Below are 288,358 nucleotides of genomic sequence, written 5' to 3'. Positions count from 1 at the left end.
ATTGCAGTACAACCGTGTGCTATGTAAGATTGTCGCCTGCTTCTCTGGGTTGCAAAGCATCCTCAGGAGGGAGGGATTTGCAGTAAGAAAGGGGCAGAAGGGGATCTGGTGTCCATTGCCATTCCTATTTCTCTCTGAAACATCCTCTGCCAGCTGCTTTTTCCTTCCAGAGGATTCATAGCTATGTGTATTTTGCAGTGTGGGTCTGGAATACCATGAAATGAAAAACGGCTTGGCGTTGAGGAGTTTCAGAGAGCAACTTCCTCTTCCCTCCCCACCTCTCTCTCCCTCCTCCACATCCTCCCTTCCTCATTGAAAATAATCACTCCAAGGGTGCTATTCAAGGGAAAAACATCCAGTGGGCTTACATTACATGAAGCCCTTGCTGCACATGACTTGTCAAAGAGGCAAATGATACTAGGATTTTTTTAATCAGCATCACTGCAATATGCTTCCTTATGTCATCTTTCACTTCAAGGCTAGGAACAGCATCTCACCCAATCTGCAGGGCACCATAATAACAGCTGATTCTGAGAAAAGAGGGAATCAGCTACCGTTGGGGAGAGAAATGAAACAAAATTGGTCTCGCAAGGTGCTAGATGCACATGAGATAGTTGCTGTGATCATAATGGCTGGTGATGGGGTTGTGGAACGATTCAGATCCCTTCTGCTGCCTTACCTTTTGCCTGTTGCTTTCAGCAGTCACTATGATGGCTATCCAAGTTGTAGTTCAGTGGTAGAACATCTGCTTTGCATCCAGAAGGTCCCAGCATCTCCAGGTTGGAAAGTCTGGAAAGTCACTGCCAGTAGATGGAGACAGTACTGAGCGAGATGGGCCAATGGTCAGACTGTATATGGCATTTATTGACCTGACTAAGGCTTTCGACACTGTAAATCGTAGTGCCCTGTGGACTGTCCTTCTGAAAATTGGCTGCCCAGATAAATTTGTAAACATCATTCGGCTCCTCCATGATAATATGACAGCAACAATCGCAGATAACAATGGCTGTCAAAGTGAACCATTCACAGTGGGATCAGGTGTTAAACAGGGTTGTGTTGTCACCCCAACTCTATTCATTATCTTCATTGCCATGTTGAAGGCACTTTGTTGAAGGGAAACTCCCCACTGGAGTAGAAATCATATATCAAACAGATGGAAAGCTCTTCAATCTGAGCAGGCTGAAAGCAAAGAGTAAGGTTACAGTAACTTCCATTACAGAGCTTCAGTATGCTGATGACAACGTAGTGTGTGCACACTCAGAGGATGACCTCAAACCATCCTAAATATTTTTGCTTTCACTGTGTAGCGATCCCTCTTGCTGTTCTGGCTTCTGAGATTCAGAATATATATTTTTTTCTTGTTTTCCTCCTCCAAAAACTAGGTGCGTCTTGTGGTCTGGTGCGTCTTATAGAGCGAAAAATACGGTAATAATCCAGAGTCCTAAAAATGCCAGTGTTCTGGATGCCGGTTTACACTGCACATCTTTAAGTCTGAATTGCCCACAGACCCAGGACAAGGATTAAATATCCTTTTGATGGTGCTGTATTGGGAAATAGTCCTTGCTGATCTACTGTAAATCAGCCAGAGAGCCATCTGTAGATCCCCATTGACCTTCTACTCATCTCTAGTCCAGGTGAGGCCATAAAACTGGGCCACGCTACGCAAAGAGTTTCATTAACTCCATGGTTCCAATTAAGCTGATTTATTTAGGAACAAATGAGAAAATCGATTCCGAAATGGGGAGGAAATAAAACAAAACACAAGAGTTAACTAGCTAACCATTATATGTGAGCCAAAAATAGAACAGTGTGCATTTCGAAAGAGCTTACAAGCAGGGTTTGGGTGTCTACGGGCAAAGAGTCAGGCCTCTTGACCAATCCCAAGAAGAGCCAGGAGACGTGGGCACTGGAATTCCAAAGGTCCAATCAAATAGCTCCAAATGGCCATGGTCTTTGGTACGTCCTGCGCCTTCCTTTAGATAACAATTTGCTGAGCCATGGCAAGGCCTTCCGCTGATTCAGATTGTGGTGCCTACAGATGCCTGGGCAGGCCAATGCATAGTTTAGCTCAGAGGCTTGCTATAGGGAAGAGGGAGGGACCACTGGTTCATTACAAAGCCCAGATGTCTAGATGAGTCGGGGCCTTTCTTGTAGGGCAAGGCTGGATGTAATGTTTCCAAGGGGTTGTTCGAGAGCAAGCAAATATCTCCCTGTTTGGCTGTGAAGCCTTGCTTTTGCTGCCAAAATAAACCTTATCTGTCCGAAGCGCCACTCTCCCGTGGCTGGCTGAATCGCTGGCAGAATCCGTGAGTGGGCAGTTCCTAAACTTTCCCCAGAAAAGCAGCTTCTTGACACCCAGTCTGCGCCTCTCCTCTCTGCGCGGATGCTTTCTGCGCAAGGAGGGTGTGGGTAACGGAGGACCCCTCTCCTCCCCGCTTTGCCCAGGCAAGGTGTCCTGGCACCGCCTCGCCTCTTCCGACTCCTGCAGCTCCTCTCCACTGGAGGCGTGTTTACTCTCCTCCGTTGAAGAGGAGCTGCTTCCCATGATCCCTGGAGGCTCTCTATAATCCATTCGGCTTTTCCTCTCTCCCTCTTGAACCGATGGCAGTTCCCTGACACTGGAGAATCTTTTCCAGCCTGAGTGAAGCATTCCTTTCAAGGGGAACCTCCCAGTGGGGCTCTGTATTCCAGTATGGAGGGGTAACAGATACAAAGCCGTCAACGTTTCCCTTTTGTAAAGGGAAATTCCCTTATTCCAAATAAGATGCCTCACAACAAAAGGGAAAAGTTGACAGCTATGAGCAGATATGTTTCTTACCTCTGTAAAAAAAGTAAAGTACCCCTGACCGTTAAGTCCAGTTGCAAATGACTCTGGGGTTGCGGCGATCATCTCGCTTTAGTGGCTGAGGGAGCCGGCGTTTGTCCACAGACAGTTTTTCCAGGTCATGTGGCCAGCATGACTAAGCCACTTCTGGCGAAACCAAAGCAGCACACGGAAACGCCGTTTACCTTCCCGCTGGAGTGGTACCTATTGGTCTACTCGCACTTTGACGTGCTTTTGAACTGCTAGGTGGGCAGGGGCAGGGACTGAGGAATGGGAGCTCACCCCGTCGTGGAGATTATTACCTCTGTACAGTAGACTAAATTCCAGCTGTGCAAAAGCCAGAGGTTTGCACAAATACAAACACCCTTCCATCCTGGCACTATTGCAGTTCAAGGACACATAACAGCCAGCCAAAAATATTTTGAAGGGGGTGCAGGGCAGGACCAGTGAGAGGTGCGGACTGGGAAAGGGAGCGTTGCCTAGTCAGAGCCCCTGGGGCAGACAGGGAGCTCAGGGGGGGGCCTGCATTTGGCCCCCAGGCCTGAGGTTCACAACCTTTGGCCTAGTGGACCCTACTGCACTTTCCTTACCCCACCAAGATTCAGGTGGACCTTGCCTTACAGGAGCTCTGCCATTCTGAAAATACTAATTTCCTTTGTTAGGCTTTTAAGCAGGAATACACGTACAGTGGTACCTCGGGTTAAGTACTTAATTCGTTCTGGAGGTCTGTTCTTAACCTGAAACTGTTCTTAACCTGAAGCACAGCACCACTTTAGCTAATGGGACCTCCTGCTGCTGCTGCCGCGCCGCCAGAGCACGATTTCTGTTCTCATCCTGAAGCAAAGTTCTTAACCCGAGCTACTATTTCTGGGTTAGCAGAGTCTGTAACCTGAAGCGTGTGTAACCTGAAGCATATGTAACCTGAGGTACCACTGTATTTCATCTTCCTGGGGTCCTTTTTTGCTGTTTGAGGCAAGATCTCTGCTGTGTTCTCCTTTTTTATTCTTATATGATTTTTCCCCGGCTTAAATTTTGTGTTTACTGTGCTCTTATCTTGCAATCCCCCCGGAAGGCCCTTTCGATGGAAAAGGTGGCACTGAAAGCAGATGAACAAAAGAGAAGGGGCAAAGAGCACCAGCTTCTTCTCTCTGCATTTTCACTTCACAGATCATGCAACAATGTTCTGGTGCCCTTCCCCCCATTGTTCCCCTAAAATACCTGTGCAGGCACATTTCTGTCACATGACGCGGGTGGGCGGCTGGGAATTCCATCAAATTACCGATTATTTATTCAGGTCCCTAAGTGGTGCTGAAGGATGAATGAAAAATGTAAAGAGTTCCTTAAGTGCATTTTCTTCTGGCAATTCAATCCAATCAGGCTCTGGTATTAAAAATTCAGCATCTCTCGTCTGCTTTCTGTTGTAAGGAAACAACAGGGGGGTGGAGTGGGGGGCCCGTTTGGCAGACGTTCTACACTCTGTCTCCAGGCAGGGCTCCTCAGATCCATTTGGACAGGGTTCACCAATGGCAGCAAACCTCCAGATGCTCCGCTTGGGTGAATCCCATGGGGCTCCCTAGTGCAAAGCACAGAACACAATAAAAATGGGGTGGTGTTCATGTGGGGACAGTGTTTAATTGACAACACCGTACATGCATTCAAAGGTTACCACTCAGGATACAGATTTATTTTGCGTAAAGTGTGATGGGTATTCAGCTAGGTTTTACTCAGAGAATAGGCCCACTGAAATAAATGAACATGGCAAAGTTGGGGCCATTCATTTTGTTAAAAGAATCCTAAGGTCTCAAATATAAATTAAATGTTCATAAATGTACAAGGCGAACACATGCGTAAGTATATAAACCACATGTCTGAAATAGTATGGGAGAGTAATCCTGACTCTCCCAAATTGACCTCAAATATTTCTCTGCAAGGAGAAAGGAAATGGGAAAGCCTGCCCTCCCCCCATGTCTTTGCTTACAAATCCTGTTTAAAGGATGTATTTGTGTATGAATAGGGTGAGCTTGTGACCTGGATTCAGGAACTAAACTATTAACCATCACAAAAGAATGGCCAGGCTGCCCAGGTAAAGCAATCAGTGACTATTATCAAGTATCCTGGCAAACAGGATTTCTGCTGTAGACCACCTCCTCTGCTGTAGACCGCCACCTTCTGTGATGTATGTATAATGTTTCAGGGGGGTGGTATTGGGCTTCAGGGTGGGTAACTTCAAAAGTCTATATAAGGGCTTATGTGTGGTGAGTAGGGACCCTGTTGCAACAGTTAATAAAGATCAGGCTTATTAGCCGCTATGCTTCTCAATATACTCTGTAATTTTCTCCTGTTATTTTCTCCTACCTATAGAGAACCCACTTAAGGACTCTATATGGGCTCTTGGATACCCCATAAGGGGAAGGGAGCAGATTTTAATTTTCTTATAACAATTTCAAGAAGTTTCTTCTTAGTAAAACTTAGTTGACCACCAATCTGTCATGAGCCCATGGAGCTGGCTTAGAGGGAGTGGGGGGGATCCCAAATAGGTTGGGGTAGAGAACAGGGAGATGGTGGCAGATGGCCCAGACAAGGACCTGAGCACGATGAGGGAGGCCACTCTGAGAAATGCCAAAGCTGGGAGAGGGAGCCAGTGATCAGGAGGGTCAGAGTTTGGATCCTGGATCCTGGAGAAGGAGCAAGTGGGTTGTCAAAGAGGCTTTTTCTTAGGACAGCCCTATTTTCACCAGAGAAATGTTGGAGGGTATGGAGTTATCTGACCGCCAAGCCATCTCAAGGAAGCCTTGTATAGGGAAGTTGTTTAATGTTTTATTTATGTTTTTTATATATTTTGGAAGGCACCCGGAGTGGCTGGAGCAACCCAGTTGGATGGGCAGGGTATAAATAGTAAAATTATTATTATTATGGAATAGGTTGTCCCTATTTTCATCAGAGAAACGTTGGAGGGTCCACCCACAACTGCCGCTGCCACTCCTTCCTGTCACTCCTGTCACTCCTGTCACAAAGGTGCCTCTATTGAGGCAAGTCGGACCCTGAGGAAGCCTCTCTGTGGAGAAGGACATGTAGATGCCAGCAGTGGCCTGAACAAACCTCGCTGGCCCTGCCCACTTGCAGAGCAGGAATGCTTGCCATTTGCTATGTTAAGTCTTGTGTCTGCCCCACTTTTCAAAAGGAAGAGGCAGGGGGGAGTGGAGTTTGTTGGATCAACGTTTCATCTTGCAATTAGCCATGTGATTCACCCTCTGCACCTGTAAACCTTGTCTTGCCTATCCTAATCTACAAAAAACCTGATGGCTCCCTAGGACACACTATCTACCGGAAAAAAACACACACCAACCGCTACTTACATGCACAATCACACCACCACCCTGCACAAATAAACTCCGTAGCCAAGACTCTCATCTCCAGAACCAAACGCCTGGCTGACAAAGACCACTTGACAACTGAGTTACAGAATCTCTCAAATGTGTTAATCGCCAATGGATACCAGAAAAACAGGGTTACGAAGCTAATCCAAAAAGAAACACCCCCCAAAAACCAAGACACAGAAGAAAACAATGGCATGGCCCTCCTTCCTTATATCAAGGGCACTACAGACAAAATCAGCAAAATCCTCCATAAACACAATATCAAAACAGCCTTCTGCACCAACCAAAAAATAGCCAATATCCTCAGAAACCCAAAAGACAAAATCCAGCTGGAAAACCAAGGGGTCTATGAAATACCCTGCAAAGTCTGCCCAGCCACGTACATTGGACAAACAAACAGACGAATAAATGCACGTATCGCAGAACACAAGAATGCCGTCAAAAAAGAAGAAAAAACTTCCTCTCTTTTCCAACACATGAAAGAAACAGGACACGAAATTAATTTTGCAGATTCCAAATTGCTCTTTAACATGGAACATCACCACAAGAGAATAATCATGGAAGCCATCGAGATAGAGAAACACCCTCACAACATGAACAAGCGTGACGACACGTCCCGCCTGCCAGACATCTGGAAATTAGCCCTCCCCACAAAAACCGACACCAGAACCAGAGGCACACAGAACGCCGTCACCAATCAACCACACCAGACCCAAACCCAGACCCTCTCCACAGACATATTACAGACTCCATCCAGTAGCCAAACTATAGTGGCACCTCCGGATGCTGCACCCCCCTGCAATCCCTACACAGATCTGGCTGGCACAAGGCACAAAACCACAGCTCGCCCCTATACACGAAGCCAAGCCAGAGCACAACTAAATGCAGCACAGCCATCTTCTCAGAAAAACTCTTCACAAGCTCAAGAGGTCAAGACACGAAAGCTTTAGCAACTAATCTACACTTAATGACCCACCCAGTGGTATTCAGAATATCACTCATGAAATCACCCAAGATATCCCTCAAGTAATTAAGGAACAAAAGAAGAAAAGGCACACTAATCTAGGAACTTCCTCTCTGCCCAGAACGTTGGAGGCTATACACCACACCCCTCAACAGTATTTATAGGAACTCAAACACCAGATTCTGCTCTGTTCCAGTAACAAGAAGCCGAAAGCACCAGCCTGAAGATGACGAGTGAGACCTCGTCGAAACGTCGCACAGACACCCCGACTCTTACACGGGAAGACACCCGAAGACACCAAAACCTGCATTCCTGTACCCGTGAAAATCTACGAAAGCATATATATATATATATATATATATATATATATATATATAGGTAAAGGTAAAGGTACCCCTGCCCGAAACGGGCCAGTCTTGACAGACTCTGGGGTTTGTGCGCCCATCTCACATCTATTGGCCGGGGGCCAGCGCTGTCCGGGGACACTTCCGGGTCACGTGGCCAGCGTGACAACGCTGCTCTGGCGAGCCAGAGCCGCACACGGAACGCCGTTTACCTTCCCGCTGGTAAGCGGTACCTATTTATCTACTTGCCCCCGGGGGTGCTTTCGAACTGCTAGGTGGGCAGGCGCTGGGACCGAGCAGCGGGAGCGCACCCCGCCGCGGGGATTCGAACCGCCGACCTTTCGATCGGCAAGCCCTAGGCGTTGAGGCTTTAGCCCACAGCGCCACCCGCGTCCCATATATATATATATATATATATATATGCTTTCGTAGATTTTCACGGGTACAGGAATGCAGGTTTTGGTGTCTTCGGGTGTCTTCCCGTGTAAGAGTTGGGGTGTCTGGGCGACGTTTCGACGAGGTCTCACTCGTCATCTTCAGGCTGGTGCTTTCGGCTTCTTGTTACTGGAACAGAGCAGGGTCTTAGTGTTTGAGTTCCTATAAATACTGTTGAGGGGGTGTGGTGTATAGCCTCCAACGTTCTGGGCAGAGAGGAAGTTCCTAGATTAGTGTGCCTTTTCTTCTTTTGTTCCTTAATTACTTGAGGGATATCTTGAGTGATTTCATGAGTGATATTCTGAATACCACTTAGGTGGGTCATTAAGTGTGGATTAGTTGCTAAAGCTTTCGTGTCTTGACCTCTTGAGCTTGTGAAGAGTTTTTCGAAGATGGCTGTGCTGCATTTAGTTGTGCTCTGGCTTGGCTTCGTGTATAGGGGCGAGCTGTGGTTTTGTGCCCTGTGCCAGCCAGATCTGTGTAGGGATTGCAGGGGGGTGCAGCATCCGGAGGTGCCACTATAGTTTGGCTACTGGATGGAGTTTGTAATTTATCTGTGGAGAGGGTCTGGGTTTGGGTCTGGTGTGGTTGATTGGTGACGGCGTTCTGTGTGCCTCTGGTTCTGGTGTCGGTTTTTGTGGGGAGGGCTAATTTCCAGATGTCTGGCAGGCGGGACGTGTCGTCACGCTTGTTCATGTTGTGAGGGTGTTTCTCTATCTCGATGGCTTCCATGATTATTCTCTTGTGGTGATGTTCCATGTTAAAGAGCAATTTGGAATCTGCAAAATTAATTTCGTGTCCTGTTTCTTTCATGTGTTGGAAAAGAGAGGAAGTTTTTTCTTCTTTTTTGACGGCATTCTTGTGTTCTGCGATACGTGCATTTATTCGTCTGTTTGTTTGTCCAATGTACGTGGCTGGGCAGACTTTGCAGGGTATTTCATAGACCCCTTGGTTTTCCAACTGGATTTTGTCTTTGGGGTTTCTGAGGATATTGGCTATTTTTTGGTTGGTGCAGAAGGCTGTTTTGATATTGTGTTTATGGAGGATTTTGCTAATTTTATCTGTAGTGCCCTTGATATAAGGAAGGAGGGCCATGCCATTGTTTTCTTCTGTGTCTTGGTTTTTGGGGGGTGTTTCTTTTTGGATTAGCTTGGTAACCCTGTTTTGCTGGTATCCATTGGCGATTAACACATTAGAGAGATTTTGTAACTCAGTTGTCAAGTGGTCTTTGTCAGCCAGGCGTTTGGTTCTGGAGATGAGAGTCTTGGCTACGGAGTTTATTTGTGCAGGGTGGTGGTGTGATTGTGCATGTAAGTAGCGGTTGGTGTGTGTTTTTTTCCGGTAGATAGTGTGTCCTAGGGAGCCATCAGGTTTTTTGTAGATTAGGACGTCAAGGAAGGGGAGTTGGTTGTTGTCTTCTATTTCCATAGTGAATTGTATTTTGGGGTGTAGGCTGTTGAGATGTGTGAGGAAGCTATCTAGTTTTTCTTTCCCGTGTGGCCAAATTACAAAGGTGTCGTCAACATATCTGAGCCAAAGTTTGGGTTTGTGTTCTGACTTATCTAAAGCATTGGTTTCAAAGTGTTCCATGTACAAATTTGCGATGACCGGTGAGAGGGGTGATCCCATAGGTGCTCCTTCTATCTGTTTGTATCTTTGTCCATTATGGATGAAGTACGTGTTGGTTAGGCAGTGGTTGGTCAGGTCCAGGATGTATTCGGGGGGATTGTATTTGTTTTGAATGGCTGTCAAGGCTTCATTAATGGGCACTTGAGTGAAGAGAGATACAACATCGAAGCTTACAAGTAGGTCATCGGGATGTAGGTTTTGCTTCTTTATTGTTTCTATGAACTGCAAGGAGTTAGTAACGTGTGAAGCGATGGATTCTGCATAGGGCTGAAGTTGCTTAGCGAGAAATTTAGCGAGATTTTGTAGAGGTGAGCCTATGGAGCTGACTATTGGTCTGAGTGGTGTTCCTTCTTTGTGTATCTTGGGGAGACCGTAGAGTTTGGGGCATCTGGATGATTTTTCTCTGGGGATGATTCTTAGCTGGATTTCTTCACTGATAGGAGAGGCTTTTATTTTGGATTTGGTGGTTTTTTCCAGATAGGTGGTGGGATCTGTTTTTATAGGTTGGTAGGTAGGGTCTTGGAGTAGATTTGATAGTTTTGCTTGGTAGTCCGATGTGTTCATCACAACAGTGGCATTGCCTTTGTCTGCTGGGAGAATGATTATGTTGTTGTCTTTCCTCAGGTTGGTGAGTGCTTTCTGTTCTTCTTTGTGTAAATTGCTTCTGGGTGGTTTGCTGGAGCAGAGGATGTTGGTGACTTCAAGTCTGATTTTATTGGCTTCATCTGGGTCGATTTTGGTTAGGCTAGCTTCGACTCCGCATATGATGTTTTCCGTGGGGATGCGTCTCGGGGCGACTGCAAAGTTGAAACCTTTGGAGAGTACTTTGGTTTCAGTTGGGGTGAGGATCCTGTCTGATATGTTATGTACTGTTTGTTTCATGGGTTGTTGTGGAGACCCAAACCCAGACCCTCTCCACAGATAAATTACAAACTCCATCCAGTAGCCAAACTATAGTGGCACCTCCGGATGCTGCACCCCCCTGCAATCCCTACACAGATCTGGCTGGCACAGGGCACAAAACCACAGCTCGCCCCTATACACGAAGCCAAGCCAGAGCACAACTAAATGCAGCACAGCCATCTTCGAAAAACTCTTCACAAGCTCAAGAGGTCAAGACACGAAAGCTTTAGCAACTAATCCACACTTAATGACCCACCTAAGTGGTATTCAGAATATCACTCATGAAATCACTCAAGATATCCCTCAAGTAATTAAGGAACAAAAGAAGAAAAGGCACACTAATCTAGGAACTTCCTCTCTGCCCAGAACGTTGGAGGCTATACACCACACCCCCTCAACAGTATTTATAGGAACTCAAACACTAAGACCCTGCTCTGTTCCAGTAACAAGAAGCCGAAAGCACCAGCCTGAAGATGACGAGTGAGACCTCGTCGAAACGTCGCCCAGACACCCCAACTCTTACACGGGAAGACACCCGAAGACACCAAAACCTGCATATATATATATATATATATATATATATATACCGTATTTTTTGCACCATAACACTCACTTTTTTCCTCCTAGAAAGTAAGGGGAAATGTCTGTGCGTGTTATGGAAGGAATGCCTACGGGTGGCATGCCTACAGATTTTCCTCCTCTAAAAACTACGTGCGTGCTATGGTCGGGTGCGTGTTATAGAGCGAAAAATACGATATATATATATATATATATATATATATATATATATGCTTTCGTAGATTTTCACGGGTACAGGAATGCAGGTTTTGGTGTCTTCGGGTGTCTTCCCGTGTAAGACACCCCGACTCTTACACGGGAAGACACCCGAAGACACCAAAACCTGCATATATATATATATATATATATATATATATATATATAATCACCCAGATCTATGCATTTATTAAACACTGGCAGAAATAGAAACCTGAGTTCGAGTTCTTCTGGCAGCAAGGACCAGGTCACACTCTGTATAGCCTACCTTCCAACCAACATGTATTGACAGGATAATAATAATAATAATAATAACAACAACAACAACAACAACAACAACAACAACAACAACAACAATAACAATAATAATTTTATTATTTGTATGCTGCCCATCTGACTGGGTTGCCCCAGCTACTCTGGGCAGCTCCCAACAGAATATTAAAAACACAATAAAACATCAAACATTAAAAACTTTCCTAAACAGAGCTGCCTTCAGATGTCTTCAAAAAGTCTAACAGTTGTTTATTTCCTTGACAACTGATGCGAGGGCATTCCATGGGGCAGTTGTGACTACTGAGAAGGCCCTCGCCTTTGCCCTATTGAAAGATTAAAGAGGGATGCAGACAAAAATGGTCCTAGCTATGGTGGGGACTAAGGCACTAGCAGAAGAGACTTGAAAAGAAGTTAGACAAATACATGAAGGATGTGAAGGTGTGAGGGAGGAAACTGAGGACTGGTGGTTCCCCTGTTTTCTGGGTCCGCCCCACTACCAGACCTTCACTTCTCTAGTCCAAAGGCAGAATACAATTGTGGGTGGATGGTTCTCTCCATTTTGTGAGATTAAAAACAGGGAACTTCGCTAACTGGGCCATGCGTCCCATCCAGCAAGCTAATCCTTGCATTCCAAATGTTTGTATTGTTTAAAAGAGGTCTAAGAAAGGAGAACTTTGAATTGCTAGTACATGACATGACTAGCACACAACATACAGTAAATGCAAACACACATAAATACGAGCACAATTTTTTTAAAATCCTCTTTGGAAGCCAGACTCAATTGTCAAATTTCGTTAGATCTGCTTTATGAAGCAAAAGCAGAGCTTATGCACACAATTCAGTGCAACAAAGGATTTCCTACTATGCCGCAGGAAATCTGACAAACCCAACGATTCACTAATTGACGTATGTTCCAGTGCTCTGAGCGGGGAAGGGGAGACGACAAAACCCTATCCTCCCCCTTTTGAAGTAAACAGCTTTAAAGCAAATCTTCACGAAGCACTCTAATAATCCATAGTCTATCTTTGAGAGAGTGATGCATAGATGTCTTTGAGACGGTTCAGTTACTCCCCGGTAAGCATGTATAAGATAGTGCAGCCTGCATTTGGCTTCCCAGGTGATGTTGAGTTACGTATTGCATAATTTGTCCAAGGCACTAAATCAACCTTTGCCAACCTGGTGCCCCCTATTGTCTGGTGGTGATGGGAGTTGTAATCTAAGCTGCCCAGAGGTCACCTGGTTGATGAAGGCTCTTCTGAGGCATGGGGATATTTTATTTGTTTGTTTATGTAGGAGAATCCCTTATGAGGAAAGTGTTAAGTTGTGGGTGAACATATCAGACGTCACAGTGATTCTTCAGACAGCTCTTGTTTATTCACAGGCCAGAACAGAAGTGAACTGAAGGGTTCAGCCAAAGCCATTTCTGAGCTTGGGAGGAGAGGGGGTTGCGGGTTACCCCCTCCCACACACGCGGGGGCTGGCCTTTTGCCCCCGAGAGATTCAGGGAATCCCCGGGCGTGCCTTCGACCCGGCCCGCCAATCGGCGGGCAGGGGAGGCGTGGCCTAGCCTACTTAAGGCCAGGCACGCCCGGGGACCACCCTCTTTCCCCTTTCCAGCTGAGCGGTTCTGCCAACTGCTTATATAGGGTTGACTGAAGGGTTCAGCCAACCTGCTTACATAGAGCTCCACTACAACGCAACAGTAACAACTTTCTGTAACTATCCAATCACTGAACGTCACTTTCAATTCCTTATTTGCATATGCGGACCTGAGTGAAAACTATCTACAGTATCCCCCTGCTGGCCCAGGGTGAGAACTTCAGTACATAACAGAAAGTTTGCAGCACAAGGGGACAAGATCGAAGTTTTATAAAATTATTCATGGCCTGGAAAAAGTGGGTAGAGAAAAAGATTTCTGCACTGCTACAACACCTGAGCCTCTAGTGACAAAGCTTTATCTAGGAGCACTGCTAAATCACATACCTGCTCCTTCCGAGGTAGGGCACCCAAATCCAGACAGGCAACTGACCTATTTCTCAGGCATGAGAGCCACTCGCCCACAGAGCCCTCCCCCTTCCGCGGCTTCAGGCTGAATTTCCCCCCTCATCCAGCTCGCTGCAGCAACGAGGCAGTGCACTGGTCCAGGGCCACAAAACTATAAACAACAGGGGTCCCCACATATGGTAACACAAACAGCAACATGGCCTGGAACTTTGTGAAAACATAATAAAAATGTACATATATTGAAGTCTCATGGTTGCAATGCACTTTACAGACAATGAATAAACCTACCAATAGTGTGGCGTGCTGGTAAGGGTTGGTTTTGACAATATTATTATTATTATTATTATTATTATTATTATTATTATTAGAATTTATATACCGCCCTATACCTGCAGGTCTCAGGGCGGTTTACAGAATAAAATCAAAATATAAAACCACAAAATCCATAATCAAAATAAGAACAACAACCACCTAATAAACACCTCCCCCCAACCCACATTTTGAAAAGGCATAGGATGTCAACCAAATCAACCAAAGGCCTGGTTTATTAGAGTGTGCATGTGCTGTATGCCGGCTCCCTCGGCCAGTAAAGCGAGATGAGCGCCGCAACCCCAGAGTCGGTCACGACTGGACCTAATGGTCAGGGGTCCCTTTACCTTGTTTTCACCACCCTGAACCATTTAGTACAGGGCCACTCCTGATCCTTGTGGGGTGAGGGGTGGGGACACTCCATTTCTACATCTCTCCCTGCAGAGAACTGTTCCTTTATCCTTACTCTCTGCTCCCTGCTACATAACCAAGTCCTGATACAGGAAGTCCTCTTGAATCATAGAACTGTAGAGTTGGAAGGGAGTTGGAGGATCATCTAATCCAGGTATGTCCAACAGGTAGATCGTGAGTACTGGACATCTGTGGTAGATCACCGGTTCCCCCCAAAGAAGCCTGCACCCCTTAAAAAGGAGGCTTTCCTCCTCCCAAATAAAGCTCAACAACTTTGACCTGAACCCCCCAAAAGGGGGTAGATTACTGCCAGTTTTTAACTCTGTGAGTAGATCACAGGGCCTTGGGAACTGGCCACCCACCCCGATTCCATTGCAGGAATACGGGGATCGAACCTGCAACCTTGGCATCATCAGCACCGCGCTCTAACCAACGGAGCCATTTCTTATTCCATAACTGCGCAGCTTGCTCAGGAGTCTTTGGTGAAGCACCTTGTAAAAAAGAAAAAGAAAGAAAGCCTTTTGAAAATCTAATGAGTGCTTACGAACAACGGAGATGCTGTACGGCTGGGAAAACAGAAGTGACCTGTTGAACGTCTGCCTGCCTCTCATATCATCCAGGCATTTTTTTTTTTTAAGGCACAGGAGACCTGCCAAGGGGGAACACACACACTCCATCTGCGTGTGCGTAATGTGTGTGTGTTTGGCATCGTAGCTGGGGACTCAGGTGGTTGGCTGGCTTAGCAATTTCCTTTGCACGAGGCAGAAGCCGGAGCAGGAGGCGGAGAGAGGGAGAGAGGAGAGCCTGTCCCCCTTTGTCTGCTGCTGCTGCTGCGACTGAGCGGCCCGGGAAAGGGGGCGTGGCCAGGCAGCAGCTAAGGCGGCTCCTCGCGCGGACTAGTTGCTTGTGGAGACTCCAGCTGGCGCCGCCGCCGCCGCCACAGCCAGCATCGGGGCGGACCATGTTCCGAGGAAGCTGGGGACAGCCAGGCAGCCGCGCGGGCTCCGCCACCCCAGGGAGCTGGAACTGGTAACGCGCCCCAAGCTGCTGCTGGGGGAGGCCCCTCCCCAGCCCCCCAGAGACGAAGCCACGCCGGGGGGCAGCAGCAACCTCAGCACCAGCTTCACCGCCAGCTCGGCGAGGAGCACCAACAACAACAGCGCCAGCAACAGCAGCAGCAGCAGCACCTCGGGGTCCAGCAGCACCATGGATCTCTCCTTTATGGCCGCGCAGGTAAATGGCGAGAGGCGGCGTCCCGACCCCACCCCGTCGAGGGTCCGCTGAGCCTTCGAACCGCCCCTCTCCGCGCCCCCCGAATATTGAGAGGGGTGGTTTGCAACAGCGGATTACCCCCCCCCCCCCAAGATGCGTAGGTCATCCATCTCTGACATCCGTAGCCGTCGTGATGAATGAAAGGGGATTTTGCGTAAAGCGCTTAGGATTCCAGCGGAACCACTTTGAGGTTCTGGGCGACTAAGCGGGATACAAGTGAATACAGTGAAATGAATGGAGGAGACTTTGGATAGAGGGGCGACCTCGACAGCCGCCCCTCGCTAGGAAAGGGTGTTGCGGTTGCACAGGTTTCTGGGTGGATGCTTTGAGATGCACTGCCCCCCCTCCTTTTCTATTTTTAGGCGAGGGACAGGAGGAGGGGAGTGGGGAAGTCTCTCTGTCTCTCCCCTCTCCCTCTCCCTCTCCCCCTTTGTTACTTTCCAGTAACAAGAGGTTTTAGGGCTTAGTGAAATAACCCCGAGAAGAACGTGGGGATGGAGGGATAAAGAGGTTTGTGCAAGATTTTTATTTCTCCCTTTATTTTGAATGCAACAAGCCGATTTCCCCCTGAAGGAGATGAAGGGCTGCGTCTGCCTTGCAGCAGCAAATAATAGAATTCTCCAACTGCACTGATTTCTTTCATTTGCGTAAGACGTTTCTGTCCCACTTAATAATTTGCATTTCTAATAATAATAATGTATTAGCCGTCCGTCACCCTAAGGTCCCAGGGTGTATGCAAAATTCAGTATGCTTGGAAACCTGTTCTGTGGGATAATTAGATTTGGTGGTGTGTAGCATGAGGAAGTACACTTCCCTGTGGGGATATAGCAGATGGGTAGGAATAATTTTCAACCCCCCCCCCAATACTTCCATGTATATATAATGTAACAGCACTATCCTCTATGTTTACTCAGAGTAAGCCCCACTAAGTTCAATGGGATTTACTCCCCATTATATAGATATAAGACTGGAGCTTTACCTGTGCTTGTCTACTGAGAAATAAGCCCCACTGTGCTGCTCTGTTCCTGATCCATCCATCTTTCCATCCTCTGTGTCTTGACCTATGCTGACTATGGCTGATGGGATTTGTAGTCCAAAACATCTGGGAAGTATCAGGTTAGCAAAGTTCAATCTACTGTTAGATTTCTGGCTTGCAGTAGATAACCAAGGATTTCCAACACATGGTTGTTTAACAATAGCAGCAGCAGCAACAACAACAACAACAACAATCACACACACACACACACACACACACACAGAGTTAGCTGCTGATATGAGTGGGGTAAAGGACTTAAGGGGAAATGACGAGTGCAGTTTTATATGTGAATACTGAGAACTGAGTTCCTAGACATGCATACCACAGGTGCTCTGTTCCTTAATTCTAAGGGTGTATCCACCCCTTTCCTAAACCACTATTTTCACAGAATCATAGATATGTATTCTGGACTGGACTGGACTAGGCTCCAGCTGGCAGGCTTCAGTATTCTAGGGTAAAAAAAACAGTCGATTCTTCAAGCTTGATGTCTGCCCACCCCTGCCTTATGGCAAAAGGTTTAGTAGAGCCTCAATGAAGGATTAAAGTTTAATTTCCTATATGGAAGAGTTGAAAGGAGGAAGCTCCTGCTGATTCTTATCTCCCCAGCTGGTTTCTTGACTGACCTCATATAGTGTCAGTGAAGTCGGTCATAGGATAATCAGTGTTAGGAACTGAGATATAAAAGCTAGGAGCTAAATGGCACCTTAAACCTAGGTTATGGGCACAACAACGGAATGTCTCGGCACACTTTTTTAATAACAAGAATACAAAGCTGAAAATGAATGAAATGCAGCTAAAATATTATGTTCATTTTTCACATGGTTTAGTCCTTCCCCTGCCCACTCCACTAATATTCTTAAGAGGGTCTCTTCTCCAGTCTTCAGAGAGTAGCTGGACGTGGGGAGGCAGAAAGAGGCCCTCTTTTCCTTCCACTCTGCAGTTTTAAATCTGAAATCTTAGGCACAGAGCTCAGAAACCGCTCGGCGCTAATGAAATTCCTTGTCGCAAAATGCTCCTAGAACATTGGGAGTTTTGAACACTGAGGACAATAGATCTGGTGTAATTCTACTGTTCTCTTGTAAAAAAAGAAAGAAAGAAGAAAAGCAATCTTTGGGCATGACCAACCAAGAAATCCTCCTGCACAGTCCTAGTGAAATGAACAAGAGGTGCATGAGAACATGGGTGCCTTTTTGCGTGGTTCCCATAAATTGAAATGGACTGTGTGTAGGTGTATATATTAGAGTGCTCATTGTTTGAAAAGGTGGGTTGTGGTGGTGGAACCCCACTCACCAAAGTAGATTTAATCAAAGTTCCCACCTCCTGGATAAGTAGGTACCCAGAGTATGTTTTGAAAAGTTTTCTGTCTCTGCCATAAGGGCAGCTAAAGTTAGAAATCTCAATAATAAACAGCACCTCCAGTTGTCATTGATCATTACTGGCACGCTTTCTCTCCCTTTTTCTCAAACATGGCATCTTAACAGTAGCTTAAGGAGCACAGCCAATATATTCTTGCCTGCTGGTTACTATCTAGCTGTCTGGCCCATTCATACTTACTGCAAAGCTTCGAGCTTCTGTCAGGTGATTTCACGTTAAATTGAATTAGGCTGCATTAAGGAGAGATGAAATATTTGTCTGCTGGTAATTCTGACAGGCTTCCCCGCCCCCCGCCTGACATAAATGTCTGCCTCTTCTCTAAGGGATGAAGACCAGTTGCGAAATGGCTCTCCAGTTACTCAGTTACATTTTGCATGATGTATTTTGGTTTTAGGGAGAGCCAAAAGAACGTGGTTGTTTTACACCATAGCTCAGTAGCTTTGCATTCAGAAGGTCCCAAGTTCTGCCCTTGGCATTTGTAGGTAGGGCTGAGAGAGAACCTTGCCTAAAACCTGACTTAGTAAAGTGGTACCTCGGGTTACAGACGCTTCAGGTTACAGACGCTTCAGGTTACAGACTCCGCTAACCCAGAAATAGTACCTCGGGTTAAGAACTTTGCTTCAGGATGAGAACAGAAATCGTGCGGTGGCAGCAGCAGGAGGCCCCATTAGGTAAAGTGGTACCTCAGGTTAAGAACAGTTTCAGGTTAAGAACGGGCCTCCAGAATGAATTAAGTTCTTAACCTGAGGTACCACTGTATACAAGACATCTTAGAATCGCAGAATTGTAGAGTTGGAAGGGACCACGAAGATCATCTAATCCAACCCCCTACAGTGCAAGAATAATAATTTTATTATTTTTATACTGCCCATCTGACTGGTTTTGCCCCAGCCACTCTGGCTACCAACAAAAGCATAATCAAACATCAACTATTAAAAACTTCCCTATACAGGGCTGCCTTCAGATGTCTTCTAAAAGTCAGATAGTTGTTTATTTCCTTGACATCTGATGGAAGGGCATTCCACAGCACGGGCACCACTGCCAAGAAGGCCTGCTGCCTGGTTTCCTGTAACCGCACTTCTCACATTGAGGAAACCAGTTTCTATGTATCTTACATTGTATTTAGTTTATGTATTGGATTGCATGTTTATCATACCCTCTCTTTGTTCTTCATGTGCACTGCTCTGATACAAACATGAAATGGTTTCCTACTATAAGAACTGCTTGCAATATTTATGAAAATGTGAGGAACTTTTGCCCGACAGGTGGCCTATATTTATGATTTTAAAAAATCGGTTAAAAAAAATCTATAGAGGGAAAAATCGGTTTAAAAAAATCTATAGAGGGAAGGATGCAAACTGCAACGTTTGGGGGCAAGAATGAACTTCCCTCAGTCCTGAGTTGCTTGCATTTTGCAGAGCAAGATTCAAACCTTGCTTCCCATTCACAATTCACAAGCCTACTGAATTGATGTAACTGAAGCAGAGGTCAATATAGGTTGCTCTCATAAGGTCTACCATCTCCTTGAATTGCTTTTGCAGGAACACAGGTGGGACCTGCAACGAAAGGTTGCAGCGTGAAGTGTTCCTCCTATAGATTTCTCAATTCCATTACAACCCCTGTCCTGGTATACACATAACACTAAGCCATAGTTTGGTTAACAAACTTTGAGTTAACCATGAATTTCCCCACAGTTGATCAAACAAACCATGGCATGCTTCTCTAAAGTTTGGTTTGTTTCCCAGCTATTCTTGTCTTGTGCCTTTGTTGCTTGGTGAGAGAATGGGAAGGGGAGCCACTATTTCCAGGGAGCTGTTTTGCTTCCATAATCATAGAACCATAGAGTTGTAGTGTTGGAAGTGTGGGAATGTTGAGGAAGGTAGGAGAGGATATATTGATTAAATATTATCCCTCCTCACTCACGCTAGTGAGCAAGCAGCAGAGAACATTCCCTTGCAGATTGCTGGAAGCAAGTTGATGGATTCATTGCAATCATTTAAATTAAGCAATCCAGTCTGGATTGTTCCTGGTAAGTTTCCCCTTTATTTCCCTCTTAAAATGATAATAAAACGACAGTCTTCTTTAAAAGTAAGAGTAAAGTTTACTTACCTTCAGTTCACAGCAGTAATCTGAAGTCAGGCTTTATCTTGTGGTTACAGTTACATTGTAGAGAAAAGAAGTCTGAGCTAGGCCTTGTGAGTTCCATCCTCTCTAAGGATGACCCATGTGCTGGCTAAGAACCAAGAAAGGAGTCCGAAAGGAGAAAATGGAAGAATGGAAAATGGCTACGTGGCTTGTCCTTTTACAGGGTCTGCTAGGATCACGCCCATCTACCTGGTCACACACAGAGGGAGGAGGCTCCAGAACAGGTATGTTAGGAAGTCCTCCCTGTCTGGAACTACATTCCCCTGTGTGTCCACTCCAGGCAACAGGAAAATGTTGTCTTTGACTGCTTCAGTGAAGATACATCCCACAGGAGGGCAACCAAAATGGTCAAAGGCCTGGAAACGATGCCTTATGAGGAACGGCTAAGGGAGCTGGGCATGTTTAGCCTGGAGAAGAGGAGGTTAAGGGGTGATATGATAGCCATGTTCAAATATATAAAAGGATGTCACATAGAGGAGGGAGAAAGGTTGTTTTCTGCTGCTCCAGAGAAGCAGACACGGAGCAATGGATCCAAACTACAAGAAAGAAGATTCCACCTAAACATTAGGAAGAACTTCCTGACAGTAAGAGCTGTTCGAGAGTGGAATTTGCTGCCAAGGAGTGTGGTGGAGTCTCCTACTTTGGAGGTCTTTAAGCAGAGGCTTGACATCCATATGTCAGGAGTGCTCTGATGGTGTTTCCTGCTTGGCAGGGGGTTGGAGTCGATGGCCCTTGTGGTCTCTTCCAACTCTATGATTATAGGAAGAGACCACAAGGGTCATCTAGTCCAAATCCCTACAATGCAGGAATCTTTTGCCCAGCGTGGGACTCAAACACAAGATCCTGAGATTAGGAGTCTCATGCTCTGCTGACTGAGCTATCCCTTCAGCATTCCCTTACTCTAGGCCAAGAGTTTTCCCACTTCATGCCTTTGAGTGTCTCTTTCTACAGGAACTTGTGTGTTGCAGAGAGCCAGGGTGGTGTAGTGGTTAGAGTGTCAGACTAGGAGCTGGGAGATCAGGGTTCCAGTCCCCACTCGGCCGTGAAACTCACTGGGTGACCTTGGGCCAGTGACTCTTGCTTTGCCTAGCCTACTTCAAAGGGTTGTTGTGAGGATAAAAATGGAAGGGGGAAGAAATAATGTAATGGTAAATTTTAAAAAAAGAAAAGAACACATTGTCAGTAGGCATGGGATGGTGGCGAGGTGTATTGAGCCTTATTGTTGACTCCCGGGAGCTAGGAACGATCATTTCTGAACGAGGTTTGCAAGGGAAAGTTGGTAGCTGGAGGCAATTTAAGCTCTCTATCTTTGTCTTTTTCTGAGGCACAGCATCTGAAGATCTGTGCTCTTCAAATGTTACTGAAAGGGGAACAAGGCAGAATTACTGAGCTCCTGTTAGTGGAGCTCATGCTGATTGCATGGTCCTTTTGTGTTTCTGGATCTTAGAAACAGAGGAGGAGCCAACAATGAATCCCGTCTGTTATCTGCTTGCACATGTAGGCCTTCCAAGTTTCGCTCGTGGCCTGTGTATAAGTATCCATGACAGTAATGAATGTACCATTCCCGTTTGGCAATGTATTCTTTTCTGGAACAAATCCAAGGAAACGAGCTTTAAAAAGAGAAAGTGGTTATATTTTTTCCAGGGGTTGGGGGAAAGAGAACCTGGTGGAGACGCCACATGTTAAAAATGCATGAATACCTGCTTAGATGTGGCACACAGACTGCTCAGAGATGAAAAACAGGCAGCTTCTCTGATGCTTGGAAGCAAACCTTCATAGTGTGAGTATTTGGGTTTCTCTCATGGGAAGCTGTTGACCTGGTTCCTAAGATAAGTTAAGGAAGTTCATGGAAGGTACCTTAAGACGCAGATTTGAATTTGTTCAATGCAGGTTATGTCAGTATAGTGGTACCTCGGGTTAAGTACTTAATTTGTTCCGGAGGTCCGTTCTTAACCTGAAACTGTTCTTAACCCGAAGCACCATTTTAGCTAATAGGGCCTCCCGCTGCTGCCGCACCCCCGGAGCACGATTTCTGTTCTCATCCTGAAGCAAAGTTCTTAACCCAAGGTACTATTTCTGGGTTAGCAGAGTTTCTAACCTGAAGCGTTTGTAACCTGAAGCGTATGTAACCCAAGGTACCACCGTATATGGCTAACAGGAAACAGTAAGTAATTGGTCCCATCGCTTGGCTCTGGGGCGCCATTTTGCTTCGGTTTCATCTGCCTCCCAAAGTCCCAGTTTTGCACTTGGTTTCATTTGGGGGACCTCAGGCTTCTGGTGGGTAGGGTGGAAGCAAAGTTAATTCAGCAAACCTGAGATCTGTCCGTGCCATTCCAATGGGCTTCGTCAGATGCCTGTCCACAAAAGCTTGCTTTGTGTTGGAAACGATAGTCTTTGGAACATATTGCTTGACTATGTTGTTGTTTTGTGCAACAGATGACCAGACAGTCAACCCCACTAAATTGTTTTAGTTCTTTAATTCTTAACAGGAATGTGTCTGTGGCTTTCAGTTGCATTATTTCTCTCCTATATATACCATATTTTTCCATGTATAAGACTATATTTTTTCCTAAATTTTTGAAGTTTATAAATGGATAGTGCATGGTGCATTTTCTTAATTTTGGGTTAAAAAAATAGGGGTTGTCTTATACATGGGGGCATCTTATACACAGAAAAATACAGGAGCCTGGTGGGGAGGGGAGAAGGGTGAAGCTGCAGTCATGCGTGCTGGCCCCTTGGAAGGTGGGGTGGAATCTAGAAATAACTGTAGTGCAATGTCTTTTATTAGGACCAACTAAATATCACAAGGCAGTGAGGAATCGTTTGCCACCTGCTGCATATGCCTACCTGAACCTTAAGGCTTGGGGCTGCAAGAAGAACTGAAAATGTGATTCTTCTTAGGATCCAAGCTGGGCTAGTCTGCCCATGAGGCAGTTGCCTCAGGGCTGCATGGCTCAGGGTAGCTGGGAGGGGTAGCTGGGAGGGGTGGCAGATCTGGCCCTTGTGCAGCACAGCCAGTGGGCAGATGTGGGTAGATGCAGGCACGAAGCTGAGGAGGAGGCAATAGACATCCATTCCCTTGGGGAAACACCCTAGGAGATTTTCGGGAAATGTTTTTCCCACACTGGTGGTGACGACAGATGAGTAGTTTGATCCAAATTGCATTAAATGGTGAACCTACATAATTCGTTCTTTCCGAAACAATGCACAAACCGAAACAGCCCTCCTTTGAAATTTGCACTTCTCTGAATTTTGCCACACATTTCTCCAGCCAAGTACTGTGTACAAAAATGCAGATACTAGGGTAAAGTGTGGGTGAAGGTATATATATTAGTGAAAATAACATGCAGAATTGCATGGTATTAAGGGAAAGCGTATTGCAAAAAGAAAAAGTGCATGTTAGGCAAAATTGCATGTGTATATCAGGAGAAAATGGCACTAAAATGCTGATGAATTCTCATTAAAACTTTTTTTAAAAAATGCAAAGTGAGGTGGAAATGTGGAGAATTGGATTTAAAAATTGACAGATTTGCCAGTCCTTGGTCCAGAATCTATAAAACTACCTAACTGCACCACTGTAGGACAGCACAGATTTCTATAACACAGCAGAAGACTCCATTCTGGCTGCCATACAGACATTTTGAGGTGAGGAGCCTCTACGTAGCCCTTACTTCCCCAGTGGGGTTTTAGAATGCTTTGGCCCAATCATGCCTGTAGGGGCTCCCATAAGACCATTGTGTCTAGAATCTAAAATTGCCTAATTTCTCCATTGGACATTGGCCTGCTTGCTTAAACATCATGATCTATGGCAGTGTAAGCAGACAGTGTTGTGTCTTCTTAATGGACCCCTGCTTTTTTTGGGGGGGGGTAGAAAGCCCTATCCACCCTGGATAGTGCTGTATAACTCTTTGGCAGGGAAGTCTGTGCCAATTTGCAGTCTGCCAAATTGAAAAAGCATGCACACGTCATTCACATCCCCTGATGTAACTGAAGGGGTGATCACTGTTTTGTAGTCTCGACCCCATTGCAAAGAGCTAAACTTTCTAAACAAGCATGCCTAAGGTTTCTTTTCTCTATATCCAGCAGGGTTCAGTTCTTGACAATTGATTAGTTTCAACGATTGGGTTAAAAAAAGGGGGGGAATCTCATCCCAATCATAATTTTGCAAGCCAAGCATTTGGTCTAAAGTGGAAATATTATTCTACCTGGCTCTTGTTAGGATGTCATGTGTAACGGTCTCATTTGACAACCCCCATTTAGATCCTTGAAGTGAAATGCGGCGATGTGGAAAATTAGAACAATGTCGCCAGGAAGTTCAGCAGTGACCAAATGTGTTAGCGCAGGCAGCGCTTCCACGTGAAATGCTTTGTGGCACGAAATCCCTTCAAGGAGTGTGGAATGTTAATCCTTCGACACTCGGTTGATCCATCAAAACCTCCAGCTGTCAAATCTGCTAGGTCCTCTGTGAATGTGATGCACCGTAGCACAAAAGTGGGGCATCGCTGGTGGCAAAGCACTAACCAACCTGTGCTTTGGAGACAAGATTAGGATTGTCCAAGGTGGAAGTATCCCTTTAGGTAATTCACTGTCCGGCCAGAAGGCCTTGGATAAATAGCATCAGTTGTGTCTTCTCCTACATAGGCTCAAAACGAAAATGTGGTTGCTTTGGCAGGAACTTTAATTGTATCATCATAATGTAGTGATGCAGAATGGGAAAGGGCCATAGCTTGGTCGTAGATCTCATGTTTAGTCCCTGGCATCTCCAGATAGGGCTGGGGAAGACTCTTCCCTCAAACCCTGGAGAGCCATTCATGACAAGGAAGCTTCCTGTGTTCAAGATATATGGAGTAGTGGTCAGAGTGTTGGTCACACAAATCCCTACTCAGTTGTGAAGCTCACTGGATGACCTAGGGCCAGTCACTTTCTCTTAGCCTAACGCTCGTCATAGGATTGTTTAGAGGAGAAAATGGGGAGGAGGAGAACACTGTATGCCATCTTGAACTTCCTGGAGGAAAGGTGGGATATAAATGAAAAAATAAAATAAACATAAATTTATCTTAAATGAGATTGGTAGGATCAGCAGTAGTGTTTGTTTTTGGGGTTTTTTGGTAAATAAATTTATATTAGTTTTTCACAGTTACATTTTCACAAATAAAAACAAACACCTTTTAACAAACCTTTTCTGAGATTCTTTAAATCTCTGGACTTCCCTCGTTACCCTCTTCTGGTTACTTATATTAACCAATTTCTTCTGCATATCCATACTTAAACTTTTTTCATTATTATTTCCCTTAATTTTATCTAATTTTCTACTAGTTGCAAGCATTTACTTGAAATCCTGCCAATGTTTCAGCTTGTTTACAGTATTTTTGCACATAAACAATAAACAATTCCCACTATTTGTTAAATTTCTCGTTATTGTAGTCTCTGAGCTTTGCCGTTAATTTTGCCCTTTCTGCATAGTCCATTAGCTTGATCTGCCATTCTTCTTTCGTCGGTGTCTTCCCTCCATCTTTGGGCTAACAGTATTCAGGCGACTATTGTAGCATACATAAATATTTTCTTCTGTTCCTTAGGTAGTTCAGTTCCTATCCTAATAAGAAAGCTTCTGGTTTTTTAACAAAAGTCATTATAGATCATTTCACAGAAGCTTTTAATAACCTCACATATGATAAAATGTACCCTCCTTTTCTCTACATTTCCAACACTTATTAGAAGTAATTTTTAAGTTTCTCCTGGATATCTCTCTCTCTCTCTCTCTCTCTCTCTCTCTCTCTCTCGTGTGTGCTCACTTGCTATTCACAATGCATTTCTGAGAAGAGTAATACACATAGGGTTGCAGTTGGCTATTTAGCAAAAAAGGTTAATCTGTTTCTCAAATCCCGATTAACCCCTATTTGTAGGTTTAAACAGATTTTGCATGCAAGTACAAGTGAATTTTTCAGAAGTGGATAGTGTGCATAGGTTTATATTATATGAATGAACACACATGTATACCTGCTTCAGTTGTTCATCTTTCAATAGTTGTGTTTTGTTTGTGGTGATAATGTTCCGTTTCTGCTGTTAGCCCAATTACCACTCATTCCCATTTGAGAGTGAATTTTGTACTCACAAGCCCTAAAGGTTCCAGCAGTCAGCGAGTTGGAAAAATGCTTTAAAAATTCTGTTCACATCCCTTATTGGCTACAAGCGTGTTTGAAATCATAAGTTGATAAGAAAGGCTGTCCTGGCTGCAAGAGGCCAAATCCCTTGTGGTGTCTGAAAATTCAGCGCTGTACATTTTTAGTCATAACTGGAATTTCTCTTTCTGAGTTTCCTAATGCCCAGCAGGCTCTGAATCTAGAAAATGAAGAATACATTACAGCTGAATTGCCTGACTTGCTTGCAAAATTATGCAAGGTGCCACCCGAAATACTGATACAAGCCTTCTGCAGCCTACATTTCAGATATCTTGGACCATTATCTGTGCTGGCTGAGGCTGATGGGAGTTTCAGTCCACAACATTGGACTGGGGGAGGTTGGGCAGTGTCATTGTCTGGGGTCCAAGTTTGATTTGCAACCACAAAGCAATGAGTGCCAAAGCAAATGAATACAGTGCAGTCTATTGAGCTTACGGAGCAATCCGATACATGTCTACTGAATTTAATAGGGCTTATTCCCAAGTACAAGGTTGCAGCCATACTTGAACTGACATTAAAATAAATGAGTTAGTGTCCTAGTAAGGCTGTTGGGGTTGACAATGTTCGTTGCACAGATCAGGAAACACTCCAGCACCCCAAAAAGCAGGACCTAGATTTTGTAAGCTTTGGTTTCTGCTTGCACAGGGAGCTCCTCTTTAGGAATTTGCCAGGGTGATGGAGGCTGGAGAAAAAGAATACCCCACTCTAGGTGTGACACAACCTAGCTTGTTTGTTGGGGTCATAACCAACCAATCAGGAAGTGGCATGGAGAAACAGGGCTGGGTGTGACCTGAGTGGAGGATCTCCTTTCCTCCCTTGGGACTTAAAAGCTAGACTTCCTCAAACCTAGTTATAACATTTCCAAAACGTACAAAGCATTTTGCCCTGGGGTAATAGAATGGAAAGCGTTGTTTTTGTTGTTGTTGTTGTTGTTGTTGTTGTTGTCATGCCCATCTGGCTGGGCTGGGCTGCCCCAGCCACTCTGAGTGACTTCCAACACACATAATAACATTAATAATAATAATGGACACCAAACATTAATAATAACAACCAGATCCTATATAAAAGGTCACAATAACTTTAAAATAAACAACTTATATCAAATAAAGCAACATTCAATAATCCATTAGAATCCAATAGTAAACAGAAAAATTAAACATCAGCAAATTATAATTAAACAGTTAACACTTATCAGTTGCTTACTTTCTCTCCCTCGATGCTTAAAAAAGGGGTGACACAGCAAATTTAAATTCCTAACTTTTCTAAGCTGTCCTCTCTTAGGAAACGAATTGCAATCGCATAAATAGTTTTTCTCAGGATGTTGGTGTAATAGACTTGTCTCTTGAATAATCACAGGGGTAGAGAGCTCATCTGTGTAATGCCAAACTATAGTTGGTTGTTACGTCTGAACTGAGTGAAAGAGAAGTGCTCAGCTGCCTGAATAAGTCCATTCTTTCTCATTGAGTTTGTTGATTCAGTCTTCCACAACCTGGTGCCCTCTGGAGATGGTTGGGCTTCAGCTCTTATCATCCCAGATCATAGGTCATGCTGGCTGGGGCTGATGGGAAATTGGGAGTCCCACAACCTCTGGAAAGCACTAGGTGGGCAAAGGCTGATTTAGTTTTTAGACCTACTTAATATGTCTCTGCACATGGTTTTGGGCAGACTTCAATCATGGCAACACAAACCATTATCTAAGAGTTGTGATGCCATGATTCATCCATGTGGCTCAGCACGCAGAGCTGTTCCATGTAACATGGTTCTGCTTTGTGTTTAGTTTGTGCAGTCTTCTACCCCATCGCTTTTAGTTAGCCCTCCTCTCCCGGTTTAAATCCCAGTTCACTATAACGGTAAGACGCAATGAAAGGGCATGTGAGGACGCAACTGAAACAGATGTCTTAGGCATTGCTAGCACCTGTGAAATGACCTATTAGTGGAATAGCCTTTGCCAAAACAACGAGAGGGGGGGGAGCTGCCATTTTTGCAACTCTTAAATTTCACACTGCTAGCTTGAACATACCATGGAAATAACAGATGGCTAGGAGACTGAAATCAGACATTTTAATGACAGATTTCATGCTGAAGGTGAGGCAGATGGCATGCTTTCCTGGCAAGTGTGCTCAGAGATGGAAAAAACAGGAATTGGCCAATAGAAACTTTTGCTGCGAAACACCTTGCCTTCCTCTGTAGATCATCAGCCTAGCACACAGAATGCCCTGTGTGCAGCAAAGTGTGTGTATGTATGTATGTGTGCATGCGTGCATGCACACACTTTCTTGGAAGTCTCCACACAATACTGAGGCACCCTTGAATATTTTTACAGAGAGGCTCAGGATAGAGTTCATAACGAATTGGAAATACTTGCAACAAATCTTTGTAAACTTTCTAATGGAAGGGCAGCCTGCCGTATGGCTTAAGACGTTTGCTCTTAAAAACAGATTTAAGAGATGTTTCACAGGTCCATGGCACAGATTTGCATAGATTTGTATCGAGTGCCTCTGGGCAAATTAAGGTGGCAGGTGGATGGGTGCTCTGTCGCAGTGGCCCATCGATATATTGAATTTTAAGTGCAGGACTAAGGGACATGAGGTCTGATGCCTAACATAGAAGTTCTGGTGCTCAGACCCTCTGGGAAAACCCATTAACAATGTCCCCTTTCAGGAATATCAGCGGAACATAGAAAAATGCCATAAACTTAGTCTGATTATTGGTCTATCTAGCTCAGTATTATCTGTACTGGCTAGATCCCGCTCTCCAGGGTTTCAGGCGATGGGTTGAATGTGAGATGCTTTCATGCAGACGAATTTTCATGCTTTATTACTGAGCCAAGGGCCTGCTAGGCTCTCAGTGTGATGGCTCTGTATCAAGTGTGGGGGACATTTGGCCTTCTAGAAGTTGCTGAACCAAAGCTCCACGCAGCTCCGGAAAGCATGGCCAATGGCCAGGGGTTGCTGGGGGTTGCCGTTGTTGTTGGCATCATGGAGTGCACGTCCAGGAGTGAAGTCGAACCACTGCATTAGCAGCACCGAAGTGGTGTAGTGGTTAAGAGCGGTAGACTCGTAAACTGGTGAATCGGGTTCACGTCTCTGCTCCTCCACATGCAGCTGCTGGGTGACCTTGGGCCAGTCACACTTCTCTGAAGTCTCTCAGCCCCACTCACCTCACAGAGTGTTTGTTGTGGGGGAGGAAGGGAAAGGAGAATGTGAGCCGCTTTGAGACTCTTTCGGGTAATGATAAAGCGGAATATCAGATCCAGACCTCTCCTCCTCCTCCTCCTCCTCCTCCTCTTCTTCTTCTTCTTCTTCTTCTTCTTCTTCTTCTTCTTCTTCTTCTTCTTCTTCCTCCTCCTCCTCCTCCTCTTCCTCCTCCTCTCCAGATTTGTGTGGGGTTTACTGCTTAGCCTTTTCTTCTCTCAAAGATATCCTGCAAGGCAGTAGAGGTTTAGGATCAGAGTTTTCCTTCTCCTAGATGGTCTACTTTCCCATGTTGACAAGCCCCATCTGCCCCTCACTACAGCATGTGCAAAAACTGCCTTCTTGACTGTTTGGTGTTGTCCGCTCAATCTGCCGGAGCCCATCTTGAAGGTTTTCTCTAGGCCAGGGTTATCTATACAGACTGGTAGCTTTGCAATTGTAATGTTGTGTGCTTTAGAGTCTCATAAGTCACTTTGTGAAAGCAGGGCACCCTAAAAGTAAAAACAAACTAACCTCCATAGCATCTCTGTTAATTTTTGCTTGGTGTGATCTCTGTACAAGTGGTTGGCTGAAGGGGGGTGAGAGATACCTGGCATATGTGAGCTCCTTCCTTGGAGACATTGAACTGGGGAGAAACTTGAGAGTCAGAGTTTTCCTTCTGTTCCTCACTTCCCTCTACAGCACGTGCAGAAGCCGCCTTCCTGACTGTTGGACCCACTATTGGTCTCATCCGCTCAATCTGCTAGGGCCTGTCTTATACCCACTATTTAATAAGTTTTTAAAAGTGGGGTAACAATGCCTCTTGACAGGAAACACTGAGGATTGTAGCTCTGTGAGAGAAACAACAACTCGCAGCACCATTAGCAAACTACAGCTCCCATAATTTTTGGGAGAGGAAACCATGACTGTTAAAAGTGGTAGCTTTAAATGTACAGCAAATGTGGCCTATCTCTCCGGTGAATGGAAGCTGATGTAGGAAGCAAACACAACCCATTCGTAACGATAAACACTTCTGTAATGCTTGTCTCAAAGGTTGCTATTTGAATTCTACAGACTAATATTTTTACCACTTCAGATCATTCCCTCTGTTGTATCTGTGCTGTGTTGGTGTTTGCTGACTGTGTCTTAATTGGAGGACGCAACTTGGGATGCAAGCCAAGTTCTTGTGTTAAAATAGCCTATGTGGTGGCCGCTTGGAAATAGAACTGACAGGGCCTTGCTTTTTGTGTGGGAAGCAGCTACCCATCTTGCAGTCGCTGTGTTAGCTATGGATCACAGCAGCCACTCCTTCAGATGAAAAGCTTTGTAGCGTGGAATGGAGCAAAAGCAGATGTGCTGGCAATAGCAGCTTGGAGAAAAACCAATCAGGTCACATAGATGCATCTTAGAGTTCTAAGCAGGTACATTTTCGTGTAATGCAACAAGTCTTTGTTTCCTTGCTGAAAGCTATACATTGGTATATTTATCCATACTTTTCGTTAGTGGGAAAGGCCATTGTATGAACAAGTAAAGAAGAAGATTTTTTTAGCTTATAAATATGGGAGCATCGCTATTTGTTTTTCTTTCATCTGATTCTTTCATCTGCCACCATCTCTTCCTTGCTTTCGAGATGTTCTCTTTACTCTTAAATGATCTCATTCTTTCATCCATAACAGCACAGCAGTGCTTTAAGAGAAATACAGTGGTACCTCAGGTTAAGTACTTAATTCATTCCGGAGGTCTGTTCTTAACCTGAAACTGTTCGTAACCTGAAGCACCACTTTACCTAATGGGGCCTCCCGCTGCCACCGTGCGATTTCTGTTCTCATCCTGAAGCAAAGTTCTTAACCTGAGGTACTATTTCTGGGTTAGCGGAGTCTGTAACCTGAAGCATATGTAACCTGAAGCGTGTGTAACCTGAGGTACCACTGTAATGATAGCACCATCAATAGCTTGTTGGACTGGGTAACTCTTTTGATAAGCTTCTGAATCTGAGCATTTTTCCTTTTCATCCAAGAACATCAGTAGCTTCTCCTGAGCATGCTAAGGCTTTGTTCAGAGAGCAGTGAGATCTTAGCAGTTTTGCACACGTCACTTAAACTGTGCACTGGGAGCCAAACTGGATGTTTTCCCAAGATCCACAACTGATCTCTTGAGTTTCCTTTTTAAATAAAAACTAAATGCAGCTGGGTTTGGGGGGGAGGGGGAAGGGGTGCGCGCTTCTAATTGTGATTGGTGACAGAGTGAGCAAAAAGGTGCAAGACTGCAGTCCAAGACAGTTCTTCAAGTTGCAACTGTAGAAATTAGACTCATAGAATAGCGGAATGGAGGGACTCCAAGGGTCCTCTAGTCCAACCCCACTGCAATGCAAGAATCTCATCTAAAGCATCCATGACAGATCGCCATCTAACCTCTCCTTCAAGCAAGGAGAGTCCACAACCTCCTGAGGGAGAGACCATTCCTATTAACTCTTCAACCATAGTTTAGAGGTCCCGGGTCCTAAGGAAGTCAGACTATCCTCCACCAGGGCCAGGGCCTTCTCAGTGATGGCTCCGACCTGGTGGAATGCTCTGTCCCATGAGAATAGGGCCCTTCAGGATTTAACCTCCTTCCATCAGGCCTGTAAGACAGAGCTATTCCACCTGGCCTTTAATTTGAATTCAGCCTGGTCTTTTATTTCCCTTCCCTTCCCTCCCCCTCCCCTTTTATGAAGATCACCCGCTCTGAGACCCAACAGCTAATTATCCCCTGGCCTCCTTTCTGGCCCAAGTCGGACCAATTCAGCCAGCTAGCCCTGGGGATTATCGAATGCTTATTTCCCCTAAATTGATTTTTGAATTTTATTGTTATTCATGTTTTTATACTGTATTTTATGCTGCTTTTATAATTGTTTTAAATTTGTTGTTAGCCACCCTGAGCCCAGTTTTTAAACCAGGAAGGGTGGGGTATAAATAAAAAAATATTATGATTATATTATTTATTATTCAAGTTTAGCAAAGTCCTTCCCCTGGATTCCCATCCTCTTTTAGGCAAATAATGAAATGGGAATGCAACAACTAAAATTTCTAGGGCCTCACCTTTGTACTAAGACCATAGGAAGAGCCTTCTAGATCAAGCAACAGTCTTCCCAAGGCCTTGCTAGTCTAGCATCGTGTTCTCACAATGGTCCACCAGAAGCTGATGAGAAGCCTGAAAGCAGGACGTGAGCACAACCGCGCTCTTAGCAACTGGCGTTCTGAGATGTACTACCTCCCACAGCAGAGGTAGAACATAGCGATAGTGTTGGGTTGCCATGTGTCCTCTTTTTCCAGGACACACCCTCTTTTTCAGGGGTAAAATCCAGGTGGATTTTAAAAAATTTGCCCAAATGTCTCTGGCTATAATTTCTGGATGGGACATAGACATAACTGGTGGCTGAAGACTTGCTTTCCTCTTCTCTTCTCCTGCCCCCCTCAGCAGTATAGCACAGCTTCTATAGCCTACATATAGTAGGGGTATTTAAACGAGAGTCGTCATAGCGTCCTCTTTTTTGCTCTTCAAAATATGGCAACTCTACAGTAGTGTCTCTAAGCAGTCGTTCATAGCCCAATAGTCACACAGCCCATAGTTCATCTATGAATTTGCTTCCAGTAGAGGTTGTGATGGCCACCAAGTTGGATGGCTTCAAGAGGATTATACCAGTTCATGGAGACTATCAGTGGCTACTTCTTCTGTCCTTACTGGCGGCCAGCATTCTAGGTTACCGCAATTGAATCTTTTTATGCTCTTCCTTAAATCATTCTATCATGCACTGGTGTTTTTATCTCAATGGAAACACTGTGCCCAAAAACCTATCGTTTACGCTCATTAGGGTACTGGGTTTCGAGTACATTTCCCCCACCCCTTTTCATTATACACTGTAAACATTTTCCTGCTAGGAAGGTAAACCCCATAACCCTCTGAAATCAGTGACCTAATTATGTATGACAGTCATTAGCCCAGTGGAACAGCAGCCTGCCTGAGAGCATCTGTTTGAGAAAGCCCTGTGTTGCCGTTTTACTCTGATGCATTTGAAATGCAAATCGCAGCGCTAATTAGACAGCCTTTCTGCATCGAACCACATAGCTCTTTTCTCTTGAAGCTTGTATGCAACTGTCAGGCAGGCTTCAGAAGAGTTTGGGGGGTTTTCGCCTGTCGCTGTCCGCAGCATTCTCGTTTTCCCAAATGTGCAAGAGCGTTTCTTATGAGGCAAGTGATCTGAGGATGCATCTCTGTAACCTTGCATGCTCACAGAGCCACTCCCATTTCTTGGGGGCCCTAATCTCCAAATCCTTCCATGCAGCTATGGGGTGTGGTTCTCCATGAAGCCACAGTCAACTGAGCCTGTGTGCATAAATATTGTTAAAATAGCCGCTCTCTTAGAACAGCCTCCTGGCTACAATAGTCACCATACGCCTCCTTGAATAAAAGACATCTTTCATTGCCTGTAGGGAAAGTGCTCTCTCTGCTGGGCTTCAGGGGACATCTGTCAACAATGGAGGTAGAGGATCTCTTCAAGGAAAGACTCCTAAACCAATCTAGTTGCATCATTTAAGCTCTACCGAATGTTTGGGGAAGGGGGGTCAGCAAACTTTTTCAGCTGGGGGCCAGTCCACTGTCCCTCAGACCTTGTGGGGGGGTGTCGGGCTATTTTTTTTTGGGGGGGGGAGAATGAATTCCTATGCCCCACAATTAACCCAGAGATGCATTTTAAATAAAAGGACACATTCTACTCATGTAAAAACATGCTGATTCCCAGACCTTCCGTGGGCTGGATTTAGAAGGTGATTGGGCCACATCTGACCCCGGGCCTTAGTTTGCGTACCCATGGTTTGGGAGAATGGGAGCTCTGAGGCAAGGGGGCAGCCTTGTGGGGAGGAAAGCTTATCAATGGCCCACATAAGGGTGGTCTTTTATGTATTGGCAAAAAGAACTGCATCAGCAAAAAGAGGTCAAAATAGGTTACAGATTCAGTGTAGTGGTGAGAGTGTTGAACTAGGACTTGGGAGACTAGGGTTCAAATCCCTACTTAGACATGATACTCTCACTGGCTGATCTTGGTCCAGTCACTGCCTCTCAGCCTAACCTACTTACAGGGTTGTTGTGGGGAACGAATGAGGGAGAGAACCACCTTGAGCTCAATGAAGAAAAAAGTGGAATATAAATGCAATACATAAGTAATAAATAATCTTGTGTATCAGTCAAAAATTTCTTTTTGCCTGTACTAAAACCATTGATATATCCCATTCAATCAGGCTATCAGAGCTGCTTGTTTGTCTGTTTTAAGCGTCTTATTTTACATGTGCTCATCCATCAATATGGCTCTCGGAGAAGCTTGCATAAGATCAATAAAAACCAGACAGCCTTTGCCCACTGGCTTGCACCATAAAAGACACCATACAAAGGGGGAAATGGAGAGGGAAAGTAAACAAGGAAAGTCAGATACTAGTTCTCGAAAGTTTTAAAATAACCAGCTGGAATAGAAACAATTGGGCTGGGTGTTCATCAGTATGCAGATGATACCCAGCTCTACCTTTCTTTTAAATCAGAACCAGTGAAGGCGGTGACAGTCCTGTGTGAGTGTCTGGAGGCAGTTGGAGGATGGATGGCGGCAAACAGATTGAGATTGAATCCTGACAAGACAGAAGTACTGTTTCTGGGGGACAGGAGGCGGGCGGGTGTGGGGGATTCCCTGGTCCTGAATGGGGTAACTGTGCCCCTGAAGGACCAGGTGCGCAGCCTGGGAATCATTTTGGACTCACAGCTGTCCATGGAGGCACAGGTCAAATCTGTGTCCAGGGCAGCTGTTTACCAGCTCCATCTGGTACGTAGGCTGAGACCCTATCTGCCCGCGGACTGCCTCGCCAGAGTGGTGCATGCTCTGGTTATCTCCCGCTTGGACTACTGCAATGCGCTCTACGTGGGGCTACCTTTGAAGGTGACCCGGAAACTACAACTAATCCAGAATGCAGCAGCCAGACTGGTGACTGGGAACGGCCGCCGAGACCATATAAGACCGGTCTTGAAAGACCTACATTGGTTCCCAGTACGTTTCCGAGCACAATTCAAAGTGTTGGTGCTGACCTTTAAAGCCCTAAACGGCCTTGGTCCAGTATATCTGAAGGAGCGTCTCCACCCCCACCGTTCTACCCGGACATTGAGGTCCAGCACTGAGGGCCTTCTGGCGGTTCCCTCACTGCGAGAAGCCAAGTTACAGGGAACCAGGCAGAGGGCCTTCTCGGTAGTGGTGCCCTCCCTGTGGAACGCCCTCCCACCAGATGTCAAAGAGAACAACAACTACCAGACTTTTAGAAGACATCTGAAGGCAGCCCTGTTTAGGGAAGCTTTTAATGTTTGATGTATCATAGTATTTTAATATTATTTTGGAAGCCGCCCAGAGTGGCTGGGGAAACCCAACCAGATGGGCGGGGTATAAATAATAAATTATTATTATTATTATTATTATTATTATTATTATTATTCAAGGAGAAAGGCCTAATGGAGCTCATCTCTCAGTAGAAAGTCAAGATACGGTGCTCTGTGTGGCCCTGATCCAATTCAAAGAAGTTATTGGCATCAAGCTTCAGCTCATGAGGTGAGGGGAAGACCCCATCTGCTGAATCACCTCGGTTTACCTTGTTACCTAGTCACCACAAAGAGTCAATGCATATCTTGAATCAATTACTGCTTCAAGTTATTTCAAGGAAGAATTCACAGCAGCCATTTTGAGAAGCCATGAGTAGCATTCAGCTAAGTCTTGCTCAGAGAAGGCCCTTTGAAATGAATGAACATGACTCAAGTTAGGTTTGTTCGTTTCAGCGGATTTATTCAGGAGTAAAAGGTACTTGAATAGCACCTCATGGAATCACATTTTCTATCTCTCTTAAAACTGAGATCATGAAGAAACGTGCATATGTCACGAGGCCCTAGAATTAATTGGCTCACCAATGCACAGCGACGGTAATTCGATTAATAGCAAATGTTCTCAGAAAAGATTACTGAAAGGCACAGATTGAGTCATAGGTTGGGCTGGTTATTTTTCAGGCTGAATTTTCAGCACTGTGAATAAAATAACCAACAATGTAAACTTAATGTGCCCCATGCATTTTTGTTTTTAAAAAGAAATATTTACATTAACCGCACAAAATGTTAATTGCGCACACATAAACAGTGCAAGGGCGAGTTTACTCAGCCTCCTTTCCAGGCAAATGTTACAAAACTAAACAGATCTCTTATGATTTTTCTCTGAGGCTCTGGTTGAAGGGAAAAGCTTCCCATATGGTTCCTGTATTACATCTCAGAGCTGGCTTTTAATTCTTCTTCTTTACGGCAGAGCTTAACACTTTATCAGTTTATTTGCAAAGATTTCAGGATGCAGTGCTCGCCAGAGGAGTACTTTGCTTATGTGTGGCGATGGTAACAGGACACAGCTTGGTTTCTTGGTTCCCTGGCTTTTGTTTAATAAAAAAAAATCATGCTTATGCTTCTGAAGCAGAAGGCAGGGATTAACACATGTGACCAGCTTCTGCTTTTGGTCTAAAACGGAAGGGATTAAGAACATCAGGCCAATGGCCCACATTGTCCAGCATCCCGTTCTCACAGTGGCAAAACCGGCAAGCAGGGTCTGTGTGCAGCAACACACTTCCCACTTGTGCTTCCCAGAAACTGGTATTCGGAGCTTGTCCGGAGTTTTGGGCTGGGCTGCCATCAGTATGCTGATGACACCCAACTCTATCTGTTGATGGATTGCCATCCTGACTCGGCCCCAGACACACTGACCAGATGCTTGGAAGCTGTGGCTGGATGGTTACGTGGGAGCCGGTTGAAGTTAAATCCTTCGAAGACAGAGGTCCTGTGGCTGGGACGGGATGATATGGGATTGAGGGGGCAACTCCCATCTCTTGCAGGGGTGCAATTAGTGCCAGCATCGTCCGTGAAGAGTTTGGGTGTAATCTTCGATACCTCCCTCTCCATGGAGGCGCAGATCACAGCTATAACAAAGGCGGCATTTTTTCATCTCTGCCAAGCTAAGCAGTTGGCTCCTTATCTCTCTCGCCCTGACCTAGCCACTGTGATCCATGTGACGGTCACCTCCAGACTGGATTATTGTAACTCGCTCTACATGGGGCTGCCCTTGAGACTGACCCAGAAACTCCAGCGGGTGCAGAATGCCGCGGTGAGACTCCTTACGGGGTCTTCGCTGCGGGATCGCATTCACCCGGTGCTATACCAGCTGCACTGGCTCCCGGTGGAGTACAGGATCAGGTTTAAGGTGCTGGTTTTAACCTTCAAAGCCCTATACGGCCTAGGACCCTCGTATCTACGGGACCGCCTCTCCTGGTATGCCCCACAGAGGAACTTACGGTCCTCAAATAAAAACACCCTAAAGATCCCATGCCACAGAGAGGTTAGGCTGGCCTCAACTAGAGCCAGGGCTTTTTCGGCTGCGGCTCCAACCTGGTGGAACGCTCTGTCACAAGAGACAAGGGCCCTGCAGGACTTGACATCTTTCCGCAGGGCCTGCAAGACAGAGCTGTTCCACCAGGCCTTTGGTCAGGGCGCAGCCTGACTCCCTCCTTCGGCAATCTTTACAATACTTTAGTTTATGGTTGCCATCAATTTTGATTTTAATTAATTCTTATGATGTTTTTATAATGTTGCACTATTTTAGTGTTGTTAGCCGCCCTGAGCCCGGCTTCGGCTGGGGAGGGCGGGATATAAATAAAATTTATTATTATTATTATTATTATTATTATTATTATTATTATTATTATTATTCGGAAGTGTACTGCCTTCCAAAGAAGAGGAAAAACATGGCAAACATGGCTAGTTGCTGTTGATGGCCTAGCTATGACGACTATGCGTCTGACTCAGGGCCGGTTGCTGGACATCACAAGTAGGAAAAGCGCTATTGCACTGATGTCCTGATGCTTGCAGGCCTGCCGTCTCATAGGCCTCTGCAGGATGTGAAGAAATACTAACTTTTGCCTGTCCTGAATCTTCCAAAATTCAGCTCCATTGGATGACCTCTAGTTCCTATAATATGAGAGAGGGAGGGACGTTTCCCTGTTCTAAAGTTAAAGATTCAGAACACCATAGCTTTTCCCTGTCAAGGACAAAAGGAACATTTGTGATTTCGGACGCATCAATGGCTGGGAAAGGGAAGGGGAAGGATAAACAGTCCTTACCTGTCACACAGGTAAGTTCAGAAGTGATGCTAAATGTGGGTTGCCAGTTTGGGGGGAAAGCAGTTTTTGGGGGACTCCTGCCCAGAATTTTTCTGGCACATGTTTTCTTTCCAGTGTTTAAGGTTGTTGCACTTTCTGTTGACCCGAAGAAAATACTAATTAAATGACATGGTCCTAATTTTTCGTGGAGAGGTGGGTCTAAGATGATGGTTGACACACCTCCCAGATTTCATAATTCGGATGAGTGGGGTTGGAGAAATGGCATAATAAAAGAAAGGGTTATAGCAGTTAGGCTTGAATTACTGTTATAACAACAAGGGTTGGTGCCGTGCTGTTTTTATTGTAATTATGTTTTAAATAGATCTCTAATATTTATATACAATATTAATTCTATTAATGGTTAATTGTTTTTAATTATTTTTTCTCACCTTGTTTTTAGCTGTTCCTATTTTATCTAAATAAAAAAATTCCTTCCAGTAGCACCTTAAAGACCAACTAAGTTAGTTCTTGGTATGAGCTTTCGTGTGCATGCACACTTCTTCAGACACTTCTATCTGAAGAAGTGTGCATGCACACGAAAGCTCATACCAAGAACTAACTTAGTTGGTCTTTAAGGTGCTACTGGAAGGAATTTTTTTATTTTGACTATGGCAGACCAACACGGCTACCTATCTGTAACTGGAACCTATTTTATCTGTAAGCCACCTTGAGTCCCTGTCAGGGGGAAAGGCTGGGTGTAAAATAAATAAGAATAAGAATATAAGAATAAGAATAATTAGGAATGTATGAGGGTTATATCTCTATGCAGCACTGTGGTTCTTGGCTAATGGGTCGGATAACAGCCTGGAAGTAATCAGCCCCAAATAGGAAACAGGATGTTTGACTGAATGGATCTTTAATGTCATCTGCACATTCTTCTGCTTATTGTGTTGTGGCAGTGATATAAACCTCATAGTACTGTTAAATCTCAAATCACAGTCCAACATCTAAAACTTGAATGAACATCCAGTTATCTCACATTAAGGCACTTCACCAAGTTTCACTGCAGAAGGCATGTTGATATTCTTAGGGGGATATACAAGCCTGGGGCTGGTTCATTCTGTCTGGGGATGCCATTCTATAGAGGCACGTTGAGATGTATTTACTAAACTGAGTAGAGTCATTGCTGCAGGTAGTGGCAGAAAATGCTTCATTCTCAACACCTGACAGTCAGCCACCTTGGGGATGCAATCGTAAATATACCTATTTAGAGACAGGTCACTGCCCGCATCAAACTGTAAGCCCAATGGCAATACTAGAATGTGAATTGTCCATGACAGCAGGACTCTCAAAGGAGGTGGTGGTGTTTTTTGCTTTTTGTTTAAGATAAACAAAATGGAAAAAAAGAAAATGCCCACCTCCATTTCATAGTTTTTAAGGGTATATAAAGTGGGGAGGGACACAGGGATATATTTACCTTCTGCAAAGTACTTTTAAATAGTGTGTGTGTGTGTGTGTGTGTGTGTGTGTGTGTTGACTTTTTATTTAACATTCTGTTCCCATCCCGTATTCATTTCACAATGATATGGGAGGTAATTACAAGAGCAATGTGAGGTAATTAATTTTGTATATTTCAAAAATAGATATTCCATTGCTGTTTCCAAGGTCTGCTTTCTGTTATTTTGATTTAATTCGACAATTAACCAGCAACGCAAGGTCATGGATGGAAGCGTGCAAACTGAGTTTGCCATCAACCTGTCTGTATCACTCTTGTTATGCGTTTGGACTGCTAAATTAAGATAGACCAGAATTGCTCCAGGGATGAAGCCTTAAGGGTGTCTTGGAAGGGACCATGTGAAAATATCCTTCTGGAGTCCAGAGGCAGGGTATGGACAGACGAAACTCTGCTTTGCAGATCCTCTCCTCCAATTAGATAGCTGGGTACTCTTCACCATTACGCAGCATGTTGTCCAAACAAATGTTTTGTGTCTTAAGTAGAATCACTGCTGATTCATTTGTACAGTAAATTTAATTGATTGACAAGGTGGAACGTGTGCAGAGGAGGACGACCAAGATGATCAAGGGTCTGGAAACCAAGCCTTCTGGGGAATGATTGAGGGAACAGGGTATGCTTAGCTTGGATAAGAGGAGACTGAGAGACGATATGATAGCCATCTTCAAATATCTCAAGGGCTGTCACATGGAAGATGGAGCGAGCTTGTTTTCTCCTGTTCTGGAGGATAGGACTCAAACCAATGGCTTCAAGTTACAAGAAAGCAGATTCCAACTAAAAATCAGGAAGAACTTCCTGATAGGAAGAGCTGTTTGGCAGTGGAATGGACTCCCTTGGGAGGTTGTGGACTCTCCTTCCTTGGAGGTTTTTAAGCAGAGCTTGGCTGGCACTATGTCCTGGATGCAACCACCTCAGGCAGTAGAATCCACTGGGGCAGCAGTTCCCGATGTCAATCTTTCTTCCTCTCTTGTTCCTGATGCAGATTTTTTCCCCTCACTCCTTCCCAGGCAGGGAGTGGGGTTCTGCTTTGGGGTCTGCCTCGGGTGCCGAAATGTCTTGTGTCGACTCTGCCCCCTACATTGCAGGAATCACAGCTGGTCAGGGTAAATATGTAAGGGTCTGATACCAGGGAATGTGGGCAGTACTGACTTAGATGGACTAATCGATCTGATTTATTGTAAAGCAACTTCCTAGGTTCTGAAAGGGTGGCTGGGGCAGGTGGAGAACGTACATATTTGTTGATGTATGTTGATGTAGATTCCCCGCCCCGCCCCCCATTTTAGGTTTGATATTACATTAGTTATGGAACAAGACTTCTTTATTGGCTCTGATCCAGGAAGCCCCTTTAAACACATTTAAGAGACTGTACGCAAGCAAGCAATGCAGCTTACAACACATTCATGAAAAGCAGCTCCTTATATAGTAGCACAAACTGCCCTCCCCCCAAAGGAATATTAAAATTATTTGCACTGCAGCATGCAGTGAGGAGGGGCACTGTTGTCTGAAAATATATATATCATGCAGCACTGGTTTTTAATCTGCTAACAGATTACACCCACATTTTCTGGAATTGCCCCCCCCTTTTTTAGGAATTCTATTTCTGAAATAATTTCAGAAATGTTAGGCTCCATTTGGATATGTATTCCTAAGATATTTCTGCTTGGATACTTAAAAGGTGTTATCATAGACAGCGATCAAGGGGTGGTAATCAATTTAATTACTGCAGAAAAATAATAATTGCTAAGAATTCGGGGGGGGAGCTTTTTCTCTCTCACTACTTTTGAGTGGGTCGAGAAGATTTTGAATATGGTAAAAATGAATGATCACTGCAGATGGTGACAGCAGTCACGAAATTAAAAGATGCCTGCTCCTTGGGAAAAGGCGATGGCAAACCTAGACAGCATCTTAAAAAGCAGAGACATCACCTTGCCAACAAAGGTCCGTATAGTAAAAGCCATGGTTTTCCCAGTAGTGATGTATGGAAGTGAGAGCTGGACTATAAAGAAGGCTGATGGCCGAAGAATTGATGCTTTTGAATTATGGTGCTGGAGGAGACTCTTGAGAGTCCCATGGACTGCAAGAAGATCAAACGCATCCATTCTTAAGGAAATTAGCCCTGAGTTCTCACTGGAAGGACTGATCGTGAAGCTGAGGCTCCAATACTTTGGCCACCTCATGAGAAGAGAAGAATCCCTGGAAAAGACCCTGATGTTGGGAAAGATGGAGGGCACAAGGAGAAGGGAACGACAGAGGACGAGATGGTTGGATAGTGTTCTCGAAGCTACAAACATGAGTCTGACCAAACTGCGGGAGGCAGTGGAAGACAGGAGTGCCTGGCGTGCTCTGGTCCATGGGGTCACGAAGAGTTGGACACGACTAAACGACTAAACAACAACAAAAAAATGAATGAGCGAACTCATTATAGGAGAATACAAGCAGAATTAACCAAATAGATATATTTGGGGAGCTCAGGGAAGGCAGAAACCTCCCATAGAACAGAAGGGCAAAAGCTGCTTGGTATTGCTTTTCAGTATATGGGGAAATTGTATTTTTTTGATATACTGGAATAGCAAGTACAATGATAATATGCAGCCTTATGATGCTCTCCATTCATCATATTGTGGGGTTTTTCTAGTTAGAAATTTTATACTGTATTTTAAACTTTTTGGTTCTGGCAGTTTTTTGCAAACTATAACAATAAACATTGCACCACATAATATAGAAAATGTAACTAACTTATTATTAGTATTAATAAAGGACATATCCTCCACAACTCTTTCAACATTTTTTTTTTATTTTTATTTTAGGTACAAGATTCTCCCCCCCCCAAAAAAAAAAATCCAGCTCCACTATAAATGGGATTAAAAAAAAAATAATTTTATAACTTATCAAAAACCAACAAATTTATGATTAGTGGCCTAGTTCTTCAACTAATTTAGCAAAGAAATACAAGCATTTTAAAGTATGAAACATTACACATCTATCTGTTTTTGCATTCTATTGTTATTTAGAACAAAGACTATGAGCAAAAGGGGAAATTGCTGCATTATTTTATGATGAATAAAAATTCAAACTTGAACCTACTTAGTGTGTTGGTAGTCTTGTTTGTTTCACTTTATATAATTTCATTATTATATTTCTCTTTCAGTTTTCTCTCTCTCTCTTATATTTTGAATGACAAGCTGTATGATGTGTGGAGTTGTATCAGGCTGAATTTGTTGACAGCATCCTGCTATTTGGGGCACTTATTCTTATTTTCACTAAATAAAACATTTTTGTACTTGACTTTTAACACTGATTTTTATCCATAGCAAAGAGATTTCCTTTGTGAGCAAGCTCACTTTCACATCAGTACTTTAACATATACATTTCAAGGCATAAATGTGAAGGTTGCTGAGGCGAAGGGGGCCAGGAGGGACAATATAAAAATTTTATTTCTTAGCAGAACATGGAACCAGTGGGAACTGCGCACTCATTCTGAATCTCGATTGAGGAAAATCTACATTATTTCATGTAAGAATTATTAGTTACATAGGTGTCAAATGTGCTAGCTTTGCGGGGGGGGGTGTCACAGCATACATTTTTTTCATTATTGCATACTAATGATAAGTATTTATGATGTTGAGCCTCTCTCAGTTAAACAATGGTGCGAAGAGATGCTGAGCCACAATGTTGGAATACATGGCACATGTGCAACCATGTGCTTTCTGAATTCAATAATTGCTTCCATAGCAATAAGTGCTTCATTAGAAAGAATTTATTCTTCCCTCGAGAAGCCTTCCTTTCCTTAGTACAGCGGTACCTCAGGTTACATACACTTCAGGTTACAGACTCCGCTAACCTAGAAATAATGCTTCAGGTTAAGAACTTTGCTTCAGGATGAGAACAGAAATCGTGCTCTGGCGGCGCGGCACGGCAGCAGCAGGAGGCCTCATTAGCTGAAGTGGTGCTTCAGGTTAAGAACAGTTTCAGGTTAAGAACGGACCTCCAGAATGAATTAAGTACCATACTTAACCCAAGGTACCACTGTATGAGCAAGCTGACATACCTTAAACCTTCTTTTCCTTTACATCTCTTATGCAAAGTATTAATGTCCTGCAAGAAACCCATCTTCTCCTGGCTCCTAAAACAATAATCCTCTGCAGGGCCGGCCCTCCCTCTGGGTAGAATAAAGCTTCTGCCTCAGGCAACAGTTACGGGGGGCAGGGAGTGATGCAAGGTGTTGAAGGACAGAGATGTGTGTGTCAGGCAGCTTGCCCGGTACCCCCTCAACTGAACAACTGGCCTCCATTGTGGTTCAAGTTCGATTCAGCTGTTTGACCAAATGGAGAGGGGCCATCTGATCATCTGAGAACCTTTTCCATTTTGATCCATGTTTGTTTTGAATTTCTTAATAAAAATAAGTAGGATGGGGAGAGCTGGAAAGTCCCCCCCCCCAAAAAAAATGAAGGTCTGGATTGTTTGCAATGTGAATTTTTAGAGTTTCTTCCCCTTTTCAGTCTTTCCTTTTTATTTCCCAATAATCTTTTGCTGAAAACAGATGTGGTCTGTTTGTACAACTTAGTCCTGGGCCAAGATCAGTTGGAATGGATTCTAGCATCCTTTTAAGCATACGAGGTACTTAATCTTCCCCCAGAGTTCACAAATACTTGCATGACCTTGAGATATTCTTGAAATGTACAAGATGGTGAGTAGAAAGATGGAAATGTAGGGAACTGCCTTTAAAGCAGGTCCGACTATTTTCCGTATAGGCCCGTATTGGTAACTTTGAGTTGCAGTGGCTGTCTACTACCTAAAGCAGAGGTCTTTCACATTGCCTGCCACCTGACCTAGTTTTAAACTGGAGATCTTGGGGATTGAACCTGTGACTTTCTGAATGCAAAGCCCAGAGCTCTACTGCTGAGCTGTGGTACCCCCCACCCCCATGCTTTGGTTCCCCTCTTACTGAAAGACATTAATGAGAGATTTTCCTGTTGAGTCTGGCTGCTTCTAGACCATCACACTATCATTCATTCATACAAAGTGGACTTGATGGTCTTGCGCAACAAAGCCACTTCCAAAAGAAGTAGGGGTTTTGTGGCAAGGAAAGTGATAGGAAAATGCATTGGATAATGGCAGCGTTGGGCGACATCCTAAAACCACCATCCAAACAAGATGAATGCTCAATAAACAAGACAATCTGGCAGAGCCCTCTGTTGGATACTGCGATCGGAAACCTAAAGATTGCTTTAAACCACATCGTTCGGTTTTCCCGCAGCTAGTATATGTTTGTGCCAAACAAAATCAATTTCCACAAGCATCATTTCATTTGTTTCCTGAGCTTTTTTGCGAATACAGAAAACATAGTCTAAAACACCCCTTTTCAAGCTCTTTTCCTAAATGTCTTGTAAAGGGCTTGACACTGATCTCTTAAGATTTTCTGCCAACCCTGGGGAAAGTAAGGCACGGAGGGTACAATTTAAATGGAAAGATGATGTATTGTGGGACTTTGCTACAAATAGCACATTGCCCAATTATAAGAATAATCTTCTCCAAAGCTTGCCTAGTAGAGACATGTTAGAAACCCAATCGGTCCCCTTAGCTATTTGGCTATCTGAGCTTAGGGCCAGCTCTGATGTGTCTTTCTTCACTGATAAAGGCTCTCAAACCACTAGACTTTGAGAGCTTTCTGTAACAATGATTCACATGGAAAATTAAGAAGAGTAATTCCCCCAGCTTCCCCAAAAGGAAGAGAACTCTGGGTTTTCCCAGTTGCTCATTTGAAAATATCTGCTTCTCTTTTCTCATTTTCCTTTTGTGCTCGCTTCTTCAAATCACACAGTACTACAGAAGATTTTTAAGTATACAGTGGTACCTCAGGTTACAAACACCTCAGGTTACAAGCACTTCGTGTTACAGACTCCGCTAACCCGGAAGTAGTACCTCGGGCTAAGAACTTTACCTCAGGATGAGAACAGAAATCATGCGGCAGCGGGAGGCCCCATTCGTTAAAGTGGTACCTCAGGTTAAGAACGGTTTCAGGTTAAGAATGGACCTCCGAAACGAATTAAGTTCCTAACCAGAGGTACCACTGTACTGGTATTAGACACCTAGGGCAGTGTTCAACTAAATAACCGTGCAAGTGGAACATTTATTGCAGTGGGCCTTGGTCCCCATCCCTCAGTCTCTGTGTGTCCTGAATCTGCTCCAGAGAATTGGGGTAACCCCTAGAACAGATTTAGGGGGTGCACAGGGAAGAATAAGAGGGAGGGACTTTCCATTGCAGTCATCTTCATGCTGTGATGAATCCCATCCCTATTAAAATTCTTTAGGTGTGACATTTTGGGTTTAAAAACACAATATGCAGCAGAAGTCCACAGTAAGTCATAACATCCAAGTGAACATACAGCCGTGTATTACAAAACCACACTAAGAAAACAAAATAAAATCTCGAGCTGAGAATGTACTAACATGACTAACAAAATACAGAAGTTAACCTGAGCACAGCAGCACTCCTCCTGACTCTTTGGTTTCCAGTAACTGGTATTCTCAAGCTTACAGAACACCACCGAGAAAAGTTCTCTTTCTCAAAGCCACCCCCAACTCCTGATGGAGAAGACACTCAGATGAGGGGCTCCATTGCCAAGGGTATCATCATATGGGAGGAGACATTCCCTTGGGTACTGAGGTGCCAAGCAATGTGGTATCCCATCCTTCTTCAAACAGTTCAGGGTGGCAAAGATGGAGGGTACTGTTCTCATTTTATCCATGCAGCAATCCCCTCTGAGGTAGATTCTGTTAACTCAGTGAGTTTTATGGCTTAGCAGCCCTTCAAGTTGAAGACTCGTCTCTTTAAAATAGGACATGAGGGCACCCCAGCTCAATCTCTTAAAGTTTCTTAAAATTCTCTTAAATTATGGGTCTTGTCATATCAGATGGTTAACTTTGTCTTAATTGACTGCAGAATTTGTGGGGAATGGTGATGGCAGAGGCTGCCTGTCATAGGAACTTCAAGCCCAGCTGTTAGCTTTCATGGCAGAATTTGTCCCGGGCTCCAGAAAAGCTCTGAATTAGAATTGAAATTCATCTGAAGGAAAAGACTCTTAATTCCCACCCCCCTAAAGTACTGGTTTCCTTTCTGGGATCAAGAAGGCACTTGGACATGCTGAAATGTGTGTCCACTTGAATACATTTTCCATCTGGGTGTTTTCCCCTCCCACCAATAAACTGTGTAAGATACTATGTTAGAAGCTTGAAATCCCATAACAAATATTTATCTTGGACAAGGCCTGTTTACTGAAATGGTCATTCTGGAAGAATGACTCTTGAACTGATGTCATACAGAGTAGGTCTATCCTTTACTGAGGATAGAATCACCAGCCTGGGACATCAGGCCTTCAGAAACCAGGACTAATGGGCTAAATTAGCCACTTGCTAGCCCTCTCTCCTTCACTTCCTTCCACTAACTACTGTTACCTCGCCATACTGTCCAATTTTTTCTGACACAAAACTGGGAAGTGCAGTTTCCGGGGTGTGCTCGTAGCAAGTTACGTGACCCATGCTTCACTTTCACCACAAAGGAAACACTTTTTCGGGGCTAAAGCACATGAGACCGCAGCACCCAAAATGGCTGCCAAGATCTCGTGTGAAAAAATGGGATGCCCCGTTTTTCCCCAGGGCTCTTGGAAGGTATGCCTCACTTCATGCCCCTCTACTATAACACATTTGAAACCCATCATCTGCATGTTAGGAGTCATTTTGGAATACCATGTGACACAGTCCATAAAGAGGCAGGCCCTGCTAAACTCTGCACTGTGGTCTTCAAGTTTTAAAGTATTCGCTTTAAGGCACAGAACCAGAAGCACATGCAGTTTTCTTACCCTCCTACAAGAAATGCTAGTGTAAAGTCACTGCAAAACAGAAACACCCATAGCATTTATTTTTCATGAAAACATGTCTTGCACCTCTCTTAAAAGTATATTTTTGCAATCCTCACCATTATATCACCAGATATTGCTGGACTCCACCACAAACAGCAGATGGTGGAAGTTGTAGTCCAACAGCACCTGGAGGACAGCAAACAAGGTCCATATCTATTTATGGTCCATATCTATTTATGGACCTTTTCCTCCAATTCTTGACCCTAATGTTCTAAATTCTTCTTCCACAGCTTCCAGTTATGGGAGGAGCCTTCATGGATTCGCCCAACGAGGACTTTAGCACGGAATACTCCTTGTTTAATTCCTCTGCCAACGTCCACGCAGCTGCTTCGATGCCGAACCAGCCTGAAGATGCCTCCCGTTCTTCAAACGACGCCATTTTGTTATGGATTGCAATTATAGCCACAATTGGAAACATAGTTGTTGTTGGAGTTGTGTATGCCTTCACGTTCTGAGAAGAAAGGACAACAGCTCGGGGAGGTGGACAGTTGCTGTTTCATCAGCGCAGAGTGTGTGTATGTATGTGGATATATATATGCGCACATGCCTATATACAAATGTAAATCTTTTTAAATATTTGTAGGTAGACCCTTGTTAGCTAAGAACAAGCTTAACCAATAGGTGACCAAAAGATAAATGGGGGGGAGCCACCCTTGAAGTCCTTTGTAAGTGATGTGGGGAGGAAGTATCTCATTAACAGCATAATCAATTAAATGTAAAGTTTAACATGAAAAGTCAGTGAATTTATACTTTGTCAGATCACTGGTCCATCTAGCTCGCTATTGTCTTACTGACACAGCAGATCTCCAGGATTTCAGATAGAGGGACTTTCCCCCGTCTCCTACCTGGAGATGTCAGGGATTGATCCTGAGACCTGAATTCAAAGCAGAGGCTTCATGACTGAGCTACGGCCTTTCCCCATAATGCAAACTGCAACGCACACAAAAGAAAAGGCAGGTTTGCTCACCAAGGGCTCTGATCCTTGCTGGCTAGTGAATTTGTTGCTTCTCTCATTTCTCTATGGTTTTAAGTATCCAATTACTCCTGAATTGGAGCTTTGTACGTGAATATCTTCCTCCTCAGGTTCTGCAGCAATATCTTTCCTTGCCCTCCATAGGCACTGGACAAGTAGACATGCAGAAGTGGTTTGAATTTTTATTTTAAAATGGCAGGAAGGTATGCATGTGGAGAGTACCCCTTTTTCGTTGTCCATTACAAAGGCACATTGAAATATTACAATTGGTTTTGTACATATGGTTACTTTCCTAGCAGTTCATCCTGCCGGAGAAAGAAAAGGACTCAGGTGTCTAGAAAGTTGTACAATCCAGTTGCATAAATCTGAAAACCCTGGGTCTGGAAGGATAACATGGTGGAAGTTCAGGATCTGATAATGAAATAGAGGCTTGCAACAATATTGATAGATATTCTTGGTTACATGGGGAAACATAATGGTGACAGCCCCAAAGCCACACTCTCATGCACACAGAGAGATTCTGGTGTCTTCTTCTAACCCAGCTGCATTGACCAAAGTCTGTGATGGTCTAGAACAGAATGAGATGTTATTGTGTGTCTGTTGCTCAGAAACCAATGCCACTCTTTCACCAGGTCCATAGAGTTATTTGTATAAAAACTCATGTCAAAGGGAATTAGGAGAAGGCCTTTTTTTTTTTTTGCTGTTGTTCTAAGCCAGGGATAGAGAACCTATTATTGTGGCTCCAGTTTTCAGCAGACCCAGCCAGCATGGCCAATAGACAGGGATGATGGGAGTTGAGTCCAGCATCATATGGAGGGCTCCAGTTTTCCACTCACTGCTCTACACACTCCCTGCCATGGTTGCCACCTGCTACTTCTCCTCTGAGTCATCATTGCTACCACCTGCTTGCTTGTCAGACAGTCAAAGAGCAATCAGACAGTGATGGCTGGTTATCAGCATCACTACTGCAGCACAGTACGCGGATGGCGCTGTGGGCTAAAGCCTCAGCGCCTAGGGCTTGCCGATCGAAAGGTCGGCGGTTCGAATCCCCGCGGCGGGGTGCGCTCCCGCTGCTCGGTCCCAGCGCCTGCCAACCTAGCAGTTCGAAAGCACCCCCGGGGGCAAGTAGATAAATAGGTACCGCTTACCAGCGGGAAGGTAAACGGCGTTCCGTGTGCGGCTCTGGCTCGCCAGAGCAGCGTTGTCACGCTGGCCACGTGACCCGGAAGTGTCTCCGGACAGCGCTGGCCCCGGCCAATAGATGTGAGATGGGCGCACAAACCCCAGAGTCTGTCAAGACTGGCCCGTTCGGGCAGGGGTACCTTTACCTTTACTGCAGCACATAGAGGTCCAAAGGCAGTGGTGTAGTGGCCCATGGAGATGTCACCGATCTGTTACCATTCCTCTTGTAGGGTCCCTGTCTCCAGTGTCCTAGAGTCACCCAGTCAGCGTGAAAGGGGAGATTTTGTAGCCTCTGTATGCTCTCAAGCTAAGCATTTAGGGACACCAAGAACACAAGGTGCTTCAGTTTCAGGAGAATGTTGTGAAATGGAACTTCATGGAGAGAAAAAACACACAACTCTGAAAGAAGATACTGGAACACTCCAAATCATTTGCCTGTGGACATGCATAGAAAATGGTAGTTCTAAAAAATAATATTTTAGAAGGTTATATAATTGTAGAAAGGGACGCGGGTGGCGCTGTGGGTAAAACCTCAGTGCCTAGGACTTGCCGATCGCATGGTCGGCGGTTCGAATCCCCGCAGCGGGGTGCGCTCCCGTAGTTCGGTCCCAGCGCCTGCCAACCTAGCAGTTCAAAAGCACCCCCGGGTGCAAGTAGATAAATAGGGACTGCTTACTAGCGGGAAGATAAACGGCGTTTCTGTGTGCGGCTCTGGCTCGCCAGAGTAGCTTCGTCACGCTGGCCACGTGACCCGGAAGTGTCTGCGGACAGCGCTGGCTCCCGGCCTATAGAGTGAGATGAGCGCACAACCCTAGAGTCTGTCAAGACTGGCCCGTACAGGCAGGGGTACCTTTACCTTTACCTATAATTGTAGAAGGGATATAGCTGTGAGGGAACATGGCTAGGACTAGCAGGAAGGGACGCTGCACTTCTAAATTTGTCACTACACTCCTGGCCAAAGGTTCTCTGTTATAAGCAGGTTAATGAGCGTTCTCCCTGCATTAGCAACATGGTTTTAGTTAGCATGTCATATAAAAAGATAATCATGACAAATGCTATGAAAGGGCACTTTATGTTTTTATTTATTATCATTTTTTGCAGTCAAATATTTCAGTGTTTCCAAAAGTGGATGTAGAAATCTTGGTGAACATTTCCTGTGTTGCATTTGGAAATGCTGTGAAGAATAAGCTGTTAATAAGCAATGGCCTGATTCTCAGGATCATTGCACTGTGGTTGTTGCATGGAAGGCAGAGTCAGAGGCTGCAATCCTGTGCACATATCTTCCTGGGAGAAAGTCCCATTGTACATGGTGAGAAAAAATGCTCATAGGACTAGACTAGGAAACTTCTGTCATAAATAACTGCAGAGATAAAGATGGAGGATGCAGTTAAAACTCTAAAAATGATGGAAGAGGTATCAGTAGAAGGAAAATATCGGTATGGCTAGTGAATATTTATAGGCATCGTCTAACTCCCCCCTCCCCATTTATACATCAGGCCTATCTTTCAAACAGTTGACTAGCAATACATCTTTTCTTGCCTTACCCTTATTTTCCATCAAGTCATCAGTCATCATTTGTTCAAGCAGCACCTTTGCAAAGCTAAGCAGGGTCTGGTCTGGTTTCAAATTGGATGGGAGACCGAGTATTGCGATTCCTGCATTGCAGGGAATAGGACTAGATGACCCTCAGGATCCCTTCCAACTCTACGATTCTGTGAGTCTACTGCTCAAACCCAAAATTTCCCCAGTTCACCCCTCCCCCGTCAGTTCCCATTCCAAACCACTAATGAAAACTAAATGACTTTAGTTTCACGCTCCTGAATGCTTTTTGTTTTTGTTTTGTTGCAAGCCTATTGCTAGCTTCATGATTAGATTTGATTAGATATTCATAGGGGTTTCAGCAGCTCTGGCACATTTTTGCAGCGAAAACAAACTTTGCACCGTCAATAAGAGAGAAAACCATTTCACCATGGTTACACACAATTGTACTTATTTTATTTTATTTTTACCCAGTGGGCTCCCTGTGCTGCTTGATGAATTTGCTGATAACAATGCTTCGCTTGAGCTAATTTGTGGGTTTTAATCTAAGTGCAATTAACAGTGTTTGTGTTTGTTTGCCGACGGACTAGGCCAAATTTTAAAAGAACATTCAGCCTTGGAAAAAAAGAGCAGACTAAAACAAATTGTGGAGAAAAGAACCAGGCTGTCTTTTTAAAGAGCGGGGGATGTAATTGCATTGCATGAGTGTACTGTTTTCAGAAAACAAGGCAGAGAAGTAGTTCTCTCCACCCCATATTTTCCATATTCACGGTTTGCTAATATTATTAGTAATGGTCTCACATAACTCGATTACCGATTTAAGACCAAACTGCTACTAATATTCTGTGGTACAAGAGGCAGTGATGGCCATCAACATGAATGGCTTAACAATTAGACAAATTGAGGAAAAGGCTCTCAAAGGGTTATATCTGACTAAATTCTACTCAGAGGAGAATTGTTGAAATTAATGGACTTAGGAAGGGACAAATGAAATTGACCATCCTAGTTCAGTGATTTGTTGTGTGTTTTTCCCTCCTATGAATGCTTCCTCTGCGGTATCCGAGAGATATTCAAGATCTTAATAAGTTCTCCACATTTTCCTGCAGGGGAGTTATTAATGTGTAAAGCAGTTCTGTTTTTCACATCATGTCCCAGATAATGTAATTTTGCTCAGTGTCCTGCAGGTAATCACAGAAGTGGAGGGCCTGTGAAATGAATTCAGTTTTTTAAAAAAGGAAACAAAACCCTTTGGAAAAAAATTAATTTTGCATTTAGAGTTCTCACAGTTTGAATCTGCATCTCTTTGCTTAGATAATGAAGAGCTACCCATTTCTAGTACAGTGGTACCTTGGTTTTAGAACAGCTTAGTTTATGAACAACTTGGAAATACAGTGGCACCTCTGGATGCGAACGCAACCCCTGTCTGCTCGTGTGCGGGTCGCGATTTGCTGCTTCTGCGCATGTGCATGACGTCATTTTAACCGCATGCGCAAGTGGCGAAACCCGGAAGTAATGCACTCCGTTACTTCTGGGTTGCTGCAGCGCGCAACCCGAAAATACTTATCCCAAACCTACTTCAACCCGAGGTATGACTGTAGAACACTGCAAACCCAGAAGTAGGTATTTCGATTTGTGAGCTTTGCCTTGGAAGCTGAACATGTTCTGCTTCCTGTTGAGTGTATTCCATTTGTAAATTGAGTCCCCCACTGCTCATCAGAGGATTCCTGTTGAGTCGGTCGGCTGTTGAGTCCCGAGCACCCACACAACACAGAGGTGATATTTGGATATTTGTTTGTGTGACTTTTTCATTTTTTTGACTGTGACTTGTTCTTTGTTTTATGGGACTGACTTGTGACTGTGGCTTGTGACTTTGTTTTTGGGACTTGTTTTGGGGACTGTGTGGAATTCAGTTCAGCTCCTGGTTGATTGCAGAAATGAATAAAAAACCCCATCCAAACAATGACTATCATCAGTGCACGTAAGAAAAAAATAATAATTTTAATTTTTATCATCTGCAATACTGTCTTATTTATTTTATAGTACAGTACATTGATTATTGCTTTCACTTTATGGATCAATGGTCTCATTAGAAAGTAAAATTCATGTTAAATTGCTGTTTTAGGGGTTGTTTTTAAAAGTCTGGAACGGATTAATCCATTTTGCATTACTTTCTATGGGAAAGCATGCCTTGGTTTTAGAACGCAGACTTCTGGAACAGATTAAGTTTGGGAACCAAGGTACCACTGTAATGCAGTGATGAATGGCCACAGCTGTACATTTATATCTCGGGTTACAGACGCTTCTGGTTGCATTTTTTTGGGTTACAGACCGCTGAAACCCAGAAGCACCGGAACAGGTTACTTCCGGGTTTTGGTGGTCGCACATGCGCAGAAGCGCTAAATCGCGCTTTGCACATGCGCAGAAGCGCCAAACCACAACCTGTGTGTGCGCAGATGCGCTTCTGCGGGTTGCAGACACTGTGGGTTGTGAACATGCATCCCACACGGATCACGTTCATAACCCGAGTGCCCGCTGTATAAGGAACACATGTACGAAACCACGCACTGCAGCGGCTTCTTATTAGTGAGAGCATAAACTTTTAATCTTAAGAGCATGAACTTTGAAAACTATGTGAGTGAGTGCGTAGCCAAACTGTGGAATTTACCAGCACAGGAAGTCGTGATGGCTATCAATTTGAGTGCCTTCAAAAGCAGGTTAGGCAAATTCATGGAGATTAAGGCTGTGTTACCCTATTGGAGGCAGTATGCCTTTGAATGCCAGTTCCTGGGAGTCACAAGTGGGGACTGTGCTGTTGCATTCAGGCCCTGCTTACAGACTTCCAATAAACATCTGGCCAGCCATTGTGAGAACAGAATTCTGGACTAGGTGGGCCATTGTTCTTAGGATGCTTTGGTGACTTAGAATCCTACCCACTTGTTCCTTGGATGTAAGGCTTTGCTGTGTTGACAGAGGAGCAGACCAGGGCTGTTAGCCATCATTACTATTCCTTTCCTGCAGAAAATGTGTCTTAGGGTGTGAGCACCTGTCCGCGAGTAGGGAGTCTGCAGAATGGGGACGCCTGCACAACCAGGTGCCCTGATCTTGCTGAGATCAAGGTTGGCTGGAACAGAAATGATCAGGTGCTGATCTGTGTAAGTCTCCCCCATTTTTGGGTGGGGACAATTCTCAGTGTGTTCCCAGAAGTGACCTCTGGTGGTGTGGAGAGACTCTCTACACAGTGGGGATGGCAAGCTTGGGCTCTTTAGCTCTCCTGAGTTTGCTCATGCAGAGAAGTTTCCAGTATTAATTTGCCCCTTTTATAAATCTGCAAATGCTCTGTTATTTTTAACCAACCTAAAATACTGGGCTGTTTTTGAAGCCATCAATATAGAAGTAGAGCCAGTTGTTTTGATAGCCTCAAACAAGTCTGGTATGGGATATAACTGGGTGTCTCTTTTGCACTCCTTCAGTTACACTCCTTCAGAGCTTGGAAGCCCCATTAGGGCCAAAGCATACATAAGGTTATGCACTCTTGGGATTCTGGACACAAATCAGAATTCTGATGTAAATTTCTCATGTGGATCGTTTTATGGTAAATGGGTGGTTAATCTATTTATTTTTCACTATTTTGCAGAACTTTTTTGGGTGAGTGTGTGTTCTTTCTCTCTCCCTGTTCTTTTGCAATGTACTGAAAGCTGTTAAGGTGCTTGTGAGGTTTTGCACAAAAGAAGCCATCAGTTTTGCAAAGCATGTTCTTTCCGCTTTTTTAAGTAGTCTAACATGACAGGTGTTCAACTACAAAGAAGAATCCAGTCATCTATACTGTAGCGTGTGCTGCCAATGAAGTCTCTGGCTGCAGCCCCCTAATACAGTCGTACCTTGGATCTCAAACGCCTTGGCTCCTGAACAAATCGGCTCCCGAACGATCAAAACATGGAAGTGAGTGTCCCGGTTTGCGAACATTCTTTGGAACCCAAACGTCCAACGGGGCTTCCACGGCTTCTGATTGGCTTCAGGAGCTTCCTGCAGCCAATCCGAAGCCGCGCTTTGGTTTCCAAACATGTTGGCAGTCAAACGGACTTCCAGAACGGATTCTGTTCAACTTCCAAGGTACAACTGTACTACTAAGGCAGGCGGAAGAGTTTCTGGATGCCATTAGCTGAGATGCTTTGAGCCTAGAGAGTGGCCAACTGGCATGGTGCCACCATGTTGGTTGCTGAGGGAGCTGCCTAGTACCCTAGGAGGGCCTACTACTCACACCTGCCCTGGCTCTCTTTACCTTTAAAATTTTTTCGCCCAGCATTTTGATGCAGGCCAGGCAACTTGAGTATTGGAGCTGCCATTTTTGATTTCCAACAACGCCCCTTCTCAATGTGTTGTGGGAAATTCAAATGGTCTCTCCAAGATCCAGCTAGTTCATCATTTCAGCACCGTGCTGCTGCTGCCAGGTGATCCTTCAGGAGAAGCCACATCATCAGAGGTTCCCTTCACCTGAGCTAGATCCTGCTGTCCAGAGTCTTGTGATGGAATCTTTATATTCTCTCTCTCTCTCTCTCTCTCTCTCTCTCTCTTTCTCTCTCTCTCTTTGATACTCTTTTTCTTTATATGGCTTGGTTTCTTTGGAAAGGTCAACAGTTGTACCATTTTTATCTTGTATGAATTGTTCTACAGAAACTTATTCTTGTAATAAAACATGTTCTTGATAACGGGGGTTTCTGAACAGAGGGCAAAACATTGAGAATGCTTCTGTGTTTTACCCGGGGTTTGCATAACATCTTGTATAAGTCTTGAACTGGTTTAAGCAAACCAAATGTATACTACTTTTTCACTACTACAGTGCTCCTTGTTGTTTATGAGCCTCACTATACATGTAATTATTGATATTATTATTATTATTATTATTATTATTATTATTATTATTATTAATTGGGTAGGGTGAAAATGCCTTTGTTAAAGTACAGTTATATTTGTGCTTTTCTAAAAAAAACAACTATACAAGTATTAAAGTTATCAATGTTTGCAAATGGTGATATTTTGATTCTTTTCCTATGGTTACATTTTTTCTTTTATTTTACAAAAATGCAATGCATCTGCAGTCAGGTAATGTGACTTTATACTGGATTTTCTTCCCTTATCAGGTTATTTGCAAATCAGGAAAATTCAAATGGGGGATGAGGTAGGCAGTGCAGGCTGGAAAGTGGATAAAGAATATATTGTGTGGATGCCACAAAACTGAAACAAACACAAGCATCTTCAAACCCACCTTAAAACCCCAGTGTGAATGAGCCCCCTGTCTATGTCACAAGCCATGATCTAGCTCATTACAATGTGTTACACTTTGCAGATGCCATTAGACTTCTCCCTTTTTACCTTCACAGCAACTGTCAGTTGTCTATTACAGGCACATCCTATGCACGACACTCTTAGGTTGCCAGTACTCCCAGCTGAGGGATCCATACTGTGGTTTAGACAGGAAGCATTTTGCCCTGAGGCTCTGTTCTGACTCACTATCCTAAATCCATGTGCTGATGCTGTAACCCTGACGCCTGATGACAGGGTTGATTCACAGCTATGGGCTCTGGAGAAATCCTGGTTGAATTACTGCCCTGAAAGTCGGCGTGCTCAACTGTTTCTGTTGCAGCAAACATTAAATGATATGTCTCTTAACATCTTCATGGAAGAAATAACTTCAGTTCACCGTAATATGTTGCAATAGGTTGAGAATTTACATTGCCAGCCAAAAGAATAAGTCTGGGGTGCTTCATTGGATATATTTTCACTGTGTGTTGTTCCCTCCCATCATTTTCTTCTTCTTCTTCTTTGGCGATCGTTCTTAGCTAAGTAAGATTGTCTTCCATGAATATGGTCTTAACAGTGTGTCCATAAGTGACTGTGGAGGCCAATTCTGGATCCTCACATCCTTCCACAGTGGGGACATAGGTTTGCGGGTGGGAGCTGATCATGGTGAAGATGTGCCAAACGTGCCTTCCTCTGCAGTCTCGTGGTCAAGCCCATTCCTTGTAGGCACCTGGGTGGCCACCGTGAGAATAGATTGGCCATTGGCCGGACCCAACAGGCACTTCTTATGTTCTTAAGGCCCCATATTCATTCCCAAGCATTCAAAGAAAACCATACAAAGCTAGATGGACACAACATAAGACATCTTCATATGTAATAAGAGGACAGTTGCCTTCAGGGAACTCCCAGCAGAAACGTGATCAAGACCAGGCTTAATTCTGAATGGTTAGTGCCAGGAGAAGATTTAGGTACTCCCCAAAAGAGTGTCCTAGTGCACCTCTCTATTTTTGTCTGTAGCCAGAAAAGCCAACGTGGTGCTCTCTGGGTGTTGCTGGACTCCATGTCCCATCATCCCCAAACCAACATGGCCAATGGTCTAGTAGGATGGGTGTTGTAGTCCATCGGCATCTGGAAGGCACATTGGCTGCCCCTGGTTTCTGGGACTGAATGACAGTCTATGGGGGAAAGTGAAGCACTATATGTGGAGAGACCATTGCAGGCATGGCATCTCCAGACCTGACACAGGATACCCCAGACACAGTTAAAGGGTTCCTATATATAGTGCAAGGGATGTGGGTGGCGCTGTGGGTTAAACCACAGAGCCTAGGGCTTGCCGATCAAAGGTCGGCTGTTTGAATCCCCGCTACGGGGAGAGCTCCTGTTGCTTGGTCCCTGCTCCTGCCCACCTAGCAGTTTGAAAGCACATCAAAGTGCAAGTAGATAAATAGGTACCACTCCAGTGGGAAGGTAAATGGCGTTTCCGTGGGCTGCTCTGGTTCGCCAGAAGCGGCTTAGTCATGCTGGCCACATCGGCCAATAAAGCGAGATGAGCACCGCAACCCCAGAGTTGGCCACGACTGGACCTAATGGTCAGGGGTCCCTTTACCTTTATATATAGTGCATTTTAGCTCCAGGTGTCTAGCCTACAATATACAGTTCCTTCCTCCACCCAAGCCACACTCATATTAATAATGGGTATTCTGCCAGATTTGTGGATTTTAATCTTTTGCAAGAGTTCATCGTCCGAAGAACCTTGATTATGGGGCAGCTGATTCATGTAATTAATAAATGGTAGATAAATAATAATGTCATTGTATGTGACATTTTCTTGATTTTACTTTTTTTGAACCAGTTTGAGGTTTGTTTTGTTTTTACAATCAAGCAGTGTACGAATTTCACAAAATAAATAAATGCAGTGTTCTGTACCTGTTTTTGCCTAACCTAACAGGGTTTCTCCTCCCTGTTATTTAATTAATACACTCAAATTCTGTTGTTTGGGTTGAAAGTGTTTTGTTCCTCTATTACATGAGAATATAAGTGACTACCCAAGAGCAATTTTCTTCTTTGGCTGTCCCAAGGATTCTCACAGAAGGACTCGACTTGGCTTTGCCAAACAACATAAATGCTAGAACGGCTTCCATCTTGCACTGTTTTACATGTGGGTGAAGTTAAACGCTCATGTCCAGGTGTTGCTTGTCAGTAATGCTCAACTGAAAACAGCCCTGCTAGCACTTCCTCTATATGGATTCATCAGTGAGGCAAACTTTTAAGAGTGAAAAGATACAGAAATGCAAATCTGTATATGACAGTTTTTATCAACCTGGTGCCTTATAGTTGAAAGCCTCAATTTCTGCTTTACAGAGAATATAAGAACGCCATTGCTGTGTCAGACCCAAAGTCCAAATCAAGTCCAACATCCTGGTTTCTATGTTTCCTGTTTGCCATATGTATGTAAGATTTCACCTGTGGCCATCTGCCAAACAGTTTAATTTTTTAAGGCCACCGTCTTTTTTTTTAAGGTAAAGGTAAAGGTACCCCTGCCTGAACGGGCCAGTCTTGACAGACTCTGGGGTTTGTGCGCCCATCTCACATCTATTGGCCGGGGGCCAGCGCTGTCCGAAGACACTTCCGGGTCACGTGGCCAGCGTGACAACGCTGCTCTGTCGAGCCAGAGCCGCACACGGAACGCCGTTTACCTTCCCGCTGGTAAGCGGTACCTATTTATCTACTTGCCCCCGGGGGTGCTTTCGAACTGCTAGGTTGGCAGGCGCTGGGACCGAGCAGCGGGAGCGCACCCCGCCGCGGGGATTCGAACCGCCGACCTTTTCGATCGGCAAGCCCTAGGCGCTGAGGCTTTAGCCCACAGCGCCACCCGCGTCCCATCTTTTTTTTTTTTTTAGCTGTTTATTTTATTTTTAATTTGCATCTTCAAAAAGTTTAATAAAAAATCTTCAAAAAGTTTAACACATATGAATGATCTTAACACTTTATTCTTTCTATTTTCTTTACAGGGTTTTCTTTGCCAGATTTTTTATTACAGGGTTTTGAGATGGCTCAAATTCCAGAGGATCTCAAGGGTGTATTACCTTTTACCTTTGTGTTGTCAGTAAGCAGTTTCCATATTTTCTCAAAAGGGTCTTTTATATTTTGTCCCCTATTTGCCCACTGTTTTGTATTAATTGCTGTCAGAGGCAATTTTGATACCGCTGGTCAATATTTGCATTTTGCAGTTACCTTCCAATTCTAAGCTCTCGGTGCTCATGAAGCCGAAAGTAAGTGATTCAACAGCTCTTTTTGATCAAGATCTAGATTTCTTATCCAAGAACACATTAAGTAGCACCAAAGTCGGATTGACCATTGATCTCACTGATCTCCTGGTAGAAGAGCTTCCAAAACACTTGTACCACAATCTTCTCAAAGTTTCACCTTGAGCACTTCTCACTGTTGTGGAGGAATAGAGCTGTTGGTTTAAATCAGACTCTGTTGGCATAATCAAGAGCCTCATCTGCACTATACATTTATAGCAGTACCATATCACTTTAAACAATCATGGCTTCCTCCAGAGAATCCTGGGAAGTCTGTGTTCTTAGGAGAGGCTGTTTCCCCTCTCAGAACTAGAGTATTCAGTTTAACAAATCAATTCCCTCTTCCTTGGGAACTTTGAGAATTGCATCTCTGTGAGGGGAACAGGGGTTTCCTATCAAGTCTCAGTACCCTTAACAAACTAAATTTCCCAGGATTATTTTTGGGAGTAGCCATGACTATTTAAAGTGGTGCCATACTGCTTTGAATTTATAGCACAGATGGGGTCAACGTCAAGGTGACGCAAGCATATTCCAGCCTAACTGTGTTGGTAAAAGTCAAGTTAGGTTTAATTTGCTTCTTGTACTGTATACCAAACATCTGCTCTTCGCTTCTATATTCTGGTGACAGAACCAAAACAGAATTAAAGTTTCATTGCCAGCTGCAACTTGCTGTTTATTTCAACCAGCTGTCCATCTTTTTCTAAAGGCACTCGTGCTAGTTAAGGGAGCAGCGTAGAGTTCTCTCATGGGAGATACATTTCTTGAGAGATGAAAGAGTGGATTATTTAAATTGAAGGTGGCAGACTTGGGGCGCGTTCACATGGCAACTTCTTGTGGATTTGGTGCTGTTAAGGTTTTCTGCAGCATTTGCTTACTCTTGTCTTCATCGACATGCCGGCCTGTATTCTTTCCCCATTTAATCTGGATTTTTCTTTTCTGTGGAAAGCCCAACCATTGTTAAAACATCGGCACTGGCTGCCCGTTTACTACTGATCAAGGTTCAAAGTCATTGTGTGAATTCATAATGCCCTGAACAATTTAGGTCTGAGGGACTGCCTAAACCCTTATATCCCAGTTAGATCCCTCAGATCACCTTGTTGGCTGTCCCCTGAGTTGACAAGGTTCATTTGTCATGGAACGACCTCCCATCAGATGTCAAGGAGATAAAGAACAATACAGGGACTCTAGTCAAAGAACAGTGTTTTGAATACATTATAAACATGCAACACCAGAGGGTGCTGTAGAGCAGAAAACTTCTATGCAATTTTACATAGCATTTTTTTCTTTTGTTATAACGATTTAATTTCTGAATTGTAGCATTTTTTCCTGCGTGTAGATCCACCCCAGCTTTTAGAAGACACCTGAAAACAGCCCTGTATAGGTGAGGGTTTTTTAAAAAAATGCTTGACATTTTATTTTGTTTTTATATCTGTTGGAAGCCGCCCAGAGTGGCTGAGGCAAGCCAGCCAGATGGGCGGGGTATAAATAATAAAATGATTTATTATTGTTGTTAAAGCCAAGCCTTTAATGCCATTGGTCCAGTCTTGGGGAATCTTCTTCCAATAAAGATTTAGCAGGCGCCTTCTGTTCCAACTTGTAAACTTTTAAAGGTGAGTGCAGTACTGAATTCAGCACAGGATCACATTGTCTTGAGACCAAATCACATTGACTTGAGACTGGCCTGGTGTAACTTTTCTGGTTCCTGCTTTGTTTGTTGTTGTGTATGCTTAGCAGTCTTCTCTGGTGGTGCTGGAGATACAGTGGGTACCTCTGGTTACGTACTTAATTCGTTCCGGACGTCCTTTCTTAACCTGAAACTGTTCTTAACCTGAAGCACCACTTTAGCTAATGGGGCCTCCCGCTGCTGCTGCCCCGCTGCCTCACGATTTCTGTTCTCATCCTGAAGCAAAGTTCTTAACCTGAGGTACTATTTCTGGGTTAGCGGAGTCTGTAACCTGAAGCGTACGTAACCTGAAGCATATGTAACCTGAGGTACCACTATACTTATCTTGGTGCTGGGGGTGGGGTGACAGTTCTGGGATCTCTTCTTTGTTCTTCATTTCCCATTGGGATGGGGTAGGCTAACACCAAGTTTTGCCACCAGGGGTCACTGTTTAAACTAGTTGAGACACTAACTTGACCCCTTATTAGTTCCCATGAAAGGGGAGAGAGAGAGGAAAAAAATGCAAAATATATTGCAACAACTGGCATCTGCAAACAAAAAGAAAAACCATGTTGCAGTGTAAAATGCTCCTGTTCCGCCATGCCCTCTTCCAGGATTCTGCCTCCTACAACTTTCTACTTCCTTTTTCCAGTTTCTTTTCAAAGGAGAGCTCAATAATATGTTTTCTTGGGCACTGTGAAATCAGACTAGAACAGGAGTCGGCAAACATTTTCAGCAGGGGGCTGGTCCACTGTCCCTCAGACCTTGTGGGGGACCAGGCTATATTTTGGAGGGGGGGATGAACGAATTCCTATGCCCCACAAATAATCCAGAGATGCATTTAAAAGGACACATTCTCCTCATGTAAAAACACGCTGATTCCTGGACCATCCGCGGGCTGGATTTAGAAGGTGATTGGGCTGGATCCGGGCCCCGGGGCTCAGTGTGCCCACCCATGGACTAGAACTAGCTATATTAAGTACATTTGTTACATAATACACCTTCTCAAACTTTACATTCAAAAACTAGCCCAACAGCCTGCACCCATTTTAGAGAGAGATGTCATCTGGGGAAAGTCTTTGAAACCTTCTAGTTACCTAAATCCAAGACAACTCCCCCCACAAAAGACATTTAGGGGAGCTCTTGGGTCAAGGGCTAGTTTGCTGCCTTTCAGGCAGTATTTGTGTTGGAAAACCAAAACTGAATGCACACAAAGGACTCATTTAATTCCCTCGAAACCAAGTGTTGCTTATACAACACAGCAAACAAGGTCATTTGCAATCTTGCCCCTAAAAATGTCCTTTCTGGCATGGCACAGAGAAAGAACCCACCAATTTAAAACAATTTAACAACACTGGCCAGACACATCGGCACTGTTCTGTCCCAAACAATTCCATTGCAGTGTAAACCCAGGGATGGGATCGTGTAAGCTCTGCAAACGAGCTGTAGCAATAATAAATTCCCCAGTAATTGCTACTGAATTTTGTAAACAGCAGATGGCTCAGTGAGCTTAAGCAGACTGCATCAAGACTGCTGAGCACTGTCAACTGCTTTCAGGACATTCCCTGCAGCATTTGTCTGCTATCGATTATCGCCTTCATTTTCTCACCCTCAACAAGAGGCTCTCTGCCTGTTCACTGCCACCTTCTAAAGTTTTGTGTGCTCTTATTTCATCACCCCTGAGCAGCCGCTAACCAACCAGTTCCAGAAATCCATTTGCAAAGAAGGAAGTTCTGGTCAGAGTAGACCACTGAAATCAATGTAAAGAAAAAAGAAGGTACCTTTTATCATATGTGGTGGTCATGTAAGGTAATAAAACCTTTCTGAGAAATGATATATAATGAATTGGAAAAAAGTTTAAAAATAACTTTTGTGAAAACAACAACAACCAGAAGCTTTTTTTTATTAGGAATTGTAGGCACCGATATCCCAAAGGAGCAGAAAAGACTCTCTATGTATGCAACAGCTGCATGGATGTTGCTAGCCCAGAGGTGGAAAGAAGGAATGGCAAACCAAGCTGATGCACTATGGCAAAATGGTAAAACTGACTGGAAAGCTCAGAAATAAAGAGGACACAAACTTTAAGAAAGAATGGGGAAATTTTACCATTTATTTAGGAGACCACTGTAAGCAGATGCAAACATTGGCAGGATTTTAATAAAACTGTCTTCTGTGGGTTACATCTGAAAAAAACCAGAGGATGTGAATTATCTTGATTTTACAACCCAGAATGGCAAACACATCTAATGTGGAATAATGTTGATGTGCTACAAAAACATAAAAATGTAGTCTTCCACTGGAAATCTATCTTCTATCGGTGATTTCTAATTATTTCTCCAGGCGATAGAATTACATTATTTGGGAAGTCAGGTTGGATGACTATATGGACCAAGGAGAATATTAGATTATAATGGCATTAGAGCTGAATGTTAAGTCAACATAAAAAAAAGAAATCGGCTTCAGAACTGTTGTGCAATCTTCAATGGATGATTCATAGATAGGGTAATTTGCATTATTCATAACGAGTCTTTGCAATGCTCCTAAATCAAATCTAAACAAAGAATCTTGTGGCATTTTACAGGCTAAGGATGCTTGTTATGCCATAAGCTTTTGAGAATTTGAGTCCATTCCATCAGAAGCACACAGCGTTATCATCAGTTGCAAATAGATATTCCTGGTGAGCGGGTGTGTAATTGTTAACAGTGAGGTCAGAGGGACATGAAATGAAGAAAATACCATGTTCCGACTCAGTGAACCGGCATGAAAAAAACAACGTTCATTAAGAATATTTTTGTGTGTGTGTGTAACTCAAGATGGGGAAATGAACATTCCCATCCTCTCTAAATGACATTTTTGCCCAATCAAGTTGCAAAATTCTGTGGATAAAGTATGCCTTAAAAGGGCAGGAAACCAGTTCCAGGTGGAACAGGGCAGTGGAAACCTGAGTTAAGTAGGACACCAAGGAGGTGTGAATATTCGCAAGACTGTTCTTTGAAAAATTACACTAATAGGACCTGTTGCTATAGCAACATTGGAAGAAGGGGCTCAGCTTTCTCCTTTTCTCTCCACCCGTCTGCCTGCATATCATCATCAGTGACCTCCTTTCTGCTCACTTTGTAGAATGGGGTGACAGCCTCAAGAAGCAACATTCATTTGGAGGGCGACAATTGGAACACCAGTTGACTTAGGACAGGAATGAGCAAACTTTTTCAGCAGGGGGCCGGTCCACTGTCCCTCAGAGTTTGTGGGGGGCCAGACTATATGGGGGGGAATGAATGAAGTCCTAGGCCCCACAAATAACCCAGAGATGCATTTTACACATTTTACACATCCTACTCATGTAAAAACACGCTGATTCCCGGACTGTCCACAGGCCGGATTTAGAAGGCGATTGGGCCGGATCCGGCCCCCGGGCCTTAGTTTGCCTACCCATGACTTAGGATCTCTAGGCTTGGACAGGGTGATAATACAGAGCAGCATTATATAACGACCCTGTATGATTCCGCAGTTGGTTGTGATAGGCTACTGGTTACTGCAGAAATAGCGAATGCAGTGTCCTCCAGATGTTGCTAAACTACATCTCCCATCATTCCTAGCCCTTGCCATGCTGGGTGGGGCTGATGGGAGTTCGGCAACATCTTGCCAAGTTTTTTTAATGATTTTTTTTTTAATCTGTAAGTTGCCTTGAGTCCTGTTGGGGGGAAGCGGTGTATAAAGAAAAACATTAAGAAAGTTAAGAAAGAACAAAAGAAGGACGGAATTGTAAATTTATGTACAGGGTGGAGAAAGTGGATAAATAGCACTAAAATGAACCCCCCATTTTTATTTTTATTTTTGCAGTAGATTCAGGGCAGACATTGCCCCTTGACCTGCAGATGTATCTCATACAGGACAGTATTATCTTATGGAATTCACTGCTGTAAGATGTGATGACAGCTAGTAGATGGGGATCAGGCAAATTCATGGAAAGTACTATCTGGCTTAGTAAAACCTCCATGTTCAGGATAATGATGATGATGATGATGATGTTCAGAAGCAGCGTTCAAGGGCTATAGCCTTCATGACCTACTTGTCTTCATGACCTACTTGTGGGCTTTTCAGAATTATTCGGCTGGTCGCTGTAGCAAACAGGATTTTGCACTGGTTGGCTTGATCTAGTGGAGCTCTTCCTCTGCTCTTGCATAATGCTTTATGAAAGAATGGTTTTGAGCGATGTCATATCCAGCTGTTTGGCATGTCATTTTGACATGCACATTAACAAAAATAACAATTCACAAGTGCAGTGGAACTATTGCACACTAACAACAAACAAACTTCAATGCATGCTTTGAAATTATTATTTTTTCTTAAAGAAATATGCTCCGCCGATTATGAGCAGATGTCTGCGCTCTGCCTAAAGTTCTTTTCCTCAAGGCACACGATCCACAGCTTTGGTTTTCTGTGAACAAACCAATGTGTCTGGGGAGGCATGAGAGAGAAATATTGGGATTTGTTCTGTTTCCAGTTTCTAAATCCAATTGTTTCAGGCTCAAATTTTATGCCTGGTTTAATCGGCTTTGATCCTTTGCCCAGGATCTCGCTGCAAAGATTATACTTGCATATGTAACACATCAATAAAAATAAGGAAAATCTCTGAATGATAGAATTGAGCTATGTGCTTAGTGATAACCTGGGGGGGGGAATGGACCACACATAAAATCACACATTCTACTCATGTAAAAACACCAGACAGGCCCCACAAATAACCCAGAGATGCATTTTAAATAAAAGACACATTCTAGTCATGTAAAACACGCTGATTCCTGGACCGTCTGTGGGCCAGATTGAGAAGCCGATTGGGCCGCATGCGGCCCCCAGGCCCCTGGTCAAAACCAACTGAAGTGCCATCAGACTCTTCCTCTGTTATTATTGTAGAAAAGCCCTTGTGGAAGGTCCAATCTGGTCGAAACACACCGGGCATTAATAATAAGTGCAACACTCTTCAGCAGAAGGAAAGAGTCCAGAAGCTGGCTGTTGGGACTGCAAGACACCTAAGAATGGGTGGATCAGTCTAGGTATGATTCATGTCAGTTTCACTTTGTTCATTCATAAGTCCATTTCCTCGCATTTCCACATCATCCTGTGGAATTTTGTGCCCCCTCCATCACCTGCTGCCAGTCAGTGGAGACAATACTGGTCTAGATGGGCTAATGCTCTGATTTAGTATAAAGCAGTTTCCTGCGTTCCTCCTATGCTCCTATGTCTACATTCATTTTTATTGAAATTTTCAAGCTGAAAAAAATATCACAAAATGTAAAAGTGTATAAAGTAAAGGATAGCTGCATTCTGAATGAGTTTGGGAAGTCTGAACCAGGCAAGTTCATTTAAAACTGCAGAGCATCCTTAGGGACTAGTTGCTTACAGGAGTTCCTTTTACCTCTTTCCCAGGCCCAGATGTATCACCAGTGCTTTGAAGTCTATACGGCCACTTTATCTTCTTTTCGTTCTTCCGTTCAGCTAGAGTTTCCTCAATGTGCAGCTCTCTCGTGGTGACCCTTGAGTCATTTTTTTATGACAGTTTGAAGTACCTTTGTCCCTTTTCTGGGAATGGAAATGGTTGCTCACATCATCATCATCATCATCATCCCAGCATACTTTTAAAAATGGATCCTGGCGCAATCCCCAGTTTGTTTTTCCTTGATTATTTTACAGCAAGCAAGCATGAATGCCAAGTTACATCCGAAGATTAATCTTAGAAAAATTACAAGCAAGTGGAAACATTTGTAACTGGTAACTAAATAATAACACCCAACGAAATTTCCTGCTATGCTTCGGTAATTGTTAAAGCATTGCTCTTGGTGTAAGAATTTCCTGGTAGTGAAATATTTGGAACTGTTAACTTCCTTTAGGAAGTAGCAAATGTTCATTGAGAAGTCTAGTTTTCCCACACAATTCTGTTGGGAGGTATGAAGAATTGTGATCCATTATTCAAATAATATATTTGGTCTTTCAGAAGGACACAATGGATTTTAGGCAAATATATTTCCTTCCTGAGTGCTCACTGGAAGGACAGATCCTGAAGCTGAGGCTCCAATACTTTGGCCACCTCATGAGAAGAGAAGACTCCCTGGAAAAGACCCTGATGTTGGGAAAGATGGAGGGCACAAGGAGAAGGGGACGACAGAGGACGAGATGGTTGGACAGTGTTCTTGAAGCTACAGACATGAGTCTGACCAAACTGCGGGAGGCAGTGGAAGACAGGAGTGCCTGGTGTGCTCTGGTCCATGGGGTCACGAAGAGTCGGACATGACTAAACGACTAAACAACAACAACAACATTTGTATTTTATACATGAAATCCTTCTTCAGAACATAAGAAGAGTCTTCTGAATCAGGCCAATGGCCCATCTAGTCCAGCAATGGTTCATAGAATAATAGAATCATAGAATTGGAAGGGAGCACCAGGGTCATCTAGTCCAACCCCCTGCAATGCAGGAAGCTTTTTGCCCAATGTTTAGGGAAGTTTTTTATGATTGATGTTTTAATGTATTTTTAATCTCTGTTGGAAGCTGCCCAGAGTGGCTGGGGAAACCCAGCCAGATGGGCGGGGTACAAATAATAATTTGTTGTTGTTGTTGTTGTTGTTGTTTGGGGCTTGAACCCATGACCATGAGAGTAAGAGCTTCATGCTCTACTGACTGAGCTGGCCAACCAGATTTCTATGCGACATCTGTAAGAAAGGTCCATGTTCAACAGCGCTCTCCTCACTTGTGATTCCCAATGACTGCTAATGCAACTGCCTCTGATAGTGCAGGCAGAAAATAACAGCATCAGCAACAACAACAATAATAATTTATTATTTATACCCCGCCCATCTGGCTGGGTCCCCCAGCCACTCTGGGCGGCTTCCAACAAAACACTAAAATACAGTAACCTATTAAACATTAAAAGCTTCCCTAAACAGGTCTGCCTTCAGGTGTCTTCTAAAAGTCTGGTAGTTGTTTTTCTCTTTGACATCTGGTGGGAGGGCATTCCACAGGGTGGGTGCCACTACCGAGAAGGCCCTCTGCCTGGTTCCCTGTAACTTGGCTTCTTGCAGCAAGGGAACCGCCAGAAGGCCCTCGGCGCTGGACCTCAGTGTCCGGGCAGAACGATGGAGGTGGAGATGCTCCTTCAGGTATACTGGACCGAGGCCATTTAGGGCTTTAAAGGTCAACACCAACACTTTGAATTGTGCTCGGAAACGTACTGGGAACCAGGGTAGGTCTTTCAAGGCTGGTGTTATCATCCTGGCCAGTAGCCATTCTTGGCAAACATGTTTGCATCTTGCATTTGAAAGAAAATGTTTGAACTTCTTGTTTCTGAGGCAAAGGAGGAAGGACAACCTGCAATGCCACCTAAGAGGTAAATAGATTTATACAGTATATGGATCTAATTAATGGATGTTTACATTGGCAATCTGAAAACCAATCTTATCAACACTGAAGCACTGTTTCATTTTGCCTCTGAAATATAGTATGGTAATTATGATAATAATGTTTAAAACAGATGGAAGGGCTTGCACAGAAGGGTTTGACAAGCTGAAGACTTAAGAGAGAACTTGATTTATCCTGGGTTGGAGTGCCCATTGGATTTCATTAGTTCCTTGGTTGAAATCCAGAAACAAGCATGCCTTGAGCACCAAACGTTATGCCAAGTGAGTCATCACTGCTTGTACATCCATCCACAGATGCGCATTTGCGGAATGTTCAAGGCTGCAGCTGTTTCCACACTCTGGATATAATCAGAAGAACCAGTGAATGGTGGGGCTGGAGGCATCAGTGCCTGGATGGGCAGCCACCAGAGCCCCATGTAAATCACTTGCTTTTCAACAGAGGAGGGAGGTACAATCGCTCAAGAACAGAAGAGCAGCTCTGCAGGATCAGATGCATGCTGGCAAAGAATGAGCCCTGTGGCAGGGCTGGGGAACCTCTAGCCCTCCAAACTACAACTCCCATCATCCCTGAGCATATTGGAGTGGAGGCTGAGATGCCTTGGGGGAGGATTGTGAAATAATCAACATTATGAAACACCAATACTGAACCACCAGTACTGAAAGACCATAATGAAACAACAATCCACGCTGCAGCATTTTTTGTTGCAGGACCTCCTTGCACCAATTAACTAGTACCCAGCATTCTGTGTGTTTGGCATGCTCATAATGTGTGGCTGAAATAGAAAACAGGCAATTGGTTTGAAGGAATGAGGACGTATCATCTCCCTCCCATCCACATTTGGAACTAGATTTGATAACACAAGGCAAGGATGATATGTTTCCAGGGTTTTACTCCTGAGTTCAGGAGTTCACCTGAGGGGGGTAGAGAGAAAGGGAGAGGTGAGTAAATATGTCGGTTTTAGTTGATCCCCACACACCCCACCACAAATCTTAATCTTAGTTCTCCACATTGCCACATCAGTTTGCAAATTATTCATTTTCAAAAAGTCTTCATGAAATTCACCAGCGTTCTCCCAATACAGTGATACCTCAGGTTACATATGCTTCAGGTTACATACCCTTCAGGTTACAGACTCTGCTAACCTAGAAATAGTACCTCAGGTTAAGAACTTTGCTTCAGGATGAGAACAGAAATCGTGCAGTGGTGGCGCAGCGGCAGCAGGAGGCCCCATTAGCTAAAGTGGTGCTTCAGGTTAAGAACAGTTTCAGATTCAGAATGGACCTCCGGAACAAATGAAGTTCTTAACCCGAGGTACGACTGTACACACATTTTTGCAAAGCATTCCTCCCCCCCCCCCATGTTATGCATTTTGTGCATTCTTTTCACTTGTATGTGCATTGATAGGCTAATACATGCACTTTTATATATATTACTTGGCATTGCAGAATTTAGAGAAGTACAAAACAGCTGGTACATTAGTTAATCTTGAAGGTTCAACAAGATTCTTTGTTGCTTCTATAGTTACTGTGTTACAGTTCTATTTTTAACTATTTATTGTGCTTTCTTATCGTAGATGTTAGCGTGGTCAACATCCCAGCTGGAAAAGAGAACTTCCTACCCATTTTTTAAAAAATCCTTTTAGAGACAAAGAGTAAACGGTTTGCTTTTAAATATGAAAAGTCCTTTCACAGGTCAATAATGATGCCATTATTTACAACTTGCTTTTGGAAGAGAAAAACATAAGTTTCACATAACAATTTGTTTTGTATTATTTATCCAGTGTCAAGTCCAATTTGCCCATAAAGAATGAACAGAATAAGGTGGTAGTTTCTCATAGCCTGTTTCTGCCAAGTAGGACCTCATCATATCATGAAATCCTAGGCACATGGACTTGGAAGTAATTCCCTTTGTTTCCTTTGACGCTTACTTCCAGGTGTGTGTACATAGCATTGCATCCAAGCAAATATATATATATATATATATATATATATATATATATATATATATGAATGAATCTTCCCAAATCTGATGCCCTCCAGATATTTTAAACTACCACTCCCACCACTACCCAGCCAGCATGGCTAATAGAGATGATGGGAGTCATAATCAAAAACATCTGGATCAGTGTAAAAGGGGTGGTGGCATCATGTTTTGTGCATGCTAGGAAAGGAGGGGGGGACACACACAACCAGAAAATACAAAATGGCTTCAGAAGGACAGACAGACATACATCCAACCCAGACATCCTCCCCTCCAGTTTCTGTCTTCAGGCAACTGAGCCACATCACTTATGATGATGATGAAGAAGAGTTTGGATTTGATATCCCACTTTATCACTACCCGAAGGAGTCTCAAAGCGGCTCACATTCTCCTTTCCCTTCCTCCCCCACAACAAACACTCAGTGAGGCGAGTGAGGCTAAGAGACTTCAGAGAAGTGTGACTAGCCCAAAGTCACCCAGCAGCTGCATGTGGAGGAGCCGGGAAGAGAACCCGATTCACCAGATTACGAGTCCATTGCTCCTAACCACTACACCACACTGATGGGGGTTGCCACTCTTTGATGGTAGCCTAGCAGCAGCCATGAGGGACATACCATTTTTGAGGGCCATGCTCTCACGCATGTGTTTTGGGGCTCTGTGCTCTAACGCGGGTCACTTGACATGGGAGTGTGCCCAGAAGACAGGCATCTCAGTTTTTGACATGTTGGACTATATGCAGGCCATGGAGCCATAACATCCAGCCAGGTATTCTACTTGCTGGTTCCAGGCCTTATTGCACTAGCATTTTTGGTCTACTAGACACGCGTTTATATGCAAGTCAACCAGATTCAAGATCCATCGAGCCAAGAATTCCAGAGAGCCAGGAAAGTGGGCTACAAGCCGAAGAACTCTGCTGAACACAACAGCAAAGTTGGAACTTGGCTCAAAATAGGACTTTTAAAAAGATGATGTGGAGAATCCATTAGTGAAAGCGTCCCTTCCAAACCCTGCAGTCACGTTCCTCCACAATGTTTATGATTGAAGCGCCAAATTGGAAAGGGCTCAGAACTGAGAAACAAACATGAAGAATTTGGGAGGCGAAGCTTGTAAGGAACGTTGGCTACGATTCATTTTGTTAAGTGCTGCAAACTGAGTGGAGGGTGAGGTGATTTATTGATGATCCCAGGGAGGGAAGCCAAAAGGACCGCCTCAAACTAACGGATGAAGGATTGGTGAAATATATACCTTTATTTTCTAAGCCGTGGAAGGGGCCGTAGCTCAGTGCTGTAGCAATGCTGTGTATGCAAGGCCCCCTCACAGAGTTACCATTCCCAGAGTTCCCTAGGAAGAGGGATTGATTGTTATATCATGGTTAATTGTAGCTCTGCAAACGGCATTGTAGGAGATGATATAAACGGAAAGGATTGTAAGTTGTTTTCATATGCAATGATGGCAGCAAGAATATTATTGGCACAAAAATGGAAGCAAGAAGAATTACCGACAAAAGAAGAATGGAGGATGAAATTGATGGATTATGCAGAATGAGATAAACTAACAGGAAGGATTCGAAACCTGCGGGACCAGAGATTCTCAGAAGACTGGAGTAAATTGACGGACTATTTGAAAAGTAATTGTGATGAACAGATTACACTAGTAGATTTGCAAGAAGTTTTGTAAGATGAACTATTTGAAATATTGCAAAAAAGACAATGAGGAGAATTATTAGTTAAGGATATTAAAAGTAATATGAAATTAAGAAATGCATAATATATGATAAATAATGGAAAATCATCAGAGGCATTTACGGAAGTCCAAAAATATTGTATAGGATGAGAAGTTATGTTGTATGAATGGTGGAATTAATGTTAAAAACTTAATAAAAATGTATATTAAAAAATTTGGTAGCTCTGCAAACTGCAGCTCCCATGATTCTTTGGGGGAAGCCATGATTGTTTAAAGTGATATAATACTTTTTAAAGTGGTATAATACATGGCCTTAGTTAGCCCCAATATCCGCCTGGTAAGATGGGTCACTTTTATACATTGCAGAACATCATATGAATCTCCCCAGACACTGGTCCAACAGTCCAGCAATTTTTCAATTAATATGATTTCTTCACCACCCCAGCCAAACTTTGAGCTGTACCACAGTGTGCCAGTTCCCTTTTTTCTACTGAGGAGAAACTTGAGGAATTCTTCCTTTGCAAATTCTAGTGTGAACTGATGTGCTCAGCACTCATGGATTAATGAGCATATTGGATGGCAGTTAAGTTGAGGGTAGGGTTAGTGTGTCAATTAGAAGTAAGTAATAATAAGACGCGGGTGGCGGAGGGGCGCAGGTGGCGCTGTGGGTAAAACCTCAGTGCCTAGGACTTGCTGATCACAAGATCAGCGGTTTGAATCCCTGCGGTGGGGTGAGCTCCTGTTGTTCGGTCCCAGCTCCTGCCCACCTAGCAGTTCGAAAGCACCCCTAAGTGCAAGTAGATAAATAGGTACCGCTTTATAGCAGGAAGGTAAACGGCGTTTCCGTGTGCGGCGCTGGTGCTGGCTCGCCAGATGCTGCTTAGTCACGCTGGCCACGTGACCCGGAAGTGTCTCCGGACAGTGCTGGCTCCCGGCCTCTTGAGTGAGATGAGCGCGCAACCCTAGAGTCGGACATGACTGGCCCGTACGGGCAGGGGTACCTTTACCTTTACCTAATAAGAACAGGAGTCTTCTGTGGTGGCTCCCCAACTGGAGGGTGCCCTTCCCAGAAAGGCTCACTTCACACCAATTTCATCATCCTTCCAACACCAGATGAACAAATTTTTATTCTCCTGGTTATTTGCACAGTTCTAATGGTATGGCCTTTGGTCATTGATTTTTGTTGTTTGTGCTTATTGTTATTTTATGTTTCGGGTGGTTTTTGTGGGTGGACACTTTTTCTTCATTAATGTATATTTTCTTCATTACTGTATAAGGAAATTTGTTTTAGAATGTATGGTGTCCTGTAAATTGCTTCAAGCCCCCATTTGCATGAAATAAGATATACACTGAATCAATCTAATCTGACCCAAAGTTTGTGTTGCAGTTCTCGGCTCAGAAAAAGACACTACTGTAAAATGTATTTTAATACATAGTTTAGAAAAGAAGGTGTATGGAAATGCAAACTTCACGGGGAAAAAAATATGTTCAAAACATTTTTTAAACATTTTTTATTTTTATTTAACCAAATGTATATATAGCTTACTAGAACAGAAGATGTCTAAATATTATTTATAATGCTTAAATTGTAATTAAATAAATAGATAAATAAATAAAAATATGCTGCTTACTTGCCAAAATGACAAATCCATCCTTCCCTACTAATGATTTACGTATATAGTTAAAGGCTAAGAAATAGCCCTACAGTTGGATTTCTATCAAGCTTTAGCTTGGTTTCTTGTCTCAGTTTACATGCCTTTAGGATGTATCAGCCCTGTGACCACCAAGCCCTAAAACCCCCAATTTACCTTCTTTTCTTGGAACCACTGACACCCCCTTTGCATCAACAGCAGTAACTTAGCAGAGATTCACTATCTTAAAGGACAAAGAAGAAGAAAATACTAAGGTGTGAAATGTTCATCTTGATGTGATGCTCCTGTGCTTGCAACAAATGCTCAGCAATATGAAAACGCTTTCGACCCTGGATTCTTTCTGGAACCGTGCATTTGTGCACGCCTCATTTGTCTCTCTCCGCCCCAGGGAGTGCTGTGGTTTGGTTGGTGTTTTCCATCACAGAGTGTTGAAGAACCACAGTAAATAATTTGAAGGAAAATGGGGCACTTGTGGGCATGTTTAGCGGGACCTCTGCCTTCCTGCAAGTGTCTCTGGTGTCTGGATTGTTGAGATCACTAGCAGTGAATATGGAAAGCCGCCTTATGCAAGGTTAGACTATAAGGATGTAAGGAGATCCCTGCTGGATCAGGCCAAAGGCCCATCTAGTCTAGCATCCTGTTCTCACTGCGGACAATCAGACACCCAGGGGAAGTTCACAAACAGAACCTGAGCACAACAACACCCTCCTCACCTGCAGTTCCCAGCAACTGTTCTTCAGGGGCGTGCTAGTTGCGTGTCAACCACCCCCTCGTTGAAGAAGAAGAAGAAGAAGAAGAGTTTGGATTTGATATCCCGCCTTTCACTCCCCTTCAGGAGTCTCAAAGCGGCTCACATTCTCCTTTCCCTTCCTCCCCCACAACAAACACTCTGTGAGGTGAGTGGGGCTGAGAGACTCAGAGAAGTGTGACTGGCCCAAGGTCACCCAGCAGCTGCATGTGGAGGAGCGGAGACACGAACCCGGTTCCCCAGATTACGTGACTACTGCTCTTAACCACTACACCACACTGGCTGAAATGAAACACATAGGACAGCAATATTAGGTTAATGTCTTTGGGCAAATTTTGGCCACAACTTTATTGATTACAGAATGTGAGCGGTATTGGCTTAGGCACTGAATGGACCTGACTCCTGCCTGTTGTGCAGGGAGTCCGGTAAGGATAAACCACCAGAAGGGAGAGCCCCATTGATGCAGACCAACTTGAGCTCCCCCATGTGTTCTCGACGGGGTCGTGTCATGGCCCTAGCCCCGCCCCAGGCTTCGGACAAGATCCACAGCCCTGGATTCCTTTAAAGGAATACCCTTAAGCTTGGAGGGGCAGGTGATGGCCACATCTCACTTCCCCTATCAAAAGGTCAAACAATGCCTAACCGCAAAACCTTACAGAGTTGTGACAATTGCTATGAGGTAGGCGAAAACCAAATGGCTAGAATATAAAGCAAGGGGTCCTCTTCACCAGCCCCAACCTATTTAAATCATAGAATCATAAAACTGTAGAGTTGGAAGGGACCCTGAGGCTCATCTCGTCCAATTCCCTGCAAAGCAGGCATCTCAACTAAAGCATCCATGATGGATGGCCATCGAACCTCTGATTAAAAACCTCCAAGGAAGGGGAGTCCACAACCGCCCAAGGGAGACCATTCCACTTTTTCCATTCTAGCTTGGGGTGTCAGGGATTGAATCTAGGACCTTAGCTACAGTATGTGCCTAACTTCTCAGATATGGCACCAGATGTAGGTGGGGCTCAGGGACATCCTTGGGGAGGCCCTTCTGGCATCCCATAGCTCAGTAAAAGACAGAGCTTGGGGAGATCTACACCATACATTTAAAGTTCTTTCAACTCACATTCAACCTGCAGTCCAAGTGTCCAAATAGGTGCCTAAATAAAACTGATTGTGTGTATTGGTAACCTCACTGCTGGACTACTGCAATGCATTCTACATGCGGCTGCCCACAAGGTCAGTCCAGTACAGTCCTGCTGCTGGTGCAGAACACAGCAGCTGGGTGGCATGTGGGGACAAACTACCACTGGCAATATAACACCTTGCTTGTGGGATTTGCACTGGTTGCCACTCTGCTACCAGGCCAAGTTCAAGGTGTTGGTGCTAACATATAAGACCCTACACAGCTCAGGAGCCAGTTATGTGAGAGATTGCCTTGTCACTTATATACCCAATAGTTCCCAGTAGGTCAGCAGGAAAGCTCCTTCTGCAAGTCCCAAAGATCTCAGAAGCTCACTCTGCAGTAACTTGGAGCTGGGACTTTAGTATGGTTTCCCCTATAAAAGAGCCTTCCTGCAACAAATGCCCACTATCTGCACTTTCCTGAAACAACTGCAGACATTTTTGTCTTGCTGAATAAATGAGTCTTTGCAATGAGTCTCTGTTTTGTATTCTTTTAGTTTTGTTTTAAATGCATCTGCTGCTTTTTGTGGTTTTAACTGTTTGCTGTTTTTATTGTACACCACCTTAACATGCTTGTGTAGGAGACAGAAGAAGAAGAAGAAGAAGAAGCATATGTTCAAACATAGAAAGGGCAGTGAGATCTTCAGATCACTAGGTGAGAGATGGTGGGTGTTTCAGCCTTCCAGTATAAATCTCTTAGGTATCATAAGACCAAAGCTAAGGGTTAATTATTTCTCCTTAGGGTTTTTAATTCAGCTAGTGGGTGTAATATCGGGGTCACTCAAGGTGCAAGGATAATTAACAGTTCTGCTTTCATCCAGAGAACCCTGGCTGCAAAGGGCAGACGTTGCTTAGCAACTGGGCAGAACCAGTGCGGCCTTCAGGTTTCTTGTATATAAATAGGATGCCCAGTATGTGTACTAATTCCAGTTGTGCTCTTTGTTTCTGGAACAGTCAACAAATGAGTTCCAACTTTATTAAGTTGCCTTTCTCTCCCTTGTCAGAATCAAAATGAATGCACAAGTTTTAATGATATGGGTTGTAGCACCCAAATCTTACCGAATTTTTTTCTCAGTGGCCTGAGAAAAGCTGCTACTATCCTAGCTGTAATAAACAAGTTTGTAACCAATTCTTGTTTTCTTTCACGTACTAGCAGCGCAATTCTGTGTGCTCTTACATACCCTCCAAGATTTCTCCGATGAAAATAGGGGCATCCTATTTCATCATCATCGTCATCATCATCATCAATATCCCTACCCATCTGACTGGGTTGCCCCAACCACACTGGGCAGCTTCTAACATATATAAAAACATAATAAAACATTAAAAATTCTACACACACCCTCTACAGGACGGCCTTCAGATGTCTTCTAAAGGTTGCCTAGTTACTTATCTCATTGGCTTAGGGATCGCTTAATACCCTCCAATATTTCTCCAGTGAAAATAGGGACATCGTAAGGAAAAGTGGGACATTCCAGGATCAAATCAAACCAGGACGGCTTCTGTAAATCTGGGACTATCACTGGAAAACAGGGGCATTTGTAGGGTCTGCACTTACAGGGAAGTAAGCCTGTTGTCATGGACTGGCTGGATACAGAGGAGTGGTTGGAGGCACCAGTTGGGGAGCCCCCAAGGGAATCCCCAGGAGAAGAAGGCTCAGAGCCAGGGGGTTGGTGGTGAGACACTGATGAGTGGTCAGAAGCAGAAGAGGGAGCAGACTGGGAGGAGGCGGTGTCAGAAGCTGATACTCACCTAATACTATACCTCCCATTCAACTCCCACACCTCATACACTTCCTTTCTCCCATCCAGGCCCCAACTACAGCCAGATTCAAGCTGGATTGCTGGATGATATGTGATGTGTGGGTTGCAAGGTGATTGAGAGAGTGGTTGCTGAACAACTCCAGGCACGCCTGGGAAGAAGCAGACCATTTGGATCCCTTCCAGTCGGGATTCAGGCCTCATCATGGGACTGAAACTGCCTTGGTCGCACTGGTCGATGATCTCCGGTGGGCTAGGGACAAAGGTGAGAGCTGTTTCCTAGTTCTGCTGGATGTCTCAGCGGCTTTTGACACCATCGGCCATAACATCCTTCTGGACCGTCTAGAGGGGCTAGGAGCTGGGGGCACTGTTATACAGTAGTTCCGCTCCTTCCTCCTGGGCCGTATTCAGAAAGTGGTGGGGGGATGAGTGTTCAGACCCCTGGGCTCTCACTTGTGGGGTGCCTCAGGGTTCTGTCCTCTCCCCCATGCGTTTCAACATCTACATGCAGCCACTGGGAGAGACCATCATGGGGTTTGGGCTGGGTGTTCATCAGTATGCGGATGATACCCAGCTATACCTCTCTTTCAAATCAGAACCAGTGAAGGCGGTGAAGGTCCTGTGTGAGTGTCTGGAGGCAGTTGGAGGATGGGATGGTGGCTAACAGATTGAGGTTGAATCCTGACAAGACAGAAGTACTGTTTTGGTGGGTGTGGAGGACTCTGGTGCTGAATGGGATAACTGTGCCCCTGAAGTACCAGGTGCGCTGCCTGTGAGTTATTTTGGACTCACAGCTGTCCATGGAGACGCAGGTCAATTCTGTGTCCAGGGCAACTGTTCACCAGCTCCATCTGGTACGCAGGCTGAGACCCTATCTGCCCGCAGACTGTCCCACCAGAGTGGTGCATGCTCTAGTTATCTCTTGCTTGGACTACTGCAATGTGCTCTACATGGGGCTACCTTTGAAGGTGACCCAGAAACTACAAGTAATCCAGAATGCGGCAGCTAGACTGGTGACTACGAGTGGCCACCGAGACCACATAACACCGGTCTTGAAAGACCTACATTGGCTCCCAGTACATTTCCGAGCACAATTCAAAGTGTTGGTGCTGATCTTTAAAGCCCTAAACGGCCTCGGTCCAGTATACCTGAAGGAGCATCTCCACTCCCATTGTTCTGCCAGGGCACTGAGGTCCAACACCGAGGGGCTTTCTGGCGGTTCCCTCGCTGCAAGAAGCCAAGTTACAGGGAACCAGGCAGAGGGCCTTCTCGGTAGTGGCGCCCTCCCTGTGGAATGCCCTTCCACCAGATGTCAAAGAGAAGAACAACTACCAGACTTTTAGAAGACATATGAAGGCAGCCCTCTTTAGGGAAGCTTTTAATGTTCAACAGACTATTGTATTTTAATATTCTGTTGGAAGCCGCCCAGAGTGGCTGGGGAAACCCAGCCAGATGGGCGGGGTATAAATAATAAATTCTTATTATTATTATTATTAGCAGCTGAATTTAATGCGTATTTGAAGATGTTTGCATTCCCATTTTAGTAGGATCATCCACACAACATTCCCCTCAAACAACTCCTGTTCTGCTGCCCCCCCCCCAAATTCAGATTTCCCTGATCCAGTGAAAATCCTGATAACTTTTGGAAAATGTGACTCCAAACTGTCAGGGACTGGGCAGAGAAGGAGGGGGACCCTGGAGAGAGGGGTGATGTCAAGGGTTGGGAAGAAGAGGAGGAGTGGTGGAAATTGCCTCCCCATCCTGACCCTTCCAAGGAAGAGGAAGAGGAAGACAGTATAGATTTACAACAGGGGTTTGTGGAAGGTCACAGCTCAGAGGCAGATAAGGAGAAAAGTTGGGGAATAATGGGAGAGGAGAAGCAGGTTAGAGCAGGAGCAGCAGCTGGCTGACATGTTGTCCCTAGAAAGCATTCCAGACCCTCTATCTCCCAGAACCCAGCAAGCCTTAAAAGTAGGAGAGCAAAGAGCTCAAAGGCAGAGGGCACTTAGCGCTACCATGATGATGATGACCAATGATGGAGTGGGAGATATGGCGGGTGGAGATTCACTCGGGACAATACCATTATCCAAGAGGCTGGGCTCTATAGCTTTTCTGTGTAAAGTTTGAAATAAAAAAAGGAATGTAAGCAACTTTTCCTTGTCTTTTTTACTTTCCTGGGCAACCAGCCAGGAGCCGCTGACAGTACCCTGACACAAACCAAACCTCTCCACAGCAGATACATTGCCTTGATTTTTCCTGGGGATGGGTCAAGCATCCATGTTTGCTTCTCCCCTTACAGAACCCTAAGGGCAGAAGTGTTCCCACAGCAGTATATTTCTACTGATCCTGGTGTCCATCCGTCCCCAAAACAGATTTGTGCAATTCAGGAACACTGGAAAGAAAGGAAAAAACTAATGCTTTCTCCATATCTCCCTGCTTCGTGTTTTTCTTTTGATTTCATTGTATTGTTATGCATTTTTTGCTGCTGCTGCTTTTTTTAAAAAACAACAACAACAGCTAGAGAGGTGGGGCAGCTGGATGCACTGTACTCCGAGGGGCTGAGGCTCCAGGCACATATCTCATCTTCATTTCCCAAGGGAAAAGAAAGTTCTTCTCTGCACAGTCTGCCCAGCCCCCTGATCCTTTGAACTGTTATAAAATTTGAAGGGATCCCTTCCCAGCTCCCACTGCTATTTAGTAAACTGGGCAGGGTGGTTGCATTGGGTGGAGATAGAAACCAATGGAGCAGGAAAGCAGTGCCAGGGACAATGCGGAGAGCATGGGGGGGAGTGACCAGGATGGCACAGGGGTCCCTGGAGGGCACCATGCCCAGCCCCCCCCAACCTAGCAGTACTCTACTCCTACAAGAGTCTGGCTGTGGCAACCTGCTCCCCACCTCCCAGTCTCCCAGAACCCAAAGAGGTATGAAGAGAGCAGAGCAAAGGCAGACAAGGCGAAGGAGCCTCAGATTGCTTGGAAATGGACCAGGGGAGGAGGAGATTTAGGGAGTTTTGGCAAGGCCTTCAGCCCTTATAACTGCCTCATAGGTGCTAGATCTACCAGGAAGAGTTGCTGTGCTCACTAGGCCTGGGCTCCCTAGCTTTGAATACTCCTGCTATTGGGTTTGCACCAATAGCATGTTTATTTCACTGGCTCTGTGTGAGTTGTTGCTGACTTGCTCCTGGCTCCCGCCCTGACAGGCAGATTGCAACTCTACTTTTTAAAATTATTATAAAAATATATACAACTTGTTATTCCTAGCTGGTGAACAGAAAGTTTCCTGAATAAATATGTTGTCTGCCAAGTAAACACACATATGGAGTTTTGAGCCAACCAGTGGGTGGATTTTATAATACGGTACTAAATATTTGGAAATCACTTGCTTCCAGTTTTCCTTCTCCATCAGCATTAGTCATTGGCTTAGGTCTGTGATGCAGCCACTTAGACAACACAGAGAGAGAGGGGGGGGGATTTCCAATTTGTCGAAATGTTGCATCTTAGCCAAGCATAATGAAAGGAATCAAAAAGACAAGCAATATCTGGAGTACAAACTGCAGGTTGAAATTCAAGAATGTGTTTAGAGGAAGACCCACCCACATGCATGAGTCTGCTGCAGAGTAATTTACTTTATTGCTGCTGCTGCTGTTTTACTAAGAGAGTGGCTTTTTTAAGAAAGTAAGATTTATTTATTTATATAGAACATTTAGGGACATGGGTGGCGCTGTGGGTTAAACCACAGAGCCTAGGACTTGCCGATCAGAATGTCGGCGGTTCGAATCCCCGCAACGGGGTGAGCTGCCGTTGCTCAGTCCCTGCCCCTGCCCACCTAGAAGTTCAAAAGCACGTCAAAGTGCAAGTAGATAAATAGGTACCGCTCCTGCGGGAAGGTAAACGGCGTTTCTGTGCGGTGCTCTGGTTCACCAGAATTGGCTTAGTCATGCTGGCCAAATGACCTGGAAGCTATACGCCAGCTCCCTCAGCCAATAAAGTGAGATGATCACTGCAACCCCAGAGTCGGTCACGACTGGACCTAATAGTCAGGGATCCCTTTACCTTTACCTTTATAGAACATTTATAACCTGCCCTTTGCCCAAAGGTCCCAGGAAGAGAAAACGTACATATTGAAACAGTGACAATATAATTAACCACAGAACCAAAACAGAAGTAAATCCACAACCGCGGAAAGAGATTTTCTCCATACTTAATACTTCAAGCAAGATGGAGAAGAATTAAACAACAATATTTTGGAGCCAATAGAAGGAAGGGTTGCAGCACGCGGTGCTTTTCAGTTTAGAGAAAAGGCAAGTAAGAGATACCATGATAGAAGTTTATAAAATTGCGCAAGGCATAGAGAAAGTGGATTAGAGAAAGGTTTTGCTCCCTCATAACCAATGAAGGTGAAGGCTGGAAGATTCAGGACAGATAAAGGAAAGCACTTCTCCACTGTTATGTACTGAGTTGAATAGGATCCAAACTGCAGCAGTCTGATTGGTCCTAGAACAATAGGATCCAAAATGCAGCAGTCTGATTGGTCCTAGAACAATAGGATTCAGAATGCAGCAGTCTGATTGGTCCTAGAACAATGCAGCTGTATGATTGGTTGGCAGGAACCACCCAATCCTGCTCCAGATAGAAGTGAATCCACAATCTGATTGGCTTACAGTAGAATTCCGGAATTAGCCAATCATGTGCAGCCCATTGTGTAAATAATGTATATAAAGCAGATACTGTGAGGGGACTTTCATTCATTCCTCCTCACCACTATGAGCTGAATAAAGAGCATGAAATCACTTTGCGACTCTGAGTATATTTCATCCACACTGTGCATAAACGATGCAACTCACTCACACGGGAGCAGTGAGGGCCACCAACTTGGATGACTTTAAAAGAGGATTTGAGACATCCATGAAGGAGAAGGCCATCAATGGCTATTAACCATGATGGCGATGCTCTGCCTCCATGGTTGGAGGCAGCAATTCTTCTGAATACCAGTTGCTGGAAGCCACAGGAAGGGAGAGGGCTCTTGTGATCAGATCCTGCTTGCTGGTTTCCCACTGAGGCATCTGCTTGGCCACTGTGAGAACAGGATGCTGGACTAAATGGGCCATTGGCCTGATTCAACAGGCTCTTATGATATGGGTTTCGGCCAATTAACAGCTGAAGACTCTTGAGAGTCCCATGGACTGCAAGAAGATCAAACCTATCCATTCTGAAGGAAATCAGCCCTGAGTGCTCACTGGAAGGACAGATCCTGAAGCTGAGGCTCCAATACTTTGGCCACCTCATGAGAAGAGAAGACTCCCTGGAAAAGACCCTGATGTTGGGAAAGATGGAGGGCACAAGGAGAAGGGGACGACAGAGGACGAGATGGTTGGATAGTGTTCTCGAAGCTACCAGCATGAGTTTGACCACGTTGCAGGAGGCAATGGAAGACAGGAGTGCCTGGCGTGCTCTGGTCCATGGGGTCACGAAGAGTCGGACACGACTAAACACCACCAACAACAATAGTCTGTGTTGAAAGGTTCATGTTCAAAACATTCTCTGATTGCACGCTCAACTCCTCCTCCTCCTTCTCCTCCTCCTTCCCTCACCTTTCCATAAATTCTCATTTGCCCTGGGGCAGCAGCCAGAATTGGTTTGCCTGGTGGGTCCCTGATGTTTTCCAGATGGGAGAGGGGCAAGGGGAAGTTGGCACGGTGCAAATGTATCAGTGGAGTCCGCCCAGTCCTCCTGCTATTGGGTTTGCACCAAGCCAATCTCCCCACTGCACCACCCTTCTAACTCCTGAAAAGCAACAGTGACCCACCAACCGGGAAACAGGCAACTGGGAAACTCTGCCCCATCCTCAAGCCACTTCTGGCTACAGAGCACACTGTGGTCTCTGTAGTCAGGAGATCATGGACCACTCGGAGTTTGCACCTCCTGCCTCACAGCAACAAGAAGACAGAACCTGGGCACGCACATCAACCGAAGGTGCTTGCTTCCCCACTTCACAAGGGAGAGAATAGAATGCTCTGCTTCAACTGCCTGTTGTCCTGCGGCTGAAGAAGTGTGGGAAAGCCCATCTCAGCTTCCAGCCAGAGGAACAAGGGTCTGTTGAGTCAGCTGCAGCCGCTCAGTTGAAGCCAGACCACCATCAAGGGAAGATAAGCCTGGCCCTAAATGGATGTACACAAAGGCCTGCTGACAACTCACTACATTGTTCTGGTGCTGTCAAACTGGTCTCCCTCCTCTAACTTTTCCCACCACTGCCCTTCTCTTCTTTTTATTGTGTGAGCCTGGGGGCAAGGCTTCTCTCTCCTGCCCTTAGAATTGATGTGAGCCACTTTGGGAAAAGACAGTGTTCAGCTGAAAAATGAGATGAAAATATATCTGCATGAATGTGACACATACTGCGTCCCATCCAGATGTTACATGAGGAGTCAGACACATGGATTTCGTAAGTGGAATTCACTCATGTGTACATTAGGCAGAAGATCTGTGACTTGACTGCCTTACTTTTTAAAAAAAACTGAAATGGTGGTGGTGGTTGCTGTTGTTAATCTTGGAGGAAGGAGACATTTTATCCATTTACCTCAGGCTGTTTCCCTGTTAAAAATCCCTCCATCTCCACCTGGTGTTTACTGTTTGAATGGAGGAAATACAGACCCTCCAAGTGTCCCTATTTTCCAGGGACATCCCTGATTTAGAGTACAGTGGTGCCCCGCAAGACGAATGCCTCGCAAGACGGAAAACCCGCTAGACGAAAGGGTTTTCCGTTTTTGAGCTGCTTCGCAAGACGATTTTCCCTATGGGCTTGCTTTGCAAGACGAAAACGTCTTGCAAGTGTTCCGATTTTTTTTTGCTTCCCCCCCTTTTTCTAAGCCGCTAAGCCGCTAATAGCCTTTTAGCCATTAATCCGCTAAGCCTTTAATAGCCGCTAATAGCCTTTTAGCCGCTAATCCGCTAAGCCTTTAATAGCCGCTAAGCCTTTAATAGCCGCTAAACCGCTAATAGCCGCTAAACCGCTAATAGCGCTAATCTGCTAATCCGCTATTGCTTCGCAAGACGAAAAAACCGCTAGACGAAGAGGCTCGTGGAACGGATTAATTTCGTCTTGTGAGGCACCACTGTAGGTGCCCTGGTTTCTGATTTGATCCTGGTATGTCCCACTTTTCCTTAGGATGTCCCTATTTTCATTGGAATAATGTTGGAGGGTATGGTGTTATCCGACCCCCGAGCCGTCTGAAGGCAATCCTGTATAGTAGGGTTGCCATGTGTCCTCTTTTCCCAGGACACATCCTCTTTTTCATGGATAGAGTCATCATAGTGATCCATAGTTAAAAGTAGAAGTCGGCAAATGTGTCCTCTTTTCTGCTCTTCAAAACATGGCAACCCTCTAGGGAAGTGTTTTTTTAAATGTTTACTGTTTTATTATGTTTTTATATATGTTGGAAGCTGCCAGGAGTGGCTGGGGCAACCCAGTAAGATGTGTGGGGTATAAATAGTAAAAATATCATTATGGAATGGGATGTGCCTATTTTCAAAGGAGAAATGTTGGCGGGTATGGAAATACATGGAAGCAATTTAATCGGGGGGGGGGGATGCCACAGAAGACACCTCTCTCTCTCTCTCTCTCTCTCTCTCTCTCTCTCTCTCTCACACACACACACACACACACACACACACACATACACACACACACACACAGTGTTCCCCACCCTCTGAACATTTCGTGCATACAGTTGTATTTCAGGAAACAAAGAATGATGAAAAACTAAGCACACAATATGCAAGGCACAAGCTTCTGGGTGCAGAATTTTGATCTATTTCCTTAACGCAGATTACGTACAGCCTTGTAACCACTTATTGATTCATGAACTTTGCTGTTGACTAATCCAACATGGAGCTTTGGGATCAATTCTGGGTGGGCCTTGACTCATCAGCCTTCCCCTCAGTGTGTCTGGTACACATCCCCCTTCTGTATAGGTTCATTCAAACCACTCTTATGCCTCTGGCTCACTGGCCTTCCTGTTTCCTGCATCCATACAACAATGGGGTCATAACTGATTATAGCTTCAGTATTGTTATATTATACAATTCTGTCTGGGCAATATAACAGGAGGTCACTAAAGGCTGAATGAGTATACCTTGCCCTTACAGTGACACCTTGGGTTACATACGCTTCAGGTTACATACGTTTTAGGATACAGACTCCGCTAACCCAGAAATATTACCTCAGGTTAAGAAATTTGCTTCAGGATGAGAACAGAAATCGTGCAGTGGCAGCGCAGTGGCAGCAAGAGGTCCCCATTATCTAAAGTGGTGCTTCAGGTTAAGAACAGTTTCAGGTTAAGAACGGACCTCCAGAATGAATTAAGTTCTTAACCCAAGGTACCACTGTATTTTTAGTTTTTAGATTATGTTCGGGTTAATCAGGAGGAAGTAGAGACAGGAAGCATCATAAAAAGAATTTAATGAAAGTGGTTGGTGATTCTGTGCATAGTCATAAGGCCCATTATTTTGTGCTGTAATAACCATTAATATTGTATTCATGAAGCTGTGACAGCATGTTTACATGTCTCTTCTGGGAAGCTTAAGATGTGTCTGGCTTTTTGACCTTCATTCACTTTCCATCTATTTGTAATTTATGACTGGTTCTGTTATCGTTTTCTATTAGTTACTGGATGGTAACTAAGGTCAGGGGAGGGCTCCTCCAACTCCTAACACAATTGGTTTTTTCCTGCAAACACCATAGCAGCCAAAGAACTAAGATTCACTCTAGGATTTCCAAATAGGAGGAAACCCCCCCCCCCCACACACACTTTTTTTTTTTTTTTAGCTTCTGCGCTTGTTGCAGGATGTAGGGTTCTCTGCAAAAGACAACCTTTGCCAGAATTTTCAAAGAAAGCAGGAGTATGTTTATTTAGTGTATGCTTTGGCTATATAAGAGATCCATGCATGCAGTTCTAAGGCTGGCTGCCACAACCTTCTGAGCTGTTGCTCATCAGGGTGCAGAATTCTGGCCTTCGTCTCTAGTTATTACCAAAATGTTGCCATGTGGAAGGCTCCTCTTCAGAGTACTCCATCTTAATCCCTACCTTTTTCCCCCCCCATGCCTCCCCAACACTCAGTCGGTATCCTGAGGATGCTAAGTTCCCATTGGACAGTTTGTGTATCACCCTCTTAGCATTTCCCCCGCTAAAGAATGTTTGTATTTTTGCAAAAATGTAGATTTTCTCCAGTCCTGTCAACACTTCCCTTTTGTATGTGAGTAGTGCCTCTTAGTTGCATAAATGTGCAACACTTGGAGAACTGAGTTCACTGTTAGATTAGATAGTAGTTTTTGCCAATTTGGTGCCCGCTAAAGGTTTTGAACTACAACTCCCACGAGCCCCAGACAGCATGGTGTAGTCTGCTATATATGATGGCAGAAAGCGTGGAAATTCCATTTCTAGTTCTGCTTCCTCTCAAAGTGGCGCTGTGCATTATGGACTCACCTCAGCAGTGGCCTTTCCAGCGCTTGCCTCCGGAGAGAGCTGTCTGTTCACATTCCTTCAGGAACTTCTATCCCCCACTACAAAATAATACATGTGAGGACCAGCTTGTTCTTCGTCCAGAGAGGTATGTATCTTGGGAACCAATGAGTAAGAAGCAAAAAAAGTCCACTTCCCTGGAGTAACAATCGGTGACTTGCCATCTTTAAAAGGTCAGCCCCCCCTTTTTTTTGTTCAACCGTAACGTATTGTGTGCGAGAAGTGCTTCAGATTGGTGGATTCTTCTTTGCCTGCAGTTTGGAAGTGCTGTAGATTCCCACCTTGACAAAGATCACTTATGAAGTCTGCCTGACCTTAGGGTGCTGAGTTCCACATTCAGACTCACATTCAGCAGCACAGAATGGTGTCAGCAAGGGGCTTGAGGGCAGTAGGTATTGAGATCATTAATATTGCACTTGTGGAAGCTGCTGGGTGAATAAATACTGACTCTCATGCTGAAATAAAAATTATCCAGTCCAAAAATATGGTTCAAAAGCTTTACTCACAGGACTTAATCTCAAAACAACTTAAAACAATAAAAACTGCAACCAGTTAGTTTCATATTTCTTATACAGTGTTACCTCGGGTTACAGACGCTTCAGGTTACAGACTCCGCTAACCCAGAAATAGTACCTTGGGTTAAGAACTTTGCTTCAGGATGAGGGTTAGGGTTAGTGCGGTGGCAGCGGGAGGCCCCATTATCTAAAGTGGTACCTCAGGTTAAGAACAGTTTCAGGTTAAGAACGAATTAAGTTCTTAACCCGAGGTACCACTATACTGATCCCAGCATAAGGCATACTGCATTAAATATATGTTGCATTCTGTGCTAAAAATCAAAGCTCTCTCTCTCTCTCTCTCTCTCTCTCTCTCTCTCTCTCTCTCTCTCTCTCTTCTCCATTGCAGCCTCTATTAGCCTCAGGCTGTTTGCTGAAGACAGGGAATTGCACATCCATTCTCTTTGGTAGCTTAGAACAAAAGGAGCACCACACCCAACATGGATGCCTACCAGATTAGCATATGCTAATATGATTTTTTTCATGTGACTGTGAGCTAATGACCTTGTGACAGAGCCACAAAGATACAGTTCCGTTACACAACTCCATTAATGATTAAGCTGGTAGGCTCTTCAACTTCATGGGAACTTCCAGCCATGCTTCACAGTATGTAATGCAAGCACAGTGTGTAATTCACATTTCAAGGTACATTAAAAAATTATATTAGTTAGGGACAAACCTATGGCCTTTCTTATATTGTTTGAGTCCATCTCCCATCAGCTCCCAGCCAGCATGATCAATAATCAGGGATTATAGTTGTTGGAGTCCCACAACATATGGATAGCCACAGATTCCTGACCACTGTTCTAGGGGCTTGAATCAGGATCCTTGTGGTGTGAAACAGGGATCTAAACTTCCGTATACTGTTTATGCTTGGTTCTGAAACCCCTTGTCAAGCACAGAAGGAAACCGAAGTTTCTGTTTCTCTCCGTTTCTCATTTTTCTTAAGGAGTCTGAGTTGGAGAACACCAGTTCCACTTACCTGAACTTGTATCAAGTTGCTGGTGATTGAAAGAGAATGAAGTGAAGCATTTTCTCAACATTTCAAACGCATTTAAGATTCAAGTGCACTTGAAATTCCTGTGCTCCTGTGGTGAGTTTTATCCCTCTGGTTTCAGGTGCTGCCAGTAGACACTGGAGAGAAATGTTGCGTAAGGATGTTGCTTTGAAGGCAGCAACCTTTACGCCTGCAGACCGACTCCATGAACAGCTTATTGTGGTCTCCCTGAATTTGCTCTCAGGCATAATAACTTCTACTGTAAGATAAAAAAGGTAAAGGACCCCTGGACGGTTAAGTCCAGTCAAAGGTGACTATGGGGTTGCGGCGCTCATCTCGCTTTCAGGCCGAGGGCAGCCTAAAATTTCTGCTGTACTTTTTGCACAAGCCTAAGACATTTTGCAAAGCACAGGGTGCCATGCACACACACCCATTCCTTGTACAGGATGTACCCAGCCTGGCAGAATCCAACCTTACCTCAACAGTGGCGATGAGATAACATTGCTCAAGGTAACCGAGGGCAGCAGGCTAACTGATGGGATCCAAGGGAATTGTGGGAGCTGTTTGGCAGGGCTGGCCAGCTCTGCTTTTGCAAACCACAAACTGTTGTTCATCTAAGGCAGGCACCCCCAAACTCACCCTCCAGATGTTTTGGGACTACAATTCCCATCATCCCTGACCACTGCACCTGTTAGCTAGGGATGATGGGAGTTGTAGTCCCAAAACATCTGGAGGGCCGAGTTTGGGGGTGCCTGATTTAAGGGATCATCCACACTTACCTTTCCTCTGCATTTCTCAGCACAGGTTTGGGCTTTCTAGGTTCATGAAAACCCGCTCCTTATAGTTGAACCAGAGCAAACAGCAATCTGCTGAAAAACCTGAGTTGCTGTTTGCTCCAATTCAACGGTAAAGATTGGATTTCCTGGGGAAAGTGGCAAGGCAAAAAATAGAGCACTCAGATACAGACCAGAAAAACCCAGACCTGTGCCTAGAAAGTGTGAGGCAAAATGTAAGTGTGGGTGAGCCCTAACACTCAGGAAACTTTACCCACTCAGCCCAGTACTCTACAGGTCAACACCATGACAACAACAGCATCAACCAAAATGATATTCCACTCTTCTACTAAGTGTATCCTTAGTGGCATATAACAACATCCTAAAACCTTATAATGTAATAGATAAAAATGCCAGTACAATAAGCAAATTCTAAGCAGCAACAAAACTCAACCAACACTTAAACCAAAAACCTGAGATCAGTCAACCATTTGACTTCTTGGAAAAACCAAGGCAATTGAATGACTTGAAAATTTGGGGCCTCCCTCGCCCAGTTTGAGATGCCTTGTTAATGGAGTGACCCAGCTGAGGAACATGAGAGTTTGCCCAGAACTGCCCCAATTTGCCTAGTTATTAGGGTTACACACAGAGCTGATGCACACCCCAACAAATACTATGCCCAACGTAGCTTTCAGCAAGAAGAAAAGGGAATACCTTTGACTGCACACCTTTAAATAAATGATGTCCTCCTCAAGTGATATAATAGTATCGAAATCATTCTGCCAAAACTAGGAGCACTATGGGAACTGTAGTACAAAAAGAAAAGGAGGACTAACCATCCTAATTATAGTTGGGCATCTCAAACACAAATATTGAGCCTCACAAAAATTGAGGACATCACTAGCTTAATCTTTGAGATTTCATTAGCCTCCTTTACAATATGCATTTCTGCAGACAATTACATTGTCCGATAGCACTCCACCTTCCTCCCTTTACGCTCCCAGCCGCATGAATTTTAATGTGATGCTCAGCACTTATAAAAAGCTAGAATCTTCAAGATTTCCTTGTTAATGGATGTTTGATGTTCTCCTCTCTTATTTTTGAAATGTGTTAATGCTTTACTTATGCAAGCTACAGGATGCGCCCTACCACAGGGATGTTTTGGTGAATACAGCACTCATCACTGCAAAGTATTTTGGAGAGTTTGTTGCAAAGTTGCCATTCCGATTCATTAGAGCCAAGGAACATAATTACCATCGGAACACCTAAAACTTTCACTTCTTGACATTGAGAAGACAGCTTTTAATGGATGACCGGGGCCTTTCAGCTTGACAAGTAAAAGTGGTTCTGGGATTTTTATTTATTGCTTATAATTCAGTGGAAGCCAGAGTGGGCAGAGAGAATAAAAGGGAAAGAACAACTAATTAGGATGGGGTAAAACAGGAAGCTCAGGGTGGCAGGATTTGTCGTTTTTAGTACTCTCCCTTCCTCATTTTCCCAGTCTTAAATTCAATGGTCTGCAATTTGCAGCATTGTTCTATTTTAAAAATTGTAAACCTGTTTCCCCCACCTTCCAAGTCTTCCGTGATACCGCTAGATTATGTCACTTAAGAATTCTAATGCGTGTCAGTTTTGTTTCATTGTGCAACTGGGAGTAATTGGTCTGGGTGGAATTTTGCTTGCCCATCACAGTGGACATGAAGAAGGCCACGAACCTGTTGCAGGACTTCAAAGCACATTGCATGTGGCATCATTCTGATGCCATGGAAACAGAAAGGTAGGCGGCACTACCCCCCTGTCAAATGTGACCTGCAAGGCTGATCCTGAAAAGGATCTGGCCCACTGAGCCAAAAGGGATGCCTACCCCTTATCTACGTTAACTGTGTGTTTACATTCTGATGCTCACCTGGGCCCCAATGAAATAGGTGTGCGCAGGAGTGCCAACTCACGGGGGCTGAGCCTTTTTGGGGGGGCCGTGACCCCGCAATGTCCCAAAAAAATCAGGGCTAGAGGAAGCTTAGCGGAGAGCCAAGCGTGGCATGGCTTCAGTGGTCAACTCCTTCTCCTCCTGTCAGGAAGGGGAAAGAGGGTCAAAGCAGCCCTCTGCCAGTGGTGGTGGCAGGAGGAGGAGGAGCCACTGGCCATTGAAGCCGTGCGGCCACTGCATTTGGCTCTGCCCCCGACTCCTCCCGACATCCTGATGTTGCATGTGTGTAATGTCACACATGCACGACGTCAGATCCCCCAATCACCCTCGCAAGCTGGCGCCTCTGAGTGTGTGTCTCTCTTTTTTTGTTGATAGGGATTGGGTGGATAATGTCATTATATAGTTTAGTCACTAGATGGCACTGGACTCTGAGTGGAACCAGGAGATTCCTTTGCCTGTTCTATTCTTGTTTCAGCAAGACTGTAAAAGTTCTTAGACAGGAAGCTGTCATCTACCGAGTCAGACCACTGATTTGTTTAGCTCTGAGTAGCCGCAGTTCTCCAGGGTTTCAGACAGACATCTCTCCCAACCCTAACTGAAGATGTCATGGATTGAAGCTGGGATTTCTGCATGCAAGGCAAATACTGTGCCGCTGATGTGCCCACAGAACCCTTATTTTCCCTTCACACCTTTATGAACAGTGGAGCTTAGATGAAATGCTGTGAGCTTCAGAGTTAGACTCTGTGCCCAACAGGACTCTCTCAAAGCGCGTCTGAGCACAGAGGGACTCCTCAGACCTGTCAGCTGTGTCATAAAATCCCCATGTGGTTGAAACCTGCAAAGCTCAGAGAAGATGTTAGCAGCTGAATTTAACAGCTGTCTAAACAGCCCCGTTTGCAGGCAGCATTCCCTTGACTTTCCTGCTTCACTTTATGCTCCTCAGAATAATATCTATTAGTATGTCAACCCTGCTGGCTGCCACACAATTAAAATGCCACTTGTCATTTTCCGAGTGTCTTTTTTTTATTTTAAAAAAATTCCTCTCAGGACTGAAAGGATTGCAACTTAATTGCTTGGCCTAGATTCCCTTGAAATCATCAACCTTTCACTTTCTAGCTCTTCAGAGCCTCTGAAGGTGGCCATTTTGCAAAAATATATTCGCTTCATATTTCAAGTGCGTGCTCAAGAGCTTGCTTCTTTATCCTCTCTAGTGTATGGTGGTTTCTATTGTTTCTCATTTATTTATGAAATTTACATCCTGCCCTTCGTCTCAAAGCAGCCCAGGGCCGGCCCTACCATTTGGCAGAGTTGGCTGCCCGCCCCGGGCAGCTGCTTTTGAATTTCATGCAAGGGCAACAAATGGTTAGACTACATGTAATGTTTTTCACAGCCAGGAAGAGGGAGAGGCATTTGTGGGTTTCTCCCAGATAAAACCCATTTATCTGGGAGTAATGGACGGCTGTCATTGAGTAAGCTAGGTCATTTTCAAGGGAGCCTTGTATACCCCCTTCCAGCAATTCCTGCAGCCAAGCTGGTGCCAAACATATTGTTCTGCTTTCCTTGGGACTGCATCAGTGAGGCTGAGAGGGGGGGGACTTGTCATTTGGGCAGCCCACGAACCCCATACACAATGCCCAGGCTTGTGCCCCGGGGAGCTCACTTCGGTGTTGCTAACCCAGCAGTTTGACTTCTCCCCCCAGAGGTGCACTCCATTGTCCCTTGAGACAGATGGATGCCATCAACATGCCATTGGACCTAATTGCATCTGAGTGGAGTTGGGAGTTTCCTGCACCAATTCTAGTCTTGTTTAAGAGAGGCAATATGAGTAAGAGCTCTTGGAACATAGGAAGCTGCCATATACCAATTCAGACCATTAGTTCATCTCACTCAGTATTGTCAACATGGCCAGCACTGGTTCTCTAGGGTATCAGTCAGGGCATCTTTCTCAGCCCTACCTGGGGAAGCATTCTGCCACTGAGCTACAGCCCTTCCCCTTCTTACTTAGATTCCTGACTGCCATGTCCTCCAAGCTTTCCATGAAAATTCCCACCCAGAGATATTAATTTTTGCATATTAGCTGTACATTACTATCTTGATATAGCAGATCTGGGGAACTTGTGGCCTTCCAGATGTTGACGAATGCCAATTCCTATGAGACCCAGCCATCATGTCCCATGACCAGGGGTGATAGGAGATGAAATCTATCAACATCAGGAGAACCACAGGTTCTCTGATTTCAGACACATGTGTACTATTTATAAGCAATGCTGTGTGCAAAACTGTATACCGATAAATCAGTTCCCAAGTACAACTGGTACACGTGAAACATCTCTCTGATTCCCTCCCTTTCTTTCTCTTATGCTGGTTTTGAGCCATGAAAGCAGATGCAACAAGGCAGCACAGCATTCCTTCCACCTGATAACAGAGCACAAGAGCTCTCTTCCTTATAAAGTGTTGTCGTCTTAGGCAGCCTCCTGCATCACTCTGTCGCAAACCCAGATGAGCGTTTGACCATTAATAACTTCATAACCAAGCCAGCCTTGCCTTTCCACTGTAGCTCAGAAATATTGGCAGGGCCCAAGAAAGGCAACATTTATTTATTGGGTGCAACCGTGAACCAAGCGACGAACATCTTACAGTGTTCTTTGCTTGAGGAATTTCCCCCGACACAGATTTAAATCTTACTAATTTTATTAGATACAAGCGAAAGAAATGGCACCGAACTTGTTTAAAGGGCTTCGGGCCAGACACTCCACACTCCATTACGCTGCACAGCTCGGTGGAATTCATCTGAGCGATGCCAGTGTAAAATTGATCCAATGGAGAGGAAAATCAGGCCTGTTAACAACCATTCCTCATTAAGAATTTCTCTTTCCTGGGTTGAACAGTAGGGGAGAATCTCGGCTTGTGCAAACGGGTCTCTTTCTGCTGTGCTGAGGTTTCACAGGAAAATGAAATAGGAAGGGACTGAGGTATTTTTTTTACCAAGGAACAAGAATGGGGCCTCCACTCCCCTTTCCCCTCAACCATTAAACAGAACTAACTTGCCTCAAGCCAAGAATGTCCCCAACTCCATGACCTTCCAACTTGTATGTCTAAATACCCTTGTATTTCTGAATTAATGTGTCCTGATCTGCCTGAATAGTTTCCTAGTCTTTCCTGTATGGTTGGCAGGTTGCAAACTAAATGAAAAAATAATGTGCATTTATCTTTAAAAGGAATCGATGGCACAAGTGATGAGATAGCTACGGCTGCTGGGTTTGTACCTTCTAACTGAAGTCCTCATTCTGCAGTCAAATTGGCCCTGGTGAGTCACACTGATGCCATGCATGCTCCCCGCCCAACCGGTCTCTGGATGTGTGATTCAAGGAGAGGCATTGAAAGAAGTTTTCAAAAAGGCCACAGAATTTCCTGCACAGGAAAGGAAGTGAAGGAGATGGATGGATGGATGGATGGATGGATGGATGGATGGATGGATGGATGATAGAAAGATAGGAGAAGATGATGATGATGATAGATAGATAGATAAATAAATAGATAGATGATATGGATAGATGATAGATAGATAGATTAGATAGATAGATAGATAGATAGATAGATAGATAGATAGATGATAGATAGATAGATAGATAGATAGATAGATAGATAGATAGATAGATAGATGATAGATTTAGATAGATAGATAGATGATAGATATAGATAAATGATAGTTAGATGATGATAGATGATAGATGATAGATAGATGATAGATAGATGATAGATAGATGATAGATAGATAGATAGATAGATAGATAGATAGATGATAGATAGATAGATGGATGATAGATAGATGATAGATATAGATAGATACAGATAGATAGATGATAGATAGAGACCAAATCTATTGAGCTGAGGACACCTCACCCCCCCCCCAATATTGAGGGGCTCGGCCTTGTTGGGCCTCCCCACAGTGGAGGCATTTCACAAGCGGGCCTTAAACCTGATTGAAATGGATCCTGATTGTACCAATCTGTACCATACAGAGAGACGATCTGCTTTTTTTTCTTACTCCATTTTTCATTTTCCAGCTTGTGCTAAAGGCAGACAGTGCTTCTTCCACTCCCATTATGCATTTCCCTTCCTGCACCATATTTAGCATAAAACCTACCCTGCTCTTAAAGTGAAAACACACACACACAGTACCCAGTTCTGTGTCATTAATTAAAAGCAGTGTGATGTTGATGGAAACAGTTCTGATCTGTCTAGAATCATAGAACCATAGAACAGTAGAATTGGAAGGGACCCCAAGGGTCATCCAGCCAAACCCCCTGCAATACTTATGATTTTTCTTGAAGCCAGCTTTTAATACTGGTCTCAATGTGCACAAACTATGCACATTTAAAGTCTCAATGTGCACAAACTATGCACATTTAAAGCAACAGATGTGGCCAGTTGCCACTGCTCACACTTGCCCAGTCTCAGGGGATGTGAAGGAAGCCCTGGAGAAAGACTGGCCTTCCATCGGACTTGTCTGAACAGACCTGAAAGGAGTTGATGTACGCTTTCCACTTGGGTCAACGACATTCAGATGCAGGAAAAGGAACATAAAACAGACCCAGATAGGCTATATCAGGGATGTTCTGATTTCTGATTGATCGTGTGATCCTGATCGATCGCCCTTCCCCCCCAAAAAAGCTCAACAACTTTGGTCAGTAAAATGAGTAGATCACTGCCAGGTTTTTTTAGTGGGAGTAGATCGCAGTCTCTTTGAAGTTGGACATCCCTGGGCTATATAATCCACCATCATTTTATTATTCAGGCTGAGCAACAGGAAAGAAATGTTACTGAAACCTTCGCTTTCTACCTTCTCTCAGTTCTCCTTCAATGTAGGCTGCCTCCCTTGCTAGTTAGCGCTCTCTCTGTGCTATATAGTCTGCCAGTTTCCCCACAGGGAAAAGCAGGAAGAAAATCAAACTGAGACTGAAGCCTGCTAGTGAGTGGGAGAGACACTAATCCCACTGCTACCCGATTCCTCCTGGATTCTGCCAGCGCTGAATTTCCATGGTGCCCACTGTTTCTGTACTCTGCAAGTGGGTGGTACGTTTTCTCAAGGCCCGTAAAATACTTGGTTCCAGTTATTAATCATGGCTGTGGATTACAACAACACTCAAATGCCCCTTAAAGATGAGCTTTTAGTACACTCATTAAATCATCAGTGATGGCAAAAATTTCCATATTTGGTGGTGCATTGGGAAGGATAAATAATGCAGCAACAATTTCTCGACAGGCAAGGGCCCATCAGCTACTTGCGTGCAAGCTTGCTGCCAAATATATACAGAACATTTCTTTTTTTTCTTCAAAAGATATTTATTAAAGTTTTTAAAATATAACAATGAAAATGAAAAATACAAAATACAACATAAAAACAATTAAAAAACAAATGATTTTCCATAACATATCTTCCTTACGCTTATTTCCCCAGACCTCCTCATACCTCCCTTCTTTGTATTCCACTTCAATTTGTTAGTTCAGCAAATCCTTACCATTAAGCTTTTACCCATTTGTAAACCTTTTTTTCGTATCTCCTAAAGCATTACAGCTGGAAACCCCTTAGTTTCTATCCAACATCCTTCTAACATTCATTAATTTTGCAATATTTCTGTAAATAGTCTTTAAATTTCTTCCAGTCTTCTTTCACCGACTCTTCTCCCTGGTCTCGGATTCTTCCAGTCATTTCTGCCAGTTCCATGTAATCAGTCACCTTCATCTGCCATTCTTCCAGAGTGGGTAAATCTTGTGTCTTCCAATACTTTGCAATGAGTATTCTTGCTGCTGCTGTAGCATACATAAAAAAAGTTCTGTCCTTCTTTGACACCAATTGGCTTCCATATTGAGCCTTTTCTGAGCTTTTGCTTCCATTGGTGACAACCACCTTGGGGTTTTATTTTCCAATAAGTCTTTATATCTTACCCAGACATTAAACAATGCTTTCCTGACATATATACAGAACATTTCAAAGGAGACTTGAAGGGTCATGTCATGTAACGGTTCCCACCAGTGCGATTTCACTAGGAAAATCGGTGCCGGAACTCATCATGAACTCGCTCTCTTAGAATGGCCATGGTGGCCACCTGAGAGGTGCCGGAGCTGAGTTCTGGTGAGTTCCAGCTGAAAGAAAGCCCTGGGCAGTTTTGGGGTTACACTGTGCTTACTTAACATATTCAGAATCTATGGCTTCCACAATGTCATAGAATCATAGAACTAGAGTTGGAAGGGACCAAAGGAGTTATCTAATGCAGCTCCTTGCAATTCAGGAATCTCAACTAAAGCAAGACAGATGGCCATCCAACCTCTGCTTAATAACCTCCAGTGGAGGAGAGTCCACCACCTTCTGAGGGAGTCCATTCCACTGTCAAACAGCTCTCGCCATCAGAAAGTTTTTCCTAATGTTTCGTCAGAAACACCTTTCTTGTCACTTGAATCCATTGGTTCAGGTCCCACCCTCTGGACAGCAGGGGGGGGAAAGCTTGCTCCATCTTCCACGTGACATCCCTTCAGATATTTGAAGATGGCTGCCATATCACTTCTGTCTCCTCTTCTCCAGGCTATAAACATATCCAATTCCTTCAACCATTCCTCATAAGGCTTGGTTTCCTTCCCTTCTTCCACTGCAGTGGAGCAATTTTGGGACATTACGTATCTTCTCATTGACAGGGTATGGTGGTTGTTTTATAACCAAGACATTCTCCTATTGGGGGTGGGGGAGCTTCATCCCAAAGATTGGTGTAGTTCATGGTTGATGGAACGACATGCATAGTAGCCTCTTCATTTCCTTATTCAGATAGGTAGCCGGGTTGGTCTGACGCAGTCGGGGGGAAATTGTCCAGTAGCACCTTAGAGACCAACTAAGTTTGTTCTGGGTATAAGCTTTCGTGTGCATGCAAACTTCTTCAGATACACTGAAGCAAAAGTCACCAGACCCTTATACAGTGGTACCTCGCAAGACGAATGCCTCGCAAGACGGAAAACTCGCTAGACGAAAGGGTTTTTTGTTTTTTGAGCTGCTTCGCAAGACGATTTTCCCTATGGGCTTGCTTCGCAAGACGGAAACGTCTTGCAAGTTTCTTTCCTTTTTTTTAACACCATTAATACAGTTGCAACTTGACTTCGAGGAGCAACTCATAGAACGCGGTGTGGTAGCCTTTTTTGAGGTTTTTGGTGATTTTTGAAGCTTTTCCAAAACTTTTTCAACACCGTGCTTCGCTAGACGAAAAAAATCGCAAGGCGACAAAACTCGCGGAACGAATTAATTTCGTCTTGCGAGGCACCACTGTATATAGTGAGAGGGTGGGGAGGGGTATTACTCAGAAGGGTGGTGGGATTGGTTGATTGGCCCCAGAAACTACAACTAATCCAGAATGCGGCAGCTAGACTGGTGACTAGGAGCAGCCGCCAAGACCATATAACACCAGTCTTGAAAGACCTACACTGGCTCCCAGTACGTTTCCGAGCACAATTCAAAGCGTTGGTGTTGACCTTTAAAGCCCTAAACAGCTTCGGTCCAGTACACCTGAAGGAGCGTCTCCACCTCCATCGTTCTGCCTGGACACTGAGGCCCAGCGCTGAGGGCCTTCTGGTGGTTCCCTCACTGCGAGAAGCCAAGTTACAGGGAACCAGGCAGAGGGCCTTCATGGTAGTGGCACCCGCCCTGTGGAACACCCTCCCACCAGATGTCAAAGAGAAAAATAACTACCGAACTTTTAGAAGACATCTGAAGGCAGCCCTGTTTAGGGAAGCTTTCAATGTTTAACCGACTATTGTATTTTAATACTTTGTTGGAAGCCGCCCAGAGTGGGTGTTTAACCGACTATTGCCCAGAGGAGGGCAACCAAAATGGTCAAAGGCCTGGAAATGATGCCTTATGAGGAACGGCTAAGGGAGCTGGGCATGTTTAGCCTGGAGAAGAGGAGGTTAAGGGGTGATATGATAGCCATGTTCAAATATATAAAAGGATGTCACATAGAGGAGGGAGAAAGGTTGTTTTCTGCTGCTCCAGAGAAGCGGACACGGAGCAATGGATCCAAACTACAAGAAAGAAGATTCCACCTAAACATTAGGAAGAACTTCCTGACAGTAAGAGCTGTTTGACAGTGGAATTTGCTGCCAAGGAGTGTGGTGGAGTCTCCTACTTTGGAGGTCTTTAAGCAGAGGCTTGACAACCATATGTCAGGAGTGCTCTGATGGTGTTTCCTGCTTGGCAGGGGGTTGGACTCGATGGCCCTTGTGGTCTCTTCCAACTCTATGATTCTATAATTCTGTGTATTTTAATACTTTGTTGGAAGCCGCCCAGCCAGATGGGTGGGGTATAAATTATTATTATTATTATTATTATTATTATTATTATTATTATGGCTGATAGGTGTGGTAAACCAGTTGATGACTGTTAACGACTGCAATTAGTCCTACAGGATAAAGCAAGGGATGGTATGCAGATGACCAAAAATAGCTTTAGCATGTATAATGAGACAAGAATCCAATATCTCTATTCAGACCAGGTCTTTCCATAGTTTTCAGTAATAAGTTGTAATTCAGCAACTTCTCTTATACAAACCTGAAAGAGAAGTTGCTGAATAACAAACTTAGTTGGTCTCTGAGGTGCTACTGGACAATTTTTTTTTTCATTTCTTTATTGAGATTCCTGCATTTCAGGGGGTGGACTAGATGATCCCCTTGGGATCCCTCCCAACTCTCCAATTCTAGGATTCTCCATTTACCTACCAAAAGCTTTTCTGTGTTCAGGCTAAAAAGATCACTGCAATTTGATTCACTCAGGAAGCCTTTAACCGGAAAACAAGGGTCCTGCATGTGTAAAAACAGATGTTGAACAAGTACAGCAATAATTGAATTTATTTTCTTTTTCTTTTCCTTTATTTAGGACCTCTGGTAAAACATGTTAAAGTGGGAGCAAATTTGCTTCCTAGTCCTTCATTATCTAGAGCCTGTTGCTGTTGTGCATTGCCACTAATCTAAATGGGATATGGAAGATGGTATCTTGACCAGTATGAGCAGAATAAACATGAGGCTTGCCTGGGGGAGTACTCTTTTTTCCAATCCCCTGTGCAATCTCCATTATTTTTGGAGATAAAAAAAGGAAGCTTGCCATTCTTCTTGACCTTATTTTTTACTGTTTCCTACACAGAAGTCTCCTCAGCAGCCTTGCCTCTGCAATACGGGAATCTTGCTTTGAGCACATCGGATGTCTCGATAATAATTAAGAGTGGTTCAGTTAGGGTTTTAATGCAATTAAAATATTTGAATTGAAACACAGCTATCTCTCAAAATTCCAATTTCTCTGAATCCTGCAATTCAATATAGGAAAATTCACGTATTTGGGGGAAGCATGCAGAAATTCATCTCTTAGTGAAAATAACATGCAAAAATACATGAGGGAATTGATTGTAGAAATGTGTGTATTGGGGAAAATATGCACCAAAGTGCATATTTTGCAAGGGGACTTCTAAAAGAAAATCACAAACTGATGTGGAAATGTGATGAACTGAAGATTGGAAAAGTGAGGAATGGAGAGAAATAAAAGTGGACAGATCCGCCCAACTCTAATAACAGCAGACACTTTCACTAGCATGTGTGAGGAGCTAAAGTGACAACGTGCTTGACGTCTGAACTTCTCCATAATTCTCAGTACCAAGACCCATGAATACATCACTTATAATGAATTACATGGTCAAGACGCCTTGACTTTGGCCCGGCCATAATAAATGTCTCCTACATCTATGTCATCTGAGACTTGCAGCCCAGTGTTTCTGGCTCTTCCTGTCCAAGAAGTTAGAGAAGCATTTTGAGTGAAGAATGGAAGGCCGTGGATGAAAACTGAAGAATCACTCCCTCAGGCTGGTTGCCACAGCTATGCGCAAGGCATTCAACCTCTCGGAAGCAGTGGAAACAGTCGACCCACCGTAAGTGTTCCAGCAGGATTCAGAAAACAACCTCTTTCCTTTGGTAGGTTTCCAAAGAAGCACACCATTTTCAGGCTGTTTTCAGCTGCCTTCTCTCATCTCCCCTGGCAACAGTGATGGGGAAAACAAAATCATCCCGAGACAGCTTGGAATACTCTTTGCCTGGAGGGACCATGAAAGGGAGGGGGGTTGTTTCCTGACTTTGAAATTCTTGTTGAATACCAAGGAGGAAGGAAATGAAGGATGCTTCCTCTGCTTGTTGGACAATCCAAGAGTTTCAGAGTCGTCCCAAAGCTGGCATGGACTTAGACTCAGGTGTATAATTAAAGTCTTGTTGACTTTTAAAACACACAGTAAGTATCAGGAAGCAAGAGGCGGGGGTAAGGGTTCTTTCGACTGAAGTTTCTCAAGGAAACAATGAAAGACACTGCAGACATGAGACATGCCCTGGGCTGATCAGGTAGGAAGAACAAGCAAGCATCTGGCTCTCTTGTTGTACGTACCTTCCAGTGTCATCAGCTAACCATTTCTTGGCAAGGGCACACACTTGTTTTTGCCTCCTTTCCCCAACTCCCCCCATTCCTATAGCAACACACACATTTAAATTTGTTCATCTGGGTGATTATAAATAATAAGATTCAAAAGTGTCAAGAAACAGGAGTTTCTTCTGGGTGGATCTCTCTATGGAAAGCAGTGGAAAGTGAGGAACAGTTAGCACAGCTGATCCAAATCCAAGTTTTCGTCGCTTGAAGGATGGACTGCTTCTAGCCATATCCATCCCCATCAACTGCCCTGGGAAAAACTGGGACATCCCATTTTTCCCTTGCCAGAGTATGGCAGCCATTTTGGATGCCTTACTCTCATGTGATTTTGGGCCAAGAGCTCTCATTGAAAAAACTTTGTCGGGGATCTGCAATCTCATGCAGTGCCCCCAAACACAATTCTTGGAGGGTGTGTGTGTGTGGCATGCCTGAAAAGGCACTTTTTCTGAGACCACAATCTCATGTGGGTCACGTGACTCATGCAGGATTTTGGACCTGGAAGATGGCGTCCCAGATTTGGGCAGCATCGTGTTGGAGGGTATGCCATATCTAGTCATGACTTTTATACCAGTGGTATCCAAAATGGTGCTCTCAAGTTACTCCCAGAATCCCTGACCATTGACCATGCTGACAGGAGCAGATGAGAGCTGTTTTCCAGGAACATCAGGTAGGTGCCATGTTCACTAACTCTGTGAACATGTGTTTGCCACCAGGCTATGACCTCTGCTTGCAATTCTGCATGGTCAAGGACCTTAAGGATGTAACCTAAGACGAGCCCAACTAGATCAGACCTATGGCCTATCTAGACCAGATGCCTGTGGGAAGCTCACAAGCTTTGGCCTGTTCCTCACGATTGCTTCCCAGCAACCAATATTCAGAGTCATACTGCCTCTGCTGCTGGAAGTCTTGTGTGTAGATGTTTGGCCCTCACCATGATTATCCAAGCCGGAATAAACAAATGTTACTTCTTCAGGTCACACTGTAGAGAAATTTTTCATGCCGTTCCAGAGAGGTAGTCATGTTGATCTCTGGCAGGAAAGACGAGAAAGACCAAGTCTTACACGGTCAGACTCTGCAAGTGTTCCTATTTCCCAGGGACAGTCCCAGATGTACAGAAGCCGTCCCAGTTTCTGATTTGCTCTTAGACTGTCCCGCTTTTCCTTAGGACATTCCTGTTTTCATTGGAGAAATGTTGGAGGGTATGTACGGTACATAGTTAAACTATGGAACTCACCATAGCTGTCAACGTTTCCCTTTTTTTAAAGGAAATTCCCTTATTCCGAATAGGATTCCTCTCAAGAAAAGTTGACAGCTATAGAACTCACCCCCACAGGATGCAGTGATAGCTACCAACTTGGATGTCTTTAGAAGAGAACTGGACTAATTCGTGGAGGACAAGGCTATCAACAGCTTCTAATCACAATGGCTGTGTTCTATCTCCACTGTCAGAGGCATCGTGCCTCTGAAGACTAGTTTCTGGGAATCGCAAGTGCTGTTGTGCTGAGGTCCAGCATGCAGGCGTCCCCCAGACATCTGGTCAGTCACTGTGAGGACAGAATGCTTAACTGGACAGATCACTGGCCTGATCCAACAAGCTCATCCTATGTTTTATGATTCCATGAAGTCCTGTGCCATGGTAAATAAATGTGTTCATCTTTCAGGTGACGCAAGACTCTTGGTTGCTTTTGCTTCTTTATGCCTACTTCTTATTCCTTTATTATTATTTTGAAGGTCCAAAGTGCACAACACTGGCTACGATGAGATAATGTCTCATAGAAAATATTACCGCATCCGTTGCTGTTAGACAAATAGTGGTTGATATTCTACTAATAAGGCTTACTAACAATTGGGAAGTGTGTGTTAGGGCTGCATCTGACAGTCCATCGGATGTGCATCGCCGGATGTCCACAGATGTCCTTCGTGGCCCCAGGAGAATACTAATAGCCCTATCAATATGGGAGAAATGGACTCTGAAGTCGCCTGCCGTGTGTTCCCACACTTAATAAGCTGTGAAACCTACTTTCGCAATGCCAAAAGGAATTAATGGATCTGCCATGACAACCTCTCAAAGCTTTTAAGAAGGCAAGCCCTTTTTCTTTTTTTAACTTGTGGAATGTAGAGAAAGATACATAGAACCAGTCAGAGGAGAGATGTGTCTGAATAACTGAGATTGCAGTGATTGAGGGCCGGGGATTGCACAGTTGGCTTACCTTCCTGGCACGGAATGGAACAGTTATCAAATTCCAAAAGGATTAGACCCTTTGGCTAAACAAGCAAGTGGGATATTCCAAAGGGTGAGGGTGCAATTTCCCCATATATTTTTTGACACTTTATTTAGAAAGAAAGAAGAAAAAGAACAATACATCAGTACAGAGGTGCATCTGATGCCTTCATTATACAGTTTTTAGCGAATGCTAAAAAATGCTTTTTATTCTGACTTTTAACACTTGAGGTTAAAACTTGATGTTTCTAAGACTCACCTGCCTCCTTTTTGTGGTTGTGAGTTGCTTTGAATTGTTTTAAATATTCTTTTAAATGCTGTATCCCACCCTGGGACCATACAGTGAAGGGCTGGTAATTAATTAATTAATTAATTAATTAATTAATTAATTGCTGAGTAATAGATCTACAGATCGTGATCTGTACAAATGAAGCTACTCAACAAACTAAAGCAATTTGCATCAATCATTGATAAAAGATATCCACCAATTGTTTAATTATATATATTTTAGTATCCCACCTTTTCCTCCAAGGAGCTCGAAGGTGGCCTACATGGTTCTCCCTCTCCTTATTCAATCTCCATAGCACCCCTGTGAAGTAGGTTAAGCTGAGAGATAGTGAATAGCCCAAGGTCACCCCATGACCTTCATGACCGGGTGCAGATTTGAATCTCCTAGGTTCTAGTCCAACACTAACCACAATACCGCTCTTTCTCTCAGTGGCATCTTTCCACATTAACTTGAGACATTTCTAGAGTCCTTTGGAGAGTCCTTACTCTTCTTGGCTCAGTTGCAAATGGATTCTACTAGTTTCACCAGCTTAGCCATAGGGATTCAGTCCACCATAATCAATAGCTGCCATTACCTTGTCTGAGATATAGCATAGGGCAAGTCTGGGATTGCTATAGAAGCAATGCACATCTAGGATGAGCCAAATATCTAGGAATGACAGCTGCATTCAGTTTTGCCCCTAGAACTGGACACCAGTTGGCCGACAAGAAAGACTGTATATCAGGTCCTCCCTTAAAGAGGGCACGTATTGTGGTGAGACCTGGACAACCGACACCCTGTGTTGTGGGTGGGAACATTTGGTAAGCCACAATACCCGATTGGTAGGTCCCTCGAAGCTGGGTACAATCTGGCCAATGGGATGCAGTCCAAACGGTTCGATGCACGTGACCCAGAGCGTCCTCTTTCGGCACATGCATTCGGAACACCCACCCACCTCTCCCGACTTTTAGGGCTTGTTGCGCTTGACCTTGCTATGCCGTCATGTGTCGTCTGTCGTTGGGACAGGGGCACGGCAGGAATTTTCCCCACTTGGCTGATTGGCTGTTGCCATTTGGGTTTCGCCAGCCACGTAGCAAATCCTCACAACTTGTAAGGTTGTGGATAGGCTCTGGTTCAGGTGATAGGGATGGCAGAAGGCTCTCGCCATCCCTATGTGAAGGGTATTCCGTTAAAGGAATCCAGGGACTCAATGGTTTGGTCAACCCCTGAGAGGGGATTGTGCCCATGCCTGAGTCCAGGGGGACATTTGGGTGGTGGAGTTAGCCCGTGCCCAGTTTTCCGCTTATCCAGGTGTTCACCTTTGGCTGACCTATGCTGGAACCCTGGGTCAGCGCTACCTGCATGGCAGGGAGCTAGTCGAACCAGAGCCTATGCAACCACTCACTTTCTGTAATCAATAAAGTTGTGGCCTAAATTCTGCCAAAAACCAAACCAAAAATTTGAGTCAAGTGTGAATTTATTTAGGAGGGAGGTTCTGGGTCCGAACATGCAATTAATTTTGGCAATTTAGCACAGGCATTCCTATCTCTCATACAGGGAAACATTAATTTAGAGCTGCAGATGCACATAGCTGAATTGGGGCCTTTTGCTTGTTGCAGTCAGTAATCCAAACTACTAATCTATTATGCTTCCACTCCACAAAGGTTGGTATTGCCTTTCTCAATTATCAACGTGTTTGAAACGTTTCTATGATGCTTGCCAGAGGAGTGGGAAGTTGAAGGCAACTTTGGCAAGAGTTTGTTTCCTATGGAGGAAAGCACTGTGGAGATGTTTGTTGTCTTTATAATAACCTGTCTATCTCTGCAAACGGACAGATTGAGAACAGAAACGTCAAGAGTCCAATAGCAGACACAGCTGGCTCTGAAACAATTCAGGTTCCTTCAAATCCAATGGGCTTTTTGGAGTCTAGCAGGAAGTCTAGGTGTGCTGAAACAAGCACACGGGTGTTTTCCTATTTACAGGCAAAAAGTGGAAAGAGGAATTAACATTAAATAAGGGGAAATGGAGCTTGTTGCACCCCTGCCCACCAGCTCTTAAGAATTTGTAAGTGTGGTGCATTTAGGTAATTTTAGACAGTGGTCTTCATGGTCTCATTGTGTGTAGTTCTTCACTCACTTCAAGATGTAACAAGCCAGCCATGCAGCACTGGGGGGTGGGGAATGACTCCTGCTCAATCTGTTGAGTGTGGCCCTGGCCGTTCACTCAAAAGCCCTGCCCCAATGGCACTGCCATTGTAGTCCTCACCTCCAGAGGATGGACTACAGCTCCCATCATACCCAGCATAGCCAATAGTCAGGAGCAGAAGTTCAGAAACAGCTACAGGACAGGATGGTGGCAACACCTGGTCTATAGCAAAGCCTAAAAGAAAACCCATTTCTACCAGTTACGTAACACAGCAGCATGGCTCCCAAGACCGCCATATGCCATAAAGGATTTTTATGTCAACATCACATAATAATGCTTAGTTTTTCAAACTGAAGCTCAATTTTGTGAGGGTTTTTTTTAAAAAAAACAAAAGCAAACTAGAAGTCCCATCCTCCTATCTACTAAGAAGTAAGTCCCACTATTTCAGCGGGGCTTAGCTAGTCAAAATTAGTTGACCTTACTTAAATATTGTTGAAATTAATGGAACAAGTCAGTCACAACTTAGGCTGAAGCAAAAGGGAACGGGAACAGTTCCCTCTCCTCAGGAAAGAACGCCTCCCTTTCAGAATTCCCTCCCCGCAGACTGACTTATTTATTTATTAGATCTGTATACCACCCATCAGCAAAAGGCCTCAGGGCGATTCACAAGATAAAAACCACCAGATAAAAGCACAAATAAATAGTAACAGAAACAATGAAACAATAACCCAGGGCAGAAAGCTTTCATACCTTCAGCATGTTTTGCCCTCACTCTCAATGAGCTTTGCCTCATCATAAAGCCAAATCTGATGCCATAGCAACCTTATACTATTCACAGGATCCCCGACAGGCTGGAAATACTATCTGTAGAAGGAAGATACAGTTTTTTAAACAAGCAAACAAAACACAACAGTATCAAAGCAAGTACTGAGGGTTAGTGAACAGCATCTTAAAGTTAAGCAGTCAAGGGAGGGAATTGAACACCTGAACAGGGCCAGCCCTGTCATTAGATAATGTGAGGCAGCTGCTTCAAGGCAGCAAATGCTGGGGGTCAAGAAGCAGCAATGAGGTACTGAAGGATGGAGCCGTGTGTGCTGCGCAGTCTGCCCCCAGTTTCCTAAACCAGCTGCTGTTCACAGCGCAGTGCCCTATTGCCAAAACTGAAGTGAGAATTAGCTGACTGTCCAACTGGCTTCGGGACGCGGGTGGCGCTGTGGACTAAAGCCTCAGCGCCTAGGGCTTGCCGATCGACAGGTCGGCGGTTCGAATCCCCGCGGCGGGGTGCGCTCCCGCTGCTCGGTCCCAGCGCCTGCCCACCTAGCAGTTCGAAAGCACCCCCGGGGGCAAGTAGATAAATAGGTACCGCTTACCAGCGGGAAGGTAAACGGCGTTCCGTGTGCGGCTCTGGCTCGCCAGAGCAGCGTTGTCACGCTGGCCACGTGACCCGGAAGTGTCTGCGGACAGCGCTGGCCCCCGGCCAATAGATGTGAGATGGGCGCACAAACCCCAGAGTCTGTCAAGACTGGCCCGTTCGGGCAGGGGTACCTTTACCTTTACCTTTACCAACTGGCTTCAGTACATTTACCGATAGTGGCAGGGGGTATCTTGACCAAAACGCCTTAGGTTGGCCCTCCTCCTGGAAAGGTAAAAGGTAAAGGACCCCTGGACAGTTAAGCCCAGTCAAAGGTGACGATGGGGTGCAGCGCTCATCAGTCGTGCTGGCCACATGACCTGGAAAGGTGTCTTTGGACAAACTCCTAAAAATAAGCCCTCCCTTTAACCGACAGACACACACACACACACACACACACACACACCAACTGCAAACTTTATATTGTTCCACTGACCTGGGCATCACTGGTTTTCTATGGGCATGGTCTAAAAAGCAAAATCGGCCACCTTTATGTTTCTCCTGAGAAAAGAAAGAGAGTTACATTTAAGTCTGTCTGAAAAACCACAGTGAAAAAGATGCTTGCATAAATAAAGATTTTTATTATTATCTTCTGCTTTATTTTATTTTTTTACAAAAATCACGTCAGAGCATACTTAGTCCAGCACAGTGAAGTGACCACACTGGGCTGCCAAATTAGTTTATCAACATCCTGGGAGTGATTTGGGTGTTATTTATTCCTGCTATGAAGTCAAATGCCGGTGACTTCATCATGCCAAAAGCAGCTGCGTTAAAAGGGGTGGGTGTGGAAGTGTGTAACAGTCTCAACGACAGAGGGAGGAGCTGCTTCAGTACTCTTCGGAAACCACAAGAAAACTCCTCAGAAGCATTCAGCAAGGCACTCCGCAGCCAGCCCCAGCGCTCCCAGAGCTACCCAAGTCTTTGCTAGAAAGGTATGTACTTCTGCTTCTCTCTGACTTCATAACTTTGTTAACGGTGGAATTTCCCCAAAAGTTTTCTTAGCTCCCAGTTGCAGTTACTGATGAACTTTTCTTTTTCTGTGTTACAAAAATTCAGCTTTATTTAGAAACATTGGAAGCTGTCTCATCCCAAGTTAGACCACGGGTCCATGAAGGTTTTAGACAGGGAGCATGTAGCTACCTGGAGATGGCAGGGATCAAACCGGAGACCTTGCACATGCAAAGCAGATGCTGTACCACTGAGCTACAGCCTTTCCTCAGGGTGTCCCTTTGTTCCCAAAGGGCTTGTTATTTCTACTTACTGCATCACAGTGACAGGTTTTATCAATGAATGCAATTACTTGTTGGGAATCAACATGCACACAGACGCACACATAGTCCCTTTGCCTCTGACACAATGGATGTGCACACACAGCTGATTTTGATAGTATTAAAGTTAGGGTGCCAAGGCAGGACTTACCAGTGGGTTACATAAATGTCAGAGGCATGGGTCACTAAAGTTACAGTTCTAAACGTGATTGTAAAAGGCAGTGAGGCCCGCTGAACACAGGGGGACTTACTTCTGAGTAAGCATGCACAGGATTGCTCTGCTAGCTACTAATGGGTCACTGGCTGGTGATGGCAGCCAGTTTCAAGGAGTTGTGGACCCTTCATGTTTGGGATGATGCATGTAGAATGATGATCTTTAACTGCTGGATCAGGACCCATATAGGTTGTGCCTGTAGCATTGCCAGGACCATTTCCTTTTGTTGTGCTTTTGTTTTTTGTTTTTTCAAATGAGAGAGACAAGAGGAGGAAAACAGAGAGATAAAAGTGTAAAAATAATTGAAATGGCTCCCAAGTTGCAGGCTGCAAAGATGGATCCTAGCTTTGAAAAGGCTGCAGAAGACAGTTATGGTTATGAAAAGAAACAACAGTTATCTGGTTCCTAGTGCAATTGCCTTGTTGTAGGAAATGTGACATAGGGAATAGACATGAGCAGAAATGCCCTAGCGTGCGTACTTGGGAGTAAGTCTCGTTGACCTCATTGGAACTTAGCTCTGAATAAAAATGCAAAAGAACATGTTAAGAAACAAAGTGACAACTAATATAAATGTCTCTGGGTTGGTGGACTAATATGTTTTATTAATATATTTGCAAGTTGGCAATAGCACTAGTACATGCGTCTGAGCAGGTGAGCAACTAAATTTCATGAATATATTTGCAAGTTTGTAGTAGTAGCAGCAGTACTACTAGTAGTAGAAGTGTCTGGGCAGGTGGGCTAATAAATTTTATGGAGTTTGCAGTTGTAGTAGTATTAACGGCAGGGGCAGTAGCAATAGCACTGGAACTCCAGACCATCACTTCATTTGCCTGCAGCATACGTGTTTCGTGTAGGGCAGCTGTGTGACAAATTACAGTGGTGCTTGCTCCCCAATGCAATCTACAGAAACTAGTCCTACCTGATCTCAGGACATTAGGTGTCCTGTGAGCTTTCCCCAAGTCCCATTCCTTAACTAATAATTCCCCTTCCCTGAATTGCACTCATCTTGCTTTATTGGCTGAGGGAGCCGGCGTACAGCTTCCAGGTCATGTGGCCAGCATGACTAAGCCGCTTCTGGCGAACCAGAGCAGTGCACGGAAACTCCGTTTACCTTCCCACCGGAGCAGTACCTCTTTATCTACTTGCACTTTGATGTGCTTTTGAACTGCTAGGTTGGCAGGAGCAGGGACAGAGCAATGGGAGCTCACCCTGTCGCGGGGATTCAAACTGCCAACCTTCTGATCGGCAAGTCCTAGGCTCTGTGGTTTAACCCACAGCGCCACCCGCGTCCCATGCAAAGTAGCATTTACTTAAAAGATGAAGAACCTGTGGCCCTCCAGATGTTGTTGAACTCCAGCTCCCACCAGCATGGTCAATGGTCAGGATGGTAGGCATTGTAGTCCAATAAAGGGCCACAGGTTCTCTACTCCAATTTTTAATTGCTAGAAGGAAAAACAAAATCAAACAAACAAAAATCTCACACTGATATAAAGAAATGAAAAGAGGGGGACACAGAGCCCATGAGACAAGATGAAGCAACCACCTCAGGCAACAGAGTTCACCGTGGACAGCAGATCCTGATGTCAATCTCTTCTCTGTTCCTGATGTAGATCTTCCCTGCCTCCCATGTTCTTTGGTGGGGAGGCATAATTTTGGAGGTCCGCCTCAGGTACTGAAATGTCTTTGGCTGGCCCGGTGGGGGTGGACAGAAATGCCCCATTAAATCTCTAATGCATGTTCAGCTGCAAATAACCCATTAAGCTGCAAATAACCTTTTATGTAAGGGAAAAACTCCTACGTAAAAGCTTCTCTTTCCTGAGGGATTCTGCAGGAAGAAATAGATAGGGTTTGTTTTCCTGGCAGCTTTGTCTTCTATTGGGAGTATGGGAGATGTGCTCAAGCTTGATTACGAAAAGGATCATAGAACAGCAGAGTTAGTCCAACACCCTGAAAAGCAACAATCACAGCTAAAGAATTCCCTGTTTAAAATCCAACCTCTGCTTAAAAACCTCCAGTGGTGGAGAGTTCACCACCTTCTAAGGTGGTCCATTCTACTGGTCCCAACTGGGAGATTCTGGAATCAGACAGTTGATGAGAAGGACAGTTTCAATTGACCTCAACTCTCACTGGAATATAAGAGGCAGCCTTATACCATGCCAGAACATTGGTACACCTAACTCAACACTGTCTGCATTGATTGGCTGTTGTTCTCCAGGGCTTGAGAAGGGACTTTCATTGTCCTAGTTGAAGATGCCAGGGCAGTGAAGTTAGAAGATTAGGTGGTATCCATCTAAGTCATTCCATCAATGCAAGCATTTCAACTTGCAAAACAGAGCAACATTTGTTCTGCGAGTTCCTCCAACTTTCTACAGCAGAAGGCAGGGAGACGAGTGGGGGGAAGTTCCATTGTAGAAGTGGAAACTCTTCCATTGATTGAATGAGTTAGCTGGATACTGCTCTGTGTCTGCAAAACATGTGAAATATGGTCCATGCCACTGAGATATGGTCCTTATATTTAGTTATCTCTTCCCAAAGGTTTTATTTTTTTAAGCTGCAAAAACCCACTTTTATTCAAATTTCCAAAAGGTATGTTTTAAACACAAAGGTAATTTTTAAACCAAATGGAAACTGTGGACAGGGGTAGGGGAAAAATTGTTTCACTTCACACTTAAAAGCAAAGCTACTTAATTTGCACTTTCCAAACCAATAAATAAATTGAAACACAGCCGTCTTTCGAAATTTCCACGTCGGTAAATTTTGCAGTGCAGGTCTCCAGCCAAGTAGTGTGTTGAAAAATGCATATACTAAAATCAAATGTGCATAAAAATAGTAGGGAAATAAAATGTGCATAAAAATAGTAGGGAAATAAAATGTGCATAAAAATAGTAGGAAAATATTAATATACAAAAGTACATTATATTAGGGGAAATTTCTTTGCAAAAATGTATATAGGGCAAAATTTAATTTTAAAATTTATATCTTGTGAGAAACTTTCATTGAAATGTCAATGAAGAGAGAAAGAGAGAGGATAAAGGGTGGTATATAAATTGAATAAATTGTGTGTGTTCAGTTCCCCTCATTTCTGCATCAGTATGTAATATATATCACAAACGGATGTAAAAATGTGGAGCACTGAATGGTGGAAAAATGAGAAACTGAGAGCAACTGAAATTGACAAATTTGCCCAGTCCTAATGGTGGATGTGTTCTGATTTTGTTAGTTCCCAAAGACTGCTGAGGTACCTGCCATTAGGCCTTGCTTCCACTTCCTGTAGGTGGGCTCACTTGGGCTGTGTTCCTCTTATTTCAGTCCCATTTGTATACTACCCATAAAAATGTATCCCAGAGCAGTTCACAATGAGAATTTACAAGTACTACAATGCAATTAAACTACTGCATAAAGCAGGGATCAGCAGACTTTTTCAGCAGGGGGCTGGTCCACTGTCCTTCAGACCTTGTGGGGGGCCGGACTATATTTTTTTGGGGGGAAATAAAATGAATGAATTCCTATGCCCCACAAATAACCCAGAGATGCATTTTAAATAAAAGCACACATTCTACTCATGTAAAAACACCAGGCAGACCCCACAAATAACCCTCATGTAAAAACACGCTGATTCCCAGACTGTCCGTGGACTGGATTTAGAAGGCGATTGGGCCGGATCCGTCCCCTCCGGCTTCAGTTTGCCTACCCATGGCATAAAGCACAGTTAAAATTAAAGCACTTTCCAAAGTCATCACAAGCCTCAGACCACAGAATGGGCAACTGGGTTACTGCCCGTTAAATATAATTTCCTTTCCCCTCCGATCTTAAACGCCTGCAGCAGGAACACTTGACGCAATCAGCCAAAACATGTTTCATAAACACAGGAGGCAAAAAGTGCTGTTTGGAAACCTCGGGTTGTGCGCTGGAAGCCTCTTCTCCTAATTCCAGATGTGAAGATGTAATGATAAGGAAGAGCACTTCCTATGTTCTCAAGTGTGGAAACGCCAGCAGGCCTAAGAGCATTCAGTGAAATTAGTGCCAACAAGTCCACTTCAACATCCCAGCAATGCAAGATACAGTGGTACCTCGGGTTAAGAACTTAATTCCTTCTGGAGGTCTGTTCTTAACCTGAACCTGTTCTTAACCTGAATTACCACTTTAGCTAATGGGGCCTCCCGCTGCCGCCGCACTGCCAGAGCACGATTTCTGTTCCTATCCTGAAGCAAAGTTCTTAACCTGAGGTACTATTTCTGGGTTAGCAGACTCTGTAACCTGAAGCGTATGTAACCTGAGGTACCACTGTATTGAGACAGGTGGTAGGGATTACGCAAACTCAGGGACATTGTCTCCAGCAAAAGTACGGTAGCTAATTCGCTTCAGTTGGCTGATCAATGAGCAGGCTGGGTGCTGCTGAGCTGATTTAGCTCCTTGCTGAGATTAATGATATTGGGGTGAGTGATCTTACAATAATGAGAGCTTCTACCAGGTGTTTCACTCTGTAAAATAATAATAAAAAGTTGGATTTTCTGAGCCTGGAGGTCAGGGGAAACCCAGAGGTTGAGCAGGGAAAACATGGGAGCAGAATGTTTTGTTATGATGTCATGCAATCGCATCATGAAAAGTATGTGAATCTAGCATGGTTCTCCCCCCACCCCACCCCCGTCACCGCCACCCCAAATGGCCAGTTTCGAAGCAGTCAAGTCTCTGCAACATCCAAGAAGTCTCTCCAAAGAAACTTGTTGATGAGACATCTCCATTCCTTTCTCCTCCATGCCAGACAAATGATGTCATGGTGACTTATAGCACCTTCAATCAAATGTTTGCATTCTGGAATTGAATGCAAATCTAATCAATTATGCTTACAAGTGAGCCAGTCTTTCACCTGACATAGGCAGCATTCACCAGTGAAAAAAGAAAATCTGGTTTACTTCGCTCTTGTGCCCTTAACAGCAGCTTGACATGCAGAAATCAGCACTGGAAGCTTTTAGATGCATGGACATAAACATTCTCACTTGGCGATACGTGCACACCAAGCAGCTATTAAAGACACAGGAACAATACAAAAAATGGTCAACACCACCCCTTGGCAGATGTGTCCAAATACTTTCCCTAGATTCCAGCTTTAGGGTCTTTGGGGAGTGTGGACTGCTGATGGGAGGCAATGTAATGTTATCTGAGTTACAGAACCCAAACTGTTGTCTTGGCTCTTTAGCAGAGAACATTGGGAGTTTTGCTCAGAAAGTTTGTTTTGGAGTTGAGGTGCTTCCAGGGCTGAAGCCTCTGAGCCATAACCAGGCTTCACACCTGTGCAAACCAATGAACGTAACTTTCTGCTTGAGATTACTAATGGGAGCTGAATACAATAGAGACCCTCTGGTTAATGCTGGCCAGTGGAAGATGTCAAAGGACAGACAACATTCTTTCTCTTAGAGACTCTAACAGGCTGGCGTGTGTGACTTTAGGCAGGAAACAAGAGGCAGATGCTTGTTCTGCTTTTTGCCACAAGCTGAATCTCTCTGGCAGAAGAATGCAAGTTGTAACCGGAAAATTCTGCTTCGTCTACCTGACCACTCCATTCTCCACCTCCTGAAGGAGGGTTTTCTATCTCTGGCTTTTAATTTCATGTGATGACTTATCAAGTAGTACTTATTTGGGAAGGGGCAGCCTGCCGCACAGGGGAACATGCTCACAAAACTGCACTGAGAAGGGGCATGCTCCCTGCCAATTTCAGGCAATAAAGTGTCGTAGGTCATATCCTGCAAAAGAGAAAATGATGAGTTCCCTTTAACCTTGGCATAGCTCATTCCCCCTATGAAGTTGGTGATTAACAGCTTAGCTTGTGATGAGAAGCCTAATATGTGAAACACCATCCATAAGTTGCTTCACTCAGTTCTGGCACATCTCAGGTGGGCATCATTGCCATTCTAAGAGAATGATGGCGGTGTTCATGGTGAGTTCCGGCACCTCTTTTTCTAGAAAAAGAGCACTGGTTCTAAGTATTAAAAAGCAAAGCCCCAAGTTGCTTTGTTCCATTCTTTTTTACTCAGCTCACTCTTGAAAAGCATGTTTTTTAAAACTTCAGAACATGTCTTTTTATCATGGACTGTTTCTAAAGCATGTTTTACAGTACAAAGTGCTTTACAGTCCTTGTTTCCATTCGGCCTCCTTTACAGGAAAGCCACTCCTGACATACGGAGGGGGGGGGGTTGCGGGCTCACGCCCCATTCACACCCTCGTGGGGCTGCAGGACTTGGGGAATCCTGGGATTCATTAGCATTCATCATTCACCGCGCTAGCCAATCGGCTGGCAGCGGGGGCGAGACTAGTAGGGGGCATTTAAGGTCGGGGGAACCCCATGCTCACCCCTTTCTTTTCTTTCAGCAGCTGTGGTTTCCCACCCTCCTGCCCTGTAGGTTCTCATCTGGACTTTGCTATGGGCTTCGGCTGGTCGCCGCAAGGGGCCTGGTAGGAGTTTTTCCATTTGGCTAATTGGCTGTATTTTGGAAGCCACTTGGTTTTTTCGCCTACCTGGTAGCAAAACGTCACAACACCTTTGGTTTGGGCGGTTAGGCATTGGCAGGGGTATTATTATGCAAATGAGTTGGGGGGAGGAATGCCATCACCTCCCCCAAATGTTGAAGGGTAGTTCGTTAAAGGGCTCCGGGGGGTGTCGCCTCGTCGGAAACCTATGGAGGCTAGGGCCTAAAGTGCGCTCCCGAGCGGTAACCCCTTGGGGAGCGCCCAGGGATGTGCATCTCGGGGGCTCCCCCTGTTGGTGCTTAACCCTTCCCGGTTAGACCGGATAGTCTGTTAGGGCCAATGCCTAAAGCCAATACCACTCTTACCTGTAATCAATAAAGTTGTGGCCATTTTTCGCCCATTAACCTAAATTCTGGTGTCCGGTGTCTTTATTCATTCCATCTGTGGGAGGGGGCGGGAATCGCCACACAATGATGCTTTGTATTTACTCCCAATGCAATCAGAGAAGGGGTTTTCCTCAGGAGGAAAGAGGTAACTCTCACTCCTCAACTGCTATAGTCTTGATAATTATCTGCCCCTCCTGTTGATTAAAAAAATCTGCAGGGTAACTATAGTAGGACCTGACATTTGAGAAAAATTGAGACTTAAGGAAAATGGCAGTGGCTTTGCTTAGTGTTACATGCAGTCAGGACACATATGTGTATCTATCCATCTATAAAACTTGGAGCTCATTCCATCTCTCCTGCCACTCCCCCCTATTAAATCCCTAGAACTTTCCCTTCCCATCCAACTAAGTTCACTTTTCAGCTTGCCAGCCTGATTTATTCATGCAAATCCAGGATTGTGATGTGGCACTACAAAACCTCCAATGGGGCATGCGTGATGACAGCCTTACATTTTTATGTATATAGGAAGATACACACACACATACTCATTCATTCATTCATTCATTCATTCTCATTTGTATTAGGGCAGGGGTCAAATCCAGCCCTATCAAGTGAAGCCACCAAGTTACCGTATTTTTCCGTGTATAAGACTAGGTTTTTCCCCTAAAAATAATGTCAAAAATGAGGGGGCGTCTTATACTCTGTGCCACCTCCCCCCATTTTCTTAAATCTGAGTCCCCCAAAATAGGGGGTGTCATAGATGGAAAAATATGGTATATGGCTTCACTAGGTGATGAAACAAATGTATGGAGGGCAAGGTTATAAGGATGACTATGTACTTCTTGAAGTATCAGAGGCAGCCTGCTGGGGAACAACAGCAGGAGAGGGCTGTTGTCTTCCCATCATCTTTGTGGGCTTCCCAGAAGCATCTAGTTGGCCACTGCAGGAAAGATGATGCTAGGCAGGCCTTTGGTCTAATCCAACAGGGCTCTCCTTATTTCCTTATCCTTGGTATCTGCAAAGGGTGAGTGAACTGTCTCTGCCTTTGGACACTCCCCGCTCCTCCAGACATTAGAAATATATTAAATTGGATGACGTGAAGGGAAGCAAAATGGCAGGCAGACAAGTCCTACAAGTCACAGGGGAAATTGCCCTCTTTGATAAAGATCTCCGGCGCAGACAGACATTTTTCTGGCACGCTGTCAGAAAGGTACGTTATGTGGTCATTCGGATAGCCACATAATTGTATTGTACAAGAAACCCACTGCCTACAGTATTCAATTTATCTTTTGAGCTAGTTGCATGGCAGCTTCATCAGACGATGCCAGTGGCATCTCTGCAGTTTACTGCTTCTTTCCTGACGCAGGCAAAAACTATTCTGCTTGTTAAAAAGAGATCAGGAATTATTTTCATCAGATGAAGCTGATGTTGCTTTCCATTAGGATCAAGACTGTTTTATTCTTTTAAAAAAACAACCCCAGAAAAGACCCAGGAACATAAACAACCTAGTTTGAGGCATAGGCTCCTTTATTTTTCTTAGAGGTTTCTGAAATCCTTGCTGCAAAATAGTGAATGGTGTTGCATTCTGACCTACAGGCCTTCAATAACCTGATTGTACGATTGCCTTTATACTGAATAAATCCAGTGGTACATGTAGTCCAATATTGTCAACATCAGGACTGCAGAGCCTTCGCAAGCGTGGCCAGTGGCCAGGGATGATGGCAGGTGTTGTCCCACAACACCTGGAAAGCATTGTGCTAAGAAAGGGCAGCTTAGGAGGACTATGAATCTCGTCAACCCTTAAGATTATCTAAACCAGGAATAGGCAAACTCGGCCCTCAGATGTTTTGGGACCACAATTCCCATCATCCCTGACCACTGGTACTGTTAGCTAGGGATCATGGGAGTTGTAGTCCCAAAACATCTGGAGGGCCAAGTTTGCCTATGCCTGATCCAAACCATGATTCAACATCATGAGAATGAGCCTAGTCTTGCCCCAAGCTCATATGCTTTCCCCTACCCTCTCCCCTGACATGGACATGAGGCCAAGTTTGGATGCTTTTGTTTCTCTTTTAGATCAACTGCAGCTTGTTGTGTTGTCCAAACATGGACAATGTGGTTAAACCTTAACTACAACTCATCTTCAAACCACTGTTCAACTCACCAAATATGAAAAAGCACAGGCATTTATACATTTACAAGCATAGGAAAGCCTTGTCCATATATAGTTATACTTCCTTCTGCTAGCTTCTACTTTCTTTCTTTTTTAAACATTTTTATTTGGTTTTACAAATATAATTTTATAACCATATCCATATACATATATGGAGATTCTCTGAATCTCGAGACTTCCCCCATCCCCTTCATGGGTCCTATTGCCAACATTTGAAACTGCATATTATTCCTTAATCTATATTTTATATCAATCCATTGTCAGGAGCTTGTCCTACACTTCGAGTAGGACCCTGGCAGAGACACATGCCCTACTGGCATGTTCTCTCCCTCCTGGTCAATCGTTTGGGAGCTTCAAAAGCTATCTTCAGCCCGGACATCACAGTGACCAATGCCAACAGACATCGGCACACTTAAGGATCCGCAGAGTCTTCACAGCAACTCAGCATTTTGGCTAATCTACTTTATTTACATATAAACACACACGGAGCACTGCAACATGGCTCCCTCTCTCTCTAGCATCAGACAGCAAAGAGAAAAACACAAACATCCTGTCTCCGTCACTTCCCACTTTGTGGAGTCAAAATATACGCCGTCATGTGATAGACAAAAATCCCATGACTGCAATCATGGAGCAGGAATTCTAATATCCATATCAACCATAACATTTGTTACATTACAAATGAGATTAAAATCCTGCTAATGTTTCCATCTGCGTGCAATGGTGTCCTAAGTATATTATGAATTTTTCCCATTCTTTTTAAAAGTTTTTGTCCTCTTGGTTCCTGAGCTTTCCAGTCAGCTTTGCCATTTTGGCATAGTCCATCAGCTTAGTTTGCCATTCCTCTCTGGTAGGGACTCTTTCTTCTTTCCATCTCTGGGCTAGTAATATCTGTGGGCTGTTGTCCCATACATAAATAATTCCTAAAAGAAAAGCTTCTGGGTTTTTTTAACAAAAGTTATTTTAAACATTTTTTCATTTCATTATATATCATTTCCCAGAAAGCTTTCATTATCTTACAAAACAATCACATATGATAAAAAGTATCTTCTCTTTTTTTACATTTCTAGCAAGTATTTGTACTAGTTCTATACATTCTTGCTAACTTACTAGGAGTCAAATACCACCGGTACATCATTTTCATATAGTTTTCTTTCAGCGTACAACATGTCGTAAATTTCAAATCTGTTTTCCATATCCTTTCCCAGTCTGCCATCTGGATATTATGTCCCAAATCCTTTGCGCAGTGTATCATTACAGATTTAACCTGTTCATCTTTTGTATGCCACTCAAAGAACAAACTGTACATTTTCGACAACAATTTAATGTTATTTTCTAACCGCTCTTTTTGAAATCTTGATATCTCATAACTAAAGCCTTTCTGGTTATCCATCTTAAAAATATCATTTAATTGGTGAAACTGTAACTACTCTGTTAATAACTCCCTTATCTCCTCATAACTAGCTAGCTTCTACTTTCTTATCTATACTGCCTTCCCTCGCCCTTAACCCTTAAAGCAATCGCAACTGCACACATGTTGTTCGGTCCTTTTCTCACAGTTATCTTGCAAACACAATCTTCAGATTCCAACCTTCACTTGCTCATTCTTTCTCACGCCCATTTCAACTTTCTTTAATTCCTTCATAATTTTATTCTTCTACAGTCAAGGCCTGCCACAGCTTTAATGTTTCAACTGCAACATCAGTTCTTATCCACCTAGGACATATGATCCAATTCTGTTTCCCCCCCCCCCCCGTTCAGTGAGTCCCAGATGTTTTCCCCACAGTAGCTATGCTCTGCCTTCCTTATTTTGCCTAAATAATGCTCTTAAGTTTCAATCAGGGCCGGATGTAGGTTTGATGAGGCCTTAAGTTACTGAAGGTAATGGGGCCCTTTATATGTCCAGCTGTCCTTTGTCAACAACAAATTGTCGCTTTTTTGTGTTTGAATATATGCTGTATGCTAATTTATGGACCTAATAGGTATCTAAAGCCATTTGCACGTAACAAAATATGTATTTTATCAAAGTAATTGTTGAACTGATATACAATTAAGAAGAAGTATATTAATAGTGAAATAATTACCAGTGATATTTTAGGGATCAGGCTAGCAGGCAGGGCCCATTACTTACACCACAGGAGCCTACACAACACAAAACACTGTTGTTGTATGTAGGTTTTATTTGTTTTTTATCTTATATTTTGGAAATGTACATCCGGCGGTTTTTTCCTTTAGTTTTTTTGGGAGGCCCCCAAGAGAGTGGGGCCCTAAGCTATAGCTTGTTTAGCTTATACGTAAATCTAGCACTGGGTTCAATTCAGTAGCATAGTAACATTTTTGGTATCCCGAGTTCTCTGTGTGTCAGACATGTATGTTGTGGGTCAATAAAGAGGCATACTAATCAAGTAATAATAGATAAGGCCAGGCTTTTACTGCCAAACTTTATCTGAGTTACTTACTTGATGCTTCCTGTGGCACCATCTTACCTTAGGGATACCTGCTGTGGATTAATCCCATGGACCAGCCTGAACTATGGGGAAATACTCAGCTCCTAGGAATACGTTGCTAAATTGAATGGAATTGGCATGAGAAGATTTGGCCTGTTCTCAGACAGGTATTGGGTAATCTGATCCTCACGATGCTTCCGATTCCTTGTTAACCTTTTGTAAGTGAGGTGGGAGGAAGAAGAGTGATACATCTCACACTGTGGTGTTTATAGTTATATCCACATTACTTAGCCCCCAAAGAATGGCCATCAACGAGTGAAAACATGCTGATATCTATCATTCAAAAAGCCCTGTGGCTTCATGTCTGTGCCGGTGGCTGAGAGAAAAGCACAGGCAATGGAGCTGAAAACTTGAAGCACCAAATCATGAGATTGCTCCCAGAAAAATGCACGGGAAGAAAGTCAACAAAATCCATTCCATTCCTATACTGGCTTGATTAGAATGAACAAAATTGCATCGTTATTTTTTTGAGAAGGTGAGGGGGATCTGATTCCACACCATAATAACACTCGTCAGAAAATAAACAACAGGTAGCATTTAACAGGAAGCCACAGTGCAACGGCAAAGCTATGCAAGGAATCCAGAGCATGCCTGGTTCAGCCCCTGGCATTTCCAGCTGAAAAGTAGCTGGGAAAGGACTCTGCTCAGTTCCCTGGAGAGCTGCTGCCAGTCAGAGCAGACAGAACTGGGAGAGATGGGTCAGCACAAATCTCCTTTTAAGTTGTAATATTCCAAGCTTGTGATACCACCCTCCCCCACCTTGCTGTGGCAAAGCATCATAGCAAGTGTGCCAGCATCACCTCATTACTCCCACTTCATCCAAAGCTCTTGCACTCCTCTAATACAGTGGTACCTCAGGTTACATATGCTTCAGGTTACATACGCTTCAGGTTACATACTCCGCTAACCTAGAAATAGTGCTTCAGGTTAAGAATGTTGCTTCAGGGTAAGAACAGAAATCGGGCTCTGGCGGCGCGACGGCAGCAGGAGGCCCCATTAGCTAAAGTGGTGCTTCAGGTTAAGAACAGTTTCAGGTTAAGTACGGACTTCCGGAATGAATTAAGTACTTAACCCGAGGTACCACTGTAAATTTAACCTCCTCCTCCCTCTAGCCTGCTATTTGCCCTGGAAAGGAGGCTATTGTGGGTGCAAGTAGCAGATTTCTTCTTGGCTTTATAGCAGCTTAGGTGGTAACTTCTTAGGGGAAATGGCAAGAGGGGAAAGGGATTAGATCCATTTTCTCCTGTGTTATGGTCTTATTTCAGAATTGGGGTGACCTTTTGCTGTTACTCCTTTAAAAAATAATATCAATGTAACTACTATCAGATATATCCCATAATGTCCAGTGTGGCCTGAACGCTTTGATCAGTTTTTAAATCTTGCTTCCTTTCTGGGGATCCGGGCCAAAAAAAATTGTAGGTGGACAGAAAGAAATCCCCTCCACAGTTAGCTGATGCCAGGAAGTGCAGCGTATTGATGGGCTGAGCTGCCGTCGGCACGCAATTGTGCGCTGACCTTTGCCTCCCCCACAACAGCTTTCAGAACTGTTGTGATGATAAATGGGACTCCCATATGGCTAGGCATGGCTCCAGGAAACAAAAAACAAACAGAACAGTGAGGCGAAGCCTGTTAGTTACATACAGACTGGATCTGTGCTAGCAAGGTCTGTGAAGGCACAATGAAAGGCATGCATGCAGCCTTTAAGGAACTACTAGGATTAAACCTTTATATGTCTGTTGCCTTTGTCCATGGAGTTTTCTTGGCAGGGATACTGGAGTGGCTTGCCGGTTCCTGCTCCAGGTGGATCACCTTTGGTCAAAACTCTCCACTATGATCTGTCCATCTTACGACAAGGTTGGGGACCTTTGGCCCTCCAAATGTTGCTGAACTACAACTCCCATCAGCCCCAGCAAGCATGGCCAATGACCAGGGATGACGGTACGAGGAGCTGCGCGAGGAGGTGAAACTGGCCTGATTTAAATACTCAAGAGGTGGACCAGAGTGAGACCTACAGGCTCAGTCTGGTCCACCCCCAGAGGCAGAGCCAGTCAGGTAGCCCTCCCACAATTGGCCAGTTTGGGGGCAGGCTGCAATCCATTTCCCCGGGAAGCGTGAAGATCATTTTAAGTGTCACGCCATCCCACAATGTTGGTTAAGCAGACATCTGAACAAGACTTTATCTGTCAGTTTGATTCCATGGGACTACTGGATAAGGGTCACAGAGACATTCTTTTCATGCAACCCTCTAGTTTTATTGGGATTCTTTGCGAAATATTTATAAGAACATTATAAGAGCCTTGCGGGATGAGGCCAAAAGCACATTTAGTCCGACATCCTGCTTTCAGAGTGGCCAGCCAAATGCCTCCGAGAAGCCCACAAGCAGAATTTGTCATTCCCAGATGGAGATACTGTGGGTACCACATCTTGGCAAGCAGCCATCTCCTTATCCTCCATGAATCTGTCTAACCCCCTCCTATAGGCATCCATAGGTGCCAACTCCCAGGAGCCCAGCTCATTCCCCATCTCCTAATGGACAGAACGATCAGGGGGCAGAGAAGGCTGAGCATAGAGTGAGGAAGCAGCCTCCAGCCAGTGGCAGCAACAGTAGGAAAAAGAGGAGTCCGGGCGTGTCTTCAACAGTCAACGGTTCCTCCTCCTGCTGCTGTCACATAAGGGAAAGATGGGAGAAGCATCCACTGGCTGGTGGCAGTGGCAGGAGGAGAAGGAGGCCGAGGGCAAGAGAAGATGAGCTGTTGGCCATTTAAGCTGCACTCCTGCCATGTTCAACTCCACCACCTTGCTATGGTTCTGCCTGTTGCTGTATTCTGGGCCGATGAGGAATTTATCCTTCAGACTAATTGAGCCTGTCTGTGGGTTTTGCCCTCCTCATAGTAATTGTCGCAACTTGGGCAGATTAGGCATTGGGTAGAGCCTTAGTCATGATCAGAGGGGAAGTTGTAGGCCTCTGCCTGTCCCTCCAAGGGAACGGGGTATCCTGTTGAAGGGACCCAGGAGAAGGTGCTTCTGTCCAATCGCCCAGGCAGGTGCTAGGGCCACAGGGTCCTGGCGATCCTGGTGAGGTCGCTCCTATTTGTTGTATGTATGTCGTAGGACCTCCTTCCCTCAGAATCAACCCCATTGGAAACATCCAGCAAGCGGGTTGGTTGATTTGGGATACACCCAATGCCTGGGGATAAACCCCTTTCATCTGTAATCAATAAAATGGTGGCCTAATTTGAACCTGGGAGATCAGTGTGTTTTGCTCATTGGAAGGACAGATCGTGAAGCTAAGGCTCCAATACTTTGGCCACCTCATGAGAAGGGAAGACTCCCTGGAAAACACCCTGATGTTGGGAAAGATGGAGGGCACAAGGAGAAGGGGATGACAGAGGATGAGATGGTTGGATAGTGTGTTCAAAGCTACCAGCATGAGTTTGACCAAACTGCGGGAGGCAGTGGAAGACAGGAGGTCCTGGCGTGCTCTGGTCCATGGGGTCACGAAGAGTCGGACATGACTAAACGACTAAACAACAACAACAATTTGAACCATAGAACGTTGTCTTGTGTGGTCTTGTCAGGGCAGCGGGCCCTCGGCACCTGGGCACGCAAAACTTGTTACTACAAGCAGCCAGTAACTGCCCCTGCCAAACGGTTGAAAGGACAGGCTTTTTATAGACTCACTACACTTAAATGATGTAATGGCAGGAACACTCCACTTAACATTGTCGGCAGCTTTTTTTGGTTGCCCTGAACAAAACTAACCTCACAACTCAGCTGGAGTTGAGTAAACATACAGGGGTTAGACTGGGAGTCCTTCCCTGTCAGCTTGTTTTGTTTTGCTTTTTTATATTCTAACTGCTTCTTTTGGGGTTGTGTTTGTCAATTTTAATATAAACACATACAGGGAAAAGGCATAATGACACGAGAGAAGACAAGTATTGAATGAGAAAAGCAATATCTGTTTGCTGGTGTGGAAATTGGTTACTCCTTAATTAACTTCAGCCATCCTCATGTTGAAACAACAGATAATAGAAACTGAGAGGTGATTTGTCATCTATATTAGTAACAAAATGGAGCACATGTGGTTAATCCTATACTTCTGAATTAAAAACTCATTCTTGGGGCACCAATCCTTATATTCCCAAAACCTTGGGTTGTATCCCATGTACATGAATGTTCAATTGGCGCAAGGATTTCTGCTTGTGCAACAAGATGTTGTCCCCTCCTCTTCTCCCCCCACATGTCCCCTAAATCTGTTGCCCCAACTCTCTGGAGCAGATTTAGGGAGGGAGAGAGCATGGGGGAGGGAGAGATCCAGGGGAAGAGGAAGGGGGCGGTGGGGGCAGTCTGCCCTGAGTGTCATCACTGAGAGGGGTGACATTTGGTGTGCTGCCCACCCGCGACTCCCAAGCCTACCCCGAGCCATTGAGGGAAGGGCCAGAGCTGTGCCACTTTGCCAGCATCCTTCCCCCCTTCCCCCTTCTTTTTGACAGCTCAGAGGAGGCTTGGGAGTCACGGGAAGTGGTGCACTGTTGCCCCCTGCTCCTAGAATCATAGAATCATAGAGTTGGAAGAGACCACAAGGGCCATCGAGTCCAACCCCCTGCCGAGCAGAAAACACCATCAGAGCACTCCTGACATATGGTTGTCAAGCCTCTGCTTAAAGACCTCCAAAGTAGGAGACTCCACCACACTCCTTGGCAGCAAATTCCACTGTCAAACAGCTCTTACTGTCAGGAAGTTCTTCCTAATGTTTAGGTGGAATCTTCTTTCTTGTAGTTTGGATCCATTGCTCCGTGTCCGCTTCTCTGGAGCAGCAGAAAACAACCTTTCTCCCTCCTCTATGTGACATCCTTTTATATATTTGAACATGGCTATCATATCACCCCTTAACCTCCTCTTCTCCAGGCTAAACATGCCCAGCTCCCTTAGCCGTTCCTCATAAGGCATCGTTTCCAGGCCTTTGACCATTTTGGTTGCCCTCCTCTGGACATGTTCCAGTTTGTCAGTGTCCTTCTTGAATTGTGGTGCCCAGAACTGGACACAGTACTCCAGGTGAGGTCTGACCAGAGCAGAATACAGTGGCACTATTACTTCCCTTGATCTAGATGCTATACTCCTATTGATGAGGCCCATAATTGCATTGGCTTTTTTAGCTGCCGCGTCACACTGTTGGCTCATGTCAAGTTTGTGGTCAACCAAGACTCCTAGATCCTTTTCACATGTACTGCTCTCAAGCCAGGTGTCACCCATCTTGTATTTGTGCCTCCTGGGCTGCTTCCGGGGGGAAGCCTCCCCCGAGCTGTCAAAAGGAAGAGGGAAGGAGCATCTCCACCCCCATCCTTCTGCCCGGACACTGAGGTCCAGCGCTGAGGGCCTTCTGGTGGTTCCCTCACTGAGAGAAGCCAAGTTACACGGAACCAGGCAGAGGGCCTTGTCGGTAGTGGCACCCACCCTGTGGAACACCCTCTCATCAGATGTCAAAGAGAAAAACTACCAGACTTTTAGAAGACACCTGAAGGCAGCCCTGTTTAGGGAAACTTTTAATGTTTAATAGACTATAGTATTTTAATATTCTGTTGAAAGCCGCCCAGAGTGGCTGGGGAAACCCAGCCAGATGGGTGGGGTATAAATTAATAAATAATAATAATAATAATAATAATAATAATAATAATAATAATAATAATGATGATGATGATGGAAGGTTGCTGGCAAAGCGGTGCGGCTCCCTCTCACTCCACCGCACATGGACGGCTCTTTCTGCCCCTATGGGTGTCTTGCCCCCGGGACGCTTCCCACAGTGTCCCCCTTGGATGCTGCCCCCCCATCCCCATGGTCCCGCCCCTGGGTGCACAGCAGCTAGCTCCGCCTCTGGAGAGACCACCGTTATGCAAGCGGAAATCTTTGCACTGAACCCAACACACTTTGCACACAAATAAGCTATCGGGTATCTTAGGGGAACCCCGAGGTGTGCAGAAGAACTAAAGGTATTAGGGGAGAAAATCCCTCAGCTACCAAAAGCATTCCAGTGAAGAGTTTTCAGTTGTCTGTGCAGGAACGTCCAGGCAAACCTGCCCTTTTCCAGAATGCTGGACTGCATCCCACGCCCAATTCTTGGTATATTTAGTGTGTGAAAGCATCCTGCCATTACGTGGTCGATGCAGTTGGGCTGCATGGAACTGTCAAAGGAGTCTCCTTCCATTTCCTTTGTTCTTGTTATGTTGCCATAAATAGGTGAGAGAGGAGAGCATCTCGTGCACACGACAGCTGTCTTTGTTTTGCTACTAATAAATTTGTCCACTGTTAGTTGCCCCCAAATCAGTAGAGATTGCGTGCAATGTGTTTCTTTGGCTTTAGTTTCAGTAAGCAGCATTTAAAACAAAAAAAGTATGTGCCGCTTACTTTTTGTACTGTTTAAAAATCCACAAAGTTTTTCCAGTTACCAAAAGGAATTAAATTGAAATATTTGACTAGGAGGGGGGGAAAGTGTGGCGGGGGGGGGTGTTGTGAGCCTCTGGGACTGTTTACATGCCTGGGTAAATCTATTTGTTTTAGGAGGAGACAAGATGCAAAGGGATCCTGGGATCCTGTGCATTTAATATTTGTGCAGAAGACAGAATTTCAGCAGGTGAAACTTGTCAAATAAGGGCAAGGAATGCTGCAATTGTTGTAATTCTCTCTTCCATGCAATAATGAACAGCAGCAGAGTAACCCTGCCTACTTTGCATCCGTCCTCTCTGGTTTCTTTTATAGCCTGTGTGATTCCCTAAAACCTCTCTCTGCCTGCCAGTTTTTAGCTGTCTGCTCGTACTTTCTTTTCTGTCTGGTTAATGGCAGAGACAGACTTATATTGACAATCAGTTCAAGGTGCTGTTAACACCCTTTGATACCACTTTTTAAGGCACATGTGACTGCAGCATGGTAGCAAATAGAAACTTGCTTTACTATTTTGACCAGGAGCACTTTTCCGGAGTGAGAGTGCAACCCAAAATTGTGGCACCCAAAATGGCTGCAGTGATCCTTTGTGAAAAAACAGGATGTCCCATTTTTTTCTGGGGCACTTTGCAGGTATGAAATTATTTAGATTGTCAGCTCTGGGCAGCCGTGAAGTGGAGAGACTTCTAAATGCCACAATCGAAGGCGCAAAGCAGAAGTCCATTGGAAAGGAATTATGTGGCTTTGGGGCCACCATCAATAAGGTCCTGCCCATTTTGTGCTCCAACCTAACTGATGGTGGACACTCAAGAAGAGCATATGGGCAGGATTAAATGGGTGAAGTTGGCCCACTACTAATCTGGACCCCAGTTGTTTGGGGCTTTAAAGCTTAAGGCCAGAACTCTGAATTGCACCCAAAATTGGGCACAAAACTTGGCTGCCTGCTATTCACTTTTCCTGGCAATGCCTCTCTCTTTCCAGCTTCTGGGAAAGGAAGTGCCCTCAACGCCACTTAACATTCTCCCACCTAAAGCAAGCATCCGGGGGATGTTTCACTCCCCAAAAGAAGGAAGAAGTAGAGACAGCATTGTTAGCTAAATGGCTGTAGCACAGCAGCTTTTGATCCACAGCTATGTGCAAGCGTGCCTTCCTGAAAATGGTGTCTTCCGTATGTTTTGTTTCCACAAATCCCATCTAGAGACATATCTAGGGTCCCTTGTGCCCTTGGCAAGGAGCTGTACTGCTGCCCTCCCCCTGGAAAAAAAATCACTTTACCACACATCTTTACCATAATAAATTATAATAATTGTTGTTTAGTCGTTTAGTTGTGTCCGGCTCTTCGTGACCCCATGGACCAGAGCACACCAGGCATTCCTGTCTTCCACTGCCTCCCGCAGTTTGGTCAAACTCATGTTGGTAGCTTCGAGAACACTGTCCAACCATCTCGTCCTCTGCCGACCCCTTCTCCTTGTGCCCTCAACCTTTCTCAGCATCAGGGTCTTTTCCAGGGAGTCTTCCCTTCTCATGAGGTGGCCAAAGTATTGGAGCCTCAGCTTCAGGATCTGTCCTTCCAGTGAGCACTCAGGGCTGATTTCCTTAAGAATGGATAGGTTTGATCTTCTTGCAGTCCATGGGACTCTCAAGAGTCTCCTCCAGCACCATAATTCAAAAGCATAAATTCTTCGGTGATCAGCCTTCTTTATGGTCCAGCTCTCACATAAAGAAGGCTGATTAGTATAATAATAATAAATTTTTATTTATGCCCCGCCCTTCTCGGTTCAGAAAATCGGGCTCAGGGCGGCTAGCAACAAATTTAAAACACTTAACTGATGCAACAGAAAACAGCATAAAATACAGTATAAAACATGAATAACAATAAATTCAGAATTCAAAAATCAATTTAGGGGGAAAATCCATCCAATAAACATTAGATAATCACCAGGGCTAGCTGGCTAAATTAGTCCTATTTGGGCCAGCGAGGAGACCAGGGGAGAATTAACTGTGGGATCCCAGAGCGGGTAATCTTCATAAAAAGGGGAGGGGAGAGAAGGAAGGGGAGTAAAAGATCAGGCTAAGTTCAAATTGAAAGCCACTTCTCCTGTGTTTGATCTCGTTGTGGCAGTGGTGGTGTGTCACCACACAGCATACACCCCATTAGTCTCATAAGTGATTTTTGTGCCTTGCCCCCCCCCCAGGCCTGTTTCTCCCACCCCTCAGTTAACCGCTGCTTCCATCAGCCCCAGCCGGCCTGCTTAGGGAAGGCCATTGCAGTACATTTAAAAAGGTTGTCTCAAGGCTTGTTCACAGTGTTCTCTTTTTGATAGATGCCTGTCCCTTTCCGACATTGACTGCTGGCTGGGAGTGTGTCACCTATGCACAACACATCGCCGTGTGGGGACCTAGCCTACAAACCCTGATCAATCTCAAATGTCTCGGCGCTAGCAGTCCTGCAACAAAATGCATCTTTCATCTTAGCAGCAGTTTTTCATCTTTTTAATGAGCTGCCCAGCCTGGCTGTAAGGCAACACTTTCCTCAGTCTGTTCTGATGGGGTCCTAGCCTTCCACAGCAGATTGGGGGTGGTGCAAGGTGTCTGCAGCGGGGGGGGGGGGGTGTGGAGGACTCCTGTTGCACTGGTGGAAATCCTTGCACTGGCTTCTGCTAGTTGATTATGCACTCCAAAAGCCAGCATGGTGTAGTGATTAAGAGAGGTAGTCTCGTAATCTGGTGAACCGGGTTCGCTTCCCCGCTCCTCCACATGCAGCTGCTGGGTGACCTTGGGCCAGTCACACTTCTTTGAAGTCTCTCAGCCTCACTCACCTCACAGAGTGTTTGTTGTGGGGGAGGAAGGGAAAGGAGAATGTTAGCCACTTTGAGACTCCTAAAGGGGAGTGATAAAGCGGGATATCAAATCCAAACTCTTCTTCTCCTCTTCTTCAAAAATCTGGCCCTTGGTTTTTAATTGCATATTGAGCTTCTGCATATTGCACCAAAGACTGGTCTAAATTTACCTCCTTGTTTTCCAGCCCCCACGTGGACCACTGTCATGGCCGAAAACAACACAGCTCTTTATGGTGTCACAACTGCCTGGAACTCTGTGGTGAGCCAGTCTGTTTGGCACAACACGACAAACAACTCCTCCTGCGGCTGGCCACAGGAATGGAACTGGCTGCTCACAATCCAGCCAGTGTTCCTCTGGTTTCTTGCCACGGTGGGAATTGTGGAGAACATCTTTATCCTCAGTGTCTTTTGCTTCCACAAGAGCCGCTGCACGGTGGCCGAAGTTTACTTGGCAAACTTAGCAGCCGCTGACCTCCTCCTCCTCTGTGGTTTGCCTTTCTGGGCATTCACGATAAGCAGTAACTTCCATTGGGTGTTTGGGCTGCCCCTCTGCAAAGCCGTCAATGCCATTGTTTCTATGAACTTTTACTCCAGCATTTACTTCCTGGTGATGGTGAGCATTGATCGCTACCTGGCCTTGGTGAAAACAATGTCTCTGGGACGCCTGCGCCGGCCTTCTTGTGCAAAGTGGAACTGCCTCGCCATTTGGGTCTCTGCGCTGTTCTTGAGCTCCCCTGCTCTCCTCTTTAGATCGTTGGAATATGACGAAGTAAACAATGTCACCGCCTGCATTCTGAAGTATCCATCAATTGTGCAATGGACAGTGATCACAAACACTTTGCTGAACACAGTGGGCTTTGTGATGCCTCTCTGCGTCATAACCTTCTGCACAGCGCAAATCATCCATGCTTTACAAAACAGCACATTTCAAAAGATCAGAGCTATCCAGACAGAGAAAAAAGCCACTGCCTTGGTTCTCTTCGTCCTTCTTCTCTTCATTGTCTGCTGGCTTCCTTTCCAGATCACCACGTTCTTGGATACGTTGATTCGCACTGGGGTTATTCTTGATTGTGGGGCTGAACAAGCCAATGACGTGGCTAGCCAGATCGCCACCTACTGCAGCTTCAGCAACAGCTGCCTTAACCCAATTCTGTTTGTCCTGGTAGGCAAACACTTCCGAAGGAAATCCAAGGAGGTCTACTGTGGAATGCTCCAGAGAAGACCTAGCGCAGCACCATCCATCCAGACAGTGACAACCCTGGAAACTCTCCGAACATCCTTTTCAGTCGAAAACCACCGGAAAAAGTCTGCTGTTAATTTGCAATAGCGCCACTTGCTTGTTACCATAAGGAAAAAAACACACATAAAGTGTTGAATGTAGCAGGCTTAAGCAGAGGGTTTGATATGGTGCCCACATTGGATTAATTGGTGGATTAATTCATTGCTGATGAAACTTTGGAGAAAACAGATATCAGCTGTAAAGTTTGCATTGACCACCTGCTCCAGCCAACAAATAAATGCTATTTTTATTTCTAGGACTGAAATCTGTATACATATACATTTGCACTTCCAGGAGCGATCTGTCATGGGCCTTTTTCTGTCATTTGAACTTGTGCAATTGCTCAAGCTGAGGGAGTGATTTCGGTGTGTCATTGATCCAAATCTTGGTCCTTGGTGCTATCCTGCTTCTCTTGGTACCTACACTATTCAGATCTGCAACACAGAGACCTCATTCAGACGAGATATTTGTTCAGGGAAAAATATGCATGGCCATTATTAGAATGAGATTCTAGGGCTCATCCAAAGAACAGCACCCCATTGCTCCTGGCTGGGAAAGTTATACACAGCAAAAAACCCTGGAAGTGTGTCTTGGTGCAAAGTTAGGACATTCTGTCCTCATGCACCCCATGCTTTTGTCCTGGGACATTTGCACATTTGTGCCATGGACACAGCAGCCATTGACTGCTGCAGGAGTGGGTGGACCTGTAGCACTTATTATATTGTTGGATTCAAAATCCCCTTAGTCCCAGCTAGCATAGGCAATGGTCAGCGGTTTCTCCTATATTGTAATATGGGGGAAAGGGATATAGAGTAGGGGATAAGAGAGTCAACTGATTAAAATATTGCACCCACTGACAACGTGGAATTAGGCAAGCCACAATTCTCTTCGTCATAGTCCTGTCCCCCATTCACTGCATCTAAAATATGTGGATAATAAGCTGCCCTGTCTTACAGGGTTGATCTGAGAGAATGTATGGGAAATGCTTTGCCGTTTCTGAAGTGCTATGTAGATGGCAATTGTCACATACCACCCCAGTCTCCGGGCAGTGAGAGATCCCACAGGTTCCAGGCGAAGGATTAGCCAGAGTTGAGTTTCCTTGTAATGAGGGATGGCGGACATTGTGGTGTATTTAGGATATATGATTTATTTGCACACATGTATAATCTGAGCCTAAGGTGGAGGGGCTCACAGCATTAACTCCCCAAAAGGTTTTGCTTCTCCCATAGTCAAAGCCTAGGAATTAAACACAAATCAAGCATGGCTCTTTCTCAGCTTCTCAGCCTGCAGCCTGCTCTCAGCTCAGCTCAGCCACAACTCTGGCTCTTCAAAACAAAACAAAACAGGGCAAGTGCATTTTAAAATCGCATAGGATTTTAGACACAAGCTGAACTTCAAAATAAATGAGAATGTTCTCCAAAATGTGTATATATACGAATATATCATCAGGACATTTGCTGTGTGGTATTGTAAAATACGTTCTTCTACAAAATAAAACTCTTGTGCAGCTTAAACTGGAAGTCCATCATTTATTTTGTTACTGCAGCAGTTTGGAGAAAAGGGTGATTAGTTCAGCAGTGAAATGCAAAGGGACAGCAGAGTGTTGCTGTTTTTCCTCATTTCGTCCCAGGTGTGCTCTTGTTCAGGAACCACCAGCCACACCCTCTTCTAGGAAATTTCACCTCACTTCAGATTTCCACCTTTCTGCTCACAACTGACAACCACCACTACTGAACATGCTCAGTCCTCACTGGGATGTGAGAGAGGGAGGCATTGTCTCCCCCCTGAGCATGATGGGACAAAAAAATTGGGCACTGGGGAGTGAGAAATGTCCCTATTTTCATCTGAGGAATGCTGGAGGTTAGGCCATTGGCACTCACCACTTGAGTTGCTGCAGTTATGTGGGATTGTTACATTTCACATGTTTGTTCACATTCCACCACAGAGTGCTGGAGTCCCGTGAGCGGAAGAGCTGCTCTGTATTGCTTTTGTTTTCTCTCTCCCCGAGAGGAACGACAAGGAGAGAGGCCATGTTTTCTTTGCCCTGATTTATGTATAATAAATGCATAGTTTAGTATCGTATCCACGCCTCAAACCTGACCTGTTGTGCATTTACTCTGCTGAGTAATGTGTGCTCTTGCATGCACAGCAGATTGAGTTGCGGACACATGTCAAAGGAGGATAACTGATGGATCTCCACAGTGGCAAGGCTGAGAAGGAAGACACTCTGGCTGGTGCCAATCAAGCTGGCTTTCCATCCCATGGTTCCGACAGAGTTTGCTGTTATCACGATAGAGGTTGTGCTGTTATAGGGAACAATGTTACACACTAAAAGCTAGAATTTGTTATTAGGGGGAATGATGTTTAGGCTGTGCCTCAACAGTGGGAGTCAGTAATGCTCCTGAATACCAGTTGCTGCAAACTGCAGGATGGGATGTCTGGATCCTGCCCTTGGGCTTCCCTGGCAGCTGGTTGGCTGCTGTGACAACAGGAGGTTAGATAACATGGACCATTGGCCTGATCCAGCAGTGCTCTTCTTAGTTTTTCAGGTCTTGGCTTTGTTAATCTCATGTGCTACCTGAGAACCAAACGAGACAGGATCACATCAGCTGCATGAATGTAAATACAGAGCTGACCTAGTCACATAAATCAAGAAGAATAGGAGCCTCTGCACCACAGAAGGTCAGATTTTGCACCCATTGTTTCTTTGGCCCAGCATCAGGCATTATGTGAGTTTTATAGTGGAAAATATTCCCCGTAATTCCCCCCTTCCCTTATGAAAACCCCAGGCACAGCTGAAATATTTCAGCCATGATTCTTATGCAGTAAATGTTCCCGGCTAGGAATGCTTTATTCCAAAAGGAGGCCAGAAGTCTTCTCAACTAAGACAGGTTGTTTTTATGCAAATATCTTTGAACCTGGAATAATTGCTAAGCGCAGGAATGTTAACAGTCAGCGCTGGCAATGGGGAGACATGGCAAGCCTTCTCACGAAGGCCTCCTCTTCAGCCAGGCTTGCCTTGTATGAGTTGTTAAGGGGGATGAAGCAATTGCATCAATCACGAATCCATCCTGTAGCCAGAAGACCTACGACTAGAACACGGTGGTACTGCCACCATAGCTCTTGAGGATAAGCATAACTCTGAGAACTGAAAAGGTGAGTTGGATTTTTCCCATAGTCAAAGCTGTTGCTTGTGCAGTGGTAGTCAGTCACCTTGTGCTGGAGGTTTCCATGATGCACGACAGAAATCGCTTCAAAACAAGTGTTTTTCCAAAGTTTTAAAGGAACCTGTCCCAGATCCATGTGACTGCATGACTGCTATGGGACATGTTCTAGGCTGCACACATTTCATGTAGAGACCTTTTGCTCTGTGTGAACTGAGACTACATTCAAGAGCACATCCAGTGCTTACTGGAAGATGGCAGCTGGATGAGCACACAATTTGCAAGCAGAAGGTCCGAGATTCAGCCCCTGTCATCACCACGTAAGACTGGGAAGGACTCCTTTGCTTTTACCCCTTCAAAGCAGAAGAAAAAGATTCTAACAATCCTTAAAGAGGACTTTATTGATAAACTCCAGTCACACTCCTGTTTTCAGGCTCTCTTCCTCCTTCTACCTCTTTCTTCAGTTATTGGTTACCACTAAGGACAAACTTCTCAACACTCAATGCACCACTGTATGTAGGGAAACTGAGAAGGAAGCTCCTTTCTCTGCTCTCCATCACTTTAAGTGCTGCCACAATTCTGCAGGTGGGATTTAATTACGTGCCAGCAAATTCAGGTTGGGCAATTATCGTTGGTTGGGAAGCCTTGTGCTTCCCCTGCAAAACTCCTCTTCCTCAGGACTTCGGACTTTATGCTATAAGGAAAATTACAGGTAAATGTGTGAGGTAACACTTGTTTTGATATGGTGTCACCTAAACTCCCAGCAAACAGATCAGGATGAATACTCAATAAACAGGTTGTCTGGAAGTGCCCTGCGTGTGGATGGGTTATGTGACTGGAGCTCTCCTTTGCACAGGAAATCATCCCTAACTGGGGCTACAAGGGTAGTAACTCAGAGTAAACTTTCCTTCCAACCTGTAGAAGACCTGTCAAACTTGCATCTCTCTCCTTGCATACAAGCCTGCTCCCCACGAACTCAGCAGAGGACCAATGACCTCCCATTCAGCATCACCAGTTTCAGCATTTGCCATCTGCGGGAGTTGTCATCTTTCATGGTTGCACCATTCAGTCTCTCAGAGTTCAAGTAAAGTTGAAGTGCTCAGAAGTCACACAAGCCCAGAGCCTGGTGCCACTTCGCTGTTTATCTCCTTCATTGAGTTGCTTACATTCCTGCCGTGCTGAGATCCCTCCCGTCTGTTCTTTCCCCTGGATTTCTTGTTCTGTATGAAAGCTGCTGAGGGACTTTCGTGGGGGAAGTTGCTCGTTTTTGCAACCAGGTTTTCTGCATCCTTGGCTTTTACAAACAGCTGTCTCAATAGGGTGGCCATTGAAGGAGATTAACAAAATGGAGAACGGCACTTTGTCATAAGCCCCTAGAGCAGGGTTCAGCAAACGTTTTCAGCAGGGTGCCGGTCCACTGTCCCTCTGACCTTGTGGAGGACTGGACTATATTTTGGGCAGGGTGAATGAACTATTTTCGCCCACCCGCAAAGAGGCCTGAAGATGCTTCTCTTTACGTGTCCCAGTTGTCGTCCCAATAGCCGCAGTTGGGCTTTTCCAGCCAGCCAGCCGCCGTTGCGGGATAGGAGGCTTGGTTGGCTGGCAAAGACAGAAGTAGCAGCCCTGGCAGAGGAGCTGTGGTCGGAGGTTAGGATATTGTTCTGTTCCACCTTTAGAACACACATGTGGAGTTGTTGTATGTCACATGTCTGTTTACTTCCAGCACAGCCTGCTAGGAACTTCTGTTGTATATAGCTTTTGCTTATGCTGTTTGCTTGGACACGAAGGGAAGCAGACATGTTTTTCCTTTGTCCTGTTGCTGAATAAAATCCTTGTAAATATGCTTACATATGCCTCTGTCTGCCCTTGCAAAGAGTTCTTATCTCTGCTGGCTTGCGTGCTCAGTCTCTACAGGTCTCTGAGGCTTGAGTCGCAGTGTTGATGATGTTCCGAGAACCGGAGTTCGCCCGGCTGCTGGCCGGTGGGCTGGAGCCAGCTGGGGCCCTGCCAATTTCCCCTGTCTCCCCGATGCATCCCAAGAGGGGAACCGGGGCGTCACAGGAGCTTTTACCCACCACCTGCTGCTGCTGCTGCCCCAGAGGCACCTCAGACAAGAAGACAGAGCCGCCCACCAACCTGCAAGTGGCGGCCGCAGCCACCGCAACAACCAGCCTGAATGCCCTGGGAGGAATGAAGGAGGGAGGGAGGAGGTGACAAAGAAGGCATGCGAGGAAGCGGCGTGGAGAAGGGGCACGGAGAAGGAAGGAAGGGCCAACTGAGGGAGAAGGAGGAGGAAAACGCAGCAGCAGCCAGTAACTGGCGTCACACGCCCCCTTCACAGCCGACTCCCGCTGTCGATGGCGCCCAGGGTGGGACAAGATTGCTCCGTCCCTGAGGAGAAAAGCGCCGCTGTGTGAGGGAGAGGGAAAGAACATGAGCGCTGGGAATCCATGTGGCAATTCCCGGACCGTCTGCGGGCTGGATCTAGAAGGCAATTAGGCCTGCTCTGGCCCATGGGCCTTAGTTTGCCTACCCATGTCCTTGAGCATAAACCAAGGTGGAAATGTTTCTATGATGGCTCTTCAGACATCTCCCTCTCTCCCTCTCTCCCTTCCTTCCTGATGACCCCTCTCATAGCTTCAGCAAGCTTGGGTCTGAAGCAGCAGTCAGTCATGGCTTCCATTCTCTCAGTGCATCCTCCTTCAGCCAGCACCAAGATGGTTCTGGCTACCATGGCCTCTGCCAGGTGTTCTATCTATTTACTCCATCATCTTTCCAGCAGCCTTTGCAGAAAAACAACCCTTTCACATCCAGCATTCCCCCTTTCTCTCTGTGGGCTCCATTTCAAAAGCCTCCTGGAAAAGGCACTTTTTTCACACACCCTGCAATCTTGGCAGCCTCCCCCTTTCTTGTCTGATGCTGAATGTCTCACCTTTTGTCCAGGTAATGACTCTGCTATCGCTTGTATTTGTTCTTGGATGGCACCTCTCAAAGTCTAGCTCTTGGGGAAGCTGGCTTGACTTCAAACCCCATGTTCACTAGTTTCAGAAATCATGGGCAGAATCTGGCAGCTAAGAATTTTAGGGGATCCTGGCTCCCTGCAAACCCATAGCAGTACCTATATGCTTTCCGTCAAAAGGTAAATAGTGACTACAGGGGGTGACACTTTGGTCATCTAGCACTGTGATTCTGATATGATTCAGCACACACATATACTGCTGTCCCACCTGCAGAATATGGAACGCTAGATCTCCTGATGTTATGCCTGAATTTTTTTTGCCCTAAGACCAGAATCACTGAGACATGGAGGAAATGAGGCACAGAGTGCTGAAGTTAAAGCCTTTTGCAACTTGCACATGCACTTTTGGACGGAATTGAGGAATGTGAGCAGAAAATCCCTCTGATGTGCAATACTCATTCTAGTGAGTCATCTGTGAGCACCAACCCGCCCTGCTCAGCTAGAATGCTTCTGTCTGTGACCATGATGAATGAATCCACAATTCTCATTCCATTTCTTTAAAAATAACATAAAAAAGCACAAAGACAGAAGGAAAAGGAGTTGCAATACTGGAATAATATTATTTTTTTATGGAGTAGATAAATGAATCCTTCTCCAGTTTCTGGCATTCTTCTGCACTGGGATCTGAAAATCAACTCTCACACAGGCTGACTGAATAGTCTTTCCTTATATAGCTACAATGGGAAAATCTGCAACTATGATCAGGCTATCCTGAACCTTCTTTCCTCTCTGGACCCCTTGTCTGTGTTGGTGCTCATTTCCCTCTTTCTCTCTGACCTTAAGGCAGCCATACGGGGAACAATAAACTTCAAAGGGAGACTGTAACATGAAACTGCTGCATTACAATTCATCAAAGGACTCAGTGTTATTACTGACAGACTGAAACAGCTCAAAGCTTTCATTTAAATGTTAAAATAACACTTCATGTGCTCACTGGCTCACCAATGCCAGAATCAAAATAAAAAAATTCCTTCCAGTAGCACCTTAAAGACCAACTAAGTTAGTTCTTGGTATGAGCTTTCGTGTGCATGCATGCACACGAAAGCTCATACCAAGAACTAACTTAGTTGGTCTTTAAGGTGCTACTGGAAGGAATTTTTTTTATTTTGACTATGGCAGACCAACACGGCTACCTATCTGTAACAATGCCAGAATGTCTGTGTTATCAACAACTGTGCTTTGTTTTGGTGAATAGCAATCGCTACTAATACAATTATTATCACTGTCTGTGCTTTCTTTTGCATTTTGTTTCCTTCTGACCTCAGTATTTCCAGCCTCAGCCACGTGTATGTATGCCTACAGCTTATTGAATCTGATGAAGTGGACCATAGTACACTAATAAATGCGTCAATCTATTATTATCAAATGACTAACAAAATAATTGTTAGTCTGTTGATAATCAAAGACTAACAATAGAATCCTTAGTCTTTTAATAACCAAAGACTAACAAAAGGGGTTATTAGTTAGACTAATATCATTTTGCTGCTTTCCCATGCATACTTGTGTTTCTGTGTGTGAGGCGAGGGGGGAATAAGTTGGTAGCCTCCATTTAGTGAGCGCCGAAAGATTAAGAAAAAGTTTCCTTGCCCTGAAAACCAAGAAGCAGGCAAGATCTGGCTTGAAATGATAAACAGAAAATGATAAACAGAAAAAATTGAGTGGATTTTGTAGCCCGCAATCACTATCTTAGATTCTCTCTGCTTTCTTCCTCTTTCCCCCATGCCCTTTTTAAAATTTTGTGTTGTGTCTTTTACATTGCAATTCCATGGGTAGGAACTACCTTTTTAATCTTTGTGCAGCTGCTTGGAAACATGTAGATGGATTTATAAATGAATAACAGTTCTCACGGACATTTATAAGTACTGCTCCTAGTTTCCTTTCTCTGCTTTACAACTGTAAAAAAAAGGTAAAGGGGCCCCTGACCATTAGGTCCAGTCGCTGATGACTCTGGGGTTGCAACACTCATCTCGCTTTATTGGCCGAGGGAGTCGGCGTACAGCTTCTGGGTCACGTGGCCAGCATGACTAAGCCGCTTCTGGCGAACCAGAGCAGCGCACGGAAACTCCGTTTACCTTCCCACCGGAGCGGTACCTATTTACTGTATCTACTTGTACTTTGATGTGCTTTCGAACTGCTAGGTTGGCAGGAGCTGGGACCGAGCAACGGGAGCTCACCCCATTGCAGGGATTTGAACCACCAATCTTCTGATCGGTAAGCCCTAGGCTCTGTGGTTTAACCCACAGTGCCCTTAACATTCAATACAAGATGAGAGGGCTCTCAGCCATGTTCTCTGGGATGCAGTGGGGAAGCAGCTGGCCAGCAAAGCTACTTTCATGTGCCTCTGTCCAAAAGTAAATGCAAATACTCTCCCCAGCCTCCTTATATTATCACTCTAAGATTTTGGCGCTCTTCCTAGTGTGCAGAGTGGTCCTGTCGGCATCACGGCTTGTGAGCTCCTGTTTCCAAGCTCCTCTTGGTCACCTGCTCCTCTTGCTGCCACAAATCCTCAGATAATAAAAGGTTTAGCATCGGCATGTCAGTCACTGTAAGTTCACACAAATTGAAGTCGGCGGAGCTAGGTTTGCATGTACCGGCAGAGTCTCTGTCAAAGAACAGATGCAGCAATGCACTTTATACCGTAGTTCATTAGTGTTTTAAGGCAGCCGTCTGATTTGAAAAGGGCTAGTTTGACCAAGCATGAAATCAGTATGGAAAGAGTGGGAAAGGAGCCCAGATTACCTAGCATTTTCCATCATTGCTTTGGTTTCTTCTTGTGTCCTGGACGCACTGTGTCTTTCTGAGAAAAGACCATTGAAGCTGAATAAAGAAGCAATGGGTGTTGACTGTTGTGAGGAACTATAATTTGAGCCTCCCCACCCCCCGGAGTCAAATCAAGAGAGACTGTGGTGAAATAGAAAAAGAGGCAGAGATCATTTCTTTGCAGAGCTCGCAATGCCAGTGTTGGTAAAGTGCTAAGAGAGTCTCATGTAGACCAGGGTGGAATCTACACACATATAAAAAACGCTTTGAAAATGCTTTTTTTAAAAAAAAACGTTTTGAAAAATATATTGAAATTGCCATAGCTCACCATTGCCATCTAGTGTCACGTTTGTAGACTGCACTTTACAACACACTTGTAAACATTGTATTTGCAGCTGTATAGTTGAGTCTCAGGTGTGGGGAAACCTTTGGCACTCCAGATTGTTGCTGAACTACAACTCCCATCATCCCTAGCCATGAGCTATGTGGCTAATGGAAGTTGTAGTTCAGCTCCCCATGCTTGATATAAATAGTGGAGCACTAATCCGTAGTGGATGGCATAATGGGGTGCCGCCTCTCATCGGACCAACAGGCCTGTAACTTCCAGGAATCTCTTGGGATCACTTTTTTAAAATTGTGTTACACAGCCTATTTTCCAGTTCTCATGTATGGAAGCTCATGGACAAGTTACGTTTTTTGTTTTTGTTTGTTCACTTTTGAGTTCTTTGAGAACTCTCACAGGGAGGTAATCTGCTAACATCTGCAGATCAAACTGAGTCAAGAAACTTGGCCCACTATGCACGACTCGTCCCATTTCATGATTCACAGCAGAATATGGATTGGAAAGGAAGAATAGGATGTTCTGTTTTGCCAAACATAATTAAAAATGCTCTGTACACATAGCTGTCATTTCACTCTGCAGACTCCTGCTTTGACATAAGCATTCATATAGCAGACTAAAATAAATAAGCAAATGTCCTTTGCCCAAAAGAGTATGGAAGTAAGTGTCCCAACATATTTAAGTCAATGAAATAAATATATACAAGGTTGGTTCATCAGCAGGAATGCCAAGCACAGAATGACTGGCTCACTACAAGAAGTGCTCACAGAATGAATTACTCATGAGCAGCCTCATGCATTGTTGCAATGCAAGCAGAGACTCAGGGGAAAAGGCGAAGAGGCTCCAACCAGAATAAAGCCAATCTTGAGGAACTGCAGTGAGGAATGGACTGCTCTGCAAATGCAAACAACAGTTCAGATCAAGGGAAGTAATAGTACCACTCTATTCTGCCTTGGTCAGACCACACCTGGAATCCTGTGTCCAATTCTGGGCACCACAGTTTAAGAAGGATATTGACAAGCTGGAACGTGTTTCCTGCTTGGCAGGGGGTTGGACTCGATGGCCCTTGTGGTCTCTTCCAACTCTATGATTCTATGTGTGCAGAGGAGGGTGAACAAGATGATCAAGGGTCTGGAAAGTGGAAACTAAGCCTTACAAGGAACGCTTGAAGGAGCTGGGTATGTTTAGCCTGGAAAAGAGGATATGTGATAGCCATCCAATATCTTAAGGGCTGTCACATGGAAGAAGGAGCATGCTTGTTTTCTCTTGCTCTGTAGAACTCGAACCATTGGCTTCAAGTTACTGTACAAGAAAGGAGATTCTGACTAAATATTTGGAAAAACTTTCTGACAGCAAGAGATATTCGACAGCGGAACAGACTCCCAAGAGAGGTGATGGATTAGCCAGTGTGGTGTAGTGGTTAAGAGCAGTAGTCTCGTAATCTGGGGAACCGGGTTCACGTCTCCACTCCTCCACATGCAGCTGCTGGGTGACCTTGGGCCAGTCACACTTCTCTGAAGTCTCTCAGCCTCACTCACCTCACAGAGTGTTTGTTGTGGAGGAGGAAGGGAAAGGAGATTGTTAGCCGCTTTGAGACTCCTTAGGTTAGTGATAAAGCGGGATATCAAATCCAAACTCTTCTTCTTCCAACCTTGGAGGTTTTTAGCAGAGGTTGGATGGCCATCTGTCATGGATGCTTTAGCTGAGATTCCTGCATTGCAGGGGTTGGACTAGATGGCCCTTGGGTCCTTTCTATGATTCTATGAGTTCAGCAACCATGACCTTTGCAGATTCAGAGTTAACACTTTTCGTATGCTTATCACTGCTGTGTGATGGAGATCATTTTCATTTAACTTTAATATGTTTCTTCATATTGTTGTTGGAGAGGGTTCCAGAAGTCAGTTTGAGCATAGGGAGGCTTGAGCCAGTGAGACGGTTACTGAGCGCCCTCTACTGACTAGAACCATTAGCTGTCAAGGGAAAAAATGGAAATCAAAGTTTCTTAGCGGCACGATGAGTGCCAGAAATCTGAGGGCTGTTTGCTGTAGAAACCTTGCCGCTTTAGGGTTGTGGAAATTGTAGGGATTCCACAGGGAAACTGTTGTGTAAGACACATACAAGAGCTACAAAGAACTCCTCAAAATTAGGATACAAAGATTGGTACAGTATTTTCATTTCATTTCCTTATTTGAACTTCCAGCCTGCTCTTCGTACACATGATCAGGGTGGGTTACGGAAGTTTATTGAAAGCATCATAAAATACCTTGTACAGTGGTACCTCAGGTTACATACGCTTCAGGTTACATATGCTTCAGGTTACAGACTCTGCCAACCCAGAAATATTACCTCGGGTTAAGAACTTTGCTTCAGGATGAGAACAGAAATTGTGCTCCGGCGGCGTGCCAGCAGCAGGAGGCCCCATTAGCTAAAGTGGTCCTTCTGGTTAAGAACAGTTTCAGGTTAAGAATGGACCTCTGGAACGAATTAAGTACCTGAGGTACCACTGTACATTAAAGAACAACAAAAAACAGCAAATTGAGAAGAGTTGGAAAGGTCCACAAAAGCAATCTAACTCAGCTCCCTGCAATGCAGGAATCTTTTGCCCAACACGGGGTTCAAACCCACAACCCTGAGATTAAGAATTTCCTGCTGTAGTGGCTGAGCTATGGATCAAATAGCACAGACAAGAGAGGGAAGTACTTGGGTTGTGGGGTGTGGGGCTCTTTAGCTAAATGAACCGGTCTTTCTGCTTCCGGTCCCCAATGTGCTTCTGCAGCAATTCTGAGGCGTTTGGAGCTTACACTTCCCAAGAAGCAGCATCGGCGAAGAAACCTCGGCTCGGATGACGACGTGAACGATTCTGAAGCAAATTACCTTTGAAGGCCCACTCTCTGGATGTCAGCACGGATCGTCATATTAAATGCTACACGGAGCTTGAGGAAATGCTGTGCGGGCTGCACTAGGGGATGCAGGGAAACACAATCCACCACAATTGCCTCCTGTCAACACAGCAGTTGGGTTAGGCCAAACAGACAGGGCCCAGTTCAAGCTGCAATGCCGAGGAAACGTGCGCCCCCCCCCCATGAACGCTTTTAAAAACAAATAACGTTGGAATCCGCCACCTCTGTGGTCCCATTCTCGGGGAAGATGTTGCAGGATACAAATTCAGGAATTGTTTTGGTTTGGATCAGTTGCCCGAGCAAAAGTTAGTCAGCTCACACCAATGAGGCATACGCACCAACTCCTCTTTATTGTAGACTCCCACCGTTTAAATGAAAAGTGTCTCCTGAAAACACTGACATTTTGGATTTAGAAGGTTTTAACAACGTATTTGCATGGCATGCATATCTGTGGTATGATAAGGTCAAAGCACATAAAGCATTTAAAAACCATATTGTCAGGAAAGCATTGTTTAATGTTTGGATAAGATATGAGGACTTATTGGAAAATAAAACTCCAAGGTGGCTGTCACCAATGGAAGCGAAAGCTCAGAAAAAGCTCAATATGGTGGTCAAATGGCCGAAATATTGGGAAATTTTGGAACAGGATGGAGATAGACTGCAATTGCAGAGTTTTGAAAAACTAAATAACAAAGTGCGAGACTGGCTTCATTATTATCAGATAATGGAGGCATACAATTTGGATAAGAAAATCGGCTTCCAGGTGGAAAAATCAAAATTAGAAACAGAATTGTTAGAACCCAAAACTAAGATTTTGTCAAAGATGTATAACTTGCTGTTGAAATGGAATACTCAGGATGAAACGGTGAAATCTGCTATGATTAAATGGGCACAAGACGTTGGATATAACATAATGATGGCTGACTGGGAACAGTTATGGACCACAGGCATGAAGTTTATGGCATGTAATGCCTTAAGAGAGAATATTATGAAAATGATATACAGGTGGTACATGACCCCAGTCAAGCTTGCAAAAATCTACCATTTGCCCGATAATAAATGTTGGAAATGTAAGGAAGCTGAAGGTACATTCTTTCACCTATGGTGGACGTGCCCAAGGATTAAGACTTTCTGGGAGCTGATTTATAATGAATTAAAAAAGGTATTTAAATATACCTTCTTGAAGAAACCAGAGGCCTTTCTCCTGGGCATAGTCGGCCAATCGGTGTTAAAGAAGGACAGAACTTTCTTTATGTATGCTACAACAGCAGCAAGAATACTTATTGCAAAGTATTGGAAGACACAAGAACTACCCACTCTGGAAGAATGGCAGATGAAAATGATGGATTACATGGAATTGGTGGAAATGACTGGCAGAATCCGAGACCAGGGAGAAGAGTCGGTGGAAGAAGATTGGAAGAAATTTAAAGACTATTTACAGAAATATTGCAAAATTAATGAAAGTTAGAATGATGTTGGATTGAAGTTAAGTGGTTTCTAGCTGTAATGGTATAAAAGAATATGAAAAAATACTTTGTATTCTTTTTTCTTTTTCATTATGTAATATTGTGGAAACTTTAATAAATATTTATTAAAAAACAAACAAACAGAATGCTGCAGCAAGACTCCTTACAGGGTCCTCGCTGCGAGATCACATTCACCCGGTGCTATACCAGCTGCACTGGCTCCCGGTGGAGTACAGGATCAGGTTTAAGGTGCTGGTTTTAACCTTTAAAGCCCTATATGGCCTAGGACCCTCGTACCTACGGGACCGCCTCTCCTGGTATGTCCCACAGAGAAACTTATGGTCTTCAAATAAAAACATCTTGAAGGTCCCAGGCCACAGAGAGGTTAGGCTGGCCTCAACTAGAGCCAGGGCTTTTTTGGCTGTGGCTCCAACCTGGTGGAACACTCTGTCACAAGAGACTAGGGCCCTGCGGGACTTGACATCTTTCCGCAGGGCCTGCAAGACAGAGCTGTTCCACCAGGCCTTTGGCCAGGGCACAGCCTGACTCCCTCCCTCGGCAATCTTCGCGGAGCTCTGGCCCAATGGTTGCCATTGGTTTGTTTTGAATTGATTTTATAATGAATGATTTTAGAGTGTTGTGTTGTGTTGTACTGTTGTACTGTTTTATTGTTGTTAGCCGCCCTGAGCCCGGCTTCGGCTGGGGAGGGCAGGATATAAATAAAATTTATTATCATTATTATTATTATTATTATTGAATCTGGTATTTGGGGTGACTTTTGCTAAGAGTCAAAGGGCTGGTTTTGGTTTCCTTATCATATAATTGTAGCATTCCTGCTGATTTGGACGCTACCAAGGGGGGGGGGGATTGGCCACGTGCATCAGACCTTTTTACAGTTGCAATGATAAGTCGACACAAGAAAACCCACACAAAACATCAGTTTAGACTGTTTATTTTGATGACAGTAGCTGACAAAAATCATGAATTGCATCGAACAGAACACCGTATTTGTGTAAGGCCTTTACTAGTCGATATACATCAAAACTGGTACCAAGAAACTATGCTGGAAGCATAGCTGGGGGTGGGGGGAACTACAGTGTTTGAAGCCAAATAAGGAAAAAAAGAAAAAGAGGGGAAAGGACTACAGCAGCTCTCTTCCAGAGTAGCTTCTAGTTTTCATATGATTCTACAGTTTGGTTTTGCATTTATTTATTTTTTTACAATATCAAGCTATATACAAAATTATACCAGACAAAGTGAAGTACATGTGTACTAATGAGTTCAACTTGATTTCAAAATGTAAACACAAACCAGCATTTGCAAAAAGTTCCATTTCCTGTCAGAATCATAAACTGTAGAAGGCTGGTGATGGACGAGGCAAGATTATAAACAACAGCAATCCAAGAGAACGTATACCCGCATGTTTGTCACTGTCGAAAAATACTCTATTGCTACGAGGCCTGGCATGTTTCACATGTAAAACAGATTTCTACTAAATTAACCGTGTCTTGCTATTTTACAAATACAGTACGTAGAAAAAGAATGAGGTGTCCCATTGGCAGGCTGTCTAGCTCAAGTCCATTTCCAAGAGATTCGGCTACTTTTACATCAGCTGCTGCTGATATATGGAGCTTCAAGGATGCAACTTACGGTTTATAAAGTTCACTAAATGGTGGTAAATGCAACGTATTATTAACCCAAAATCAAAAGAACACCAGCTCACAGAAAAGCGTTAGGGACAGGCAAGCAAGATAGCATATGACGCAGAGAGGGAGGGAAAAAAGCAAAGAGCTAGCCTGAGAAGTACGGTAGTTGAAGAAGCTGAAGGGATGGTTGACTGAAAGTGTCAAAGGCAGGAAGCAAACTAGAGCGCCCACTTTCAAAGTGTTAATTCCTGCCTTGAGCTGAATGTGGCGCCGTAACCCATTCTACCAGCCCTGCAAGCCAAAGAGAAACCTTTTCTGTGCCACCTTTCTCATAGTCAAGGAAGACTGTGGTGGCAGTTGGGTTTTAGAAGGAAAAGTGGGATTTCTAGCTAGGAAAGCATGTTCACAGGATACCACAACTGTGTGCAAACGATGCCTGAGCAAAACTGGGACGACTGTGCAAGACTTTTGATGTGAACTCATTGGAGAAGAGCCATAGCTCAGCAAAAGGACAGCTGCTTTGAATGCAGAAGGTCCCAGTTATTGGCATCTCCACTCTTTGAAAGCTAGATGGACTTGGTATGAGGCAGCTTCCTATGTTCCTCTGCCATTGCGAAACAGACGCTCCCACAGATCATCTAAGTGAAGCAACTAGGTTAAATTGTACATATTATTTTACACCGACATAGAACACCTTGCCTTCTGCAAAGCAGCAAGTTGCAAAACGTTAGTAATTTGGTTCTTACATGTTCCAGAAAAAAATATGTTCTTGACACTTCCTTCTGTTGATCCAAGGGAAACAGACAGGGTATCAGCTGTGATCAGCATCTGTCAGAAGGGCATAGACACGTATTGCAACCTGCCTGAATCAGGACACTGAATACACAACAATGGTTGCACGAGTTAACCACTCCAAACCAGCTGCATTGGGATCTAAATGCAACGGCTTGCTTGTAGCTTCTTTTCCTCTAGAGAAGTTTTCAAAAGTTGGTTCAAAATCTGTTTCTACACCTAGATCGGCACCCAGTGGGCCATTACCATGCTAAAATCTCATTGACTCATTACCAGTTTTCCTTCTCATCTTGCAGACATTAGACTACCACGAAGAATTTGGCACAGTTGGCTAGAGGCTAACAACGGAGCTCCGATGGAAAGCTTATCGAGTTGAATCAGCACAAATTAGGTTTCAACCATGGTTCTTCTGCATTTGACCATTTGTGTCACACAGTCAAGAGATTAAGGACACATCTAGACCAAGTGGCACCACTTATTTAAAATGTGTACTTTACAGCCAGCGTAGATTAATGCATCTTCTTTTGCCTTTTCTGCACAGCACTGTATTGAGAAATGTGGGGTATTCTTATTGGCTGGACATGTTAAAGTAGGTTTATGACGGGATGATTTGATCTGCCTGTTTACTGCACGAGAAGCCTGTAAGTGCCACTGTTCCTTTATCTTCGGTGCATGTGATGGAAGAGCAGATAAAGCACCTGCAAGGGTCAGCAAACTTTTTCAGCCGGGGGGCCAGTCCCTGTCCCTTAGACCTTGTGGGGGGCCAGACTATTTTTTTTTGGGGGGGGGATGAACAAATCCCTATGCCCCACAGATAACCCAGAGATGCATTTTAAATAAAAGGACACATTCTACTCATGTAAAAACACACTGATTCCTGAACCATCTGCGGGCCAGATTTGGAAGGTGACTGGGCCGGCTCCGGCTCCCAGGCCTTAGTTTGCCTACCCATGACCTAATGGGAAACTGGCAAATAAGAAACAGCATTGCTTTGCCTTTGCAAAAAAAGGCATCACAATACACAAAGTGCAACAGGCTGAATAATAATAACCGTAAACATTTTATTGGTTATTTCATAACGTTCAGGCCCAGTATGTGCAATATATACAGTTCATATGTATGGTATAGACAATAAAATGTTTACAGTTATCATTGTTCAGCCTCTTGCGCTTTGTGTATTGTGATAAGTGTATTTGCCATAGCAAGGTACTGAATTTGTTTTGCAAAAAAGGCAGCAACACACCAACATGCTATTTCTGCAATAAATATCGATTAGCATTTTGATTTAAGTCCTTCGTAGTAATGTCTGCTCCCAACAAAGCAGGCAGTCTGATTCTTCTTCTGCACTGTGGGTCTAATCTTTAAGTTGTTCTAGGTCCAGCCATCTATATCAATTACTACCATTCTTTAAGCTGCAAAATACTGCCAACAGTGCACTCAGGACAAGTGAAACTGTGTTTATTCCCAGCACATCAGTAAATGTATTGACTTTACTTCTTCTCAACTCATTGTCATCATGTTAACATAGCAATCAGCAATGTGAAGTGGAGAAAGATTACTTTGCATTAAGTGCTGTTAGACAAGGTGCCCAGAACATCCATCCTAATAGCTTGGTGAAGTTCTTAAGTATCTTAGGTTAGGGATGGGCAATATTTTGAACCAAAAATAAATAATCCAGGGTCATAGTGTCAAATGGCATGCATACAGAGCCATGAATGCAGGGGAAAATACTGCAGGAAGCCGTGGCTGTTATATTGGCCACGGTATCCCAAAGGAAAGATGGGGAATGAATGCTTTAAACACTTGTAGGCCAATGTCAGAAATAAAAATACTAGCCTCAGAAGAGTGGGGTAGATTGCAATTTCCCTTGTGCACTAGAGCAGGGGTGAGGAACCAAAATATCTGGAGGGTCAAAGATTTCCTACCCCTGATTTAGAGACAGCTGATTGTAATGTTACTGATTAGCTTACTGGTGGTTGTTCTTTGCTCTATTAGCACCTATCTCCAAATATCTCATTCACTCAAACACTAGCTGGCTACCTCTGCCCAGAGGACCTTTATTCAAATGTATACATTGCTTCTAAACTATGTTAAGACAGCAGCTTTTAAATGACAGCAATTTATTTCATTGCTGAATGTCTCCATGAAGAACCCCAAAATGCAGAGTTTATTTTGAAGAAACTGCAGTTGCCACTGTGTGTCAGAAAGAAGCTTAATATGAATCTGCATACCCTTCTCAGGGCACAATATTTCTGAGCTCTGTTTTCAATGAAAAAGTGTACACAAATTAGGATTTGGAATCAATTAAGAAAATTAGGATCACAGTAGAACAGCAGCTTGTCAAATCAATCAAAAAATATTCTGATATCTGAACAAGTTTTAAATAACTTTGCTGTGAAAATTGGAAAAAATGACTACCAAGATGTAACTTGCATAGCATTTAAACTGAATGATGAACTCATGTCAACATATACAAGTCCCAATATTCCTTTCACAAGACACCTTTCCCCACAAACTGTATTGTCTCTGTGTGTATTCAGAACCAACCGCTCACTAGACCCCTTTCTCCTATGCAGCAATCTGAATAACTGCAAGCATTGCAATCCATTTTTAATGTCATTGATGATCTTGTAGTGTTCTGCCCCTTTAAGTGATTTGCATAAGTTTTAAAACTACGTAAGGACAAAATGCACATTTATTAACAACTATTTTAAAAAGGCAATATACAGGCAAAATTCTTTAAAGTGCAACACAACAGAACATGTCTGCAACATTCAGATTGCTCAAATCTCCACAAAAGGAGGAATTCATTATGAAGGGGAAACAATTAGTGTCCACAGTTGTCTGAAAACAATTTTCTGACCAGGCATCAAGACAGATTGTCCTTGTTGCTAAGTGCCACATGTGAGACACCCACAATTAGCAAAATAATTGAAATCCCCTTTTCCTTTTAGTATCCTGTAGTGTCCATGTCTCACGCCAGACATCAATCCTGTTACAGAAGGGCACTAATGTAACCCTTTGCTTTTTTAAACATATTTCAACCATGGTTGGGGAAGCCCTCTATATACATGTAGACTGATAAGTATGGAAAGTGTGGTTGCTTCAAAAGAAGGACAAAAATACCCTGCCAACAACAAATATCAAGATACCAAGAAGGACATAGCGCCCAGTCTAAAGCCAGCATTTTCCTGGATTTGGCCGCAATTTTTTTTTTGAAGGTGCCACTCCATTTGGCACTGACCAAACTTGCTTTCAGGTTTTGCCATCAAATTGCTTTCCAATCTCTTGTGTTCCTGAGATAAGCATAGTAAAAGGATACGTCCCATCTAAAGCTGCCATGAGGATAAACGATTTATGCTTCCAGTTTCCCAGTGTCTGTACGTCAAACACGCTTTTAAAGCTATCAGTCCTCTCCAAGGCGCCACTTCTGGGACTCTTCCTGACGCACGTCGGGCCTGATTTGGTTTCTCATGCCGCCCAACACATTTGACGTTGCCTCCGTTGCCATTATGAGAGGTTTCACCACAGTTGGCGGGATCTGGCGGAGGACACCTCCCACCGCTCCAGTGACTCCTCTGTTCTCATGTTCTCGAGCAGCAGTTTCATAGATGGTATGCGCCGTATCTGTAATCCCCTTAAGAGAGTCCCAGACACACAAAACAGAGTGTTAAGAACTGCAACATCTCCCTTTAGTGAAGTAAACTGCTTGGGGGAGGAGGGGCGGTGGGTTGGGTCATCAGTCTTTATAAGCCCCAGAATCCCTCTCAATTACATCCCATTATTCTCCGCAATGAAACAGGGAAGCCCTTCCCACAGAGCAGCAAAACGTTGAATTCAGTTCTTGCAGACCCACACTGGCTAAGTAGCTTGATGCCCACGTGAGTCGACTAAGCTCCAGAAGCTGGTTTCAAAGCGAGTGGATACAACCAGTGGTGAAATGCAGTGTGTAGCCTGCTGGGCCGCACATTGGGCAGAGAAACAAAATGTCAAGCATGGATTTAAATCTGTTCCTAGTCATTGGAAAGAAACCAACGACAGAGCAATCAGAGCCAGCAGTGGTTAGGGGTTCCAGCACGTCACAAAGGGCAGCTGAAATGCCACATTCCACAGATACCAAGCAACTGCAACCCTCTCTTGGGTGTCCACTTGAGAAACCAACATGGAGAAAATACCACTCCCCTAAGGAGAAACAAACTTATTGTGCAAAAAAATGAAGGATATATAGCCTCATTAAAGCCGTAGGAATATCCTAAAAATGGCGCTCAATACCCATTCCGGAGGCATCTCTCCCTCCCTCTGTGAATGCAATGCAGATGGCCAGAAGGCAAGGGTAACGCTCCTTACCTCTTTTACAACGCTGTATGCTTTGGCCACACCTTCACGAAGGTCCACAGGCTGATGAGCCAGGCGGTAGCGAGAAAGTCGTTTGATCTTCTTTGTCTCAATTAAACTAGGCCCGGGGGAAACCATGTCATAAGCTGTTTCTGCAGCTGCCTAAGTATCAATTTCAATAAATAAATCAAAAACACACTCTCTAACCACGTGTGGTGAGCCAGTAAAAACCTAGATATGGCCATAATATCCAATTATCTGTACATTATGATAAGCCTCCTAGCTTTTTAAAACACAAGCCAATGCTAAATATTAAGAATACATTCTCATCTCCCAGGGCTCCTTGTAATCTATCTATCCACTCCTTCAAGTTCCCAACATACACTAGGGCATGGTCCAAAAAAGAGCAAATTATGGCGTTCAAAGGGACCAATTACAGCACACCTTTATTTTCTCCCAACTAAGTTAATTATTGACATTCATTTCCGTAGGGATATAATATTTCTTGGGGGTATTACTGTGGTGTGGATAAAATCAGTATTTTATTTCCAACCCTACGCTACCTGGGCTCTGCTGACATGATTCCCACGGAGAGCTGCAATACACATCCCCACAGTCTCCTTACAGTATATAACCCTCCTCTCTCACACAATGCCTGCTGCATCTACAGATATTTTGCCAACAATGAATAGACATGACTTCCAAAAGCAAATAAAACAGATTTCAGCATTTAGGCCTAACTCTTTAAAATGCTATTCCAAATACCAAGCTACCAAAACATCACAGGCCACACCTTCCCTCCTCTTAATTAAGGATGAAACAAGAGAGATCTCAGTTGGCTATGTAATTGTAGGCTTTAGTTGACTTCTGAAACCATTTCCCAAAATCTTGTTTGCTTCAAATAAGATTAGACCTCCTTTGCCTATCCCCATCGATAAAGGGAAAACATACCTGTATGGTCTGAACCATTCTGTTTGTCAGTTCCAATGCTGCCATTGCAGTAGATGTACCAAAAGAAGCTGCACCTCTCTGAAAGCCTCTTACAATGCGGCCATCTTTTCGGTATTGTTCTATTGGTAACCACACCAAGTCTTTTAGACCCTGCACTGTAATTAAAGATAGCATGCCATGGATATTCGCTCAGGAAAAAGATTCATTCATATGAATGTATGTGCATAGAATAAAAAACAGAGAGGCTTAAAAAATACTGCAGGAACGTACCTAATTGAACTAATGAATGCATTGGCCCGACTCCTCCTAGAATACCTGGTAGCTGGTTTTTCTTGATGTCGTTAATCCATTCTGAGATGGCGTAAGAGAAAAGCTTATCCACACCTAGCAACCTGTGTGCGTACAAAAGTAACATTTTGTTACCTAAAGAATGATAGGAAGGTATGATGGAGAAACTACATCACTTTTTGCTATTAAGATCTGTGAATTACTTTGGCCAGTTACCAACCAAACAGTTCTGCTAGAGCAAGCACCGTTGGCTGCACTACAAAACTTCCTTCCCTCTCCATGTGCACCTCTAAATATGTTTTGGGGTTCCCCCAGTTCTCTGGGGCAATTTAGGGGGCACACAGGGGTTTCACAGAGACAGGAGAGGGAGGAAAAGTTCAGCTTTGCAGCCCAATGTGCTTGAACTAGTGAAATTGTTTTGTTTGTCTTTCCTTCACAGCAAACACAGGGCAGGAGTCACCTCACCAGCCCCGTCAGCAGAAGTTCTGCGCAAGGACCTCCGCCCTCTTGCTTTCCTCCCTCTGTGCACCCCCCCTAAATTGTCTTAGTAGTTTCAAGAGAACCCGCAGAACGGTGCACAGGGGGAGACGAGTGGGGATAGTTCTGTATGGCAAGTTGTAATGCTTGTACACATAGAACCATTGGAAGAGTGCAAAGCTGAATTCCACCCACCATTACAATGCTCGGTGTTGGTTTTCCTAGAACGGACAGCCTAACAACTGGATAAACTTACCCATGTCTATAGCAAAGCCTCTTCAGTTTCAATTCTGAGCAGTTTAACTGAGCAAGCCCAATCAGAATCCCAGCTAATGTACCCTGAAAGTTCAAAGGGTCAAACAGTTCATAAGCAGCAAATAAACACCAAAATATTCTTGACTGCTTTTCATCATTTCTTTACTAAATTAACTGTATTTATAAGTTGCCTCCCAAAATAAAGTCCCTGGGTGTTGTACAGAAAAGCAAAGGAAATGCTAGAATAAGAATTCAAAATAAGCTTCAGAAAGTCGATTGGCACAAAAGTCAAACACAAAATATAATAAAAATGGAATAAAATACAACCAAAAGAATAGAAGCTGGCATCACCATCAAGTTACAGGTGGTTAGAAGCCCCCAACCATAACAACAGGGACTAAAGTACATCTTAAATGGCCTGGGAGAACAAAGGCAGTCTAGGCCTGGCATTGAAAGGACAACTTTAGCTTTCCTAGAGTAAGTGCTCCACAGCCATCACTATGAGGGGCCACCAATGAAATTATGCCTGTTTTGCAATTAGGTATGTAAGTTTTACCAAAAGGTTTTTCACTACTACCTACTGCAGAATGCCATCTGAAATTTGATGGCATATTGGGTTCTGGCTGCTTTAATGAAAGTTAAACTTTAATGCAAGTTGCCTGCAGTGAACAAGAATTTCCTCCAGGTGACAAAGCAGAAAGTTGGTGATTTTTTCTTTTAAACCACAAATGGACTGGTAAGAATCTTTGCAGGCTACCAGCTCTTCTGGACTTATTTGCAAGACCATAAGTTTAGCAATCTTTTGATTTATTTGAAGATTTTGAGCATAAACGTTTCATCTTTCCAAAATAAAGAAAAAACTATTGAATGTGACACTTCAAATAGCTTATCAACAAAAGTCAACAAACCTGATCCATAGAAACATGCTTGCCATGGTAATCAAGACGTATTGGAACTTCTGATGTAAATCGAAATTCTCTAAAAGGAAAAATACATTGATAACATGTTACACAGAAATAAAGATTGGAATCAACAGATAAAACCTAAGATGGTAAAAAGTAAAACTAGCATCCCTGAGCTCCATATTTTTTTTAGGATCACTAACCTCCACCTATATTTGCTAAATCCCCAACTTTCTAGGGGATTTAAAAGTTGCCAGACCTACTGGTCATCTTAATCTCACAAGATCCAGTCTCATACTTCTATTCTTTTTGAAAAGTCACCTTTAGGAAACTCAGAAAAGTCACCTTTAGGAAAATTAAAGTGCAGTTCTACCGTGCAGCAATTGGATATTGAATGACTTAGTTGCTGAACGTTTGGCTTCCGAATGACTGAAAACCGGAAGTGAGTGTTCTGGTTTCTGAACGTTTTTTTGGAAGCCAAACGTCCAACGGGGCTTCTGAGGCTTCCGATTGGCTGCAGGAGCTTTCTGCAGCCAATCAGAAGCTGTGCTTTGGTTTCTGAACGTTTTGGAAGTCGAACAAACTTCCGAAAACGATTCTTTTCGACTTCCAAGGTACAACGGCACTAGATGCAAGCAAGGCTTGGTCCTGTGAAGGAAACTTCTATTTCCTACTATCTTTTTAGTTTAGCATCAGATGAAAACAGTCACATAATATACACTGTGGGGGAAGTATGACTATGATGAGCTTAAACATCAGGTGAGCAACCTTTTTACCCCCAGGAGCTACTTTCCAGTGGATGGGACCAGACTCAGTAGTGAGTGTGGCTAAGGCTGAAATCCCCGCACCCCTTTTTACGTTAATGAGTGTTTTTTTAATACACACATCCTTCCCAACCTTACACAGAAGGCACAAAGACAAACAACTACCCCCTTACATGCAGGTGCATTTACGTGCTCACACACAGTCTTCCCACTTCTCTCTTTTTCACCCACTAACACCCACTAATCACTCACTATCAATGCAGGCAAGATCAGGGATGCTATTAACAGGGCAAGGACCGTGATCTTTACCCCACTTCCCATGGATAGCCTTACATATGCAGGAGGTTCCTTATATATACATGCATATATGCTTTGCTACACATATAGGGCTCTGGACTGGGGCTACAGATGGAAGAAGTCCACTGATTATAAAATGGATGCTTCTGGACTGCAGAAATTAAGAGTTTACCAAATGAGTGAAATAAGAGGTAACTGTAACTTCTCTAGACTAGAGCATCTCATGGATCTAAGGTGGTGGTAGGGGGGGAATCTGTGGTCCTCCAGATGTTGCTCAACTACAGCTCCCATCATTACTGCCCATTGGTCATGCATGCTGTGGCTGATGGGAGCCGGAGTCCAACAACACCTGAAGCCACCTGTGATCTACCTCTCAAGGTACCTGAAAAAGATTGGCTGGTCACTGAATGGTGCCTCTTCGTGTGCAAAATTATGGTCATCCCCGTTGAGCATATCCACAGAATCAACACTTCCGTTCTGGCTCGCTCGCTTGTGTAAGGAGAAAGAAATGACTGGACTTGGCTCTTTGAAACTGCTGTGATGCCTGGGCAAAGTACATGTCACTTCTGCACCAGGAGGCTTCTTAACTGCAAACAGATAAATAAATGAATGCTGAAATCTAAGACTGCCTGCCAATGAAAGAGTTATTTGTTTGTAGCTCTGCTGTCCATGTATATGTTTCTATGAATTCAATACCAAAAAAAAAAAAAGGACAAATTATTTACCCTCGGGATCTGGAGTCATTAGGACTTCTACTTCTGTAGACAGGCTAGTGAAAAAATCCTTCAAGAAAAACAGGGCATCCTGAAACATAAAAGTAGCATATAAATCACAAACAAGTGAAACCGCCTTATATACCAGGGGTGGGTAAACTGTGGCTCTCCAGATGTTACTGAAATACAACTCCCATTACCTTTGGGTGATTGGCTATGCTGCCTGTGACTGATGGGAGTTGTAGTTCAGCAACGTCAGGATAGACACAGCTTGACCATCACTGTTAAGACATTTCTTTGAGTTCAATAGAAGGAAGGGATAAGAGAAAGTGTTTTCACATTTTTATATATATCACACATGCCTATAATAAGCCAGCCATGATAAAAAGGGGAATGCAGAGAAAAGGAATGGATGATTCTGACACAGGCTGGCTCAATTCTCAATGGCTCCCATCAACATCTATGGGTGAGAGTAAATGAGCTGCCAGCCAGGCAAGTTGAGAAAGAGCAAAACAGGCCCTCAAGCAGATACTGTCTCCATGAGTGGAAGGGTTAGGTTGAGTTGCAGTGGTTTCCCATGAGCCCCTTTTACTTTCTCCTATGCTTTCCATTCATATTGAGGAAAAGAAAAGTGCTGCATCTAGAAGCACTGTTGCAATGAAGGCAAAAGATCATTACTGCCTGTCAGTGAGTGAACCACACAAGCAGGTGCAAAGATACACTGTGCACAAGGCGCAAAAATACACACTGAACATACATCACTGGAGGAACTTCCATCCATAAATACCCTGCCCACCATGATTATGAGATTTTCTCCAATGATTAACAAAAACATTTTGGCTATATGTTGTTTTGGGTTACCTTTGGCAAGAGAAAACAACCAATAAATTCAATAAATAGCAGCAACAACCATCTGTACTTCATAAATGGTTCTCTTTCTTCCACCGAAGCAAGTTACTCATGCAAAAATGGCAACTTTGCACAACTATAGTTGCAAACTTAATCAAATCACAACTTTGCAATTCACACCCACAAAATGTTTACAACAGATTACAGGAACGAGTGATTAAGGAATCATTACACTGCATAAATTCTATATATATATTTTCCTAAGAAGTGTTGCTTGCTAAACCAACCTGGTCAATGTTGAGACGAAGTGGCATTAATGACACTCGCAAACAACACTCCTGGGGCGATCTGCCCGACTCTGGACGAACATGCAAAGCTTTGACCGTCAACTGAAGTAACAAGTGAAGAGAGAAAGAAAAGCTGAATAAAAATGAACATATATTTGCGAATTACTCTGAGAGCATATATAAAAGATACAGAATCTTTACAGCAGAATCATTATTGATATGTTTATTACTGGGTGTTCTGAACTTGTGTCAAAATTGCTGTCACTCTAATTCAATGCAACATGCAGTAAAAGTTGTAGCCATTGCGTATGTGAATTTTTATGGACAGTTTTTCAAGTCCCAGTGGAGGTCAGACACAACTTTAGTGGAACACATACTTCTACGCTGCATGTGGACACCGCATCTATTCTCAGCCCCATCATTTCCACATTTAGCAAGTTGTTACACGGCCTTACCATATTAGAATGTGCCTTCCTAGGCATCTCCTTACTGCAGTAGAGGTAGAGAAATTTATTCATCTGTGATGTAGCCAAGCGATCTCTGATCTCAAGATCTTGAACCACAAACACTTGACGAGACACGGGTTGCTCCAGCAGGTTGACCTCACATTCTGCTTCGCCAGATGGATATATCTCATGCTGGAATTTGACCTTATAACCAGGAAAGGCAAAAGGCAAGAACTCTATTAAGACCCGCCCCCTGTAGTATTTGCAATGCTTCTTGATACAGAGTTGTCACTTATAAGTTCGGGTGGCTTCAGTGGCAAGGAGTGCCTGTTTCCAGCTGTGGCCCATTCACCAGCTATGGCCATTCCACTCTCTGCCCTTTCTAAGTTCAAAAGGTCCAAGTATATACTGCTATGGCTCACAAAAAGCTCCTCAGATTTTAGAGCCTGAGGAAAAGGTCACATTGCCTCTGTATTTTTGTAATGCTTCATATCCTATGCATGCCAAACAAATGGGCAAATACGGTCCCCATCAGTTGTAGAGAACTTCCCAGCAATAAAGAACAACTGTCGCCATTTCAGTTATTCTTACCTTACTTAACTGTATTTCCATCAAGAAATCTGGGTTCCTTCCTCTTCCACCACAGACTGTGTTGCGCCCATGCCTTGTTGGTGTGTGAGAAGGAGAGCTCTGAGGACTACTGGAATAGGAGAAAGGGTATTGTTTTTCCATTTAAACGTTAAGTTTGGCTTGCAACAACTGTTTCAGTGCTCAACTGGTCATCTTTTGGTGCTGTATTACAGTGGTACCTCAGAAGTCGAACAGAATCCGTTCCGGAAGTCCGTTCAGCTTCTGAAATGTTCCGACTTCCAAAGCACGGCTTCTGATTGGCTGCAGGAATCTGCTGCAGCCAATTGGAAGCCTCGGAAGCCCCACCCGACGTTCGGCTCCCAAAAGAAAAAACTTCCGGTTTTTGATCGTTTGGGAGCCGGAACGTTCGACTCCCAAAGCGTTTGGGAGCTGAGGTACGACTGTATTATTATAACTTTTATTCTCAGTGTATTCTCAATACTACTCTGACATTTTGTAAGGCGAGGATTTTTATAAATGTTTCTATAAATAGTAAACAAACTGAAGAGTAAAAAAAAAGAAAAAAATCAACTTGCTGCCACTGTTAACCAGATTGAATTTTCCTCTTCAAAAGAACTCAATAGACAAGCATTCTATAAGTATTAGGAAAATGTAAAGTGGCTTTTTAAAAAACTAACCTTTCAGAATACACTCACTGAAAGTACATTGCCTGCTTTCACCACCTTAGATTTGACCAACAATTAATCACATGCTTCAAGGGAATGCCAGCCAGGAAGGAAAAAACACACACATTTGAGTGCATACTTTTAAGCTGCCATTTCCACTTGCTCAGACGGAGCTCCAGGGGAAACTGAATAAGATGGCGTCCTGACACAGATAAATAATAGCCATTTTATTTATTGCAATTATTAATATCCTGCTTTAAGATCTCCCAAGACAGCACATAAAAAATCGTAAACCATGTTGGGGGGGGGGGAGAATAAAAGCTGCAATAAAGGGTATCCGTTTTTTAAAAAAATCCAGTTCCTCGCAGAACACCCTGCCTGAAGGTGTGGAGGGGGAAGTCTAGCTGGAACTAAGCTAAAGCGGTCCCCCCCCCCACTTTATGCACTAGCCCAGCGAGTTTTATGTTCTGAAGACAAATGCATCTTTTTCCTATGTAAGAAGGTAGAAAGCAATTTTCTGCCATGTTTAAGAGGTGGAATGCAGAGAAAAGCAATGGACTATTCTGAGGGAGAGTAAATGAGAAAGGGCAAAACAACCCCTCACCTGGACACGGGGTTCAGTTTTATGTTTTGAAGACAAATGCATCTTTTCCCTATGGTATGAATTTAATAAACCAATACCAGAAGTACTTACATGTAACTCTTAGCTGGAGATGTAGGGGGTGCATTTCCAAAGTCCTTTCCCCCATAAAGGTGCCAAATGAGTGAGATTTCTTTCACAACGTAGCGCACCAAGGGGATAGGAAATCTCAACGGACCTTTGTTTGTGTCTGCCTTCTTTACTGGCAGACTGAAATGGTTCTCTTTTATCAGGATCGCATCATCAACCATCGTTTTCACTACTGGCTCTTCTACTTTATCCTAAAAGGTTACAGGATATTAAGTGCATGCACATTAAATGCTATTTAAAAAAAATAATCATCCATTTGTTGTTTTTCTGTGGCAAAACTATAAATATTGCTTAGGTTTACTGCAGGTTTGTAAATAGGCACTTGCCTGTGGCCAGTGGCAAGAAAGAACGGCTTTCAAAATGACCAATTCTGCTAATTAGACGGTAGCTGGAGACTAACACAGGTAAAATTTGGGGCCCAGCATTTTCTATTGAATTAGCTTGACTCTGCTTTATTCAAACAGAAGGGCTCGTTTCCCTTGCCCAAAGATAACTTCAAATTCTAACAATCAAAATACGAAAAACAGCACTTCTAATGCATATATAATACATAGCAGCAGACCTCATGCTATATTTTGCACAAAATGGCAACTACCCATTTCTCTATATATACAGCATGCTGGAGTTATTGCCCAATTTTAGCAACTGCCTTTAAGGTCGTTTAGCAATTGCGTTATCAACCTGCTCTGCATGGATCTGTCATGTCACATTCCAGAAGGATGACCCAGTGAGAAGCTCTCCAGATCCAACAGACTGTCTTCATGCAACAGCTGTTAACCAAATCAGTTAACCTATGAGTTTTAAAAGGTAATTTCCCCCCTCACATTTGATTTCTTATTAACATTAGGTTTTCCTTACAGAGACAACAGCTTTCGGTGCAAAAAGAATACAGAAGTCATCGTTTTCGGAAGGTACATCTCCTATCGCTTCATTAATCATATGGGGAGTGAATGAAGCATATGTAGGACTTGGCTCCTGAGAGAGGTTCCCACTTTCATCAGGAAACAGGAAGAGATCTGAGCAAGTTGGTGCTGGCGTTTGTGTCTTTTCATCCAAAACTCCTGGGAGAAGAGAAACAAGACACTTCTATCAAGATTAAGCAGGTGAAGTATGAGAAGAAGGCATTTAACATAGGGTTGCCAGATTTCAAAAAGTGAAAATCAGGACAGAAAAAGTTTTGCCCAAAGTTGTTCAGCTTTCCTTTGGCAAATCCGCAAAAACCGTTTTTGAGCTACTTTTAGGAAAAATCAGCAAAACAGCACTGCCCACAGATTTTCATTGACATATTTCTGATTTCCACCCAGACACTGCTAGAGATAGCAATATTCTGCATATGTCTGGGAAATTCCAGACGTATGGCAACCCTAATTTAACAGGATTCATTTGAAATACTGTATTTAAACGGCATCTCTTTAAAAACAGAAGAAACTTGGAAAGATCTACCATTAGCTTGTGGCTTAGAGGGGGAAGTAAACTGCTGGGTTTCAATCTCTTCCATAGCATCACTCATTAAATCCCGTAAAATCTGTTGGTCAGCTTCTGCCAGGATTGGACCTTGGGATGATGGCCGGCTAGAGAAATCTGCCTGGAAGATAAGGAATACACCAATCTAAACTTATAAAGGAAATACAGTGCAGTTCTTGATAAATATCTGTAGCTATGATGCATGCTAGCTTAGTTTGCTACAATAGTGTTGTTTCTCAACTTTACAAAAGTGATCTAGATCAGTGATGGTGAACCTTTTAGAGACGGAGTGCCCAAACTGCAACCCAAAACCCACTTATTTATCGCAAAGTGCCAACACAGCAATTTAACCTGTATATCTCTCTTTTTTCTGTGTTTCACGTTTCTTCTTTATGACTGCTGTTGTAATAAATAATCCTCCATAAAAGTTATTGCATTACATTATTCATTAAATCATCTTTCCATTGATATATAATTTTATGATATAACTCAGTGCTTTTTTAAAACATTTAAAAAAATGTTTAGGAGTACTCTCATTTTGACTCAATAAAATCACCACCGGGGTGGGGGAATAAATACAGTTCAAATTGGGGAAAATAAATACAGTGGCACTTCAGTATTCGAACAGCTTAGTTCTCGAACTACTTGGAACCTGAACACTTCAAACCCAGAAATGAGTGTTCTGGTTTTGGAACGTTTTTCAGAAGCCAAACGTGCTCTGTTCTGAGTATAACTTCCATTTTGGGTGCTACACATCTGTTTTCCTAGTGAGGGAAGACAGGCTGGGCGGCAACCAAGCAGGCACCTGCCACCCTCCAGCGCTGGGTCCTGCCGCCGGCGGCACAACAGCAACCACCCCCTCCTCCAGCTCTGGCGGCCCTGGCGCTGAGTGAGGGGAGGCTGGGCCAGGGCGGCAAGTGAGCAGGCAAGGGATGTTGCTGTCACCCTCCCCCCCCCAGCCTGCTCCTGTTTGCAGGCAAGTAGGAGTGGGGTTGGGCTGCTCCGCTAGGCAGCGTTGCTGCTTGCACGGGAAAAGGAGCTGGATCGGGGCAGCTAAGATGGGGAGGTGCAGTCTCTGTCACACTTTGTTGAGGGGTTCACAGCTGCACTCCACTCAAGGGAGAAGTTTAAAGTAGCCCCCACTTCCGCATCAGATCCCCTGCAACCCTGTGAAGGCAGCCAGGCTGAATAGTTGCTGGCGTTGGAGAAGGTGGAGGCAGCCTGGAAGCTGAATCTGGGAGCCCCTGCACCACCTGAAGGCAGCCAGGAGCTGCCCAATCCCGCTCCTACTTGCATGCAAACAGGAGCAGGCTGGGGGGGGGGGGGTGACGGAAACATCCCTTGCCTGGGCATGTTTAGCTTGGAGAAGAGGAGGTTAAGGGGTGATATGATAGCCATGTTCAAATATATAAAAGGATGTCACATAGAGGAGGGAGTAAGGTCGTTTTCCGCTGCTCCAGAGAAGCGGACACGGAGCAATGGATCCAAACTACAAGAAAGAAGATTCCACCTAAACATTAGGAAGAACTTCCTGACAGTAAGAGCTGTTCGACAGTGGAATTTGCTGCCAAGGAGTGTGGTGGAGTCTCCTTCTTTGGAGGTCTTTAAGCAGAGGCTTGACAACCATATGTCAGGAGTGCTCTGATGGTGTTTCCTGCTTGGCAGGGGGTTGGACTCGATGGCCCTTGTGGTCTCTTCCAACTCTATGATTCTATGATTCTATGCTCACTTGCCTTCTGAAAGATCCCTGCCTCCACTCCCCGTGAGCCCTTTCCTCCTCCTCCTCCTCCCCCCCCCCACTCCCAGCACGGAAGCTATGGCCCTGCTGGGATGATGGCACGCGTGCCCACAGAGAGGGCTCTGAGTGCCCTCTCTGGCATGCATGCCATACGTTCGCCACCACTGATCTAGACAGATTCAATGCTCCGGTCCAGAGGTTAGCTATTAATAATCAACCCTCCTAGTAGCCAATGCCGTCAGTTGAAGGAGCCAACCCATCCACTTGGGAACCAATGTTAGGTTACAGTGGTACCTCGGGTTACATACGCTTCAGGTTACAGACTCCGCTAACCCAGAAATAGTACCTCGGGTTAAGAACTTTGCTTCAGGATGAGAACAGAAATTGCGCCGCAGCAGTGTGGCAGCAGCAGGAGTCCCCATTAGCTAAAGTGGTGCTTCAGGTTAAGAACAGTTCCAGGTTAAGAACGGACCTCCGGAACGAATTAAGTACTTAACCCGAGGTACCACTGTATTTCTTTTCAAGCTAAACAAATTAACTGAAATTGTGATTGCTACCCCATATGACAGCTTTCAGAATATTTGCAAAATATTCTGACTACCAATACAAATAATGACATCTGAAAGCCAGCCCAGTCCATGCAAGGTAAGACATAGCCTATTGTGAATTAGTAGGGATAATAATCTTTTTCCCCCCCAAAAGCTTTGTGTAATTAGCAGTTTTCACAACTGTGGACAAAGCTAGGCCATAAAAAGTTATGGTGAATGGAAACAGAGAGAGAGAGAGAGAGAGAGAGAGAGAGAGAGAGAGAGAGATGCCTTTTCATACCTTAACATTTTGCTTGGTCGCTCCACAAGTATTCTCCATCTTCGCAGGCGGATTCAGATCACCGTAACTTGCAATATACTGGATAAGATTCATTAATGCAGCACAGGAATCTGAGCACGTTCTAATGTGGATCACATCACTGGAACAATGGAGTTCAAAACGTGGCTTACTCTAAACAGACAATAATTCAAAATCATGTCCGACACCAGCAGAAGATGCACTTTTCTTAAGTCAGTCCTGAATGTACGATCAAGGAACCAGACATATGTGTTTAGAAAATGACCCAGTATGTTTAAGAGCCAAAGTCAATTTCAATCACACTTTTTTGAACAAGTATCTCAAAGGCCAAAGCTTTATTATAAAAATGTAAAGGTAAAGGTACCCCTGCCCATATGGGCCAGTCGTGTCCGACTCTAGGGTTGTGCGCCCATCTCACTTAAGAGGCCGGGGGCCAGCGCTGTCCGGAGACACTTCCGGGTCACGTGGCCAGCGTGACAAAGCTGCTCTGACGAGCCGGCACCAGCGCAGCACATGGAAACACCATTTACCTTTCCGCTATAAAGCGGTACCTATTTATCTACTTGCACTTAGGGGTGCTTTCAAACTGCTAGGTGGGCAGGAGCTGGGACCGAAAACACACACACATACACACTCCAAAACTTAAACCAGACATAATTTAGCTTTTATATTTTAACTCAATTCCTTACTCTCTCTCCATCAGATCCAGGTTTCACTGCCCTTATAGTCAGTTCTAAGAGTCCCATGTCCATAACTCGAACATAATCTGAAGAAAACAAAATAATTATCTGCTAAACTCCTGAATTGCTGCTTATGCCTCATATTTAAGCCCTCAAATGCCTTCATGATGATGGATTGTTTTACGACTGAAACTCAAGCCCTTTCTAAACTACAGAAAATGAGTAGACAGCGCCCCCACCCTAGCTATGATTCTATCTGTTGTTTTTTTGTGTCTTATGAATGGGAATGATTTTAGAATGACTATTTTAGTGGCCAATTTTGGCTTGTGCTTCCATGGACAACTTTACAATTGTCCAGCAATGAATCCAGAATTCATTAATATACTGGGATGCAGTTTGGCTATTTTATTCTAATATGTTGACCATAACTAGACAAGAATCACATGCATGGGAAATTCAAAACAACAAAGCTTCTTTCCTCCATCATGCTACATCAGACAATCATGTCCAGCTCAGCTAACAGTTGCTTAACATAAAAACACATTTAATATCCTTACTAGTTATTTGGAATTGTATGAATCCCTTTAAAAGCTGAAATGCACTTACCTCTTTGGAGATTCACTGCAACATTACACTTGTCAGACAGATGCAAAGCAGCCTCATCCAAGATTATTCTATAACAAAAAGGATGTTTTTTAAAGGAATTATATTTTCCAACAATTTTGTAAATGTTGAAAGAAATATAAGTTAAATGTGGGATTTGTTAAAGTTCTTAGCAAACTTTACCTGAGAGTAGAAGATGATTTATCCAGTGCCACACTACTTGAAATGCTAAATGTTTCAACGGTAAGAAGTGATCTAGTTGGCAAAAACAGAGGCCTACCCAAAAATAAAAATAAAAAATTATTTGAAAGATATTTGGAAAGCAAGTAGTTCAGAAATTCAAGTGACCATAAATAAACTTGACAAACTGAATATTAAAGCAACTGGTTCAGGACAACAGTTGACTTAATAGGCTGATTCAAACACTTTATTTGTTTAGCTTACCTATAATTCAGGGCACAACTCCAGAGATGGACGTGGAAAGTTGTAACAGAAGCTGGAGGATTATATCCCAACACAGGCTCATCAGAAATGTTCAAAAAATACAAAATCTACAATTACAAAAGTGTAAAGATAGGCCCACTGTATTCTAATCAAGTAAGGTAACATCAGCTGTCACTGAAATATTTTGCAGACTGTATAAAAAGGAGAAGCGGTGGATAATATATTTATTGTAAAGCCGTATTTTACTCAGAAGGATGGGGATTCCCAGTTATACAGGACTGAGCCACACAAAGCAAGCTTACAGGAACTCCAATACTCAGTAGGAATACTCTACGTTAGAACATACACACACCCCCGAGAATGATCTCCAGATAGACCATAGAACATTTAGCAAATTAACACACCTGTTCATGCCAGCTTAAACCTGAAGGAAGTACTCTGTGTTGAAGAGTGGCTCCTCTTAGTCCAACAGCAACTAAAAACTCCTACAAAAACAAGTTCATCCAAAATATTCATGTAAATACTTTCAGAGCATATACAGATACAGATATATAGATATTAATTTCTAAATACAAACCTTTGTATTGGTCTCCAACTTATTTGATTGTATCTTAACTGCAACAGACAACATGCTTAAGCAGTCCACTCCCACACCATCTGAGGAAGCCCTACTGAGACCTTCTTCTTCCGAAAAGTAAATAGTAGGCTCTAACCAATGGGGTGGCGTTGCACTTGGCAGCCTTACTTCAGATGGACAGACAACTCCATCCACCACACCTGCAGAAAGACAGCTTTGTGGTTAGATAGTCCTTCAAAGACATTTTGAATTGAGATACAAAAAATTCCACATATTGTACTCTAAAATTTGCTAACATCTGGCTGATGCTCTAAACACCCAAACTTCGTTAAGTAAAACTGCAGGGAAGATTTCTAAAATCTTGTCAGCAATTTGTTTTGTTATGTATATTGACAAACAGAAATACTATACTTATACTTATAATGCAGAACAATGCATTTTGGAGTAGTTCTCTTCTAGGAAAGGCAGCCTTCAGAAATACCTGCAGACATCCAACACAACTTTCTTACTGTACAAATAGAAGGTTTTGCAATCATAGGTGTACTTAGAAAAAATTTCTATATGTCAGCTCTGATTTGGTTGTTATTAGCAATTCACCCTCCTGTGTTTCACATAAGCACCATGACTAGCTCCTTAGACATATTATGAGTACATTTCTTTCCATATGCTTAAGGAATGCAGTTGTGGTGGATAAACTGGACTGCAGTAGACTTACATTTGTAAAGAAGTAATAATTCCCAATTTGGATTCATATATTTGTACCTGGAGGGGGGGGGACGGGACTGAAAGGCAAGTGCTCTAGAATATTAAATCAAATCAAATAAAAATTATTTGAGGAACATATACTGGAAGGAGGAGTTGCTTCTCACTGATCTTCAAACTGTAAGGCCCACAAACCCTAGCTGTCAAGGTTTTGTATAACTTGATAGATGACAATCACTAATTTTCTCCCTACTCAACCCCTCACCTTTTAATAGTTTGGAACACAAACATTATTTCTACACTGACATTTCATACCTTGATGATATAAGCTGAGGCTGCTGGAATGGAGACAGATGTAATGCTGGTCTTCAAAGCCTTCATACTTTGTCACACAGAACAGCGACCCACTACTGAACTCAAACCAAAATTCTCCATGTTTGTCTTCACATACACTCCCATCGTCCTGCTGGAGAAAGAATCAGAGAATTATAGGTTGTCTGAAAAGATTCCTCTGCTTAGTCCACACTTTATCTGAAGCAATCCCATCCTTTAAAACAAAAACCAACATTATCCCTAACATACTATGAACGATCAACGTGCTACCGTAGTGGTTTATGAAGTATGGTCAAAACAGCAACTCTAGTCAAGCTAGTATGGGTTCTCTCACCCTAGAAGTCATACCTTGACATCAGTGAATATTGACACTAATCCATGGTTAATGTTCAAAAGAACTGACAGAAAACTCTGCGTGTTCCTGTTCTGGGATTCAGTTTTTTTCTTTCTCCGGGAACAGTAGTTTGGATCAACGGTGGAAAAATATTGGAGTGTTTCTTCCTCAGACCCACTATCATCATCTACAAAAGGCAAAACAAAAAACAAGTGAATCTTTAACCATGCATAATAAACAGCTTATCATAGAAAGTGAAACCACATTTTTTAAAAAAATAAGGATGCTAAAAAGTAAGCAGATTTTAAATTTTCCTTCAGGAACAGTAAGTAACACCTTTATGTATAGTTTCTCCCTCTATCAATTCAGTAGCTTCAGCTGTATTAGAGATACACTTGGACTTTTATATGCTTAAACATAATAATTCAGTAAGATGTTTATAGTATATTACCATAATGAATAGTAGATTTGAACTGACTGTCTTTACTGAATGTGTTGATCAACTGGCTGGCCACTGAAAGTCCAACACCGTAAGAAATATTTTCAAATGTTTCTACAGGAGATGGAGCTGTGGGTTCCCACAGTAATAAATCATTACTGATCCTACAAAGGGAGGGAAATACAGGCAAATATTAATTTGAACCTGGAAAAACTTGAACAAAGGCAGGTCTGTGATCTGGAAAAATGAACTGATAATGGGTTTATTTTATTTAACTTAACAAAATGTATATGACACTTGATTACAGTAAAACACCTAAGTGGTTTACAAGCAATATTTAAATTACCTATGGAAAGCTGAAAACAAATACTTAAAAATATTTAAGAGAGAATTAAAAGTAACAGGAAAAGATTGAAGCACATCAACTACTATGTATCTGGATGGGCTTGCCTAAGCAAAAATGCCTTAAGCAGGCACCCAAAAGACTACATTGAAAGCACCTGCCTGATGTCAACAGGCTGGGCAGACTAGAATACAGTCAAATCTTGGTTCTTGAAAGGCTCCCTTTTCGAAAGTTTTGGATCCCGAATGCTGAAAACCCGGAAGTAAATGATCCAGTTTTCAAACATTTTTCAGAACCCGAACGCCCAACGTGGCTTCTGCTTGAATGCAAGAAGCTCTTGCAACTAATCGGAAGTCACGCCTCAATTGCCAAAGGTTTCAGAAGTCGAGCGATCTTCGGGAACGGATTACATTTGACAACCAAGGTTTGACTGTCTGGATTTATTACAACTATGGAACAGGCATTACAGTGGTACCTCGGGTTACATACGCTTCAGGTTACAGACTCCGCTAACCCAGAAATAGTACCTTGGGTTAAAAACTTTGCTTCAGGATGAGAACAGAAATCGTGCTCCGGCGGTGCGGCAGCAGCAGGAGGCCCCATTAGCTAAAGTGGTGCTTCGGGTTAATAACAGTTTCAGGTTAAGAACGGACCTCCAGAACGAATTAAGTAAATGAGAGGCACAAATACAAGATGGGTGACACCTGGCTTGAGAGCAGTACATGTGAAAAGGATCTAGGAGTCTTGGTTGACCACAAACTTGACATGAGCCAACAGTGTGACGCGGCAGCTAAAAAAGCCAATGCAATTCTGGGCTGCATCAATAGGAGTATAGCATCTAGATCAAGGGAAGTAATAGTGCCACTGTATTCTGCTCTGGTCAGACCACACCTGGAGTACTGTGTCCAGTTCTGGGCACCACAATTCAAGAAGGACACTGACAAACTGGAACGTGTCCAGAGGAGGGCAACCAAAATGGTCAAAGGCCTGGAAACGATGCCTTATGAGGAACGGCTAAGGGAGCTGGGCATGTTTAGCCTGGAGAAGAGGAGGTTAAGGGGTGATATGATAGCCATGTTCAAATATATAAAAGGATGTCACATAGAGGAGGGAGAAAGGTTGTTTTCTGCTGCTCCAGAGAAGCGGACACGGAGCAATGGATCCAAACTACAAGAAAGAAGATTCCACCTAAACATTAGGAAGAACTTCCTGACAGTAAGAGCTGTTCGACAGTGGAATTTGCTGCCAAGGAGTGTGGTGGAGTCTCCTACTTTGGAGGTCTTTAAGCAGAGGCTTGACAACCATATGTCAGGAGTGCTCTGATGGTGTTTCCTGCTTGGCAGGGGGTTGGACTCGATGGCCCTTGTGGTCTCTTCCAACTCTATGATTCTATGATTCTATGATTCTATGATTCTAAGTACTTAACCCGAGGTACCACTGTATGTGGAACCTGTAAAGAGCCAGTGTGGTGTAGTGGTTAAGAGCGGTAGTCTTGCAATCTGGGGAACCGGGTTCGCATCCCCGCTCCTCCACATGCAGCTGCTGGGTGACCTTGGGCCAGTCACACTTCTCTGAAGTCTCTCAGCCCCACTCACCTCACAGAGTGTTTGTTGTGGGGGAGGAAGGGAAAGGAGAGTGTTAGCCGCTTTGAGACTCCTTAAAGGGAGTGAAAGGCGGGATATCAAATCCAAACTCTTCTTCTTCTTCTTCTTCTTCTTCTTCTTCTTCTTCTTCTTCTTCTTCTTCTAAAGGGGCTAGTGGTGATCCTAGCCCAGGGGTCTGCAACCCACGGCTCCGGAGCCGCATGTGGCTCTTTTACACCTTTGCCGCGGCTCCGGGGCGGATACTAGCGAGGGGAGGAGGCGCATTGTGCGCCCCGACACTCCCCACTGTGGCGGGCGCTGTACTGGCTGTGACTTTGCATGGGGGCGGTGCATGCGTTAGTCACGCACCGTCCCGACGTCACCTGCCCGCCCGCTACATTGTAAGGGGCATGTACGCTGGTCACTGTTTTGAAGGGGAGTGAAGAACACACACACAAAAAAGGTAACTTGTTAATTTAAGGTTTATTTCTATGAGGAGGAGTAATTCTGAGGGGTCAAACAAAGAAATAATAATAAAAAGTGACAAAAAAGTTATTTTTATAATGACGAGTTTTGCGGCTCCCAGTTTTTTTTCCCTTTGGAAACAGGTCCAAGTGGCTCTTTTTGTCTTAAAGGTTGCAGACCCCTGTCCTAGCCCAAAGCAGGAAAGGGAAGTGATAGGTGGCATCAGCTGTAGGGTGGAAGTGGTGGAAAGAGCTTTCCCCTGCCTTCTGCTCAAAAAAGGCCTCCTCTGGATCCAGATCATGGGTCATGCAAACCATGAAAGCTAGCGCTTATACTTACCGATTATATAGCTTTTCATAAAAGGTCTTGTTTGGGAATGTTAAATACACATTTGGTAACATGAGCTCCAGTACATAATGAGAATTGCTGATTGCTTTATCCTGAAACTCAGTCATCTCCAGTGCGTCACCTGGCATCACCATCTAGAAATAAAAACATCATCTCAGGTATAATCTGTGGTTATTATTAGCCTTCCTCAAATATGTCTCAGTGCAATGTACAAAATGCAATGACAGAGCAGCTAAAAACAACACAGGAAATAACAACAGAGTAAATAACAGCATATTATTTCATATTGTTTTTAGATGCTCATGTAAGTTGCACAGGCTTGCCTTGGGGAAATGGTTTGCCGTGATTTGCTGAGACCATGCCAACTAACCAAACAGCGTAAGTTGAGCAATTTACAATGGTTAATTATTTGTTGAAACTGAATACAGCAACTGGATGCAAAAAATGCCATACAGATAAGCCCTTTGTGCTTACTTCTTCATTCTCAAACATGACTCGACGAGAGGAAAAGGGAGATGGCTTTGGTCTTCTAAGATCACACACATCCTTCAGGGAGTGAGATCCTCCTTCTTCCTCTTCTTGAAAATGAACATCAACCTCCTCTTCATCCTCAGGAGCTATCCTTTCCAGAATGGAGTGCACAGCCAGTGGGTTTATTTTAAGGACAATCCTAACAGTCAAATAAGAAGAGGAAACTGTGACTAATTCCAGAAATAGTTATGCGTTTTGTGGCAATGAAAAGGTTCTCATAAAAGTTTCTACAGATATTTTCGACACACACACAAAATCTATTTCTATGTTAATACTATGTATGTTTATATAAATGTACGGTACTTTCCCAAAGTAAGTGGAATATGTGTCAAGCATGAATAGTTTCTCAGCTTTCTGAAGTTCCAAACCCTGTGTATTAAGAGTGAGGAAGACCAGTCTCCTGGGCAGCACTGAAACATTAGAAGTGACTACAGTGGTGCCTCGCAAGACGAAATTAATTGGTTCCGCAAGTTTTTTCTTCTTGCGAGTTTTTTGTCTTGCGAAGCACGGTTTCCCATAGGAATGCATTAAAAATCAATTAATGCGTTCCTAGGGAAACCGCTTGCCAGGCTGGCGGTGCGGAGAAGGGCTTTTCTCCACACCGCAAGCCTTCAGGACAGGTACGGGAACAGAGGGGAAGGCGCGCAGTGCTTTCCCTCTGTTCCCGGGGCTTGCGTGGGAGGAGGGTTTTTCCTCCCCGCCGCCAACATTCAGAACAGCATTCTGAATGTTGGCCGTGGGAAGGAAAACCCTCCTCCCACCCCAAGTCTTCAGGAAAGCCATCCGAAGCCGCGCAGCGGGAGGAGGCGCCCCCCGCCCGGCATCGGAGCTTCGTTCCGATGCCGCGCGGCGGGAGGAGGCGTTCCCCCCCCCGCCCGGCATCGGAGATTCGTTCCGATGCCGCGCGGCGGGAGGAGGCGTCCCCCCCCGCCCGGCATCGGAGCTTCGTTCCGATGCCGCGCGGCGGGAGGAGGCGTCCCCCCCCCCCGCCCGGCATCGGAGCTTCGTTCCGATGCCGCGCGGCGGGAGGAGGCGTTCCCCCCCCCGCCCAGCATCGGAGCTTCGTTCCGATACCGGGCGGCGGGAGGAGGTCCGAGGACAGTGGGGAAGATGCGCTGCGCTTCCCCGCTGTCCCGGAGATTTCCCTATGGGCTGTCGTCTTGCGAGGCAAGCCCATAGGGAAATTCGTTTTGCGAAGCGCCTCCAAAACGGAAAACCCTTTCGTCTAGCGGGTTTTCCGTCTTGCGAGGCGTTCGTCTTGCGGGGTACCACTGTATATAACTGATATTAAGAAACTGGACATGCTTATAATGGTGGAAATAAGAGTACCTTTAGTAACCCTTAGTACTGCAGTAGAAAGAGACAAGAATGGGTTTATGCTGGATTAGTAAAACCTCCTCCTTTGTTACTGCTGAGTGTTCTCATTTTATCTCAGACATTTAATATATTTTCCAAATGAGACCCACACTGCCGTCTTTTGATTATAGTTCTGTTATTTCTGCTGTTTCGCTAAGTACTGTCAAAAATACCGTATTTTTTGCACCATAACACTCACTTTTTTCCTCCTAGTAAGTAAGGGGAAATGTCTGTGCGTGTTATGGAGCGAATGCCTGTGGGTGGCCAGGGGGGGATCTGCTGCAGTCGTGAGCAGAGGATCCATGGTTCCCCTTCCTTCCCTCCTCCGTGGTTACAAAGCATGGATCCACATGGATCCTCAGGATTTTTGCATTGGGCTACTCCAAACTCACTGTCAGATCACATGTCTGTGGCCACAGCATGAACCACAAAAATCATATATCCACTATTTCGTTTAGAATATTTTTTTTCTTGTTTTCCTCCTCTAAAAACTACGTGCGTGTTATGGTCTGGTGCGTGTTATAGAGCGAAAAATACGGTAGTTTTTAAAATGTCTACATATTATAGATGTTTTTAGTAGTGGTTATGATGGCCTTGGGTCTATGGAAGAGCAAGAGTGGTCATATTCAAGCCATAATCATTGATAGGAGGGAAGCACAATTCCAACATCAAGAGTAATTAATTACCAGACCAACACAACCTAGATTTGATTTAACTCTGCTCTAAACAGTTAACAGTTTTTTCAGCAGCAGCACATCATAAGCGGTTAGGATTTACACAGAGAACAAACAGTATTTTGTTTTACCGTGGCCAGTCAAAGTTGTCTGATGAGATCATCTCTCCAACTACACCACTGGAAACTTGAAAAAACTGTACAGCTGATTCCTCTTTGCCTTCTTCAAATGATGCTATGGTGAAACCGGAGAAGATTATGTTGTGCATGCCTAGGACTAACTGCGTAGCCATTTAATCACGAAGAGATTAGCTTCTACATTTAGCAGTGACACAAAATCAGCCTTTTTGAAACAATTTTTCCTTTTCCATCACAAAGAATGGAAAAGTAGCTCCTTGTTAGCTCTGAAAATAATTTAGATAGTGAACTCCTCCGGCATCAAAAGAGGATTGCAGACTACTATGATCACTCAGGACCAAATATCTCTAACTATCATGTAACAGTTATTTCTCAAATGCCAAAGATTTATTGGGCTTTGTCTAAAGTTGCAATAAAAAGAAGTAACAAGCGAATTTCCCTGTAATCTCATATGCTATATATATGAAAACTGTCTTCCTTTCCCTTCTCTCCGAAGAAAGTCTGCATATTCCTATAATAATAGAAACTGGAACAATAAATAAGTATCATCTTACTAATAGGTCCCTCATATCGCCCAGGAACAACGTAGCTACAACCAGGATTTTGGGTGGGTAGGTGCAACAGTACTCAGTGGTGCTGAGTAACAGCAACCCTTTTTTTCGCTTCCCATGACAGCCATTTTGTTCTGGCATCCACTGCACTTTTATCAATTTATGGCACCTCAAACGAAAAGCACTGGCTACAACCATCTATTGCAACCAATAGAGATCCCTTCGCTTACCAGTTAGCTCTTTAAAAGTGAGCTCTAATTTAACTTGCTCTGGAGTTGGTCCTCCTGTAAACTCAGTTTTGAGTTCCATATCTGCAAATTCTAAATGAAGAATTTCTTTCTGAAGCGACTTCTTGAACCAAGGTCCTCGTTCTGGGTCTGATCGCAGGTCAGGAATTGGGAAGCGAACTGAGAGCTTCAAAGCTGGTGCAGTCACTTGTACCGACATTTTGCAATTTGCAGGAGTACGAGAATCGTCCAGGAAAACTTCAGCAAATGCCTTGTGCTGAAACAATTGCAAAGTAAGGGGAGGGCAAACAAATATTTTTAGAACAATTTTGAGGGGCAAAAAACACAACTTAAGGGGCAACATCCAATTTCACATGAGCACCTCCTTCCAAATTTTCTTTGGAGCACACACACCAAACTTTCTGGAGTGGATTTTGGAAGTGTGCAGGGAAAGGAAGAATCTATTCCAGCAATGTTGTCCATTCTACTGGCTAACAGACACAGCTGAATTTCACATCTCACAAGGTTTAGGATCGCCTCCCACCTTCAAGAGAGGCTTTGATGGGGATTCAAGCACGGCACTCAAAAGCAGTTATGTCCACAGTCCATTGCATTACAACAAACATGTACAATTTAGTCGAAATTATAGAAAGTCACAGTCATTTTTAATGCTTCATTGTACATTTCAAGCATTCCTAACAGTGTTTGTTGTTTAATGTGGAAGCATTGGCTAAAGCCAGTTAACAAAGGTCTAAGCCAAATAGCTGTTCTACTGCAAAAAATGGTTCACCATAGATCAAATACCATTGGTATAACTTTTTTCCATCTCACCTCCCTAAACTTTTCAATGAAGTTCACACACTGAGTTGCAATTAATCAACTTCTGAGTGGGACAAAACCATGCACTGTAAAATTATTTATTAAATTATTTACATGGAAGTGTGAACCTGACAGATAAAAGCTGCCACATGCCATCTTGTCATTTTCCTTTTATCAGTGATAAAATTACAATTGCTTTACCAGGCTAATGTGTTTGTTGTAGGAGGTATACATGTGTGATGCCATCATCTCCACTGTGGTTAACTTCTGCGGCTGAAGCAGTGAATTTAGTCTGTCCACAATGCTGATATCTAATTCACAGAAAGCTGGACTCAACTTGATTTGTAAATCTGCTTTCTGGGGGACAGAGCTCAATCTCCCTTGGCTACCCTGTCACAAAAAAGTAAAATAAATAGTCAGTGGCAAAATACAGAATTTTCTACAGAGCTACATACACACAACTTGAAATAAAGATTTCAATTGTTTTTATTCAAAAGATAAGAGGAAATAATATTTTCTAATCTACCTGAGGCCCTCTGTTATCCGAGTGCTTGTAATGGAGCTGAAGGCAGGAGAGAGGGTGCAGCTTGTTTCCTTGTCTTTCAGAGTTAAACATTAGCAGCTATAGCAAAATAAAAGGCAGTGATGAAATGCAAGTAGATTTCACAAGTAATTAAAATTCCTGCATTGCAGGGGGTTGGACTAGATGACCCTCAGGGTCCTTTCCAACTCTACAGTTCTACGGAAAGCAAATACATTGATTAGGGAGGAAGATAAAATTATCTACTAGAAGGTGACCTCATTCAATTTGTTTCTCTACCAGATGATCTGCTGTGGTCTAATCCATTACAGACCGGTATTTTTTGACATTTTATGAGTCGTCTAGAGAAACTTGCAGTGATGCAACAATTCTATTGCCAAGATGACATCCCTCTTTACACTACAAGCTGGATGTGTAAAGAGAAAATATGGAGCTTTGGGGAATTTAAAAGACAACGGAGAAGTAGTCCAGCAGAACCAGGGGTCTTCTTATCATGCTCTGGTCAGTGATGTCAAGAGCGTCCAGGAAGGGATGGAGTAATTCTGGAGTATTATGCACCAGGGGCATCCCTAAACCCCATCTCCGGGGTCAACAAAAATGACCTTTATCTGGAGCCAACTTTTCTATATACTAGTAGCTGTAGCCTTGAACTGACAGCAGGCCCATTGACCCAACGGAGGCTTCTGCCAGCAGAAATGGGAGGTTAATTTATTTATTTTTGCTCATTCCCTCTTCACCTGCAGTGCTGTGCCACCTGCCACACTGCTCTAAATAGTCCCCAACACTCTGGAGCAGATTTTGGGGACATGCAGAGGGGGCGGGCGAGCGGAGGATAACTAGCAAAAATCAACTCTCTCCATTCCGTTGACAGCAGCCTCTGCCAAAGCAAAGAACCTTCTGTCAGCACAGGCGATAACACTGGACATAGCCCTTGGGATGAAAAGATATCATTTGCAGCTGACAAGGGAAACTCTACAGTGCTGATAAAACATGCACTCAGGCTATCCAACTGCTCCTTTAATACCAGAATGTGGAGTGACCCCAATTCCACAAACAGTACCTACGGCACATAGTACAAAAGCTTGCAATATGTGAGATCCTTCCCACATAGCCTGAAGTAAGAGATATTTAATCTCCGAGCCTAAAGTGAAATTTCCAATTGAACGGCTCAAGTTACTGAAAAATTCCAGTTGTAGCACAAAGCGCCACGTTCAACTAACTGGTCCCACTAGCGGAAGCCCGTGCAAGGATTGCCACTAGTGCAATGCGGTCCGCCCCCCCCCCCCGCAAAATTGGCCCAGTGTGGAGGTGTCAGAAGAACCTCCAGAACAGCATGAGAGGGGAGGAGAGGGGGATTCATTCTGCCAATCAAGCTGAAATGCTTGTGCTGATTGAACATCTGATTGAAAAGTGAAAAGTGTGACATTGAATTACTCCCCAAATAAGCATTCCTGTGGAACGCTTGGCCACTGAACTCAGTTTACTTGAAAGCAAATATTCATAGGACAGTACTAATGGAGCATTAAGAGTTTTTGCAATGCATTTCAATAGCTTGTGTTAAGTCATATGGATTTCTACCTCTGTATAGTGAGGTATGTCAGAATGAGAGTCCATGGAAAAGAGGCACTCCAGAAGTTCCATCTGTCCAATATATAAATCTGTACTCAAACAATGGGAAGCCGACCTCTGTCTTTGTTCATAGGACACTTTGATGTCTGTGCCTATAAACCTATGGCGAGAAACAACGGTATAAAACTGCATAAACTGAACGCCTATAGTCATTCTGCATTGAAAATTATTTAAAATATCATAAAAATACATCAGTCATTAAATTGCCAATGTCACTGAAATAAAACAAGGAGAAAGATGCAATTTTGCAATCTTATTCCAACACATGCTAATGCTTAATTCCTTGCAAAACATACAAAGATGTGTTAAAACTGCAAGGCAGAAGATAAATAATGAAAAGAATTTATTTATGTAATACCTCCCCCCCACTAGTGACATCTTAATTCGCATTGCCAAACAAACATCCATGTCCTTCCTCCACTGTAGGAGACTTTTGAAATTAAATGCAGTAATTTCCAATACAACATTGCCCAAAACCAGCTTTCTGGCAGCTGATGCACACACAAAGGTTATTCATTAATTTCACTCAAGAAAGAAGTTCTGCGAATGCTACAGGATGCTGAACTCTCTACTAAAGTCAAGGGCAAACCTCACTTCTTGTAGGACTTGTGTGCACATTGGAGGGCAAATGAATTTCTGAATCTGAAATTATTCAAGGAAGAGATCTGCTCGTGATCACACCAATCTATATTTTTCGTGGTTCAGTATGAATCTTCTAATGCCTATATAGAAGCCTATGCAGTCGTACCTTGGTTCTTGAACAGAATGTGTTCCAGTTCGACTCCCGGAACTGTTTGAAAACCAAGACACGGCTTCTGATTGGCTACAGGAGCGTCCTGCAGCCAATTGGAAGCCACGGGAGCCGTGCTGGACATTCAGCTTCTGAAAATCGGTTGAAAACTGGAACACTCACTTCTGGTTTTCGATCGCTTGGGAGCCGAAACGTACGAGTTCCAAGGTGTTTGGCAGCCAAGGTACGACTCTATAGCGAAATAACAGCTGTGCTTACACAAAGCAGCAACCATCAGTTAACTCAGACATCTTGCAAAGACTCATCCTTTCCCTGATCCATAAGATCGGAATCTGTTTAATGTGTGTAAATTTCCTGAATTCCCATATTATTAGATTTCATTTGCTTTTCTGCTGCTCTTATTGGCTTTAGGTTGTATTTGTGTTTGAATGACACTAATTGTCCTTATACTGTACGCTGCTTAGAGATCTTACAAATATTAAGCGCTTTATAAATGCTTTTAAATAAATAATTAATCCTGCACACACACACACAGAGAGAAAAAGAATTCTAACTTATTTGGTGGTGGTGACTTGATGTGTACCAGGCACAACCCCAGCAACCTACAGTGTCTACTGCTGCAATAATTAAGGGGTGGTGGGAAATATCCCTTTATCTACCAGGTATACCTTAGCCTCTCAAGTATGTTCCAACAACACTCTCATCAAATATTTACTGAGCAAGCTCAAGTTGTCAGAGAATTTATGCATTTTGTTTGCTATGTTAGCAGATGAATAAGCAAAGTTGTACCTAAGGTGATCATGTGAACAAGCCTTTGCAAATACTTCTCGGAGGGACAGAAAATCTTCTGTTGGAAACTTAACTGGATCAACCTTTTCTATGCGGGTAAAAAAATCCTGTGCCATTGGTGTAAGTGGACTGGCGTTCAGTGACGTTTCAGGGGGTGGCAAAGGATCAATATGAAGTACCGATACAGAGAAAGCACCCACTGCTAGTCGAAAAAGAAGTTCAGGCCTGGATTCATCCACTGAGACAGATCTGGATGGAAGAGCTAAAGGGAAGGGAAAAAATGTTTAAAGGTAATATACAGTAGGTCTCAGTGTATGTGTATAAACACACTTTTTTATATATAGTGCAGTCTCAATGAGTTCAACAGGACTAATTTTCAGGTAAGTGTATGAAGGATTGTATCTCTGACTATTACAAAAGTTGTTAACTATTAAATTTGCAACAAAGATACATTTTTTTAAAAAAAAAACCTCTCCATTTAAAATAGTAAGTTGCTCTGATTTGCAGAAATGTATTTTGGCACAAATTACAAATAAAAACAACACTTTCAAGCATATGGTGGATTTCAATATGCTCAGATCTCCTTACAGATTACAGATAAAAAAACGTGCAAAATTAACACCGACTTCTTGCTTAATGTTCTGTTCTGAATGTATTCCCACAAAAGTAATACTCTCCTTTTAAACCAAAGCCACTACAGAAAGTAGTGGAGACTTTCAGGTCCAGGGGCCAAAAATGGGCCTCTCTTTCTGGCCCTTGGGTCTGCCACACCCTTATTGGTCCTGCAGACTTTTGCCAGGCAGGAAGAAAGCTGGAGACATGACCCTCACCCCACCCGGGACATGGACCAGTCATTGGTTTCATTGTTCGGTTGTCCTTGCTTTTGAGGAACCATTGGAACCCTTGCCTTCCTTGAAAACATTGGCGAAAGGGCTGGGATTGGAATCTAAAGTCCCCTTGCCTATTTTGGATTCGAAAGGGGCAAAAGGACTGAGATTGAGAAGCGTTTGGTGAAAAACGACTGACTGGTTGTTTGTCATCTCTCTGGGTTAGCAAAACTTTCCTTTTATTTTTAAATGATATTTATTGAAAAAAGAGTTTTCTCAAAATTACAAAAATAAAAAAGAAAATTACAAAAAGAAAAAACAAAAACAAAAGAAGAAAAAGAAAAAACAAACCATCATTTTCAAGTTATCCATTTTCGTTACCTTCTTTCCATGACCTCCTCCTCCTCCCTTCTCTTGTATCTTGATTAATAATTGTCACAGCAAATCATTTTCATAGTTCATAATATTCTGTCATTACGTTACCTTACTCTATTATCGTCTTAACTTAGAAAAAACCTTAAAACTTAAATCTTATCTTTACCAACTTCTCATAACCATTACCTTTTTACCTAATTCTTTAAACATTCTTACAAGAGCCTAGTAATTTCGTTTCACCATTTTTGCAACTTTCATAAAAACAACTTTCAAAAAAACACAAAAAACTTTCCTTTTATTCAGTAAGGACATCTTTCCTGCTCTACATCTTCCTGAAGTGCTTCTGCTTGGCTGAGGTGTGTCCTTGAAAAGATAATGTCTCTTGGTTGCCCGGTGTGAGTGGTAACCACCGACTTACTCATTCCTGGAAAGCAGTCTTATTATACTAAGGTAAAAGGGGGTGGCAATGTGGGTTAAACCCGAGCCTAGGACTTGCCGATCAGAAGGTTGGCAGCTCAAATCCCGGCGACGGGGTGAGCTCCTGTTGCTCGGTCCCTGCTCCTGCCAACCTAGCAGTTCGAAAGCACGAAGTGCAAGTAGATAAATAGGTACCGCTCCGGCGGGAAGGTAAACGGTGTTTCCGTGCGCTGCTCTGGTTCACCAGAAACGGCTTAGTCATGCTAGCCACGTGACCTGGAAGCTGTACGCCAGCTCCCTCGGCCAGTAAAGCGAGATGAGCGCCGCAACCCCAGAGTCAGTCACAACTGGACCTAATGGTCAGGGGTCCCTTTACCTTTACCTAAAAGTCACATTCGCTTCTGGCCCCAACCACCTTGACTTATTTACTTACAAGTCCTTCGCAGTGGAGCTGAGTGGATGACACTAGGTGTAAAGGATGAACCTCTTATGTGTGGCGGTTCCTGTTTGTTTTGATCAAAACAGTCTCCCCAGGCTGGCTGCTGCTAAAAGGAAAAAGAGAGAGCTGGTTGTTACACCTGTACATCACCTCAACTTAACTAATGTAACAGAAAATGAACCTCAACATATAGTGGTACCTCTGGATATGAATGCTTCTGGTTGCGCATGCGTCAGGTTATGAGCTGTGCTAACCCGGTAGTACAGTGGTGCCCCGCAAGACGAATGCCTCGCAAGATGGAAAACTTGCTAGACGAAAGGGTTTTCCATTTTTTGAGCTGCTTCGCAAGACAAATTTCCCTATGGGCTTGCTTCGCAAGACGAAAAACGAAAACGTCTTGCAAGTTTGTTTCCTTTTTCTTAACACCGTTAATACAGTTGCGACTTGACTTCGAGGAGCAACTCACAGAGTGTGGTAGCCTTTTTTGAGGTTTTTGAAGACTGTGGTGATTTTTGAAGCTTTTCCAAAACTTCTTTTAAACTTTTAAAACTTTTTTTTGGGGGGGTTGGATTTTGGGTTGGGGTGTTTGGAATTCAAGGACTTGGTGTTGGGGAGGGGTTTGCAAGAATCTGGAAGCTTGTGTGTTCCCCCCCCCCTGCATTTTTATGATTTTCTGTGACCATTGGGCCACTCTGTTGTTTTTTTTTAAAAAAATCTGGATTTGAATTTCTGTGTGGTGGGTGGCTGGGGGAACAGTTGAGGAGGGGTTTGCAAGAATCTGGAAGCTTGTGCATTTTTTTCTGCATTTTTATGATTTTCTGTGACCATTGGGCAACTCTGCTGTTTTTTTAAAAAAATTCTGGATTTGAATTTCTGTGTTGTGGGCGGCTGGGGGAACAGTTGGGGAGAGGGTTCTTCAGCAAGAAGCAAAGAGTGGAAGAGGAACCTTCTTCAAGTTGTCCCCCAGAGTCTTAGAAAATGTACTGTACACTTTGTTGATTTTTAAATGTTTTTCTGTCATGTTTAGAAACTTAATTTATTGTTCCTTCAATTTTTGAAATGCTCTTTACAGTATGTGTGACTTTAAAGAGCACTTAATAAACTCTTGTTGTACCAAATTTGGCTTTGTTTGGACTTTTTTTGACCATAGGAACACATTAATTGAATTTCAATGCATTCCTATGGGATTTCGTGCTTCGCAAGTCGAAAAATTCGCTAAACGAAAAAACTCGCAGAATGAATTAATTTCGTCTTGCGAGGCACCACTGTAATAGCTCCCAGATGTGAACTTTGCCCCGGGATGCGAACAGAAATCGTGTGCAGGAGGCACGCTTTCACTTAATGGCGCCTCATGTTAAGAACAGTTTCAGGATAAGAACGGACTTCCGGAATGAATTAAGTTCGTAACCAGAGGTACCACTGCATATTATCGTAATGACATGTCATTTTGTAGTTCCGCTGTTTCCATACTTTAAAAAAACCCACTCAAAGGTTGCTACATGTTGCCTACAGGGAAAGATCAGTGGTCCTCTTTACCTAGTGCCATAGATGTGCACAGCAATTTGCAGAGGACAAGTTTTTGCCCTGAGAAGCTTGTACCCTAACATGGCTTCCCCCTGGGTCTAGAGAAAGGAAAGCAGGGGAATAATATTTAGTTAATTCAGTAATATGTGCTTAGAAATAGTTTCAGGAGGTCATGGGAATTGGGGGGCTGTGCTAAAGGCTTCATAGGAAAAGTAGCTTTACAACTGTGGGAGGACGTAGGATACTAGTTGCCACCATGAGATCAAATATGTGCATATAAAGGGGAAGGGTCAAAACAAGGTGGTAGAAAGCAGGTTCTGCATGCAAATGGTCCTAAGTTTAATCCCTGATATCTCTATCATTACTGGGAAAGATTCCTGCCGGACACATCCTACAGCCTCTGCCACTCAGTGTAAACAATACTAAACTAAATGTGCCAATAGCCTGACTTGGTGTGATGCTACTTTTTATTTTGTCAAATATAGTCAATACATCGAATTTCACAGAGTTTTAAAGAAGAAGAAGAGTTTGGATTTGATATCCCGCTTTAACACTACCCGAAGGAGTCTCAAAGCGGCTAACATTCTCCTTTCCCTTCCTCCCCCACAACAAACACTCTGTGAGGTGAGTGGGGCTGAGAGACTTCAGAGAAGTGTGACTAGCCCAAGGTCACCCAGCAGCTGCATGTGGAGGAGCGGAGACGCGAACCCAGTTCCCCAGATTACGAGTCTACCACTCTTAACCACTACACCACACTGGCTCCCTGAAGCATTTCTTGGTTGCATTGTCAAATTCTCTTACCCACCGGCACTGGACCTATTGACAACACAGCAAATGATGTCACATATGACATCATAGTGTCATGGTGAATTAGGGGAAAGATGTGAGGTTTCAATGTAGTTATAGTGCCTTCACTGAGATGCTGTTAAAAAACAATCATCATCATCCTGTAGCAGGCACTCTTTTGGGATGATGACTATAAGGGTATGAAACTGGCAGGCAGACAGCCATACACAACAGAGATTAGTGCCACTGATTTAAAAAGCACATGATTATTTTTTTTTTATTTTTTTTTTTATTTTTTTTATTTTTTTTTTACGATACAATCACTTTTGTAAGAGAAAGTATACCTGATTACAATAAAGTTTTTCAATAAAAAAAAAAATAAAAAAAAAAAAATAAAAAGCACATGATAAAAATCATAGGAACGTAGAAAGCTACCTTATACAAAGCCTGGTCAGAAGTGCATCTAGCTCAGTACTATCTACACTGAGTGGTAGCTGCTTTCCAGGGTTTCAGACATGATACATTCCCCTCCCTTACAAGCAAACTGCTCTACCACTGAGCTATGACCCTTCCCCTCTTCATTTGCTCAAAGACAAACAGTTTAAAGACAACCTACCACCACAGCGCCATGGGGAGATCCTGCAGGCGTATTAGTGTATGTACTAGTTAAAGAAAGGTCTAAATCCATAGTTGGTGGGTCTCCAAGCGGTGGTAGAGAGGAAAGACTGTGAGACATCTCCATGTCAGCCATTGAGAAAAACACTTCTTCTTCTAATAGGAAAAGAAAAGATATCATCTTGCGTGATTTGTTCACAATGAAAAACATTTAGGTCAACTACAGCACACCAAAGCATGAATGAGATGCTTCTTTCGCCTATCCCACCTTTCCCTGGAAGGTGCCTGCATCACCTCTCATTTTGCCCCCCCCTCTCCAGAGCAAATTTACAGGGTGCTGCAGCGAGAAGGGAGAATCTGTGACCATCACCTACCTGCTCCAACCTCTACGTCAGTGGTTCTCAACCTATGGGTCCCCAGATATTGTTGGACTGCAACTCCCATCATCCCTGAGCTCTGGCCTTGCCAGCTAGGGTTGATGGGAGTTGTATTTCAACAACATCTGGGGACCCACAGGTAGAGAAGTTGAGCAGTACTGTAACCAAGAACAAGTCTTGCTCCAAAGCAAAGAGGAAACCAAAAAGCACCCTAAGATGTTCAATTGCTCACCCCGGCTTGAAGGAGTTCTGGCTGCCTCCGTCTCATAGAAACTCGGATCAGACTGTGCTCCTGTTGGCAATGCATCTTTTCTTAAATAGCGGTTGAGCTCCATCTGAATCCGATATTCATCTTCCTGCTGCATTGGCCGGTTTCTCCTATCTTTATTGCACAATTCTATTCTGCTAGGATTCTCTGTAATTGAAAACAGGGTGTGGCAGCTTGACCTCCGATTCAATTCCCAAGCCCCAGAGATATCCAAACACCAAATCATTTCCCCCAAACAACACCTCGTTTAGCTGTAATAAAAATCACACTTTTAAAAAACTGTTACCTAAAAGAAAACTAATTCCAAGCAACATTTCCATTTCACAAAGAAAGGCACTCAACAGAATTTGTGTGAACATTTTGAGCACTTCAGGTTGAAATGTTTTTCTCCCAATTTCAGGCTTGCCGTAAATTAGCAGAAGGGCCATTTTGGGGTTTGTTTGGATTTTTTTAGAAGACAGGAAGAAATATGTTAGAAATTTGTGTACAAAAGGAACAATCTGGCATATAAGGAGGGAATTAAAGCTTCCTGATTTGAGAATTTCTCTGTTTAAGAAAAATCTATCAAGCATTACTTTAAAATACACTATTTACTTTTTGGGCAGAGATCTTGAATCTTCTTTTGTTGCCTAAACAAATAGCCCTCTGCATGGAAGTGTATGAGGAAGGAGAAAGGGAAACAAACATTTATCATCCCTTACGGGCTTTCAAAAAAATCACAACAACACTAACTGATGAAGACTAGATAAAGACTGCAGGAGAAAAATATGTTTCTAATATTAATCACAACTATGGAGCTAATAAACTGGTTTCAGATCCTTTTGGCTATTTCCAATTCTTATTAGCTGCTTTCAGAAGGAGGAACAATACAAATCTACTTACGAGAAAGTTCTTTAGACTTTTTGAAATAAAAGAAAAGCTTCAGTAATTTAAGGCCAATCTAGTCAAAGCGTTTTAAAAACCCTTGGGTTTCAAAGGAAGAGTTCTAAGCATGTGCTTTCCTTTGCAGTTCAACATATGGGATATAAGAGTGTTTAACTTTAAAGGTGAACTTTTGATACTGCCCTTAGTCTAGAGATTATTCAAAACCTTGGAAATAGTGCAACGGGTTTAATGTAGTGTGCATACTCTTTCTAACCACACAAGGCAATGCAACTTTGGCTCACCTGGTCCAGCGATAGCTGCTAACATATCCAGCAGAAGATGTACCTGTCTGGGTGACAGGAATAGGTGTATCGAATCTATCTCTCCATCTACATCCAACTTAAGAAGAATAAAGAATATATTCAAGAAATACGGATCAGAAGAATTCTTTTTTTCCAATTCTCGGATTATGTACTGTCTAATCATTGAACCAAAACAGACATTTCATTCCCAGCTTTAATTCCTTATTATTATTGATCTGTATACACACTATATTCACTCAAAGACTGATAGAGTACCACAACACAGCATTTAAATTGTTCTGGATACCAGAATTAGGTCCACACTTGGATACTTATAATGCTTACTTTGACATCTCTGCATTGAACAAGGGCCATTTGAATACTCAGAATCTATAAGGCAGCTTGTGTTTCTGGGCCAGTTTGTACAATTGCCTGACAATTTTAAATCTGCAGCTGAGGTTTTCAACATTGGACTGGACACATGTGAGACCTCTTCCCAGATCCTTGCCTATTACCACAAAAAGGGAGCCTGAAAGGCCAATTCACACTGTAAGTTTTTAAATTCATCTCTTTTAAATGTTTACAGCCTGCTATACAGAAACAACACACGAAACAGGCTAGCCATACAATCATTAGTAATGAAATTAAAAACACAACTTTCAAAATAAACAAAGGCAGAATACTTGACTAACCCTGGTAGCTAAGATGGCACTGACAATGTTACAAAATGTACTGGACATGCTGAAAAGGCCTGGACTTTCAGTTCAACAGTAAAATATGCTCTATTTTACAATAGCATTGCAGCAGTTCCCAATTGCTGGCATATAAAACTTTTGGCAGTTGCAGTATATGTAAGTTGCCAGACATAGCACAAAATTGTATGAAGATGATCAGAGGCAAACCATTGTTTCCTCTTTAGCTTTAGAATTCCATCTCTCATTCCCACTCTGTAGAAATCAGAACATATTCTAATACCAATAGACTTTTTACAATAAAACCAAACAATATTCTGGGTCTTTATGATAGGATAAATTCTCTGTCTCTCTTTTTCCTTTGACCCAGTAATTTCTTCTTTTACTGCCTGCTCCTGCAACAGATGCCACTGCCAGCAAATCCTGCCAAAAAGAAGCCTAAAAGAAGCTCTAAAAAGTAACCAATTCCTTCCAAATGGCTTCCAAAACATTTCATCTCACCATCTTTAAGCAACAGGGATCACTTAACTGAGTGTATCTTAGAGACAGCACTAGTTGTCTGTGAGCAGCAATTCCTTAAAGAATTGCTTATGTTTACATCAGAAGCCTTATCGCTTTCCTGTTACATGTAGACTTATGTAATGATGCTTTCTTGTTTTGGTTGATTTACACGATGAGCTAAATCCTGACTTGTCTGTTCATCCAAACCTAATCAAGTTCATTATAGTTGGTTAGGAGCAAAAATACTTCATGATCTATACTGTGCTTTGACACTGGTTTATGAATCTTGGCTTGCACTAACTGTGGTTTGTTATTATGCCTGAACTCTGCATCCAAATTTAATCCTATTTATTTACTCATTTATTTCTCACCTTTCCTCCAAAGAGCACAAGGTGGTGTACATGGTTCTCTCCCTTTCCATTTTATCCTCATAACAGCCCTGTGAGGAACATTAGACTGGGAGATAGTGACTGGACAAGGTCACCAAGTAAGCTTCATGACTGTGCGGGGAATTGAACTCTGCCTGGCTACAGAAATGGAATGTGAGAGAGATGAGAAAATCAAACCCATCACATGGCTAAGAGATTCTTCCTGGGTTACATTTCCCCAACGGCCTCTTCACTCACAAGCTCTCTCTCTGCATCTTAGCTGCCTAGTTCCACAGTAGCCTTCTGAGGAAATTATTCTTATTTCTCTTAAAGGATGAAGGGCACTTTCTCCCAATTCTAATGATATATATATTAACTGGGGTTTTCCCTCTCTCTTAGCAAGCTGTTATCAGCAGTTCAACAGAGACAGTTACAGTTTCATCTAAAAGCTTCCCCTAAACACCAATGCCAACCCCATGCCCATTTCCCACTAAAGTATTTCTGCAGCAACCCGTCTACCTCCTTTTAGATCCCAAGGACTCCAGTTATTGTTTTTCTGCTTGCTCACCAGTAATTTGACTACTGAAAAAAATGAACCATTATTGAAAGAGCAGGCACAAAATGAAGGAATTTTGTTCAGGACTGTTGGAGGGAAAGGACTAATACAAAAAGCTAGCAATCCTTCATAGGGAGGTACCTCGGAATGGGGAAGAGAGGGTCGTTTTTTGACTTTGTTTTGGCTCAGGGTCATGCTGCAAGCCGCTGAGGATTTTGGAGGAGATGAGTTTTTTACTTCCCCGCCCTGTTTTTGCAGGTGGCCAACGGTTAGAGAACTGGCGATCCTTTGGACCCCATTAAATACTTTCATATGGCAGCTATCCATTCACAGAGGAAGTGCAGGGTTGGGTGGAAGACAACAAACCAGCTGTATATTAGGTTTGCTTCAATGTGAGCTGGATTCCAGCCTCTTCAATGTACAAAGTATGACTTAGCTTTCTATCAGAATGCAGCCACTGATGTATTAGGAAATCAAACAAAAACAAAGGTCACAGGGTGAATACAATCTGTGCCTGGCCATCAACTGACTAAAAGGAACATTCAGTAACAGCAGGAGCACCTGCATAAAGAGTGGCAGAGTGTCAGCTTCCAGGAGCCCACACTACAGTTACCTTGCTTCTGTCCTGGGCTGGCCTTTATGCTGAATCCAGGAGAGAGGAAGCAAGAACTAGCATGAAGTATTTGCTTGCATGCTCTGGAAATTTTCTAGATGCTTATAAATGTCAGTTGTGCAATTGCCTGGAGATCTAAACATGCCTACCCTTCTCCCTTTTTCAGGCCCACCAAGTTGGCAAGCAGAGTTCAGCTGTGTGCATCAAGGAAAAAGAGGAATAGGGAATAAAGCAAGGTATCACCTCAAGCCTTGGAGTAACACATAACAAGGGGGAAACGCATGACTGCAATTTTTGTCTACAACTGAACTCCTGCCCTGGCAATCTGAACACATGTCTTTTACCTGTAATGCATGAAGCTACAACTAACCTTTGCTCCTGGAAGCACTTCATTTTGCTTTAATGTAAGGCTCAGTTCCATCCTTCCAATCAGCTTACATATTTGCACAGGATCAGATGGAGAAACCTCTGGCAAGTTTCTTGCTAATTGTGGGTGTGGTTCATACACAATTTTGGGGTTCCAGCTAGGAGAGAGCTTTGGTTCTGTTGCCTTTAAAAGAAATACAAGGCATTAATTCCATAACACAAATTGACTATTTTATACTCTTAAATATGACACCTCATTTTAATGAACATACTGATTGTCAAACTGCACTTGATGAACTCCTAGCATTACTTTGTTACATCTGTATCTTCTTTCCTCTAAAGACCTCCAAGTAGCAATTTTAGATTAGCAGCAACTCTTGACTTAGGCTACACTGAAAAATGTTGCTCACTGAGCAGCCTTGACAGACTAGGGATTTGAACCGGAATTCCCACAGACAAGAGAACATTCTAGCCACTAAAATCATGATGGGTATCCTCATTCAGAATTCATTTACTATAAAATTGTAGGGCATAATGTATAAATGGAATTAACCCAATGCTATGAACCTTGCTCAATTTAGCCCTCGCAGAAGCAGAGACATCAAACACTGCAAGGAGCGAAATAAATCTGAGAGTAAAGAACAGCTGGGCATAGGGTCACTTTCTGGGTTTATATGTCCAAGCTAGAAGAAATGCATGGAAGCAACTCATCACATAGCAAAATATATTCTAGTAAAGGTAAAGGGACCCCTGACAGTTAAGTCCAGTCACAAACGAATCTGGGGTTGCGGCGCTCATCTCGCTTTACAGGCCGAGGGAGCCGGCGTTTGTCCGCTTCCACAGACAGTTTTTCTGGGTCATGTGGCCAGAATGACTAAGCTGCTTCTGGCAAAGCCAGAGCAGAGCACAGAAACGCCATTTACCTTCCCATCGGAGCAGTACCTATTTATCTACTTGCACTGTGTGCTTTCGAACTGCTAGGTTGGCAGGAGCTGGGACAGAGCAACGGAAGCTGACCCCGTCGTGGGGCCTCAAATCGCCGACCTTCCAATCAGCAAGTCCAAGCAGCACAGTGGTTTAAACCACAGCGCCACCCGTGTCCCTTAAAATATATTCTACGTTTCATTAACTATACATATGCATATATGTAGATCTTTTTTTTTTTTTTACCAATTGTGTAGCTGAACACACTGGAGAGGATTTTGCTGATGCCAGAAATTCATCCCAGAAGAAAGAAACACCTGTGAGGTGTAACAATTTGTGAGCAAAAGCTGTGGGCTGATGCACATTAATTCCAGAGCATTCATCGGCGGTTTCATCGTAGTACATCGTTCTAGAAGGGTGGAAATAAAATAATGAAATACTTTTACAGTCATGTTGGACAGCGTTCCATTCTTGGTTTTCTTAAAAGAGGCACTAGTAAATCTAGAAGATTACTTTTCAATAATTTGGTTGCTGTTTACTTCAATTATTCAAAAGTAAATTTTTAATTTTAAAATCCACAGTGAGAGTATGTACAGCATGATCCCAAGCCTGTTTACTTAAAAACAGGTTCACTGAGCCTTGCTCTCTAATTGGAATTGCGTCTTAAAATCTATTGTAGCACCGTGATCCAAGCAGTCAGCACCCCCCATGGAGAATTGAGTGCTGGAAACCTCTTTCACTCATGCTGTAGGTATTGTCCATTCAGAACCTGATCTGATGTGCACCCAAAAGCCCATTTCTTCACATGCATTCCCCAGTAGCAGCTCCTCATTTATGAAATGCCCTCCCTGGTGAGGTTACAAACATTCCTGTTCACCCACATATTTGGTGGCTGAAATATACTGCTCCTAGCAACCATGAATCAGGAGATTTGGCCGTTTTAAAATGCTTTACTGTTCCCCAGCTTAGACTCCTTGGGGAGAAAAGGCCAGACAGATATCAAATAAATAAAAAAATAAAACGAATTCTCACACACAAGGACAAGATAACATTCTAAACTCTACTTAGAAGAACAATACTACTTACTTTTCAATGCGGATTTCAAGTGCTGTCCCACTTTTTGAGTTATCTGGCACATGTTCAATTCGCAGAACAGTGTCTAAAAAGGTGACTTTCACTCTCCTTAAAACTATAGTGAAGAAAGCAAAATGGAGGGGGACGTGTCACTTAGAAACATGAATATAAAATATGATTTCAGCTATGCAGATATCTGTTGGCTATACCAATAAAGAGAAATTAACATAAAATACTATGGGCCCTCTTACCCTCCTCACGTATGCAAAAAATTATGTAGAAGGAGCAGCTGGTATGTGCAGCCCTGAAACTACCCAGCTCTTCTTTTCCTCCCCAGGATAGGAGTAACTTGGGACTATGGTGCTGGGAAGAGAAAGAACTCTGAAACATTGCTGGTTTTCCTTTTTAGATAATGACTGATGCATTTTGGTCCATGCATGCAGACTTCCCCCAAGCAATTTCCACTGTGGACACAGCAAGATTTGCATATTGGTACATCATGGCCCAAATTTGAAAGCTGACTACTGTTACCATCAAACAGGGAACAACTTCTAACCTGAGCAAACTGCTAGGTTTTACACATGAAATACATTATCAAGGTCAACTCAGTTGGCAAAAGATCTCTCAGCTTTACGTAGCGCATCTTGATATAGTGCTTTGTAAGCTCAAAGAGTCCATCGTACCTGTTTCAATTGTTTCAGCAAACTTTTCAAGCCCTTCAAAAGGCTGGGAACCTTCTCCTTGTTCATCTGTCAGTTTCTGGCTAAGACATTCTTTTGCAAGCTGCATACTACTAGTCATGAAGCTTGACCAATACATGGGCTCTGACCCAGAAGCTAGAAAAGAAGAGATAAGCCTCAGGTGCTTTGTCATAAATGGCCTTCAGTAAATGTTCAACCATAACCAAAACACACGCATACAGGGATAAATTAGAAGCCCAGCTTCTGTATACAAGAATGAGAAATTCTGTGAATGGTACCTCTGAGCTGTGGGTGACACTCACAACAGAAGTATCAGCCTCCCCAGGAAGAAAGTAGTATCTGCTTCTCTATAATGTGCTGAAGTTGGGGGTCACCCTGCTGCTTTGGAGAAATCAGTACTCACTGTGGGATGTCCCAATAGTCCACTATTCAGAAAATTAAATAGGCATGACTTGTTTTCGTCAATGATCCTTCTTAACTTACTTAGTCGGGGTCTTGGCTTGAAGACCATCTCTAAGCCCTTCACTTCAAGCGCACAATTATCTTGAAGTAACGAACCCCAGGGCACAGAAAGAGAAATTGACTGAATAAATCCCTCAGTGACTTCCAGAGGAGCATCTGCTGATTCAAGAATCTCATTAAGACTCTGAAACAAAGAGAAAAAAGAATCAAGAATTGCTTTGCATATTACATAAGCAGCATATGATCAATTTTTGTTGATGCCCATGACATTTTATATCAAAAATAATGTAAGTTCCCTTCAGTATTAAATACTAAAGTGAATTGTGGACCCATGGTTTTGGTGAAAATGAGTTATATGTCATATATATATTTGTGTGTTTGTGTGTGTGTGTGAGAGAGAGAGAGAGAGAGAGAGAGAGAAAGAAAGAGAAGGAATGTATTTTGAGTAATTAATGTTCATAATAACTGGCCAATGTGCATATTCCCCAGGCCTCATGGGAAAGGTGCATATAAGCCTTCCATGAACTGCACACATTTCCCGGTCACTATACATAATCCCCAACAAGCCTTAGGGGAAGTGCATATCTCAGATGAACTTTGTACATTCTCCAGCCATTATGCATAATACACAACAGGTTTGGGGGCATGTACATACCTTGGCTGCATTTTGTACATTCTCTGGCAATATGCACATTCTCCAGTCAGTATGCATACTCTCCAGGAAACACTACCTTTTCCCTATTTCTTGTTCAGAAGTGTGCAATCTGCACTCCCCAGGTTACTTCTGGCAGTTTTCTCCCATCTTTTCCTTCATCTGCATTCAAGTTATCACCTCAACTATTTCATCTCTCCAAACTCCCTGAAATACCATGCTGCCAATTTATCCCTAGTCAGTGTAAAAGGACACCTGGAAGCAATGATATTTACACATGCAGTTGTCTTATTGCAGAGACACCAGGAAATCATCCAAAACCATAAGCCTCCCCAAGAGGACCAACTGAATTGCCCCCCACCAAGCATTAAGAGCTTCTAACAGCCTCAACTTTACCAGTAGTAATCTAGATCTATGGCATCAGACTGGGCATACACACAGCTACATGTGTTGGGTCCAAAATGTTTTGGGATAGCCTCATGGCAGCCATTAAGGCTTGAACTGCTCCCCTGTGGATGCTGGGATCTCCCAAGACCTAAAAATTTTGGAGTCATCAAGTCCAAGACCACCTCTACCAATCAGAAAAGTTATGTTAGTAAGTGGGGTAGATAGACAATACAAAGTAACAGAATTCAAATATCTATCCAGAGAACACAGAAAGAGAGGGTGCTACCCTGATAAACTCTCAGACATCTGGCTCCCCGGCTATCAAGTCTATGCTGATGCCTAATTGCAAACCCACTTGGGCACTGCTGGGGGAGACTGAGACCAATATCACGTCCCTCAACCAAACAACAATGATAAAGGTAGGAACATCCTCCATATGACAATGATGGCACTTCACTAAACTATACTGACTACAGATCTGCTAATAGGTAAACCACAGAACCTTTAAGTGTTGAAAGATTGGAATGAGTTTTGGGCTCAATGGCATCCTTGCCGAAATATGCTTGCATTAATAAAGTTCACATTTGAAAACAGGAATGGCTCTCCAGATGTTGTTACACTACAACTCCTATCATCCCTGAAGCTTGCCCATGCTGGTTGAGCTTCATAGGAGTTGGAGTCCAACAACAGCTGAAGGACCATAAGTTACTCACTCCTGCTGCACATGCTATGACAGGGTAGGAATAAGCCAAAAAGGCAAGCTGCTGGCCTCCAGATTTATTTATTTATTTACTACAATTCCAATCAGCCCCAGCCATGATGTTGAATGGCCAAGGATGATGAGAGTAGTAGGTCAAAATGATCTGAATGCCATCAGGTTGGGGAAAGTAAATGCACAGGTAGCCAAAATGGTCTCCTCCAGCATTCTGCACTATAATTCCATCAGCCCCAGAAAGAATGGCAAACATTCGGGGTTCATGAAAGTTTTAGTCCACAACATCCAGTGGATGTTAGCTACACCAAAATTAAGGGCAATATATAAAAATCTGAAGCCTGCTCCTTATCTCACTATACGTAAAGTTCCAGAGAGCACTATTAAGTGAGCAGTAATATTATTTAATTCTCAGTGACATGGATTATGAACAAACTTGAACACAACTGTCAATATGTACCCATTCAGTTTCACATCTGTATCACAATGCAGAAAATACTAGCTTTTAATTCAATTGTATTTTTCTTAAAAAGGCCTTTCCCATTTAGTGCAGGCTGTAGATTTTCAAGAAAGAAACCAAGTAACATCTGTTAAAATACTGAATAGGGAGGTTCCAGTGTGTTGGTTTCCTATGCACTGCTTTACACTACAGTGGGAAAAATGCTCAAGAAACAACCTATTGTTGGCTGATCCTACCAATGATCTCTTTGAGTAATCTGGGTCAAATGTGATCACAATGAATAAACCTCAAATATCTACAACCAAGTGTGCCACATAATCCCCATACATTCCAGAAGACAAAACAAAACAATGGGTACACCTGGAGAGAGACATAATCAAAAATACGCCCACCACAGCATACCAATTCCAGGACTGTAGCATTCAGGTGCAGCTCTCTATTATCACAATGAAATTATCCAGCTAAACTATCACAGCAGACATGACAGACAGTAACTGTAGAGAAACAGACAGAGATGCCCCAGATGATATGGAAGGTAACTGGTGAGTAATCTATTTTGCCCTGATTCACATGCCTCTACTTCAGTGGGGGGGTTTTCCCTCACAGTTGGGGGGTGACTTCTGGTTTTTAAAACTTTATGAGATGCATTTATACATTATAAAGAGAAACATTTGTACTATTTAGAAAACAGGAGGCATGCAAAATAGTCAACTCAAAACTGAAGAATCAGCATATTTAAAAGGCAGTTACTAATTTACTTATTCTTTCTAGCATAGCTTGCGGAAGGGAGCAAAGGTCCTGGGGTGTCCACTAGAGGATATTTAAATCAAAACATTCAAAGCCTACCTACTGGCTATAAAAACTGAACTGTGCCACAGGGTCATATGAGAACAACCTTTATGCTTATGAAGTCAGTTACATCCAAACTCGAACTGCTTACACAAATGCTGGACATACCATATAAAAATTGTTTTCAGGATTCACAGCTAGCCAGTGTTTTTAAAATGTATGAACATAGAAAAATAGAACATCATGGAGGCGGTTGGAGGATGGATGGCGGCTAATGGATTGAAGTTGAATCCTGACAAGACAGAAGTACTGTTTTTGGGGGACAGGGGGCGGGCTGGTGTGGAGGACTCCCTGGTCCTGAATAGGGTAACTGTGCCCCTGAAGGACCAGGTGCGCAGCCTGGGAGTCATTTTGGACTCACAGCTGTCCATGGAGGCGCAGGTCAATTCTGTATCCAGGGCAGCTGTCTACCAACTCCACCTGGTACGCAGGCTGAGACCCTACCTGCCCGCTGACTGTCTGGCCAGAGTGGTGCATGCTCTAGTTATCTCCCGCTTGGACTACTGCAATGCGCTCTACGTGGGGCTACCTTTGAAGGTGACTCGGAAACTACAGCTAATCCAGAATGCGGCAGCTAGACTGGTGACTGGGGGCGGCCGCCGAGACCACATAACACCGGTCTTGAAAGACCTACGTTAGCTCCCAGTACGTTTCCGAGCACAATTCAAAGTGCTGGTGTTGACCTTTAAAGCCCTAAACGGCTTCGGCCCAGTATACCTGAAGGAGCGTCTCCACCCCCATCGTTCTGCCCGGACACTGAGGTCCAGCGCCGAGGGCCTTCTGGCGGTTCCCTCATTGCGAGAAGCGAAGCTACAGGGAACCAGGCAGAGGGCCTTTTCGGTGGTGGCGCCCGCCCTGTGGAATCCCCTCCCATCGGATGTCAAGGTGATGGACAACTACCTGACATTCAGAAGACATCTTAAGGCGGCCCTATTCAAGGAAGCTTTTAATGTATGATATTTTAGTGTTTTTTTGTTTCTGTGGAAGCCGCCCAGAGTGGCTGGGGAAACCCAGCCAGATGGGCGGGGTACAAATAATAAATTATTATTATTATTATCATCATAAAATTAAACATCTTCAAATGGTAAAGAAAAAAATGTTTTAAATTGGTCTCCAGATCACCTGGAGAGAAACAGAGCAGACTACACCCCCCAAAAAAAACATATATTTATAATAAAAAAATCCTTCCAGTAGCACCTTAGAGACCAACTAAGTTTGTTATTGGTATGAGCTTTCGTGTGCATGCACTCTAAGGTGCTACCAGAAGGAATTTTTTTATTCTCTTTATTTTATTTTATTTCGACTACGAAAACTGAGTTGACCAATACCAAGATGAAAGCAACCACATAACCAAAATAATGTGCTTCCTGACACTTCAGTGCAGTAGACAAGCTAGTTTGTACAAATAGCACTCCATACCCCAATAGCCACTTAGCTGGAAGTTAATCGCCGACATACGGACCCGAAATTTCTATAGTGTCAATGAATTAGCAACTTTAAGATTATGAGCATGTTTAAGATTACAGACTGAATAAGACACCTGTCTCCTAGCAAGAGGAGCAGTCTTTTCCCTTCTATCTTCTGATTTTCCCTTTCCCTCAAAAAAAAATCTGATCAAAGCCCTCCGTGTGTTGTTTAACTCCCATAAGCTCCAGCAAGCATGGCCAATGGGCAGGGCTGATGAGATTTGACATGCAACAACATCCAGAGGACATCAGGATGGGGAATGCTGCCGCAGACGATGTATTCACTTCAATGGGAATTTCATTATTGTTATTGGAGTGGGTAGGGAGAAGCATTTAGGTTACAAGTCCAAGTGCTTGGAAGTGAAATGCAGTGTTCACAGAGTAAAAAAGATGACTGCTTGTCAACTTTGGGTCACCCCAAACCCTCATGCATTGAAAATTGCTCAATTATTGCAGCAGTAACTGTGACAGAATCAGGATACAGGAAGTTTAAACAGTTGGCTAGGCCTAGGGCATGTCTGTCAAAGTGAAAAGACAGCTCTTGACACTTGACAGATAGCAAGCTCCTCAGAGGGGAAATATGAGGGGTAGGCAGGAGATGTTATGCCATGGGGGGGGGGGGAAGCTAATTCTATTCTAGGTTGCATCATCAGAAGTATAGCGTCCAGACCCACTCTATGCTGCTTTACTCAGGCCACACTTGGCAGTACTGTGTCCAGTTCTGGGCGCCACAATTTAAGAATGATATTGACAAGCTGGGATGTGTGCAGAGGAGGATGATCAAGGGTCTGGAAGCCAAGCCTTACAAGGCACACAACTGAGGGAGCTGGGCATGTTTAGTCAGGTTAAGAGAGGAGATATGATAGCCATCTTCAAATATCTCGAGAGCTGACGCATGGAAGATGGAGCAAGCTTCTTTTCTCCTGCTCTGGAGGGTGGGACTTGAACCAACGGATTCAAGATACGAGAAAGGAGATTCCGACCAAACATATGGAAAAACTTTCTGACAGGAAGAGCTGTTGGGCAGTGGAACAGACTCCCACGAGAGGTGGTGGGCTCTCCTTTGGAGGTTTTTAAGCAGAGGTTGGGTGGCCACCTGTCATGGATGCTTTAGCCAAGATTCCTGCATTGCAGGTGGTCGGACCAGGTGACCCTCGGGGTCCCTTCCAACTCCACGACCCTACTGCTCCTAAGAGACGCGTGAAGCACCACTTACCCACTTGTCTAGGGGGACCTGTGCCAAGGAGCCTGTGCCTTGGTAGAGGTCCAGGGTGAGCTGCTCCAAGCTGAGCTTCTCCTGGAGGAAGTGGCCCAGGTACCTCTGCAGCAGGTACCTGCAGGCCCTCTTCTTGATGGACTCCGAGAAGGGCCAAGGCATGGCGGCTGCGATCCACGGGCTGGCAGGCGAGGGGACGGAGCTGCGGGGTCCGCAGGGAAAGGAGCCACCGGCTGGGCGAAGACGAGGAAGGGGCTGCCCTCCTCCGAAAAGAAAAGGCTGGTTATGAGGGCTGGGAAGAATGAGGGGAGGCCAGGCTCCTCTCCCCACAATTCCTATTCAGCGCCGTCCAGGAAAGCGGCAAGTCCTGAGGGAATTCCCGCGCGGACGATAACAAGAGCCTCCATCGCCGCCACCGCCTCCTCACGCAGCACTAGCAGCCGCAGCCGCCATCTTGTCAGCGCAACCCCGCCTTCCCGAGTGAGGGAGGGAAGGGGCGGGGCTTACGGCGGCACAACAGCCACGAGGGTCTCTTTCCCTTCTCATTCGCTTCCCTCACAGTCTCCTCCGACTGAGCTCGTCGCGGGGCCCGCTTCTCGCCCCGCCCACTCGCATTCCGCCTCCCTATCAGCGCGCTTGGCTGGTTGTTGTGCTCATTTGGCCCCGCCCACGAGACCGTAACTACGCTCGGCTGGATGTCCCTCCCACGGGAGAGCGTCGTCATCCGTCCCGGCGCTGGGGGGGACGGAAACGTTGGGGAGGGCGGGGCGAAGGAGGCGGAAATGACGCGAGGGTTTCTTCCTCTGAGCGAAGTCGGGGAGACCGCGCGTGGGTCGCCCAACCTTTCTGCATAAAAACATTTCCGCATTTCATTACATTCTGCTTGTCTCGCTGTGTGGCTTTTTTGTGGTTTAAAATAGCTTTTTCAGACTTTTATCATTAAATCATGTAATTAAAACAGCAGTAACTTAAATAACGTGCTATCATTACCATCATCAATATTTATTTGCCGCCTAACACAAAACTTATCCATGGGGCTTACATGCACAATAAAAAGTAATGAAATATAACAATACAACAATATCCATCGCCCTTCACATACACACGCAGAAGCAGCGGTGTTATTATAATTCCTCAAAAACCCTGAATCTGGTGCTGAAAGGATGCTGCTGTTGTCACCGGGTGAGCTTGGTTGGGGAGAGCATTGGGACGGGGGGGGGGGAATAAAAAAAAGCCCTCTCGTCATCTCTAAAGAGGAGGATACATGGCGGAAGATTTCAGAAGATGAACTCTGGGTCCAGTCAAATTCAAGTTGGGAGAGCCATGCCATTAGCTCTACATCGGGATCCTCTGCCCTGTGGATCCCGCTGCTTGAGGCAGTCGCCTCAATTTGTCTAATGCTTGGGCCGGGTCCTGCCTGTGTGAAACATGCAAGCAGCAGAACAGCACTTCCCTCCTGAAGTTTCCAGCAACCGGCATCCAGAAGCATCAGCGTATGTTGCAACGAGAAACATTTGTTTATTTGATCTCTGTAAAACAACAGTAAACGCGAGGGTTCCCCTACTCGCCCGCCGCCTCCCCCTGCGGCCGTGCGTCCCTCCACCTCGCCCCGCACGCTCAGTCGAGAGCCGGAAGTGTCGATGTCGCTTTCAACCGAGTCTCTCGGCGCTTTTGCCCAGGCGCCTGTCCCGCCGATCGTGGGCGGGGCCTCGGCACGTGACTGGGGAGAGAAAAGGCCGCGAGTGGGAGGAGGGAAAAGAGAGCGAGAGGGGCCGGGCGCAAAACAGCTGAGAGAGGGAGGAACAGGGCTGGCTGCTCAGCTTCTCGTCTCGCGAGAACTTAAGGACGGGATAGAGCGGCTCGCGGGTGGCGAAGAGCCGGAGAGTAGGGACGGGATGGAGTAGGGGCAGGTACGTCGTCGGCGTCCGTTGTTTCTTTCGCTCGTCCGCTTGTTAGATTGGCAGGTGGAGCTGTGTGCGCGTGCCTCGGGTTGTGTGGGAGAAAAGCTTCTGAAAGACTCGCGGGGGAGGGGGGGGCTGGGTGAAGGTTGCCAACTGACCCCCATACCAGCCTGTGCCTGTGCCTGTCAGGCGACAGCTTACTAAGGCGCAATAATAATAATAATAATAATAATAATAATAATAATAATAATTAAAACCAGCAGCGGGCGAAGTTCTTCTCCTCGTGGAAGTGAGCACGGTCCCCTTCCTTCTGTTTAAAAGAGGCCGGCTGGGAAGTTGGCAGCCCTTCTTCCCCTCTCGGAACCATGGCCTGCCCTTGTTTAACGGGGACGTGCTTCTCTGCATGTCGTGGGATTGCCGCATCCTCACGTGTAGGGAAGGGAAGGAGGGAGGGAAGCAAGCAAGCAAGCAGCGCGTGGGTGTTCTGAGAGGGCCGGCGAATCCTGGATCTTGAATTTCTTTTGGGACAGTTCTGTGGGTGGGGGAGTAGAAGCTAACTCCTAAGGGCTGAGGTCCCTTCGGTTTACCCCCCCCCCCCAATAAAATATTTGAAGGGGCCGCACTCCCCACCCCAAAGTTGATAGGCATTGCCATTCGAATTGGCACATCTTGTGATCGGTTATGTGGTGCTTCCCTGTCCCCTCACCCGATATTTTATTCAATTTGGCACCCCTGGGTGCGTGGTTGGGTGCTTGCCTGGACCCGCGAGAGTTGGTCCTGTTCCTGTGTGCAGTCACTTAGGCAACTCATCAGGCATAAACTTGAACAAAATGAACAAAAATAAATCCTGTTTTGAAATGGGGGTGGGCGGGCAGGCAGGAGATGTATGTCTACTAGGTAAATCTGGAGAGCAGGTGGAATGGATTGTACAAGGAATCTTCATCATCATTTATTTATACACCACCCGAATCAGATGTCTGTCTTATCCAACCTAAGAAACGGTATGGCTAACAACATCTAGTGATTTTTAGAGTGTGCGGGGGAGATGTTTCTGACATGCATAGGTGGAAATGCAGACTGATGGTAGAAGATAATTTTGAGCAGGAGGAACCGGTACTGAGTAGTGAGTTGGCAAATCAGCTTTCTCAGAATCAAAACGGGTACCAAGATGTTCCTTTCTTCAAGTAATGTTCCATTATGCTTTCTGGAGTGATGGTGGTTTGTAACTACCAATGCCTGGCAGAGTGACCCTAGCTGAAGAGGAGGGGGGAAAGCAAGGAGAAAGGGTATGGAGTTTAGTGGTACTGTAGAGATGTGTGAAATGGTGTAAGGCAGAAAGGGGAGAATTATAGCATGCATCAATGGCGCTGTGCATGACAGAGTGCAGAACTTCTGGGACTTTTGCTTTCATTTTAGGCAAAATGGCTAACAGAGATGTGTATTCATCTTCTAAGTTTTAAAAAAGTCGGTTTCTAGACCAAGGTTTTGCAGGTTGTCAATACTGTTTGGATCAAAACCTTTTTCCTGCTGACATTGCTATACATTATATTTATTATGTGAAAGGCATCCCAGAGGCAGAGTGTGATGATAATATTATTCTAACTTCTTAAGGTGCACATTGAAAGCACAGAAGTTTTTATATAAAGAAAGCTAAATTGGCCTTTAAGAAGTACTAAGCATTATGCATTTGTATTAACGACTGTAATGCAGGCTGCAGGGGGCTGTAGCTAGTGCAGAATGCACCTGCTAGGCTGGTAAGTGGGGTAGCTCAATGGGACCATGCGTCACCGGTCCTGAAAGCTCTGCACTGGTCAAATTCAAGATGCTAGTACTAGCATCTAAAGCTCCTAATGGCTTGGAATCCAAGTATCTAAAAGAGCACCATCCTCATTATCAATAATCTTGCATTCTGTGATCTGCAAGTGATGCCTCCGCCACTGGGTATCAGTTGTGATAGGACTTTTCAGTGTTGGATCCTCTTCATCATAGCAAGATGCTTCTTTCTCCCCCATTACTCTGACTTTCAGGGGGAAAATTAAAACCATTTCAGTTTGCCCAGGCATTTGATGGCTGAAAGACACTATTCTGGCAACCCTTAGATCACTGGCTGAGAATGCTTTTAAACCGTTTTTAGGTTTTTTAAAGTTTTTTTTATCATTGCTGTGTCTGCTGTCCTGGACTATTTCTGGAGGAACAGCAGAATACAAATTGAATAAATGAATAAAATTTCACTTTTCTGTTACCTAACCCATTTTAATGATTGCTTGTGTTAATCCACATCTTATTAACACAAATCTACATGGGTGGGATTTACACACATAATTTACACTAAATATCATTTGAAAAAATGGATTTTTGTGGTGCCACTAGTATCAGCAGCTGAGTGTGTCATTTACCAGGAACAGATAATTTTTCAGTGTTTGCATTTCTGCTATGGCACTCCCTCCCCAATGAGATCCAATAGGTCCCCAAATGAAGCATTTAAAATGATGTCTGAAAAGTTTTCTTTTCCCACTAGGACTTCTCGACTATGGAGTTTGCTGGTTTTAATTATATTAACTTGAAGAATTATATTGCAATTCAGTATTTTGTTACAAACTACTTTGCAGCCCTTTGGTTAAAGAAGAAAAACAAAGTATAAGTAAAATGACAGCTGCATGAAATGCAGTGTTAGCCATTTGGACTTCTTAGGCCTGATAGTTGATTTGGATTATTAATAATGTATTTAAAGAACCCATGTTTTTTAGGGGTCTGTATGCTGATCTTCTAGATATATCTTGGAATTCCAGAATCCCATTGTCATTGCTGTGTTGTAGAATCTTTTACCTTGCATTTTTTTAAAAAAAGCCTGATATGCAGAAGTTTCAGTGCCTTCACTTGGTAATGGTGGGGGTTTGTATTTTTATTTTTTTATATTGATATACTACATTAGTGGGTTGCTATTCATAACAACTGACTGATGATTAAAACACAACAAACTTAAACTCCCAGTGTGTATGAGCATTTGTCTTGCTGAGCATAGTTCTGAATATATATTTTTTTTAAAAAATGTGTTGTGTGTGCAGAATGGAGATGGACTGCAATCCCATGGACCTATCCAATAACACAGGGGTTGAAGACAATTCTGAATTCAAGGATTTTGAAGGAACAGACGTGAAGGACATGAGATTAGAAGCGGAAGCTGTTGTGAATGATGTGTTGTTTGCTGTGAGCAACATGTTTGTCTCTAAAAGCCTCCCATGCGCAGAAGATGTGGCGTACATCAACGTGGAAACTAGGGAACGGAACAGATATTGCCTAGAGCTCACAGAAGCGGGACTTAGGGTAATTCTTCCTTTTGTGAAGATTAGTTATAAAAGAAATGTTAGCCAGAGGCTATTTAGTAATCTACTTTATCACAAAAGCAGCCCTCTTCAATTTTTATTTTTTGTACCAAGTGTTTCAGAATGTTTATATTTATATAGAAGATGCTAACAAACCTACTATAACAACAACAACAATTAATTACTTGCCCATCTGACTGGGTTTCCCCAGCTACTCTGGGCATCTTCCAGCAGAATGTAAAGAACATACAGTGCTATTTCTAATTAAGAGAAAAGATGTTTGGAGTTACCAGTTTTGACCCTCTAGTCTTCTGCAATAGGGTTTCTATACAGTTTCTTTTTTAAACTTTGCAGGGATCCTGACTGGCAGAAATGCATCAGATAAGGTGTTCCATGTCACTTGGTTCATGGTAGGAAGGCCCTAAATCTTGAATTTCTGATTACTAGGCAGCTTTTTTGTCCCAGATGTCTTTTCACTAAAAGGTGCTATCTATCGTTTGCCTAAATAAAACTTCCGTTTTCTTTTCATGATTAATGTATTGAAAGATTCTGCATTTAATACTTTACTTGATCTTTTAATTATGGATAACAGTCTTTCAACATATAATTATACTGGAAGGGAAAAATATTAGCAGGTGCAACTTGTGATGTCATGGTTCTGCAAGGAGCATGGGCATCTGCCAGAATACTTTTAAATGTACATGAACCTCCATGTTGAAAGCTATCCATCCATGGTGGCCCTGCAGATGTTGGTCTTCCAACACCATCAGGCCCTGACAACATAGCCAAAGACTGTACTCCAGCAGCATCTAGAGGACCACAGGAGGTAACCATCCTTGATTAAAGAAATGAAGTCTTCCTTCTCTGGTGATCCACAGCTTTAAACCATTGCAAACAATGCAAACCAATGCCTAATGATCACCCGTGAAAGAAAACACATATTTTCCACACATATCCACCACTGTAGACAACTTTTTCTCCATGAAGGTTTTTATTAGGAATACAACTGAAGTCTTGTCTCTGCCTGTTTGTGTACAGTAAGTATTAACTGTGAACTGCACGAATTGAACTTGCAGTCATAATACAAGTCTTTTTCCAACTAATCGCTCTGTAGTACCATAATCATATACAATTAGTGTGCATCTCAGCTGTCATGGTTACTCTAGCTGAAATAACACATATGGAGTTCTTGTTCCTTTTTGACTCAGTTTACCCCCCAATATTAATATCAAAATAGGGCTGGGAGATGTCAGCTTTTCAACATTGCAATGGATACCAGCCGAACATCACGGTTAGGTGATACATTGTGATGTTGAAACGGAGGATGGAACAAGCTGTAAGGCGCTAGGGTGAAAACACTGCCACTCCTTCCAAGAGGCAGTTTCACCCCATGGGGCCAGGACCAAGATAGCTTGTTCCTTCTACCAAGCACTGGGGAGTCTCTTTGCCCCCAGTGCCCAGTGGAGGGATTCAGGAATGGTGGTGGGTTTACTCGTGATATTTCTGTGAAAAGCCACCATCACGCTCTGGCCCTCATACTGGTCCTGGGCGATATATCAGTATTACTACACCAGTTTTACTAGACAAGTTTTACTCAATAACTTTCAGGTATAATATATTCAGTACCATTTGTAAATAGTTCTTGGGATTGTACGATCTTGATAAACTTTACAAGCCCCCATAAAAGGGCGACTCACTAGAAGAGTTTTTTGCATAACAGCTGGTTTGGTTTCTTTATCAACCTTTTTGTTTGTGTGTGTGCACTTGGTCACTTAATTTCTTAAGTATGTTATTTTCTCTTTTTGCAGGTGGTTGGCTATGCTTTCGACCAGGTGGATGACAGTGTACAAAATCCCTATCACGAGACTGTCTACTCTCTGTTGGACTCTGTTAGCCCAGCGTATCGAGAAGCATTTGGAAATGCTTTGCTACAAAGACTAGAGGCTTTGAAAAGTGATGGGCAGTCGTGATTGAATTTGCAATCAAAGTGGGCTTCAATAAAAGTTGCTGCTGGATCTAAATAGTTTGCTTTCAAAAAATCCCTTGTTCCATGACTTGCAGTGACACCAACTTGTAAACTATGTCCTTGATACTGTTGTTCGGAGTTAGTTACCCAATTTATTTTTAAGGTAACATAGTCACATATATAGTTACTGTTCTTTGTTAAACTTTCCTTTAGATAGTTACAATGTAACAGTATAGTTTTGGTCTCTGGTAGTTAACTTTAAAATTCTTCTAACAACTTTTGTATTTGTTCAGTAGTGTGCCTCACAAATAACTTGGATTTAAGAAAACCAAATATTTGCCATAGCTAATTTAATGAAATGGATTTTGTTTTATTGAAAAGTTTTGTATTTAGCTCAACTTCTCGTATGTGGATTTAGACATTCTCTAGCTCATTCATTAGAGTGGTAAGACGAAACATTAAATAAAACATCTTTTAGGATATGATCCACTAAAACGTTAGGCCAGTACTTTTCAGTAACCGAACAACAGTGTGCAGTATTTGGTGTAGTCTTGAGGGTAGCAAGCAGCAATGCTAAACAATAGATATATTGTTGGCATAATGAATGTATTCATCAGCTGAAATACAAATGGGATAAGCACAGTAATGAAAAAATAAAAAGTCACATTCTGCATAAAGCCCAATCTTGCATTGCTTTTGTTAAACTATTAATACTGTGTAAAGAGAACTATTTGCATTGCTTTGAATGTTTACATAATGTACAGTATATCTAAAAGTATTTTTGAATCTTTATTTACTATATTACATGAGTATTTCTGCAAAGCCCCAACTATGCTGTAACTTACAATGGTTCATTGTATTGATTCAAAACCAAAGAAGGAAATTGGTATTTGAATTGGGAGAAGAATAGGTGGTCTTAAGTACAATACTAGTTACCTTCCAGTGCTGTAATCTCAGTATATTTTCTTGGGATAAAGGTGGTTTAAAAAAACAACAACCACCCACAAAGCTAGAGTAATTGTGCATTGTGATAGATAATGCTAACAGATGTTTTAATTCTCAAAGTGAGTGAATTTACACAATCGTCAGCTCCTTGATGGATGTAAATTTATATTTTGCAAACCTGATTCAACATGAGTGATACAGTTTAACCTTGCTGAGAAACCTGCTCTAGGAACTGAAGGAGTACCAGCTTAGTTGAAGCATTTATTACAGCTTTGTCTTATTTCAGCTAATTATAGGATAACTAAGAATCTATAGTAAAACCTGTTAGGAAACATTGACTGTTTCTTACTGTTTTAAACGCTGAAATGTCTTGCTTTATCCATATATAGAAAATTAGACTAAAATGTGCATTTCATTTTCTAAGAAAACTGGGTACATGTGCACTTACAATCTGGATTTATAGCATGGAAGTTAAGAAAACGAGGAAAATACATGAAGAAAATGTGCTCTGTCCATTTTATCTGTACTTCCTTGAATAAGGCAGCCGTGTTTATTTTAGCAGTTATACGCTTGAAATAAAAGAAGCAAAGTGGTCTGCATAATGAGTTTGCTTTTTAAAATACAGAATAAAATAAAACAGTGGACAGAGGGGGTTTTGGGATTTCTGCACTAAACTCGCAGATTTTGCTGACTTAACTAAAACCTAAAGCAGCGGTAGAGATAAATGGCTTGCACCATTTATCTCTTGGGGAGGGGGAGAAAAAAGTCAACGCGCAATCTCTTTGTTTTCACATTATTCCATTGGCCACGCCCCCTCCCCTCGAGGAGGAAGCCACGCCCAGATTCCTCCCGCCCCGCCCTCCTGTTCGTCTCCTGCGTTCTGTTTTCTCCCCAAGGCCCCGCCTCTTCCTCCTCCTTCCTTTCCCGGCGCGCGCGCCCTGGTTGCCTAGCAACCCCTGCGCTTCCTTCTCAACCGCAGCCATGTCGGAGGAAGAGGAGGCGGTGGCGGAGGCGGAGGAGATTATTCGGAGCCAGAGGATCTTCCTGAACCACTTGGACACCTACGGAGGCAGCAACATAGGGAGGGTGAGGGCCGGAGGCGGATAGTCGCAGAGCGTCGGTGGGTTGACGGGGCCCGGTAGCCAGGGCCGCCTCGCCCAGGAGGCAAGCTGAGGCAACCGCTTCGGGCGTGCAGAACCCACAGCGGTAGCAGGTTCTCAGCAGTTCCTGATGTAGCTCTTTATTCCCTACGCTCTTTCCCTCGTATATATCTTCACTCACCCCTTTCTTCTTAATGTTTTAATGTTGTATTTTAATATATTTTTAAAAATTGTATTTTTCCCCCAAAAAGTTTTTAATTGGTTTTCACAACATTATAAACAAACAAACACATAAGACAAACAAACATAAATCATAGCCTTATTGAAAATTACACTTATTAACATTGTTAAGTGACTTCCTCGCTTCCCCTTGGTTGAATTTCATTGCATATCCTTTTAACGGTTTTCCAAATCACAGCTCTTATAAAATTTAACTTAAACATTTAACAACCTTAGATCTTCACATTATAAAATTAAACATATTAATTCATCACTTAACATAAATAAAATCCTAAGCCAATTTAGTATCTGCAAGCTGTTCTTAGTTAATTTAACTTAACATATTTAAGTAATCATTAAATTTAATCCACTCTTCCTGATACTCCTCCTCCTTCTGGTCGCGGACTCTTCTGGTTAGGTCGGCTAGCTCCGAAAAATCCATCATCTTCATCTGCCATTCTTCTGTCGTGTGTTTTAAAATGTATTTTAATCAACTTGTTTTTATTATTGGTTGTTAGCTTCTCTGAGCCCGGTCTTGGCTGGGGAGGGCGGGGTATAAATAATTTATTATTATTATTATTATTATTATTATTATTATTCCCTGGAATGGCACCCTTTTATGGTTTGCCTCTGGTGTCAAAATGTCTTGGGGCCATGGCTCTGCCAGTGGCCAACATAGGTGCCAACTCCCTGGGTGATCGAGCATCCATGAAATTTCTGGGGCCAGGCACCCCCACATTTCGGTGCTTGCACGCCGCATGCACCCACAGCCCCTGGGGCACCGGCAGTTGTGGGGCCAAGTTGGCCAACCAGACGCAAGCAGGAGTGTTCTCGCCACCTGTGGTTTCCAGCAGCTGGTATTCATTCAGAGGCATTGGGGATTGTACTCCCAGCTACACTGCGGGGTGGGCAAGGTTGAGAAGGGCTGATCTGATGTGTGAAGAAACTACTTTTTATCTTTTAATACTTCCTTCCCTCCACACACTCAAAAAGAACCTGTGTGTGTTTTCCAACTGCTTTGGGGGAGGTAAGAAAAAGTGAACATGAGGTGTTACGCCTGGTCGTTTAAAATAAAATGCAACACACGTGAAACATGTTGGTTCGTAAAAGAAAGGGGGTGGACAGATCCCAAAGCCCACAGCTGGAGAACATGAAACTGTGTGTGCAAATTGGCAGTTCGAATCCGCACAATGGGGTGAGCTTCTGTTGCTCTGTCCCAGCTTCTGCCTACCTAGCAGTTCGAAAGTACGCCAGTGGAAGTAGATAAATAGATATTGCTGCGGCGGGAAGGTAAACAGTGTTTCCGTGCGCTCTGGTTTCCGTCACAGTGTTTTGTTGTGCCAGACGCAGTTTAGTCATGGTGGCCACATGATCCGGAAAGCTGTCTGTGGACAAATGCCGGCTCCTTCAGCCTGAATGCGAGATGAGTGCCACAACCCCTTAGTCGCCTTTGACTGGATTTAACCGTCCAAGGGTCCTTTACCTTTTAGTCCTGTTAATGAAAATATTGTCCAGCTGTGGATGTTGGAGTTTCAAAATAAAATGTCTATCCTCAGATGACTTTAAAGGTTATTTAAAATATATACATTTATTACATTTCTATCCCAGCCTTCATTCTTCTACGGAGCTTCTAGCAACTTTCATGATTCTTCTCCCTTCCCTAATTTTGCCCTCACAGCCATCTTATGAGGAAGGTTGGACAGAGGTATAAACAATGGTTTATTGTTTCCAGAATGTGTCACAATATGCTTTGGGTTTGTCTGCTCCCATTTCCCCCTGCTTCATATGCATGGTAAGGAAACTGAAGCTCTGATCATCATTTAACAAGCTAAACTTTGATTTGCACTGTATTTGGACACAGCAAAAAGGATTCAGGTTCTCTCATTTTACACATGAAGGGGGAGTGGACAAGCCCATAGCTCATGGCAGCATGTCGTTATGTCCAAATGAGCACAATTATGAAACAGAAAACTGATTACCATATCACTATGAATGGAATTCTCTCACACTATCCCACTGTTCATTTCTTGTATACTTCAAGTATCTAGCGAGCTGCACTGTTGGAGCCTCTCTGGAAGAAGTAGCAGAGGAAGAGGAAGAGGAAGATGAAGGTAGATCAGCTGTTGAAATTTCACCTCTGAAACCAAAGGAAGGAATATACCAAGTAGTGGGAACTCTTTTACAGGAGACTAGTACAAAACCAGATTTTGCTGTGGAAGCATATGGAGTGAGTATTACACTTCTTTAATTTACTAAAATACTTGGGGATATAGGTGGTCACCTTTATTAAACGGCAGGAAAAGAAATCAATAAATCAAAAGAAGGTAGTATAATGTATAGCCACATAAACATTTGATAACTCTAATTCTGTAAAACCTAAAAGCTACAGTCTACAGTAACTAAAGTTTGTCAGGGCTAACCAATGAGACTTAAGGAAGTCATCATGACTGAGAGCCTGGCTTTGACATTTGCCATGTGAGAACAGCCTGAGTCTACCTTTTGAGAATTCCGAACATGGTTAAGCCAGCAGTCAGAACACTAGAGTGGATCACAATCTCTCACACTGTAAAAGAAGAACCTTCAGCCACCTCATCTATATCCATTGCTTCACCCTGCTTATCTCTCCCTCTTTATTCACTGCTTAAGTTTACCCAGTCAGTGCAGTATCCAAGTGCCAGCAGTCAGGGAAGTTAGATGGGATGAAATGGCAATGGAGATAAAAGCCACAATGAGCTAATAAGAAATTGATTTTTTGACGGAATATATATGCTGGAGGGAATAAAAGCAGGCCCTATCTAATTATACTGTAAGGTCCCTTCAGGATCCTCCTGGAGTGAAAGGTAGTTATAAACCAACCCAGCAGTTCAAAAGCATGCCAGTACAAGTAGATAAATAGGTATTGCTGCAGTGGGAAGGTAAATGGCGTTTCCGTCCACTCTGGTTTCCATCATGATGTTCCATTGGTAGGGGTCGTTTACCTTTACCTTTTTTATAAATCAAATAAACAAAAATCCTCATCACCCAACCCCAGCTTCCACTCTTTTAAAATTGTTAGAGGATAAAAAAATAGAGGATTTTCTTCTTCTTCTTTAAAAGCGAAGGATTGATTGCTAAAAGTTATTACTAAATAGTGGGAAATAATTTCTCCTTATAGCTTTTGTTTGTTTTTAGACATTTTCTCGAGAAGAGCTGCTAGCTCGCCTGTTAGAGTGTGACATTATTATTTATAACATCACTGAAGATGTAAAACAGATTGAGGAAGCAGTATGGGCAGCTACTGGTTAGTACAATTTGTTCTTTATCTGAAATGGGCATGACACAGTCATCAACTCTGGGAAGTGAAGCAGTAGATCTAGTGTGATTCAGCAGACTGAGAACTCAAATTGGCACTACCTGAGTTCAAATCCCTCAGCTTTGGACTTACCTGGTGGTATTGGGGGAATTCAGTTTCTTATCCTCTTGTTAGAAGAGCATAGTTTGGCTTAGCTCACACATACATATTTAATCATGCATGTTGGGTGAATGTTTACTCAAATGACTGTGCTGGTTTAAATGGTGTGGTCAAGTTGAATAGGTGCACAATATCTGAATTTGAAATTAGATGATTTGCCGATTTCTAATGTAGTTCATGCCCATCTCTGTGGCCTAATCCAAAAGACTCTGCCTGGGATTGACTGTGTATATCCCAGCAACCAAGGTGTAGAGCCCGGGAAAACATGGGCAATTGCCATTGGATGGGAAATGGCTGTGTGTGGACTAATCTCAGACTAAACCATTCCAAATGGCTGATCTGTGCTATCACTGAACTTCTTACAGGGCCACATGTATATAATCTTATTAGCTGAATCATAGGAGGAATCCTATACACAGCTTCCATTTGCACATCTGGTTTTTATTCATTTTATTTTGCTTTTTCATAAAAAATATATACGCTTGATTGTAAAAAACCCTCAAAGTGGCTTACAAAGCAGGTTACTCATTTAGATAGTGATCCACATGCTGAACCATCTAGCTGGATTGAAATTGTGTGTAAAAGCTCGATGTCTCCCATTCTGAGCCTCCTCCACCCACAGGCTTCTGAAATATCTTTGGATGCATAACAATGGATTGCTATCAGGGGTGAAAGTGAGAAGTCTTGATATGTGTGTGCAAGTCTTTGTACAGCATTAACCTTAATTTGGGGAAAGAAAACATTTTGCCTGCGGAACATTGTCATAAAATGTAAGTAGAGGATTTAAAAAAACCAAAACATTTAGTAACATATACACTATAATGTAATTACACAGCAATACAAGCGGAATCATCAAAGTTTGAGAAGCAGAAAGTGTTCATTCTGCTTTCAACAATAATGACCTGGGCAAGAAGCAAACCTCTTGATCCGGTGAGTGGTAGAAAAAGTCAAGAAACCTCTGACATTTATTGACCTCAGCAGGTAAACCTGTACTTGAATTATTTGCCTTCCATAAATTTTAGTGACAGAATATATGGTACAGGCTCATTTCTCAAACTTGCCTGGCACAGTTCCATTTGAACTGCATTTCCATTTTTTTTAAATAGTTTCTAGCACAAGAAGCAGGGATTAATTCTTACTATTCCGTACAATGACTCTTCAATTAACTAATGTTAGGAATGCAATTATTTACTTTAAAAAAATCATTTTGCTTTGTCAAAATAAAAATTGAATGATACCAAAGGATACAGTTTTCGAAATCTTTATTTTTTCTGTTTATTCCTCTCCACCCAGGAAGATCCAGAAATACCTTTCACTGAAGAAGACTATCGTCGAAGAAAACCCCATCCTAATTTTATAGAACACACTAATGCTGAAAAAACTATTACCAAACTTGGCAAAATTGTAAGTGTTAATGGAAAATAAATTAAATATGGTTTTTAAAAAGAAAGATGGAGAGTGTATCTACACTACAAAATTATATAAATTTTGTGATGGATTCTGGGACTTGGGGGGGGGCACCAGCCAGTTTCTGAACACCACAATCCAAATTATCTCCCTCTCTGTATAAGGAAAGGAGGCAAAACGCCTAATCCTTGGCACCTAATCCTATGACCTGCAGTGTTAACGGTGGACTATTGCATGGTGGCTGAGCAGTTGTAACCTAGGTTTGTTGCCATCTGTCTGTCTTGAGAGACAATGGAGTATGCCCCAGGGTGAAGTGAAACCGCTGTGTTAGCACTGAAGTTACCTTCCTGGGGCGCATGCCTTGGCAGTGTTTATGGAGGTCCTGGGCTGCCCAGACGTCAAGCCCCCCCTCCCCCTCGGCCTCACTGATGTGGACCAAAGGAAAGCAGAGCAGTATTTTGATACCAGCTTGGTTGCAAGAGTTGCTGGAAGGAGGCGTACAAGATGCCTTCCAATAGCCTTAGTAACTCCATTCCAGATTTGTGTAGAGTTTACTCCTTTGCCTTTTTTTATGCTATTTCTCATCTTCGACTTGTTGTGGAAGGGCTGGGTATAAATGGTTTAAATAAATAAGAAAATGAATAACTTGTCTTAAATTAGGTTTGTAAAATGTTTTTTTCATTTTTTAACACAATAACTTTTACTCTTATCAACAGGCGAAAAGCAAATTTAATACGTATATTGTTGCTTCTGGTGTTCAGTATGGAGCTGAAGAAAAGCTTTTACACTACTTCTTTAAGGTAGATATATTTCAAGGTAATTTAGATTATAGTTAATATTGCAGAACTCGTCAAAAAGTGGATTTAATACATTCTTAAATCTGTGAGCATGCGGAAAGACGTCCTCTATTGGAATTAGATGCTAGACTAGATGGATGTTTGATTTGATCCAGCAAAATTTTTCTTATGTAGTAAAATGAAATGGCATTAGGTCTTTACAAGTTTAGCAGAGGATTTACTTCTGGTTCAGAAAACCATGCACTGATATGAAAATTCCTTAAAATATAACTAGCAGGGTGCAGACTTCCAGCTGCCTGGACACCAGTGTTGACCATATTGCATCTGGAAGAAAGAAAAGGAACTAGGAACTGTGGTTCACCCCTCATAGAGCTACAATTCCCAGCACTCATAACAAACCACAGTTCCCAGGATGCTGGGGTGAGGGAATGTGCTTTAAATGTGTGGTGTGTATGCAACCGCAGTGTTCTCCCCTCTGTGTAACAGATGAAGGAACAGCATAAGAACTGAAATGGTTGAGCTGTAGATATCAGCTTTTCCTGATCGTGCTACTGGGTGCATTAAGGCTGTTCTCCAGCTTACTTATCAGTCACTAAAGAAGGCACAGTCAGCCTAGGAAGAAATAAAGGTAGACATGGAAATACGGAAAGAGATAAGAGGGAGAGGAGAATGTTGTGGCAAGCACTGTGTTCGAGTTGGGAAATTTAAATGAGTTGCTGTATGGAATCTACGCTATTTTCATTGAGCATTTTAAATCTGCAGTTCTTACTGTGTTCCTCTGTCAGCAAATCTGATCAAGACCACCACTATTAGATATGTTCCAATTCTTTTTATACAGGAATAGTTCCTATTTTGTCTTCCAAGGGGACTTTTGAAGAACGCCTTTTAAGAACGTCTTTAATTTGAGTTATTGGAATTGCCATTCTCAGAGATTTGGGTGCTAAGAGTGCCCCAAGAGTGTCCTATTTTCTTCTTTGAAATATTGGAGGTGTGCTGCTATTCCTAGTTTCTGAATGGAGGACTGCAATGGAGCACATGGGAGACTTGCCCTATGCCGCACAATAGCTCCATGGTAGAGGCAGAACTTGTACCCATGTCTCACAAGTTGACTTTCTATGGCCAAGTATGGTATGGCCTAAATCTGCCTCCTTTAAAATATAAAATTTGGCAGGTGTGGAAAAAACACTAAACAGCATCGGAATGCTAAGTTACAATTTAATGAAGGAGCAATGAGTAGCCCTAAGCAAGGCCAGGACCCCAGCAGGAGCCATTACTGATTCCCCCCTTTAAAATATTCTGGCCTAATGCTTCAAGCACTACTGGGCACCTGAGTCTAGCTGCCATTGTAATTTTCTACATTGCCCTTAAGTGACATTACACCAGAGGCACTGGAGGAATTATAATGGCAGCTAGACTCAAATAATTGAACTACTGCTGCTGTCACTACCAGAGCTTAGCAATTGAGGAACGGGTCCACCAGGGCCCCCTCAAACTGGGCTTTAGGAGTTTTGCAAAAGAATTTGTTCAGTGTTAATTAGCATATGTGTTCTGCGTCCTAAAAATGCAGTGAAATATGCGGTCTCTTGTGTTGGTGAAGATGCATCAGTGGTGACAGGTCACAGGAACATGTGCTTTTTCATTAGGCACCAATTGAACTCTTTGTATATACCTGTTGTTTTTGTCCATGGAGTTTTCCTGGCAGGGATACTGGAGGGCTTGCCGGTTCCTGCTCCAGGTGGATCACGTTTAGTCAAAACCCTCCACTATGATCCATCTGGGTCCTGCACAGCATAGTTCATAGCTTCTCTAAGTTATTCAAGCCCCTTCACCACAACAAGGCAGTTATCCATGAACTCTTTCATCTTCATTTGCATTTTCTTTTGCAAGTATGCGAAAACTTGCAAAGCTGTAGAACTCAGATCCTATAGAACATGTTGTTAATTTGACTCCTCTAGCTGATGAGGTAGCAACTGGAGTGAGTGATTCCTCATTCACATATACTAAAGTTACCAACTTAAGATACTCTGCAATTATTTTTCCAGTTATCTTGGCTTGGTGAGACTCCGCTAATACCAATTTTTGGAGATGGACGAAATGCTATTCCAACCATTCACATTGTTGACTTAGCAGCGTAAGTATACTTCTTAGCCATGCCTCACTTCAGGGTTAGAATCATAGTATCGTAGAGTTGGAAGAGACCCAAGGGTTGAGGGTTGTCTGGTCCAACCCCCTGCAAAGCAGGAATCTCAGCTTCCATATTCTTCCTTAATGAGAATCAGTGTTACCCAAAGGTATGCTCATCTGTTCAGGTTCCAGGAAGGATGACTTTTAAAAATTGATTTCATTTTTTGAGACATCCTAAAAAGGAATCATGCCTAATATTGTAAAAGAAACTTCATTGTCCTTAGCAAGAGGCAAACTTTCATGAACTGTATTAGTACCTTTCTCATTTAATGTTTTTAATAATAAGTTCATGGAAGCTTCCATATACCTAGTCAGTCCCTTGGCCCCTCTAGTCAATATTGTCAACACTGACTGGCAATGACTTTCCAGGGTTTCATGCTGGAGTTTCCCCCAGCCCTACCTGGAGATAATAGGTCTTGAATCGGGGCCTTTTGCCTGAAGAAGCATGTACACCACTGAGCTATGTCTCTTCCATATAATAGTTGCAGTTAGTTACTATGGAGCAAGATAAATTTCTTAAAAATGAGATAGAAGCCATTACAGTGGTACCTCTAGTTATGAACTTAATGCGTTCCGGAGGTCCGTTCTTAACCTGAAACTGTTCTTAACTAGCGGTGTGCTTTTGCCAATGGGGCCTTTAGCTCCGGCTGCGCTACTGGCACACGATTTCCGTTCTCATCCTGGAGCAAAGTTCTCAACTTGAGGTAACTCTTCCAGGTTAGCAGGGTTTGTAACCTGAGGTGTTTGTAACTCGAGGTACCACTGTATTGTTATTTATTAAATTTGTATACCACCCTTCATCTGCAGATTTCGGGGTGGTTCACAGCATAAAAATACAAGATAGAAACACGAAATACATAATAAAAACAAAACAATGCCTCACCACAAGCTGCTATCTGACTACAACTACATCCACTGATTTATGTTCCTTCCATATAATTTGTATTTTAAGTCTCCTGCCTTACATATTGAGGAGGGCTTGGGGAAATACCTTTTTACATTTGTGCTCCCTCCAAGTTCCTTGCAGCAGAGTCCAACCAGATCCTTGGCAAACCTTCCATTTGAAAGGGTTGAGCCATCCTGATATTCCAGCTGCATGGGTATGTCTCAGCCGTGACATGTGAGGGACATCTTCATTTAATGCCATCTAGTTTAGACTGACTGGGTTGGATCCAAAATGCCCTTCTGCAAATTGCATGAGTCATTCCATTCACAGTATGGCGACGGATTCTTCCAGAAATTTAAGGGAAAGGCAACTTTTACCAACTTTTTTCTCCTGTAGCCCCTCCATTCTAACCTTCTGGAGCAGATTTTTAGTTAGTTGCAGAAGGAAGGAGGCATCATATAAACTTGTCTCCCTGAGACTTATAGTACTTGTATTCTGTATATTTATTCTATATTAATGTTAATATAGAATATATATAGCGACTGACAACTGTATCTTTTGTTTCCTCCCCTGCAGAGTGTTACAGAATATAGCAGATCATAGGCCAAGAACACATTACCTCATTGCAGTGGACGAATCAATACAAACTTTTAGTGAAATAGTGAAGGTAAAGCAGTTTAAGACTTTTGACTGTCATGTGTCTCTATTATTCTTTCTTAAAGACTTTGAACCTCTGCAACAAATCTTGAGGACTACAGTCCTAAATCAGAGGCAGGAAACCTTTTTCAGCCACATGCGCTTATGACCAACCTTCCAGGAACGACTGCTTGCCAATATGTGGCATATAATATATATCGAAGGAAGAACAGTTCTCACATCTACACTATCTGATTATCCCCTTAACCTAGGGCTGCAACATATTTAGCTAATACATCCCTAGTCCTTGATCAGTCTGTATGCATAGGATTGCGTGGTGGGTTGCGTCCAGCCACATTAAGGCTAATCTGCTGTGGATGCATAACAAAATTCGGCTGAACCCTGTAGTCCTGGGGATAAAGACTGATTGCTAGAATATGTGTAACACCTTCATTATGTTATGAATTACTCGATTAACTAACGGTCTGCGATGAGCACCAAGCTTCCCAAGCTATATTGAAATAATTCCTAAAAGCAGTTTTATATTTAAAATCATTATTTGCAGGTCAATATTTGTGGGCAGTGAATACCCCTTATGCAAAACTGTCAGAGAAGGGCTGTTGGAGATTCTTCTAAAAAATGTTTTGTATTGGCTTTTGTAATATAAAGTTGACATGGAGTGCAATCTGAAAGGGAGGGGAAAGGAAAACTGAAGGTGGTTGAACAGTGTTTTCCTGTGCTTTGGCAGTTTCATGCAGCAGAGTGAAAGGAGTGTCTGCATTTTTTCTCTTTCTGTGCTTTGTTTATTATTATTATTATTATTATTATTATTATTATTAACAGTTGTACCTCCCACTAATGACCTTGGAGCCCTGATGTTAGAGAAGAACCACCTGCAAACCCTTCTGCAGCCTCCCATAAGATGCATTCAAAGTTAGATTTCTGCTTAATGTGAGCCTCTTTCTCCACCTACAAAAAAGAAGCTCCAATGGATCCTCTTGCCCCCTCAGGGCCACAGCATTGCAGCATTGCTGAATAGGAAAAATATGTTAACTGCAAAGCAGGTGGCTCAGTCCACTATGACAGCTTCCAAAATTTGCAGCAATTTTGTACAAAGGAATACGATGCGGTGTTGCAGGGATTGTTCTGAACAAATATTAATTTTTGGTGTACTGTGCTTTTTTTGTTGGCACCTGACTACTCGATAATTGCTTCTTATTGTTATGGCCTTATGGCTTAAAACAATTAATAATCTATTTTTATTCTTCTTTCTGCATGTGTGATATTTATTACTGCTGCATTTAAAACTTACCCAGTATTTTTCTTTAACAGTGCATCAGCAGAAATGTTGGTCCAGGAAAAACACAGAAGGTTCCAAGAGAAAATGCTTTCCTAAACAAAGATTTAACGGTATTTGTTTAATCTTCCAATATTTTCTGCCAGAGAAGATAGCAGCACTCTTTAATGCTAATGGATTAAAGAACCCTGACATGACTTTAGTGGCGACTGCCTTGTACTGCTTTTCTTTTTTACGGGGAGGTGTTTACAGGACTGGGTTAGGATTGGGAGTCACAGCAACTGCTAGTTACAGTTTTAAAAAGATGTATGCAGTGCCAAATTATATGTTTAAAATCAGGTCAGTAGTCAAGCTTTTTAATCAACAGGGAGAATGCGAGAGAGAAGAAGTGGACTTACTGGAGAGAATGTGGGAGTCAAAATAAATGAATGGCTTTCATACTTTATGAGCTTATTTTTCGGTCCAGTTAAAGGTCTTTTTTTTTTAATTTACGTTGTAAAGGCTTATAGAATCTGGGCCCTGATTATTTCAAGCAGCACCTTCCCACGTATTCTAGGTTTTATTCTCTTGTGAGGTTGGATTATCATCTACCAAGGACAGGGCCTTCTCGGATGTGGGCATGGAGATATGCTCACACTTGAGAAGCTCATTAACTTTTTCCCTGATTGTGTTTTGGAAACAGCTTAAAACATATTTGTGGTGTTTTAATGATTTTATGTGCACTGCCATGATATTGTTCTCATGAGCTGGTGATGTAGAAATACTCTTAATTAGAAATACTCGAAAATAAGTATTCTGCCAAGCAGTTCAAAACTGAGATTTTCCATTTCTCTTAATGTGTATTTTACTATTTTTAATTAGTTTTACAATTGTGGTGTTATACTTTGTATTGTTTTCATCAATGCTGTGTTGAAAGGTCATTCGTAAATACTGTTAATAAGAGTGCATCATTATAATAAATTATTGCACCTTCTTTAGCAAGAACAGTTGGATGAATTACTTGTGAACTTGCGAATGGAAGCTGTATATTTGAAGGAGAATTTCAACATTAAGTGGGTTGCTCAAGCAGGAATAGTGGAGCATATTGATCAAGTAGTGAAGGAATACAAGCAAAGTCGAGGCTTACTGGTAAATAAATAATATTTTATGTTATTTTATAATCCATAGGTGGTGCAATGTATGCTCTTACAAGAGGAAACGTGAACTATCCCAGGAAACCATAGTATTTGTTTTTTGGAGGGACTGCAGTCTAAGCCACCGAGTCTCTTTGGCTTAACAGTTGTTAGGTTGGCAGCTCGAATCTGCGTGACGGGGTGAGCTCCCGTTGCTTTGTCCCAGTTCCTGCCAACCTAGCAGTTTGAAAGTATACCAGCTTGAGTGGATAAATAGGCACCACTGTGGCAGGAAGTCAAACAACGTTTCTGTGCACTCTGGCAATCATCATGAACCAGAAAAGCCATCTGCGGACAAACGCTGGCTTTCTTGGCCTGAAAGCGGAGATGAGCGCCACACCCCTAGTCAAATTCTATTGGACTTAACCATCCAAGGTTCCTTTACCTTTACTATTTATTCATATATTGTAAAATGTTGCTAGCAGGGAGTAAGTTTCATTGGACTCAGTAGGGCTTACTGAGCAGAGTGGCTATTTCCTTTCATTAGAATCAGGGGTGGCGGGGTGGGGGAGAGAGATACTTTGTGCCAGGTCTGAGGCTAATGTGGTGCTGTTGATGGTAGGGAGGGTGGTTGTAGTCAAGGAGGATAAGGTACAACTTAGTGTCCCGTTTCCCTGTGCTTTAACCATTCCACCGCCACATCTCCACTTGTGGAACAACACCACCAGCATTGTTTTCCATCAACAATTCCACTGGCATATTTGTTGTGGTGGCACTATATATTCCGTTTCACCAACTGGCCATATTTGAGTATAGGGTGGTACCCTTTGCCATTCGTTTTACTTCTGGCCATGGGATGCAAAGGCTAGCTATTTTAATAAACACATTTCCATGTCTTCTCTTTCAGCCCGTCAAGATTTGTATTCTTGGCCCTCCTGGGGTAGGAAAAACTTCCATTGCAGAAGAACTGTGTAAACATTACAAGGTGCACCATATTAAAATAAAGGATGTGATTGCTAAAGCCATAGAAAATTTGGTAAGCAGGTCACTGTTTCATTGTAAATAAACTGAAAAGTTGTTAGCAAAATGTGGGCAGGAGACATAATTAGCATTGGATGCAGTTAAAAATAAGTTGTTTACGGTTCATTACATAGCTCCAGACTGTGCATTTTATCTTTCTTGTTCTGATGTTTGATATAATCTCTTCCTCCAGTAAACAACTCATTGGTATTCTGCTGCACTATTTCAGTAGAAATATTAGAATATTTACAGACCTATTGTCAAATAATGAACTTCACGATGGTGCCGTTCTTAACCTTATCGATACAAGGATCATAAATTTAAGATAATATATTGATCCAGTTTCAGATAGCTTATAGACATTATGAACATTATGAACATGTGCTGAAACAGGCTTCATTTTGACTTGATTCTGTCATCAATTTCCAACTTAGGCTGTAACCCTTTGCACACTTACCGAGGGTAGTTGAATTTAGTGAGATGTGCTTTTGAGTATAAAATATGGATGATGGTGCTGTTACTGTACCAGGAAACTCCTCCTTTCTGCCTTGCCCCCTAGGGCAAATCAAAGAAAGAAAGTTTGGGACATTGTGGATCCACTCGCAGTGACCCCACCCCAAGGAGCGAAAGCCTAGTTTAAAATTGGCCACAGCTTTACTGATTTCAGGTGTAACTAGGCTTTGGCTTAGACACTGGGTGCATCTGCCTTCTCAGCCTCCTGATGGAGGGCTGACGCTTGACAGGGTCAAGCCTGAGATTATAGGTCCTCCACAAGACATGGGTCCACTGGGATGACCCTCCCAAGCCGCTGCAGGAGCAGACTTCATGTGAATAAGAAAGATGAAGTAAGATTGTAGTGGAACAAAAAACGAAAACGCAAAGGGGATTTTTATTTTTATTTTTGCCAAGAACAACCAACAAAGATGTCAGTTCAATGAAAAGGACAAGGAATATCAAATTAAAGAAATTATTTGTTGTGCTAGTGCATTATTTTTAATACATGGCAAGCGTCATAACAAAGACGTGTCCAGATTGCAGATCTACTTAAAGGGTAATTCCATATGGCTATTCAGTATTCATGGATTATATTCATTCAGTCATCATTGACTGGAAAGCTGATGCTCCAGTGAAAATGTGTATGAAGATCTTGTCACAATGCATTAAAATGATGTGGAAAGACTTTATTTATTATTTAAAAGCATTTCTAAACTGCTTAATATTCAAAAATCTCTTAAGTGGCATTTAAAAATACAACATAAAAACAATTAAACAGTATCATAAAAACAGAAACAAACAGTAAAGCAATATTATAAAAAGAAGAATTAAGTAATAACAGGTTCCAGTCTCAAGAAGCGGTGATCTCAAGAAGCAGAAAACCAATGGAGACGATTAGGAGGCAGAGTAAATTAAAAACACACACATTTAAAAAAAAAAAACTTAAGAGGATTTTTTTTTAAATGCCAGCATGACCAGATCACCTTTGAAACTCCTGTAGTAAAATGTCCCCTCCTCTTCCTCCCCCCTACCCCTTTTGCTGTGGTCACTTGTCATCAAGTAGAGTGGGGGGGGCAGCCCTTCTCCCAATTCTGAGTGGAATGAAAGTGGGGAAAGGTCTCTACCTACTTTACCCATTATGCCACTTTTGCGGGGAGCGGAGAAGTTAAGGTACTGCCCCCCACCCTGCCTCTTCTCCCCACGGAAAACTTCAAGGCCCAGTTTGCTTTCTTAAAAGTGACTTTGAAGGATAATTTGTTTGTACTTTTAATTAACAATCTTTATTTTTATATATATTGTGACGAGGTCAGTCATTTATAATGCGGTCCATGGTTGACCAAAGCAGGGGAGGGGGGAGCTTTGAAGTGTGGTGTGTTTTTAAAAATATCTCTCTCTGTCCCTGTGTTCCTCAAAAACAAAACAAAAAACCAAAAAGAAATATTTGAAATATTTCCTGACTTTACTTGTGATGTGACCATGTCCAAAACATTTATCTCAAAAGGAGAAGGGGGGAAAAACACAACCTTGTAAGAATAAAAATAAAAAACGCAAAAAAGTCAATTCTTTATTCTGAGCATTCCAGTAACTCTTTCTCTTTCTCTTCTGTATATGTACTTTAGCTGTACCATAACTAGTGGGTTTGTATGAGATGGCAACGTCAAAGATAAAAGGGCCTTTTTTTTTTCCTTTTTCATTCTTTTGTCTACAAAGCTGCTGTAAAAAATTTTTTTATTTATTTTTGCCTGTTTGATGTATGTGTGAAAACAATGTTGTCCAACAATAAACTGGAATTTTGTTTTGCTGAGTTGGTCTAACAGAAAAACAACAACCTAAGAACTGAGTTAAGTGCAGAACAATGATAAACTGAGAGAAACTAGCATTGACAGATTTGCCCATTCCTATTTATTTTTTTTACAATAAGTACTAGATTAATTCATTAACTCAAATACATAACCGAGTATAGAAACCATAAGCTAAGAAACCAATGTCATGCAGTGGGATAGGAGGAAAGAGAAATCGAAGTTGGAGTTGCTTTAGAGTAACTTTGGCAGGTTTGTGGTTCCATTCAGAGGGGCTCAGCTTAGTTGCTATCATTTTTGTGTAACTGAGGCAAAATTTGTCCAGAATTTGAGTGGCATTTTCTTTCCTATTACACCCCTAGGAGAAAATTGTTGCTCCTAAAGAAATAGTAGAGCCTGAAGTGGTAGAAGAGGAGGAAGAAGAGGAGGAAGAGGCAGAAGAAGAAGGGGTGAACATAGAAGAAGCCCAGGAATTATTAGATTCAGTTAAAGAAAACATGGAGCAAAATGCAGGTGAATCTTGTTTGCGATGAAAAGATAGTCTAGTTATTTGCATGCAGCTTATGTGAAATGCATGTCTGCCTTCTGAATCTTGTTAAACCTAGTCCATGAGATTTCCAGTCCAATACTCAGCATGACATACAGTGTCCTGTTAGTGAGTTTGGGGAGAGGGGAGCAAAAAACAGAATGTCTCACGTCCCCAGTTATAAAAGATTATGCAAATTTAATAATGTTTCCCTAGGTCGTCTGGATGATAGCTTTGTGGTTAGGTTCATGAAAGAAAAGCTAATGTCTATGCCTTGTAAGAACCAAGGATATGTTTTGGATGGGTTTCCAAAGACCTACGACTTGGCAAAGGATCTTTTTAATCGTAAGTAAGAGTCCTCTACTGTACTTGTCGTTACTGTACATTGCACTATGTAACAAGTGCTAGTGGCCACATTTAAAATAAAGCAGTTTTATCATAACTGTGGAATTATGCTGAAACAAGTGTGTTCATGATTATAACTTGAAATATCTATTCTCCGTTGAGGATTGCTAGTGTTGTTAAGTTCCTAGCAGGTCATATATGAGAGATACGGGGGTTAGGAAAATCCAGAAGATCAAGACGGACAACAAATTCTGCACTAAGGGCAACACTGGAAACACTGGAGAGTTGCAACTATGTTAACATCTTTTATTGTTTGCCTTTGTTTCCCTGTTCTCTGGCTTTAGTGTCGTAGCTTGCAAGTGGATTTAGAAATCATGATATCTGAAAATATAATGAAAAAGTGCAACTCTGGGGTGGGGAACGTAAACAATTTAAGACTATTTTGCTGTCCCCCCTCTCCAGAATTGATTATTTTGACTGTATCTTATACTGTGCTGCTGTCTCCCCTCTGAGATAAATTATGAAAAATAAATAAAAGATTATTCCTAGGGGCAGGAAGGGTAAGAACAAATAAGAGATGACGGAGATCTGTGAGTACATTTTCCATCTCATTAAATTTTGGCAAATACAGTCAACTCACAACTTACTGTACATCCTACAATTTCTTTGCCAAAATTTAAAGAAGCAGGAGAGTCAGTCATGGATTTCCCTCATCCTATTCTGTTTTGCCCTCTGATAGAGATATTTTTTCCAGAAATGTATTACAATGCATTGAGGACACTATTGTGCCCTGTACACACAAACCCTAGTTGGGAGAATCTGCAGAGCCCCCTTGAGGATCTTGGATGGTTGAGTGTCTGCTTGTATGGGGAAAATCAACAGATCAGACCTCATTTAAAATAACTACATATGGTAGCAAACTGGTTGAGAGATAAATGTAACTTGTGAAAATGCCATGGTTTGTGAAAATTCTGTACGTCATGGTTAGGTACAAAAATGAAAAGGAGAGGGAGGAGGAGCATGGAGGAAAGATCCTATGAGCCTGCAGGGTAGGATGTGTTTGGGGCATGGTTAGAGAGCATAATAGAAAAGTCCTATCTCTGCTGAGTGATACTAGACATTTTTAGTACTGTAATCTTTAGTGTGCAAGTTTCTATTGATGACATCTTAATTGCGTTTTTTTAAAAGTTGAAGACGAGGAGGAAGAGGATGATCTAAAAGGCAAAATTCATCACTATGACAAAGTAATAATTTCTGGTAAGTTAGCTTTGCTCAAGGCCAAACTAGATGTGATGGTGGCAGCTCCAAGTATTTAAACCAAAATCTGCCCTGGTTATATAAGAGGGTGGTTTTTAACAACAAAAGAAGGTACACTGATGGAAAGTACAGCCCCCTTTCTGCAACTTCTCTACCTAACTTAACTAGTCGTGTGGTATTCTCAGAAGATTAATTCTCATATATGTTTTCCTCCACAGACTATGTAATTTCCTTGAATGCTTCGGATGAATTCCTGAAAAATCGTATCATGAATCTCCCTGAATCTGTTGTTGCTGGAACTCATTATGCTCAGGACCGGTACTTGAGATCCCTGAATCTTTTCAGGGAGTTAAACACAGAAGACGAAACTGTTCTCAACTATTTTGATGAAATAGAAATACATCCACAGTATATTGGTATAGTTGAAAGTGCATTTAATTTCTTAATCTCCCTTTCTCTTTGAGAAACCAAGAGACGAGAGGCACAGTAGCTCTCTCTCCTGAAATCCCCCAGTGAAAAAGGGAGGGGGGAAATCTCTGCAAAGGTAGCTTCAGTGAACCAAGAGGCCAAAGTACTGCAACTAACAATCAGGGCAATTTCTAACAACTCACACTGAAATCTATAGGAGCAATATTTATTTGAGATAGTAAAAAGAGCACCAGTTCAAAGATCCTGTAACCCAATGCAGATTTTTTTGATTTTTTTTTAGTCAATAATTTTAGCACACACCCCAAGATAACAAGAAAATGGTTCAGTTTAGGTTGGAATACTTTTTGCTCTTCAACCAATCTTAAGGTAAGATTGTTGGAACTTTCCAGAAACTAATCAGGAGATGGACCCTTAGGACAGGCTCAGCCTCAAGGTGTTGTCTCTTGTGGCTTAAGAATGCACAGTGACCCTGGGACTTCAGTACCCACCTCAAGATAAGGACTGTAAATCCCAAGGTGCTAGCAGTTAACTCAGGGTCCCAAACAGCCTCAATTTGCTGAAAAAATGCCCAGCTTTGAATCATCACAACTCCAATTATTGTCATGTTTAAGATAATAACGTAGAACAACGATTTTAACTAAGTAACCTTGTGCCTGTGGTGTAACTAATAAGTTTCCTCATTTTTCTCTCTCCATACTTGAAAGATGTATCAAAGTTTGAAGGTCTGGAGAACAGAGTTATAGCGAAAGAAATCATCAAAACTATTGGCGAGCCTCGAAATTATGGTTTGACAGATGAAGAGCTGGAAGAATTTGAACGAAAACAAGCTGAAGAACGCCTTGCAAGAGAAGCTAAAGAAAAGGCTGATTTGGAACAAAAAGAAGCTGAGGAAAGGGCTCAAAAATTGGCAAACTGGGAAGAATGGGTAAGTAAATCCCAAATGCTAGATAATTCTAATATAAAGAGATTGCCCCCCCACACACACACACACCAAAAAATGCTAACATGGCACACACAAATGCCTATTCGCACATTGCAGGTGGGAAGAAATGAGGAGAGAGAATTCTTTACATGAGGCACTACCACTGCTTCTCTCATGTAACTTTACAGGCAAAGAGATACAGTAATAGATTACTGAAAGATTTTAGATGGCTTTCTTCTGTGTATCTAGTAAATATACTCAAGAGCAGAATTGGCAACGCAATGAATAGGCTGCACTGGGATTGCATAACTATATTGATAGTTCCTATTTAAAGTCAATGCAGAAGTTTATTTTGAGATGAATCGGTTTGGTCTAAATAGCAGCCTCATATATAAGTATCCAATTCCTTCTCATGTACCCTTCAATTTTTGTTATAATTGATTGTATGTAAGTCACACTGGGAATGGCTGAATGGGGTATAAATGGTATGAATAAATTCTAAACTTCATGTCACATTTCTGCAGCAAAAAACTTAACAGCTCCCCCCCCCCCGTGGCTTAAAAAGGTCTTAATATTGTGTCTACTTACCTCAGTCTATGGTGTTTTTTGTGCGCCATAGTACTTGGAATATATTAAAGTTTTACATTAAGGTACGAATAAATAATAGCTGAATAGGGGAAGGAACTATAGCTCAACAGTTGTGCATACAGAAGATATTACACACACAGCAAGTTCATATGCAGAATTCCATGCAAACTCTGTGTCCCATCGCATCACACATGAGGATTGATATACATTTATCTTTTCTTTTCTTTTTTACGAAGAACACAGAATACCACATACATGTGTGATTGCTACATGGAACAATCCGCTTACAGTTGGCATGGAATTCTCCACATGGAATGGCATTTGTGTAGAAAACATCACAGCAGACCTCAATCATTTGTTATTGTGTTAACATTTTCTTTGAGGCACGTGCATAATGGTTTAGGTATGCAGTGTTATAAATTTCAGAAATGTGTATGTAGATCTATTTAGAATTTAAGAACTAAGAACCAGTAATACAAAATGGAATGCATTTTATAAAGTCAAATTTCCTGGACCTAAACTTGTTTGGGGTTTTGTATTCTGCCTAAGCATAGCCTAAATATATATTTATCTCTGCATTTTTAAAGAATAAACGTTTGGAGGAAGTGAAGCGGCAAGAACAAGAGCTTCTGGAAGCTCAGTCCATTCCATTGAGAAACTACTTAATGAAGCATGTCATGCCAACACTTATGCAAGGCTTGAATCACTGCTGCATGGTTAGGCCAGATGACCCTGTTGACTTTCTGGTAAGGAAATGCATTTCCCCTGTATTTGTCTGTCTGTCTTTTTCAATTACAGTGGTGCCCCGCAAGACGAATGCCTCGCAAGATGGAAAACTCGCTAGACGAAAGAGTTTTCCGTTTTGGAGGTGCTTCGCAAAACGAATCTCCTATGGGCTTGCTTCGCAAGACGAAAATGTCTTGCGAGTTCCTGCGGGTTTTTTCCCTTCCCCCCCTTTTTCTAAGCCACTTATCAGCTGATCCGATAAGCTGATAAGCCGCTAATAGCGCTAATCCGTCAATGGGCTTGCTTCACAAGACGAAAAAACCGCTAGACGAAGAGAATCACAGAACGGATTCTTTTCATCTTGCGAGGCACCACTGTATAGTAAAAAAAAAAGTATGTCCCATTTTTTATTACATACTTGTGAATTCTAGACATGCTACATTGTTGTCATAAACCCAACAAAGATTTTTGTACTGTCCTGCCTTTATTCCATCAGTCACTGTGGGCAACCTACAGTTTCACTAGTAAAACTCATTTGAAGCCCAAATTTTGACATTTGCTTCATTTGTTCAACTGTGAAAAATCAAACTGTGCACTACAGTTGATTCCAGATTGCTTCTTTTTGGCTCACTCTCCAATCAGTTTTCTTTGCCCCCAATAGCGCTGTCACTTAGCCAAATCTAACTGGCTGCATAGTGTTGCAATATCATTCTAATTATGGGTTTTAGGTGAGGGGTAGTACTTCTGGTGAGAAACATGTCGTGCTCCTTCTGGGGTAGTTTGTTGACATTATTATTATTATTATTATTATTATTATTATTATTATTATTATTATTTTGGTCCCAACCCTGCACTCCGCTCTGGCGGATTGAGTGGGTGAGACCAATAGTGAGTCCAGCGGTCAAGAAGCTGTGCACAGAAAAACAATCGCACAATTTTGGAGGGTTTCAATAAATACAATGATGTTAGTATAAGCCACTGTTCAGTGCTATATGTACGGAAACAAACCTATATTACGGTATGAAAAATTTGTGACTTTTTTTTGGTAAATTTTAAATCAACAGGCAGAATATCTCTTCAAGAATAATCCTGAATTTGACTAAGAAGTATGCAACCTCATTGCAATATCAGATGTAGTTTCAGATTATTATGTTTCCTCTTTATCACTGTAAAATAATACTGGAATAAAAAGTTTCATGATTGTTCAAGATTTGTGGTTAGTTTCATATTATCCTCTTACCCTCAAAAGCGCTCTGACAACTGATAGCATAAGAAGGCCCACATTTGTATTTAGAGCAGATAAGCCACATGCAATAAAGTGTTAAGCACTATCTCCACACCATTTTATTTGCTCTAAATCTGAAAGTCCCTTTTCCTGAAAAGATCAGTGTTTGGTTGCACATGCTTATATGTAGCATGTACTTAAGCTCCAGAAGTAGTGGGCATGAAGACTTTGCAATTCCCTTTCATGTCGTACTACAAGTTCTTTTTACAGTGCAATCCCATGCGACTTTATTCAGCAGTAATTCTCACTGGTCAGAGGAACTTACTCAATGCAAGTGTACTTTGGATTGCTAAAAAGAAAAAAAAATCAAGCTTAAACCATCTATGATCTTGGACAATTGCCACAGAGTCATATGAAAAGTAGACCCATTAATTTCAATGGTCATCAATTTTAGTGAGTTTAAGTATGATCTGGTTGCATACAGCTTCCCCCTTCTTTCCCTATTTGAGCAAGATATTGGAAAGGCTGGAGCCCTCTTACAGTGAGGGGGGAACGTCCCGTATTTTTCGCTTTATAAGACGCACCAGACCACAAGACGCACCTAGTTTACGGAGGAGGAAAACAAGAAAAAAATATATTCTGAATCTCTGAATCTCGCTGCGCAATGAAAGCAGCAATCCCTCTTGCTGTTCTGGTTTCTGGGATAGCTGCGCAGCCTGCATTTGCTCCATAAGACGTACACACATTTCCCCTTACTTTTTAGGAGGGAAAAAGTGAGTCTTATAGAGCAAAAAATACGGTATTTGATCCCCTGCTAAATTTTCCCATTTGCCCTCTGACGAAGAAATGACCAGTCCATAATTGTAATGGTAGGTTTATTGTAGCTGTGAGAGACAGAATAACAACAGGAAAACCTCCAGAAACCCAGAAGACAAAAGTCAGAGATTGATGTGCATTATAACGAGTGAAATAAGTGCAGTGGTACCTCAGGTTAAGTACTTCATTCGTTTTGGAGGTCTGTTCTTAACCTGAAGCACCACTTTAGCTAATGGGGCCTCCTGCTGCTGCCGCACCGCCGCTGCATGCTTTCTGTTCTCATCCTGAAGCAAAGTTCTTAATCCGAGGTAATATTTCTGGGTTAGCAGAGTCTGTAACCTGAAGCGTATGTAACCCGAGGTACCACTGTATTTGATCCCCTATCAACCAGCCAGGTGTCAGGCTACCTGGTATCTCCACTGTATGTAACGAGCTGCGATTAGAAGCACCTGCTATAAGGGAGAGGTCTTGCTTGTAATCCCAGCTTGTTACAGTACCTGTACAAAAGGCACCTGTCAACAGAAGCAATCAATCCAGCAGATTCCAAACTAGCCACCATGACCAAGACCAAAGAGCTGTCCAAGCATGTCAGGGACCAGATTGTAGACCTGCACAAGGCTGGAATGGGCTATAAGACTATTGCCAAGCACCTTGGTGAGAAGGTGACAACAGTTGATGCAATAATTCGCAAATGGAAGAAACACAAAAAACAACTATCAACCTCCCTTGGTCTGGGGCTCCATGCAAGATCGCATCTTGTGGAGTTGCAATGATCAGGAGAACGGTGATGAAGCAGCCCAGAACTACACAGGGGGAACTTGTCAATGATCTCAGGGCAGCTGGGACCATAGTCACCATGAAAACAGTTGGTAACACACTACGCCGTGAAGGACTGAGATCTTGCAGAGCCCGCAAGGTCCCCTTCCTCAAGACAGCACATGTACAGGCCCGTCTGCAATTTGCCAATGCACATCTGAATGACCCAGAGAAGTGGGTGAAAGTGTTGTGGTCAGATGAGACCAAAATCGAGCTCTATGGCACCAACGCAACTCGCCGTGTTTGGAGGAGGAGGAATGCTGCCTACAACCCCAAGAACACCATCCCCACCGCCAAACATGGAGGGGAACATATTATGCTTTGGGGGTGTTTTTCTGCTAAGGGGACAGGACACCTTCACTGCATCGAAGGGACGGTGGACGGGACCATGTATCATCAAATCTTGGGTGAGCATCTCCTTCCCTCAGCCAGGGCATTGAAAATGGGTCGAGGATGTGTATTCCAGCGTGACAATGACCCAAAACACCCGGCCAAGGTAACAAAGGAGTGGCTCAAGAAGAAGCACATTAAGGTCCTGGAGTGGCCTAGCCAGTCTCCAGACCTTAATCCCATCAAAAATCGGTGGAGGGAGCTGAAGGTTTGAGTAGCTACACATCAGCCTCAAAACCTTTCTGATTTGGAGAAGATCTGCAAAGAGGAGTGGGACAAAATACCTCCTGAGATGTGTGCAAACCTGGTGGCCACCTACAAGAAATGTCTCCTGGGAACTGTAGCTTAATGGTGCTGGGAACTGTCTCTGTGAGGGCTAAACTACAGTTCCCAGGAATTGGGGGGGGGGGCAGGGGAGCCAGGTGCTGTAAACATAGAGTGGATGTGACCCTGTTTTTCATGGTTTTTGTCTTCATCAGGCAACAATCCAGGGCCGGAATTAGGCTTGATGAGGCCCTAAGCTACTGAAGGTAATGGGGCCCTTTATATGTCCAGCTGCCCTTTGTCAACAACAAATTGTCACATTTTTGAGTTGAATATATGCTATATGGTAATTTATGGACCTTAATAGGTATTTAAAGCCATTTGCACATAGCAAATTATGTATTTTATCAAAGTAATTGTTGAACTGAAATACAATTAAGAAAAGTATATCAATAGTGAAATTGGGGGGGGGGGGGAGAGGGGCCCTAATCTATAGCTTGTTTAGTTTATACGTAAATCCGGCACTGCAACAATCCTATCATTTACAAACTTTTAACGTTCCTCCTATAAAGTGGATTAAATGAGTGATAATTATGCGCTAAACCGGCGTAGTGGCTCGCAAGGAATTACACCAGAATGCAAACGTCTCCAAGCGCGTACTAGATGGATCTCCTCCTGTTTGCCGTTTAGGAAAGGCAAACAGCAAAGGACGGGTTAACTCCGAACTGCGCGCCACCAAGCGAGTACTTTCCTCTGGCGCCTGCGCATCAGCCGCGCCAGCCGTTGGCAGCTTTCAAAAGTTCGAATTCGCCTGGCTGCAAGGACTACACTTCCCGCCAGCCAACGCAAAGGCCTGGCGCATGCGCAGGAGCGCACGTCTCTCGACGCAGGGCAGGCGCCGCCGTTGCGTCAGCGCGCCAACTGGCCCTGCACGCCTCTGCCCCCCTCCCCTCCCTCGCCCCAGAACGTTGCTGTGGTAGCGCCTGGGCGCCATGTTAGGAGGCCGGAGGGGAAGAGGAAGGACTAGAGGAAGCGGCGGCGGCAGCAGCAACAACAGCGGCGGCGGCCACCAGGCCTAGCAAGCGGCTCTCTCCCCTCGGCCGGAGGGCCCGAGCCAGGCCCGTATCATGCTCGCGTCGCCCGCTTCCCAGGGGCAGGAAGAGTGACTGTTCCGGGGAAGAGGTGGCGGCGCTTATCCCACAGCCGGAGAGACGATGCCGTTGTAAGTGGAGGCCGGGTCTGGCGTGAGGGGGGGGCGGGTAGAAGAAGCCCCGGGAAGCCTGGCAGGGGACTTCGGAGGCAACCTGAGCGAGCGCTTCCGGGACCCACGGCTTCCCCTCCTCGCCGTGTAGGCCCTCCGTTTGAACCCGCCTCGTCGGCCCTCATTTCCCTTGGCGCGCGGGTGCTCTCCCTTCCCACGCTCTCTGTGTGTGTTTCGGCGCCTGAGGGCCTCGTTCCTCTCGCTCCCCCTTTTTTTTGCCCTGGCGCAGAACTTCGGGGGAGGAGCGGGCGGCCTCGGCGGCGCCTACGACCCTCAGCCGTAGCCCCACAACAAGTGGCGGCGGGCATTTCACGCCTCGCCTCACACTCGGCCCTCTTGCCGCTTTCTCAGGCCTTGTGGGGGGGGGTGTGAGCGTTTTGTGGGGCAGAGAGAGGACGCATGTGCGGCGTCTCGCGGGCGCCGAGGCCTATCTGGGGAGGTGCGCAGGCCCCGCCGCGCGCCGGAATCAGCCGGATGGTGGCAAAAGTCTGCCAACCAACTGCTGGGAGCGCCATCGCCGCCTCCCTCCCGCCGGTGTTGCGAAATCCCTGCCCACCTTCCTCCCCGCATCCCCGCCACACGTTATTTAAAGGGGGGCTGGCTGGCGGGAATAGCAACGCGAACGAAAAATCCAGTGCTGCTTAGGAGATCTTGCCTGAAGCACACCTGCAGCTTTTTAAAGTTGCACGCCTCTGTTGAGTAATACCTGGAGAGGGCCAGCTTATTTTGTGGCCTTAGCCCTCCTTTGTTTTGTTTTCTCTCCAACTAGAGGTTTTCTGTTGGCCGCTGAACATCTCGCTATACAGTTCTATGTAAATATGTTGGCACTCGTTTGCTTGCACCGTGTTCCTTGTGAGGCATTGTCATGCTCGTGAACGCATTTTTTAAAAACAAATTGTATTTGGGGTAACTGGCGCTTTGTGCACACCATATATTAAAAAAACCATTCAAAGCACAACACACACCCCAGAAAAGAATTCTGGGAACTGTAGTTCTGCTCCCAGTCCCAGAGCTGCAATTCCCAGTATGCTTAACAAATTGCAGTTCCCAGGATGTAGGTGGGGGTGTATTTTTTTAAATGCATGGTATGTGCACAGCCCAAGTCTACATTTATAATTTTGTGTACAGTTCTTTTCTGATTCACAATGTTTGCTGGGGGTTGAACTGTGCGTTCTAGTTTCATTCTACTGCAGAAACCCCTGGAGAGTCTACAAAATAAATGTTTGTTTTCATTGTGTGAACTTTGCCATAGTTGTGTGCTGGGTATGTTAGGTAAATAATCCTTGGCAATTCTTAATAGTGGGTATATGTTTGTGAAATGTATGTAATAGGTTTTTTAATGGTTTTTGGAAACAGTTGTTTCAGATTCCTTTCTGAATGTCTTGCAAAAACTAGTTTAACAAAGTTGTAAGATCCTGAATGAAAAACTAGTTGGTGACTTGAGATGTTGATAATGAGCACATTCCCTCTTTTCTAATATGGATTTGTTTCATGTATTTTTCATTAACATTTACTTTTGAAAAATTTAAGAGACTATCCCCTGCAGCCAGTGTTAGAAACTCAGGTATATAAGCTAGGCGCCAAATGGCTCTTTAAACCAAAATGGAATGTCTAGTTGCCATTGTGGGGTAAGGTGGCTCTAAAGACTTATTTTTCAAATGATTGATTGACTGTGATTGATTATGAATTAAACATCTGACAACCTTGAGCTAACTTAAGAACTTTGAGAACTTTTAAGAAGAAAAGTCACTTGATCCAGGGACAGTCCACATACATATTGGCCTATTTCTACCTCTTTTTCTTAAATGTGGCTGCTCCTGCTCAGGCTGCACAGAAAAAGCATTTTGGTTACTGGAATTCATTCTGATTGTGCAGATAAAATATAACTGAATTCTATAGGATGGGGTATTAGTGTGTGAAAACAGTGGTCCTCAGGCATGCAGCTCCAGGTGGTGGAGGTGTGAGGCGCTATCCTGGTGCCCAGGCATCCTTACTTGGTCACAAGTGGTTGATAGCCAGCTGCAAAATATGCCTGGCTAATTTTGAACATTGCCTGCAGCAGATGAATAACTTACAATGAAATATTGTAAAGTTTAATCTGCCTGTTTGCCAACATCATAATTGTATTTGAGACAACCACTTTAGAAAAATAAAGAGCTATACATACTTTTGAGGATCAGGCTATATCCAAACCCTTATGAGTTCATTTAAGTGAGAGAAATTGAGGGTTCTTTCCAAAACTTACCAGTTTAATACATGATATAAATGTGGAGACTGGTTTTTAATTTGATATAATATTTGATGTAAAACAAATTCATCAAAAGAATAGAATTCAGTAAAGTAAAAGTAACTCCTGGTACTGCAAGGCTACATGGAGCCTTACTCCAGAATAAGCTGATCTACCTGGGCTTTTCAACTTCTGCATTCCCCACAGGACCTTTTTAGTGTTTTTTGAGTTTCCATGAGGACTTCCGCTTACACTATGGAATTTCCCCTCCCTCTCTTCTTTCTCTCCCCCCATCTTCTCTAAAGGACTGGTGTTTGATGGACTTGGATCCAGTACCTGTAATACCCTTCAGCATGTACAAAGTAGGATTTCCCCTTTTTCTAACAGCATCCCTCCCGCAACATACTGCAAACTGCTTATGAAGGTTGATGAATTTGCTGGTATTTAGCAAAATTATTATATATTGCATAAAACAAAAGGGAAGCAGTAGAGACGATAACAAAAATGTGTTTCCGAGTACATGTATGTAAGATACAGTTTAAGAAATATACTCTTAATGTTTTTAAAAAGGTTGCTGAGCATCACATAATACTTCATTGGAATTTTTATTTCTCTTTTTTCCATTGTTTTTAAGCACTTTATATAATAAAGTGTCTTCCTGTGCCTTGTTTTTGCTGTGAAGGTAGTGTTCCCCAGCAGTCAATGTTGAATTTTCTTTGGAGCCAGGTTGAAGGCTCTTTGGGATGGAGCATAGTGGTGCTTTTCAATGTTTTATTTAGATCTTTGAGTGCCATAACAAGGCAACATGGGGTGAAGAAACTTTAAAACTTCCCAGTACTGACAGAATACATAAAAGGGAAATAGGATTGAAAGCTTTCATTATGGTTGTGTCCTTGATTAATAAAATCATAAGGATCAGAAAAGATAAACTAGTGCTGTCTCTTCTGCACTGGAACTGGAGGAAAGGTTGTTTGGGTTGTAACATTGATTAGCTCCCTTCTCCCTCAGTAAGTAAGCATTGCACTTTGTGGAAGTGTATTGTGGACTTAGAATCTTTTGGGGAAATTTTAGTTTGTTTGGTTTGAATTTTAGAATCAAATGCAACTGATTAAAGGGGTAGTACACTATATATTTTGAAGGGAGAATCCATAGTTTCTTCATGGTGCTTAAACATCTGATTTGAGTGTCTTTGTATTGTTCGTGGAATTGATCTAACCATATTATAATTAGTTTTGCTGTAGCCTTAGCCTGAGCTCAGCTTATATTGGGATGTGTAATGTATGGTCAGAGAGAAAAACCCTCCCTTTGTGGTAGGGTTGGGGGCTTGACAACCATATTTTTTTTGGTTTGCTACAAGTTGTAGACTTGAGTGGGGAAAAAATGGATCACTGATGAGAGTGGTTTAATTTGTTTTCTACTATAAAACTTGTTGATGATTAAAGTGTGTTTAATTCATATTTAGTATGAAAGTATGGCCATATGTAGAATAGGGTTTTTCCATTGCCTTGTAACTCCCAAAGAGGTTGAAAGATTTTATTTCTGGAAGCTTTGAAAATATTAGTTGTAATAATGATTGGCTTTGGGGTTTTTTAAATGCATCATTGTTTTCCACCCTTTGCTTCTTTTAGAGACAGGGCTGGATGAAAATCATTTAATCTTCATAATAAAAGCCTCTCCTGAGAATTGGGGCCTCTCAGGAAAGGCTTATTTAGGATGTGTTTGTTTGCTGAAAATGACAGAAATCAGGCTGGGCTCACTCAGTTTACATCTCTCTTCATAGCAGTATCATTTTAGTTCTAATGAAGATGATGCTTTGAAAACATATGATAGGTCAACTGGCTTATTTTTTTACTTGTCACACAAATGCACAAGTCTAGTGAAGGTTATAGTGTTTTTTATTACTGCATTATATAGAAAATAAATTCTTCATTTGTATCTTGTAATGGAATTTAAGCCATTTTGAATATATTGTGGGGCAGAGCTTCATAAGTACAATTCAAATCGACAATGTATGTGCATGTTGTACAACTAACAATGATGTGCAGAAAATTTCCCAGACCTTTTTTTTTGCAGCGTTTTTTTATTAGCATATGTTAATTAGTAACGAGTGGATGCTAGTTGCAGATACAGTATTATACATGTTTGGCAGTTTCAAAGTTTTTAGCTTTGTTTACTGACTGCAAGTAAAATAAACTTGCTAAATTAGATCACTTTGGGGGCATCACAAATGCAAACTGGAAATTTCCCCCCAAATCCCCACAGTACTAATAATTACAGTCATACCTCATGTTACATTTGCTTCAGGTTATGTGTTTTCAGGTTGCAGACCGTGGGAAACCCGGAAGTACCAGAACAGTTTACTTCTTGGTTTCGCCGCCTGCGTAGAAGTGGTAAATCATACTTTGCGCATGCGCTGAAGCGCCAGATGGCGCCTGCGCAGACATGGCGCTTCAGTTTGCGAACGCTGTGGGTTGTGGATGTGCCTCTGTCATGGATTATGTCTGCAACCCGAGGTTCCACTGTATATTATAATTATTTTTAAATGGTTGTTTCTCTTCTCCAGTTTAGTACACCGTAGACACATGAAGCTGAGTTTAGTTTAGTTCCTGGCTCCATATCCCTCTAGTTCCTATATTTTTGATCCAAGAGAATTATTATATGCAGTAGCCCATAATTTATTTTACACTATAGCTTCTTATTAAGGCTTCTCATATTGCTCTGTTTCAAACCTTTGTGGGAGCTGGGCAAAGAACTGGGAACTAGTAAGCAGGCACGATCATTAACTTGTGGTAGAGACTATAGAGAAAAAAGATATGGTAAATGCAGAACTATATTGAGTTGCAATGCAGAAAAAGGATTTGATTCCAAAAAAAACTTTTACATTGAAATGATGGATCTAAGGCTGCAATCCTGAACACAGTTACTGGTGAGCAAATCTCATTGAAGTCAGTAGGATGTACTTCTAGGTTAAACTGGCTGTGGATTGTTATGTATTCAGTAGAGGTCTTTGAGCATTAAAATGGTTAGCCAGTATTAGTAATCCCTGATGGTTTGGCATTTACCATGGCTAATCTGGATAACTGGCATTCCAAAAAAATGTAATCAGAATGAAAGTACTAAATGTCCAATATTTACTAAAGAGGTCACCATCTGAAATGAATCACCAGGACTAAGTTTCAGTGGGTTTACTCTGAGTAAAAATTAGTCAACTGTGTGTTGGTATGTTTGGTTTGATCACATAGCTAATACTCCTCATTATGGCCTGATGTCCAGATTGTTTTTATTTTTAATGGCCTATCAACTGCGGAATACATTGGTTTGCTGTGATACTTTTCTTGTGTTAACACTACACTGATAATGATGACTGAAGAAGGGTCATAGCCTTGCATGCAGGAGGTCCCAGGTTCAATCACCAGCACTTCCAGAAAGAGCTTAGAGCCCTCAGTTTGAAAACCTGGGAGCTGGTAGGGGTCATTGTAGACAGTACTGAGCTAGATAGACCAACGATCTGTCTCTGTATAAGGCAGCTTCCAGTATTCATATGGAGCATCAATGTTGGTAATTCAGGATATGGTAGCGAAGAACTTTAGATAATGCTTTCCAGAGGTGAGGCCGTATTAGTCCCTTGAAGCAAAAACAAGTACAGGCAACTCCCCATTTATGCACAGTCTGTTTGTGTGTGACCGCACATACACACATGGTGCCTGGAACTCGAAAGTGGAACGTAGAAATGGAGAGCACCCTGGAGAGGAGTCCTGGCTTGTGAGGTGACCCTCCTCAGAACCTGAAGAGAACCTCTGTGTGAGCCAGAGCATTGTTGAGGCTGCTCAGCTGACGCACAAGGAAGCAGCAACTGCTCCTCTACCCCACACATCAGCTATTAGGCAGGGAGGCTGAGCAGCCTCAACAAGCCCCACTGCCCCTTGGGCTCTGGGGTAGGTCTCTTTGCAGGCCACTAGGACTCTCCAGGGTGCTCCCAATATGTGTGATTTCACTTAGACTCTGGCTGCTTGGCAAGAGTGCTGCAGAGATGTTGATTTGAGCTGGATGTATCTAGATAAGTAAATAGTCCCTACTTTAGCACTAACACCTTTATAAATGATATAAATATAGAAACAATGAAAATCCCAGCTATTCTAGAATAGAAATAAAATGAGCTTGCGTTGCCTATGCTGGGATCCAGTGTTGTTAGAAATAGCGATGGGAAATCTCTGTTAAGACGAGAGGAAAGGAGAAGAAAGCAAGGAGTGATTATTCCTGAAGCCTGTTTCAGCTGAGCCCATTATTACAGTTGCACTGACTAATATCTACAGTGGACGCTTGGGTTGCGAACGTGATCCGTGCGCGTCTGTGCACACGGTTGCGATTCGGCACTTTTGTGCATGTGCAAAGCGCGATTTGGCACTTCTGTGCATGCGCAACCGCCAAAACCCGGAAGTAACCCGTTCCAGTACTTCTGGGTTTCGGTGGTCCGTAACCCAAAAAAAACACAACCTGGAGCGTCTGTAACCTGAGGTATGACTGTATATGGTTTTCTTCAGAAAGTTCACAGATGGGGGTTTACTCTAGTAACCTTAAGTGATGTGTGCTAACTTTCTCTTCAAGTGTTTTTCTTTCAGTTGAATTATTGAAAATATTGTCTGCTAGGGATCATTGAGAAAGGGATGGAAATTACAACATATATGTATGCCTTTATACAAAATTATAGTGTAAGCATGTTTGGAATACTGTGTACAGTTCCGGTTGCCGCATTTCAAGAAGGTGTTGAAAGGGGCAGACAAAGTTATCAGCAGAGTGGAGCAACTAACCTATGGGACTTAATACTGTAGAGAAAGTGGGAATATGATTGAGATTTATAGAATTATGTATGGAATGGAGAAAGTGGATAGAGTATTCATTACAATTCGTTATATGTTGCCTTTTAAGATACAGATCCTACTAAGGTGACTTGTAAGTTACATTAAAGTTCACAGAAAGCAATATCTGCATTTAAAAAGTTGTCGGAATCTTTCTCACATGGCAGGTAGACTAGCTGTATATGTGTAAAGGTGAGAGGGCGGTTCATAGCTAAGCTACCTTGAGCTCAGTCTTCTTTGCCTCTCCGCTGGTATCTATCACAGGGCAGTTGAAGTGCATGGTCCTGTGAGTAGTGGAGCAAAAGTCCCATCTTGTGTCATGCCTTAAGATAGTCTTCAGCTGCCTTCCTCTTTTACCTACAATATTTCCCACAGAGCAGTTGATACTAGAATTTTCTTCCTCAGTAAACAGTGGTTCATCCAATGACTGACTGGTAAGAGAAGTGGGACATACAAAAGTACCGTATTTTTTCTTGTATAACATGTCCCCATGTATAACCCTATTTTTTTCTTTTGGACTACAAAAAAGGGGGGATTGTCCAAAGTTGTAGAGCTTGGGGGGGTCACCGCCATAAATCACTCTACAACCTGCCCGCCACTGCAAATAGTACACATCACTGACGACTCCTTCTCACTGCCCTTAAACCCTTTCATTTTATGTATCTTCACAGTTAGATATTCTAAGATTATAATATTTTTTCATTTTTTTCCTCCATTGGTTCACCCCTAGCTCTTCTGCATTTTTCCAGTTACCCACTATTACCCATTTACATTCCTCTTTTGTTTCTAACTCGGTGCTTCTCAGGCTAATAAGAACCATTAATTTAAATATTTCCACCTTCCTACCCACAATTCCCGATATTTCTATACCAATCTGTTTCCAGAATTCATTAACTAACGGACAGTTCTACCACATATGACTGTACGTTCACATGACTCCACATTTCCTCCAACAATTCTTACTTCCAGATTTTGTAATATAATATAACCTTACAGGTGTGTAATACCATTTTAGTACCAACTTCAACCCTTGTTCCTGGATTATCCTAGAGGTCGCAACAAAGGGTGGTTGCCGAAAGATTCTTTCCCAATCTTCATCTAAAATCTGTTCCTGAATATCTAGTTTCCAATATTATTTCAAACTTTCCTTTCTCTTTGTCTAATAACACGTTATAAAATTTTGAAACTATTCTAGCCCTATCTGTCCTATATCCTTTCACTAATTCTTCAAAGGGTGTAATAATTCCTTTTCCGCATTTTTTAACATCTTCCTTTAGCAGAGAGGAAATTTGTCTTTTCCGTAACCAATGAATCTTATTCCAAGTACCACAATCCTGTTCCATCGTACCTTCTGTTCCCCAGCTCTTCTCCATCTCCTCAGTTGTGATCTCCTTTAATTTATCCCCTACCTCCTTTGGGATGAGCTCCCTTAACGGGGCCATTTTATCATAATACCACATTTTGGTAAGGGGAGAGAGGCCAGGAAAAAGCTCCCTTCTCCGCTTCTCCCATACCCAGATGGACCCCGTAAATGTTAATATTTTATCTACTTCCCTTTTCCTTTTCCTCCTATCGAATATTCTTATTTTCCCTCCTACTACTTCCAAATTCTCCCGCTCATCCCGCGGGATGACTACTAGTCATGAGAGTTAACTACTACCTCCAGGTTCAGAGGAAGCATGCCTCCTAATACCAGTTTTTGGGGAGCAGTGCAGGAGAGGATTACTGCCCTTGTGTTCTGTTTGTAGACAAGACATATGGGTGATCTCTGGAGAACCTGGATTCAGGACTAGATAGGCTGAGTACCAGTTGCTGGAAACTAAGATGTATTCATTACAATTCTGCTTGCAGGTTTCCCACAGGCATCAGGTTGGCCACTGTGAGAACAGGATGCTGGACTACATGGGCCATTGGCCTGATCCAGCTTGGTACTCTGATGTTCTAAGGCTTCATGTTTTTCTAAACAGTTTGCAGTTACAGTGTGATCACAACTTACACAGGGGTTATGTTCTGGGGCTGACGTGTATACACAAAAATGGGTGTACTCAAACTGCCTCCTTGAAACCATCTCTATGTGAACACAGAAAGGGCCTTGTCCCCAAGTGGAAATGACACAGAAAGTGCTTTTAAGCTCTCTGTCTTGTTTGCATTTAACTTACAGAATTTCAACCAGATGACCTTCAATTACATATGGTTGAAATTGCATGAGTGAAATGCATACAACATGCAGTGGTACTGTATGCCTGATTCTGCAGTCACTGTACAAAGTTGTTGTTGTCGTTTAGTCGTGTCCGACTCTTCGTGACGCCATGAACCAGAGCACGCCAGGCACTTCTGTCTTCCACTGCCTCCCGCAGTTTGGTCAAACTCATGCTAGTAGCTTCGAAGACACTATCCAACCATCTCGTCCTCTGTCGTCCCCTTCTCCTTGTGCCCTCCATCTTTCCCAACATCAGGGTCTTTTCCAGGGAGACTTCTCTTCTCATGAGGTGGCCAAAGTATTGGAGCCTCAACTTCAGGATCTGTCCTTCCAGTGAGCACTCAGGGCTGATTTCCTTAAGAATGGATAGGTTTGATCTTCTTGCAGTCCATGGGACTCTCAAGAGTCTCCTCCAGCACCATAATTCAAAAGCATCAATTCTTCGGCAGTCAGCCTTCTTTATGGTCCAGTTCTCACTTCCCATACATCACTACTGGGAAAACCATAGCTTTTACTATACGGACCTTTGTTGGCAAGGTGATGTCTCTACTTTTTAAGATGCTGTCTAGGTTTGTCATTGCTTTCCTCCTAAGAAGCAGACGTCTCTTAATTTTGTGGCTGCTGTCACCATCTGCAGTGATCATGGAGCCCAGGAAAGTAAAATTTCTCACTGCCTCCATTTCTTCCCCTTCTATTTGCCAGGAGGTGAATGGACCAGTGGTCATAATCTTCGTGTGTTTTTTTTATGTTGAGCTTCAGACCATATTTTGCACTCTCCTCTTTCACCCTCAATAAAAGGTTCTTTAATTCCTCCTCACTTTCTGCCATCAAGGTTGTGTCATCTGCATATCTGAGGTTGTTGATATTTCTTTCAGCAATCTTAATTCCGGCTAGGGATTCATCCAGCCCAGCCTTTTGCATGATGAATTCTGCATATAAATTAAATAAGCAAGGAGACAAAATACAGCCTTGTCGTAAATCCAATTTTGAACCAATCAGTTGTTCCATATCCAGTTCTAACTGTAGCTTCTTGTCCCACATAGAGATTTCTCAGGAGACAGATGAGGTGATCAGGCACTCCCATTTCTTTAAGAACTTGCCATAGTTTTGCTGTGGTCGACACAGTCAAAGGCTTTTGGATAATCAATGAAGCAGAAGTAGATGTCTTTCTGGAACTCTCTAGCTTTCTCCATAATCCAGCACATGTTTGCAATCTGGTCTCTGGTTCCTCTGCCTCTTCTAAATCCAGCTTGCTCTTCTGGGAGTTCTTGGTCCACATGCTGCTTGAGCAGTAGAATTTTGTAGAATTGTAGAATTTTAAGCATAACCGTGCTAGTGTGTGAAATGAGTGCAATTGTGCGGTAGTTGGAGCATTCTTTGGCACTGCCCTTCTTTGGGATTGGGATGTAGACTGATCTTCTCCAATCCTCTGGCCACTGCTGAGTTTTCCAAACTTGCTGGCATATTGAGTGTAGCACCTTGACAGCATCATCTTTTAAAATTTTAAACAGTTCAGCTGGAATACCATCACTTCCACTGGCCTTGTTATTTGCAGTGCTTTCTAAGGCCCATTTGACTTCACTCTCCAGGATGTCTGGCTCAAGGTCAGCAACCACACTACTTGGGGTGTACGAGACATCCATATCTTTCTGGTATAATTCCTCTGTGTATTCTTGCCATCTCTTCTTGATGTCTTCTGCTTCTGTTAGGTCCTTACCACTTTTGTCCTTTATTATGGTAATCTTTGAATGAAATGTCCCTTTCATATCTCCAATTTTCTTGAACAGATCTCTGGTTTTTCCCATTCTATTGTTTTCCTCTATTTCTTTGCATTGCTCGTTTAAGAAGGCCTTGTCTCTCCTTGCTATTTTTTGGAAATCTGCATTCAATTTCCTGTATCTTTCTCTATCTCCCTCACATTTTGCTTGCCTTCTCTCCCCCGCTATTTGTAAGGCCTCATTGGACAGCCACTTTTTCCTTTTCATTGGGATGGTTTTAGTTGCTGCCTCCTGTATAATGTTGCGAGCCTCCATCCATAGTTCTTCAGGCACTCTGTCCAGCAAATCTAAATCCTTAAACCTGTTCCTCACTTCCACTGTGTATTCATAAGGGATTTGATTTAGATTGTATCTTACAGGCCCAGTGGTTTTTCCTACTTTCTTCAGTTTAAGCTTGAATTTTGCTATAAGAAGCTGATGATCTGAGCCACAGTCAGCTCCAGGTCTTGTTTTTGCTGACTGTATAGAGCTTCTCCATCTTTGGCTGCAGAGAATATAATCAATCTGATTTCGATGCTGCCCATCTGGTGATGTCCACATGTAGAGTCGTCTCTTGTGTTGTTGGAAAAGAGTGTTTGTGATGACCAGCTTGTTCTCTTAGCCTTAGAGTTCTATTAGCCTTTGCCCTGCTTCATTTTGCTCTCCAAGGCCAAACTTGCCAGTTGTTCCTTTTATCTCTTGATTCCCTACTTTAGCATTCCAATCCCCTATAATGAGAAAAACATCATTCTTTGGTGTCACTTCTATAAGGTGTTGTAAGTCTTCATAGAACTGGTCAATTTCAGTTTCTTCAGCACCAGTAGTTGGTGCATAAACTTGGATTACTGTGATGTTAAAAGTTCTGCCTTGGATTCGTATCGAGATCATTCTATCATTTTTGAGATTGCATCCCAGTACAGCTTTCGCCACTCTTTTGTTGACTATGAGGGCCACTCCATTTCTTTTGCGGGCTTCTTGCCCACAGTAGTAGATATGATGGTCATCCGAACTGAATTCACCCATTCCCGTCCATTTTAGTTCACTGATGCCCAGGATGTCAATATTTATTCTTGCCATCTCATTTTTGACCACATCCAACTTACCCAGGTTCATGGTTCTTACATTCCAGGTTCCTATGCAATATTTTTCTTTACAGCATTGGACTTTCCTTTCGCTTCCAGGCATATCCGCAACTGAGCGTCCTTTCGGCTTTAGCCCAGCCGCTTCATCAGCTCTGGATCTACTTGTACTTGTCTTCCGCTCTTCCCCAGTAGCATGTTGGACGCCTTCCGACCTGAGGGGCTCATCTTCCAGCATCATAACTTTTATATGCCTGTTGTCTTTGTCCATGGAGTTTTCTTGGCAGGGATACTGGAGTGGCTTGCCAGTTCCTCCTCCAGGTGGATCACGTTTGGTCAAACTCTCCACTATGACCTGTTAATCTTGGGTGCCCTGCTCGGCATAGTTCATAGCTTCTCTGAGTTCTTCAAGCCCCTTCGCCACAGCAAGGAAGTGATCCATGAAGGGGCTGTACAAAGTAGGTCAGTTTAATTCCATATAGTCGTCAAAGAGCTCAATATAAAGGACCACACTCTTGTACTGTGTTCACTAATCTGGAAGGTTTGCTTATTTACCATATTTTAACTACCCTGATTATGAAGAAAGCAGAGTTGTTGAATATTGTTAAGAGGTTGTTAAACCAATTTAACTATGTTTTTATAGTATAGAAACAGCCGAACATGTGGCCAAGTAAACACTTTGATTTTTTGTATTTTTTACTGCAGTGAATGGATTTGTTGATGTTGCATCTCTCTTAATTTTGTCTTACTTACCTTTATTAGTCCAGTTACAACCCAGGGATCACAACAGACACAGCAACCACAGAAGCATTATGGCATTACCTCACCTATCAGTTTAGCTGCCCCCAAGGAGATTGACTGTGTTCTTACTCAGAAATTAATTGAAACCCTAAAACCCTTTGGTGTCTTCGAAGAGGAGGAGGAACTACAACGCAGGTAAATAAGACATTTATTGATACATAATATACTGTGGAGAGGTGACAATCCATACTGGGGTTATGGAATCACAAAACATTGAAAATAGATCTTCAGTTTATTTCAGGTCCCAGTAATAGAAATGCTATACAATTCTGAACAATAGCTCGATATTCCATTAAAGTGTGTCTTTTAATTTGTGCATGAATCCAAGTTTCTGGAATGTCTAGTGTTCATTGATGGGTTATTGTTGCAGCATAGTTGTTTCTGCACAGCCAGCTCCCATGTCATGCTGGTAACATCCAGGAATTGCATAGCACAGGTGAATGACATGATTACCTTCTGCGTCAGCAATGTGTCAATAACACAATAATCTATTCTAAGCTGTATCCAGCGTGAAGTGGGAATTGCATTAATTTTTGTAAACCACTCCTGAAATGTTTTAGTTTTACTTACTGCTTGGAACCTCCCTTTCCTTCCTGTGGAAATCCCTAAGGCACTAAAAAAATGGAGGGGGGATTTGTACTCACAAATATTTGTGTGAGAGGGTATCATAGAAATAGTAGTAGATAATATTTTCAACAAGTGGGACTGCAACAGAATGATGCAGCATATCGTCCCTCCTGAAAGCAGTGCTCCTGTTCTGAGTTCCAGTCAACCATTACCCCTAAGCCAAGGACATTCCACCTTTCTTCTCCACATGCCCCCCCCCTCTCCCTCCCATTTACTGTTCCATGTTTAATTTCCCTCAGACACTCTACATTCTGTGATGACAGCATGTTTAGTCCTCATTGGGTTGTTGAAAAAGGGTGGCCCTGTCACCCCCCCATATATATTGTACTTCCAAAAATCTCAAATACCCCAGTGTGTTTTTATTTCCCTTTTGTTTCTCAGTGTCACATTTTAGTTACAATTCTAACAGCGTTCACCACCTGAGTTTACTAGTAAAAGAAATAATAGACAACTATTGACTTGGGAATGGGAAAGAATAGAGCATTAAAAAATGATGCAGTTGTGTGAATTTTTATAAATGAAATCTTAACTGTATCCAGTAATTTTGGTTTGGGGGTTCTTGTATGCTCTTCTCAATCAGTAGCAGTTACAAAATTGGGGAAATGCTGAGTATCAAAATTCCAGACAGGTGTTTTATCTTTATAGTAAAGATAAAATACTGCAAGACTTTGAGCTGTATATGGTTCTGAATTTTGCTGCTTAATGTTTGAAGGAAGGCATTATTTTGTGAACAGACATTATCAGGTATGTCCTGTCTCCATCGTCGTCCCCCGCCTGCCCACTCTGCCAGCATATGGTGGGGGAGACAAGGAAGCCTTAGTAATTTGGAACCCTTGTCTTACAAATACTATTTGGCCAGTATTGTAGCTTACTCTAACCACTAAGATTGTGTAGGCAAGGCCTTTAGCTTCTTGGATTAGTGCATGGAACCCAGCTATAAAAGTAGGTGCCAAATATTCCATGGATGAAAATACTTTCCCCCAAATATCTATTAAATTATAATTTGAAATAGTGGTTTAATTGATAAAGTTTTGAAAGACCTGGTTCAAATACTAGCTCAACTATGACACACTTTTGTTGACCTTGGGCCACTTATCTCAGCTAATCTGCTTTGCAAGTGCAGTGCCCAAAGGCCCCTGTTATTGTGTCTTTAACTCAGTTTGTTCTGCATCTGTTAGCTGCTGGTGGTCATCTCCATTTCTTGGAAAGCTTCACTGGTGGGTTTCTGCAGCTCAAGCTGCTGTGAAAGGCACAAGAGCAGGTTAGGCCATTTTTTTCTGGTTGCCATCCTTGTTGGGCAGCTGCTGTGAGGAATATATGTGATCATGTATGCCTCACCCTATTCCTTTGAGAAATGGTGGGGTATAAATTAAATAAAATCAATAATTTCTGGACTAGCTTTGACAAATTACTTGAAACATTCTCCAGCTCCTCTGCTACACTCTTAGTTCTCTTTTCTGTGATAGGGAGTTTTAAGTGCCTTAACCCAATTTCTTCATTGTGTGTAATTTATTAATGTGTTCCATCAACAGAATTCTAATTTTGGGGAAACTAAATAACCTAGTAAAGGAATGGATACGGGAAATCAGTGAAATTAAGGTATGAATTTCTTTATTCATGTAGATGTACATTAAGACTTGTATCTTTAGCTGCAGCAGAATGTTAAAGCCTTTGGCATTTAGCAATTGACATCAGTGGGAGAAAGATTATTTTATTTGTGATCCTTTAACACAGTCTTGCATACATCGATACTTAGCTGTTAAGCAGCCAAATATGATGTTTAATTAGATTTGTAGAATATGCAGTTTAATGAGTGTCTGCTGCATGAAGCTTAAGCAACTGACTGTTTCTGTTGATAAAACTAGCAGGATGCTATAGTGTGACAGCAAATTCTCATAGTGGCTTAGCAATGATAACTAGCTAACTTTCTGCCCTTACCTCTTATCAGTGTGCCACAACTGAAATAAGCTCCTATCAGTAAGCTTGAAGCCAGCATCTAGGGTTTGAAGTGTGCTGATATTTCACTGGTTCTGCATTGCTTATAAAAATTCAAATCCTGTGTTTGCTCCCTTTTAGAATCTTCCACAGTCTGTAATAGAAAACGTTGGAGGGAAAATTTTTACATTTGGATCATACAGATTAGGTGTACATACAAAAGGTAATGTGACCCTGATATGTACCTAATATTTTATACATTTATAAAATATGTTTGCTTAGTGCTTAGTTGGTAGCCAATAGAAGTATAAAAATTCACTAAAGAGCCTATAAAACCTTTTACGATTCTGCTGCAAGTGACACCAATGACTAGCTTGGACAGTAGACTTGCCCTCACACAAACATGTGATTAGGAAAGGATGATCACTAAGGGCTGTACCATAGCAATCATAGCAACAACTGGTTTCTGTGACTAGCCATACTTCCAAAGCACAACAGTCTCATGGGTAGTTCGGTCTACATCATTTAATGTGATTCCATTAAAACTAATTATTTTAATGTTAATACATTGAAATAAATTACGGTTTTTGCACCACCACAGTTCAGTAGAATGCTACTCCTGAAATGCAGTCCTAGGACAGGAAAAGGAACTCATCTTAAGATGAGGGAATGTCCCTCCACAGTTGGACACATTTTGATAGCAACTCATTTGTGTTTGTGGGGGGCTACTATAAGTGCTGGTATAATAGATACGTTTTAAAAATGAACTTAGAATGAATTAAATTCTGATTAAATATTAAAAGCCTCTGCAGACACACAGAAACTGCTAGGATCTGATGCTAAAATAAAAGTATGCCGGGACCTGACACTTGATGGTGGCAGGGTAGGTGTTGGTATTAATGCAACAGAGCTCTCTGCCCTTCCACAGCACACATGCGCCTTGCAAGGCAATGAGATTAAAAGAATATTTCTGCCTTGTGTAGTTCAGGCCAGTCAGAACTACAGAGGATGGTACTGACCTTCAGTATATGTTATTGTTTGTCAGGAGTAGAGTTGGGGCTGCCTTTTCTTGGTGGCCATTGTATACTTTATGTAATCTTTAGTTGTCTGGTGCACTAATGAATTTATTTGCATTCATGTTTAATGCAATATGGCCTAATTGCCACTCCATAATAAAAATATCCTCAACCAGTGTCTGCTGCAGGCAGGTAATAAATTAAGAGTGAGGAGATATGAGAGTTTTTAACTTGCATGCTGTGCTACCTCTGGTATAGATAAGCCTAGCATTGAAGCTCCATTTTAGTTTCATATAAACTATTGAAAATTGTGAACTATATTTGCTTATATTAAAAAAAACACTGCTGCTTTCCAAAAGTAGCTTCAGTGCAAAACAATAAGTCAACTAAGTTAAATTGAGCCTTGTTTTAACTTATATTTCCATTATCAATTATATCTTTGTAAGTTGAGGATCATACTTTTGGTGGTTGATTTCAAATGATAGATTTCTTGAAGTGGAAGTTGCTGTACATACTGAGTGAAAGAATGTACAGTCGCACCTTGGTTGATGAACGGAATCCATTCTGGGAGTCTGTTTGACTTCTGAAACCATTCAAAAACCAATGTGCGGCTTCTAATTGGCTGCAGGAGCTTCCTGCACTCAATCGGAAGCTGCATCGGAAGTTGGGTTCCAAAGAATGTTTGCAAACCGGAACACTCACTCCCAGGTTTGCAGCATTCAGGAGCCAAAATGTTTGAGTCGCAAGGCGTTCCTCAACCAAGGTATGACTGTATTTCAATATGATATTACCATTTTTAAGCGCAGTATTTAAAAGAATCCTGTGCTGCAATAATTTCTGTTCAAAACAATACCATTGCACTGTTGCCTCTTTTCTGGTAGGCTTTATGTGGTAACTAACTCTGTTTATTCACGCTTCTTTTAGGTGCTGATATTGATGCATTGTGTGTTGCACCAAGGCATGTTGACAGGAGTGATTTTTTCACCTCGTTTTATGAAAAACTGAAACTACAGGAAGAAGTAAAAGACCTACGGGTATGTGAATTACTCTATCTAAAGAAAGACATAAGTCCCCAAAGCGTTACGATAATTGTACATTAAGAACTGAGTTGCTTATAGGCTGTTTTAAATAAGCATAATGTTTCAGTGATGTTGGAAGGTTATTGTAATATCTATTTCTATATTGGAATCCATTTTTTGATAGAATTGCTTGCTGTTGTAAATTCTGGTTGACGTAGAATTAGAGTTTAATGGAATAAAAAAGCTATCCTAGCCAGGCCCTTAAATAGTTCCTGTTGAAGATCTGGTATGATTACTAGTCATTGTAAAATATTTATTTTTCAGGCTGTTGAAGAAGCATTTGTTCCTGTTATCAAACTATGTTTTGATGGAATAGAGGTAAGAGTAATTAAGACAGCTTTTGCACCACCATCTGTTCACATAGTCCACCATCTAGTCACATAGTCCACACTGAGGCTATCCTCACATGGAAGTTATTTGTATGAACAGTTGCTTCCTTTTAAGGGACATATACCATGCAACGGTAACTTGCTTTTTAGTGACTGCTCAAAAAATGCTACTTTAGTCATGGAAATTGTGGCATCCATTTAAGATTCTATTTCAGATATTAATATTGTGCAGCTTGAAGCAGTAGGGTGTATAAAAATTGACCCCACTTGGAATAAAGTATCCAGACCCATCCACATATACAGTCCCCAGCACACACAGAAAGATGCTGCTGTCTGTAGTAGCTCATTCACAGTTCATTGCAGTCCCAAAATGTTTGCATGTGGTCTATTGCCAAGTGTGAAGTGAGACAATGTTACTGATTAAATGCATTCTTCCCGTTGCTGCACACTAAAATGCTTCCCCAATTTGTCAACAATATGTCTTACATGCTATGTAATACCTTTGTAAGAAAAAGATCATGCTACAATTAGCTGCTGTCTTTTGTGTTGTTGTTGTTGCTGCTGCTGCTGCCCCCCACCATTAGTCTCATGCATGCACAACAGGTCAAGGGAACTCCAGGGTTCAAGTGAGCAGACCGGCTTTCACACACTCCCTGTTGTCACTGTTACCGTGATAGAGGGTGAAAGTCTTTCTCCACTTAGTCCATCACCACCAGTAGGGAGTGTGCATTTCAAAATGCATGACTGTTGGTGGCAGAGCATGGTGAAGGAGCAAAAGACTTTCCTCTTTCCCCTTTTTTCTCTGAGTGATGACAGCAGCAGGATCTTAGGATTTGGGTGAGCTGCTAGAGGAGGTGAAGTTTGGGGCAAGCAGTGAAGGAATGGGGATTGGGCAATGGTGGGAGTAAAGGGTAGGCACGGGTGGGGTTTGAAGGAGCTGGAAGCTTGGCAGGTGAAATGTAATTGGAAGGAGGGCAGCAGTCCTGAGTTCATTAATATGATCACTGGCTATACAAACTGAGAAACTAAGTAGCGCTGTCTCTACAAAGTACCGTATTTTTTGCACCATAATACTCACTTTTTTCCTCCTAGAAAGTAAGGGGAAATGTCTGTGTGTGTTATGGAGGGAATGCCTACGGGTGGCATGCCTACGGATTTTCCTCCTCTAAAAACTATGTGCATGTTATGGTCGGGTGCGTGTTATAGAGCGAAAAATACGGTACATTTTGTGGACTTTTTTTTTAAAAAAACAACAGTTCATAGACTTAATTATTAGCATAACAATGGAATGATAACATACTTCCCTTCTTTGTTTTTGCTTGTTTTAGATTGATATATTGTTTGCCCGGTTAGCACTTCAGACTATTCCTGAAGACCTAGACCTTCGAGATGATAGTCTTCTTAAAAATTTAGACATTAGATGCATACGAAGTCTTAATGGTAAGTTATGTTATAATTTCATTTGGTATTCTTTTTGAAGAAGACAGCTTTTTTGAAACTTCATACAAATATCTTCTGTGGCAACAGAAGATACTGCATATTTCAGTATTGCATAATAGTTGTTCAGTATACATTGATTAAAAGTGTAATAATTGTTAAAGTGGCTGTCAAAACACTGTTTAGAGGTAGTTTTAAGGACATTATTGCACACTGCAAGAATCTGAATTCTGCTGACCTTCCTTTGCAAAGATAATTAGTCTGTTCAGTGTTAACCATAGACAGAATTAAGGTTGATTGATGTAAAAGTGTGTATGTTTTCCCATTCCTTAATATGGCTTGAGGCAAACATACATATCAATCTATGCAATTTCAGCTCTTAATTTTGTTCAGTTACAAAGTATCTGAATTTGTTCTTAAATCAGACAGTTCATTTAATCTGTTTGGGTTGTATCTAAGAGTTGTCACTCAGCTGTCAAAGAAATTGAGAGGAAAGCAATCTTGGGGATCCCCTGCACCCCTCTCTTCTTATATGTGTCCCTCCCAGTTCCACTGATGGAAGCCTTACTGTCAGCTAAGCAAAACGGCTAGATATAACCCTGTGTATCCCAGTCCCACAAACAATTTGAGATAACAGAAAGTAGTGCAATATTTTGCAATGAGAGTCAAGCAAGGGCTTAACAAAGGCATAAATTCTCATTGATGTGGAATGGTGGAGATGCTCGATGTGACACAGAAATGCAGAATTGGTTGTAACTATGCTTTACTGTGACAATTGTATATGCTGAGCTACCATCTTTCAGGTTATAGTAAAGCACAATATTATATTGTGATCTTATGTTTTTGTTGTGCTTGTTGAAGAGAGAACCTTTATTGTGCATAGCTTTGTATTGGTTAGGCTAAAAAATAATTAGGCTAAAAAAGACCCCTCTTCTGAAAAAAGCAAAGTAATCCCAAAACTCTCCAGTTTTGTCTAATGTCTTTTCTTTAATATTCATGGTGGGAAAATGGTTTCTGTTTTCTAGGTTGCAGAGTAACCGATGAAATTCTCCATCTAGTACCAAATATTGACAATTTCAGATTAACACTGAGAGCTATCAAACTATGGGCTAAACGTAAGTGGGGTTTTACAAAATGGATTTTTTTAAAAAATGCTTATATCCAGTTGAATGAAAGTGACTAAAGTTGTCTTGTCTTTTATCTCTACAACAACAGGGCACAACATCTATTCCAATATACTAGGTTTCCTTGGTGGAGTTTCCTGGGCTATGCTAGTAGCAAGAACTTGCCAGCTTTATCCAAATGCAATAGCATCAACTCTTGTACATAAATTTTTCTTGGTATTTTCTAAATGGTATGTCTTTTTAGATTACACTAAAATAAAATTTATTATAGACCCTGAATTTTAGTGTTGTTTCTATGACATTCCTTCAGATGGTGTCAGGTTAACAAGTGTACTCATAGGAATATTAATCACCCTTCCGAGAAATTGCAAGACACTTGTCAGATTTTATTTTATAGTCCTCGGTGCAAAACATCTACTTACATTATGTGAGGCACTTAAACACATGAGCTCTTGTGGAGCTCTGGCCTTTTTGTGTGGCTCTATCCATTTTAGGGCTAATTGAGCAAAGGGTCACAGATGGCATTCATACCTAGTCTGAACGGGTTGGTGTGTTAAAATGGGGGCTCTTTAAGGTGAACAGCATTTGCCAGTTCATGTTTGATGTGATTGTGCTACATGTTTAGGGGAATATCTGGGATAAGTGAACTACCTGTCTTCTAAAGCACAAAAAATATTTTGCATAATTGGAATTATTTCCATATACAAGAATTAACCATTTTCTGCATGTGCTCTCATATAGAGATGAGATTTCAAATTAAAAGTGCAGAGTTCATTGCATAACACATGCTAGCTGCCCATCATCTGAAACCTTCTTGGAACCTTTGAAGATTTGATTTTTCTAATGTTAATTTGCTGAATTGGATTGATAGCAGCACCTTGGCTGATGTGCTGCTGCTGCATGGTTTCTCTAGGAAAAACTGAAATGTTTGGGGGAGCTGTGCCTGTAAGAATTCTAAATTTAAAATGTACATTGCACCGATGCACTATTGGTACACAAGGTTTCTATAAATAATCTGGTTGTTTAACCTGTTCCAAATACTTCTAAGGCCTAAGACAAATGGGTAGCATAGTGTGTGTGGAGTATAATCTAGAGTGGCACTTCAAACTTGCAATAAGGTTAGCTTCTTAAAAAGAAAAACTTTTTATGGACAGAATAGCTGATGCATTGAAGATACCGTTTTTTAAAAAATTAATACTTCCTATCAGTCCTAGGATTAGTTTGCACATAACACCAGTGTCCAAGTGGCAGGGGGTCTCTTAAGCAAAGACACAATTTATAGGGAGACATTCTACATGCATTTGCCAAATTATGTGGAGTGTCTATACTATTGGTATCTTGCTGCTGTCTGTTGTTACCCATCCTGGACATGAGGAATGAGATGGATTCCAAATGTTAAAATAATGTTCCCCATAAATATTTCTAGCATAACAATAGCCCTAAAGAAGTGCACTCTACAGGTGTATCCATTTGAAGATGAATGGCTAAAAACCAAACCTTAAGCATTTGTCAGTTAAGTGCTATGAAAGTTGTTTGGATTGAAGGGAATAAAACAAAATTCATTCCTTAAGAAAGCTGGTTAGGCAGTTTCCTTTGAAAGAAGCTTCGTCTGATGCTGCGTCTGGTGTATAAAATGAAGGCTCACATTCAAACATGCTTGCTTGTTGTTATAAATAAGTGCTTTTCTTACTCAGTGCTACAATCTCTCTAAACAGGGAATGGCCAAATCCAGTGCTATTGAAACAGCCAGAAGAATGCAATCTTAATTTGCCTGTATGGGACCCAAGGGTTAGTGTATTATTTTTTCCCCCTATAAGATCAATCTGCTTAAAACAAATTGCTTAAGCCCCAAGGAATCTACCTTTGTTACAAATACAAATACTGGTTAGTTTTACAGCACTTCTATACTTTCTCTGTAAAATGTAGGCTGTCACTTAATTTTGTCCCAAGTTTTTACTTGAAGCCTTCTCCCCCCCCCACCCCCTTTTTGGCCTCAGGATTTCTCTTTTTTGCTGTAAAATTCCCCAAATGCACAGTCTTAAAAATGTGAATACAGTGGTAACTCCGGTTGCGGAAGGGATTCATTCCGGAGGTCCGGTCGGATCCCGAGGTGTCCGCAACCTGGGGACCGCTTCTGCACATGTGCGCGCGGCAAAACCCAGTAAAATACTTCCAGGTTTTCTGTGCACGCATCCTGAAGTTTATGTAACCAGAGGGTTACATAAACGGAGGTTCGACTGTACACTTAAATTGGGCATTGCATCCATTTATTCACTCTATGATTTCTGTGATGACCATAGAAAGTTGGGCCAGTACTGTACACTTATGCCATAGGTGTCTACTCTGTAGGCAGGTGTTTATACTAAACCAAGAATAGTAAGTAGCTTTTTTGCCATTAGTTTTTCCCATTTTTCCTTTAGAAAACTCAAGATACTTTCACGGGACTCCCAGTAATCTTCTATCTGGCACTGATTAGGGCCACATCTCCTTAATTTCAGCAGTACTATAGGATTACTTGCACCTGGGCTCCTGCAAGAATTACACGTCATGTATTATAAAATAGGGTATTTTTCTCCCTATTGAATGTGGCTATCACAATCGAGTTCTGGGCTTGCTGAAACCCAGTTGGATATCAGAATTGTGACTACACAGTGCGTGGAATCGGAGCCTGTTGGTTGACCAACACAAGCAAAAATTGGTGTATATGAAGACTGTACAGTTCGTTTTCAATAAAAAGTTTACTTTAATAAAAGCCCACATCAGATGTTATGATTGTTTTTTGCCTTGTTATCCTTTGGCATATGAGCAGTATGTAATACAAGTCCTTTGTACTCTGGTAGCTAAAGAAAACCATGTAAGGAAATGGTAGGGTTTCAACTTAAAATAATTACAACTTTAAAAGTATTGACATGCATCTGCACGTTTCCTTCCTTCATCAAACATACTGTTCTAAATAAAGGATATGTTAAAACACATTTGATCCTGTTGGGTGCTTAGTTTTTTATGTTTTACTTTTTTGAATTGGCCTCTTCATGACAATTAATATACAACAGGGAAAAAATGCACTACATATTTCAAAAGGGTTGCAGACCATAGTGTGCCTGGTAATAAAGTTCTTCATGTATCAAGTCAGGTATCACTCCAGTTTCATAATTATAGACAGGCTAGCATTCAGTACAGGTGCAATTGGAAAACAGATAATTAAGTTTAATCTGCTCTTAAAAATATGTCACTTTTCCTGAGTTTGAAGTAGGCTACCAGTATTAATTACCTCACTGACGTCACTAGTGGTATATAACATAGGGATTTTTTTTTCAATGGACAGATCCACATTTTTTAACTTAAATGTGATTGAAGAAAACTGATTGGCTGTTATTATATGTAGGTAAACCCCAGTGATAGGTACCATCTTATGCCTATAATTACACCAGCATACCCCCAGCAGAACTCTACCTACAATGTGTCCGTTTCTACACGTATGGTGATGGTTGAAGAATTTAAGCAAGGTAAGGAATTCTGAACATCTATTCCCGAAAGAATGAAAATAACCCTCCTTAGATTATGTGTGTTGATAGTTTGGATCCAGACATTGTGCTAATGCTTATCTAGTAGCTTTTTCTAATTGTAAAGGCTTTTAGAAATAGCATTTCCAAACTGATTGGAAAGCAGCAATTCTTAAGTGTGGATTCTTATCCAGCTTCAGCTTTTCTGTATATTGCAGTAGCCCAGTACTCTCTTTGCTTACAGCAGCTGGGAATAAATATATGGTAGTTTGGATATACTGAGGGAAAAATGGGTTCTTGGAAACTTGTTCCACTGGTAAAATGCTGGTCAGAAAGGATGCTTAAGACAGTTTTAGTACCTGGAAAGATGGTATTGTATCGTAATTATTTTAGCCACAATTGAACACGATATTCACAACTTGTTGTTTAAACACTACTTGTACATAGCCCGTATAAATGAGGTGGTGTGGTTTTTTTAAAAAAAGTATTTTTTTTTCTGCCCTGGGCTCCTTTGGATGGAAGGGTTGGTAATGATTTGAATAAATAAGTAAATAGTTCAGTAATACTATTCATAATGTCCCGGGTTCAATTCCTACCACTTCCTATTTAAAATATTTTTTTCCCCATTTGGACAGATCAAGGCAGAGAAAGAAGCTTCGGTCTGAAACTTTAGATAAACTGTAGTTGGTTATTTCTTAGTACAGAGTTGTACACGACCATGTAACTTAAATTATGAACAAACTTTCAAAATTATCTCCTTATGGGGCAGGCTGATAGCTCAGGGATACAGCACTTTCTTTGCATGTAAAAGGTTCCAGGTTCAGGATCTATCATTTCCAGGCAGGGCTGGAAAGCTTTGAGGGCCACTAGGCAGTCAGAGGTGACATTGCTGTCCTAGGTAGGCTAAGAGTCTGACTCATTTGGCTTGCATTTGGGTAGCTGTATTTTCATTTATATGCTCTTAACTCCTTGTGTTCAATAAACTGTTGTTCCGATGAAGATAATAATATATGAAAAGGCTGAAATGTGTTTTTATAATTCAGGTCTTGCTATCACAGATGAAATTTTGCTGAGTAAGGCAGAGTGGTCCAAACTTTTTGAAGCTCCAAACTTCTTTCAAAAATACAAGTATGTATTTTATGGCATGAAAGATGTTTTATGAGTATCTATTTTAACACTTTCACACTAATTTAAACTGGCTAACTTGACTAGCAATAGTTAAAATAGCAATGGTTAAAACTGGTCAGATGGCCACTCCAAGCTGAAACTTAAACATTTTCTGTATTGGGTGGTTATGTATTAATCTAAACAAAATGACAATGCAGCGTTTCACCCATTAAAAGAAGACTGATGATCATGATAATGCGTCTGTGTTTTGATTCCTCTAACTCTTTGCATTACAAATGCTAGAATCTTAAACAAATTTTGGAAGGCTAGTCCACTTTGTGTCAAAATGGAAAATGAGCGTGCACACCTCTGGTATTCCAAGGAATATTGAAGATGTTTCTCTTAACACCTCATTTTGACAAAGTGGAAGGAATGCTAGGACTAATTTATCATGAAGTAAACCTTTCTTATCCATCAGTTATAAATGATATGAGTGTTTCAATTGTCATAGGTTTCTTAGTTCAGGTGCTGCATAGATTTAAAAAAACAAAAACCTAATTGCAGTAGGTTTTCTGACCATCAAGGAAGAAAAATGGATTTGGAATACATTTTGAAATTGAAAGGTTGGATAACTAGGTCATGAATACTTTGCCCGAAACATAATATTCAGTCTTCTCCCTGTCTCGTTCCTATATGTGTTGTCACTTATATAGCAATATAAGCAGAAATTTCATTACAATACAGGTATATGTGAAAGAAGTTACGTTAAAATCCATGATATTAATTTGAGAAGATGTTTTAGGATCCTGCCAGTGCTAAATCACCTTCTTGTCTTCCAGCCGATGCATGAAAGATTAGCATACACACATTATTTAATATTAATTTCCTTTGGTTTTTTTTAAAAAAACACAACATTGTGAGAAAATAAAATAAAGTAGCCTCTAAGTATGTTTGGGGGTTAAAAACAGAGATCTAATTGCCAGACCAGCATGATCAGTGGCTGTAAAAAGAAGGCTAATGAGTCAAATGCAAAATGTTGATGACTAGGTGTTCAATCAGGAAAGGGAAGCCTGTGGCATTCCAGAGATTGCTAGACTATAGCTCCCATTATCCCTGATCATTAGCATTGGAGGCTGGAACTAATGGGAATTGCTGTCTAAGAACATCAGGAGGATCAGTGGTTTCCCATCCATCCATTAAATTAAGGCAGCAAATAGCAGGCCAGCTAACAGTTTCCATCAAGGAAAATATTTGTAATGAGATATGATATGATATGATATGATATATGATATGATATGATATGATATGATATGATATATGATAAATCCATGTCCCTGACTCTTGACACCATTCAAAAGGTCAGAATCCAGAGAGTTCCTTTAGCCATTCCCAAGAGCTTGTGTATACCAGTGGCACTCTGGACAGCAGCTCCCCTTGCAGTAAAGGATGAACATGAACTAGTCTGCTTTTCCTCAATTGATTCACCAAAAAATTCAGAATAGGAATTTCTAGATGTCGCCATATGATCACTTTAGAAAGGTCTGTTTAAAACAAACAAACAAAAAAAACTTTGGGTTCGTAATTACTCTAGTAATTATTCTGTAGACTTAAAACATTTATATACTGCTTAATTATTCACATTTCTAAGCTGTGTACATAAAACCAATCCACAGAAAATGGGTCAATAAAGCAGTACAAATTAATCATAGAACCAAGTACAATCTTAAAATGCCTGCTGGAACAAGAAAGTCTTAAGTCATGCTCTCTCAAGCTCAGCAAGGAGGGTAGCCTGTCTAATCTCAGTTCAGAGGGAGTTCCACAGTCTTGGATAATGGTTTGATAACTCCTGGGTTGTAGAGTTGGAAGGAGACCCTGAGGGTCATCAAGTCCAACCCCCTGCAAGAATCTCAACTAGATCATACATGGCAGGTGACCATCCAACCTCTGCTTTAAAACGTCCAAGGAAGGAGAGTCCACCACCTCTCGTGGGAGTCTAGTTATAAAAATTTGAAGCCCCAGCCCTGACTACAGTGTTGGACTCCAGCTGAAAAACCTACATGCCAACTACAGTGGTGCCTCGCAAGGCGAAAAGAATCTGTTCTGTGATTCTCTTCGTCTAGCGGTTTTTTCGTCTTGCGAAGCAAGCCCATTGATGGATTAGCGCTATTAGCGGCTTTTAGCGGCTTATCTGCTGATCGGATCAGCTGATAAGCGGCTTAGATGCTTAGAAAAAGGGAGGGGGAAGGGGGAAAAACCAGCAGGAACTCACAAGACATTGTCATCTTCCAAAGCAAGCCCATAGGAAATTTTTTTTGCGAAGCACCTCCAAAACGGAAAACTCTTTCGGCTAGCGAGTTTTCCGTCTTGCGAGGCATTCGTCTTGCGGGGCACCACTGTAATAAGAAATCCAACTGTAGTGCTTGTCAGAGTTGTCTGCATTTCTACAAATTATGCTGACTGCAATCTAATCTTCAATAAACTCTTGTGCACACTAGATCCATAATTTATCTAAATCAGATTTTTTTGATCAGGGTGTTTGGTAGCTACACATGGAGCTAAGTAAACCATGTTTGTTCTCCAAATGCCAATTTCTCATCTGTGTGCTTACAGAAACCAGCTAAAGCTTAACTCCAAATGTTTATGGTTACAATAGAAACAGTTTGATTGGCCTATTTAGGAGACTGGTATTTAAAGTTGCAGTCAACAAAAAACACACTCTTAAGAATCACCATAATTTTAATTCCACCAGTATTCATATTGTAAAATGGTTTTCAGAAAGTGTCCTTTGCCCTTCAGATAGCATTGCAAATTATTTCATACTGTGACATAACTTTTAAAAAAACCTGCTTCTAGCATTAAAAAAATTATATTATATTCTGTTGGTATATTATGAGTTATATATTATTCCTGTGAAAAACAACAACAATTAGACTGCTACTGTGGGAGGAAGAGCCACTTAATGATGACATCCACTCAGAAAAGAACCTGTACATATTGGCACCAAGATGCTCAAGCCTCCATTATATTTAATTTGTGTGTATGAAAAGATTCCAGACCTTGGCAATTTCCCCCTATTTTTATTTTAATACTAACCTTAAGAGCTGTAAACTGGGACTTGCTTAAATTGCTACTTATAACAATCAGTTGTTAACGTGCATGTTTTTGCACCAGTTTCTAAGAATGGAGTTACAGATTCTGATAAGATTCTGCTTTCTTACAAAGAACCTTTCTGAAAAACACAAGTTTTATTCTTTTTAACATGTCCAACAGGCCCACATTTGCAAATCAATATTCCCAGTCCTGGGGTGTGTTCAGGATTGGCATGGAGCAGAACTCTACAAAAATGAGTGCTCCTGCAGGAGGAAGAAAGACAGTACTCTCAGGGATCAAGTAAATCGTGTTTGCTCAATAGAGGCCAGTTCCCCCTTCATTCCTATAGCCCTCTGTCCACAAAAATCTGCTCCCAAGTATTGCAGCACCCTCTGTAACAGCTGAGGGCCTCATGGAAAAAGGCAAAAACTGCCACCCTCTGCCCATGGGAGTGTCCAGTTTGTGGAGCAGGAGCCTCTGCTGGATCCAACTCACGAAAGTGGATGAACAGCAGATCTAGATCCAGCTGCCTGTTTGCTTTGTAATGCTGCTGTGGGCGCAGTATATGCTGGAGCAGTTGGTGATGTTGAATTCTTCCACCTGATTCTCCCCTGAAAATCTCCCTTGATCTGGCAGTTTTGCAAGGGAGGAAGGGTGGTATATAAATTGTATAGAAAAATAAATATTGAGCTGCGGCTCTTCCGTCTATATTAAAGTCTAATCGGCACATGCGGAGAGTTTGCTAAATTCTGCTTTCTGCATTGCACTACTGCATCCTGCCACAGGTGTTCTCATAGACCACGTAGAAATCATGTGCCCACAAATGCAGTATTTTATTTCAATAGTAAAGGGATAGCGTTGTTGGCACACAACTGAACAATACTGCCACCTCGTACACAGCAAAACACATTTGGTATTTCGGATTGGAATCTGTATTTAGGATTGAGGTGTTACTTGAGCCTTGCAAAGGCTCTGCTCATTCATGTAGTATTCCAGGACTATTTTGATTCTTTAGCAGTCTTATCACAGTTCTTGGTATGGATCATGGGGGTGTCTAATATTTAGAAGAGCATTTCTTAACAGTGCACTGTAAAAATAACACCTGCCTGCTTCTTTTGATTAAAAATACATTTATGTTACCCTTCCCAATAAAGTTCCCCCACCCCATTATGATTTATCCCTGTTTGCTCTCAGTTACAGTTACGTGGCTGGTGAGTGTATTTCTGCTGATTCTACTAATGTTATTAGTTAATACATTTTTGACAAATACAACTCTTTCAGATAAATGTTAACAACTTAATAACTTCTAAAGGTCACCTGAATTTTAATTGTAGCTTAGACATAATGAATATTCACTTCCCATTGACTGAAGCTATCTATGAAGGCATTGTTAATCTTACAATGAGATTTTGTTTATTGGAAATTCATGAGGTGTTGAAAATATACCAGTTATAATCTGAACTTTCAAAATCAAGATCGTATAGTATGTTTGTTTTTTTATCTTCACAGGCATTATATTGTACTTCTAGCAAGTGCACCAACAGAAAAACAGCGACTAGAGTGGTGAGTACGTGGCCACTCCCTATGCCTCCTTCCCCTTTTAAAGTTAACATTTCATTTGGATCATTGTTCTTGTTTTTATTTTGATTATATGTTTTGTGTTTTTATATTGTGATTTTATCCTATGAACTGCCCTGAGACCTGTGGTTCTTAGGGCGGTATATAAATTTAAATAATAATAATAATTAGTGCATATTCTAAGGATGTGAAGATGTTTCAGGCTGCACAAGTCACTCTGAAGGAGCAGTTGGGTGCAGGACCACCTGTCTTAACACAGATGCTAATTAGAGCTATCAGGAACTCCTGCCTTAAAATACAATGGAACGGGAAGGGCATGCTAGGCTGAGCTTGATGAAGCACTTTTCCTGAGTTACTCATAGTTCAGGCTAGCAAGTTAACTCTTTGATACCTGTGTATAGTATTGCATAGCTGTCAACTTTTCCCTTTTCTTGCGAGGAATCCTATTCGGAATAAGGGAATTTCCCTTAAAAAAAAGGACAACGTTGACAGCTATGGTATTGTAGCATTAGGATTATGGGGAAGAGTCTATGTTGCAGCATTTCCCCTCTTCTCCTTCTTGTATAAACAGTTCATTCAGTTTTTAAGAGCACCTTTGGGGCTATTCTGAGAGTTCATGCCAAAATGTTTAATATTAATGGGATGGCCGGCAGTGGGGCGGGGGTCAAAATCCAGAAACAAATTGTAGATGTAAAGTTTTATTTAGGAGTATAAAAGCAAAAAAAGGACAAAAGTTAACAGAAGGACTTTTGATCCTTTTAACAGAATGAGAAAGAAGCATTTTTTGCCCATTCCTCCTACATCCTTTTTGCCACCTCCCACACTGTTTGAAGGGCTTCCCCAACCTCCTTCAGTTGTGAACGGAACTGTGTTCATGGCATCTCTGGATACTAACCCAGAGTACACATAGTAAAAATTATTTCATTACAAGTGTACTTACCTTCCAGTTTTTGTTTGTGTTTCCAGTACTAGTTGAATTGGAGCTTCCTTTTCTCAACTAAAAAAAGAGTATCTTTACTTGCAGTATTCAGTATTAACAAGTTTATTTGTATTCAGGGTTGGCTTGGTAGAGTCAAAAATCCGTATTTTGGTTGGAAGCTTGGAGAAGAATGAATTCATCACACTGGCTCATGTAAATCCTCAGTCATTCCCGGCACCCAAGGAAAATCCTGACAAGTAAGGCTCTTAATAAGACTGTTGGCAGAAACTTCTTACTGAAAGTGAAGGGGTGGGAATCAGGCTTACTGTTAGTATTGTCAAATGCTTTACCAAGATTTACACTTCTTTCTAATATAAAAACATCATTCAGAAGAGGAACTCTCTTGTTCTTTGTCAATACATACAGGAAATGGAAACCATTAGAAAGATTGATGCTGTGCATGTTAAACAATATATAGTTTAAACTACCTCTTCTGTGTTACAAGTGCTGGTTTAGATCCAGAAGTGTATTAGCAGAAAAAATATATAACATTTGTGCTGAACTGTTGCACAAGAGCTAGCTTGAAGACACTGGCCACATTTGCACATAATGGGAAACTAAACTTTCTAGGCCTTGTTTGCAGAAGGGTACCTCTGGTTCTGCCTTCCTGTTATAGATCAGGCACCAGACAGTCCCAGCTGAAAACGTTAATTGTCACCAAAACAGTCAAATGCTGTTGTGTTGTTTTTGGAGAGGCGTTGCTTGTTGCAAATTACTTAAGACCAAAATCAGTGGTGTAGTTTATGCATCTGAAAGGTAAAAATAATAAATGGGGGGGGGGAGGGTTTGCATCACATTGAAGAAAATCACACTAATAAGCTGGAATTCTAATGTGGATCTAGAACTCAGATTGGCAAACTTGGCCTTCTATTGAACATTACATTTAGCATATTCTCTTTTGTAAATCAGAAGTAGATCTATTATGACTTAAAGTGAAATATTCCTAAGACCATGATGTTTCTCAAGTTATTCAGGTTTTTTGTGACTGTATTATAGCATCCAATATGATTTTTTCTGTGGTTGGCCACTGAAGAGTAGCAGTAATTAATTAATACTAGTTGGAAATGGTTGGTTACTGAAAGGTGTATTTTTAGAATTTTCTGCTGTTTTCATTTGTGATGGTAGTTTTTACTTTTTTATTTTTTATTTTTTGCAGGGAAGAGTTTCGTACAATGTGGGTGATTGGGTTAGTGTTTAAGAAAACTGAGAACTCTGAAAATCTGAGTGTTGATCTTACATATGACATTCAGTCTTTTACTGACACTGGTAAGCTTGACTCATGGAAATCGTTCTATCTCTAAAAATATGACAGCTAAGTTAATTGTGATTTGCCTTGGATCACAGATGTCTTTGCAGTTACAGACAACTGGTAGCAAAACATTTTCCTTCATAACAATAATTTCAACATTTGTTGATATAAATAGTCTGATCCTGTGACCAGGGCCAGTAGTAATCATTGTAGCAAAGTTGGTCTTGCCCTGTGCTGCAGCTTCCACAGTGGACCAGTTGTCTGTATCCCGTCTGAATCATAGCATGCAAAATAGTCACATAGCAATATTAAAACTTGTTGGTTCTCTGTGATCATCATAGTGGCAGTTAGTGAGGGCTGAAAAGGCAGAATGCTGTCCACTTTTCAACATTGCAAAAAAGGGTTAACTTGCAAAGAAGCTTTTCTTTAAAAGATAGAAATGGAGAATTGTGAAGCAAAAAAAAGACCATTAAGAGGCAGCCTGGATAGAAAGAGCTCTAAAGTTCAGGCTTCTCTTGAGAGAGATTCCACTTCTGAAGCATTGTTTATCATAGCAAGGCAGTACAGGAATTTCCATTCTTACACTAACATCCCTGTGTTAAGGTTCACTGACACTGAACTTCCTTCTTTCCAACTTCCATATTGCATTGGAGTTATAGGAAGGTGTCATGTTTTCATAGTGGAACACTAGTCTCTCATCTTGCTGTTAATACCAACTCCCACTTCCAGTTCACACTGCAAACATAAGACTTCCCAAAGAGGGGTTTGCAGCTCCCCCACAGTCCTTATAGCTGCCAAACTAAGCCATGGTTTGTTCTTGGCTACAGCTTGTGGTTAGTGAGGAGAGATCGTAACCACAAGACCAAATTCAGACAACATGCCAAGCCAAACCTTGGCTTAGTGTGACAGTAAAAAGGTCTGGCAGGGAGTAGCAAAGTGGCTAAGAGCAGCTCTTTGGGAGTGTTCTTCTTTGCACTGCCTTGCTAAACCGTAAGTTGTTGTATCAGGCCCATAATTTTGCAGAAAAAATGTGTTTATGTAAAGAAGTCTATATGATGATTTTGTTTTGCATAAAGCCCTTGTGAAATGCTGCTGCAGAGAATTTCAGGGCCAGGTTTTCGGGGGACCAGAGAGGGGGCTTAGAAAGAGCAGGGGGAGCTGCAATGTGTCCTGTGACTTGATGGTGCTAAGAGAGGAAAACAGATTTGCAGGAGCAACCACATTGCTAGTAGCAGTGTTGAAGTTTAAAGAAGGCAAGAAGGAAAAGAGGCTTCATGCAACATTTCTGCAGAATTACTTACACCACCTTGGTTATTATCTCTGTTCCCCCAGTTGTGATTGGGCAGGTGCAGCTTTTTGAACCTGAACTATGAGCTACAGCAAAATCCTGTTACCTTGCTAGCCATGTGAGGTCAGTCTGGGAAGGTGGATAACCCCATCCCTTAGCGTCTGAGCAATGTGACCCTGCCTACAGCCAAGAGGAGGTGCTATACAAGATGTAACAACACTTTTTCTTTGCCACCTTGGGATAAACTTTGAGGCAAAGATAGTAAAAATCACATAACGCCTTTTGAAAAGTTAGGAGAAAGGCATTTGGCATGATGATGCGGCACTGTGCATATTCCTTTTTCTCAGGATTGAAGAAAGTACCGTTTTTCATTCCAAAAGCAGAATTCTCAGGAATGCAAATTTCTTTCAGGACAGGCAAGTAATGGGCTTTCTCCAACTGTAAAACATCTTAACGGTCTTCTCGTTATATAGTTTATAGGCAAGCAATAAACAGCAAGATGTTTGAGATGGAAATGAAAATTGCTGCAATGCATGTTAAAAGGAAGCAACTTCATCAATTGCTACCTAGTCATGTGCTTCAGAAAAAGAAAAAGGTAAAGCTTCAAATGAACTGGCAAATATATGTGTGTATACTCTTAATACAAGCATATTCTAGTATCCCAGATTTCTGATGATATTAACTTGTCATAAAATATTTGTAGTCATAATTATAGGATACCCAAATTCTCTGTAGGCAACCCACTCTTCTTGTCTTCTCTGACATGATTCTGGGATTATCTTTGACTTGTACTTTGGGTGGTAACTGCTCAGAATTCCTGAAGCATTTCAAGTTAGTGAAACTTGCTCATTTTTAACAGTGGACAAGGATTAAAAGGAACAATGTTTTAAAAAATCCTCAGAGGCATTCGCAGAGATACTGCTTTGACATCTGTCAACAGTGATTTCAGACTTGCTGTAGCAGGTCTGTTGAACTTGTGAGAAAATGAAGTTACCTTACCCCAAGTATTATTATTTTTTTTAAGTTCCAGCTCATCTGGAATACCCTTTCACATAAAGTCCAGAGATGGGCATCGCATAAGAAAAGGCAAAGAGGAGGGATCACTGACTTCCTGCAAAGTTGGGTGTACGGAAGCATCTGTGTCCCTATTCAAATGTTGCTTATGAAGCAATCTCAACTTTGTAATAAGACACTTGGTCTTTTCTACTCCCCCTCATAGTGATAAGAAAGCAGCATCGGATCCAGTTTGTGCAATGTTGCTTGCTTGCTTTTTGGCCCTCCAAAAAGGTAAATTTTAGGAAATAATGGAGAATTTTCTGATGTGGTGTCAGTTAGACATGCCTCACTCAAGCCCACATCAGGCATTACTCTTGTCAGTGAGGGGAAGGATTTGCACATGTACAAAGCTTTCGTGTTGATAAATAGGAGAGAGTGAATTAAAGATAACAGGCATGGTAAGAGCAGACTTCTCTTTCTCTATAACCCATCCCCTTCCCAAATCTGCCCTGGAGGATCTCCCACTTCCAGGGCAGATTTTGGCAGTGCGGGGGGAATTCCTGTTGCACCATCGTAAGTCTGTCCTGCTGACAGGTGGCCATATAGGATGTCACTATTTTTCTGCCAAATTACAGTAGACTTTCTCATGCTCCTGAATAGCATTTTGTGATTTATGGTCTCACCGATTTCAGCATTCGACAGAAGGGGTCAAGTTGACAGCGCTGAACGACAGCAGCCTAGACTTATCTATGGATAGTGATAACAGCACATCTGTGCCTTCTCCTACTAGTGCTATGAAGACAAGTCCATTGAACAGTTCTGGAAGCTCTCAGGGGTAAGAATTCGGCTATCTGATGACAACATTCTCTAAACCACATTTATCTCAAAGTAAAAGGAAACAAATGCTTGCTGGGTTTGTTTTCCTTGTCTCGACACATTTCCATCTATGCAGAACATCCATCCCTACTTTCAAGGTGTACTAATTAAGCATCGTTGCTCCTTCTTCCCATGCTACTGTTTCAGCCACCACAACCATAGTGCTTTTACAAGAACTTCCTGGTGCTAGAGTAGTTATTCAGACAAAAGCAAGCATTATTTCTCTTTATGTTTTGTCTCCTATCATTGATGGCCTGTCTCTTCTAACACTCTGTGCAGAATTGCCAATGAGGGTGTTTCACCAAGTTGATGCTTTCTGATGGATTGAAACTTATATGCTGATAATTGTGATTCGAGCACGTACAGATTGTGGCCCACGAAGCTGAATGCAGCCCCTCAGCCATGTATTCTGGCTTGCCAGGTTCAGCTATCCTGTTTGTACACCCCTAGGGAGTTAGTAAATCCAGGAGGCTTATCAAGCCTCTCTAGATGCTGCTGAACTATTTGACTTGGTGAGTTGCAAGTTGTGTGGGCTTGCTTTAATTCATGAATGTGTTGTGTTTTTTCAAACAAATTATTTTAGCAGAAGCAGTCCTCCTCCAGCTGTGACGGCAGCATCTGTGACCAACGTACAGGCTTCTGAAGTCACTGTGCCACAAACAAATTCCAGTGAAAGCTCAGGGGGTAGGAACATAATAATATTATTCAAATACTACCTTTCTAAGTTGGTTTTCCCTTAAGTCATTTTTTTCTCTCTTTAAAATTGTTGGTGATTTGCCACTTGGCAGAAACTTATTTGCAGTACAAATATTGTCATATACTTTGCAACTTGTATTGTGAAATTACATGCTGATAAAGCAGCCAAAATGCAAACAGCAGAATTACTTTTGGAAGTTCAGAATCTTTTAAAATGGTCTTTGTGCTCTTCACAATATGGTTACACAATGATTGCACAGCAGCTAAGCGGCATTGTTCCTCTGACAAAATCGAAGTTATTCACCAGCTTTATTGTCCTTGTCACCCACCCCTAAAATATTTTGGCAATATGGAAACAGAAAATCTTATCCTGCCCTAGAGTGATCATGTAATAAAACGTGAATAATAACCCATTATTTAACCAGCTGTCCAGTGCTGGTCAGTATCTTAATGCTAGGGAAATGTGATACAATGGTTGTCTTTCCTCTAGACAGTAACAAAGTTACACTTTTGATAATGTCAGGTCGTCAGTATTAGGAATTCTCTGTCATGGCATTGAGAGCTCTGCCAAGGAGCCCCAGATTTGAAACTCAGCATAAATACTGTGAATTATAAATTCGATGTATTGCATGCCTTCAGATGGCAGTATTTCCTGCCGTGGAGCTCTGAGCACTGAAAGACAGAACTCATGGCCGTTGAGCCTTCAGTCATTGCTTAAAGCTCAGTAACAACAAGGTTTAGAAACTTTTTAATGCAATACCAGATTTCCCAAGGGCAAGATTAAGTATTGAAACCCATGTTTTGTAGTATGATGTATTACATAAACGCTTGATTCCTCCACCCCACCAAGTAGCCATTTAGTGTTCTTGTTGAATGCAGTTTGACCTTGAAAACTGAAATGTCTTTGAGCAGAGCTGTACATATGTTGTGATTCTGTGGGAGTGCAAAAGAAGTATAAAGTGTTGATTCCTGAGAAACTGGGCTCTTATTTGTTTTTAAAGAGAACTGGTAGCCTTTTGAGACATATTTTTTAAAGTGTGCGAGCAATGCTTGTTGAAATCTCAGGTGCCAGAGAGGTGTGTTGAATCAGTGATTGAGGATGGCCCATAGTGTCCCTCAGCCACATGATTTGGAAAGCTGGAATAAATTGTATAAAACAGCAAATTTGGGTAACAAATAACATACAATATGAAAACACTGGAGATTTGCACAATTTGAGAAAATTATCCAGGCCACAAAATCCCTCAGTGTAGGACTTGGATTGCTTAGGCACAGAACTCTTGATTTATTTATTTTTAGTTCTAAATGTACAGCCTTGCTCGTGGGATTACATGCTGAATATTTGATTTCATGGTAATCGTTACAATATATTTCCCAAGGTTCTTCAAGTGAAAGCATTCCTCAAACTGCCACACAGCCAGCCATCTCTCCACCACCAAAGCCTACCATCTCTAGAGTAGTTTCTTCAACCCGTCTTGTCAACCAACCACAGAGACCTTCAGGAAACGCCACACCGAAAGTAACTAGCCCTGTAGCAGGTGTGAAGAGGACATCATCCCCTCATAAAGAAGAGTCTCCCAAAAAAATAAAGACTGAAGAGGTAATTTTATTTACTATTGATTTGAGTTTTTTTGTGTATGCTGCCAGGAAGTGGTACCAGAACTATAGGATTAATTCCTCAGTCCTGGGAACAGAGTTTTTAAATAGGTGGTGAATTCATTGGTTGCCTATGACAGCCAATGAGATTTCTTTGAACAATTCAATACAAGTGAAAATAACATAGGAATTAGCAGGCAATGCAAGCAAAAGGTTTTACACAGTTCAGCCTTCTCACTACAAGTTGCTTTTTTCAGTTATTTTAGACATCCTGTGGAAGATTCCTAGGTGATTCCAGAGTTAGCAGGGTTAGTGAGAGGGATGTATGTGTTATCTGCACATAACGTGTTTTGGGAGATACCCATGTAGCAAAAGTTGCTCCCAGTTCCAGTCAACACACAGCTTAAGGTCTGAATAGTTTACTGTTGCAGTTTGTAGGTGATGCAGATACAGATATGTACAAGTGCAAAAAATATCTCTGCAGCTCCAGCAATTCAAGCTGTAACAGAATCTGTCTCACTATCAAACACTTCTGGTCAGACTCACTCATTTGATCAAAGCTGCATTTGTTGCGGGGTGAGGTTGGGGGGGTGGCCTCTTGCTGAGATGAAAGAACTTGCTTGGCTTTAGTCTGGATTTAGGGCAGGGGTGGGGAACCTTTTGGGTGGCAGATCCTAATCAGGACCAGCCTTGCAGGCCAAATCCTACAGGTGTGTGGGATCATGTACCTGTCACTCACTCAAATGCCATCATTAAGATGCTGAATGATTGACAGCGGTGGGGCTGCCCATCTGTCAAAATCCTTCTTTGCAAGCCTTCCCTTTGTGAAACACTGCTACCAACTATTTTCCTTCAGCATATTGTTCTTGGACTCCAACGAAATATTTGAATCTACTTGTGTCCTGTTCTCAAGAAGCCTCTCCCAAGAGTCAGAGGGTGCACACTGGCACAGGGAGCAGTGAGAGATCAGAGAAGAATCAGGCGAAGGCACTTCCCACAGCTTAGTTTATGGAGAGCACTTCTCCCAGATTTTTATCAATTAATACCAGAAATACTTTCCATCCAATTCAGGGAATCCATATCCTTGTGCCTTGGGAGAGGCTTTTCAGGAGGAGGGGACAGGAAAGTTGCCTCACATTCATCCTCTTCAGTTGACATTCCTCTAATTCCAATCGTGTAGGTTAGTCTTGCATCATGGCCTGCTGTCCTTTTTAAGATGTTAATTTTTGTTCTGTTTTGTGACAGGAGGAAGTGAATGAAGATGCTAGCTGTCTTGATACGAGTGATCATGATAAAACAGAAACTAAGGTAAACTTCTCATACAACTGTAGTACAGTGGTACCTTGGTTTACGAACTTAATCCGTTCTGGAATTCTGTTCTTAAACCACAGCGTTCTTCATCCAAGGCTTGCTTTCCCATAGCAGTGGGGGACTCAAATTACACTCAATGGGAAGCGGAACATGTTCTTCTCCTAAGGCAAGGTTCACAAAGCAAGACACCTACTTCTGGCTTTGCAGCGTTCTGAATCCAAGTTGTTCATAAACTAAGCTGTTCTTAAACCAAGGCACCACTGTACTCTGATTCCCACAGCTTCTGAAACATGATGCTTGTACGTTCAAGTTTTGGGGCTACTTTGTTTTCTTGTTCCTCATGGAGATACTTTGCATAATGCAGAGAGGCCTAAGTGAGGAAAAAAAGATTGGTTTGGGAGCAAAAAAACAGGCTTGAAATTGCATTGATAAATCCATGTTTACTTTGAAAACAGCAGTTAAAAATTAGCATTTTCCATTTCTGACAGCTTCAGCATATTAAGAACATAAGATACCTGCTAGATGAGGTCAAAGATCCATCCAGTCCAGTATAGCCAATCAAATGCAACAACAGAATTACAATTCATCGATCACTTTAGTGGCATCACTTCTAGGTTAAATTGAGACAAAAGACTTTTATCACATTACATGTGTTAATTAGCTTACCAATGCCATGGTTCCTGTGCTATCTCTGATTGTTTCTTACAAATGGTTCCCTGCCCCCTCCAGGTATTAATACAGTCATCTCAGCAATTATCACCAATCCTGTGCTGTTAAAGGTGTGCCTGTTTAATATAAATTTAAGCTGTAATCACTTTTGTCATCCAACTCCCACCGTACAATTTTCTTCTTTATATACCTGCCAACTAAGATTTCACTTCATGCATCTGTCAACGTGAAATCTTGTGCCATGATAAATTTGTTGGTCATTAAGATGCAACAAGACTCTTTTAATTGTTTGGAGCACCCGTGTTGTGTAGATACTGTCATTTTAATGCTGAATATTTGCCTGTTGTTTGCACTTGGCCAGCAATAGGTTGTTGAACCTCTTCCTGGAAGACCTGGAAGAGGCAGGAGTTTACAGTACTTACCCCAGAATGCTTAAAATAGGTGGTATGGAAAAATCTCAGGAAGTGTGTAACTATTTCTGTCCTCCTTGACATTAATAGCTCATTCAGTGGTACCTCGGGTTAAGAACTTAATTCGTTTCGGAGCTCCGTTCTTAACCCGAAACTGTTCTTAACCTAAGGTACCACTTTAGCTAATGGGGCCTGCCGCCGCGCCGCCAGCATGCAATTTCTGTTCTCATCCTGGGGCAAAGTTCTTAGCTCAAGGTACTACTTCTGGGTTAGCGGAGTCTGTAACCCAAGGTACCACTGCATTGCCCTTTTCAAAGGCACCATCCTCCCCACACACAGTGCCAGGGAATATGAGAGAATCACTGTTTTCCCCTTCACCCTGCAGATTAAACAGGGTGAAATAGCAGTGTATAAACAGGACACTGTGTAAAATACATTACCACAGCAGTAAGTGTAGGGGGGAAATACTATTACTTCCAAACTTAGGTTTCCGCATGCTCTGCATGTTAAGTGAATAATAGAATCGTAGAGTTGGAAGATACCCATAGGGTCATGTAGTCCAACCACTTGCAATGCAGGAATCTGAAATAAAAAATCTGTGATAGACGGCCCTCCAACTTCTGCTTAAAAGCCTCTAATGAAGGAGGGTGCTTGTGGAAGATGCTGCAGCACCACTGTTATAAAGGTAAAGGGACCCCTGACCATTAGGTCGAGTCACGGACAACTTTGAGGTTGTGGTGCTCATCTTGCTTTAGTGGCCAAGGGAGCCAGCTTACAGCGTCTGGGTCATGTGGCCAGCATGACTAAGCCGCTTCTGGCGAACCAGAGCAGCGCACAGAAACTCCATTTACCATCCTGCCGGAGCGGTATCTATTTATCTACTTGCACTTTGACGTACTTTCGAACTGCTAGGTTGGCAGGAGCAGGGACCGAGCAACGGGAGCTCACCCCATCGCGGGGATTCAAACCGCCAACCTGATCGGCAAGTCCTAGGCTCTATGGTTTAACCCACAGCGCCACCCACTGTGTGATAATTAAGCTTGTGTGCTACCAGCTGTGCTATAGCATCAACTCTTAAACGCCTGGTGCTAAAGTTATGTTGGATCTTGCTCATACCATTTTTGTTTCTGCCTTTTCAGGAAGCACTTGATACAGATTCAGAGATGGCCTCTCAACCAGAAACCCTTCCGACAACAGTATCACTGCAAGCTCCTCAGGTACTCGAGTTTCGTTTCATAGTAATGAATCGCACAAGGCACCAATAACTCCATGATAGGTAGAGTTTGGGGGATGCTGCAAGTGGTCCAGAGACCTGTTCCACACAGCCATGGATGAGAAGCTGTTGTTTGCTATCCTCCTGGATAGCTCTGTTGGTAGAGCACGAGACTCTTAATCTCAGGGTCATGAGTTCAAGCAGAAAATTCCTGCATTTCAGGGGGTTCAACTAGATGACCCTCATTGTCCCTTCCAACCCTTCAGTTCTATGACTCCACCTGCAAGCATTCATGCATTCACCATAGCATGTCACTTGATTCCTCAACCTTTGTAGACATCCTAGCAGAATGGTAGATTGACTGCATTTCTCATTGTGCCAGGATCCCCTGCCCACCCAAATGGCAAAGAGAGGAAGGGTGAAGGACCATGAGTTTAAGACCCAGACAAGCCTTATGTAAATTTTATGCAATCCTCCTTATTTTCATTACCTACAAGGCCAAAATAAAGTGGTTGGGCGTGACTGAAACCATTATGGCAGTGGGAGAATTTAATAATGCAACACACTTGGCATTGTTGGACATGTTCCTAATTCCATTTGTGCTTGAAATTATGTGTCCTAACACTTTTTTCTCACTTTTCCACTCCATCAGAAAATGCCCAGTACAGACCTTTCAGATATTCCTGCTCTCCCTGCAAACCCTATTCCGGTTATCAAAAATTCAATAAAACTAAGATTGAATCGATAAAACCAACCTCAGGGGTCCATAAACAGTATCTGCCAATTCAACCTATTGTCTTCTAAATGCTGAAATGGAGAACAGAGAGTGCAAGACGAGAATGTGAACGCAGATGGATTTAGGTGTGTTTTCTGCACTTCCCTTGCTGGGCTATAATCACTTGATCTGGAAGTCCAGGTTAGTATGTGAAGTCAGGAGTACTATTAAATGTGTTAGCAACAGTTTTACATTGAATATTTCAAAGGATTACTGCCTTTCAAAAGGAACGGGAATACTATTTCTAGCCATATTTGACACTGATTGGATTTATGTTGATGCATTGTTTGGAACACACATACACAAAAATAGAGCTTAAACTGGCAAAAGAATCCCTTAAAATGCACTTTTATGTACTTTTTTTATTGAAATATGACTAATTTTAGCATTTCAGCTTGATAGGTTTTTTTATTTTTTTTATTGGAGATATTCTTCAATATCTGCAACCTTCAAATTAGAGAATGGTCTGATACATTGTGTACTGCAGTATGCGCTGTATCTAGCTCTGTTACCAATAACCCAGAGTAAAACTTTAAAAGAAAATGTCAAATCTTGAGGTTATAAGTTTGAGAAAACAAGTATTGGGTATTTGGCGGGGCATGATTAAGAAGTGGTCTATTTTTTATTTATAGGATTATTTTATGGTGCATACAAATCAGCTATCAAAAAAGCAAATAGTTTTTCATTCAGCTAATCAGATCCCCTCCCATTCCCTTCCTGTAGCTGTCATCATATTTCTTGGAGGGGGGAGAAAAGCTTTTGCATTTAACTTGTGTTTCAGTTTGTATGCCTAAATTTGGACTAATGTCGTCCGTCAAATGCTGGTATTTCTTTTAACTGGTCATGATGGTGGTTACAAAAGCTCTATAACTCTGTGGCCCTTCAGGCACGAGTGCCACGCCCCCCCCCCCCAGCCCCATGACTGAAATGGAGTAAATAAAGTGTGCCTGTGAAGCATTTAACTCTGTCTTGATGGCCTTTTCATCACTAAATATAAGAGTTTTGTACACTCCATAAAAGTCCTGTCTGCATTACAAACATCTCAAATTTTAAATATATATATATGAAGGCAGATCTTTCTTACCCCTATAGGATTTTAAGTTTATTTTATTTTATTTTTAGGTAGCTCACCTGAAAGTAGTTTTTACATTCTGAGCGTTTTCTTTTAAATCACAATTCTAGCAGACACTTGAAAACCTGATTAGCTCTCCTTGCCCAGTTGTCTTCGTTTTGTTCTGTAGAGCTATAAAAATGACTAGCGGCAACTTTGTTTAAAGAGGTATGAAAATCTCACGTGACTAAGCAGCAGAAAGTGAGGAATGCCAGTGATTATCAGATGGAGATAACAAGCTATATATAACTTTTGATTCAATCAAAATTAAGTGGGGATGGTTAAATTGCTCTTCCCATATTTTCTGATCAGCATGTTTAATGACTTCCTTCCCTGCATTGTGCTCAATCCTCCTACATGTGCATTTCCATGTTAAAGTAAAATTACTTGCTCTTCCCCTCCCCCCCCCATAAGTTAATTTTCCAAAGCCAAGAGATTGCAGCTTACTCTCCCAACCTCCCCAGTTGTGCAGTAACCCAAGATTTTATTTTCTGCCCTTTTGTCTACGATGCTTAATATACAAAATTCTTGCCCTTGCCCTGTACAGCCTCCTGTGACCCAACCTTCACTCCCGTAATATTACCTTGCACCCTCCCTCTCCCCCGGGACCCAGTCCAAAAGGTTTAACTAACAGTTGAAGTGTACAAACTGTCTGTGTATTTTGTGTAGCTATGGAGTTTAGATCGAACTTGCCAGGCACAAATTTAGTCTCGTTTTGTTTACACATGAGGATTTTTTTCCCTTTTCATTTTATTAAACGTTTCATGTATCTGCACCCAAGTTTTGCCAAGCTGGAAACTTGGAATCTTTTCTGTATAGTGACTTTTTAATTCTAGTTTTCATAACCTGGAGATCAGACTGTTGCTTTCGCATGATGTACGTAGGTGTCTCATGACTGGAGTTGCTTTGTTTTATAGTATCTGTACTCCTTGTATTTTTCAAGAGCTATTTTGTAAACAGATGATGTATTTCTCCATGGAAAACAATAAAAAAACAGCACAATCCCACCGTGGCTTGGTTTCTTTCGAACGTGTAAAATAGTGGTGTCTCAAAATGGTCAAATTGACTTAATTGTCTCTTGCTAGTTGGAAAACTATGTGAAAAGAACGATGCCGAGAAAAGTATTCAGTAAATAGAAGCTGGTTTTAAAACCATCAATTAACAGTGTGCTCAGTTTGAGTCTGTTAAAAGGGGGGGAGTAAATTGCTATTTTCCGGCCTACTTTGTTTTTCAAAAGACAAACAATAGGGTACTTATTACATATTATCACATAGTGTCCAACTTAACCTTGCATGCTAGAGTAGGGGGAAAGCACATGAATACAAACAATTGAAGGGGGGATTTAATTTTAAGCTTGAAGAAGCTGCTTCTTTTTTTGTATTTGAACCAATCAGTAATGTGGCTTTGTAAGTACATAGCTCTGGGGGAGAAGCATTGTTAATTGCTTTATTACCAGCAGATGGCAGTGTTTTCTTTGGTTTCAGTGGTTCAAAACTCAAAATGATAACAAAGAACTGCTACAAACAGTGCCTCACTTAACTTAAATTGCCCATTGGCCTCTAGGCCAGAATAAAACAGGTGATTATTTTTTTTAAGTTGTTGTGCAATCTCTTTAAGTAACAAGCTGTGTTAATGTAAGCCTCAAACAGTATTTCATTGAAATATCCCATCAATTGTCTGGTTGCACCTGAAATTAACTGGCCATTCTTGGGTCAATTTATAAAAGCTGCACAGAACCGAGTTGCACTGTTTCAGGATTTTCCCCAAATTTAGCTCTTTTGTGCAGCATCAGAAGCTACACGAGAGTGTCTCTGAAAGCTGGGTGAATGGGAGTTGAGATTGATCGCCTTGAGAAACCTATGAACACAGTTGCACAAGAAAGCACCGCCTGTAGTTCTTCGTATCTGATTAAATTTTGATTTTAAATATATTTATTTAGGGGAACTACCAAATTCCAGTGCATTTTCATTTACTCCTGACTAGTACCATTTGCACATCTCATCTTTTACACTGGGTGTGTATATTTTAAAACACATACCTCTCTTGTAAGTGTACATTTGGAGAGTTTATATGTGTAAAAACCTCCAAAAACTGAATCACCTTGAAGCATGCTTCTTTCTTGGCTTTCTTACCAAATCAGGCAAATTATTCAAAGATTTAAAGTCACTCTGTTCTTCCAGTTATAGAATACCTCCTCTATTAACAATTATTTTAGTTTTGCTTTAATCATCTTTAAAGCATTAGTTTGGTATTCAGCAGAAACAACATTATCACAAGTTTGTTGATTGAAGCAGATGCAATTTGAGAAGGTTCAAACTAGTATTTGAAATCTATACGCATCAAACATCTGTCACTATCATCACCAAAAGAATAGTGCCAACTTTGATATCAAACTTCAGAGTCTATGCCTTGTTATAAAAAGATAACACAGTGAACCACTGCTGGATGTCCCATCTGTTTTGGTTGATATTTAAACCCTTAATGACTTTTAAATGAAGTTTAGGCATGTCAGTTTGTTGATACTAAATTCCGCCATGTTTGGTGCTCACACTTAGATGAAGGTTAGGTCGTGGCAGAGCTGGCTGCTTTCCTTTTTCTATCCGTGCATCATACTATCCAAGCATTCAGTACTACAGGGAAATGATTTTAATTTGCTTTTAAGTACATTAGGAATTCCCTGTCTGTTTCAATAAATATATAACAAAATGAACTTTAAAGGCAAAGTGAGGAGAAGCTGAATTCAAGTAAAATTGTTTTGTGACGGATGCAAAAGCTGCGCATTAATTAGTCTGTGGAGACATAACATCTAGCAAATTGCTGTTCAAAAAAAATATGAAAGAATTTGTACCGGGAGAAGAGTTTTTAGCTATAATTAGGAAAGAGAAAAATTAAGGAATGGTAAAGATGTGGAACTTTACACCATGTACACTTTGCAAACAGATATTAAAGGGCTGATGGAAGGGGAGAGGTCAAAAGGGGTACGGTATTTAGGAAGTTTACTAACTAAATGTAGCTTCTTGCCAGTGCATCTGTGCACATACATCCAGAGATGTAGGTGGGGTGGTGGTGGTGCAGAGTTGTGGCCCCTTCCAACTTTGCATTTATGAATCCGGGAGTAGGGAGTAAATGGGTAGCAAAACAGCCCAACTGCCCTCCTATTTTGTACTAACCGCTCTACAGTAGCAGCATGACACAGTCATTCATTTCAGCCTATGGAAAGCGTTACAGCAGCAACTTGAGGTTGGAAGGAAAGTTTTTCTAACACAACAGTGCTGTGATAATGTTTTACCAGGGCTGCTCTGCTGGGGCTGGGCGATATATCATCCAAAACCAGTCCGTATCATGAAATTGGTTTCATAATTTTTGACCTGGCAATATATCGCAAATTGGGGTGGGTTGTGTGTGTGCTATGCAAAGATCACAATGTGTGAAAAACTGTGAAGCCAGCCAGTGTTTCTCCCGATTCCTGCAGCGCCTGTTAACTCTGCCAGCTCAGCTCTCCCCTGCCTCCTGCAACAGGCAGCAAATCACAAGAGCAGGCACTGGCGAAAATCACGATGCAAGAAAAACCGTGAAGCCAGCCAATGCCTCTACATACCGTATTTTTCGCTCTATAACACGCAGATTTTTTCTCCTAAAAAGGAAGGGGAAATGTCTGTGCGTGTTATGCAGCGAATGTGTGGTCCCTGGAGCCGAAAAATGAGGCAAAAATCAAACCGCGCTTCAGGGAGAAGGGAAGCCTGAAGAGAGGAAGTGGCAGCTTTCCTGCATTCTGCCTCAGGGTCTTACTGCCCGCCCTCTCTGTTTCGTTACTGTGTTTGCTCAAACGGAACAAAGAGCAGGGGAAGCCCCTCCCCTCCAGGCAAGTAGAGGGGAAAGCAGAGCGTCCGTCCTTCTATCCTCTCCCTGCTCCGGAGGAACAATGTTTGTGAAGGGAAGAGAGATTACAGGTTCGGCTTAAAATTCTGATTTGACTTCCTGCTTTTTGTTTTTGGAGACACACAGCATTCAAATATGCTTTCTTCCATTTAAAGAGAGAGAGAGAGAGAGCACACGCTGGCTGGCTTGTGTGGGTGGGTGGGGGGAAACTTTTGCCTTCCTTTCCTCACGTTATAGCCCTCTCCTGCATTCTTAGCCTTCTGTGTTTTTCCTTCCCTCCCCACTTAAAATGTGGTTACAAAGCATGGATCCACATGGATCCTCAGGATCTTTGCATTGGGTCACCCCAAATTCACCATCAGAGCACACAGCATGTCCATGGCTACAGCCTGCCCCCCCCCAAAAAAAATCACGCACCCACTGTTGCCTGGGGCTGCAGTGGTGCAAAAACGTGGTTACAAAGCATGGATCCACATGGATCCTCAGGATCTTTGCATTGGGTCAGCCAAAATTCACCATCAGAGCACATAGCATGTCCATGGCTACAGCCTGTCCCCCCCCCAAAAAAAAAAATCACGCACCCACTGTTGCCTGGGGCTGCAATGGTGCAAAAACATGGTTAAAAAGTATGGGTCCACAGGGATTCTCAGGATTTTTGCATTGGGTCACCCCAAATTCACCATCAGATCACATGTCTGTGGCCACAGCATGAAGCACAAAAATGATACGTCCACTGTTTCATTCAGAATATTTTTTCCCTTGTTTTCCTCCTCTAAAAACGATGTGCGTGTTATGGTCAGGTGCGTGTTATAGAGCGAAAAATACGGTAGCTCCATCCTTATTCTAGATATTGTGTTATATTGCAATGTTTAGCTGGTGATATATTGCGATGTTGAAAACCAGACATCGCCCAGCTCTATTCGCCACAAAGTTGATCTGCTGAAGGTTTGGGTGGTCACGAATCCCACCCACTTGCAGGTCTAGAAGAAAATAACACCCTTTCTCAAGTTGGGGTGATGGTGTGGGCCAGCCTAGAAATCTGCCAGAAAGCTATACTATACACGCATGTAAAAGTGCTATGGTAATTGGCCCAGTTACAAATGACTTTCATAACTGGTAAAAGGCAGTTGGGAAACAATGTCCTTGGACATAGGACTGCCTTTCTGTGTTGGGCGCGGGGGGAACCACTGGCCTGCAAATTTATATTTGCAAAAGCAAAGGCAAAAGTATTGCCATGGTTGGATCAAAAAGTGCTCTTCATTGCTTATAGGTCAGGTCTTGTTTTTGCTCTCTTATCCTTACTATGCTCCACCCATTGGGTTCTGGAATAATGCACACTTCCTGGAGACTTTGGCAAGAGCCTTAATAAACTTTGCATTCTGTCTGCAGCGAAGTTGTTAGTTAAGAGACTGATGATGAATTTGTCTGAAAGAGACAGTTTGGACGGGCTGTTAGTTCCCCACGAGTGGAAAGAGAGAGAGGCCACGTTTTGTTATCACTGGCAAGAGAAGACCCGGCAGAGAAATGTCCCTGCTTAGACATGGTGTCAAGGTTGCAGCCTTTAGTGGATCCATGGTATTATTCATAATCGTGCCTTTTGCTGTTTTCGGCACTCCCTTTTAATCTGAGATAGCTCTCCCACTCAGTTTATTATTAGCTGCTTCCACATATTGGACAAAAAGTTTCAATTCTAGTGGTTAACAGACCCACATACTTTCTGTTTACTATTAGAGTTGTAGCAATCTTTTGGTTGATGTCTTGTTTTATGTGAAAATGCATTCTTTTCAATTAATGAAGTTTGGATGTAATAAGTTTTTGATCCAGACTATTAGAGAAGACACTTGAAACAGCTTTTAAAAATACCCTTTTTTGCTTTCCATAGGAGATCTTTAAGGGCTCCCCCCCCCCACAAAAAAGCACCTTTTGAGAAACTCAGGCTAGCTTTCCAATTTAAGAAGCAGATTTAAATTGTGGTGTTTCTAAATACATTTGCAAATTACATCTGTGGCAGGCACCTTGAAGGCATCCCGCCTTCCGCATAAGAGAAGGACTTCCTTCTGACAGAGTGCATACTTTTGACATGTGCAACATCTAAAACAAAAACATTTTTTTGTCTTGACTGATTTATATTGTGGGGGGAATTTTGCTTGCTTTTGAAAACGCCTGCAGACAAAAATCTCTCCAAGTAGCTAATGGGGTTTAAATCAGGGGTGGTGAACCTGTGGCTCACCAGATGATTTGAGCTACGATTCCTTACCCCCCCCCCTTGGCCATTGGCCATGCTGCCTGATGGGAGCTGGGATTCCAGCAACAGGGAGGGCCACCCAGGTTCCCCACCCCTGATTTGAAAGAACAGGGATATAGCTCAGTCCAGGAGAGCATGGCACTGTTAATTAATCTCAGGGTTGTGGGTTTGAGACCACATTGGGCCAAAGATTCCTGCATTGCAGTGGGTTGGAACTCGTGGTACCTTGGAACTACAATTTTATGACTCTATGAGATACGCAGGTTAAAAGGCAGCACAGGTGTATTGACCAAGTTGAAATCATTTGCAACAAGGATTAGGAATCTGGGTTCCCAATTCCCATTATTATTATTTTATTGATCACATTTGTAGCGCTCGTTTCAACAGCACAAATACAGTGGTGCCCCGCAAGACGAATGCCTCGCAAGACGGAAAACTCGCTAGACGAAAGAGTTTTCCGTTTTGGAGGTGCTTCGCAAAACGAATCTCCTATGGGCTTGCTTCGCAAGACAAAAATGTCTTGCGAGTTCCTGCGGGGGTTTTTTCCTCCCCCCCCTTTTTCTAAGCCGCTAAGTTGCTTATCAGCTGATCCGATAAGCCGCTAATAGTGCTAATCCACTAATCCGTCAATGGGCTTGCTTCACAAGACGAAAAAACCGCTAGACGAAGAGAATCACAGAACAGATTCTTTTCGTCTTGTGAGGCACCACTGTACTAAAAATTGGAACAATACAGAGAAGGTTAGCATTTATTAAATTTGTTTATTGCCCTTCATCTGTAGATGTTAGGGTGGTTCACAGCATAGGAATACAAAATAAAAACACAAAATTCACAATAAAAATTATCAAAACAAGCCAATAACCCCCTGCACCCCTCCCACCAACACATTGTAATCAGCCAAAGGTCTGGTTGAAGATGAACATTTTTGCCTGGCACCTAAAGGTGTATACTGAAGGTGCCAGCTGAACCTCATTGGAAAGAGCATTTCACAAACGGTGAGCCACTGCAGAAAAGGCCTGTTCTTGTGTTGCCACTCTCCAGACTTCTTGTGGAGGAGGCACGTGAAGAAGGCCCTTAGAAGATGAACACAGAGATCTGGTAAGTTCATATGGGGAGAGGCAGTCCTTGAGGTATTGCAGCCCTGAGCCGTTTAAGGCTTTATAGATCAAAACCAGCACTTTGAATTGGGCAGCCAATGCAGTGCATCTCCAGCCAGCATGCCCAATGTTCAGGGTTGATGGGAGTCTACAACATCTGGAAATGAACAGGTTCCTCACCACTGAGGTAAGTCATTAATTTTCGAAGATGCATGTGCCAGGGCACTGTAATACATATTTACATTTTTGCTACCTTTTACAAAGTGCTTCTTTGGATGTTCATGACATACCAGTCTATCCCAAGTTTCTGCTAAAGAAGAAAAGAGATCAAGCAATGAAGATTCAGTCTGTTGCCATTAACTCTTTGGAATCTCATCATTTCCCTCCTTGACATTTTACATATTTGCTGGTATTTGCAACTGGGTTTGTCCTCAGCAGCATATGGCGATTACAGAAGGTGGGTTTTTATTTATGGCAAGGCACTCAGAGGTCCAGTAACTGCCTTTCCCCAGCTTCTTCCCGTATCTTCCTGTCCCAAAATCTATAAATGCCTGGTTCTGTACACAGCTGAATATGTATGAGTCTTTATTTAAACAACTTTGTATATGTTTTACTGATAAAACTAGGTGCCGAAATATGGACAACCCTGATATGAGCAGCGGTTTTGTCCAAGCGACTGTTCTGGCACTTCGCCATTCCTACTCGGCTGCCCTCACACTGGTACACATACACAAACCCCTCCATTGTCTTTGTCATATTTTGAACTTTATATAAGCACCTTCCATCATCTGATCTCAAAGCTTTCAGCAAACATTAATTAAGCTTCACAACAGCCCCAGGAGCTAAACAAATATTGGACCATTGGAGTTAGATGCATATTAGATGGGTAAAGGAAGATACGAGAGGTTGCAATTTGACCAAGGTCACCCAGGGAGTCAGCGGCTGGGCTGGAAAGTGCACTGAAATGGACGTGGAATCCCTAATTCTTTTGCTTCCTTCCCTCTGTCCCTCCCTTCTTCCCGGATTCTTGAAAGTTGCTAGTTTATCTCTCTGTGCATATGAATGAGGTGGTCTCTGTGCATGCAGAAAGCCAAGGGCAACATGGAATTGGGCTTCCTGATATTGTGGTTGCATGATCACCGTGCACTTTACGGTGTAAAAGTGGACAGGGCCCCGCCCCCTAGGAGCTTACAATCTAAAATTCAACACGAGGGAAATAACGGAAGAAGTGGAGGGGGAAAGTGGCAGGAGCAAGGGGAGAAGCAATATGGAGCTGTTTTCGTTACACGAGCTTAGCCTTTGCACAGGCTGAGTTGCAATAGAATTTGGGGACTGAGCAAAAGATTTCACAAATATAAGTGGGTTTTGAAGTGAGAGAGGTAGCATTCCCCAGGTGTTTCCGTGCGCTTCTCTGGTTCTCCAGAAGCGGCTTGGTCATGCTGGCCACATGACCTGGAAGCTGTCTGCAGACCAACACCGGCTCCCTCAGCCTATAGTGCCAAAATATGAGCGCCGCAACCTTTCCCTTTCCCTTTATCCTCACATTTTTGTAGCCAGAACCACATCACCTCTGCCCAACAGATTCTAGGCAAACCTGGTGTTTTCAGAATACTACTACTACTACTACTACTAATAATAATAATAATAATAATAAATCTGTGACCCTCCAGATGTTGCTGGACTCCAACTCCCATCAGCTCAGCCCCTGCTAGCATGGGTCAATGGTAAAGGGATGATGGGAGTTGTAGTCTGACCACATTTGGGGGGGGGTGTCACAGAGTAGTTACCCAAATCCCCTGTGAGGAAAGAGTGCAGCATTTGGGAGTTTTTACTATAGAGAAAAGGTGAACAAGAGCAGACACAATGGAAGTTTATAAAAAGTATGCATGGAGAAAGCAGAAAAATAAAGATTTTCTCCCTCATAGCTCTAGAACCCATGGATATCCAATGAGGCCAGATGTTGGAAGATTCAGGACTGGTAAAAGAAAGTAATAAAAATTATTATAAAACGAAACGAAACTGTGAGAGCAGAATGCTGGACCAGACGGGCTATTGGTCTGATTCCACAGGCTGTTGCGTTAATGAGCAACATAGGTCTAAACTGAGTGCATACCTGCCAAGGGCCCTGGGGGAAAAGGGACACCCTGGTTTTTCATGCAAGATTGCGGTGGCCATTTTGGGTGCAGCAATGTCACGCTGCTCTCTTGTTTCAAAAGAAAGCTTTTGGGGAGGGGGAGCGGGAGTGAGACGTGGATCCCATGACTTGCTCAGGAGCGTGTGTCAGAAAACACGCATCCCAGTTTGTGGTTTCCAAAGTTGGATGGTATGGAGTGCCTCATAGGGCAGCATTCAATTTCCAGGCGACGAGGGGGCATCTCTCTTCACTTCTGAAAGCTGAGAATGAGTACTAAGAAGGATCCCAAAGTGCAGCTGAGGAGGAGGGTTGTGGCTCAGTAAGAGCAGATCACCGGCCTTGCATGCAGAAGGTCCTTGGTTCAATCTCTGATGTGTCCGGGTATTGCCAGAAATCCTGGAGAGTCTCTGCTCAGTGTAGGCAAAATGGCGCCATATGAAGAAGAAGAGTTTGGATTTGATATCCCGCTTTATCACTCCCCTTCAGGAGTCTCAAAGTGGCTAACAATCTCCTTTCCCTTCCTCCCACACAACAAACACTCTGTGAGGTGAGTGAGGCTGAGAGACTTCAGAGAAGTGTGACTAGCCCAGGGTCACCCAGCAGCTGCATGTAGAGGAGCGGGGAAGCGAACCCCGTTCACCAGATTACAAGTCTACTGCTCTTAACCACTACACCACACTGGTATGAGGGAACTCTTTTCCACCATCTAAAAATTAAAGCGAATCTTGCGGTCTTTCTTGTCTGGGGTGGCCTGCAGAAATTGCTTGACCCGCTGTCTGTGAGGACTATTTTGCGTTTTGTAGATGAGGCTCCCGCTCACCCAGCTGATGGGGACACTGTGTGTGCATGCGTGCGAGAGGCGCACTGGCGCTTATCTGTAATTACTCCACACATAATCAACTCTGACACCCTTCTCTCTTCAATACGCCACGTCTAATTATCGAAGGCTTCCTGCGGAATGTGTGAAACTTTTTGACCAGGCCACCGCAATGGAAGTAAACACTCTTTGGTCTCGAGCTGGCGCACCGCCGCGAAAGCTATGTGGTCAGAGCTGGAAGTTGGCCACAAATGGCTGCTCAACGTTTGGCACGATCGAGCCTTCAAAAGAAAGCAGGTGCCCTTCTGGCATTTCATAAAGAGAGTCATTTCTGAATTGCAAGAGACTTGTATTTTGCATATTAGCACAAGTGCCAATATAAACCCAGCTGTGTGCGACATAAAGTGAAATATATATTTCAAAAACTAGGACACAGCTTTTCTATGGAGTAATCGCAAAACATTTGCATATGGATAAGCTGCTTCTTTTAAAATGTTGGCTTTTCTTTGTTTGGGGAGGGGAATTTCCCCCTCCCCTTCCCCTCGTAAACACGGCACATTTTAAAAATGTTTATCCAAGGTGACAATACAATAGCCCAGACGCAAGCCAGCATAATGTGGGCAGGTGTGCGGCAGGTTTCGCTGCTAAACGCTGAAACCTGCACCTCTGTGCAATCTTTGCTAACCTCCATCTTCTTGGCTCATGAGAACATAGGAACAGCCTTCTGGATCAGGCCGGTGGCCCATATAGTCCAGAATCCTGTTCTCAAAATTCCCAACCAGATGCCTGTAGGAAGGCCACAGGCAGGATCTGAGCACAACCGCGCTCTCCCTGTAGTTTCAAGCAAATGGGTTCCAAAAGCGTGTTGCCTCCAGCCATGGAGGTAGAACACCCTGGCTGAGAGCGTTCTTCTCCATGAATTTGTCCAATCCTCTTTTGTCCACAAATTTGTCCAATCCCAAGTTGCTGGCTATCACTACCTCCTGTGGTGCAGCATTCCATTCCAGTCTGAAGGAAGGTCTCCTCTTGAGTAGAATGCAATTCAGTTCAGGATTCACTTCATTATGTCCCCGTTGCTCATCCTTGACATGGCGGTCCAGGTGATAACAAAGAGGAACTTCATAGGTTGCAGCCTTGTAGAGATAAAAATAAGGACCCTGGCACATGTGTCATAAAGGTAAAGGTAAAGGGACCCTTGACCGTTAGGTCCAGTCGTGGCCGACTCTGGAGTTGCGGCGCTCATCTCGCTTTACTGGCCGAGGGAGCCGGCGTACAGCTTCCGGGTCATGTGGCCAGCATGACTAAGCCGCTTCTGGCGAACCAGAGCAGCGCACGGAAACGCCATTTACCTTCCCGCCGGAGCAGTACCTATTTATCTACTTGCAGTTTGACGTGGAAGCTGTACGCCGGCTCCCTCGGCCAATAAAGCGAGATGAGCGCCGCAACCCCAGAGTCAGCCACGACTGGACCTAATGGTCAGGGGTCCCTTTACCTTTACCTATTACTTTGCTATAATAATAATAAATAAGACTTTGCCTCCTTATTGACAGCTGGTGTTTCTGCAGCTTTTCCGTTTCCTCTTCTTTCCTGAGTAGGTTAATTCTTGTTCTCAGATTCATCTTGTCCATGGATTCTAACAAATAATAATAATTTAAAAATAAGCATAATGTTTAATATCTCTGAAAGAAAAGTGGAATATAAATGATAGCAATTAATGAGGAAAGTGATTTTAATAACAATGTTTAGGGTTGCATTCTTGCTTGTGATGGCTCCAGAGGGAAGTGGAGAGGGAGAGAGATTTGTGTGCATGTGCTTTGGGGGAACCTAAAACTGAGGTGAGGACACATAGCTCCTTCCAAAGGATAACTGTGGAAATTTGAACTGGGTTTCTAAGTAAGAATTCCTAATCAGAAATGAAAGAGTATAAGACCCAAGTGCTGGCGTGTGGGCCATCAACCCTCTCTCTCTTAATTAAAAAAATATCCATGTGTTTATACTTTCTGAACCCAACAGTTATGAGAAGGAACTGGCCTTTCACTGTCACATCTCAGCATTTTTTTTAAAAAAATGTTTTAAAAAATATATTTTCTTGGGTTACAAAAGTACCGTATTTTTCGCCCCATAAGACGCACTTTTTCCCCTCCAAAAATGAAGGGGAAATCGGGGTGCGTCTTATGGGGCGAATGCCTGCAAGCCTCGCGCGCCTGGCAGGAGGTCCCACCGGGTGCGCGAGGCTTGGGGCGGCAGCCTGTCGCCCGAAGCACGGGGAGCCCTCAGAAGGGCTCCCCCTGCTTCGGGCGAGTGTCTGCAAGCCTCGCGCACCCGGCAGGAGGTCCCGCCGGGTGCGCGAGGCTTGGGGCGGCAGCGGACTGCTTCCGCGCACCTAGAAGCTTGGGGCGCGCTGAGCTCAGCACGCCCCAAGCTTCTAGGTGCGCGCGAGCAGTCCGCTGCCGCCCCAAGCCTCGCGCACCCGGTGGGACCTCCTGCCGGGTGCGCGAGGCTTGGGGCGGCAGCGGACTGCTTCCGCGCACCTAGAAGCTTGCGGC

General features: G+C 43.0%; 6 protein-coding genes and 2 long non-coding RNA genes across 17 annotated transcripts; 6 read left to right on the top strand and 2 right to left on the bottom strand.

The window, feature by feature from the left end:
* Positions 1-15,016: 15,016 nt before the first annotated feature.
* On the top strand, positions 15,017-49,985 carry LOC309535636 (uncharacterized protein C14orf132). Its single transcript, XM_082228946.1, has 2 exons — positions 15,017-15,480; positions 48,274-49,985. The coding sequence occupies exons 1-2, from the start codon at positions 15,454-15,456 to the stop codon at positions 48,496-48,498; spliced, it is 252 nt and encodes an 83-aa protein (XP_082085072.1). The 5' UTR covers positions 15,017-15,453; the 3' UTR covers positions 48,499-49,985.
* Positions 49,986-108,098: 58,113 nt separating this feature from the next.
* LOC309528800 lies at positions 108,099-109,429 on the bottom strand. Its single transcript, XR_014217893.1, has 3 exons — positions 109,358-109,429; positions 109,159-109,223; positions 108,099-108,175 (listed from the first exon to the last, which is right to left on the bottom strand). It is a non-coding gene; the product is annotated as an uncharacterized lncRNA (long non-coding RNA).
* Positions 109,430-109,530: 101 nt separating this feature from the next.
* Positions 109,531-133,634, top strand: BDKRB2 (bradykinin receptor B2). Its single transcript, XM_082192674.1, has 2 exons — positions 109,531-109,654; positions 131,196-133,634. The coding sequence occupies exon 2, from the start codon at positions 131,216-131,218 to the stop codon at positions 132,335-132,337; it is 1,122 nt and encodes a 373-aa protein (XP_082048800.1). The 5' UTR covers positions 109,531-109,654; positions 131,196-131,215; the 3' UTR covers positions 132,338-133,634.
* Positions 133,635-149,818: 16,184 nt separating this feature from the next.
* ATG2B (autophagy related 2B) lies at positions 149,819-199,172 on the bottom strand. Of its 3 annotated transcripts, none has more exons than XM_082228714.1 (42): positions 198,624-199,172; positions 192,903-193,065; positions 192,402-192,554; positions 191,731-191,833; positions 190,891-191,053; positions 189,725-189,904; positions 186,625-186,721; positions 185,423-185,605; positions 184,815-184,969; positions 181,883-181,994; positions 179,831-180,092; positions 178,240-178,390; positions 176,647-176,742; positions 176,322-176,510; positions 175,305-175,578; positions 174,518-174,620; positions 172,300-172,495; positions 171,817-171,959; positions 169,099-169,250; positions 168,662-168,834; positions 168,296-168,443; positions 167,279-167,478; positions 167,106-167,186; positions 166,702-166,808; positions 166,441-166,533; positions 166,261-166,328; positions 165,664-165,740; positions 164,957-165,127; positions 162,370-162,511; positions 161,785-161,987; positions 160,891-161,117; positions 159,532-159,640; positions 158,950-159,144; positions 158,495-158,596; positions 157,371-157,449; positions 157,028-157,232; positions 155,591-155,660; positions 154,684-154,766; positions 153,933-154,054; positions 153,663-153,817; positions 152,724-152,873; positions 149,819-152,013 (listed from the first exon to the last, which is right to left on the bottom strand). In XM_082228714.1, the coding sequence occupies exons 1-42, from the start codon at positions 198,783-198,785 to the stop codon at positions 151,783-151,785; spliced, it is 6,228 nt and encodes a 2,075-aa protein (XP_082084840.1). In that variant the 5' UTR covers positions 198,786-199,172; the 3' UTR covers positions 149,819-151,782. The 3 variants fall into 3 exon arrangements, with proteins under 3 accessions (XP_082084840.1, XP_082084838.1, XP_082084839.1); XM_082228712.1 differs by having other exon boundaries at positions 168,296-168,446; positions 198,624-199,171; XM_082228713.1 differs by having other exon boundaries at positions 168,296-168,446; positions 181,883-181,991; positions 198,624-199,171.
* A 1,205-nt stretch (positions 199,173-200,377) lies between these two features.
* On the top strand, positions 200,378-205,869 carry GSKIP (GSK3B interacting protein). 3 transcript variants are annotated; one of them, XM_082215184.1, is made up of 3 exons: positions 200,378-200,533; positions 203,590-203,848; positions 205,656-205,869. In XM_082215184.1, exons 2-3 carry the CDS (start codon positions 203,591-203,593, stop codon positions 205,815-205,817), a joined length of 420 nt encoding a protein of 139 aa, XP_082071310.1. In that variant the 5' UTR covers positions 200,378-200,533; position 203,590; the 3' UTR covers positions 205,818-205,869. The 3 variants fall into 3 exon arrangements, with proteins under 3 accessions (XP_082071310.1, XP_082071312.1, XP_082071311.1); XM_082215186.1 differs by having other exon boundaries at positions 200,387-200,529; XM_082215185.1 differs by lacking the exon at positions 200,378-200,533 and adding an exon at positions 200,791-201,525.
* Positions 205,870-207,685: 1,816 nt separating this feature from the next.
* On the top strand, positions 207,686-229,162 carry AK7 (adenylate kinase 7). 4 transcript variants are annotated; one of them, XM_082228573.1, is made up of 18 exons: positions 207,686-207,844; positions 210,119-210,304; positions 211,249-211,357; positions 212,364-212,458; positions 212,822-212,932; positions 213,652-213,735; positions 215,775-215,863; positions 217,379-217,469; positions 218,771-218,848; positions 219,714-219,863; positions 220,755-220,883; positions 223,524-223,674; positions 223,904-224,032; positions 225,221-225,289; positions 225,508-225,705; positions 226,423-226,643; positions 227,816-227,974; positions 229,019-229,162. In XM_082228573.1, the coding sequence occupies exons 1-18, from the start codon at positions 207,740-207,742 to the stop codon at positions 229,055-229,057; spliced, it is 2,193 nt and encodes a 730-aa protein (XP_082084699.1). In that variant the 5' UTR covers positions 207,686-207,739; the 3' UTR covers positions 229,058-229,162. The 4 variants fall into 4 exon arrangements, with proteins under 4 accessions (XP_082084699.1, XP_082084698.1, XP_082084696.1 ...); XM_082228572.1 differs by lacking the exon at positions 229,019-229,162 and adding an exon at positions 228,337-228,354 and having other exon boundaries at positions 227,816-228,028; XM_082228570.1 differs by lacking the exons at positions 207,686-207,844; positions 229,019-229,162 and adding exons at positions 208,749-209,782; positions 228,337-228,354 and having other exon boundaries at positions 227,816-228,028.
* Positions 229,163-232,405: 3,243 nt separating this feature from the next.
* Positions 232,406-276,647, top strand: PAPOLA (poly(A) polymerase alpha). 3 transcript variants are annotated; one of them, XR_014218171.1, is made up of 23 exons: positions 232,407-232,687; positions 245,608-245,781; positions 247,806-247,872; positions 248,350-248,431; positions 250,149-250,258; positions 250,568-250,621; positions 251,961-252,072; positions 253,095-253,184; positions 253,285-253,423; positions 254,909-254,981; positions 256,579-256,699; positions 257,740-257,824; positions 262,403-262,456; positions 263,528-263,647; positions 264,607-264,716; positions 266,461-266,582; positions 267,676-267,818; positions 268,443-268,543; positions 269,935-270,155; positions 271,397-271,459; positions 273,681-273,758; positions 274,407-274,993; positions 275,033-276,647. XR_014218171.1 is itself a non-coding variant. In XM_082217613.1 (22 exons), the coding sequence occupies exons 1-22, from the start codon at positions 232,680-232,682 to the stop codon at positions 274,500-274,502; spliced, it is 2,220 nt and encodes a 739-aa protein (XP_082073739.1). In that variant the 5' UTR covers positions 232,406-232,679; the 3' UTR covers positions 274,503-276,647. The 3 variants fall into 3 exon arrangements, 2 of the variants coding, with proteins under 2 accessions (XP_082073739.1, XP_082073738.1); XM_082217613.1 differs by having other exon boundaries at positions 232,406-232,687; positions 268,446-268,543; positions 274,407-276,647; XM_082217612.1 differs by having other exon boundaries at positions 274,407-276,647.
* Positions 232,706-245,599, top strand: LOC309531158. The gene is made up of 3 exons (XR_014219115.1): positions 232,706-235,003; positions 235,471-242,046; positions 245,276-245,599. It is a non-coding gene; the product is annotated as an uncharacterized lncRNA (long non-coding RNA).
* Positions 276,648-288,358: the final 11,711 nt, after the last annotated feature.

The sequence above is a fragment of the Podarcis vaucheri genome (assembly GCF_965113315.1).
Source record: "Podarcis vaucheri genome assembly, chromosome: 1".
NCBI classification, from domain to species: domain Eukaryota; kingdom Metazoa; phylum Chordata; class Lepidosauria; order Squamata; family Lacertidae; genus Podarcis; species Podarcis vaucheri.
Note: the sequence above shows the minus strand (reverse complement) of the source record. Positions and strands in the feature narration are given on the sequence as shown.

Bases quoted from the DNA above. Each gene is read 5' to 3' on its own strand.
- LOC309535636 (XM_082228946.1), top strand. From the start codon at position 15,454: ATGGATCTCTCCTTTATGGCCGCGCAG. The intron at 15,481-48,273 runs GTAAATGGCGAG...CTTCTTCCACAG, and splicing joins TCTCCTTTATGGCCGCGCAG to CTTCCAGTTATGGGAGGAGC.
- BDKRB2 (XM_082192674.1), top strand. From the start codon at position 131,216: ATGGCCGAAAACAACACAGCTCTTTATGGTGTCACAACTGCCTGGAAC.
- ATG2B (XM_082228712.1), bottom strand. From the start codon at position 198,785: ATGCCTTGGCCCTTCTCGGAGTCCATCAAGAAGAGGGCCTGCAGGTAC. The intron at 176,743-178,239 runs GTAGAAATCCAT...ATTTTGCTATAG, and splicing joins ACATACCTCACTATACAGAG to CTGCTAATGTTTAACTCTGA. The intron at 166,809-167,105 runs GTGTGTTAATTT...TTGTAATTGTAG, and splicing joins GTTTAAGCTGGCATGAACAG to ATTTTGTATTTTTTGAACAT.
- GSKIP (XM_082215184.1), top strand. From the start codon at position 203,591: ATGGAGATGGACTGCAATCCCATGGACCTATCCAATAACACAGGGGTT. The intron at 203,849-205,655 runs GTAATTCTTCCT...CTCTTTTTGCAG, and splicing joins TCACAGAAGCGGGACTTAGG to GTGGTTGGCTATGCTTTCGA.
- AK7 (XM_082228570.1), top strand. From the start codon at position 209,576: ATGAAAATATTGTCCAGCTGTGGATGTTGGAGTTTCAAAATAAAATGT. The intron at 217,470-218,770 runs GTAAAGCAGTTT...TTTCTTTAACAG, and splicing joins CTTTTAGTGAAATAGTGAAG to TGCATCAGCAGAAATGTTGG. The intron at 223,675-223,903 runs GTGAATCTTGTT...ATGTTTCCCTAG, and splicing joins AAACATGGAGCAAAATGCAG to GTCGTCTGGATGATAGCTTT.
- PAPOLA (XM_082217612.1), top strand. The intron at 245,782-247,805 runs GTAAATAAGACA...TTCCATCAACAG, and splicing joins GAGGAGGAACTACAACGCAG to AATTCTAATTTTGGGGAAAC. The intron at 253,185-253,284 runs GTAAGTGGGGTT...CTACAACAACAG, and splicing joins TATCAAACTATGGGCTAAAC to GGCACAACATCTATTCCAAT.